The sequence below is a fragment of the Heptranchias perlo genome, chromosome 11 (assembly GCF_035084215.1).
Source record: "Heptranchias perlo isolate sHepPer1 chromosome 11, sHepPer1.hap1, whole genome shotgun sequence".
Taxonomy (NCBI): domain Eukaryota; kingdom Metazoa; phylum Chordata; class Chondrichthyes; order Hexanchiformes; family Hexanchidae; genus Heptranchias; species Heptranchias perlo.
This window is the reverse complement of record NC_090335.1, coordinates 6,532,974-6,764,772: the sequence shown is the minus strand read 5'-3', so window position 1 is coordinate 6,764,772 and position 231,799 is coordinate 6,532,974. Positions and strand designations below refer to the sequence as shown.

The 231,799-nt window shown below is 44.6% G+C and overlaps 2 protein-coding genes and 6 non-coding genes across 13 annotated transcripts; 1 reads left to right on the top strand and 7 right to left on the bottom strand.

Moving 5' to 3' along the window:
- Positions 1–23,426: 23,426 nt before the first annotated feature.
- On the bottom strand, positions 23,427–73,881 carry LOC137326887 (von Willebrand factor A domain-containing protein 8-like). Of its 6 annotated transcripts, none has more exons than XR_010964278.1 (5): positions 70,904–73,120; positions 53,558–53,639; positions 52,787–52,991; positions 42,094–42,253; positions 23,427–23,776 (listed from the first exon to the last, which is right to left on the bottom strand). XR_010964278.1 is itself a non-coding variant. In XM_067992268.1 (4 exons), the coding sequence occupies exons 1-4, from the start codon at positions 73,215–73,217 to the stop codon at positions 23,660–23,662; spliced, it is 435 nt and encodes a 144-aa protein (XP_067848369.1). In that variant the 5' UTR covers positions 73,218–73,667; the 3' UTR covers positions 23,427–23,659. The 6 variants fall into 6 exon arrangements, 3 of the variants coding, with proteins under 3 accessions (XP_067848369.1, XP_067848368.1, XP_067848370.1); XR_010964279.1 differs by lacking the exon at positions 23,427–23,776 and adding an exon at positions 50,681–50,801 and having other exon boundaries at positions 41,521–42,253; positions 70,904–73,122; XM_067992268.1 differs by lacking the exons at positions 42,094–42,253; positions 70,904–73,120 and adding an exon at positions 73,187–73,667.
- A 153-nt stretch (positions 73,882–74,034) lies between these two features.
- tmco3 (transmembrane and coiled-coil domains 3) lies at positions 74,035–171,248 on the top strand. The gene is made up of 13 exons (XM_067992486.1): positions 74,035–74,077; positions 77,491–78,003; positions 100,212–100,391; positions 112,693–112,884; positions 121,936–122,064; positions 123,082–123,174; positions 130,241–130,427; positions 133,882–133,999; positions 140,201–140,396; positions 146,439–146,589; positions 152,049–152,128; positions 164,847–164,996; positions 165,113–171,248. Exons 2-13 carry the CDS (start codon positions 77,557–77,559, stop codon positions 165,224–165,226), a joined length of 2,037 nt encoding a protein of 678 aa, XP_067848587.1. The 5' UTR covers positions 74,035–74,077; positions 77,491–77,556; the 3' UTR covers positions 165,227–171,248.
- trnan-guu (transfer RNA asparagine (anticodon GUU)) lies at positions 135,841–135,914 on the bottom strand. Its single transcript has one exon. It is a non-coding gene; the product is annotated as a tRNA-Asn (tRNA).
- A 14,666-nt stretch (positions 171,249–185,914) lies between the features above and the next one.
- Positions 185,915–185,987, bottom strand: trnar-ccu (transfer RNA arginine (anticodon CCU)). The gene has a single exon. It is a non-coding gene; the product is annotated as a tRNA-Arg (tRNA).
- An 11,273-nt stretch (positions 185,988–197,260) lies between these two features.
- trnar-ucu (transfer RNA arginine (anticodon UCU)) lies at positions 197,261–197,333 on the bottom strand. The gene has a single exon. It is a non-coding gene; the product is annotated as a tRNA-Arg (tRNA).
- A 4,013-nt stretch (positions 197,334–201,346) lies between these two features.
- Positions 201,347–201,419, bottom strand: trnar-ccu (transfer RNA arginine (anticodon CCU)). Its single transcript has one exon. It is a non-coding gene; the product is annotated as a tRNA-Arg (tRNA).
- A 3,755-nt stretch (positions 201,420–205,174) lies between these two features.
- Positions 205,175–205,247, bottom strand: trnar-ccu (transfer RNA arginine (anticodon CCU)). Its single transcript has one exon. It is a non-coding gene; the product is annotated as a tRNA-Arg (tRNA).
- Positions 205,248–221,049: 15,802 nt separating this feature from the next.
- trnar-ccu (transfer RNA arginine (anticodon CCU)) lies at positions 221,050–221,122 on the bottom strand. The gene has a single exon. It is a non-coding gene; the product is annotated as a tRNA-Arg (tRNA).
- Between the last annotated feature and the right edge of the window lie 10,677 nt (positions 221,123–231,799).

Here is a 231,799-nt window from a genome sequence, read left to right as displayed (position 1 = left end):
CAGGCCCTTCGGCCCAACATGTCCACGTCACCCAGTTTATACCACTAAGCTAGTCCCAATTGCCTGCACTTGGCCCATATCCCTCTATACCCATCTTACACATGGAACTGTCCAAATGCTTTTTAAAAGACAAAATTGTACCCGCCTCTACTACTGCCTCTGGCAGCTCGTTCCAGACACTCACCACCCTTTGAGTGAAAAAATTGCCCCTCTGGACCCTTTTGTATCTCTCCCCTCTCACCTTAAATCTATGCCCTCTCATTATAGACTCCCCTACCTTTGGGAAAAGATTTTGACTATCTACCTTATCTATGCCCCTCATTATTTTATAGACTTCTATAAGATCACCCCTAAACCTCCTACTCTCCAGGGAAAAAAGTCTCAGTCCATCCAACCTCTCCCTATAAGTCAAACCATCAAGTCCCGGTAGCATCCTAGTAAATCTTTTCTGCACTCTTTCTAGTTTAATAATATCCTTTCTATAATAGGGTGACCAGAACTGTACACAGTATTCCAAGTGTGGCCTTACTAATGTCTTGTACAACTTCAACAAGACATCCCAACTCCTGTATTCAATGTTCTGACCAATGAAACCAAGCATGCTGAATGCCTTCTTCACCACCCTATCCACCTGTGACTCCACTTTCAAGGAGCTATGAACCTGAACTCCTAGATCTCTTTGTTCTATAACTCTCCCCAACGCCCTACTATTAACGGAGTAGGTCCTGGCCCGATTCGATCTACCAAAATGCATCACCTCACATTTATCTAAATTAAACTCCATCTGCCATTCATCGGCCCACTGGCCCAATTTATCAAGATCCCGTTGCAATCCCAGATAACCTTCTTCACTGTCCACAATGCCACCAATCTTGGTGTCATCTGCAAACTTACTAACCATGCCTCCTAAATTCTCATCCAAATCATTAATATAAATAACAAATAACAGCGGACCCAGCACCGATCCCTGAGGCACACCGTTGGTCACAGGCCTCCAGTTTGAAAATCAACCCTCTACAACCACCCTCTGTCTTCTGTCGTCAATCCAATTTTGTATCCAATTGGCTACCTCACCTTGGATCCCGTGAGATTTAACCTTATGTAACAACCTACCATGCGGTACCTTGTCAAAGGCTTTGCTAAAGTCCATGTAGACCACGTCTACTGCACAGCCCTCATCTATCTTCTTGGTTACCCCTTCAAAAAACTCAATCAAATTTGTGAGACATGATTTTCCTCTCACAAAACCATGCTGACTGTTCCTAATCAGTCCCTGCCTCTCCAAATGCCTGTAGATCCTGTCTCTCAGAATACCCTCCAACAACTTACCCACTACAGATGTCAGGCTCACCGGTCTGTAGTTCCCAGGCTTTTCCCTGCCGCCCTTCTTAAACAAAGGCACAACATTTGCTACCCTCCAATCTTCAGGCACCTCACCTGTAGCTGTCGATGATTCAAATATCTCTGCTAGGGGACCCGCAATTTCCTCCCTAACCTCCCATAACGTCCTGGGATACATTTCATCAGGTCCCGGAGATTTATCTACCTTGATGCGCGTTAAGACTTCCAGCACCTCCCTCTCTGTAATATGTACACTCCTCAAGACATCACTATTTATTTTCCCAAGTTCCCTAACATCCATGCCTTTCTCAACCGTAAATACCGATGCGAAATATTCATTTAGGATCTCACCCATCTCTTGTGGTTCCGCACATAGATGACCTTGTTGATCCTTAAGAGGCCCTACTCTCTCCCTCGTTACTCTTTTGCCCTTTATGTATTTGTAGAAGCTCTTTGGATTCTCCTTTGCCTTATCTGCCAAAGCAATCTCATGTCCCCTTTTTGCCCTCCTGATTTCTCTCTTAACTCTACTCTGGCAATCTCTATACTCTTCAAGGGATCCACTTGATCCCAGCTGCCTATGCATGTCATATGCCTCCTTCTTCTTTTTGACTAGGGCCTCAATCTTCCGAGTCATCCAAGGTTCCCTACTTCTACCAGCCTTGCCCTTCACTTTATAAGGAATGTGCTTACCCTGAACCCTGGTTAACACACTTTTGAAAGCCTCCCACTTACCAGACGTCTCTTTGCCTGCCAACAGACTCTCCCAATCAACTTCTGAAAGTTCCTGTCTAATACCATCAAAATTGGCCTTTCCCCAATTTAGAATTTTAACTTTTGGGCCAGACCTATCATTCTCCATAGCTATCTTAAAACTAATGGAATTATGATCACTGGTCCCAAAGTGATCCCTCACTAAAACTTCTGTCACCTGCCCTTCCTTATTTCCCAAGAGGAGGTCAAGTTTTGCCCCCTCTCTAGTCGGGCCATCCACATACTGAATGAGAAATTCCTCCTGAATACACTCAACAAATTTCTCTCCATCCAAGCCCCTAATGCTATGGCTGTCCCAGTCAATGTTGGGAAAGTTAAAGTCACCTACTATTACCACCCTATTTTTCTTGCAGCTGTCTGTAATCTCCTTACATATTTGCTCCTCAATTTCCCGTTGACTATTTGGTGGTCTGTAGTACAATCCTATCAAAGTGATCTCTCCCTTCTTATTTTTCAGTTCTACCCATATAGACTCAGTGGGCGAACCCTCGGATATATCCCCTCTCACTACTGCCGTGATGTTCTCCCTAATCAAGAACGCAACTCCCCCTCCTCTCTTACCTCCTGCTCTATCTTTCCTATAGCATCTGTACCCTGGAACATTAAGCTGCCAGTCCTGCCCCTCCCTTAGCCATGTTTCAGTAATAGCTATAACATCCCAGTCCCATGTACCCATCCATGCCCTGAGTTCATCTGCCTTGCCCATCAGACTTCTTGCATTGAAATAAATGCAGTTTAATCTAGACTTCCCTTGGTCTTTGCCCTGCTTTCTCAGACCATCTGTCCGGTCATGTTTTGTACACTCTCCCTTACTGCCTTTTGTTTCTGTCACCACTTTACTTCCCACTGACTTCCTGCATCGGTTCCCATCCCCCTGCCACATTAGTTTAAACCCTCCCCAACAGCACTAGCAAACACTCCCCCTAGGACATTGGTTCCAGTCCTGCCCAGATGCAGACCATCCAATTTGTACCGGTCCCACCTCCCCCAGAACCGGTTCCAATGGCCCAGGAATTTGAATCCCTCCCTCTTGCACCATCTCTCAAGCCACATATTCATCCTAGCTATCCTGTCATTCCTACTCTGACTAGCCCGTGGCACTGGTAGCAATCCTGAGATTACTACCTTTGAGGTCCTACTTTTTAGTTTAACTCCTAACTCCCTAAATTCAGCTTGCAGGACCTCATCCCGTTTTTTACCTATATCGTTGGTACCTATATGCACCATGACAACTGGCTGTTCACCCTTCCCCTCCAGAATGTCCTGCAGCCACTCCGAGACATCACTGACCCTTGCACCAGGGAGGCAACATACCATCCTGGAGTCTCGGTTGCGTCCGCAGAAACGCCTGTCTATTCCCCTTACAATCGAGTCCCCTATCACTATAGCTCTGCCACTCTTTTTCCTGCCCTCCTGTGCAGCAGAGCCAGCCACGGTGCCATGAACCTGGCCGCTGTCACCTTCCCCTGGTGAGCCATCTCCCCCAACAGTATCCAAAACGGTATACCTGTTTTGGAGGGAGATGACCGCAGAGGACCCCTGCACTGCCTTCCTACTCTTCCTCTGTCTGTTGGTCACCCATTCACTATCTCCCTCAGTAATTTTTATCTGTGGTGTGACCAACTCACTGAATGTGCTATCCACGACTTCCTCAGCATCGCGGATGCCCCAAAGTGAGTCGATCCGCAGCTCCAGAGCCGTCAAACAGTCAGACAGTAGCTGCAGCTGGACACACTTCCCGCAGGTGAAGGAACCAGGGACACAGGAAGGATCCCTGAATTCCCACATCCCACAAAAGGAACATGACACGGGTCTGGGATCTCCTGCCATGACTTAACCCTTAAGTTAGCTTAACAACAACTACAATGTCAAGAAAAAAAAAGGAAAGAAAAACTACTTACCAGTCACCAGCCAATCACTTACCTGTTGGCTGTGACTTCGTGCCTCCAGCAGCTGCAGTAGCTCGATCCTCCTCCTGGTCAACTTGCTTGCCCTCCTCACAGTGCCTTTTTTTTTGGTTAGAGGAGGAGGGAGGGAGGGAGGGAAACACAAATGTAGTGTTTCGGGTTTAATTACTCCTCGACACCAGTTCTTCTGCTACCCACTGTTCAGTGGAGGCGACTGAGCCGACTTCTCCCAGAATGCCCCTCTGTCTCCTCTGCTGGATCTGCTATTTTAATTAACTTACATTTTAACAAATGGCTAAGACTTTGAATGTTACACTGATTGGAGACAGCACAGATCTAGAATTGCTCTGTGCTTGAAGAGAAAAACATTGCACAACCAGGGGAAGGAGGTTAGGGTGGGGCCCACTTTCACCGAGTCTCTTTTTATTTCTGGGTTTCAATTCCACCAGAAGGGGAGATAGGAATTTCTTGCATCCAACAGCCCCCCCCCCCCCCCATCTCTGTAACCTCCTCCAGCCCTACAGTCCTCTGAGATCTCTGTGCTTCTCCAATTCTGACCTCTTGCACATCCCTGATTTTAATCGCTCCACCACTGGTGGCCGTGCCTTCAGCTGCCGAGGCCCTAAGCTCTGGAATTCCCTCCCTAAACCTCTCCACCTCTCTCTCCTCCTTTAAGACGCTCCTTAAAAACCTACGTCTTTGACCAAGCTTTTGGTCACCTGACCTAATCTCTCTCTTTGTGGCTCGGTGTCAAATTTTGTCCGATAATTGCTCCTGTGAAGTCTTTTGGGACATTTTACTATGTTAAAGGCGCTATATAAATGCAAGTTGTTGTTGTTGTGCGGACATCACAAGAGGCAGGGTTGGCAGGATGAGTGTCATGCGTCAGAATTCCCGTAGGTCTGCATCTACTGCCCCCCACTGCAATGTATGTTCGCTTGCCAGCACCTGATTCGAGTGGAAGTGGGGCCAATAAAATTTATAAAGACATCATCCAGTCTCAGCCTTCCCCCGCCAAGTGAGTCGGTTGTACCAGTTGTACCAAAAATGGCATGGACCATCCTGTCCAAGATATGCTAATGAGCCTGACCCTGGGGATGGGGTGGGGGGGTTAGAGGTGTGCATGTGCATGAGGTGGCCGGAAGTTCTGCCCTGCCTCAAATCCACGCCCAATAGCCCACCAGAGAAATTTCAGGGCTCACATAGTAGTCACCATGATAAAAATGGCAGCCAATCTCCAGACACCAATGAACTCAATGAAATGGCTGCCACGTTAATCAAAGTTGCCATTTTGTTTGTCTGCACACGCAAAAAAATGGTGGAAGTAAAATTCAAAACATGACTGATAGCAATGAAGGTTCAATTTGTCATCATCACCCATCTCAGACTGGTCCTATTTCAGAGGCTTCTCTAAGATTCTGTAAGTTTAGCTGACTGGGGAGTAGCTGGTGAGTGTTCTTTCTCTGGTGAGTGTTTTTTTTTAAGTCTTGAAGTTTATTTTTGTTAAATTTAGTTAATAACATAATAATAAGAGGCATGGCAGGGCACTTCAGTGCCATCGAATGCATTTCATGTGTCATGTGGGAACCACAGGACATTTCTCGTGTCCTCGACAACCACAGGTGCAGGAAGTGCCATCAGCTGAAGGAGTTCGAGCTCCAGGTTTTGGAGCTTGATCGGCAGCTGGGGTCACTGCAGTGTATCCGCGAGACTCAGAGCTACGTGGATAGCACATTTCTGGAGGTGGTCACCCCATAACTTAAGAGAGTGCAGGCAGAGAGGGACTGGGTGACCGCCAGACTGACAAGGAGGACCAGGCAGGTTGTGCAGGAAACCCCTGAGGGCATCTCACTTTCTAATCAGTATTCAGTTCTCAATACTGGTAAGGGAGAGGGTTCCTCTGGGGAGTGCAGCCAGAGCCATGACCATAGCACTATGGGTGGCTCGCTATACGGGGGGGGGGGGGGGTGGGGGGGGAGGAGAAAATCAGGAGAGCAATAGCGATAGGGGATTTTATAGTTAGGGGAACAGACAGGTGTTTCTGTGGCCGCAGACATGATTCCAGGACCCTGGTGCCAGGGTCAAGGATGTCACTGAGCAGCTGCAGAACATTCTGGCGGGGGAGGGTGGTCAGAGGTCGTGCTCCATTTCGGTACCAATGACATAGATAGAAAGAGGGATAAGGTCCAGCAGGCAGTTTTTAAGGAGTTAGGAAGAGATTAAGAAGCAGGACCTCAAAGGTAGTAATCTCCGGATTACTCCCAGTGCCACGCACTAGCGAGTGTAGAAAATGGAGGATAGAGCAGATGAATGCGTGGCTGGAGAGACGATGCAGGAGGGAGGGCTTTAGATTCCTAGGGCACTGGAACCAATTCTGGGGAAGGTGGGACCTGTACAGGCCGGACAGGTTGCACCTCGATGGAGTTGGGATCAATGTCCTCGCGAGGAGGTTCGCTAATGCTGTAGGGGGGTTGAAACGAGTTCGGCAGGGGGATGGGCATCAGGATGTAGCATTGGAAAGGAGAAGCAAGGGGCACAAAGGATTGGGAGAGAAAGATGGCACTAGAGCAAGAAATAGTACAGAGGTAGATGGGACTAGGCTAAGATAGGTTTACAGTGCATGTGTGTAAACGCATGAAGAGTGGTAAATAAGGTTGGTAAGCTGCAGGCGCAATTAGCCACATGGGAATACGATGTTGTGGCGATAACGGAGACCTGGCTCAAAAAAGGGCAGGATTGGGTACTAAATACTCCTGGATACAAGGTGTTCAGGAAAGATAGGGAAGGAAAAAAAGGCGGGGGGTGGCAGTATTGATTAAGGAGAATATTGCAGTGCTGGAGAGAGAGGATGTCCTGGAGGGGTCAAGGATAGAATCTGTTTGGTTAGAGCTAAGAAACAACAGAGGTGCCATTACACTACTGGGTGTATTCTATAGGCCACCAACTCGTGGGGAGGATATAGAGGAACAAATTTGCAGGGAAATTACACAGAGATGCAAAAACCATGGAGTTGTGATAACAGGGGACTCCAACCACCCTAATATAGGCTGGGATAGTAATATAAGGGGTAAAGGGGGGGGGAGGAATTTTTGAAGTGTGTTCAGGAGAACTTTCTTGACCAGTCCGTTTCCAGCCCAACGAGGAAGGAGGCATTGCTGGATCTTGGTTCTGGGGAATGAGGCGGGCCAAGTGGAGCAAGTGTCAGTGGGGGAACATTTAGGGAGCAGCGATCAGAGTATCATAAGGTTTAGAATAGCTGTGGAAAAGGACATGGACCAATCTAAAGTAAAAATACTCAATTGGAGGAGGGCCAATTTCAGTGGGATGAGAACAGATGTGGCCCGGATAAATTGGAATCAAAGATTGGCAGGCAAAACTGTAATTGAACAATGGGCAGGCTTTAAGGAGGAGATGATTCAGGTACAGTCTAGGTACATTCCCATGAGGGGGAAACGTAGGGCAACCAAAGTCAGAGCTCCCTGGATGACGAAAGAGATAGAGAGTAAGATGAAGCAGAAAAAAGTGGCGTATGACAGATGTCAGGTTGATAACACAAACGAGAACAAGGCTGAATATAGAAAGTTCAGAGGGGGAGTCAAAAAGGAAATAAGAGGGGCAAAGGGAGAGTATGAGAATAGGCTGGTGGCAAACATAAAAGGGAATCCAAAAGTCTTCTATAGGCATGTAAACAGTAAACAGGTAGCAAGAGGAGGGGTGGGGGCGATCAGGGACCAAAAACGAGATCTACTCATGGAGGCGGAGGGCATGACCGAGGTACTAAATGAGTACTTTGCATCTGTCTTTACCAAGGAAGAAGATGCTGCCAGACTCTCAGTAAAGAAAGATGTAGCTGAGATACTGAATGGGCTAAAAATTGATGAAGAGGAAGTACTAGAAAGCCTAGCTGTGCTTAAAGTAGATAAGTCACCCGGTCCAGATGGGATGCATCCTAGGTTGCTGAGGGAAGTAAGGGTGGAAATTGCGGAGGTACTGGCCATAATCTTCCAATCCTCCTTAGATACAGGGGGTGGTGCCAGAGGACTGGAGAATTGCAAATGTTACACCCTTGTTCAAAAAAGGATAAACGCCAGTCAGTTTAACCTCAGTGGTGGGAAACTTTTAGAAATGATAATCCAGGACAGAATTAACAGTCACTTGGACGAGTGTGGATTCATTAGGCAAAGCCAGCACGGATTTGTTAAAGGCAAATCGTGTTTAACTAACCTAATGGAGTTTTTTGATGAGGTAACAGAGAGGGTAGATGAGGGCAATGCGTTTGATGTGGTGTATATGGACTTTCAAAAGGCATTTGATAAAGAGCCGTATAATAGGCTTGTCATCAAGATTGAAGGCCATGGAATGAAGGGGGCAGTAGCAGCATGGATAGAAAATTGGCTAAGTAACAGGAAGCAGAGAGTAGTGGTGAACGGTTGTTTTTCAGACTGGAGGAAGGTGTATAGTGGTGTTTCCCAGGGATCAGTACTAGGACCACTGCTTTTCGTGACATATGTTAATGACTTGAACTTGGGTATACATGGCACAATTTACAAATTTGAAGATGACACATAACTTGGAAGTGTAGTGAACAGTGAGGAGGATAGTGATAGAACTCAAAAGGATATGGACAGGCTGGTGAAATGGGCGGACACGTGGCAGATGAAATTTAACCTAGAAAAATGCGAAGTGATACATTTCCGTAGGAAGAACAAGGAGAGGCAATATAAACTAGAGGGCACAATTCTAAAAGGGGTACAGGAACCGAGAGATCTGGGGATATATGTGCACAAATCGTTGAAGGTGGCAGGGCAGGTTGAGAAAGCGGTTAAAAAAACAGACGGGATCCTGGACTTTATAAACAGAAGCACAGAATACAAAAACAAGGAAGTAATGATGAACCTTTATAAAACACTGGTTCGGCCACAACTGGAGTTTTGTGTCCAGTTCTGGGCACCGCACTTTAGGAAAGATGCGAAAGCCTTAGAGAGGTTGCAGAAAAGATTTACTAGAATGATTCCGGGATGAGGGACTTTAGTTACGTGGTTAGACTGGAGAAGCTGGGATTGTTCTCCTTTGAACAGAGAAGATTGAGAGGAGATTTGATAGAGGTACTTAAAATCATGACAGGTCTAGACAGAATAGATAGAGAGAAACTGTTCCCATTGGTGGAAGGGTCAAGAACCAGGCAACATAGATTTAAGGTGATTAGCAAAAGAACCAAAGGTGACATGAGGAAAAACTTTTTTACACAGCGAGTGGTTATGATCTGGAATGCACTGCATTCCGAGGGGGCGGTGGAGGCAAATTCAATCGTGGCCTCCAAAAGGGGACTGGATAAGTACTTGAAAGGAAAAAAATCTGCAAGGCTACAGGGATAGGGCAGGGAGTGGGACTAGCTGGATTGCTCTTGCATAGAGCTGGCACAGACTCAATGGGTCGAATGGCCTCCTTCCGTGCTGGAACCTTTCTATGATTCTATGAGTTCCTCATTGCTCTGTGTCCAGGGAAATTGGAGTGTGCTGCAGGTGTGCAAGCAGCGTGCCCAGAGCTCCATTCAATGGCATCTGATTGGAGGTAACATTTTTTTATGTCCCGTTAGCTGTCTGCTAATATCAGGAAGATTCAAAATCAACTCACAAAAAGTTCCCAGATGGTTGAAATGGATTTGAAGGATACCCTCAGCAGAGGCAGCTGCCAAATGCCATGGGGAAGATGGTCAAGCTGAAGGATTGTGTGCGCTGGCAGACAGATCAAGCCCCACTCCAGGACTTGAGCATGTAATCTGAACTCACACTTCAGTGCAGAGGGAGTGCTGTGTTGTTGGAGGTGAGATGTTAAACCCAGGTTCCGTCTGCCTGTTCAGGTGGATGTTAAAGATGCCAAGGTACAATTTGAAGAAAAGTAGGGAAGGTCTCCTGGTGTCCTGGCCAACATTCAACTCTCAACCAAAACAGATCAACTGAGCATTCATCTCATTTTCTGTTTGTGGGACCTTGTTGTGCCCTAATTGGCCGCCATGCTTATCTGCAAAACAACAGCAACTACACTTCAAAACTCATTTTTTGTGAAGTACTTTGGGTCATCCTGGGGACAAAAATGGCATTATATAATTGCAAGTTCTTTCATTCTTACTGGTTATTTATTACTCATGTAAATGAAGACTTTAAGCCACCTTGTGGTGTAGGTAGATGAAAGCTGTGAAGGACCCTTCTGTACAACATGTTGTGCGATCTGCTTACCTGCAGACTGTCCAGAATGACCGTATTGACTGGACCTGCCGCCGTACGGCCCCTGAAAACCTCTTGTATGTAGCAGCATCATATTCACTCATATGAATTTCCTTTAACATGAGGAAACACGGAGAAACAAGGAAGGATGTTGGTTGTAGGTTTCTCAAGTACACGATGCAGGGTTTGTCTAAAATATTATGGAAATGTAAAGCCTGGTTTAAAATGCTGCTGAGCTGACACGTTTTAATTTATTGCTGCATTAAACTCTGATTTAGGAAATTTATGTTATAGATTTTTGACTTCATATTGAATGATAGAATTAAATTGCCATCCAAATTCTGGGGAAGAAACACACCTAAATCTGAGCTGGTTCTGGTTCTTTAACTTAATTCTGCTTTTATGTCTTGACAGGCAATTTTTGTAACAAGCAACACTGGAACATAGAAACAGGAGCAGGCCATTCAGCCCCTTGAGCTTGTTCCGCCATTCATGGCTGATCTGTACCTCAACTCCATTTACCCGCCTTTGCTCCATATTCGTTAATACCCTTATCCAATAAAAATCTATCAGTCTTAATGAAGTTAGAGTTTGGAGATGGAAACAGGTTGATAAATGCTGGTAGGAGCTGCAAAGCATGACTTTAGTTTTACTGAGGGGAATTTTGACTCATCCAAAACTTGCCATTGGCCAGACAGTCAAAAAGTATAGGCAGAGACTTGGAATTGATGGTGGTGGTGGAGAGGTAGGGTTCTGACAGTGTTGACAGTGTACCTGTGGAAGCTTAGGGATGAATTTACTTAGGAGGTAGTTTGTAGCTGATTAATAGGGAGGGACAAGGGTGGAGTCTTGGGCATAGTCTTCCAAAACTTTCTTGATTCAGGAATTGTCCCTGTGGATTGGAAAATTGCCAACGTCACTCCATTATTTAAGAAGAGTAGGAGAGATAAACCAGGAAATTATAGAGCTATTAGTCTAATGTCTGTTGTGGGGAAGTTACTAGAATCTGTCATTAGGGACAGATTGACTGAGCATCTGGACAAATACGAACTGATCAGAGAGAGTCAGCATGGATTTGTGAAAGGCAAGTCATGTCTAACTAACCTAGTTGAATTTTTTGAGGAGGTCACTAATGTGGTAGATTAGGGGGTCTCTTTGGATGTTATTTATATGGACTTCCAGACCGCATTCGACAAGGTTCCACATAAGAATAAAAGTGAAAGCGCATGGAATTGGAGGCAACCTATTGACATGGGTAGGGAACTAGTTAGATGGTAGGAGACAGAGGGCGCAAAATTGGGCCATGTAGCGCCCGTTGTTTCGGTGCTACACGACCTCTCTAACATCCAAGGTGGCGTCTTGGATGCGCGCGCACATTTCCAGCGTGACATGCACCAGATGCCATCTCGGTACAGGAGTTAGCGCAGGCGCAGATAATGAACGCTGGAATCATGTAAAGTGATACACACTATTTTGGGACTAAACGCTCAACTCAACGCATAGTCTTAACCCCGACCATCTGAACGTGTCTTAGAGTGCCTGGAGAATACCCCACCAGCGCTATTTAAAGGGACCATGCAGGGTTTACAGGTTAGTGGCTGGATTATTGCTTCTGGCTTCCGAGGCATTTGTAGTTGTTTTTGGAGGTCTCCTAGAGTTGAATACTAGGACCCGGGGACATAGCCTAACATTTAGAAACAGGACGTGCAGGAGTGAAGTTAGGAAATGCTTCTACACGCAAAGGGTGGGAGACATTTGGAACGCTGTGCTGCAAACGCCAGTTGATGCTAGCTTACTTGTGAAAGTTAAATCGGAGATTGATAGATTTCTGTGAATCAAGGGTATTAAGAGATATGGGGCTAAGGTGGATATATGGAGTTAGGTCACAGGTCCACCATGATCTCATTGAATGGTGGAACAGTCTCGAGGGGCTAAATGCCACAGCCACTTGCTGCCTCCTGATATGCGCCACCTTCTCCTGCAAGGAAGCGGGACGTGTGTCTGGGTGATGTGCCTGTCATGGTTGAATAGCTGCCAGTGTGTGTGGCCTGTGAGTTGTGGGTGGGCGGCTTGAAACAGTGGTAATGTGTGAGGGTGAGAGGAAGCATCTGGTTGGAAGAGTTGAGTACTGATGGAAAGAAGGGGTAGATGCTGAGGGGATGTTTCCCCTTGTGGGAGAGACTAGAACTGGGGGCCACAGTTTAAAAATAAGGGGTCTCCCATTTAAGACAGAGATGAGGAGAAATTTTTTCTCTCAGAAGTTCGTGAGTCTGTGGAACTCCCTTCCCCAGAGACCGGGGGAGGCAGAGTCATTGAATATTTTTAAGGCTGAGTTAGATAGATTCCTGATTAACAAGGGAGTCATAGTCAGTAGACGGGAAAGTAGGGTTGAGGTCACAATCAGATCAGCCATGATCTTATCAAATGGTAGAGCAGGCTTGGGGGGCGCTGAATGGCCTACTCCTGCTCTTAATTCGTATGTTCATACGTATGTTCGAGTGAGTTTGTTGGTATGTGGGTGATGGGGGGTGTAGTGCATGGTGCAGTTGGTAGGAGACACCACTTGACAGTTGACCTCACCCACCTTGACCACTCATGTCAAAGCATTGAACTTCTTCCTGAACTGCATCCATGTTCATGATGCTGTGCGCCTGGCATTGACTTCGTCCCCTGCTGCCTCCCACTGCCTTTTGGATATATGTCTGGAGGGCCTCTTGCCCCCACCCACCCTCACTATGGATATAGGATATCCCTCCTTCTGTCCACCTCATGCACCAAGGTCTCTAGTGCATCAGCAGAGAACCTTGGTGCACGTACTCTCGCAGGCCTGGTACCAACTCAGATCGGCAGATTGGTGAGGTCTGGCGTGCAGATTGGAGGATGTGGGACCTTTATTCAATGTTTTAACAAAACTCATCAGTGTGTAAACATAGGGATGGGACCTGCATCTGTGTTTTACATGTGCGATGTCTGATCTCTGTTCAGACTCCGTGCAGGCAGTAGACTCTTATTTTCCACAGCTAACAGGTACCAGCTCCCTTTAAGAGATTTCTGAGAAACACCGTCCCTTTAATAGATTGAGCTCCCCTGGTGGTAGAAAGTGTGAATTGCATTGATTCCACATCCAAGGCCTGGAATGGAACGCTGATTGCAGGTAAGTCCTCCGGTGGGCCAAAACTTGCGTCCTGCCTGCGCACGGACCATTGGGTGGGGGGTAATAGCACATCACACTACCTAAGCCCAAAAACGGCCCCTATCTAATTTTTCCCCCAGAGAGTCAGGATAATGACAGGACTCCAATTGGCAGAATGTGACGAGTGGTGTCCCACAGGATCTATGCTGTGGCCTCAACTTTTCACTATATTTATCAATGACTTAGATGAAGGAATAGAGAGCCATATATCCAAGTTTGTGATGACACTAAGCTAGGTACCACTATAAGTAGTGTCGATGGGAGCAGAAAGTTGCAAAGGGACATTGATAGATTAAGTGAGTGGGCAAAACTGTGGCAATTGGAATTCAGTGTGGGGAAATGCGAGGTCATCCACTTTGGACATAAGAAAGGTAGATAAGAGTATTTTCTAAGTGGTGAGAAGCTAGGAACTGTGGAGGAGCAGAGTGATTTAGGGGTCCACGTACAGAAATCAGTAAAAACTAGTGGATCGGTACAAAAAATAATTTAAAAGGTTAATGAAATGTTGACCTTTATCTCAAGGGGGCTGGAATACAAAGAGGTGGAAGTTATGCCACAACTGTATAAAGCTCTGGTTAGACCCCATCTGGAGACTGCATTCAGTTCTGGGCACCGCACCTCAGGAAGGATATATTGGCCTTCGAGGGTGTGCAGCACAGATTCACCAGGATGATACTGGGGCTAAAAGGGTTAAATTATGAGGATCGGTTGCAAAGACTAGGCCTGTATTCCCTTGAATATAGAAGAATAAGGGGTGATCTAATTGAGTTGTTTAAGGTGATTAAAGGAACTAATAGGGTAGATAGAGAGAAACTATTTCCACTGGTGGGGAATCCAGAACAAGGGGGCATAACCTTAAAATTAGAGCAAGGCAGTTCAGGGATGATGTCAGGAAGCAATTCTTTACACAAAGGGTAGTGGAAATCTGGAACTCTCTCCCCCAGAAAGCTGCTGAGGCTGGAGGTCAATTGAAAATTTACAAAATGAGATTGATAGATTTTTGTTAGGTGAGGATATTAAGGGTTACAGAACCATAAGACTATAAGATCATAAGAGATAGGAGCAGGAGTAGGCCATTCGGCCCCTCGAGCCTGCTCCGCCATTCAATAAGATCATGGCTGATCTGATTTTTATCTGTCCACTTTTACACTCCACCTGTCTTCTGCCTGGTCTGGAAACCGTTCTTGATGTAGGTGCAAGGCGGCTAAATGAAGTTGAGATACAGATCAGCCATGATCTAACTGGGGTTGCCAACTTTGATTGCACGTATCCCTGGAGGTTTTATGGTCTGACCTCCTCTCTTTAACTGCCCCACCCCACACTCCCCCATTGGTCACCCAACGCGTCCATCCTCACATCGCACAGCCTTCCCACGCCAATTGGATGCCAGTCAAAACAACTTTTTCCCCATCTTCAATATTTTTATAACTAATAAATGAAAGTGTTCAAAGAAAATGGTGTTTCTCCCGAGTTGCTCACAGTAGCGACCTGGAGATTAATCTTCAATTCCTGGAGACTCCAGGACAATTTTGGAGAGTTGGCAACCCTAGATCTAATTGAATGGCGGAACAGGCTCGAGGGACTGAATGGCCTACTCCTGTTCCTAGATGCTGTGTGTACATGAGAGGAGAAACTATTTGAGAAGATTTAGTGACTGCATTGGAGAAGATTGGAGAAGCGCCAGCAGAAAGCAGTGCTGCAGAGTTTGCCCACGGAGGAGAGACAGAGGGGGATAATGTCGACGGCAGCAGGAGAGTCGAGGGATGAGGGGAGGAGCACCAAGCACCAGCCGCCGGCATGCAGGATGGTGTGTGTAACTTTGACCAGGGTGGTCTCAGTACTGTTGAGGAACGTGAACAGGGTGGTGGGAGAGGTGAGTGAGTAATTGGGAAACAAATTGCCATCAAATAGGAAACAGCCAACACAGTTTAAAAAAGGGAGCCTTTATGGTATCGTTATCTTACTGACAGTCCTGACTATGGACTGACAGGAGACCATGATATTTCATACTTCTGTGACATCTCTGAGTTAATCCAAGGCCTGTGGCTGGAATTATATCAGCGTATGTGCATATTCTGCATCGTGCCAGAAGAAAAAACTGTCCAACATTCCTCTGGGAGGCTTGGCCTCCCCAAGACCTGGGAGCTCTTTGCTTAGAACTTCCACAAATGCAGCCTGGTCTACCTTTCACTTGTAACCTAAATTTAGAGTGTTCTTCGTACTTGATGCTAAGTGAAAAGAGACCCTTAATTTCCACCTACACAGGTCCATCCCTTGTTTTACTCTAAACTCTATTGTGAGATTTGCTTTGTTGCCATCATCGCTTCTTGCAAAATGTCCCGTTTCTAGCATCAGCATCAAGAGCGGAGATTGCTGGAGCACTGTCAGCTGAGACTAGCAGCGTGACAATTTGAGAGATTGAAGGGGTACACACTCTCAGGTTCTGGCACAACACAGCAATGAATCTCCACCACTACTGCTGAATCTGGACACTAATGTGCAGGATCACACCAGGTCTATTCGATCATTCGCCCATCATCCTCAGTTTACTGTACTGCAAAGGTTAGGCCACTGAGGAAAGTTTCCAGCATAAAGTGAGAATTATCCTGCAGCCGACTGCATTCAGTTACATGAATTACTATTAGTTCGGGAAAGTGAAACAGAGGCTGCTTTGATTTCAACACAATGAACAAATCCGAAAGGGCCTTTTCCCCCACCAGACTCGGAATGGACTGTACTTCTATTTTCCACAGTGTTCGATGCTCACTGCTTTTGTCTTATGGATTGTCATTTTTGTCAGACATTTCAATATTAATCAATACTTTTCAGTGGCTTTAAAAGGAGACTTGCCTCGTTCACGACTCAGTGCAGACCTTGTAAGTGGTTCCCTTTGTGCAGTCGAACAATTAACAGAAAATCGTAAAAGAAGCAGTGTTGACACTAACAAGAAATTGGACAAATTTTGCAAAACGACAAAGAACTTTTTGTTCATGCTTTTGAAATTGGCCATTCACAACTAGAACTATTTGTGGAGAAAAGCTTTCGGAAATCCTATACTCAGAGTTGTTTACACCAGAAAGGAGCTTACTTGTTTCTCCATTTCCTTTCTCATTGAACCAGTTCTCTTTTTCATATGCTCCCCCCCACCCCCCCCACAGTCTACTACCAGGCTGCGAGGGCAGATAAAAGAAAGAAAAGCTTGCATTTATATAGTGCCTTTCATGGCCTCAGGATATCCCAAAGCACTTTACAGCCATTTAAGTACTTTTTGAAGCCTAATCACTGTTGTAATGTAGGAAACGCAGCAGTCAATTTGCACAAAGCAAGATCCCACAAACAGCAATGTGATAATGACCAGATAATCGGGTTTAGTGATGTTGATTGAGCGATAAATATTGGCCAGGACACCGGGGAGAATTCCACTGCTCTTCTTCAAAACAGCGCCATTGGATCTTTTACATGCACCTGAGAGGGCAGATAAGATGCCTTATCCCCAGGTCTCTGTCAATGTTGCTCTGTAACCATGTTTTAGGAGATGTGCAATAATGGTCTGGAACTTTTCCTCTTTTCCTCTTTCTTCTTCTGTGCAAAGTAATGCCGAGCTCCACTGCTCGTCTCTCTCCATCCAACAATCTGGTCACCATCGGTGATCCACCACATGCAAAATCATGGAGCTGAATCCATGTCCTAATAGCTCTGGGCAGTCCTTTGGTTAACCCAATGACAGAGATGCTTTGTCAGTGAACTGGTTCTTAATTTCACTGATCCAAAGTCAATTACAACAATCTCTGTGCACAGTTTGATGCAGGAGTTAGGACAATCAGTCAACAACATCAATTTACATTTATATAGCTCCTTTGACATTGAAAAATGTCCCAAGGCGCTTCACATGAGCGTTATCAAACAAAATTTGACACCAAGCCACCTGAGATATTAGAACAGGTGACTAAAAGCTTGGTCAAAGAGGTAAGTTTTAAGAAGCGTCTTAAAGGAGGAGAGAGGTAGAGAGGCGGAGAGGTTTAGGGAGGGAATTCCAGAGTTTAGAATCTAGACGGCTGATGGCACAGCCGCCAATGGTGGGGCGATGGAAATCTGGGAGGTGCAAGAGGCCAGAGGCCAGAGTTGGAGGAGCGCAGAGATCTCGGAGAGTTGTAGGGCTGGAGGAGGTTACAGAGATAGGGAGGGATGAGGCCTTGGAGGGACTTGAATACAAGAATGAGAATTTTAAAATTGAGGCTTTGCTAGACCGGGAGCCAATGTAGGTCAGTGAGCACAGGGGTGATTGGTGAATGGGACTTGATTTGAGTTAGGATACGGGATAGCAGAGTTTTAGTTGAGCTCATGCTATGGAGAGTGGAAGATGGGAGGCCGGCCAGGTGAGCATTGGAATAGTCGAGTCTCAAGATAACAAAAGCATGGATGAAGGTTTCAGCAGATGAGCTGAGGCGAGGTGGAAGTAGGAAGTCTTTGTGATGGAGCGGATATAGGATTGGAAGCTCAGCTGAGGAACAAATAGGATGCCGAGGTTATGAACAGTCTGGATCAGTCTGAGACAGGGTCCAGGGAGGGGGATAGAATCGGTGGAAAGGAAACGGAGCTTGTGGCAGGGATTGAAGACAATGGCTTCAGTTTTGCCAATGTTTAATTGGAGGAAATTCCAGCTCATCGAGGACTGGATGTCGGACAAGTAGTCTGACAAATCAGAGGCAGTGGAGGAGTCGAGTGAAGGTTGCAGTGATGAAACGTTTTTGTACACATTGGTGCCGATTTTAGGATGGCCGGACGGGTGCGTTCGGGGCGGGGGGGGGGGGGGCTCCTAAAATGGGGAATCCCGGAGTGGATCAGGGGCCCAGCGGCCGCATGCAGGATTCCCACCGGCAATTAAAGCCGGCGAGATGATAATTTACAATGTTATTTAGATAGTTGAGGTACTTGACATACCTCATTGACTGGAGATTTTGGCAGGGGTTCAATTTTCATGGATCCTCAGCGTGTTTCCTGTGCTGTGGGAAACACTCCCTGTTGGAGCAGATGTGTTTCAGCCAGCAGCCAGTGGGAGATGCAAAGGATTATTTGACAGGTAGGGGGAATACCTCATTTATTGCAGCAGGGCACTCTGTCACTTCAGACAAAGTTTTGGCTGCAACACCTTTGTCTTTCCACTCAAAATTATTAATTTATACCCTAAACCCTGCTGTGCAAACACATTTACCTACTTTGTGGACCCCCTCAAACTCACACCGTCAGGATTGGGGGCGCCATGGCTGCATTCATCACTTCATCCGAGGACGAGCAACATCACCAGCCTCGCCAGGCATAGCGTCCACCTCCGCCACGTGGCGCTCCACAACACAGTACTGCGCTACAGGCACCTACACAAAATAGTCGTGCAACCACTGGAGGGTGACCCAATTGGTGGGATCAAGTGTGGGTGTTCATGGAGAACTTCATGAAAGGGACTTATTGCACAAGCCAGTCAAGAATGGTCAAGACGTGGCAGTAGTGGTGACAATATAATATTTAATGTGAGTTGAACCAAAATCGAATATAAATAAAAAACATGACAAACCATCAAACACCCTTGTGAATCTCCTTTGTGCTCAAGAAACCTTTGCCTTACGCTTCCTACTACTCATACGTGATGCATCTCCTGTGGTTGCAGCAGAGGTAGTGGCAGGTTGAGTGAGGCTGACCGTGAAAGAGATGCATCAGATGGTGAGTATGAGACAGAGCCATGAGATTGTATGAGGATTGGGTTGAGTGGTGGGATGAGTACTGGGGAGGTGAGTAAGTGCAGGTAAGTTGGGGATGAGGTTTGAGTGGGTGTGAGGAGTGATGTGATAGAGTAGTGTTGGCAGTGCAGAAGGAGTTGTGGGGTGGGGGCGGTGATGTGAAAGATGGAGTGTAGGAGAGTGAGTAAGTGTACTCACTTTAGCTGACCTAGTTTGGTCATTGAAGCGCTTCCTGCACTGTATCCAGGTGCGGGATATGTTGCTGGTGCTGCTGACCTCCTCTGCCACCTCGAGCCAAGCCTTCTTGGTGGCAGAGGCAGGCCACTTCCTCCTGTCCGCTGGGTAGAAGATCTCTCTCCTCCTCCTCACCCCATCTAGTAATACCTGGAGTGAGGCATCATTACACCTGGGTGCAGCCTTTCCTGTGGGCTGCTCCATGCTGTACTTTTGGCTGTTTGCTGCAGGAGCAGCACTGGAGGACTGCCCCTTTAAATAGGGCTCCCCCAGCTGACAGCCTGTGATGCGGGTGCACAGTCCGCCCGCTGTGCGGGTTTCCAATGGGAAACCCGGAAGCCAAGGTAAGTGGCTTCAATTTACCCGCGATTGCGTAGGGAACGCACCGATTTGACTGGGCAGGTTACCCACGCGCCCAGTCGCCTCCACCACCCCCCCCCACCGCTGCCAACCCGCCTCCCTGATAATATCGGGGCCATTGAGTCATCCTTAAAGAGTAAGCCCTAGTGAGGGCTGGTACTGTGAAGGGGAGGTATGAACCCCAGGCTACCTTCCAGGGGTGAGGAAGGTCTGTGCTGGAGAATGGAACTTGTTTCTTTTCTAAGAATCAAATGCTTTCAGGACAGGTACATCAGAGCCACATACAGAGTGCAGCCTCTTCAACTCTGCCCCACTCAATCCCCATAGCCCTGTATCAATCCAAAACTAACCCATTGCCCTGCTCTCTTCCCATGGCCCTATATCAATCCAAAATTATTCCTACAGCCCTACGCTATCCCTATAGCCGTGAATATTCCCATTTCTAATATTTTTCCACTTTTCCCTTAAAAGATGCAACGGTCTCAGCCTCAGTCAGTCCCTGTGGCAAAGCATTCCATGCTCCAACAACCCTCTGTGTAAAGTGCAAGGAGACATAGGGCAGTGCATAAAGGTAAGATGCTCAGACTGCTTAAGGAAGCGACTGTGGCCACTGAACCTGAGATGGGATCTAAGGCAGACCCAAATTTTTAACATCTCTATTAAATCTGCTCTTTGCCTTCTTCACTCCAGTGGAAATAGCCCCAGTGTCTCAAGTCTCTCCTCATAGCTTTAGTTTCTCACTCATATCATCCTGGTGAATCCATGCGGTACGCTGTATGGTTTTAATGTCCTTTCTATAATGGGGCACACAGCACTCCAACTGTGGCCTATCCTTTGACTTTGTACAAATTGATGATAACTTCTTTGCTCTTGGACTCTATGGACCCATTTAATGCTTGGTGTTTACATCCCACCAAGAGATAATTCTTTTATCCATCAGTCTGAGAAGAATATGAAGCCCGATCCCAAAGGTAAAAGGACAGTGTCTCCCACTGCAGCACCCAGTCCCTTAATGGTTATTTTTGATCATTTTTTTATTTCCGTAGAAATTAGTGACATGAACCAAGAAGGTACTGCATAGAATTATCAGGGCCAGAGTGACCTCCTGGACTAGTTTTCATCGCTTAACGGGGTGGAAGAGGAATTTCCCAGATTTTTCCCCCTAAATTGGCGTGGGTTTTTATCTGGTTTTTCGCCTCTCCCAGGAGATCACATGGTTTCGGGTGGGGTGGGGAGTGTATATATTGTAATGTGCACAAGGGATCACAATTGTGGGGCAGGCTGGATCGATCAGAGGGTCTTTTCCTGTCCGTCATTGTTCGTATGACTCCCAGAGCACAGCTGGTTATTGAGGATGATGTGGAGATGCCGGTGATGGACTTCACCTGATGAAGGAGCAAAGCTCCGAAAGCTTGTGATTTCAAATAAAGCTGTTGGACTATAACCTGGTTGTGCGACTCCTTACATTGGTTATTGAGAAGAAGGTTTTCTGTTACAAGTTTCCTACAGAAAAAAAAGAACTGGCAGAAGGGTCGGTAACCAGAGGACACAGATTCAAGATAATTGGCAAAAAATGCAGAAGGGAATTGAGAGGAAATTTTTTACCCAGCGAGTTGTTCTGATCTGGAGTCTGAAAGGGTGGTGGAAGCAGATTCAATAGTAACTTTCAAAAGGGAATTAGATAAATACTTAAAAAGGAAAAAATTGCAGGGATACAGGGAAAGAGCAGGGAAGTGGGACTAATTGGATAGCTCTTTCAAAGAGCCGGTACAGGCACGATGGGCTGAATGGCCTCCTTCTTGCTGTATGATTTTATTCTGTAAGAGTATTGAGCAGGATTGTAACTTCAGGCTGAGTCGGAGCCCAGTTCCCCATTAGCTAAAGCTCAGCAGAGACGGCAGGTTAGAAAACAGCACGTTCTGGATTAGTGCGGAAACAGTCCAACTATTACGGGCAATGGGCAGTGAGCAATGGTCAATGAGCAATGGGCAATGAGCAATGGACAGTGAGCAATGGGCAATGGACAGTGGACAACGGGCAATGGGCAGCGGGCAGGCTCTGTGGGAAGCTGCTTGGCTGACGTCAGTGTGGCCACTTCATTTCTTTGTCAAGCAGATGAAGGAGGCCCTTCGATAATTAATTTAGAAGGAAATAAGAGGATAATTAAGTAATAAGCACATGGAATGTGTCCAGGGATCAGAATGTAACATTTGAATTCCTAAGACGCAGTTAGCTTCTCTTTTAACTGGTGCGGAAATGTTTTTAATCAAAAACCGCACAGCACTGAGACGCACCATAATCCTGTGTCAGTAAGAGTGGTCTGTTTGGAAAGCATCACAGATGGGTGACATCACCATTAGAAACCGGACACCACATCTCTATTGCTGTTCCTGTCAGGTACTAGAGGCATCTACTGTCAAACATTTCAATTCACTTCAGTGTTTCTCTATACTGGGGCTCCATTCATGTTAACCCCAAGGTCTTGTTAAAAATACAAATAAACCTAAAACATTTGGACATTTTTGGTTTCAAGCACCTTATCAATCATCACTGGGAGGCTATCGTGTGCTAGGCAGGAGCAAGTCAATAAATTACCTAGGTATTTGGAGGTTACTGCCTCATACACTCACCTCACACTGACTATTATTGGTTTAATAGCAAGCAACACCATCATCATTGGAAAAAGTTTGCAGGGAAACAAAGGGGTCTTTAATAAAACAAATTTGTTGCTGCTTTAAAATGCAGTGTTAATGAGAAGACCCATTTCATTATATTCAGCAAGTCAGTACGTATGTTGACTTGAAAATAAAATAGCAGCCAATGTAAAATTGAGATTTTCATAGGATTGTCTCCCCGTCATGTTTTAAGATAAACTATTCCAAACATATCACGGTTTAACCTTTGACATTTGCTAGGTCTGCAATTCTAGGTCAACTCCCACCCAGGGTGTGAAGCCTGAACAAGTCTAAAGTTAACTGGGAGCCATTTGTACGGGAGGGCAGGGTTTGAGTTACACTGAGGCGAGAATCACATTATGGGGGGTTGCAGGGGGCCATATTGGGAAATGCCGCAGTCTCGGCCTGTTATGTTCGACCCATTAAATATGCAGCAGAGGTGGACACTGACATTTATGTTGTGCCTTCAAGACAAAGGAAGTGTGCACAAGACAGCCTATCTGGGAGTTACAATTCCAGTGAGGGAAATACTTTTCCAGGGACAATTTGTACAAGCTTTGTATTAAACTCTGCCGTTCCAAACAGGAAGGCCAGGCTTGGGCCTAAATCCTCATTTACTCACCCACAACCTACAAGTCACGGTGACAGGCGACAACCTGTAGGAGGTCATTTCATAGTGTGTACTCCCAGCGAGGAGCACTACCTGCCTGGAGCACACATCGCATATTTGGGTGCATGTCCACACCCCCACCATCCCCACCGCCCCCCTTCAGTGATTATTTATGGTCCCGGGATGGAAAATTGTCCACAGTATATGGCCGAATTTCCCGTCAGGCAAAGCAATCCCAGCGGAAGTGCCAAATCAGAAGATGAACCCCCCCCCCACCTCCCATAGAGTAATAAGCTGGCCACAAATCTCTTGTACACGACGTGAGTCAATTACTGACCGTATACTGAGCCAGTCAAGAGTACATTGAGCTGGTGGAGTACAGCCTGTGATTTCATCCACCAATGTGCCGGTGGCGGGCGAGCTTGTTCTTCACCCGCCAGCAATCGTAGAATTCCCCCCGTCTGTCAGATGAGACTACAGTCTGCTCTGCTCAAGATCACATGCTCTTTTCCAGCCTATATTTTAACTTGAACCATTACTACAGTGAATGGAGTATCATTGTTAGTCGTTAATTTTTTTGGAGTTGTTTAGAAACCAATTCCTTTATCGCTACTGACCAGTTCCTCCTGCCCACGTGTTGCCCCCAACATGAGGGGTGTTGTCCGCATCAACTCTTCCATGTTTTGGGGCGGTCATATCCAATGCACTGTCCTTCTGTATAGTAATCTGAGTGGGGATAAAGAGACAAAATATTCCAATTACTTATACCTCCCACGGACACAATTACCCATGAAGGACGAGAGCAGAGAAACTTTTAGGAACAGCTCAATGCGTCGAACAAGCCCATCCCTTTCGGAAGGGATCAATTTTACTATGCAGTACTGCACCATTGTATCTCTCAGTTAATAGCACTCTCGCCTGAGTCAGAAGGTCATGGGTTCAAGTCCCACTCCAGAGACTTGAACACATAATCCAGGCTGACACTCCAGTGCAGTACTGAGGGAGTGCTGCACTGTCGGGAGGGGCCGTCGTTCAGATGAGACGTTAAATCGAGGCCCCGTCTGCCCTCCCGAGTGAATGCAAAAGATCCTATAGCACTATTTCAAAGAAGAACATTGGAGTTAACCGTGGTGTCCTGGTCAGTATTTATCCCTCAACCAACATCACCAAAAACAGATGATCTGGTCATTATTTCTGTTTGTGGGATCTTGCTGTGCGCAAATTGGCTGCCGCGTTTCCTACATTACAACAGTGGCTACACTTCAAAAAAGTACTTCACTGGCTGTAAAGTGCTTTGAGATGTCCCGAGGTTTTGAAGGTTCTATATAAATGCAAGTTCTTCTTCTTCTTCTCAGATTAAGGGATGTGATCAGCCAGGGGGTGGGTGATTTTGAAAATGAAGAGATAGGAGAAACAAACAATGGGGATGAGCTTCCTCATTCACTACTAATGGGTACTGCAGTGAGGAACTGATTTCATGATGTGGAGATGCCGGTGATGGACTGGGGTTGACAATTGTAAACAATTTTACAACACCAAGTTATAGTCCAGCAATTTTATTTTAAATTCACAAGCTTTCGGAGATTTTCTCCTTCCTCAGGCAAATGTTTCAAGATCTTGAAACATTTGCCTGAGGAAGGAGAAAATCTCCGAAAGCTTGTGAATTTAAAATAAAATTGCTGGACTATAACTTGGTGTTGTAGAACTGATTTCAGACAGTGCTGGGATACAGCAGGGCCAGAAAACAGAACCATGCAGCACAGGAGGCCATTCCGCCCTTTGTGTCTGTGCTGGCATTTTGAAAGAGCAAGTCAATTATTCCCACTCCCCTGCCAGTGGAAACACTTTCTCCCTGTCTACTCTATCAAAACCCTTCATAATTTTGAACACCTCTATTAAATCTCCCCATAACCTTTATTTAAAAGGTCAATCAAAAAGCTGTTCAAATTAATCATCCATTTTGTATTCAAATCATTTTCAAAAACACAATTTGACTTTTCCACTGAGAAAAATAAATGAAACAAAGGCTACAACAGGCATGTAGTACAGTCTGACATGTATGAAATGGGTCTTTTTAGTCTCTCCCTCTCACACTGCCATTCTGTTTAAGGCAAACACTCAATATAAACGAAACCAAACGTTGATAATTGTTGGGAAATTGTGCCCATTGCACATGCTCAATCCGCTGTATTTGGCTAACAGAGCCAAAGATCTGGGCATTGGTATCAAGTTCAAACACAGGCTTTGGGAGAAGCTGAGTCCTTAAGCAAAAAAGACAACTCAGTGGATGTATTTTATCATCTTTTGTGAAATAATTTTTATTGCTTTTATAATGTTCAGAACCTTATTTTAGATGTTATAAATTTCAGTTGCTGAGAAAAAAAAATGGCATTTTCAGTGTCTTTTTTGTTGGTTGGTTGTCCTGACTGATCATTCAGGATTGGGTTGTTTTCATTGCAATTTCCTTTTGTCTTTAGGGGATTAGTGGAGGAGCCAATACATAAAGCTGTCCTGAGAATACCCGCAATATGTGGCAAGTAATATTTGCGCCAGACAAGTGCCAGGCAATGACTATCTCCAACAAGAGAGAATCTAACCACCTCCCCTTGACATTCAACGGCATTACCATCGCCGAATCCCCCACCATCAACATCCTGGGGGTCACCATTGATCAGAAACTTAACTGGACCAGCCATATAAATACTGTGGCGACAAGAGTAGGTCAGAAGCTGGGTATTCTGTGGCGAGTGACTCACCTCCTGACTCCCCAAAGCCTTTCCACCATCTACAAGGCACAGTCAGGAGTGTGATGGAATACTCTCCACTTGCCTGGATGAGTGCACCTCCAACAACACTCAAGAAGCTCGACACCATCCAGGACAAAGCAGCCCACTTGATTGGCACCCAATCCACCACCCTAAACATTCACTCCCTTCACCACCGGCACACTGTGGCTGCAGTGTGCATCACACACAGGATGCACTGCAGCAACTCGCCAAGGCTTCTTCGACAGCACCTCCAAAACCCACGACCTCTACCACCTAGAAGGACAAGGGCAGCAGGCACATGGGAACAACACCACCTGCACATTCCCCTCCAAGGCACACACCATCCCGACTTGGAAATATATCGCCATTCCTTCATCATCGCTGGGTCAAAATCCTGGAACTCCCTACCTAACAGCACTGTGGGAGAACCTTCACCACACGGACTGCAGCGGTTCAAGAAGGCGGGTCACAACCACCTTCTCAAGGGCAATTAGGGATGGGCAATAAATGCCGGCCTCGCCAGCGACGCCCACATCCCATGAACGAATAATATTTAAAAAAAATCACAGAAGCAAACTGTCCACGAGGTGCAGGCAGACTGTTTAATATGTAGATCAGCTGTAAGATTCTCAAAATTCACAGACCCCCCAAAACTCGGAGAAAAACCCTAAAGAAATTCACCTTTTCCCTGAGTATGGAAAACTTTGGCCATTGACTGAAATCCTAAGATGGATGGATAGGCGAGAGGTCACCAGACGAATCCACAACCCACACGTGGAATGTGAGAGAATTACTGCTTCAGACATGCCTCTGTTTTAATGCAAAACCGACAGCAGGTGGTCGACACTCAGCACTAATTCGAAAGACAGTCAGCCATTGAAAGAGGCAACTGCTCCAGACATGGTGGGACCATGTCTTTGTTTTAAAGCAAAACATCAACACCAAGGACATTGGATACAAAAGGAAGCCTTGTGTGACAAGCTCTAAAAATCGGAATTAACAATGACCCATCGGGAGAAGCAATGGCAACATGATGAGGGACCATCAAAAAGCCATCAAAGATTCTTAAGGACTTTGTAAGAACTGTTTAAAAAAAACCACTTCATGCCTGTTTAAAGTGTCGAAGACCAATTGTAAGAGAGACATCCACAAGTGGAAACTGGAAACCTCTCGCTCTCTCTCTCGCTCTCTCTCTGGCTCTTGCTGGCTCTGGTGTTCTGCTTGTCTTGGTTCTGCCTGTGTCTGGAAAGAAGAGCAGTTTCCAGCAAACAACAAGGCGAGGGGAAGGCAGTTCGACAGGGAAGGTCAGCAGCTCTAGAAGCAGGCCGACACACAAGAAGAAACCAGAGCAACAGCCCCAGTGACCATCAGACACCTCGCGGCAACAAGGGCCTTACGAAACAACCAACCGAATATTACCAGCAACCAACCGGGTAATATTGGGCCACCACGACCAAAAAAAACCAACTCGGGAGAAAACCGAAGATCCGCAAAGTTTCCACTCTACAATCTATTTCTGACTTACCTCTGGGTGAATTACGGTCAACGTTTCGTTTGGTGAGCATTATCTCTGGCCCTTTAGAGTCCAACTTAGCTAGTACGGTGGGATTGGGAGCGGTGAGGTATCTTTCGACTGTAATTTCCCTCGTGTGAACCGAAGTGTTCCCCATTTTATTAGAGTGTTAAGATTGTTGTGTTGTATTTTCTCTCTTGAATAAAGGTCAAAGTTTCTTGCACCAAAACCAGTTTGTCTGCTGCACTTTGTCACAACCCCCAAATAAGTCCAAGGTCTAGAACCCAGGGAGTGGGAGCGATTCGGACCGCTCAGAAGTCAGAGGTGAAGCTGACACACACCACCACCCCCTACACAGCCAAGAGGCAGAAATCTGGTATTTAGCTGATAGCCAAAATTACTGGTCCTTTGAAGGACAATAGGTATTTTACTTGTATTCAAATCAAACATTAAGCACGGTTTTGTTGTGGTTAGATGTCAAAAGTAGCAGGGATAGGCAGGCGACTGCTGTTCACACTGTACTTACTGCTTCTACCTGAGGTGGTCAAAAGCTACTGAAAAGATTTACATTGAATTTACAGCACAGAAACAGGCCATTTGGCCCAGCTGGTCAATGCTGGTGTTTATGCTCCATAAGAGCCTCCTCCCACCTTACTTTATCTCACCCTGTCAACATATCCTTCTATTCCTTTTTCCCTCATGTGTTTATCTAGCTTCATCTCCACTGCACAGTCCTCGTGGAGATGAAGTCCTGTCTTCGCACTGAGGACACCATCCAACGTGTTGTGTGGCACTACCACCGTGCTAAATGGGATAGATTCAGAACAGATCTAGCAGCTCAAAACTGGGCATCCATGAGGCATTGTGGGCCATCAGCAGCAGCAGAATTGTATTCCAGCACAATCTGTCACCTCATGGCCCGGCATATTCCTCACTCTATCATTACCAACAAGCCAGGGGATCAACCCTGCTCAATGAGGAGTGTAGAAGAGCATGCCAGGAGCAGCACCAGGCGTACCTAAAAATGAGGTGCCAACCTGGTGAAGCTACAACTCAGGGCAACATGCGTGCTAAACAGCGGAAGCAACATGCTATAGACAGAGCTAAGCGATTCCACAACCAACGGATCAGATCAAAGCTCTGCAGTCCTGCCACATCCAGTCGTGAATGGTGGTGGACAATTAAACAACTAACTGGAGGAGGAGGAGGCTCTGCAAACATCCCCATCCTCAATGATGGCGGAGACCAGCACGTGAGTGCAAAAGACAAGGCTGAAGCGTTTGCAACCATCTTCAGCCAGAAGTGCCGAGTGGATGATCCATCTTGGCCTCTTCCCGATATCCCCACCATCACAGAAGCCAGTCTTCAGCCGATTCGATTCACTCCACGTGATATCAAGAAACGGCTGAGTGCACTGGATACAGCAAAGGCTATGGGCCCCGACAACATCCCAGCTGTAGTGCTGAAGACTTGTGCTCCAGAACTAGCTGCGCCTCTAGCCAAGCTGTTCCAGTACAGCTACAACACTGGCATCTACCTGACAATGTGGAAAATTGCCCAGGTATGTCCTGTCCACAAAAAGCAGGACAAATCCAATCCGGCCAATTACCGCCCCATCAGCCTACTCTCAATCATCAGCAAAGTGATGGAAGGTGTCGTCGACAGTGCTATCAAGCGTCACTTACTCACCAATAACCTGCTCACCGATGCTCAGTTTGGGTTCCGCCAGGACCACTCGGCTCCAGACCTCATTACAGCCTTGGTCCAAAAATGGACAAAAGAGCTGAATTCCAGAGGTGAGGTGAGAGTGACTGCCCTTGACATCAAGGCAGCATTTGACCGAGTGTGGCACCAAGGAGCCCTAGTAAAATTGAAGTCAATGGGAATCAGGGGGGATGTTCGCTGATGATTGCACAGTGTTCAGTTCCATTCGCAACCCCTCAAATAATGAAGCAGTCCGAGCCTGCATGCAGCAAGACCTGGACAACATCCAGGCTTGGGCTCATAAGTGGCAAGTAACATTCGCGCCAGATAAGTGCCAGGCAATGACCATCTCCAACAAGAGAGAGTCAAACCACCTCCCCTTGACATTCAACGGCATTACCATCGCCGAATCCCCCACCATCAACATCCTGGGGGTCACCATTGACCAGAAACTTAACTGGACCAGCCATTTAAATACTGTGGCTACGAGAGCAGGTCAGATGCTGGGGATTCTGTGGCGAGTGACTCACCTCCTGACTCCCCAAAGCCTTTCCACCACCCACAAGGCACAAGTCAGGAGTGTGATGGAATACTCTCTACTTGCTTGGATGAGTGCAGCTCCAACAACACTCAAGAAGCTCGACACCATCCAAGATAAAGCAGCCCGCTTGATTGACACTCCATCCACCACCCTAAACATTCACTCCCTTCACCACCGATGCACTGTGGCTGCAGTGTGTACCATCCACAGGATGCACTGCAGCAACTCGCCAAGGCTTCTTCGACAGCACCTCCCAAACCCACGACCTCTACCACCTAGAAGGACAAGAGCAGCAGGCACATGGGAACAACACCATCTGCACGTTCCCCTCCAAGTCATACACCATCCCGACTTGGAAATATATCGCCGTTCCTTCATCGTCGCTGGGTCAAAATCCTGGAACTCCCTACCTAACAGCACTGTGGGAGAACCTTCACCACACGGACTGCAGCGGTTCAAGAAGGCGGGTCACAACCACCTTCTCAAGGGCAATTAGGGATGGGCAATAAATGCCAGCCTCGCCAGCGACGCCCACATCCCATGAACGAATAAAAAAATATGCATCCATGCCATTCGCCTCAACCACTCCATGTGGTAGCGAGTTCCACATCCTCACCACTCTCTGAGTAAAGAGGTTTATCCTGAATTCCTTATTGGATTTATCAGTGACTATCTTATATTTATGGCCCCTAGTTTTGGACTCCCCCACAAGCAGAAACATCTTCTCCACGTCTACCCTATCAAACCCCTTCATAATTTTAAAGATCCAGAGGAAATGCCCCACCTGTTCAGTCCTTCCAGATAGTTATAACCTTTCAGTTCTGGTATCATCTACTACTAAAATTTTAGAATTACTTTTGGTTTAAAAATAGTTTGTGTATTGTGTAGATTAGCTATTGTACACCTAATTCCTTGTGACATTTTTCTCTTTCTGTGTAATGATTCTATTTGTAACTAAATTGGCTATTAGCTTTAACCTGATCACAGCACACTAATAGTGTGATATTTACTGCCTTTCGAAGTGATTGGAGACCACTTTGAGATGCTCTCCTATGTGTCATAATATATCTCAAAGGGTAACTGTTAGTCCTACCACACACAAAAATCTCGTTTCAATTCATAGGAGACAATCTACTTCTGAAAACTGCCGTTTTGCTGTGAATGCAAAGTTTAGGTGTTGGGAGTGAGCCTCAATCATAACAGCAAGTCCAGGTGGGCTGTTTCCCAGAGGCTGCTGAACAGTGGTGCAATGTGATTCATGCCTCTGGGATCGGTCTGAGTGGTTCAGCCATGTACACCCTGTGCTGCTGTGTGGGGTCTCGGACACACTGTCCCTCCTCACTCAGAGAACGCTGCTCACTAGAGATTTCAGATTTGGCCCAGAAATTCCCAAATGTCCTTTTTTCCTCAGCTGAGGTAGTCACGAACACTGATTGGGTCATCCCATTTCCCAAGCTTCTGCCCTTACTCACCCCCAATCATCCCTCTTGTTCGCACTTTCCATCCCACCAGACTCCATATTCTTCTGTAGACCTTTGGACCACCAAGGTATGTCTCCTGCTCTCTGCTGGCTGTAGTGCTGGGCTGTCTGCTGCTCAGTCTACCTTGGCTACATCTTGCTCTCTCCCATTGTGAGGTTTAAAGACTATGAGAGCAGGTTGCATAGACTAGGCTTGTATTCCCTCAAGTATAAAAGATTAAGGGGTGATCTGATCGAGATGTTTAAGATGATTGAAGGATTTGATGGGGTAGATAGAGAGAAACTATTTCTTCTGGTGGAGTCCAGAACAAGGGGGAATAACCTTAAAATTAGAACTAGGCTGTCAGGGGGGTAATGGCAGGAAGCACTTCTTCACACAAAAGGGAGTGGAATTCTAGAACTCTCTCCCCCAAAAAGCTGTTGAGGCTGGGGGGTCAAGTGAAAATTTCAAAACTGAGATAGATGGATTTTTGTTAGGCAAGGGTATTGAGGGATATGGAACCCACGCAGGTAGATGGAGTTGAGATACAGATCAGTCATGATCTAATTGAATGGCGGAACAGGCTCGAGGGGGCTGAATTGCCTCCTCCTATGTTCCTATTGCTAGAGCACCTCTGTTGTGGCTGGTAGACTTTCTCAGATCATACAGTTCCCATTGCCATGATCCTAGTGGCTTTTCTGAGTCATGATTCAGGAATTGCACACCGAACCATGCCCTTTGGCCCATCCAGTCCATGTTGGTGTTTATCCTCCACTCAAGCAGTATCATAATCCCCTACACTCGCCCTGTTCCCATATTCCTTTAATTATAGAACATTTATGGCACAGAAGGAGGCCATTCGGCCCATCGTGTCCGCGCCAGCCGAAAATGAGCCACCCAGCCTAATCCCACTTTCCAGCACTTGGTCCGTAGCCTTGTAGGTTATGGCATTTTAGGTGCACATCCAAGTACTTTTTAAATGAGTTGAGGGTTTCTGCCTCTACCGCCCTTTCAGGCAGTGAGTTGCAGACCCCACCACCCTCAGTGAAGACATTTTTCCTTGGCTCCCCTCTAATCCTTCTACCAATTACTTTAAATCAATGCCCCTTGGTTATTGACCTCTCTGCTAAGGGAAATACATCCTTCCCGTCCACTATCTAGGCCCGTCATAATTTTGTACACCTCAATTAAATCACCTCTCAGCCTCTTCTGTTCCAAAGAAAACAACCTCGGCCTATCCAATCTTTCCTCATAGCTAAAATTCTCCAGTCCTGGCAACATCCTCGTAAATCTCCTCTGTACCCTCTCCAGTGCAATTACATCCTTCCTGTACTGTGGTGATCAGAACCATACGCAGTACTCAAGCTGTGGCCTAACTCGTGTTTTATACAGTTCTAGCATAACCTCCCTGTTCTTATATTTTATGCCTCAGCTAATAAAGGAAAGTATCCCATATGCCTTCTTAACCACCTTATCTACCTGTCCTGCTACCTTCAGGGATCTGTGCACATGTACTCCAAGGTCCCTCTGTTCCTCTACACCTCTCAGTATCCTCCCATTTATTGTGTATTCCCTTGCCTTGTGTGCCCCCACCAAACGTATTACCTCATATTTCTCCGGATTGAATTCCATTTGCCACTTTTCTGCCCACCTGACCAGTCCATTGATATCTTCCTGCAGTCTACAGCTTTCCTCCTCAGTGTCAGCCACGCGGTCAATTTTTGTATCATCTGTATAATCCCCTTTCCTTCTACCTAACCTATTCTTAAATGTTGATATTGTCTCTGCCTCAATCACCAACTCCAGTAGTGCGTCCACAGCTTCACAACCCTCTGTGTAAAAAGGTTTCTCCTGCTCTCTGCCTTAAATCCCTTACATTTAACCTCATATCTATGTCCCCCTACCCGAGACCCCTCAACCCGTGGTTGAGTCTGTTTCTATCCACGCTGCGCCATCCCGTTATAATTTTAGATACATCTGTCAAAGCACCCGCAATCTTATCGGCTCTAACTGAAACAGCCCCAATTTTTCAAGCCTTTGCATTTGTGTTTCCTCACAACAGATCAAGAATGTTTTGAAGCTCCTCCCCACAGAAAAAACAAAATAAAATGAATTTCTTTCATTTAAATTAATCCAACTGCAATATAGTGCCTTTGACCCAGTAAAACGTCCCAAGGCGCTTCACAGGAGCGTTATCAGACAAAATTTGACACCGAGCCACGTAAGGAGATATTAGGACAGGTGAAGAGGCAGGTTTTCATCTTAAAGGAGGAGAGAGAGATGGAGAGGTTTAGGGAGAGAATTCCAGAGCTTAGGGTCTAGGTAGCTGAAAGCACAGCCGCCAGTGGTGGAGCAATGAAAATCAGGGATGCGCAAGAGGCCAGAATTGGAGGAGCGCAGAGATCTCGGAGTGTTGTAGGAGGTTACAGAGATAGGGAGGGGCAAGGCCATGGAGGGAATTGAAAACTAGGATGAAAATTTTAAATTCGAGGTGTTGCCGTACTGGGAGCCAATGTAGGTCAGTGAGCACTAGGGGTGTTGGGTGGATGGGACTTGGTGCGGGTTAGGATACGGGCAGCAGAGTTTTGGAAGAGCTCAAGTTTATAGAGGGTTGATGATTTTCTAACATGTGTGAACAGCAGATGAAGCTCTGCAGCACCTGCCTTCAATTGGAAAACTTATCCTCAAATGTTCAAATATGTTGAAATTGGCTTTCAACAGGAGGCAAAACATTGCCTTTGAAATAAAAGTGAGTAATGAAAGGTTATCTTATAGGTGCCTAAAAACCACTCAGTTTGTCGGAATACAAATACACACCTGCACAAATGGGAATCTGGAGAGAAGCCAATAAACTGCATCAAACACACACACCCCTCTGTAACCAGCACTATTCATCAAACACACACACACACCCCTCTGTAACCAGCACTATTCATCAAACACACACACAGACCTCTCTGTAACCAGCACAATTCACTAAACACACACACACCTCTCTGTAACCAGCACAATTCACTAAACACACACACACCTCTCTGTAACCAGCACTATTCACCAAACACACACACACCTCTCTGTAACCAGCACTATCCATCAATCACACACACACCTCTCTGTAACCAGCACTATTCATCAAACACACACACAGACCTCTCTGTAACCAGCACAATTCACTAAACACACACACACCTCTCTGTAACCAGCACAATTCACTAAACACACACACACCTCTCTGTAACCAGCACTATTCACCAAACACACACACACCTCTCTGTAACCAGCACTATCCATCAATCACACACACACCTCTCTGTAACCAGCACTATTTATTAAACACACACCTCTCTGTAACCAGTACTATTCATCACTCACACCTCTCTGTAACCAGCATAGAATCATAGAAGAATCATATAAAATTTACGTCACAGAAGGAGGCCATTCGGCCCATTGTGTCCGCGCCAGCTGAGAAATGAGCCACCCAGCCTAATCCCACTTTCCCGCTTTTGGTCCGTAGCCCTGCAGGTCACAGCTCTTCAGGTGTACATCCAAGTATTTTTTAAATGAGTTGAGGGTTTCCTCCCTCTACCACCCTCTCAGGCAGTGAGTTCCAGACTGGGTGAAAAAACTTTTCTTCATTTCCACTCTAATCCTTTTACCAATCACTTTAAATCTATGCCCCCTGGTTATTGACCTCTCCACTAAGGGAAATAGGTCCTTCCTATCCACTATCTAGGCCCCTCATAATTTTGTACACCTCAATCAAATCTCCCCTCAGCTTCGTCTGTTCCAAGGAAAACAACCCCAGCCTATCCAATCTGTCATCATAGCTAAAATTCTCCAGTCCTGGCAACATCCTCGTAAATCTCCTCTGCATCCTCTCTAGTACAATTACATCCTTCCTGTAATGTGGTGACCAGAACTGTGCGCAGTACTCAAGCTGTGGCCTAACCAGTGTTTTATACAGTTCCAGCATAACATCCCCGCTTTGATATTCTATACCTCGGCTAATAAAAGAAAGTATTCCATATGCCTTCTTAACCACTTTATCTACCTGTCCTGCCACCTTCAGGGATCTGTGGACATGCACTCCAAGGTCCCTCACTTCCTCTACACCTCTCAGTATCCTCCCATTTAATGTGTATTCCCTTGCCTTGTTTGCTCTCCCCAAATGCACCACCTTACTCTGGCTTGAACTCCATTTGCCACTTTTCTTCCCATCTGACCAGTCCATTGATATCTTCCTGCAGTCTGCAGCTTTCCTCCTATCAACCACACGGCCTATCTTTGTGTCATCCACAAATTTCTTAATCATGCCCCCTAAGTTTAAGTCCAAATCATTAACGTATACACAAAAAGCAAAGGACCTAGTAACGAGCCCTGCGGCACCCCACTGGAAACAGCCTTCCAGTCGCAAAAACACCCGTCGACCATTACCCTTTGCTTCCTGCCACTGAGCCAATTTTGGATCCAATTTGCCACATTCCTTTGGATCCCATGGGCCTTCACTTTATGGACCAATCTGCCATGTGGGAGCTTGTCAAAAGCCTTGCTAAAATCCATGTAGACTACATCAATTACGCTACCCTCATCGATCCTCCTGGTCACCTCCTCAAAAAATTCAATCAAGTTAGTCAGACTCGCCTCCGCTTAACAAATCTGTGCTCATTGTCCTTGATTAGTCTGTGCCTTTCTAAGTGACAGTTTATCCTGTTCCTCAGAATTGATTCCAATAATTTGCCCACCATTGAGGTTAGGCTGACTGGCCTGTAATCACTCGGTCTATCCTTCGCTCCCTTTTTAAACAACGGTACAATGTTAGCAGTCCTCCAATCCTCCGGCACTACGCCTGTATCCAGTGAAGTTTGGAAAATGATTGTTAAAGCCTCCGCTATTTCCTCCCTGGCTTCTTTTAACAGCCTGGGATACATTTCATCCGGCCCTGTTGATTTATCCACTTTCAAAGATGCTAACCCCCTTATTACTTCCTCTCTCACTATGTTTATCCCATCCAATATTTCACACTCCTCCTCCTTAACTTCAATCCCTGCATTATCCCTCTCCTTGGTGAAGACAGACACACAGTATTCATTAAGAACCAGACCCACGTCTTCCACCTCCACACATAGTTTACCTTTTTGGTCTCTAATAGGCCTTTCTCTTTCCTTAGTTATCCTCTTGCTCTTTATGTATTTATAAAACATCTTTGGGTTTTCTTTGATTTTACCTGCTAATATTTTTCATGCCCTCTCTTTGCTTTCCTAATTTCCTTTTTAACTTCACCCCTGCACTTTGTATACTCCTCTAAACTTTTCATAGTATTGAGTTCCCGGTGTCTATCATTGGCTTTCTTTTTCTGCCTTATCTTACCCTGAATGCTTCTTGATATCCAGGGGGCTCTAGATTTGGCAGCCCCTCCCTTTTTCTTCGTGGGAATATGTTTACCCTGAATCCCTTGAATCACCCCTTTGAATGTCTCCCACTGCTCTGACACTGATTTACCTTCAAGCAGCTGTTTCTAGTTTACTTCTGCTAAATCACTTCTCAGTTTAGTAAAATTGGTCTTTCCCCAATTGAAAACTTTAACTCCTGCTCTGTCACTATTCATCACACACACACAACTATCTGTAACCAGCACTATTCATCACACACACACAGCTCTCTGTAACCAGCACTATTCACCACACACACACACACAGCTCTCTGTAACCAGCACTATTCACCACACACACACACACAGCTCTCTGTAACCAGCACTATTCACCACACACACAGCTCTCTGTAACCAGCACTATTCACCACCTGCAAAGTTCAACAGCGTTTGCATAGTAATAGCATCAGCAGCTCCCATCAACATCACTGGTAAAAAAAAATCTAGCTGCAAAATTGAAAGGACCATGCAAATATTTCTCAATTGGCATCATGATAAGACAAGCACAGATCATCATTACTCAAACTTAATATATTCACTTTCACTGCCAGCTTTGAATACCTCCAGAGCATTTTCCTCACTGCTCGAGGGCAGTGAATCTACAGCAGCTGCTTTTTACAAAGCAGATCGAACAGACCCAGTGAATAGCGAGCAAGACTCTCAACTCTTCCAACTCAAAATACTCATCGACCACCCACTTTAGAACCTGTGCAAGGTGGTAAAATTAACATCAGTTATGTGTGGCTCACTTTCAGAACTAAACAACTGCCATAACGTATTTTCCAATTAAACTGCCAAACCCTGTTATACAGTTCAAATCTGCACAGAAAATTATAATGGTAATGAAAACTCAAGTTACTAACTGGGAAACTTCAAGGCAAGAGCAAAGACTATATTTCTACAAATCAACAACAACTTGCAATTATATAGCACCTTTAAGGTAGGAAAACATCCCAAGGCTTCACAGAACCGTAATCAGACAAAAAATTAACACCGAGCTGAAGTAGGAGATATTAGGAGAGGTGACAAAAAGCTTGGTCAAAGAGGTAGGTTTTAAAGAGGATCTTAAAGATGGAGAAAGAGGTGAAGAGACAGAGGGGTTCAGGGAGGGAATTCCAGAATTAGGACCCAGTCAGCTGAAGGCACGGCCGCCAAGGATGGGGTGAAGGGAGCGAGGGTTGCACAAGAAGCCAGAATTGAAGGAATGCAGAGTTCTCAGAGGGCTGTAGGGCTGGAGGAGGTTACAGAGATAGGGAGGGGAAAAGCCATGAAGGCATTTGAGTGCGAGGATAAGAATATTAAATTTGAGGCATTGATGGGCTGGGAGCCTTTGTAGGAGAAAAAATGAAGGTTGGAGATGGGACGGTATTTTGCAAGGACAAAGGGTTCAAAGGTGGGTTTTACTGAGATGGGGGATGATGACGGCAGATTTGATAGGGAGAGGGACAGTACTTGAGGAGACGGAGCCCGTTTACAATGTCCGCTGGCATGGGATTGGGGGGGGGTGCGGTGAAAGAAAGGGAAATTGGGTGGTCAGCAGCTCAGTTGAGAGGGAAGGAGGTGGGTCTCATGAACAAGATGAGCTCATAGAGGGTATGAAGGGAGATAGGAGAGAAACTAAAGAAAGATGCAGGTTCAGGGCTATTATAAATGAAGAGATTTCTAAGTCCATGCTTGCAGTTTATAACATCATAATTTAGCTACAACTTGCATTTATCCAATGCTCCTCATGCGCAGGACGATGTCACAGAACACTTTACAATAGGAGGAAAGGGATACAATGGACACAGAGCTTGGTGGAAGGGGAGAAGAATCGGGAACCAAAGGCACGAGGAATGGTTTGAGGAGGCTGTAATAGGCTATTGCAAGATACCCTAGTAACATGTTTGCGTTGCTGTCTAGAATCTGGAACATGGCAGAGAACAATGCACCAGGTGTAGCAAGTACATTTGGTCACTAGGGGAATGCTGATTCTGCAAAATGGAAAATAATAACATGAAATTGTGACAGATTGGAGATTACAGGATCTTAGTACATAGAGATAATAGAGAATGTAAGGTAAGCTGGAGTTTGTTAAAAGCGAGGAAGATAATAAAGAATTTCCCATCGCTCCCACCCTCTCCAAGCTCCACTGGCACCTCATGCTCCAGTGTGCTGATTTCAAAACCATCGTCCTTGTTTTCAAATATCTCCATGGCCTTGACCCACCTTCCTTTGGTGACCTCCTCCTGCCTTGTGTTCCAGTGCACAATTGCCACTCCTTTCACACTGGACTTCTCATGTCTTATTTCATGTTCTGAAAGACTCCAACCAATTGAAAAATTCAGCAGCTGTGTTCAATATTATTTTTTTTATTCGTTCATGGGATGTGGGCATCGCTGGCGAGGCCAGCATTTATTGCCCATCCCTAATTGGCCTTGAGAAGGTGGTGGTGAGCTGTCTGCTTGAACCGCTGCAGTCCGTGCGGTGAAGGTTCTCCCAGTGCTGTTAGGAAGGGAGTTCCAGAATTTTGACCCAGCGACGATGAAGGAACGACGATATATTTCCAAGTGGGGATGGTGTGTGACTTGGAGGGGAACGTGCAGGGGGCGTTGTTCCCACATGCCTGCTGCCCTTGTCCTTCTAGGTGGTAGAGGTCATGGGTTTGGGAGGTGCTGTCGAAGAAGCCTTGGCGAGTTGCTGCAGTGCATCCTGTAGATGGTACACACTGCAGCCACGGTGCGCCGGTGGTGAAGAGAGTGAATGTTTAGGGTGGTGGATGGGGTGCCAATCAAGTGGGCTGCTTTGTCCTGGATGGTGTTGAGCTTCTTGAGTGTTGTTGGAGCTGCACTCATCCAGGCAAGTGGAGAGTATTCCATCACACTCCTGACTTGTGCCTTGTAGATGGTGGAAAGGCTTTGGGGAGTCAGGAGGCGAGTCACTCGCCACAGAATACCCAGCCTCTGACCTTTTCTTGTAGCCACAGTATTTATGGGGCTGGTCCAGTTAGTTTTTTCTGGTCAATGGTGACCCCCAGGATGTTGATGATGGGGGATTCGGGGATGGTAATGCTGTTGAAGATCAAGGAGAGGTGGTTAGATTCTCTCTTGTTGGAGATGGTCATTGCCTGGCACTTGTCTGGTGCAAATGTTATTTGCCACTTATCAGCCCAAGCCTGGATGTTGTCCAGGTCTTGCTGCATGCGGTCACAGACCACTTCATTATCTGAGGGGTTGCAAATGGAACTGAACACTCTGCAATCATCAGCGAACATCCCCGTTTCTGACCTTATGATGGAGGGCGGGTCATCGATGTAGCAGCTGAAGATGATTAGGCCTAGGACACTGCCCTGAGGAACTCCTGCAGCAATGTCTTCGGGCTGAGATGATTAGCCTCCAACAACCACTACCATCTTTCTTTGTGCTAGGTATGACTCCAGCCACTGGAGAGTTTTCCCCCCCGATTCCCATTGACTTCAATTTTACTAGGGCTCCTTGGTACCACACTCGGTCAAATGCTGCCTTGATGTCAAGGGCAGTCACTCTCACCTCACCTCTGCAATTCGGCTCTTTTGTCCATGTTTGGACCAAGGCTGTACTGAGGTCTGGAGCCGAGTGGTCCTGGCGGAACCCAAACTGAGCATCGGTGTGCAGATTATTGGCGAGTGAATGCCACTTGATAGCACTGTCGACGATACTTTCCATCACTTTGCTGATGATGGAGAGTAGACTGATGGGGCGTTAATTGGCCGGATTGGATTTGTCCTGCTTTTTGTGGACAGGACATACCTGGGCATTGTCAGGTAGATGCCAGTGTTGTAGCTGTACTGGAACAGCATGGCTAGAGGCGTGGCTAGTTCTGGAGCATAAGTCTTCAGCACTACAGCCGGGATGTTGTCGGGGCCCATAGCCTTTGCTGTATCCAGTGCACTCAGCCGTTTCTTGATATCACGTGGAGTGAATTTATTCTGAACTTGCAGCATGTTGGATTTGTGGCACTTTGAAGTGCCTTTTCAAAGCTGCAGTTTGGGGAAAATTCTTCTGACTTGATTACTATATAGGGGAGGGGTCCATGTTACTTGCTGGTTTTGCAGACTGCCACTAGCATAGACTAGGCCTGTATTCCCTCGAGTATAGAAGATTAAGAGGTGATCTAATTGAGGTGTTTAAGATGATTAAAGGATTTGATAGGGTAGATGGAAAGAAACTATTTCCTCTGGTGGGGGAATCCAGAACAAGGGGGCATAACCATAAAATTGGAGCTGGGCTTTCAGGGGTGATGTCAGGAAGCACTTCTTCACACAAAGGGTATTGGAAATCTGGAACTCTCTTCCCCCAAAAAGCTGTTGAGACTAGGGGTCAATTGAAAATTTCAAAGCTGAGATTGATAGATTTTTATTAGGCAAGGGTATTAAGGGTTATTGGAGTTGAGGTGCAGATCAGCCATGATCTAATTGAATGGCCTATCAATGTTCTTTTGTTCCTATATATAAAGGTAGATAAGTCACCTCTGTTTAAGTGAACTGCTTAACAAGTACCAGATGCAACATTCACTCAGACATTAGAAACAGTTAATAGTTATCACTGAGTTGTGAGGAGACAGAGCTAATTGTTTGGGATTTCAGACCCACCAGTCACTGTTGTAGCAGGCTTTTTAGACAAGATACTTGATGCTAAGCTTCATGCTTAATTAAAATGCAGAGTAGTTAGAATGTTGAATTCGCTACCACACGGAGTGGTTGAGGTGAATAGCATAGATGCATTTAAGCGGAAGCTAGATAAACACATGAGGGAGAAAGGAATAGAAGGATATGCTGATAGGGTGAGATGAAGTAAGATGGGAGGAGGCTCATGTGAGCATGAACACCTGGCATAGATCTGTTGGGCCGAAAGGCCTGTTTCTCTGCTGTAAATTCTACATAAAATGTAATGTGCCCGTTAGAGAAATTCTTACAGGAGCCATTTGCTACATTGTGGTGCTGCTGCAAATCGAGGACTCATGAGCTCGTCTTTCTCATGTAAAAATATTTCATCAAGGACACAAGTTGTTTAAAGCACAGCAGGGAACTGATGAGGCATCCTGCACTTTTATTGTTCTTGTGACAGATTCTTTAATCTAGTGAAACATGTTGGATTTTCTCTTGCTTCTGTTTAATTTTACTTCCTAATAAACCTGATTTATAGTCTGAGATAATAGGGCTCGATTTTGGAATCCAAGTGTGGGTGCATTGGGGCTCCAAAAATCGGGGAAATCCCGAGCAGGTTCGGAACCCGGCTCCAATCCGCAGACTTCCGGTTTCCCGATTGGCGCGTCTGGTACGCGCGCGCGCGCCTCCCGAATGTGGAAGTCCCACCGGCAATTAAAGTTGGTGAGATGACAGTTAGTTAGATAGTGGAAGTACTTCATTTTGTGTACATTGAGGCAGGGGTCCGATTTTCAAACAGCCTCAGCGTGTTTCCCGTGCTGTGGGAAACACTCCATGTTCCACCAGAGGTGTTTCAGCCAGCAGCCAGTTGCACATTCAAATGCTTGTGTGACAGATGGGGAGAAAATGTGAGTTCTTTCAGACAAACTTTTGGCTGCGAGATCTTTGTATTTTCACTGAAAATTCTTACTTTCCACTCACAATTCTCTGTTCTCACATATTTACCAACTTTTCAGACCCCCTCAAACTCACACCGTCAGGATGGGGGTCGCCATGGCTGCATTCACCAGTACATCCGAGGACGAGGAACGTCACCATCCTCACCAGGCACGGCGTCCACTTCCGCCACTTGCCGCTCCATAACACTTTGCTACGCCACAGGCACCTGCACAAAAGCACAGAGGGGTACAACAGAGAGAGCGACGTCACAGGAGGTACTAACCTCGCCACAGGGTCTACAGACCGAGGCTCAGCTTCCTGGACCTCTGAGGAGCAGTGCATATGGAGGCTCAGAGTGAGTCGCCGGGTGGTTGCAGACATCTGCAGCCTCCTTCATGACGAGCTGCATCTCATTACCCGTCGCAATTAAAGTCACCACTGCCCTCAACCTCTACGCCTCCAGATCATTCCAGGGTACCACCGGGGACATCGCTGGGGTCTCTCAGTCTTCTGCACACAAGTGCACAAGGCAGGTCACCGACGGCTTGTTTTGCAGGGCCTCGCAGTATGTCAACTTCCCCGTGGATCACCTCAGCCAGACGGAGAGGGCAGTGAGATTCCACTCTGTGGCTGGCTTCCCACGGGTACAGGGTGTAATCGATTGCACCCATATAGCAATACGAGCACCTCCACATGAGCCAGGACTGTTCATCGACAGAAAGGGCTATCACTCCATCAACGCTCAGCTCGTTTGTGATCACCGCAAAAGATTCCTTCAGATGTGCGCCAGATTCCCTGGCAGCTGCCACGATTCCTTCATTCTGAGGGAATCCAACATCCCGCCCCTCTTCCATGCACCGAACACCCTTAAGGGTTGGCTCCTCGGGGGACAAGGGATACCTCCTACACACATGGCTCATGACACCTCTGAGGAACCTCACCACAGAGCAACAGCGCTGATATAACGACAGCCACATCGCCACCAGGTCTACAATTGAGCATGCTATAGGGCTGCTCAAGATGCGCTTCAGGTGCCTTGATCGTTCTGGGGGAGCGCTGCAATACACACCAGACAGAGTGGGATGCATTATAGTCGTCTGTTGTGCCCTGCACAACAAGGCACAACAGAGAGGGCTACCGCTTGAGGAGGCCCCGTCCACATCTGCCATCCACATTGAGGAGGAGGGGGAGGAGGCGGGACCAATGGGCAGAACAGCGGCTCACCTGGCTACTCGTGAGGCCAGAGAGTCAATGATATGTGAATGGTTCTCCTAACATCAGAAAGTGTTAAGAGTCCAGTCCTCAGACCACCTGGAAAGAGCAGCGCTCACACCAGGCCGCCCACCCCTCCCTGCACAAAACAGTCCTGCAACTTCACAAACACCCACTGTAGAGTGACCCAATGGGTGGCGTCAAGTGTCGGTGTTCATGGTGAACCTCATGAAAGGGCCTTATTATAGAAGCCAATCAAGAATGGCCAATGTGTGGCAGTAGTGGTGATAATCATAACATTTAATGTGAGTTTAACAAAAAGCAAATATAAATAAAAAACATGACCAACCGTCAGACACCCTTGTGCATCCCCTTTGTGCTCACAAAACCTCCGCCTTTCTCTTCCTACGGCTTCTACGTGTGCATCCCCTGTGCATGCAGCAGAGGTAGTGGCAGGTTGATCTTGTTCATGCCCTGACTGATTAGATGCTTTGGGCCTACATGCTTTGAGTTTTGGAGCCTGTGAGGGCCCCTCCAAAGACTACTCCACCTGCACCTGTGCAGGGACAGACTCAGCCACCTGGAGAGGAGGCAGCATTGCGAGGTGGGCTGATCGAGAGGGGGGCAACAGGTGAGACGTGGGAGCGCTTTGAATGGCGTCCCCAATTCCATGTCCCCTTTCGCCATCATCCCTCCCCTGGGCCAGGCCCGCATCACTCCTACCACCCTGCTGGACGACAGTGCGGTGGACATGTGTGATGCGTTGGAAGGCCACTTCTAAAGTATCTGTCAGCCTGTTGAAGGCGGCAGAATATCGTTCACCCTGCGTATGAACGACCATTGTTAGGGCCTGAATGGACTCATTTATGAGCCGTGCTTGAAGCTCAATGGGGGCTACCATTCTCTCAATCGCAGACATTCCCACACTTATCTGCGACACTATCTCAGACATTTCAGCAGTTACATGCGACACTATCTCAGACAGTTGCTCAGGTCCCTGTGACACTAACTCAGAGATTCCCTCCTGTACCTGTGCCACCATTCCACTCAAGCAGGATTTGGACTCCTCCATCCTCTGTGCTATTGAGGAGAATGCGCGTGGCACCTGTTCCAGTACCTCACAAATGTGCTGTTGTCCCTCGATCATTCTCCTTTTAAAGGATGGCTCTCGGGGTTCAGCATCTGCATCCAGCTGAGCAGAGCCTGGAGAGGAGTGCGCCCACTGACATGGACTCTCCACAGCTGCCCCTGCCACCAGAGTCTGCTCATGTTCACTTGTGTGTGGTGACTCACCAGGTGCCAACCCAACTAACTCACTACTAGGACCCACCGAGGTGTGTGTATCTGCGCTGGTGGATGGCTCACTAAGATGTGACGGTGCACCCTCAGAGGCCAGGAGCTCCTCTGAGGAATCGCCCTCTCCCGTCACTGCGGTCGCTGAAGGGCCTGTAAGACAACAGAAGGCAATATTAAGCATCATCACAGATGTGTCATGTTGTGAACAGCATACTGAGGTGTTCAACATGCCAAGCATTGTTAACATCAATTCATGCTGTGTGTGATGAATGTTAAAGTTGTGTCACCGGACTTTTGTGGGGTGCCAGTCTCGGCATCCCTGACGGACAGGCACTCGAGGGTGCGGCTGATCTCGAGCGCCTCCTACTCCGCGTCTGTGAGGACCACTATTTGTTGTGGCCCCCCTCCAGTCCTCACCCTCTCTTGTGCATTTTGCGCACTCTTCTAGAAGGGGAGAAAGTACGGATGTGAGTGAGTGAGGGTGAAGAGCCAACCCGATGAATGCATTGCTTTGAGTGAGGCTGACTGTGAAAGAGATGCATCAGAGGGTGAGTATGAGACCAGATATCACATTGGATGAGGATTGGGTTGAGTGTTAGCAATGGGGTCACAAATAGGGAGGTGAGGAAGTGCAGGTAAGTTGAGGATGAGCCTTAAGTGGGTGTGAGGAGTGATGTGATAGAGTAGTGTTGGCAGTGCAGAAGGAGTTGTGGGGTGGGGGCGGTGATGTGGAACACGGAATGCAGGAGAATGAGTAAGTGTACTCACTTTGGCTGATCTAATTAGGTCATTGCACCTCTTCCTGCACTGGACCCAGGTGCGGGAGATGTTGCTGCTGCTGGTGACCTTCTCTACCACCTCAAGCCAGGCCTTCTTCATGGCAGAGGCAGGCCACTTCCTCCCGTCCACAGGATAAAACACTTCCCTCCTCCTCACCCCGTCCAGTAGCTGCTGCAGTGAGGCGTCGCTAAACCTTGGAGCAGCCTTTCCCCTGTGCTGCTCCATTGTGATTTCTGGGTCTTTGCTCCAGCAAAAGCCTTTGGAGCAATGGCCCTTTAAATAGAACTCTTCCAGCTGACAGCCTGTGATGCGGGTGCGCAGTCCGCCCGTTGCGCAGCTTTCTGACGGCAAACCCGGAAGCCACGTTAAGTGGCACCAATTCACTTGGCATCGCGTGGGAAACGGACATATTTTATTGGTCGGGTTACCCACCCACCCATTCACCCCCTCCCCACTGCCATCCCGCCTCCATTCTAAAATCGGGGCCATACAGTCTGTCAGAGGGTTATTTGTTCATCAGCTGAAAAGATCAGTAGTTTACAATGGCAGTCTTATCAGTAAACTAAAAAAAAGACTAGCATTTATATAGTGCCTTTCACAACCTCAGGATGAGCTAAAGCACGTTACAGCCAATTAAGTATTTTTGAAGTGTAGTCACTGTTGTAATGTAGGAAACATGTCAGCCAATTTGCGCACAGCAAGGTCCCACAAACAGCAATGTAATAATGACCAGATAATCTGTTATAGTGATGTTGGTTGAGGAATAAATATTGGCCAGGACACCGGGGAGAACTCCCCTGCTCTTCATCAAAATAGTGCCGTGGGATCTTTGACCCAAGAGTCTCAGCCGAAAGACAGCACCTCCGACAGTCCAGCGCTCCCCCAGTACTGCACTGAAGTGTCGGCTTGGATTACGTGCTCAGGTTCCTGGAGTGGGATTTGATCCAGAGACGAGAGTGCTACCGACTGAGCCACAGCAGACACTTTCATCATTTACTCTGTGACTCTCTGTCCCAGATTATTGTGTGTATACGTTCAAGTTTTGGTTCAGAGGGAGCATATTCTTACCCATGGAAGGGAACCATTGTCTTTCCCACGAGAAAAACTATCTGGAGCGCATCTGAATCATAAGAGAAATAATTCTGGAAATATTGCATGCAGGGTGCAAACGGACCGCAGCATCGTACTTAGAGAGGAGAGGAGAGCACACTCGAGGAAAAGAGGGCAAAGGAAAGAGGGAAAAACTGACTTGCATTTATGTAGCACCAAGTCTCTCAGAAACAATCCAAGATGCTTCACTTAAAATAAATTACACTGGAACTGCTGTGAAATAGATCGGAAACTGCCAAACGCAGTAAGTGCTTTAGTTCCACGTTCTGTCAAAACGACTTTCTCTGCCAGGTGCAGACTAGACCTTGGAATCTGCATGGACCACGTGTAGCAGTCCCACATTTCTGCAAGGAAAGAGTCGCAGGCAAAGTCAGATTTTGATCATTAACTATCTAAATTGGAGTTTATTATACTTGCAATAATTTGCTCTTGGAACCCCCTCCCCCCATAGCATTTTAGCCTCCCCACACCCACCCACCACCACACTACGCAGATTATTGTACTCTTTCTCTGCTCCTTCCTCTCCCACTTCCCCTCTCTCCCATTATTATCCAATCATCCTCCTGCTTTTCCCCTCACCCTCTCCGCCCTCACCCTCTCTGTGCTTCTGCCACTAATCTGCTTCCTTGCACCTTTGTTCAATTCCCCCCCCCCGCTCCTTAACCTGCTTGACCTGAATTGTGCCTTGGTCTTAATTTTCCCATGTGCAATGGCATGGGACACGACTAGATATATTTAAAAAATCTTGAGTGTGTGCACTGCCTATGTATAAACCTCACTTCCTGTTGTCACAATTTCTGGTAACGCTTTTTCTGTCAACATTTCACATTGAAAGTATCCGTACAGTTAATTATAATGGGAAGTACAGCAGCAGTTACAGACTGCAGCCACCAGGGGGTGGTGTAACCCCACTGTATCCTGCATCACCTGACACACCATGAGCAACGCCACGGGAGATCCATTTAGTTTGCTCATTTTTATTTCTCTCTGGCTCCACAGGAGGTTCTCATCCAACCATCCTGGAGTGGGGCTGGAACCCAGGCCCCAGAGGTGAAAAGACCATATCCAACACACTGCACCACCTACTGCCTCTTTTTATTTACAGAATCGAGTGCACTTCATTTTAAGCTGACTGTTGGCGCAGGAAATAACTCAATATTTCCATTTTGTTCATCCATCGCCCCCGTGCTCACTGACCTGCATTGACTCCCGGTCTGGCAATGCCTTGATTTTAAAATTCGCATCTATGTGTTTAAATCCCTCCATGGCCTCGCCCCTCCCTATCTCTGTAACCTCGAGATCTCTGCGCTCCTCCAACTCTAGCCTCTTGTGCATCCTCTACTTCCTTCACTCCACCATTTGCGGCCGTGCCTTCAGCAGTCTAGGTCCTAAGTTCTGGAATTCCCTCCCTAAACCTCTCTACCTCTCTCTCCTCCTTTAAGACGCTCCTTAAAACCTGCATCTTTGACCAAGCTTTTGGTCACCTGTCCTAATATCTCCTTCTGTGGTTCAGTGTCAAATTTTGTTTGATAATCGCTCCTGTGAAGTGCCTTGGGACGCTTTTACTACGTTAAAGGCGCTATTTAAATGCAAGTTATTGTTGTTGTCTGATCCTTTGCTCTCCATTCTCTAACCATAAACAGGCTCAGTCTAATTGGACGTGAAACTATTACCTTCTCAGGAGTTTCTGACCAAAACTACAATTTAACTCCAGCCATTTGTGACTAAGATGATAGTTTACTAAATTGCAAAAAACAAAAGTGAAGCCAGGGCTTCTGTCCCGAGGTCTGTAAATACAGGAATGGTGATGGGCTGAAATTACAGTGCAAACTGAGTAACTCTGCACTTAAAATACTATTGGGTGTTAGGAAAGATGTCTTATGCCATCTGCTGGTGACTTTCAGCGTTCACATTACAAAGACATTGGGCTCGATATTAGCACCCGCTATAGGGTGCGTTCCTGGCCGGGGGGGGGGGGGGGCTCCGAAAATCGGGGAATCCCGGAGCGGGTCGGGAGCCCAGCTCCAACCCGCCCACTTCCGGGTTCCCCACAGACGCGCTGACGTGCGCGCGCAGCCCCCGCATGTGGGACTCCCGCAGGCAATTAAAGCCAGCGGGGTGCCACTTAAAAGTATTTATTCTGGTATTTCAGGTCGTTAACAGACCTGATTAAGGAGATATTTCAGGAGGGGTGGGATTTTAGAAATAACTAGGACTATTTCCCATACTGGGGGAAACACTCCCAGTTCAAATGGACGTGTTGCAGCCATCAGCCTGTGGCAGCTGCAAAGGTCCATTTGACAGGTGGGGGGGGGGGTGGGGGGAGACCCTCACCCATTGCAGGAGGCCACTCTGTCACTTGGGACAAAGTTTGGCCTCCACCACCCTCCTCCTAACACAAAAAATCACCAACTTGCACACTTACCCCGGGGTCCAGACACATGTACCTACCTTGCGGACCCCCTCAGATGTACATCTTCCGGATGGGGGCCGCCGTAGCTGCAGTCATGACCTCCTCGGAGGGCGAACAGCATCACCAGCCTCACCGGCCATGCCGTCCACCTCTGACACGTGGAGCTCCACAACAGAGTGCTGTGACACATCCACCTGCACAGCAGGAGGGAGGGCAACCGGAGAGAGAGATGTGTCGCAGAGGGCACTACCCTCGCCACAGGGTCCACAGACCGAGGCTCAGCTTCCTGGACCTCTCTGAGCAGCAGAGTAACTCGACATGTAGTCGTGGACATCTGCAGCCTCCTTCATGCCGAGCTGCTCCCAGCTGGCCCGAGCACCATCTTCTTATCTGTCGCTCTCAAAGTCACCACTGCCCTCAACAACTTCTCCTCCGCATCCTTCCAGGGTGCCACCGGGGACATCGCCAACGTCTCTCAGTCGTCTGCACAAAAGAGCCCTGCAAATACACCTACACCCACTCTGCAGTGACACAATGGGTGGCATCAGGTGTGGGTCTTCATTGTGATCCTCAGGAAAGGGCATTATTGCACAAACCAGACAAGATTCACAAAGACGTGGCAGTAGTGGTGCCAATATATGTGATGTGAGTTGCTCAGAAATTAAATATAAGTAAAAACCATGACAAACCCTCAAACACCCTTGTGCATCCCCTTCATGCTCACGACTCGTTTGCCTTACGCTGCCTACTGCACATATGTGATGCATGCCCTGTGGCTGCAGCACAGGTAGTGGCAGGTTGAGTGAGGCTGACCGTGAAAGAGATGCATGAGAGGGTAAGTATGAGATAGAGCCATGAGATTGTATGAGGATTGGGTTGAGTGGTAGTGGCGGGATGAGTACTGGTGAGGTGAGTAAGTGCAGGTAAGATGAGGATGAGGTTTGAGTGGGTGTGAGGGGTGATGTGACAGAGTAGTGTTGGCAGTGCAGAAGGAGGGGTGGGGGCGGTGATGTGGCAGACGGAGTGTAGGGGAATGAGTAAGTGTACTCACTTTGGCTGACCTACTTAGGTCATTGCAGCGCCTCTTGCACTGTATGCAGGTGGGCGATATGTTGGTGTTGCAGGTGACCTCCTATGCCACCTCAAGCCAGGCCTTCTTGGTGGCAGAGGCAGGCCGCATCCTCCCGCCCGCCGGGGGGAACATCTCTGTCCTCCCCCTCCTCCTCATCCCATCCAATAAGAGCTGGAGTGAGGCATCATTAAACCTGGGAGCAGCCTTCCCCCTGGGCTGCTCCATGCTGTAATTTTTCCTATTTGTTGCAGCATCAGTCAGTGGAGGACTGCCCCTTTAAATAGGATTCCTCCAGCTGACAGACCTTACTGCGCATGCGCAGTCCGCCCGACGCGCAGATCAGCAGTGGGGAACCCGGAGGAGCAGGTAAGTGGATCCAATTAGCCTGTGATCGTGCGCAGGGCAGACTGATTTCACCGGGCGCGTTACCCACGTGCCCAATCGCCCCCCCCCCCCCCCGCCGTGAACTCGCCGCCCTGGTAATATCGAGCCCAATAAGTTATTTTGAAATTTTTCCAGTCTGTTGTTTCATACAAGAAAAGAAAGACTTGCATTTCTACAGCGCCTTTCACAACCTCTCGACGTCCCAAAGTGCTTTACAGCCAATGAAGTACTTTTGAAGTATAGTCACTGTTGTAATGTAGGAAACGTGTCAGCCAATTTGCTCACAGCAAGGTCCCACAAACAGCAATGTGATAATGACCAGTTAATCTGTTTCAGTGATGTTGGTTGAGGGATAAATATTGGCCGGGACACCAGGGAGAACTCACCTGCTCGTCTTCAAAATATTGCCGTGGGATCTTTTACGTCCACCTGCGAGGGCAGAAGGGGCTTCGTTTTGATGTCTCATCTGAAAAATGGCACCTCCGACAGTACAGCACTCCCTCAGTACTGCAGTGGGAAAGATAAGTATCAGGGTTCCCAGGAGAGCTCAGTGGGTTTAGACATGAGTGACTAGCTGAAGCATACAGACCAGGAAGGTAGCAGGTTTGATCCCCAGTCTGTGATAGGTTCCCAGATTTGACTTGGGCAGAGACAGATGGCCTCAATGCCACTGCGTTTGGGAGAGGAAAATCAGCCGGGGTTCCCACTCCTGATTACTATCCAGCTGCTCCACTGGAACAACACATCTGGATTTCATGCTCAGATGTGATGCCTGCTGTCGTTGAATAAGCTGGCACCAATCAGTTGCATCAATAATGGCCAAGTGACGGATGGATATGAAATGCTCTATAATGCGCTATCAACATTGTTCAGGATAGGAAAGAATAAAACTAGCAGAGAAATCTGGTGGAAAGCAATCAGTTCCCCTGTGCTGCTTTTATTAATCCAGTGTTGAATTAATTAACACTGGCAAGCCATTTAATATAACATTTCTCAACAGAAACCTCTGAATAGAAAGTACCCCATTGTGTGGAATATTCCAGCTCCCCTCCCTTACTCTGACTGTGGAATTAATAGGTGTGAATGAGTGTCAGCTCACTAACCAGCAACTCTTCCCAATCACTCTCTCCAGTGACAAGAGCTCACACGAGGTGGATGGAAGCATACTCCAAAGGTGCAATGACTGGTGGTTAGGTGATGGAACACTGCTCCAGCTTTATATTTGTGAGCGTGACACCATCTGAACCCTTCCGTAACGTAACGCACGTGTAACCTAACCTATTCCTTGTTATTCTATGTTTAATTAGACTCTTTGGGTTCATTATCACCATCGAAAGATAACACAATAGAAGTAATTTTGTATTTAAGTATATGTTCCAATGAGATGTACAACACAATGCAGAGAAAAGAAAGAACTTGTATTTATACAGAGCATTTCATATCCTCAGGACATCACAAAGTGCTTCACAGCCAATTAAGTACTTTTGAAGTGCAATCACTGTTGTTATGTAGGTAAATATGGCAGGCAATTTTCACACAGCAAGCTCAAATAAAGGACAAATAGAATGATTGACTAGATACTCTGTTTTTAGTTATATTGGTTGAGGGGCGAATATTGGCCAAGACACAGGGAGCATTCAAAAAGCACTATAGGTTGTCTCCGTCTCACTGATCATGCAGACGGCGTCTCAGTTTAATGTCGCATCTAAAAGATGGCACCTCCCACAGTGCAGCACTACCTCAGTACTGCATTGAAGCACCTAGATTATGTGCTCAAGTCTCTGGAATGGGGCTTGAACCCATGATGCAGAGTCTCCTAAGCAAATTCATATAATTTTAGAAAATGAAACATCATTGTAAATGTGCCCATAAGGTTAATATCAGATTTGCAAACACTACTAGACTTACCGTAAGTTTATCTCGCATGTTATTTAATATGCTGAAGCTGGTATACCCGGTAAACAATATGATAATAAGCGAGCTCAGCTGCATCACTTGGTTAAGCTGCTGTGGCTCAGTGGTAGTACTCTTATCTCTGAATTAGAAGGTTGTGGGTTCAAGTCCCACTCCAGAGACTAGGGCACAAGATCTAGGCTTACACTCCAGTGCAGTGCTGAGGGAGTACTGCATTGTTGGAGGCGCTGTCTTTCAGACAAGACACTAAACTAAAGCCCCATTTGCCCTCTCAGGTGGACATAAAAGATCCCATGGCACTATTTCAAAGAAGAGCAGCAGTGTCCTGACCAATATTTACCCTTCAACCAACATCACTAAAAAAATGTATTAACTGTTCATTATCATTTTGCTGTTTGTGGGACCTTGCTATGCGTAAATTGACAGCCGCATTTCCTACATTACAACAGTGACTGAACTTCACTGCCTGCGGTAGTGAAAGGTGCTATATAAATGCAAGTTCTTTCTTTCTATCAATGGCAACAACAATTTGTTTCCTACTTTTTTTCCAGACAAGTTTATTCTAAATGGTTCTATACCTGTAGGGGTCGTCCATCCTCCTGTCCGATCATGTTTCTCCACTCCAGCAGGGAGCGCTGTAAATGATCGAATCCAGTTTCCCAAAGCCGGACGTGCCCGCCCATATCCACCGTCACCACACCTCCAGCTCCCATGGACCCTATCAGGACATCTGTGTCTGAGATCTTAGACAGCCACTGAGCGTAGGGAGAGATGGAAAGAGCACTGCAAGAAAGAAAAGCACAACAGTACCAGTATAGCCAGCCCAGTCTAAAACTACTGGAGTCCAATTGGCCAGTTCTGAGCCAGATGGTTGTGAGTTCAAGCCCTACTCCAGGAGTACACTGACACTGTGGTGACAATTTTCCAAATGGGCCCTCCAGACACGGAGCCTCCTCTGCCTGGAGTGCATATCAGGAAAGGCGGGCGCACTCCCCACCGATTTCATCCATTAGTTGGCACTTGTACCTGAAATAAATATGAGCTGATTAATATCCCCTAAAATTAGAGCTAGGCAGTTCAGGGGTGATGTCAGGAAGCATTTCTTCACACAAAGGGTAGTGGAAATCTGGAACTCCCTCCCCCAAAAAGCTGCTGAGGCTGGGGGTCAATTGAAAATTTCAAAATTGAGATAGATAGATTTTCGTTAGGTAAGGGTATTAAGGCGGGTAGATGGAGTTAAGATACAGATCAACCAGGATCTCATTGAATGGCGGAAAAGGCTCCAGGGACTGAATGGCCTATTTCTGTCCCTTTGTTTCTGAAACTATTCCATTTCGTGGTTTCCTCACCTTGGAATGGGAATATATTTAATCTTTTTGGAATTCAGATCTGTTACTTCCAAGAATCCTGCAGTGTTTGGAGGCTTCACGTCTACAAGAAAAGAAAACAAATCAATAGCACATCACAGGGTGATTCAGGCCGGTCATTGGCCACTTTAGTCCCACACGATTCTTATTTAAGGTGAATGAGCAGCAACATTCCTTGAAAAACAGATCACAAGTTACGCACTGATACCCATTACTGTCAGTCTTTCCCACTTTCACATCCTACCTGCTAACTATGATAGTGAGATTTAATTATAAAAGGTCACCTGTAATTCAGCAGCAAGATGTTCAAAATTATGAGGGGTTTTGATAGAGTAGATAGGTAGCAAGTGTTTCCACTGGCAGGAGGGTCGGTAACCAGAGGACACATTTAAAATAATTGGCAAAAAAATCCAGTGGGGAGATGTTTTACGCAGTGAGTTGTTATGATCTGGATTCACTGCCTGAAAGGGTGGTGGAAGCAGATTCAATAGTAACTTTCAAAAGGAATTGGAGATATACTTGAAAAGGAGAAATTTGCAGGGCTATGGGGGAAAGAGCAGGGGGAATGGTCTAATTGGATAGCTCTTTCAAAGAGCCGGCACAGGCACGATTGGCCAAATGGCCTCCTTCTGTGCTGTATGATTCTATAAGAACCCATTATAACATATTCATTATTACATGCTGTACTCAATACGTGGTACACTGCACACAGAATTCAGCTGATCAAAGTACATTCACTCAGTTGTAGAAAGACCAGTGATATTAAATGAATTAACTATTCTTTTATCCCTTATTGTGCAATGTCCTTATAGATAATACCTTCTAAAAACAGCACAGTAATGATGCTAATCACTAGTTCAGGATTCTAGTGGAAAATATGAAAGGGAAAAGGCATTTGAAAGAACTTGCTTTAATAGTGTGCCTTATCATGTCCTCAGGATAAGCCAAAATATTTCACAACCAATTAATTACTTTTGAAATGCAGGCACCGCTGAGCTATGTTAACAGACGTGGCTATCAACTTGCGCACCGCAAGGTCCTAGAAACAGCAGAGGAGATGAAGGGCCAGTTAATCCACGATGTTGGTGGAGGGAGGAATGTTGGCCAAGACATTAGCTGAATTCCCTGCCCTTCTTTCTAATATTGCTACAGGATCTTCAACATCCACCTGAACAGGCAGACAGGGCTTCAGTTTAATGTCCCATTTGAAAGGCAGCACTTCCCAGCAATGCACTACTCTCCCAGAATTACACCGAAGTGTCAGCCAAGGTGATGTGCTCAAGTCCCAGAGTGGGGCTTAAACTTATGACCATAAATTATCTTTTGTCAAATCACAGTACAATTTCGAAAATGTTTTTCAAAAATTCAAATCCCTTAAATATTTAGTATTACACAGAATTACATAGAAATTACAGCACAGAAACAGGCCATTCGGCCCAACTGGTCTATGCAGGTATTTATGCTCCACACAAGCCTGATCCCACCCTACTTCATCTAACCCTATCAGGATAACCTTCTATTCCTTTCTCCCTATCATATTTATCTAGCTTCTCCTTAAATGCATCTAAACTGTTCGCCTCAACCACTCCATGTGGTAGCAAGTTCTCACCACTCTCTGAGTGAAGAAGTTTCTCCTGAATTCCTTATTGGATTTATTAGTGACTATGTAAGACCCCTAGTTCTGTATACTTTCATTTCATTCTAACCATGGCTGTTCAAACTGCAAGAGTCCCTGGAATGCTTAATTTTGACATAGAAATTGCAGAGGAACAATGCCACAGGAGATCTGCTAATTTATAAATGTATGCACTGGCCGATCTACAATGACCCTGCTCATGGTGAATCGGAGGATTTTGCTGCATTGTATGAATTATACTATTTAATGCATGATGTATTATTCTGCTGCTGAAGTGTAGACGTGTAATGTGGTGTGCAGCTTTAAGGCCACCAAGTGTAATTGTTGTGCCTTTCTGTGTCAAGTAGAGGCCAATTGCCCTTAGGCAGATCTCCAGGTCTCCAATTAGAGATCAGATTGACATTTTATACTTTAAGCATGCATTTCTGACAGTTTGACATCAAACAGACATCTCTCACAACTTGTATCTATTTCTCTATTTATCAAGTGTCAGTCTTGCCTCTGAGTCAGAAGCTCATGAGTTCAGGTCCCACTCCAGAGACTTGTGCCCATAATCTAGTGCAATACTGAGGGAGCGCTGCATTGTCAGAGGTGCCATCCTTCGGATGAGACGTTAAACTGTGCAGTCTGTTTGTGCAGATGGGTGTAAAAGATCCCATGGTACTATTGGAAGACGAGCAGGGGAGTTCTCCCAGCCTCCTCTCCCAGCCAACATCACTAAAACAGATAATCTGGTTATTTATCTCATTGCTGTTTGTGGGGTCTTGCTGCGTGCAAATTGGCTACATTACAACAGTGACTGCACTTCAAATGTACTTCATTGGCTGTGAAGCGCTTTGGGACATCCTGAGGATGTGAAAGGCACTATATAAACTGTAAGATTTTCAAAATTCACAGATCCCCTAAAACCCGGAGAAAAACCCTAAAAAACCCTGAGTATGGGAAAACTTTGGCCATTGACTATAATCCTAAAATGGAAGGATAGTTGAGAGGTCACCAGACGAAATCAACAACACATACACCGTGGAACTTCGGAGAATTACTGCTTCAGACATGTCTCTGTTTTAATGCAAAACCGACAGCAGGTGGTCGACACTCAGCACGAATTCGAAAGGCAGTCAGCCATTGAAAGAGGCAACTGCTCCAGACATGGTGGGGCCATGTTTTTGTTTTAATGCAAAACCTATCAACACCTAGGACGTTGGGTACAAAAGGAAGCCTGTATACCAGGTCATCAGCAAATCGGAATTAACAATGACCCATCGGGAGAAGCAATGGCAACATGATGAGGGACCATCAAAAAGCCATCAAAGATTCTTAAGGACTTTGTAAGAACTGTTTAAACAGACATGAAGTGTTTTTTTAAAGTGTCGAAGACCAATTGTAAGAGAGACATCCACAAGTGGAAACTCGAAACCTCTCGCTCTCTCTCTCTCTCGCTCTCTCTCTCGCTCTCTCTCTCGCTCTCTCTCTCTCGCTCTCTCTCTCTGGCTCTTGCTGGCTCTGGTGGGCTGCTTGTCTTGGTTCTGCCTGTGTCTGGAAAGAAGAGCAGTTTCCAGCAAACAACAAGGCGAGGGGAAGGCAGTTCGACAGGGAAGGTCAGCAGCTCTAGGAGCAGGCCGACACACAAGAAGAAACCAGAGCAACAGCCCCAGTGACCATCAGACACCTCGCGGCAACAAGGGCCTTACGAAACAACCAACCGAATATTACCACCAACCAACCGGGTAATATTGAGCCACCGCAACCAAAGAAAACCAACTCGGGAGAAAACCGAAGATCCGCAAAGTTTCCACTCTACGATCTATTCCTGACTTACCTCTGGGTGAATTACTGTCAAGGATTTGTTTGGTGAGCATTATCTCTGGCCCTTTAGAGTCCAACCTAGCTAGTACAGTGGGATTGGGAGGGGTGAGGTATCATTCTACTGTAATTTCCCTCACATGTACTGAAGTGTTCCCCATTTTATTAGTGTTAAGATTGTTGTGTTGTATTTCTTCTCTTGAATAAAGGTCAAAGTTTCTTGCACCAAAACCAGTTGTCTGCTGCACTTTGTCACAACCCCCAAATAAGTCCAAGGTCTAGAACCCAGGGAGTGGGAGTGATTCGGACCACTCAGAGGTCAGAGGTGAAGCTGACACACACCACCACCCCCTACATAAACGCAAGTTCTTTCTTTCTTAACTTCAACTTCAGTTCAGCAGCAGGATTCATTTCTGCAGCGACCATTAATTTAAAAAAATAAAATAGCTGTGTCAGAATCTGATCTGCCATTGTCACAATACAAGAACTCCTTGCACATTGAAAAGAAACCAAGGCTAAATACAATGCAAACACACTAATGCAGCACGCATGCTGTGAATATATTTATAGCCAATCTCTTGGTAACTGAGTTACTGTACACAAAGACTACTGTGTGTGGGCTAATTCACTTCTATCATTTAAAACTGTGCTTAGGTAGTTTTTGGAATGTTAGGGAAAATACATTTATTTTTAACAAGTTCTGTATTCTGGGTAAGAAGTTATCATGTCTGTTATTCATAAATAACTTCAGAATTCTGATGATTTTGTTTTCTAAATACATCAATTAAAAAAAAGCTGAGACAAAGTAATGAAACTTCAGCAGAGCATTTCAGGGGCTGGAACACTGCTGTTTGTAGGGAGAGATTAATCACACTGGATACCATCAGATCACATCGGGTATAGCCACGTCAAATCGGGTATAGTCATATCATACCGGATACAGTAATATTATATTGGATATCATCATATCCCACTGGGTATAGGAATATCATACCAGGTATCATATCACATCGGGTATACTCATGTCACATGGGGTATACCTATACCACACTGGGTATAGTAGTATACTGGATATCATCATATCACACTGGGTATAGTAATATTAAAGCAGGTAACATAGAATCATAGAAATTTATGGCACAGAAGGAGGCCATTTGGCCCATAGTGTCTGTGCCGGCCTAAGAAGAGCTATCCAGCATAATCCCACTTTCCAGCTCCTGGTCCGTAGCTTTGTAGGTTCTGATGCACTTCAAGTACTTTTTTAATGAATTGAGAGTTTCTGCCTCTACCACCCTTTCGGGTAGTGGGTTCCAGAGCGCCACCACCTTTTGGGTGAAAACATTTCTCCTTAGCTCCCCTCTAATCTTTCTACTAATCACACCCAGTGTGATATGATGATACCCAGTATAATACTACTACACCCAGTGTGGTATAGTATACTTTAAATCTATGTCCCCTGGTAATTGACCTCTCTGCTAAGGGAATTGGGTCCTCCCTATCCACTCTATCTAGGCCGCTCATAATTTTATATACCTCAATTAAATCTCCCCTCAGCTTCCTCTGTTCCAAAGAAAACAACCCCAGCCTATCCAATCTTTCTTAATAGCTAAAATTCTCCAGTCCTGGCAGCATCCTCGTAAATCTCCTCTGTACCCTCTCTAGTGCAATTACATCCTTCCTGTAATGTGGTGACCAGAACTGTACGCAGTACTCAAGCTGTGGCCTAACTAGTGTTTTATACCGTTCTAGCATGACCTCCCTGCTCTCATATTCTATTCCTCGGCTAATAAAGGAAAATATCCCGTATGCCTTCTTAACCACCTTATCTACCTGTCCTGCTACCTTCAGGGATCTGTGGACATGCACTCCAAGGTCGCTCTGTTCTTCTACACCTCTCAGTATCCTCTCATTTATTGTGTATTCCCTTGCTTTGTTTGCCCTCACATTACCTCACACTTCACTGGATTGAATTCCATTTGCCACTTTTCTGCCCACCTGACCAGTCCATTGATATCTTCCTGCAGTCTGCAGCTTTCCTCCTCACTATCAACCACACGGCCAATTTTTGTATCATCTGCGAACTTCTTAATCATGCCCCCTACATTCAAGACTAAATCATTGATACCACAAAAAAGCAAGGGACTAGTACTGAGCCCAGTGGAAACAGCTTTCCAGTCACAAAAACACCCGTCGACCATTACCCTTTGCTTCCTGGTGCTGAGCCAATTTTGGATCCAACTTGCACTATCACTTGGATCCCATGGTCTTTTACTTTCCTGCCATGTGGGATCTTGTCAAAAGCCTTGCTAAATTCCACATGGACTACATCAAACGCGCTATCCTCATCGACCCTCCTTGTTACCTCCTCAAAAAATTCAATCAAGTTAGTCAGACACAACCTTCCCTTAACAAATCCATGTTGACTGTCCTTGATTAATCCGTGTCTTTCTAAATGACAATTAATACTATCCCTCAGAATTGTTTCCAATAATTTGCCCACCACCGAGGTTAGGCTGACTGGCCTGTAATTACTTGGTCTATCCCTTTCTCCCTTTCTAAACAATGGTACAACGTTACCAGTCGGCCAGTCCTCCGGCACCACACCTGTAGCCAGAGAAGATTGGAAAATGATGGTCAGAGCCTCCGCTATTTCCTCCCTTGCTTCTCTTAACTGCCTGGGTTACTTTTCATCTGGGCCTTGTGATTTACCTACTTTTGAAGATGCTAATCTCCTTAATACTTCCTCCCTCACTATGTTTATCCAATTCAATATTTCACACTCCTTCTCCCTAACTACAATCTCTGCATCACCCCCTCTTTTGTGAAGACAGACGTAAAGTATTCATTAAGAACCATACCCATACCCAGGCCTTACTCTTTCCTTAGTTATCCTCTTGCTCTTTCCTTGATTTTACTTGCCAGTATTTTTTCATGCCCTCTCTTTGCTTTCCTAATTTCCTTTTTCATTTCATCCCTGCACTTGCTATACTCCTTCAGGCTTTCTGCAGTATTGAGGTCTCGGTGTCTGACATAAACTTCCCTTTGTTGCTTTATCCTATCCTGTGTGCTCCTTGACATCCAGGGGGCTCTAGATTTGGGAGTCCCACCCTTTTTCTTTGTGGGAACATACTTGCTCTGAACCCTCACTATCGCCTCCTTGAATGCCTCCCACTGACACTGATTTACTTTCAAATAGCTGTTTCCAGTCCACTTTTGCTAAATCACTTCTCAGCTTAGTAAAATTGGCCTTTTCCCCAATTGAGAAGTTTTACTCCTGTTCTATCTTTGTCTTTTTCCATAACTATGCTAAATCTAACTGAATTATGCTCACTACCACCAAAATGCTCTCCCACTGATACTCCTTCCACCTGACCAGCTTCATTCCCTAAAACTAAGTCCAGAACTGCCCTCTCTCTTGTTGGGCATGCTACGTACTGGCTAAAAAAATCCCCTGAATGCGTTTTATGAATTCTGTGCCATCTATACCTTTTACACTGATTCTATCCCAGTTAATATTAGGGTAGTTGAAATCCCCTATTACTGCCTTACTGTTTTTGCACTTCTCAGAAATCATATCACATCGGGCATACTCATTTCACATGAGGTATACCTATACCCCACTGGGTATAGTAATATTATATTGGGTATCATCATATCACACTGGGTATAGTAATATTATACTGGGTATCATATCACACTGGGTATCGTAATATTATACTGGGTATCATCATATCACACTGAGTATAGTAATATACCAGATAGCATCATATTACATGGGTGTAGTAATATTATACTGGGTATCATCATATCATACTGGGTACAGTCGTATCAATAGGACCCATCATCTGAGATAGGCGGGTTCCTCGACCACCCAGTGGTTTGCCCCTTTAAAGATGGCAGCAGTTGTAAATAGAGTGGTAAGCCATTTTTAGGCTCCTGCAGCCCTGTTTATGCCCAATGGCCCAAGTTCAATTCTAACTCAATAATTCTAACACTCAACTTCACTAAATTAGACAGAAAGGTTTGAGACACAAGTGATGTGGTTATTTTATGGCTACATTCAGTAGGATTACACTCATCAGCAGGTGATTAATTAATAGAGATAGCTGATCATGCTAAAAGGCCAACAACGAACATTTATATAGTGCCTTTAATGTAGACAAATGTCCCAAGGTGCATCACAGAGGCGAATAAAAATAGACACCGAGCCAAAGAAGGAGATTAGGAGCGTTGACTAAAAGCTTGGTCAAAGAGATGGGGTTTTCAGGAGGGTCTTAAAGGAGGAGAGTGAAGTGTAGATGCAGAGGGGTTATGGGGGGAAATTCCAGAGCGTGGGATCTGGGTGGCTGAAGGAACCAATGGTGGGGCAAAGGAAGTGGGAATGTATAAGAGGCTGGAGTCAGAGGAATGGAGAGATCTCAGAGGGTTGTAGGGCTGGAGGAGGTTACAGAGATAGGGAGGGGCGAGGCTACTAGGGATTTAAGTACAAAATTGAGAATTTTACATTTGAGGCATTGGGGAACCGGGACCCAATGCAGGTCAACGAGTGCAGGGGTAATGGGTGAGTGGGAGTTGGTGCAGGACAGGATATGGACAGCATAAGTTTTGGATGAACTGAAATTTACAGAAGTTGGAGGATGGTAGGCTGGCCAGGAGAACTTTGAAACAGTAGACTAAAGAGGTGACAAAATCATGGATAAGGGTTTCAGCAGCAGATGGCCTTAGGTAGGAACATAGGAACAGAAGTAGGCCATTCAGTCCCTCGTGCCTGCTCCGCCATTTGATAAGATCATGGCTGATCTGTGATCCACCTGCCTTTGGCCCATACCCCTTAATACCTTTGATTGCCAAAAAGCTATCTAGCTCAGATTTAAATTTAGCAATTGAGCTAATATCAATTGCCGTTTGTGGAAGAGAGTTCCAAACTTCTACCACCCTTTGTGTGCAGAAATGTTTTCTAATCTCGCTCCTGAACAGTCTGGCTCTAATTTTTAGCCCCCTACTCCTAGAATCCCCAACCAGCGGAAATAGTTTCTCTCTATCCACCCTATCTGTTCCCCTTAATATCTTATAAACTTCGATCAGATCACCCCTTAACCTTCGAAACTCCAGAGAATACAACCCCAATTTGTGTAATCTCTCCTCGTAACTTAACCCTTGAAGTCCAGGTATCATTTTAGTAAACCTACGCTGCACTCCCTCCAAGGCCAATATGTCCTTCCGCAGGTGCGGTGCCCAGAACTGCTCACAGTACTCCAGGTGCGGTCTAACCAGGGTTTTGTATAGCTGCAGCATAACTTCTGCCCCCTTGTACTCTAGTCCTCTAGATATAAAGGCCAGCATTCCATTAGCCTTATTGATTATTTTCTGCACCTGAAGGGGCGGTAGGGGAGAAGGTGGGCGATGTCTGGAGATGAAAGTAGGTGATGTTTGTGTCAGAGAAGATATGTGGTCAGGAACTCAGTTAAGGGTTGAACAGAACATAGAGGTTGTGAACAGTCTGGCTTAAGCTAAGATAGTGCCCAGTTAGGGGGCTGGAGTCAATGGTAGGGGTTTGGAGTTTGCAGCAGGGATCAAAGATACTGGCTTTGGTCTTCCCAATGTTTGATTGGAGGAAATGCAGCTCATCCAAGATTTTATGTTGTACTGGAACCAGTGGAGGGGTCACAAAAGAAAGCAGGGACGTAGAGCTGAGTGTCATCAACACATATGTGCAAGCTGACCCTATGTCTGCGGATGATGTAGTCAAGGGGCAGCATAGTCAAGGAAGAGAAAGGGGTCAAGGACAGATCCTTGGGGAACTCCCGAGGCGACAGTGCGGGGGCAGGATGGGAAACCATTGTTAGAGATAATGTGCTCTACAATTGGATAGGTAAGAATGAAACCAGACGAGCGCGGTCCCACCGAGCTAATAATGGAAGAGAGGCATTGGACGAGAATGGTGTGGTCATCTGTTGAAGGCTACAAGGAGGGATAATGCATCATAGTCACAGTCACAGAGAAAGCTGTTCTTGACTTATGTTGGGGCCACTTCAATGATGAGAGGGTTGAAAAACTGATTGGAGAGATTGAAACAGCGAACTGCGGGAGAGATAGGCACAGATCTATGTGGCGAAAGCAAGTTCAAGGACTTTAAGAGAGGAAAGGGACTAATTGGATAGCTCTTTCAAAGAGCCAGCACAGGCATGATGGGCTGAATGGCCTCCTTCTGTGCTGTACCATACTATGATACTATGCCGGGTGCAGCTGTTAAGCCAGTGTGTAATTCAGCCAACCAGAACATGAAGACCTAGAAATTCAATGATGCCACGTCTGTTTTTCAGAAGCAAAACGGGCACCTAAGCATCCAAAATGGCAGGCAGGGTGCGTGCGCTCATTACAAGCCAGAAGTGCGCCGCCGCCAAATTGGATCGGGCTGCTCCCTGGGTGTCCATTTAAAGCAATTAATCAAATATTCAAATTAGGGTCCGATGGTTGTTGGAGAACCTGTTTCTGATAAGTCGGCTGCCCAGCGCTTGACTGGCCATGTGATAAATTCGCCCAGCAACTCGTGACGCAAAAAGATAGGAAGGACCCTTCAGCAACGCTATTTAAAGGAGTCACCCACTACATACAGGTCAGTTGTAGGATTGACATTCAAGGCTGGTCAAATTCTAGGTGTTTTTTGGCCTGTTTTCTGACTGACTGCTGTGGTGATGATTTTGCTGGTGCTACACTGCTTTGGGCTGCCTTATAAACAGTTTGACTGCAGTCATGGGTGGTCAGGTAGGGCTGCTTTTGGGACTGGATGAGAAGGGGGAGCAGCAAGGAAGACAGGAAAGAGCAGGAGCGGCTGGGACAAGAACGAGGAGGGGGGCACTGCGCAGGAGCCCATGCCCACAGTGGGTCTTCAGGAGCACTTCTCCGACCTGAACTCCTCGAAGCAGCAATGTCTGGGATCCCTTCGCTTCACCAAGGAGGCTGTCACCGAGCTACGTCACCTGCTGTAGCCGGAACTTGAGCCTCATACCAGGGCATGGACAGCACTGCCTGTGGCTGACAAGGGCACCGTGGCCCTTAACTTTTATGCCACAGGGTCTCTCCAGGCTGCAGTAGATGACATCAGCGACAGCTCATAGTTTGCAGTCCACTGCTGTATCAGGGAGGTCACCGAGGTTCTCTACACTAGGAGGAACATCTACATCACGTTCCCCATGGACAAACTGAAGCAGGACGAGCGAGCACTAGGCTTCACCTGCATGGCAGGCTTCCTCAAGGTGCAAGGTGTCATAGACGGCACCCACTGTACCGTGTACCCTGTGTACCCCCCATCATCAGCCAAACATTTTTATCAATCGTAAGTGATTCCACTCCCTGAATGTCCAGCTGGTTTGCGACCATTGGCAGCATATCATGCAGGTCTGTGTCCAGTTTCCTGGAAGCAGTCAGGACTCATTTATCCTTCGCCAGTCCTCCGTGCTGCCTTTCTTCCAACCATCTGGTCACAGATTGGCTACTGGACGACAAGGGCTCTCCCCTTCAGACTTGGCTCATAACTCCTGTTAGGAACAAGGGCACGGCAACAGAGCAGGCCTACAACGAGAGCCATGCTGCCACCAGAAACATAATCAAGCAGAGACAGTCAGCGTGCTCAAGAAACGCTTCCGCAATTGGACCATCAGCGAGGAGCTTTGCGGTACAGCCTTGAGTGAGTATCTAGATTTGTGGTCGTCTGCTGCAAGCTCCACAACTTTGCCATCCTGAGGGACCAGCCCTTACCACCAGCTGGGCAGCAAGAATTGCAGCAGAAGCAGGAGGTCGAGCAGCACGAAGAGGAGGAGCTATTGAAGAACGCTTAACATGAACTATCCCCAATACCCCAACAGTCCCACAACCCTCATCACCATGGTCCTTACTACCACCATCCGATTATCCTTCTTCAGTCCAGCCTATTGGGTCTTGCCCTCACTTCACTACAAATATAAACACCAAATCCAAAACAAAAAACAAATTTACCAAATAACTCAATTCCATTTGTACCTAACAGTTAACAGAAATAAATAAGAATCACCCTTGGTGCCCATCTTCGGTGCTCGTTACCTTTCCTTTTCAGTGCACTGGCTCCGCCCCTTTCCAGTTTGCAGCATTAACCTTTTACAGTCCTTATCTTAGTTAACATTAGGGCTGTACAAGTATTTCAATGATTGCTTTAACTGCAAAAACTAACTTTTCCTCAGTTATATTCAGTAGATATTAGTTATATACAAAGGCAAGCCGAACAAAGGACAAGAGAGGAAGATGACTTGTAATCTACTGAGTATGTGTAAGCACGTGCTGCCCTAACTTTATATATATATATATATATATATATGTGTGTTACTTTGAGATATTGAGTCCCTCTGTTTTTGGGTCTGAAATTAATTGGAGTAATTGAGGCTAATTGACCTGAGTTTACAGACCGAGTGTCTGATCAAATTATTAAATACTTGTTTTGTGGCTGGCCACCACAGACAAGTAAATTATGTGAACGGTCTCAGATTTGAGACATTTCTGAGTTCATTACCCATAACGGGGAATTAATCATATAAGCTGTATTAGAGTAAATAAGTAATGAATGTTAAGTATAAATAAGGTGATTGGAGTTGTTACGTTAAATATCAGAGAGCATGAGTACAGCTGATATCTAAGAAAGTCTAGTTAAATACAAAGCATTAATGAAGTCCAGCTTAAGACTGTGCCCCCAAACACTTGGGGGATTTAAGGTGGTCCTGCTCTGTCTCATCTGCTCATTCGTTTTGGTCTATTGTTAAAGAAATTATTTAATTCAGCATGGATGTACTGGATTAAGTTTGGTAATAAACAGCACCCTTTGGAATCTTGTGACTAATTGTGGTCCAAATGGACCAGAGTTCAGGAAAGTCTCGGAGGGTCTTCTGCCATCTCTGAATTGGAGGCATCTTGTGGTTGGACTGTACTAACTACACCCCAGGTAAAAACTACTTTAATGCTTATACCAAAGAATTAATAACGTAAGTCCCGCTCACCCATCATCCCTGTGCTCACTGACATACATTGGCTCCCGGTCCAGCAATGCCTCGATTTTAAAATTCTCATCCTTTTGTTCAAAATCCCTCCATAGCCTCACCCCTTCCTATCTCTGTAACCTCCTCCAGCCCTGCAACCCTCCAAGATCTCTGCACTCCTCTAATTCTGGCCTCTTGTGCATCCCAGATTTCCATTGCTCCACCATTGATAGATGTGCCTTCAGCTCCGTGGGCCCTAAGCTCTGGAATTCTTTCCCTAACCCTCTCCACCTCTCTCTCCTCCTTTAAGTCGCACCTTAAAACCTACCTCTTTGACCAAGCTTTTGATCACCTGTCCTAACATCTCTTTACGTGGTTTGGTGTCAAATTTTGTCTGATATCACTCCTGTGAAGCACCTTGGAACGTTTTACTATATTAAAGGCACAATATAAATGCAAGTTGTTGTAAGGTGAATTAAAAACCTCTCAACTACAAAACAGGGATAAATAATTTAACAAAAATTACTGTTTAATCCGTAGGTATATCTTTTTATGTACGGGACAGGGCTAGAAAACACTACTTTTCATTTTAAATTAGATGAATGAACTAAATTCTGTCTTCCCCAACAGGATTGTGTTACACAGTGAATAGTTTTTGTTGTTTTATCTGATTTTCAGTTCCTAAGGATACAAGTGCACGACAATGTACACGTGGTACTGTCGCTGAAGGCAGTAATGTTAGGAATTGGGTAAACCTTTGTGCCTTCACCAGTGATGTTTGAAAAGTGGCTCTATACATTAAAAAAAATCAAGGATGAGTAGCCTAGAGCCATTTAGGCTAAAATTGATTTGACAGAACTCGTACACACTTGATTGGGCAAATCATGGGGGTTAAATTGAGCCATGTAGCGCCCATTTTTCAGATACAATGCAGCCTCCTATGGCCCCAATATGGTGGGCAGGAAGCGTGTGCACATTTCCGATCGGAAGTGCGCCACCTGCCATATTGGATAAGGACAAAAGAGGTGTCCTTTACCCACGCCTGAAGCAGGCGTTAGGCCCTTTACAATATGCAAATAAGGATCTGATCGAAGTTTATAAGACATTAAGGGGAATAGATAGGGTGGATAGGGAGAAACTATTTCCGCTGGTTGGGGATTTTAGGAGTAGGGGATACAGTCTAAAAATTAGAGCCAGACCTTTCAGGAGCGAGATTAGAAAACATTTCTACACACAAAGGGTTGTAGAAGTTTGGAACTCTCTTCTGCTAAATTTAAATCTGAGATAGATAGCTTTTGGCAACCAAAGGTATTAAGGGATATGGGCCAAAGGCAGGTATATGGAGTTAGATCACAGATCAGCCATGATCTTATCAAATGGCACAGCAAGCACGAGGGGCTGAATGGCCCACTCCTGTTCCTATAACACCTGCTTCAGGTCCCTGCTGCAACACTGGTTTGCCCCAAGGCAGCAACACACTCAGGGAAACCAACCCTGAACATCGCATAAATAACAAAAAAGTACTTACCACAAACACCATTGCAATCGCCACCACTCCCAGTCCCTCCACCCCAGCCCCCGACCTCCAGGCCTCGATCCCGATGAACCCTGACCTCTCTCACAAGCTCCCAACCCCCGGCCCTGACCCCCGTGGCCCTAACTCCAACATGGGCACTCCTGAATTTAACCCCCCATATCTATTAATTGTATCCTGATCTTTGTGCGAGTTTATTTGATACTAGATTGATTGCAGCACGTTTTATAAATCCACAGAATACATTATATCATCATTAAATGCACAGAGTGTTTAAAAAAAGAGTAAAATGGAGTTCAGAGAATTATGGTTACAGGATGATGTCTTGTTTTAAATCAATTTGGACTTTTCAAATCACTGCTTCTTTAAATTTGTTTGTGTTCAACAAGTCTGAAACTGCTGTTGTAGTAGCTGACTCCACCCTAAGATCTTTTTTCAAAGCTTGCAGAACCAAGTCAGTAATTAACCCCTTATATCAATTCTCCCAAGTCATTAAGAATTTAAGATCAGATCTTTGGATCTTCTTGAATATTTACTAATCAAAATTTTGCTAAGTTGCAGTACTAAGTGTAAAGACATCTTGTTGTATTAGAATTTTTTTTATGTTTCAGGACTCAAGTTGAGTGCTCAAATTTTGTTTTAGTCTGATAATTTGCTTGTTTCCACAGACATCAGAAGAGTATAATCAAATGTCACAGCACGGTGACAAGGTGCAGTAAAGTTTTAACCCATTTAGTGTTCCTTCTCAGCTTCCGACACAAATTGCTCGAAGTGGGGAACCATGCCTTGAGGATTTGGCTCTAAAGACAGCAAGCACTCCTGCCTCTGCTTTTAATCAACTCAGCCTGGACATTGCTTGTTTGGAAACAAATCAAACCAGGGACATATGGGTACTGCAAGAACACAATGGTCACTCAGAACTGATAATGCGAGCTGCACAAAACATTGGGATCACCCGCACACTGGGGGGAAAAAAGGGGAGGACTGATTATAACCTGCATGATATTTTAAAGATGTCCAAGAAGGGTTTAATAAACTATGTATTGATCGTTCCCTCACAATTTGATCTGAACTTTTAATCTATGTTTTAAGGGGTAATCATTTTTAGTTTATTGGACAGTAAGGTTCCTTCAGGTTTCAAGACCAAGGTGAAATGGTAATATTATGGGAACATGAGGAAGCTACTGAATGTATGGAGTATAAACAGGAAAATTGCACAACTAATTGGGGTCTAAAATCAGCACCCTAGGTGATCATGGGTGATTTTTATGATAACCGGAACCAAAGGGTTGGGTAAAAGGACAAGTGAGAACACCCACGAGATACAAATCACCTACCAACAACCCACCAAAGGGTATCAATCCGGAATCAATGCACAATCTAGTGAAAGAGTACTTAAGAATAGTCCACTAATGGCTATCTCTTAGGGGTGGTTGTGTCCTTGCTTATGCTGAACAATGAAAAGAATGTATTTCATGTATTTTATAACCTGGCCACTACCCGAGACATTGGTATTATGCAGGGGAAAATTCTCATCAAAGACCTCCATACACCTCTCCATCTTTTGGTAAGATAGACTAGAAGCGCAGGAATGGCTTGTATCTGATGTCACGTGTAGCATAATCTTGGGATGTGTGTGCGTAGATGTGAAATGTTGCATGTGAGGCAACTAGTATACAGAATGGATGATGAAGATGATGCATGGAAGAACGGGTCCCAGACATGCTCAGTCACATTGACAGAACCATTACATGAAATGGCTAATGTGGCTCAGGAGAGTGAGAACATATACTGTATCATTATTGATTTAAACCTTTTATCCAAGGCACTGATACATGCTCCATAGAGAAACCGACTTTTTACATACAAATTAATGAAACAATCAGGATAAAGTTATATCAATCAGAGGGATTGAAATTAAAATAGTGAGGGACATAGAATTTGGAATTCCAAAAGTTGGGTTCCCTTGACTTAACACTGAAATTGGGACAATTGAAGGCTGGGGAGAAATAATACTTAGTCAGAAGATGGATAATGGTAAAAGGAGAGCTGGAGCATCTTTTAAGTCCAGGGGATGTTTTCTTCAAAATATATTATTTGGGGGGGGGAGCCTAGTTTCACTGTAGTTTCTGTTCAATGTATTATGATTTTCTTTGTCTGCATCATGATGTGTAATATTAAACAAATGAAACTTAGAAAAGCAAATGGCTCGAGACAGGTGTGCGATGCTAACAAGATGAGGGGTGGCTCTTGGGTAAAATCCCCAAGATCCCACAAAGGGGGGACTGTTAGAGGTTAAGATTGAGAAAAAGATTTAAAAATCCATTTTTAGATTATTTCTGTAGTTAAAAAAAAACTAAAATTGAAAGACTACAAAAAGGTGTATCTGTACAAGAGGTTATCTTTAAGGCCAGCTGGCACGTGTTTACATTTAGATTCACTTTATCACCCCATCTAGAGACTCAGTTCCCTAATTATGCCTTGCTAACCGAAACACCGATACTTTATGTGTAACTTTGGGATCTTTGGGTTAAATTGGATAACCTCCGAAAGCGGGCATGGGGATGGCGGTACATGATTAACCCGTACCCGTTCATTGCCTGCACGCATCAATAGGGGGCCCGATATCGTAAGTGGCTAGCACTACTTAAAAGCAGCTTGCACCTCTTAAAGTGTAGGTGCATTGTGGCTGCAAGAAGTGGTGGGAGTCATTTGTGAACTGAATCCGTGCTGTAATACTTTGAGGAATGGCTGAACATGCAAAAGAGTGTGCATCAAGGTTTTCTGATTATGCACTGGAGGTCTTGGTGCAGGAGATGGACAGAACGAGGGACATCCTGTATTCGAAGGGGGACAGAAGGCCCTAGAGATATATACTCAGGAGGCATTGGGAGAAAGTAGCGGTGGAGGTTTTTGCCAGGAATATAGCTCCAAGAACATGGATACAGTGCAGGAAGAAATTTAATGATCTGACACGAGTTGTCAAGGTGAGTTTGATCAGTCTTCAAATGGCATATCCTACCAACTGCACCACTAGCCTTATCCACTGCTCAATTCACTACACCCCCATCACCCACCTACCAACAATCGCTTTCAATCAATACTCAACCCTTCAATTCATACGCTTTACCTCACACACTTAGCACTCATGCAAGCCTCACACCCACAACTCACACAAAATGGCAGCTATTCAACCATGACAGTCACATCACTCAAACATATTGCAGGACATTCACTGACACACTTCCCTCTTTCTTACAGGAGAAGGTAGCACATAACAGGAGGCAGCAGCAAGAAACTGGAGGGCAAGTGCGCCTGCACATTTTAAGCCCCATGGAGGAGACAATGCTCACCATCGCTGAGGCCGTGGCTACTCGTGGCGCTGGAGGGATCACTGATGAGGGTCACTGCATTCCTAATCATCCTTCTCTCTTCTGTCATCACACAATCTCTTCTGACTCAAGCTGTAGATGGTGTAAGCGCGCACTTATTTTCTCCTCTTCCCTCACAACCCAACCCTTGTCCTTTTTTCTTTTGAGATACCGAAGAACTGGAACCTTCTCAGCCAGAAGAGAAAGAGGAAGAAGATAGTGATGATTGAGAGACACTCAATCTTATACTCGCAGCCCCCAGCTCAGAGACTGAAATTGCGCGTACTTTAGAGGATAGGATAAACGAGGGATCAGCATCCTTAAGCAATGCTTCCACGACCTAGACCGCTCTGGAGGAGCCCTGGAGATACCGACCACAAGTGCGCAGGAGCTGGGGCAGGGGAAAAGGACACCACTGGTGCCAACTCGCCAGAGGATGAAGTCACAACTAGTTTTGCTGCAGAGGAGTCAGATGAGGACTTCAATGGCCCAGGCTACAGAAGTCTGATGGACATACACAACCAAATGCTTGGTGTACTGGAAAGCCTGCGCACAATGTCAGAGCATAGAGGAGTCAACCTCAAATTTGGTGCAGGGCTTTATGGAGACCTTGGAGCCCATCCATTCTAACATGGAACGGGCGATCACCTCCATCAGCATACCTGTGGAACCTACCGTGATAAAGCAGGTGATATCAAATCTGACAGCTTCCATTGAAGCTCTGACTGCTGCATTAGAATCTCAGACTGCTGCCATCGTGGCTCTGGGTACCACTGGGTTCCAGGCCGTTGCACCAGTCCAGCAATCTGTTCTCCAACAGATTACCAGGGTTGCTGAGGCGCCGGCCTGGGAGGATGGCAGTGGCTCCACGGAAGACGAACCTGCTGTCCTCTCTCAGGATGACATTCCTGCTCTCGCCCCTATCACTCCGGCAGTGCCCTTGCTTGTTGCCCAGGCTGAGATGTCATCCTCAAAGGCCATTTGCAGTCTCTTCAACTGCAGGTCAGCAGCCTTCCACCACCTATGCTGCAGCCACTGGGAAAGTACCTCGTGGGAGTACTGGTAAAGGTAAAGGCACATGGAAGACAGGCACTAAGGGAATGCACAAGGGTGAATAGTCTCATTTTGTATGTATTATTTAGTGATTGAATTGATAAATTTGGATTTGACTCTGCGCTTGGTGGTGGTTTTTGTTTCTACGTGGAACTGAGGGAGGAACCAATAAGTGTTGTCAGAAAAAGGACGATGTGATGGTCAGTGAGGGGGAAAGGTAAGGAGTGTAGGACTGTTGGTGAATGGGAAAGTGTAGTTAAGGTTACACGACTGGTATCGCTCATGATTAATCTGATCATGTCGAGCCCTGGCAGAAAGGGGCTGCCCTTCCTCCTCAGCTTCTCACCCGATAGGTGGTTGCAAGGGCTGTCCCCTCATAACAGCCAGGTTGTGTAGCATACTACCGCAGATCTCAATACCCGCTCAGCTGAGTACTCCAGGGCTCCTCCAGTGGAAGCATTGCTTAAGGATGCTGATGGTCTGTTCTATAATGTTCTTTGTGGCAGTATGTCTCTCATTGTAGGCCTGCTGTGCAGATATTCATGGGTTCCTGACCAGAGTCATGAGCCATGTCATGAGGGAATAACCCTTATCACCTAGTAGCCAGCCTTTGACTTGCCTTGCTGGTTTAAATACAGGTGGAACTGAGGACTGCTCCAGAATGAAAGGATCACGGCTGCTGCCAGGATAGCAGGCGTTCACCTGCATGATGCGCTGTCTGGGGTCGCACACCAGCGACACATTGAGGGAGTGGAATCCCTTTCTGTTGATGAATATAGCCATGTTCAGATGTAGAGCAGTCAATCGTACCCTGCACCATGGGGAAGCCTACAACCCGTGCAAAACCTCATGCTCGCTCCTCCTGCTTGTCTCTGGCAGAGCCTTTCCATCATCTACAAGGCACAAGTCAGGAGTGTGATGGAATACTCTCCACTTGCCTGGATGAGTGCAGCTCCAACAACACTCAAGAAGCTCCACACCATCCAGGACAAAGCAGCCCGCTTGATTGGCACCCCATCCACCACCCTAAACATTAACTCCCTTTACCACCGGCACACTGTGGCTACTGTGTGTACAGGATGCACTGCAGCAACTCGCCAAGGCTTCTTTGACAGCACCTCGCAAACACGCAACCTCTACTATGTAGAAGGACAAGGGCAGCAGGCACATGGGAACATCACCTGCACGTCCCCCTCCAAGTAACACACCAACCTAACTTGGAAATATATCGCCGTTCCTTCATCGTTGCCGGGTGAAAATTCTGGAACTCCCTTCCTAACAGCACTGTGGGAGAACCTTCATCACACGGACTGCAGCGGTTCAAGAAGGCGGCTCACCACCACCTTCTCCAGGGCAATAAATGCTGGCCTCGCCAGCGACGCCCACATCCCATGAACAAATAAAAAAAGGAATGAGATGTACGTGTTTCTCATTGTATAGAGAGCCTCAGTGATTTCCCTTATTCGGCAGTGTGCTGCAAACTGCTAGATGTTGCCTATATCTCCAGCAGCAGCCTGAAAGGAGCCAGGGGCTGTCTTTGCCCTGCTAAGAGGCTGCAGTTGTTGACAGATTTCAGTCACGACCTCCTTTGTGAGCCGAAGACGCCTCATACACTGGTCCTCGCTGAAGTTGAGGGAAGAGAATTGCTCCCCAAAGACCCTCTGTGGATATGGCCTCCAGCTGAGTGCCCGACTCCCTCCTCCTCCCTCCCTCCTCCTCCTCCCAGTCGTGCTGTGCGGCCCAATCCAGTCCCCAAGTTATTGTCTCTTAACTGAGGAAGAACCCGCTGTCCGTCACCTCAGTGACGGCAGGCGCAGCCTCCGCCTGATGAACCAATATTCGGCCCTTTCACTCTCCCGGGTGCAGCGGGCTTTGCTCGTGGTTTCCAGAATGTTCTTGTCGCCGCTCACGGTTTATGCAAAAGATGGTCTGTGGCTGCGTCACGCGCTATCCGTCTCACGCAGTCAGCCGGTGTCGCGTGATTGGCTGCCTAACACGTGACACGGGGGTGAATTCTGATTGGATCATTTTGGCCGCTGCGCTCGGCCTCGCACGCGGGTTGGTGACGTCATCGGGGGGCGGAGGAAAATGGCGGAGGAGACGGTAAGTTTTGGGGTGTGTGGGGAGATGGCCGGGGGCTGGCTGTAGGTACCGGCCTGGGACGGAGGGATTCTCGGTGTCTGTCGCCGCCGGCATTGACAGCGTTCAGCCTTGGGGGAATGAAGCGCTTTTTAAAGCGGCGGAGCTCAACTGTTGTAACGTTCATCAGGTGCTGTGGGTCGAAGTCACCTCCGACCGTGAGTGAAAAAAGAGCGGGAATGGGGAAATAAAGCGAGGCCTGGCCCGCCCTCCTACCCCGTCCATTAGGAGAGGGCTCAAAGAGAGTTGGGTGGGCGAGGGATTTAAATTATGAGGAGTGCTTTGGGGGGAGCAGAATTTGCTTTAATTTGGAGAGAAGCTCATTGAGGGGGACATGGTCCAGGTTTCCAAAGCACTGATTCACAACCCTCTGAGTGAAGACATTTTTCCTCATATGGCTGACTCCTTATCTTGAGACTATGATCCCTAGTTCTAGACTCTCCAGCCAGGGCAACAGCCTCTCAGCATCTACCCTGTCAAGCCCTCTAAGAATTTTATACATTTCAATGAGATCACCTCTCATTCTTCTAAACATTAGAGAATATAGGCCCATTCTACTCAATCTCTCCTCATAGGACAACCCTCTAATCCCAGGAATCAATCTAGTGAACCTTCATTGCACCCACCCCAAGGCAAGTATATCCTTCCTTAGGTAAGGAGACTAAAACTGTACACGGTACTCCAGGTGTGGTCTCACTAGAGCCCTATATAATTGCAGCAAGACCTCCTTACTCTTATACTCCAGCTCCCTTGCAATAAAGGCCAACATACCATTTGCTTCACAGATAGGTGTGAGGAAAACCTGATGCTGATCTGGGGAGGAATGGGTTAAAGAGGTGACAAAAGGCTTGAAGGGATGAGTTTTAAGGAGCTTTTTCAAGAAAGGGAGAGCGGCAAAGAGGCTTAGGGAGGGAATTCCAGACAGTAGATTTTGCTCTCCATTCATTTATGATACTTCAGCAGCTGTCGATCTGTTCAACCATTCTTCATTCCCACCCTCACTGTCCTCTTATAATTTTAGTTCTCGGGATGTGGGTGTCGTTGACCTGGCTGGCATTTGTTGCCCATCCCTGGTTGCCCCGAGTTAGAGGATCATCCTAAACCACTGGAGTTCTTGTGGTACTCCTACATTGCTGTAAGGGAGGGAGTTCCAGGATTTTGACCCAGTAACAATGAAAGAATGGTGCTGTACATCCTTCTTTGTACTGGATGGTGTTGAGCTTCTTGAATGTTATTGCAACTGTACCCATCCAGGCAAGTGGCAAGTACTCCATCACACTCCTGACTGTGCATCATTAGGAGTTGAGCATCTCGCTGCAGGATACCGAGCCTCTCCCCTGCTCTGGTAGCCACGGCATTTATGTGGCTGGTTCAGTTGTTCCTGGTCAATGGTGACCTCCCCCCCCCCCCCCCCTCCCCAACAGGATGTTGATGGTGGGGGACTTGGTGATGATAATGCCATTGAATGACTAGGGGAGGTTGTTAGGCTCTCTCTTGTTGGTGATGGTCCTTGCCTTGCGTGGCATGGATGTTACTTGCCACTTATCAGCCCAAGCCTGGATGTTGTCCAGGTCTTGCTGCATGCTGGCATGGACTGCTTCATTATCTGAAGAATTGCAACTGGAACTGATCTTTGTGCAATCATCAGTGAACATTCCCATTTCCGACCTTAACATAGAATCTTTCAGACAGAAGGGAGCTATTCGGCCCATCCTGTCTGTGCCGGCTCTTTGAAATAGCTATCCAATAAATCAAACTCCCCAGCTCTTTCCCTATAGTCCTGCAAATCTTTCCAAGTATTTATCCAATTCCCTTTTAACATTCAATATTGAATCTGCTTCCACCACCGTTTCAGGCAGTGCATTCCAGATCATAACATCATAAAAAAAAATCTCATCTGCCCCCGGTACCATCTTTTCCCCCAACTCCCATGCTTCAATCGCTCCTAATCAGGTTGGCATCCCTATCATAGCACCAAAACAGTCCTAACCAAAGATACAAATGACATCTTCTATGTGACTTTGATTGTGATGCTTTATCCCTCCTTGCCCTCTCATCCTTTGACACTATCAACCACACCACCCACCTCCCAACATCTTTTCTCCATTGGCCAGCTCCATTGGATTATCCTCACTTGGGTTCACTCTTATCTAGCTGATTATAACCAGAGCATCTCCGGCAATGGCTTCTCTTCACCCTGCACCGTTACCTCTGGAGTTCTCAGAAATCTATCCTTGCCCCTCCTCCTCTTCATCTACATGCTGTCCGTTGGTGACGACATCCACAGACACTGGGTCAGCTTTCACGTGTGTGCTAACAACATCCAGCAATATCACTCCATCATCTGTCTCAACCTCTCCCCTTCCTCTGTGTTAGACTGCTTATCCGCTATATAGTTGTGGTTGAGCAGCAATTTCCTCTAGTTAAACTTTGGGAAGACTGGTGCCATCGTCTCTGGTGCCACAAATTCTGTACCCTCGCCACGGATTCTATCCCCCTCCCCGGCCATTGTCCCAGGCTGAAGCAGAACATTTACAATTTCAGCATCCTATTCGACTCCACTCTGAGTTTTCACCTCCGTAATATCAAGTTGCCTCAGCCATTCTGCTGCTGAAGTCCTTGCCACCTCCAGACTTGACTGTTCCAATGCTCTCCTGGCCAGCCTCCCATTCTCCTCCCACTGTAAACTTCAGCTCCAAAACCCTGCAGCCCATATCCTATCACAAACCAGATCCCATTCACCTATATGGCAGCTGTCATCTTAGACCTACTATCTGGGCTCAGCCTTGGCTCAATGGTAGCACTCTTGCCCCACTCCAGAAAATCAAGACTGACACTTGAATGCAGTACTGAAGGAGTGCTGCACTGTCGGATGAGATGCTCTTTCTGCCCTCTGAATTGAATGTAAAGATACAGTGGCACTATTCGAAGGAGAACAAGTGAGATCCAGGAAATTCTGGGCATATATAATTGCAAGTTTGTACTCTTTATATCTAGATATGCATAGAATAGAACAGTAATAACAAGACAAGCAATAAATGCATCACAACTTGGTGATTATTGTAGATATTTAAGGTTTGGTGGTGGAAAGTTCATTCTATAAATATTGGAGAAAGAAAAATGCAAGAGTATGGGGAAAGGGCAGGGGAATGGGAATAGGTCGAGAGCCAGCACAAATGCGATGGACCAAATGGCCGCCTCCTGTACTTTAATAATCTGTGATTCTTGATGTCTTTCAGTGGCTAAATTTTTAATAGGTGAGTAATTAAATCACGCATTTGTAAGTAAAACATAGGATTACATGCAAATAATACTGAGCAGTTTTGAAGTGGTTTAAATTGCTGCCATTCTAATTATTTAATCTGTTTCTGTTTCAGGATTATAATCAGAATGGACATTTTTCAGAAGGTGTCTTTCTGTTGTTGTGAATTTAGTGTCAAAAAATGAAGCAGATTAAATCTGAAATCATCTGGATTACATATATACTGGCTTACTGCTGCTCAGTGCAAGCTGCAGAGTATGTGGATGTGGCCAAACATGCAATCAAATTACACAGAGGGAGAGGAGCAGCAATCACCAAGGGAAAATTATGGATCATGGACAATTGTAAGAAGTTATCTGGCATGCTTCTCCAGAAGAATGTAGTGCACAACAAATTAAAGAAAGCAATCAAAGCAGTAGGAATGGATTCCAGCCTGTCAGTGGAAGAAAAGATCTTCCAAGTACACACTTTTGAGATCTTCCAGAAGGAGCTGAATGAGAGTGAGAAATCAGTGTTCCAGGCTGTCCATGGGCTTGAAAGAGTTCTTCAGGGGGATTACAAGGATATAGTGAACATGAAAGAAAGCAGCAAGCAACGTTTGGAAGCCTTAAGAGAAGCTGCTATAAAGGTCAGACTTTTTGCTTTAGTATAGGTCATACCTATTATAAAAACTATGACTTATTGTGTTATCCATGCTCTCAACCTGATTCTCATTGTGCAGCCAGCCTCCAATGCACAATGCAAATGTTTAAAAACTCTTATGACAAGATGTGATTAACTGCTAAAATGAATATATTTCTCCTCAAAAATAGTGCTTTTTCCTATGTCTAATGAAATTATGCTGATAAGTGTCCCCGGTGGTCCCAGGTTCAGGCTGTAGTCTTGAGCCTCCCCACTCCCTCTGAACTTCTTCCCCAGCCAGTGTGATGTCCAGGAGATGGTGGTGAGCTCAGCCCCTGCCAGTCAAGTATAAGCTTTGCCTCCAGGCCCTTGTGGCACATAAGGCTTTCACCTTTTTGCATCTCTCACTCACTTTTGAGCACTGTTTAGAGCTGCTGTAGATCGGTGGTGGCAGGGATAAAGTACTGGCAGCCAATGAACTGGGATTGTTGAGTGCTGTGCATCTGGAAAGGATTCCTTTCAGGCCCTTGCCTCACAATTGCTCCCCCACCCTTGCTCCTGCCCAGGTTCTCCTGTTTTCCATCATATAAATTCTGCTACTCATATTCACGGCCACCCACTTGACCTTGTCACCTCACATGACCTCTATCCCCCCCATGGTCTCAATCGCAGACAAGGCCATCTCCGACCACTTCCTTATATCCCTCACCACCCATATTCTTCTACCCCTTTCAACTCCATTTCCTCCTGTGTCTGCCCCAGGAAAAAACTCTCCACCAAGCCACTTGCAATTCCTTACAATCCAAAACCTTTAGTTTCTTCCATCCTGGTCACTCTCCCTGTTATGGACCCCGTCTTCGTTCCCTCAAGTCCAAGGGGCACGGATTTGAGAGTCTCTGACGCACAACTGGTCATCCATCACCAGATTTGGCTAAACCACATCAAAAACTACCTGGCCTCAATCTACTCTGCCAAAACCGCCCACTGCTCCTGGATCACCCGGCTTCTTTTCTCCACTACCAGTTGTCTCTTTATAACCCTCCCCTCCACCCTCACCTCCAACAGTCGTTGCGGGGAGCTCTTTGCCACTTAGATAGAGACTATCCATTCCACTACCTCTGCTGCTTGCCCCCTTCCCCTTGCCCACCAAGCCCTGAAATTAGTCTTTTTCTAATTTCTTTCCAATCTCCCCTCATGCCCAGTCTGAACTCATTTTGTCTGAGACCTACATCCTGCTCTTACTACCCCAATTGCACTAAACTGCTTACTACCCAACTTCCCTTCCTGGCACCTATGCTAACTGACAATGTAATGGTTCCCTCTCCTCAGGCACTGTCCTCCTGTTCTAAAGTGCTGTTATCACCCCTCCTCAAAAATTCACCCTTGACCCCTCTGTCCTTGCAAACTACCACCCCATATCAATCTCCCCTTCCTCTCCAAAATCCTTCAACATGTTGCCTTCCATATACATGCCCATATTCCCCACAACTCCATGTTTGAAACTCTCCAATCAAGTTCCGCCCCTGCTACAGCACTGAACTGGCTCTAATCAAAATGACAAATGACACCCTCTGTAACTATGACCGTGGTGCACTATCCCTTCTCGACCTTTCTGCAGTCTTTGACACAGTCAACCATGCCATCTTCCTCCAATGTCTCTGCCTCTCTTGTCCAGTTCAGCGGGACTGCCCTCACTTGGTTTCACTTTTATCTATCTGATCATAGCCAGAGCATTTTCAACAATGATTTCTCTTCCTGCCCCTGCACCTTTACCACTGGAGTCCCCTAAGAATCTACACCTGGCCCACTCCTCTTCCTCATCTACATGCTGCCTCTTGGTAATATCATCCACATTTACGCTGATGATACCCAGTTGTGCCTCTCCATCACTCCTCTTAAACCCCTCCATTGCCTCTGTGTTGTCAGACAGCTTATCTAACATCCAATCCTGGAATCCAAACCTAAAAAAGATAGATAAGAGTATTTTCTAAATGGTGAGAAATTAGGAACTGTGGAGAAATAGAGAGATTCAGGGGTCCAAGTACAGAAATCACTGAAAGCTAGTGGACAGGTACAAAAAATAATTAAAAAGGCTAATGGAATGTTGGCCTTTATCTCAAGGAGGCTGGATTACAAAGGGGTAGAAGTTATGTTACAGTTATATAAGAGTTCTGGTTAGATCCCATTTAAATACTGTGTTCATTTCTGGGCACTGCACCTCAGGAAGGATGTATTGGCCTTGGAGGGGATGCAGCACAGATTCACTAGAATGATACTGGGGTTAAAAAGGTTAAATTATGAGGACAGGTTGCATAGACTAGGATTGTATTCCCTCAAGTATAGAAGTTTAAAGGATGATATAATTGAGGTGTTTAGGATGATCAAAGGATTTGATAGGGTAGATAGAAACAATTTCATTTTGTGGGGGAGTACAGACCAGGGGGGGCATAACCTTAAAATTAGAGCTAGGCTGTTCAGAGGTGATGTCAGGAAGCAGTTCTTCACACAAAGGGTAATGGAAATCTGGAACGCTCTCCTCCAAAAAGCTGTTCAGGCTAGGTCAATTGAAAATTTCAAAACTGAGATTGATAGACTTTTGATAGGCAAAGGGGGTGTTAAGGGGTATGGAACCAAGGTGGGTAAATGGAATTAAGATACAGATCAGCCATGATCTAGTTGAATGGTGGAACAGGCTTGAGAGGCTGAATGGCCTACTCCTATTCCTATGTTCCTATCTGGCCCTGGTGCTTTGTCTCCCTTTAACCTAATTAACTTAACTAAAATTTTCCCTTTATCCTTCGCAATATCACTCGTCTCACTCTCAACCACATCAAGATTCACCTCTCCGATATCCTTCTCTTTAGTGAAAGTGACTTATTGCAAAGTAGTTATTAAATACCTCTGCCATTTTTTGATGATCATCTACAAATTGACAATCCTCTCAGTAGTCCCATCTTGCTTTTAACAATTCTCTTTTGATGCTTTTTAGAATTTTTTTCTCATACTGCCTCTTTGCTTTTCTTATCCCGCTTATAAGCTCTTCTTGTATTCTCCTTTAGTTTTGTCATTATTGTTCTGTTCGCCCTCTTATGCTCTCTTCGTTAATTTTAATTGGTCTCTAACATCTTTATCCATGGCATTATAAAACTGCTAGTAGTTTCCCTTTTTTAATGGAATATACTTTTTCTGTAACTTTTTAATCTTTTTACTGTTGCACTACAGTCTGTGTGCCAATTTCTCCTTCCACCTTACCTCAGATCAGCTAACTCAATAATATTTCTAAAATTTGCCCTAATCCAATCTGGCATTCTAGTTTTTGTACTGACTTTTTTCCTTTCTAGTTGGTTATTAAACTTGATCATCTTGTGGTCACTACTCCGAAGGTGCTCATCAACTGATCTATTTCATTGTTCATAACCGGAATGAGCAATGCTTCCACCCTCGTAGGCCTACTAATATACTGCTTGAGAAAGGATTTCAGGAATTCCATTCCCTCTTGTTAGAGGATGGCATTTATTGATGATTAGATGTTCTATCTATTTCTTAGAATCAATAAGGTTTTTGCAACATTACGGCCAAGCACTCAGATTTAGTAAGTATATGGTACATGCAATAGTATTTAAGCATATACTTAAAATAGTACTTAGAACCACACTGGGTGATGATGGCTGGGGACTGTAATGCATTACAGTTCTGAGCTCAAATATTCAGGTTGATCAAACCTTTGAATCCAAATGCTCATTACAATTTGCCACTTTTCATACTGTTCTCTTACCCCTACCACATGACAGCTTGAGAGACAACTGGACACACTTCACAACATTCAGATGGGGAAAGTTTCCTGGACGGTCCAGAGAGTGGTCACCCCACAGGTTGCTAGGAATAGAGAAGCTGATAAGGGAGACTGGATGACCATCGGCAGACAGGGCAGGAAGTGACAGGTGAGGGTAGAAAGAATAGATCATCTGTGGAGCTGGTTTTGTCCAATAGGTACATCTGTTTAGGTACCAGCGGCAATGAATTTCTAGAACAATATGTTTTGGAATCGACAAGGGAAAAGGCCATACTGGATTTAGTATGAGTTAACAATCGTTATTAGTTAACAGAATTAGTTACTGATCTGACGATAAGGCAGCATCTCGCAAATAGTGACCATAATATGATTGAATTTGATATTAAGTTTGAGAGGGAGAAGGGAGAGTCACAAACCAAGGTTTTCAATTTAAGTAAGGCAAACTTTGAAGGGATGGGAAATGAATTAACGGCAGTAAACTGGGTTGAATAGTTAATGGGTAAACCTACAGACACACTGTGAAGGATTCAAAGAGGTATTTGACACGATACAAAATCAGTACACACCCCTAAAAGGCAAAGGCTCCATTTGTTAAGCAACTATGATCAACAAAGGAGGTAAGAGACATTATCAAGCTAAAAGAAAAAGATTACACAAATGCAAGGAAAAGTGGAAATCCAATGGACTGGGAGAGCTATAAAAATCAGTAAAGGAATACAAAGAAAGTAATAGGTGCAAAAAGAAAATATATTAAAAAAAACCTGCAAGGAACGTCAAAGCCAACAGCAAAAGTTTTATAAATATATTGAGAGAGAGCGGTAAAGGGGAAAGTGGGCCCTTTGCAGGCGAAACTATAATGGATAATAAGGAAATGGCAGACTTGTTAAACGTGTACTTTATATCCGTTTTCGCAGTGAATGAAGAGGATAAAGTACCATTAGTACAAGGAAAGGGGAGGAGCTTAATGGATTTAATATAAGTTTTTAAAAAATGGAGTTAAAACTAGTGACTGAGCACTTGGACAAGTATCAGCTGATCAAAATGAACATGGATTTTGTGACTAATCTTTATCATACACTTATCTTATTTTACTCCCTCTGTCCCATTTGATAAGTGGATAATTAAAATCTCCCAGAACAATATTATTCCTCTCATTTTTTGAATCAGCTTGCAGATTTCCTTCCCACAATTTGGAGTTTTATAATACAACCCTACTAATGTAAAAGTCCTTCTTTATCTTTGAGCTCCAACCATATTGACTGTCTGATCCCCTTTTTAGTGTACATCAATCCTTTCTACGTCCTACATTCCCTCTTTCACCAATATTGACTTCTGCTTCCTTTCCTATCTTTTCTGTCCCTCCTATGTATTTTATCCAGATATGTTTACCTTCTACTTGTCCAGATTACAGCCCAGATTTCTGTTAATGCTATTAAGCCCAGATCTTCCTGTCAAATAATTGCCCACACTCTGCGCATTGCAATACATGCATTTTAACATTTTTTGCTTTTTTTTTAACCACTTCTTTTCCCTTGATTTTTTTTGTCTAAGCTACCCCTTGCCTTTACTTCAGCCTTTTCTCTGCTTATAAATAGTCACTTGATTTTATTCCTGTACTCCATATCCCTCTTGCTAATTTGTTTTTTGAATGAATGTCACTCTTATCTGTTTCTCCTTAGTTTAAATACCTCATCACTGCTTTAGTTAACCATTTTGTCAGTAGATTTAAAAATCTGCCTGTTCAGATGTATCCCGTTCTTATGGAATAAATCCCAGCTGACCCAGAAATGATGTCAATGCCCAATAGATTGGAATGCCTCTTCCTGACGCCACACCGTTAGTCATGCATTGATTTCCCTAATCTTCCAGTCCTTCCCTGAGATTAACTCCTGTGAAGTCTTGCTCCTAAACTTGTTCCCTAATCTCTTAAACTGATTTTGCTGGACTTCAGGCCTTTCTTTACCTATAATCATTGGCTCCCACATAGACCACGATAACTGGTTGCTCTCCCTCTCCCTGCACAATCTTTTCGATATATCACTTACCCTAGCAGCAGGAGGCAAAAAAGCATCCGGAACTATTGGTCTGGACTGCAAAAGATTGTGTCAGCCCCCCTAACTATTGAATACCCTATCACTGTTTCATTTCTGGCTATGCTGCTAATCTCCTGCGAGCAATCTCTTGTTTGTTGGTGCCATTGATATTTATCTGGTGGCCCTGCCCAGGAAACTGAAACTTTAAATATGCTCGGGAACATAGGTTACTCTGGACGGTCCTGTTCTAACCTTTCTTTCCTGCTTTTCGCTGCCCCTTGGATACCCACCCATCTTTTCTCCTCCACCGCCTGCTAGCTTTCTCTCCTTGGTGTGACTACCCTCTCAAACTCTCTCTGATGTGTCGGATTGTCTCCATTTCCTTCTCAAGTTCTGAGAATTTGAGCTCGAGCCATGCAAGCCAGTGATACTTCCCACAGAAATAGCAGAGGCTTTAACAATCATTTTCCAAATTTCACTGGATGCAGGCGTAGTGCCGGAGGATTGGAGGACTGCTAACATTGTACCGTTGTTTAAAAAGTGAGCGAAGGATAGACCGAGTGATTACAGGCCAGTCAGCCTAACCTCAGTAGTGGGCAAATTATTGGAATCAATTCTGAGGGACAGGATAAACTGTCACTTAGAAGGCACGGACTAATCAAGGACAGTCAGCACGGATTTGTTAAGGGGAGGTCATGTCTGACTAACTTGATTGAATTTTTCAAGGTGACAAGGAGGATCGATGAGGGTAGTGCAATTGATGTAGCCTACACGGATTTTAGCAAGGCTTTTGACAAGGTCCCACATGGCAGATTGGTCAAAAACTTAAAGGCTAATGGGATCCAAAGGAATGTGGAAAATTGGATCCAAAATTGGCTCAGAGGCAGGAAGCAAAGGGTAATGGTCGACGGGTGTTTTTGCGACTGGAAGGCTGTTTCCAGTGGGGTGCTTCAGGGCTCGTTACTAGGCCCTTTGCTTTTTGTGGTACACATTAACGATTTGGACTTAAACGTAGGGGGCATGATTAAGAAATTTGCAGATAACACAAAGATAGGCTGTGTAGTTGATAGTGAGGAGGAAAGCTGCAGACTGCAGGAAGGTATCGGTGGACTGATCAGATGGGCAGAAAAGTGGCAAATGGAGTTCAATATGGAGAAGTGTAAGGTGGTGCATTTGGGGAGGGCAAACAAGGCAAGGGAATACACAATAAATGAGAGGATACTGAGAGGTGTAGAGGAAGTGGGGGACCTTGGAGTGCATGTCCATAGATCCCTGAAGGTAGCAGGACAGGTAGATAAGGTGTTTAAGGCATTTGGAATGCTTTCCTTTATTAGCCAAGGCATAGACTATAAAAGCAAGGATGTTATGCTGGAATTGTATAAAACACTAGTTAGGCCACAGCTTGAATACTGCGCACAGTTCTGGTCACCACATTACAGGAAGGATATAATTGCACTAGAGAGGTTGCAGAGGAAATTTACAAGGATGTTGCCAGGACTGGAGAATTTTAGCTATGATGACAGATTGGATAGGCTGGGGTTGTTTTCATTGGAATAGAGGAGGCTGTGGGGTGATTTGATTGAGGTGTACAAAATTATGAGAGGCCTAGATAGTGGATAGGAAGGACCTATTTCCCTTAGCGGAGGGGTCAATAACCAAGGGGCATGGATTTAAAGTGATTGGTAGAAGGATTAGAGTGGAAATGAGGAAAAACATTTTCACCCGGAGGTGCGGTAGAGGTCTGGAACTCATTGCCTGACAGGGTGGTAGAGGCAGAAACTCTCAACTCATTAAAAAAAAAATACCTGGATGTGCACCTGAAGAACTGTGACCTGCAGAGCTATGGACCAAATGTGGGAAAGCGGGATTAGGCTGGGTGGCTCATTTCTCAGCCGGCGTGGACATGATGGGCTGAATGGCCTCCTTCTGTGATTCTGTGTTTGCTCGAAAGTCCCATATCTTGCAGGAATGACACATCAGTATCCCTTTCTGTGCTTCCAATTTAAGGTTTAGTTAGTTTGTTTCACTTTAAAGCTTATATTACTTGCGTATAATATCAGATGACACCAAATTGGGTGTTTAATTAACACTGAGAAAGACTGCGACAAAGTACAAGAAGACGTTAACAAACTTGTGGAATAGGCGTGTAAATGGCGAATGAATTTCAATATAGATAAGTGTCAGGTGGTGCATTTTGGTAGGAAGAATAAGGAAGCCACCGACTCCTTGGAAAATAAGTGTTGGGATCTAGGGGTACAGATTCACAAATCATTTAAAGTGGCAACAAAGGTTAACAATGCCATGAAAAGCATGGGTTCATTTCTAGAGGAATAGAATTCAAAAGTAGAGAAGTTATGTTAAACTTGTATAGAACCTTGGTTGGACCACACTTGGAGTACTGTGCACAGTTCTGGCCTCCATATTACAAAAAGAATATAGAAGCACTGGAGAAAGTGCAAAAAGATTTACAAGGATGATTCCAGAACTGAGTGGGTACAACCATCAGGAAAGACTAGAAAAGAGAAGACTGAGAGGTGACCTGATAGAGGTCTATAAAATTATGATGGGGTTTGATAAGGTAGAAGGAGAGAAGATATTTCCACTTGTCAGGGAGTCCAAAACTAGGGGCCATAAATATAAGATAGTCACTAATAAATCCAGTACGGAATTCAGGAGAAACTTCTTTACTCAGAGAGTGATGAGAATGTGGAATTCGCTAGGCGATTAGCATAGATGCATTTAAGGGGAAGCTAAATAAGTACATGAGGGAAAAAGGAATAGAAGGATATATTAATCAGGTAAGATAAAGAAAGGTGGGACGAGGCTTTTGTGGAGCATAAACACCAGCATAGACCTGTTGGGTCGAATGGCCTGTATCTGTGCTGTAAAATTCTATGTCATCTACTTACCACCTCCTTCCCCCTCTGCACCTGTTCCACACTCTCACCAAATTCTAGTTTTAGAAGACCTTACTCTCTATTCCAGCTTCACTCCCTTTCAGGCTCTGTGATCTGCTCTGGACTCAAACTGGACTTTTCAACTACCTCCCTTTATATTCCTTTCAGATGTAAACCAGTTTTAACTGTGTGGTCAACTACCAGCTTACAGTATCTTATAGTTGCACCTACTTATAGTTAACTAACCTTTAACTGATAAAAGCTTAAAAACTTAAATTTCAGTTCAATAAAAAGCCAAAGTTCTGTACTACCTATCCATCTCTCATCTCTGACACACCATTAAATTCCCATTTTAGAAGTCTTTACTCACAGTCTGTATTCAATCTCATTGTTACCAACTAACTCTCTAATGTGCTGTCAGCTTGATATCAATGTAGGTGCCCTCCTCTGTCTGCTTTCTAAAGCTGTATAATGGTGATTATTACTGTACACAGTTCTCCAGGTGGAGCTGAACCAGTGTCCTATACAAGCTCACTATCATCGATGGGACTTCATAGTATCGTAGCAGGTACAGCACAGGAGGAGGCCATTCGGCCCATCGTGCCTGTGCCGGCTCTTTGAAAGAGCTATCTAATTAGTCCCATTCCCTTGCTCTTTCCCCATAGCCCTGCAAATGTTTTCACTTCAAATATTTATCCAATTTCCTTGTGTTCTGTCTTCTAGCTCTGCACCCTAAGCTCTGGCTGATGTTCTTTGCTGCTGTTGGACACTGAGCTGATTGTTTCAATGAGCTATCCCCCAGTAACCAGGCCCCTCTCCTTTGTTGCATCCTGTAGTCTACCAACACACTCTTATATTCCCTCTTTGTATTCCTCTTCACCAGTCCCTTATGTAACCCCAGTGTGCAGGCTTTCTGGGCTGGTTGCCTTGTTTATCCCAGTCTGGAGTCTATCCAGTCTGGGTGCCGTGTGTATCAGTGTGCAGCCTATCCAGTCTGGGTGTCGTGTGTATCACAGTGTGCAGTCTATTCAGGCTGGATGCTTGTGTACCCCACTGGGCAGTCCATCCAGGCTGGGTGCCTTGTGTATCACAGTGGGCAGTCTATCTGGGCTGGGTGCCTTATGTATCCCAATGTGCAGTCTATCCAGCCTGAAACAGGGAAACTGTGGAATCTGTTAGTATTAATTCATTCAAATAGAAATTAGATAGATTTCTTCAAGGAAATAGCATTTTGGGTTACAGTATATGAGAGCTGAAGCACAGAGTGGGCATCGCAAAGAGAGTGAATTGTGAACCGAGTGGGAACTTGAGAATTTGGTGAAAGGGGGAAGGAGGTACTAAATTTTTTTTCAAAAGTGAAAATAAAAAGGAAAACAGACTAAAAAGTAATTATCTATAAATAGGTATAAACTAAGATATGGCAAAGCAGGTTGTGCCTGGACTGCAGTATGTGGGAGTTTGTGGACATCGAAAATATCCCGAGCGAACACATCTTCAGTGGATGTCTCTACCTTGAATCTCTCCAGCTCAGAGTCATTGAGCTGGAGTGCAAGTTGGAGACACTCTGACACATAAGGGAGGGGGAGGAGTATCTGGACAGTTTGCTCCAGACCTCAGTCCCGCCTCATAGAGAGGTACAGGAACAGAACTGGGTTGGCGTGACCGATAGTTTTTCGGAGTAAGGAGAATCCAGGTGAGATAGAGAACAAGAATCCGCAGAAACTGATGCGATCCAACAGGTACAATGTACTTGCTACCTGCGAGGATAAGGATAAAGACTGTCGGAAGGACAGCCAGAATCCTGACCATGGCAGCCTGGAGCAGGAGGCTGTCCAAAGTGGGGAGGAGGCGAAGCGTGATGTGTAGTGATTCAATAATTAGGGGGACAGATTCCATCTTAAGCAGGATTGAGAGTCCCACATAGTATGTTGGGTGAGGGATGTCTTGAATCATCATGAAAGGATATTGGAGAGGGAGGGGGTTGATTTAATCCTTGTGGTCCATGTTGGGACCAACAACATAGGAAAGAGTAGGTAAGAGCTCCTGTTCAGAGAGTACCAGGAGCTCGGAGCTAAATTTAAAAAACAGGACCTCATGGGTTATAATCTCTGGATTACACATGCAAATTGGCGTAAGGATATGCAGATTAGGGAGGTAAACACGTGGCTGAAGGAGTGGTGTGGGAAAGAGGGGTTCCATTTCATGGGACACTGGCACCAGTACTGGGACAGGAAGGAGCAGTACCATTGGGACAGGCTCCACCTGAACCCGGCTGGGACCAGTGTCCTAGTGGAAAGGATAAATAGGGCGGTCACTCGGACTTTAAACTAGTAAATGGGGGGGATGACTTAGGTGGAAAAGGTAGTATAAATAATAATTCTAAAACAAACAAAAAGGAAGAGAATAGAGTGATAGTCAGACATTATGCTTTAGGCACTGCACTCCAGGCAAAGGGAAAACTACAAGATATAAAATAATTAAATCAGGAGAGAGAAAAATGAGAAATGTGTGAGAAAAACATTAGAGCAGAAGGACAGGTTAGGGTGTGTCACCCAAATAAATGTTCTTTATACAAACGCATGGAATACAAGGAACAAATTGAATGAATTGCAGGCGCAAACTCAACTTAGATGTACCACGTGTTAGCCATTACTGAGACATGGCTGTGAGACGGTCAGGACTGGGAGCTGAATATACCAGGTTATAAGGTCTATAGGAAGGTAGGGGGGAGGAGTAGCCTTAGTGATTAAGGTTAAAATTTCTTCAGTGATAAGAGAGGATATAACAAGAGGTAAGCAGCAGTGGTGACTTTATGGGTAGAATTAAGAAATAGAAAAGGGTTTAGTGGGAGCTGTGTATAGGCCCCCTGGTAGCAGCTGTGAAGTGGCAGAATGTATAAATGCAGAGATTAGACTAACATGTAGCAAAGGCAGAGTGGTTTTGATGGGAGATTTTATTTTTCATATAGATTGGGATAAGCAGACAAGCTCTTGTAAGAAAGATAGCGAATTTCTTGTGTGTTCAGGACAGCTTTCTGCAACAGTATGTCCTAGAACCAACAAGGGGGCAGGCCATACTAGATTTAATAATGAGTAGTGAGCCAGATTTAGTTAACAGTCTAATGGTGTGTGAACATTTACTTAATAACGATCATATTATGATTGAGTTCAACGTTGTGTTTGAACAGGAGAAATCCGTATCAGCTACTAAGATTCTAAATTTAGGTAAGGCTGACTTCAACGGGATGAGACAGAGACAGTTCACAGTAAACTGGGCAAATCTGTTAATGGGTAAAAGGACAGAAGATCAGTGGGAGGTGTTCAAAAAAAATTTAACGTGATACGGAATTACTTCAATCCTCTAAGGGGCAAGAGCACCACTTGCCAAAAAAAAGCCATCGATGACAAAAGAGATAAGGGACAACATAAAACTAAAAGAAAAAGCATACAAAAGTGCAAAAAATAGCACAGATCCTGGTGACTGGGAGAGATACAAAAAACAGCAAAGATTGACAAAATAGATCGTAAGAGCTACAAAAAGGGAGTATGAAAAGAAACTTGCAAGGGATATCAAAATCAACACAAAAATTTTTTACAATTATATTAGGAAAAAGAGGGTGGTCAAGAGCAATGTGGGCCCCTTAAAAACAGGTAATAGTGATATTGTAAATGAAAATAAACAAATAGCGGACATGTTAAATAATTACTTTGCGTCAGCATTTACAGTAGAGGAAGGCATGCCATACACCCAAAGGAAGCTAATTTTGAATCAGGGACGGGACTCACCATAATTAATGTAAGCAAATTAGCAGTAATGAAGAAAATGATGGCACTAAAGAGTGACAAACCCCCAGGACCAGATGGTTTACTCCCAGGATTTTAAAGGAAGTAGGTGAGAACATTGCAGAAGCCTTAACTATAACTTTCCAAAGTTCTCTCGATTCAGGAACCGTTCCATTAGATTGGAAAATTGCACATGTCATTCCGCTATTTGAGAAAGGTGAAAGAAGGAAACCAGAGAATTATAGACCAGATAACCTAACATCTGTTGTCGGGAAATTACTAGAACATCTTGAAAATTTTCAGCCAATCAGAGAGCTAGCATGAATTTGTAAAGGGTAGGTCATGCCCGATGAACCTGATTGAATTTTTTGAAGAGGTGACTAAAGTAGTGGACAGGGGAATGTCTATGGATGTTATTTATATGGACTTCCAGAAGGCATTCGATAAAGCCCCTCATAAGAGACTGTTAGCTAAAGTTGAAGCTCGTGGAATTGAAGGCAAATTATTGATCTGGTTAGGAAATTGGCTGAGTGGCAGGAGACAGAGAGTAGGGATTATGGGCAGGTAGTCAAATTGGCAGAATGTGACCAGTGGTGCCCCACAAGGATCTGTGTTGGGGACTCAACTATTCACTATTTATTAATGACTTAGAGGATGGGATAGGGTACGGTAGCATAGTGGTTATGTTACTGGGCTAGTAATCCAGAGGCCTGGACTAAAATCCAGAGTCATGAGTTCAAATCCCGCCACGGCAGCTGGTGAATTTAAATTCAATGAATTAATTAAATTCAATTAATTAAATAAAAATCTGGAATTAAAATACTAGTATCAGTAATGATGGCCATGAAACTACCGGATTGTCGTAAAAACCCATCTGGTTCACTAATGTCCTTTAGGGAAGGAAACCTGCCATCCTTACCCGGCCTGGCCTATATGTGACTCCAGACCCACAGCAATGTGGTTGATTCTTAATTGCCCCCTGAAATGGCCGAGCAAGCCACTCAGTTGTAAAATCTCGCTACGAAAAGTCATAATAAGAATAAAACCGGACGGACCACCCGGCATCGGACCACTAGGCACCGGACACGGCAAACCAAGCCCAGTCGACCCTGCAAGGTCCTCCTCACTAACATCTGGGGACTTGTGCCAAAATTGGGAGAGCTGTCCCACAGACCAGTCAAGCAACAGCCTGACATAGCCACACTTACAGAATCATATCTTTCACCGGCAGGACAGACCCACCAGAGGTGGCGGTACAGTGATATACAGTCAGGAGGGAGTGGCCCTGGGAGTCCTCAACATTGACTCTGGACCCCATGAAATCTCATGGCATCAGGTCAAACATGGGCAAGGAAACCTCCTGCTGATTACCACCTACCGTCCTCCCTCAGCTGATGAATCAGTCCTCCTCCATGTTGAACACCACTTGAAGGAAGCACTGAGGGTAGCAAGGGCACAAAATGTACTCTGGGTGGGGGACTTCAATGTCCATCACCAAGAGTGGCTCGGTAGCACCACTGCTGACCGAGCTGGCCGAGTCCTGAAGGACATAGCTGCTAGACTGGGCCTGTGGCAGGTGGTGAGCGAACCAACACGAGGGAAAAACTTACTTGACCTCGTCCTCACCAATCTACCTGTCGCAAATGCATCTGTCCATGACAGTATTGGTAGGAGTGACCACCGCACAGTCCTCGTGGAGACGAAGTCCCGTCTTCGCACTGAGGACACCATCCAACGTGTTGTGTGGCACTACCACCGTGCTAAATGGGATAGATTCAGAACGGATCTTGCAGCTCAAAATTGGGCATCCATGAGGCGCTGTGGGCCATCAGCAGCAGCAGAATTGTATTCCAGCACAATCTGTAACCTCATGGCCCGGCATATTCCTCACTCTACCATTACCAACAAGCCAGGGGATCAACCCTGGTTCAATGAGGAGTGTAGAAGAGCATGCCAGGAGCAGCACCAGGCGTACCTAAAAATGAGGTGCCAACCTGGTGAAGCTACAACTCAGGACTACATGCATGCTAAACAGCGGAAGCAACATGCTATAGACAGAGCTAAGCGATTCCACAACCAACGGATCAGATCAAAGCTCTGCAGTCCTAACGGGAGGGGGAGGCTCTGCAAACATCCCCATTCTCATTGATGGTGGAGTCCAGCACGTGAGTGCAAAAGACAAGGCTGAAGCGTTTGCAACCATCTTCAGCCAGAAGTGCCGAGTGGATGGTCCATCTCAGCCTCCTCCCGATATCCCCACCATCACGGAGGCCAGTCTTCGGCCAATTCGATTCACTCCACGTGATATCAAGAAATGGCAGAGTGCACTGGATACAGCAAAGGCTATGGGCCCCGACAACATCCCAGCTGTAGTGCTGAAGACTTGTGCTCCAGAACTAGCTGCGCCTCTAGCCAAGCTGTTCCAGTGCAGCTACAACACTGGCATCTACCAGACAATGTGGAAAATTGCCCAGGTATGTCCTGTCCACAAAAAGCAGGACAAATCCAATCCGGCCAATTACCACCCAATCAGTCTACTCTCAATCATCAGCAAAGTGATGGAAGGTGTCGTCGACAGTGCTATCAAGCTGCACTTACTCACCAATAACCTGCTCACCGATGCTCGGTTTGGGTTCCGCCAGGACCACTCAGCTCCAGACCTCATTACAGCCTTGGTCCAAACATGGACAAAAGAGCTGAATTCCAGAGGTGAGGTGAGAGTGACTGCCCTTGACATCAAGGCAGCATTTGACCGAGTGTGGCACCAAGGAGCCCTAGTAAAATTGAAGTCCATGGGAATCAGGGGGAAAACTCTCCAGTGGCTGGAGTCATACCTAGCACAAAGGAAGATGGTAGTGGTTGTTGGAGGCCAATCATCTCAGCCCCAGGACATTGCTGCAGGAGTTCCTCAGGGCAGTGTCCTCGGCCCAACCATCTTCAGCTGCTTCATCAATGACCTTCCCTCCGTCATAAGGTCAGAAATGGGGATGTTCGCTGATGACTGCACAGTGTTCAGTTCCATTCGCAACCCCTCAGATAATGAAGCAGTCCGAGCCCGCATGCAGCAAGACCTGGACAACATCCAGGCTTGGGCTGATAAGTGGCAAGTAACATTCGCGCCAGATAAGTGCCAGGCAATGACCATCTCCAACAAGAGAGAGTCTAACCACCTCCCCTTGACATTCAACTGCATTACCATCGCCGAATCCCCCACCATCAACATCCTGGGGGTCACCATTGACCAGAAACTTAACTGGACCAGCCATATAAATACTGTGGCTACGAGAGCAGGTCAGAGGCTGGGTATTCTGCGGCGAGTGACTCACCTCCTGACTCCCCAAAGCCTTTCCACCATCTACAAGGCACAAGTCAGGAGTGTGATGGAATACTCTCCACTTGCCTGGATGAGTGCAGCTCCAACAACACTCAAGAAGCTCGACACCATCCAAGATAAAGCAGCCCGCTTGATTGGCACCCCATCCACCACCCTAAACATTCACTGCCTTCACCACCGGCGCACTGTGGCTGCAGTGTGCACCATCCACAGGATGCACTGCAGCAACTCGCCAAGGTTTCTTCGACAGCACCTCCCAAACCCGCGACCTCTACCACCTAGAAGGACGAGCAGCAGGCGCATGGGAACAACACCACCTGCACGTTCCCCTCCAAGTCATACACCATCCCGACTTGGAAATATATCGCCGTTCCTTCATCGTCGCTGGGTCAAAATCCTGGAACTCCTTCCTAACAGCACTGCGGGAGAACCGTCACCACATGGACTGCAGCGGTTCAAGAAGGCGGCTCACCACCACCTTCTCGAGGGCAATTGGGGATGAACTAAGCGTCACAAAACAGATTTGAAAGTTCTTTATCTGAATGCACGTAGCATTCGTAATAAAATGGACGAGTTAACGGCACAAATAACTACGTATGGGTATGATCTTGTGGCCATTACAGAAACATGGCTGCATGGTGACAACGACTGGGAATTAAATATGCCAGGGTATTTAACAATCAGGAAGGACAGGCAGGAAGGAAGGGGAGGTGGGGTGGCTATGTTAATAAAGGAAGGAATCACTGTAATACAGAGAAATGATATTGGGACAAAGCATCAAGATAATGAAACAGTTTGGTGGAGATAAGGAATAATAAGGGAAAAAAAACATTAGTGGGCGTAGTATATAGGCCTCCTAATAGTTGCAACTCTGCTGGAAGAAGTATTAATCAGGAGATAGTCGGGGCATGTAATAAGGGAACAGCCATAATTATGGGGGATTTTAATTATCATATTAACTGGACAAATCAAATTGGGCAGAGCAGCCTTGAGGACGAGTTCATTGAGTGCATCAGGGATGGATTTCTTGAGCAGTATGTAACTGATCCTACAAGGGGGCAGGCAACCTTGGACCTGGTCCTGTGTAATGAGTGGGGATTAATTAATAATGTCCTAGTTAAGGATCCCCTTGGAACGAGCGACCACAACATGGTTGAATTCCATATCCAATTAGAGGGTGAGAAGGTTGATTCTCAAACAAGCGTACTGAGCTTGAATAAAGGAGACTATGATGGTATGAGAGCGGAATTGATTAAAGTGGACTGGGAAAATAGATTAAAGGGTAAGACGGTACATGAGCAGTGGTGTTCATTTAGGGAGTTATTTTACAACTTTCAAAATAAATATATTCCACTGAGGAAAAAAGGGTGTAAAAGAAATGACAGCCACCCGTGGCTAAGTAAAGAAATCAAGGATAGTATCCGACTAAAAACAAGGACATATAAGGTAGCCAAACTTAGTGGGAGGATAGAAGATTGGGAATTCTTCAAAAGACAGCAAAAAGTAACTAAAGGATTGATTAAGAAAGGGAAGTTAGATTATGAAAAGAAATTAGCAAAAAATATAAAAACAGATAGCAAGAGTTTCTTTAGTTATATAAAAAGAAAAAGGGTGGCTAAGGCAAACATAGGTCCCTTAGAGGATGAGACCGGGAAATTAATGGTGGGAAACATGGAGATGGCAAAAATGCTGAACAAATATTTTGTTTCAGTCTTTACAGTAGAGGACACTAAGAATATCCCAACACTGGACAAACAGGGGACTCTCGGGGGGGAGGAGCTAAATACGATTAAAATCACTCAAGAGATGGTACTCAGTAAAATAATGGGACTCAAGGCGGATAAATCCCCTGGACCTGATGGCTTCCATCCTAGGGTCTTGAGGGAAGTGGCAGTAGGGATTGTGGATGCTTTGGTGATAGTTTTCCAAAATTCCCTGGACTCAGGAGAGGTCCCGGCAGATTGGAAAACTGCTAATGTAACGCCGTTATTTAAAAAGGGTAGTAGGCAGAAGGCTGGAAATTATAGGCCAGTTAGCTTAACATCTGTGGTGGGTAAAATTTTGGAGTCTATTATTAAGGAGACAGTAACGGAACATTTAGATAAGCATAATTTAATAGGACAAAGTCAGCATGGCTTTATGAAGGGGAAGTCATGTCTGACAAATTTGCTTGAGTTCTTCGAGGATATAACGTATAGGGTGGATAAAGGGGAACCAGTGGACGTAGTGTATTTAGACTTCCAGAAGGCATTCGACAAGGTGCCACATAAAAGATTATTACTTAAGATAAAAAATCACGGGATTGGGGGTAATATTCTGGCATGGGTGGAGGATTGGTTATCCAACAGGAAGCAGAGAGTTGGGATAAATGGTTCATTTTCGGACTGGCAACCAGTAACCAGTGGTGTTCCACAGGGGTCGGTGCTGGGTCCCCAACTCTTTACAATCTATATTAACGATTTGGAGGAGGGGACCGAGTGCAACATATCAAAATTTGCAGATGATACAAAGATGGGAGGGAAAGTAGAGAGTGAGGAGGACATAAAAAACCTGCAAGGGGATATAGACAGGCTGGGTGAGTGGGCGGAGATTTGGCAGATGCAATATAATATTGGAAAATGTGAGGTTATGCACTTTGGCAGGAAAAATCAGAGAGCAAGTTATTTTCTTAATGGCGAGAGACTGGAAAGTACTGCAGTACAAAGGGATCTGGGGGTCCTAGTGCAAGAAAATCAAAAAGTTGGTATGCAGGTGCAGCAGGTGATCAAGAAAGCCAACGGAATGTTGGCTTTTATTGCTAGGGGGATAGAATATAAAAACAAGGAGGTATTGCTGCAGTTATATAAGGTATTGGTGAGACCGCACCTGGAATACTGCATACAGTTTTGGTCTCCATACTTAAGAAAAGACATACTTGCTCTCGAGGCAGTACAAAGAAGGTTCACTCGGTTAATCCCGGGGATGAGGGGGCGGACATATGAGGAGAGGTTGAGTAGATTGGGACTCTACTCATTGGAGTTCAGAAGAATGAGAGGCGATCTTATTGAAACATATAAGATTGTGAAGGGTCTTGATCGGGTGGATGCGGTAAGGATGTTCCCGAAGATGGGTGAAACTAGAACTAGGGGGCATAGTCTTAGAATAAGGGGCTGCTCTTTCAAAACTGAGATGAGGAGAAACTTCTTCACTCAGAGGGTAGTAGGTCTGTGGAATTTGCTGCCCCAGGAAGCTGTGGAAGCTGCATCATTAGATAAATTTAAAACAGAAATAGACAGTTTCCTAGAAGTAAAGGGAATTAGGGGTTATGGGGAGCGGGCAGGAAATTGGACATGAAGCTGAGTTCGGATCGGTCAATGCCCTGTGGGTGGCGGAGAGGGCCCAGGGGCTATGTGGCCGGGTCCTGCTCCGACTTCTTGTGTTCTTTAGATTTGTGGTTGGGATCAGATCAGCCATGATCTTATTGAATGGCGGAGCAGGCTCGAGGGGCCGATTGGCCTACTCCTGCTCCAATTTCTTATGTTCTTATGTTCTTAAATGCTGGCCTCGCCAGCGACGCCCACATCCCGTGAACGAATAAAAAAAAAGGATGGGATAGAGAGCCACATATCCAAGTTTGCCGCTGACACAAAGATAGGCAGCATTTCAAGCAGTGTAGATGGAAGTGGAAAATTACAGGGAGATATTAATAGATTAAGTGAATTGGCAAAATTGTGGCAAATAGATTTCAAATGTAAGCAAGTGTGAGGTTACCCACTTTGGACCTAAAAAGGATGGATCAGAGTACTTTCTAAATGCAGAAAAGCTCAAAACAGCGGAGGGCCAAAGAGATTAAGGGGTCCATGTACATAGACCATTAAAATGTCATGGACAGGTACAGAAAATAATCAAAAATGCTAATGGAATGCTGGTCTTTATATCTCGAGGACTAGAATACAAGGGTGTCGAAGTTATGCTGCAGCTGTACAAAGCCCTGGTTAGACTGCACCTGGAGTACTGTGTTCAGTTCTGAGACATATTGGCCTTGGAGGTAGTGCAGCGTAGGTTTACTAGAATGATATCTGGATTCCAAAGGTTAAATTATGGGGAGAGATTACACAAACTAGGGTTGTATTCTCTGGAATTTAGAAGATTAAGGGGTGATTTGATTGAAGTTTTCAAGATATTAAGGAGAACTAATAGGGTAGATAGAGAGACACTATTTCCGCTGGTTGGAGAGTCTAGGACTCGGGGATATAGCCTAAAAATTGGAGCCAGGACTTTTAGGAGTGAAGTTAGGAAACATTTTTAGCTGCAAAGGATGATAGAAGTTTGGAACTCTCTTCCACAAACGACAGTTGATGCTAGCTCAATTGTTAATTTTAAATCTGAGATTGATAGATTTTTGTTAACCAACGGTATTAAGGGATACGGGGCTAAGGCGGGTATATGGAGTTAGGTCACAGATCAGTCATGATCTCATTGAACGGTGGCACAGACTCAAGGGGCTAAATGGTCTACTCCTATTCTTATGTTCCTATGAATAATTTGAGACATGAGATGTGGTAAGTGTAGCATGCTTGGAAGGAACAGGTGACTTTAGATATGGTTCCATAAGCGCTCCACCACTGGGGGTTTCCTCACCTCATGTCTGGGCCTGTTGTAGACTGATTGACAGAGATTGATTGCTGGGATAAAAATTGATTGCTATTATTAGTCAACAGCTCCATTATCATTTTATCCTGCGACTACCAGGATGGTCGGAGAACTAGATGGACCGTGTCTATTCTCGTCTAGCAATTCCTACGTTCCTATCCATGTAGGTATAAAAAGAGAAAAAAATCTGCAAATGCTGTAAACTTAAAACAAAACCAGAGAATCTGGAAATACACAGCAGTCAGCACCTGTGGATGGATGAAATTGGTTAATGTTTTGGTTGTGTACACTTCATCACAGATTCTGACAAAGGGGCCATAAATATAATTGGTGGACAGAAAAGTGGCAAATGGAATTCAATCTGGAGAAGTGTGAGGTAATGCATTTGAGAAGGTCAAACAAGGCAAGGGAATACACAACAAATGGGAGGATACTGAGAAGTGTAGAGGAACAGAGGGACTTTGGAGTGGATGCCCACAGATCCCTGAAGGTAGCAGGACAGGTGGTTAAAGAAGGCATACGGGATACTTTCCTTTATTAGCTGAGACATAGAATATAAGAGCAGGGAGGTTATGCTGGAACTGTATGAAACACTAGTTAGGCCATAGCTAGGGTACTGCGTACAGTTCTGGTGTCCACATTACAAGAAAGATGTGATTGCACTAGAGAGAGTTCAGAGGAGATTTACGAGGATGTTCCCAGGACTGGAGAATTTTAGCTGTGAGGAAATATTGGATAGGCTGGGATTTTTATTTTGGAACAAAGGAGGCTGAGGGGAGATTTAATTGAAGTGTATAAAATTATGAGGGGCCTAGATCGAGTGGATAGGAAGGACCTATTTCCCTTAGCAGAGAGGTCAATAACCAGGGGGCATAGATTTAAAGTAATTGGTAAAAGGATTAGAGGAGAATTGAGGAAAGATTTTTTCACCCAGAGGGTGGTGGGGGTCTGGAACTCACTGCCAAAAGAGTAGCGGAGACAGAAACCCTCATCACATTTAAAAAGTACTTGGATATGCATTTGAGGTGCCGTAACCTACAAGGCTACAGACCAAGTGCTAGAAAGTGGGATTAGGCTGGATAGCTCTTTTTTCTCCTGGCACAGACACAGTGGGCCGAATGGCCTCCTGTGCTGTAAATTTCTATGCTTCTAAGATAGTCACTGATAAATCCAATAGGGAATCCAGGAGAAACATCTTTACCCAGGGAGCGGTTCGAATGTGGAACTCACTACCACAAGGAGTAGTTGAGGCGAATAGCATACTTGCATTTAAAGGAAAGCTAGATAAATGCATGAGTGAGAAAGAAATAGAAAGATATGTTGATATGGTTAGATGAAATAGGGTGGGAGGAGGCTCGTGTGGAGCATAAACACAGTCATGGACCAGCTGAGCCTGTTAGTGTGCTGTAAATTCTATGTAATTCTAACCAGTCTTTTTACTGATGCTGACTAGCTTGCTCTTTATTTCCAGTATTTTCTGTTTTTGCTTAAGATGCATGCTGTTCTCAGTTTTGTGGGACTTTTCCAATTCAGACTAGAAGGGAACATTCAATGCAAAACATCCAGCTATATGCAGTTTGCATTGCTGACGATCTTTGACGACACCGTGTTAAAATGTACTATCCTCTGAAATCCAAGACTCCGACAGTACCACTACCTGTTGCGAAGTACTAAAAGGATTGGAGGTTTGAGGAGCAGGAGGCAATAAGCTATTTCTGATATTTTTGCTCTTTTTAACCTACAGGAGGAAAAAGAATACGTAGAGTTATTGGCAGCAGAGAAACACCAAGCTGAGGCACTCAAAAATATACAGCATGAAAACAAAAGCCTGTCTATCCTTGATGAAATTCTTGAGGATGTGCGGAAGGCTGCTGACCGTTTGGAGGAGGATATTGAAGATCACGTATTTGACAATAACAAATTGGTGAGTTGCTGAATGGAGCTGAAAGGCACATCTTTGTACAATCCCTCAATTCTAAGAGTTTCATACAGTAGGATCCATTGTTTCAGAATGTTTTTTTCATGTAAAAGATCATTTAATGCTTCCTGAAACTGCCAAACCTTTTACTTTGAAGACATTCAATGGGGAATTCTGAAAAATGCCTAGGTTTTGTTCACTTACTGAAATTAATAAGTAACCAGTGAGCAATGCAGCTCTTGTTCCCAAATAAAATGGATGATTCACTCCATAGTTCCCTATGGAGTGCCTTCTCTCGAAGGTCTTTCAGCATTTCTTTCAAGTGTTCCTTGTCCCCAACAAAACTGAAATTGCAACTCTTCTGTACTCCAGACCCTCATTGAGGGTAAACAGTTGCCCTGCAGTTGCAGTGGTTTTATAGTCTTATGTTGTATCCTCTCTAAAATGATTAATATTATCACAAAGGTGTCGTCCACAGTGTTATTGAGTGGCACTTACTCACCAATAACCTGCTCACCAGTGCTCAGTTTGGGTTCCACCAGGACCACTCGGCCACTGGACCAAACATGGACAAAAGAGCTGAATTCCAGAGGTGAGGTGAGAGTGACTGCCCTTGACATCAAGGCAGCATTTGACCGAACGTGGCACCAAGGAGCCCTAGTAAAATTGAAGTCAAAGGGAATCGGGGAAAACTCTCCAGTGGCTGGAGTCATACCTAGCACAAACGAAGATGGTAGTGGTTGTTGGAAGCCAATCATCTCAGCCCCAGGACATTGCTGCAGGAGTTCCTCAGGGCAGTAAGGCCCAACCATCTTCAGCTGCTTCATCAATGACTTTCCCTCTATCATAAGGTCAGAAATGGGGATGTTCGCTGATGATTGCACAGTGTTCAGTTCCATTCGCAACCCCTCAGAAAATGAAGCAGTCCGTGCCCGCATGCAGCAAGACCTGGACAACATCCAGGCTTGGGCTGATAAATGGCAAATGACATTGCGCCAGGCAATGACCATCTGCAACAAGAGGGAGTCTAACCACCTCCCCTTGACATTCAATGGCATTACCATCACCGAATCCCCCACCATCAACATCTTGGGGGTCACCATTGACCAGAAAATTAACTGGACCAGCCACATAAATACTGTGGCTACAAGAGCAGGTCAGAGGCTGGGTATTCTGCAGTGAGTGACTCACCTCCTGACTCCTCAAAGCCTTTCCACCATCTACAAGGCACAAGTCAGGAGTGTGATGGATTACTCTCCACTTGCCTGGATGAGTGCAGCTCCAACAACACTCAAGAAGCTCGACACCATTCAAGACAAAACAGCCCGCTTGATTAGCACCCCATCCACCACCCTAAACATTCACTCCCTTTGCCACCAGGATGCACTGCAGCAACTCACCAAGGCTTCTTCGACAGCACCTCGCAAACCCGCGACCTCTACCACCTAGAAGGACAAGGGCAGCAGGCACATGGGAACAAGACCACCTGCACATTCCCCTCCAAGTCACACACCATCCCGACTTGGAAATATATCGTCGTCACTGGGTCAAAATCCTGGAACTCCCTACCTAACAGCACTGTGGGAGAACCTTCACCACTCGGACTGCAGCGGTTCAAGAAGGCGGCTCACCACCACCTTCTCAAGGGCAATTGGGGATGGGCAATAAATGCTGGCCTTACCAACGACGCCTACAACCCATGAACGAGTTTTTTTAAAAAAACACACAGACCAGAGATTAGTAGATTTCAAATAATATCTTTATTCACAATTGAATAAAGATGTGAAGCACAAAAATTGGCAAATAGAGAAAGTACAATTGTATATGAGAAACTGATTAGGGAAGTCAGTAGGAGGCTGAGCACATGGCGTAGGAGGCAGGGGTTTGCATTCTAAGAATCGGGGCGCTATCACAAGGAGGATAACTAGATAGGTCCCAGGGATTAGACATCTGAACTATGAGATTTAACCAGCTGAAAAAGTGGAGAAAAGAAGGCTGAGGGGAGACCTCATTGAGGTTCTCAAAGTTCTAAGCATTGCAGATAAACTGTACCCCAATAAATTGTGATAACCACAAACTCTGCAATGGGGAACATAAAGGGAAAATTAACAAAATGTATTAAGTTTGTATTTTTAAAACTTTTTCCTTGTCTCCCACATGTAAAACATAACAGTTCCTTAGACGTTTTTTGCTTGTCCTTTTAGTACTGAAATTTCTTCAGGCTGCCTGCCCTGAAAACACATCACTAAATGTAATACCAGTTTATTTTCTGGAAGAGACTTTTAAAAAGAGCTCCTAATTTATGTTGAGCAGTTGATTACATTTTAAAAATGGCAGTAGGAAAACTTAGTTAACATGTGATGACAGAAACAAAGAATGAAGAACTCAAGTACTTCCCTAACAATCTTCTACTTTTGGGATTCTTTTCACTCCTCTGTCTGGGTGAAGGTAGTCAGACTTTCATTGGTAGTGAGAAGAATGAATATGATATATAAGATATTGAGACACTAGACAAAGAAGAAGGAGCTAAAGTTTATTTTGAAAGAAATATTTTAAAAATCAGTCCCAATTTCTCTGCCTTTGTGTGCAGGCAGGTGTGCATTGGGAAAGTTGAATGCAGGAATCACACAAAACAAATCACTGGGTTTAAGATGCAGGTAGTAGTACTGAAGAAAGGAAGCTCAGTGGGTATGGGGGAGGCCTGAAATCATAATTGGATGGGAGCAAATGGGATGAGTGGGAAGTGCTCTGTCAAATATTAGATGGGGGTCCAGGTCAAACCCAAAGATCAAGGGTGTAGGCAAACCTGAAAATTGAGTGAAGAAACCAACTGACCTGAGTGATGTAACTGGGATGGGGAAGCAGCACTGGGACACGTAGAAGATTTTATATAAAAGGCGACAGCTAAATGCCAATTATATAGATTAGGGGGACTAACTTGGTGCACATGACGTTAAACGAAGAGATCAAAAACAATGTCAAGATATTCAAAATAGAAAGGGGGGAGATAATTGATAAACTAGTCATACTTAGAGAGGATAAGACCCCTGGTCCAGATGGATTGCATCTGTGCATACTAAAAGCTAGGGAAGAGACAGCACAGGTACTAGTGTATAAAAAATACAAATTCAAAAGAAAAAGGAATAGTGCCAGAGGTCTGGCGGACAGCTAATGTTATTCCTATATTTAAAAAAGGAGATAAAACAAGTCCAGGGAACTAGACCAATTAGCTTAACATCGATGGTAGGAATTATAATGGAATCTTTACTCAAAGATGTAATAGAAAAACATCAAGAAATGAAAATATAATAAAGAATAGTCCGTATGGATTTGAAAAGGGAAGTTCATGCTTGCCCAACCTTATTGAATTCTGAAGAAGTAACAGAAAGAGTAGACAAGGGTGATGTAGTGGATATAATATACTTGGATTTTCAAAACGCCTTCGATAAGGTACCACCTTGTAGACTCATGACTAAAGTCAAAACAGGTGGAATCGGGACAAGTAGCAGAATGGATAGCAAACTGGCTACAAAACAGAAAACAGTGTAGGGGTTAACGGTAGTTACTCAGACTGGAGGAAGGTGGGAAGTGGTGTTCCACAGGGATCGGTGCTGGGACCACTGTTGTTCACCATTTACATTAATGATTTAAACCCTAGAATCGGAAGTGCAATTTCAAAATTTGCAGACGACACCAAATTGGGGGTATAGTTAATACTGAGGAAGACTGACAAAATACAGGAAGACGTTAACAAACTTGCAGAATGGGCATATAAATGGCAAATGAATTTCAATATAGATAATTGTGAGGTGGTGCATTTTGGTAGGAGGAATAAGGAGGCCACTTACTCCTTGGGAAAATAAGTCTCTAAATGGGGTAGAGGAGCAAAGGGATTTAGGGGTATAGATTCACAAATCATTAAAAGCGGCAACAAAGGTTAACAAAGCTTAAAAAAAAGTGCAAACAAAGCACTTGGGTTCATTTCTAGAGGAATAGAGTTCAAAAGCAGAGAAGTTATGTTAAACTTATATAGAACCTTGGTTAGACCTCACTTGGAGTACTGTGCACCGTTCTGGCCTCCATATTACAAAAAGGATATAGATGCACTGGAGAAAGTGCAAAAAATATTTACAAGGATGATACCAGAACTGAGACGGTACAATTATCAGGAAAGACTGAACAGGCTGGGGCTCTTTTCTCTCAGAGAAGGCTGAGAGGTGACCTGGTAAAGGTCTTCAAAATTATGAAGGGGCTCGATAGGGTCGACGTAGAGAAGATGTTTCCATTTGTGGGGGAGTCCAAAATTAGGGGCCATAAATATAAGATAATCACTAATAAATCCAATTAGGAATTCAGGACAAATTTCTTTGCTCGGAGAATGGAACTCACTATCACATGGAGTAGTTGAGGTGAATGGTATAGTTCCTGTGGGGAGTGCAGCCAGAGCCAAGACCATAGCACCATGGGTGGCTCAGCTGTACGGGAGGGGAGGAGAAAGGTCAGGAGAGCAATAGTGATAGGGGATTTTATAGTTAGGGGGACAGACAGGCGATGCTGCGGCCGCAGACGTGATTCCAGGATGCTATGTTGCCTCCCTGGTGCCAGGGTCAAGGATGTAACTGAGCGGCTGCAGAACATTCTGGAGGGGGAGGGTGAACAGCCAGAGGTCGTGGTACCAGCGCCATAGGTAGAAGAAGGGATGAGGTCCTGCAGGCAGATTTTAAGGAGTTGGGAAAGAGATTAAGAAGCAGGACCTCAAAGGTAGTAATCTCTGGATTACTCCCGGTGCCAAGCGCTAATGTGTGTAGAAATAGGAGGATAGAGCAGATGAATGCGTGGCTGGAGAGATGATGCAAGAGGGAGGGCTTTAGATTCCTGGGGCATTGGGATTAGTTCTGGGAGAGGTGGGACCTGTACAGGCCGGACGGGTTGCACCTCAACGGAGCTGGGACCAATGTCCTCGCGAGGAGGTTCACTAATGTTGGGGGAGGGGGGGGTAAACTAATTTGGTAGGGGGATGGGCACTAGGATGTCACATTGGAAAGGAGAAACATGGTGCACCAAGGATTGGGAGAGAAAGATGGTATTAGATGGGATCAGCCTAAGATTGATTTACAGTGCATGTGTGTAAACGCACAAAGCGTGGTAAACCAGGTTGGTGAACTACAGGCTCAAGTAGCCACATGGGAATATGATGTTGTTGTGATAATGGAGACCTGGCTCAAAAAAGGGCAGGATTGGGTACTAAATATTCCTGGATACAAGGTGTTCAGGAAGATAGGGAAGGAAAGAAAAAAGGCGGTTGGCAGTATTGATTAAGGAGAATATTGCAGTGCTGGAGAGAGAGGATGTCCTGGAGGGGTCAAGGACAGAATCTATTTGGTTAGAGTTAAGAAACACTGGGTGTATTCTATAGGCCACCAACTAGTGGGAAGGATATAGAGGAGCAAATTTGCAGGGAAATTACAGAGAGGTGCAAAAGCCACAGAGTAGTGATAATGGGGGACTCCAACTACCCTAATATAGGCTGATTGTAATGTAAGGGGCAAAGAGGGGAAGGAATTTTTGAAATGTGTTCAGGAGAAATTTCTTGACCAGTGCGTATCCGGCCCAACGAGGAAGGAGGCATTGCTGGATTTGGTTTTGGGGAATGAGGGTGGACCAAGTGGAGCAAGTGTCAGTGGGGGATCATTTAGGGAACAGCGATCATGGTATCATAAGGTTTAGAATAGCTATAGAAAAGAATATGGACCACTCTAAAGTAAAAATACTCAATTGGAGGAGGGCCAATTTCAGTGGGATGAAAACAGATCTGGAATCAAAGATTGGCAGCAAAACTGTAATTGAACAGTGGGCAGCCATTAAGGAGGAGATGGTTTGGGTACAGTCTAGGTACATTCCCACACAGGAGAAAGGTAGGGCAACTAAAGCCAGAGCTCACTGGATGACAAAAGAGAGAGAGTAAGATGAAGCATAAAAAAGTAGCGTTTGACAGATGTCAGGTTGATAACACAAGTGAGAACCAGGCTGAATATAGAAAGTTCAGAGGGAAAGTGAAAAAGAAAATAAGAGGGGCAAAGAGAGTATGAGAATAGACTGGCGTCCAGCATAAAAGGGAATCCAAAAGTCTTCTACAGGCATGGAAACAGATAGTAAGAGGAGGGGTGGGGCCGATTAGGGACCAAAAAGGAGATCTACTCATGGAGGCAGAGGGCATGGTCGAGGTATTAAATGAGTAATTTGCATCTGTCTTTACCAAGGAAGAAGATGCTGCCAGAGTCTCAATAATGGAATATGTGGTTGAGATACTGGTTGGGCTAAAAATTGGAAAGGCTAGCTGTACTTAAAGTAGATAAGTCTCCTGATGCAGATGGGATGCATCCTAGGTTGCTGATGGAAGTAAGGGTGGAAATTGCGGAGGAACTGGCCATAATCTTCCAAACATGTTTAGGTACGGGGGTGGTGCCAGAGGACTGGAGAATTGCGAATGTTAGACCCTTGTTCAAAAAAGTGTGTACGGATAAACCCAGCAACTACAGGCCAGTCAGTTTAACCTCAGTGGTGGGGAAACTTTTAGAAACGATAATCCGGGACAGAATTAGTCGCTTGGACAAGTGTGGATTGATTAGGGAAAGCCAGCATGGATTTGTTAACGGCAAATCATGTTTAACTAACTTGGTAGAGTTTTTTGATGAGGTAACAGAGAGGGTAGATGAGGGCAATGCAGTTGATGTGGTGTATATGGACTTTCAAAAGGCATTTGATAAAGTGCCGCATAATAGGCTTGTCATCAAGACTGAAGTCCATGGGAAAAAAAAGGGACAGTAGCAGCATGGATACAGAATTGTCTGAGTTACAGGAAGCAGAAAGTAGTGGTGAACAATTGTTTTTCGGACTGGAGGGAGGTGTACAATGGTGTTCTCCAGGGGTCAGTACTAGAACCATTGCTTTTCTTGATATATATTAATGACTTGGACTTGGGTGTACAGGGCACAATTTCCAAATTTGCAGATGACACAAAACTTGGAAGTGTAGTGAATAGTGAAGAGGATAGTGATAGACTTCAAGAGGACATAAACAGGGTGGCCTGGGCGGATATGTGGCAGATGAAATTTAATGCAGGAAAATGCGAAGTGATATATTTCGGTAGGAAGAACGAGAAGAGGAAATATAAACTAAAGGCCACAATTCTAAAATGGGTACAGGAACAGAGAGATCTGGGGGAAATATGTGCACAAATCATTGAAGGTGGCAGGGCAGATTGTGAAAGCGGTTAAAAAAGCATACGGGATCCTGGCTTTTTAAATAGAGGCATAAAGTACAAAAACAAGGAAGTCATGATGCACCTTTATAAAACACTGGTTCGGCCACAACTGGAGTATTTGTCCAGTTCTCGGCACCGCATTTTAGGAAAGATGTGAAGGCCTTAGAGAGAGGGAGAGAGAGAGCAGAAGAGATTTACTAGAATGATTCCAGGGATGAGTGACTTCAGTTACGTGGATAGACTGGAGAAGCTGGGATTTTTCTCCTTGGAACAGAGACGGTTGCGAGGAGATTTGATACTGATATTCAAAATCATGAAGGGTCTAGACAGAGTAGATGGAGAGAAACTGTTCCCATTGGCAGAAGTGTCAAGAACCAGAGAGCATAGATTTAAGGTGATTGGCAAAAGAACCAAAGGTGATATGAGGAGAAACTTTTTTACACAGCGAGTGGTTAGGATCTGGAATGCACTGCCAGAGGGGGGTGATGGAGGTAGATTCAATTATAGCTTTCAAAAGTGAACTGGATAAGTACTTGAAGGAAAAAATTAGCAGGGCTACAGGAATAGGGCGGGGGAGTGGGACCAGCTGGATTGCTCTTGCATAGAGCCGGCATGGACTCGATGGGCTGAATGGCCTTCTGTGATTCTATGCATTTAAGGGGAAGCTAGATAAGTACATGAGAGAGAAAGGAATAGAAGAATAGGGTGAGATGAAATAAGTTGGGAGAAGGCTCGTGTGGAGCATAAACACCGGCATAGACCAATGGGCCAAATGCTCTGTGCTGTAAATACTATTCAGATTAAAATTGACAACCTAACGCCTTATAAATGTTGACACCTTGTAAACTGGGTGTTGAATGTGAGATTTAGCTCACTGGTGGATTCCTGATGTTTGTCAGCAGTGAGAGGAGGGGCAGGGCTAGGTCCTGACAGCATTGATCAGGGGAGGGGTGCACAGCATCAGTTTGTGACTTTCTAAGCAATCTCTAAACACTGAATTTGTTCTTTGGTGATTGATTGCGCCTGTCTCTGTCTATTTTTGTCAAGATAATGTAAAGATTCCAATTACTATCAACAGAACACACAGAATTAGAATTCAAAATTCAACTCCTTTTTTATTTGAAAAAACAAATCAGGAAATACACTCTGGTGTCTATGTCTCTGACAGCAGTTAGAAATTAGATTGTTTTAATTTCTAACACAGCCCAGGTGAGATAATTAGAGGTTGCTTTCTTCAAAATTCAACTTAAATAAAAGTGAACTCAGTTACAATAAGGAAAGACACTGTCTGATACTGATGTTGTGGATCCCACTAGTCTCGCGGCGGACACAGAGGAATTCATCAGGAGAATGAGGCTCCGGGAATTCTACCACAAACCCCAAGATTTCAGCAGCGAACCCAATGAGACAATCGACGATCCGGAACAGCAGACAGAGGGATCCGCGGTACAGCAACCGAAGAGGAAAGAGTCAAACTGGACTCCTCCGGAGGGTCGCTGCCCTCAGCTGGACATGTATGCTCAAGCTGTCAGGAAATGCGTCAATGCCAGATTCATCAGCCGCACTCAGAAGACAGTCCAGAATATCACCCGAGCACAACGCAACGCCATCAACGCTCTCAAGACCAACCGCAACATCGTCATCAAACCAGCGGACAAAGGAGGAGCCATAGTCATACAGAACAGAACAGACTATTGCAAAGAAGCATACCGACAACTGGACAACCAGGAACACTACAGACGGTTACCCGCAGATCCGACCAAAGAACACACCCACCAGCTCAACAAACTGATCAAGACCTTCGATCCAGACCTTCAAAGCATCCTATGCACTCTCATCCCACGTGATCCCCGCGTGGGAGACTTCTACTGCCTCCCAAAGATACACAAAGCCAACACACCCGGACGTCCCATCGTATCAGGCAACGGAACCCTGTGTGAGAACCTCTCTGGATACATCGAGGGCATCCTGAAACCCATCGTACAGGGAACCCCCAGCTTCTGTCGCGACACTACAGACTTCCTACAAAAACTCAGTACCCACGGACCAGTTGAACCAGGAACACTTCTCACCACGATGGACGTCTCGGCACTATACACCAGTATCCCCCACGATGACGGCATCGCTGCGACAGCATCAATACTCAACACCAACAACAGCCAATCTCCGGAAGCCATCCTACAACTCATCCGCTTCATCCTGGATCACAATGTCTTCACCTTCGATAACCAGTTCTTTACCCAAACACACGGAACAGCCATGGGGACCAAATTCGCACCCCAATACGCCAACATTTTCATGCACAAGTTCGAGCAGGACTTCTTCACTGCACAAGACCTCCAACCAACACTATACACCAGATACATCGACGACATTTTCTTTCTATGGACCCACGGCAAGGAATCACTAAAGAGACTACACGATAACATCAACAAGTTCCATCCCACCATCAAGCTCACCATGGGCTACTCCTCAGAATCAGTTTCTTTCTTGGACACACGAATCTCCATCAAAGACGGGCACCTCAGCACCTCACTCTACCGCAAGCCCACGGACAACCTCACGATGCTCCACTTTTCCAGCTTCCACCCTAACCACGTCAAAGAGGCCATCCCCTATGGACAGGCCCTGCGAATACACAGGGTCTGCTCAGACGAGGAGGAACGCGATGGACACCTACAGACGCTGAAAGACGCCCTAGTAAGAACGGGATATGACGCTCGACTCATCGATCGACAGTTCCGACGGGCCACAGCAAAAAATCGCATAGACCTCCTCAGGAGACCAACACGGGACGCAACCAACAGAGTACCCTTTGTCGTCCAGTACTTCCCCGGAGCGGAGAAACTACGCCATGTTCTCCGCAGCCTTCAACATGTCATCAATGAGGACAAACACCTCGCTATGGCCATCCCCACACCTCCACTACTCGCCTTTAAACAGCCACCCAACCTCAAACAGACCATCGCTCGCAGCAAATTACCTAGCTTTCAAGAGAACAGCGTCCACGACACCACACAACCCTGCCACGGTAACCTCTGCAAGACATGCCAGATCATCGACACAGATACCACCATCGCACGAGAGGACACCACCCACCAGGTGCATGGTTCATACTCCTGTGACTCGGCCAACGTTGTCTACCTCATGCGTTGCAGGAAAGGATGCCCCAGAGCATGGTACATTGGCGAGACCATGCAGACGCTGCGACAACGGATGAACGGACACCGCGCAACAATCGCCAAACAGGAGGGTTCCCTCCCAGTCGGGGAACACTTCAGCAGTCATGGACATTCATCCACCGACCTTCGGGTAAGCGTACTCCAAGGCGGCCTTCGAGACACACGACAACGCAAAATCGTCGAGCAGAAATTGATAGCCAAGTTCCGCACCCATGAGGACGGCCTCAACCGGGATCTTGGGTTCATGTCACGCTACACGTTACCCCACCAGCGAACAAATGTTATCTGTTTTTAATATAATGGGTCATTTGCTGGCTTTCTCTGCCTTCCGGATGTTTCTGCCTCTCTCTGTTTTTTTTCCTGTTTGTTTTTTTGTTGAATGTGTATTCGGGGGTTCTGCAGGTGACACCTCTCTGTCTGAACACGGTGATTGCCTTGGCAACGGGCAGTTGCAGGGGCAGTCTGTAAACACCATGTATTGTTCTGTGATGTATAAATGCGTAGGCTTCAAGGAGCTCCTGAACATTTACCTGACGAAGGAGGAAGCCTCCGAAAGCTTGTGAATTTAAAATAAAATTGCTGGACTATAACTTGGTGTTGTAAAATTGTTTACAATTGATACTGATGTATGATGGGAAATTAGGTACACTGCACTGCTCAGTCACAGCACTGGGCAAAAATGTAAAATTTAAGACCAGGCTTTTGGGAGGGGCTGAGGCCTCCCAAGTAAAAATTTTACTGAAGACATTAAAATACACAACGGTCAATTTATTAGGTAAATTTAATTGTTATTGTGAAGTGTATAAATTTAAATTTTGTTAGAACCCTTAGTTTACACATTAGAAATTTCAGTTACTAAGAAAAAAGGCAGATGAGAGAAAAATTTGCAAAACCAATTAGTGGAAATCGGGCAGATTGCGCAATTAGTGACGAGATTATATGGGCAAAGCCCATTATAAATGGGGACAATGGAATTTAGAATGGAAATAAGTTGACAGTGTGACAAAAAACCTGACCTGATGGGTGGCCAGCGACTCCACCCATTGCAAGGTTAGGTGGGGCTCTTTAACCTTGGTTGCAGCCCATTTAGGACAAGGTACTGAAGATAAAAACAATGGTAAACCACCTCAACTGCTCGTCTCTAGTAAGTGGCTGAAGAATCTCAAGTAAGACCTGAGTTAGGACCTGTCCTCGGACAGAACACGCAACTCCCTGAATGAGAATGTACCAGTATTTGTGTGTGCCTCACACTGATAGTTTGCAACTCCTAGAATGTACCAGTGTCGGTCTGTGACTCACACTGAGAGTTTGCAACTTCCTTGAATTGGTGCTGTCTCTTTCTTCAGTCTGTATTGGACGGTGAGAGCTGGCCTCGCTAACATGAGTTCGTGGCTCCCTTTGAATGATATTCTTTCTGTCAACCTTTAAAATATTATGGTGTTTGTAAAGTCACATCCTAATTTTCTAATTGAACAATCAATTTTTATTCCACACACAACTTTGTGATTAAAAATTATATCCAGATAAAAACACATTCTCAGGACAGTGGCATCATGTTTCACTACACTCCCAATATTGTTGACTGATTAGCCGAGGCAATAGTTCAGAGATTGGAAATGGTACTGAGTGGAGGCAAGGATGTGCTTTGTGGATAAACATCTAGGCAATTTGTAAACCTTAGTGATGCAGCACCTTGCTTCTGCTGCTGGAGTTTATCCGAGTGCTTGCATTGATTCTGGCAGCCGATAGTGACCAAGAATGAATGGTTGTTAGATTGGATTGTGCCTAAAGATGTGTTTTGTCTGATCAAATGTGATTGGAGCCAACAAAGCATTGAAACAACAGTATTTTTGTTTTTCAGGCTCATGGTGTAAATGTTGAAGCAGTCATCAGAGTTGAAGAGGATGAGGAAGACCATAAGCGAAACTTTTCTAAGCATGAAATACAGGATGGTTTGGGGTTGAGCATGCTCATTGACTCTCAGAACAACCAATATATACTGACAAAACCTAGGGACTCGACAATCCCCCGAGCCGATCATCATTTTATAAAGGTAATTGGGGCCTTCATTTTATTACAGTAACCAGGATCCTTTATGTTCAGTTTTACTTTTTTTTTTGAAGTGTCAGAACTTTTCAATTTCTAGTTTCAAAAGCAGTTGATTTGCAAAACGGCTTTCTTGATGAATGTAAGGTGGATCAGAAAGCTCCGAGCCCTCATGGTAGACTGACTCTACTTGCTGAAATAGTTTTGAGCTCCAACAATTGGTATCAACCAGCAGTATCTCAAATTTTGTCAGTGCTAAGTAGGCTCTGGCATTCTCTGTTCAGATAACTAAAGACTGCAGTAAAGCCAGAGAGTTACCCATTTCTTTTGCAACTTAGACACTGTTTGCCCTGCGGCTAGTAAAGTCCATACTCCTTGTTTATTAACTAGCCAGAAGAAAACTGTCTGGAATGATTCCTGTCCATTCCATCTATTGCATTGGTTTTCATGTACTAACCTCTAACCATTAATATTTAAGCTATCAGTGAGGTTACCACATGGAGCCACCTTTGTTGTTCAGCCTGTCTTCGGCCCATTCCACCAGCCTGTCTATTGACACATGGCAGATGAAATTTAACGCACAAAAATGCAAAGTGATTCATTTCGGTAGGAAGAATGAGGAGAGGCAATATAAACTAGAGGGCACAATTCTAAAAGGGGTACAGGAATAGAGAGATCTGGTGGTATATGTGCACAAATCGTTGAAAGTGGCAGGGCAGGTTGAGAAAGCAGTTAAAGCATACGGGATCCTGGGCTTTATAAATGGAGACATAGAGTACAAAAGCAAGGAAGTTATGATGAACCTTTCTAAAACATTGGTTCGACCACAACTGGAGCATTGTGTCCAATTCTGGGCACTGCACTTTAGGAAAGATGTGAAGGCCTTAGAGGGTGCAGAAGAGATTTATTAGAATGATTCCAGGGATGAGGGACTTCAGTTATGTGGATAGACTGGAGAAGCTGGGGTTGTTCTCCTTGGAACAGAGAAGGTTGAGAGGAGATTTGATAGAGATATTTAAAGTCATGAAGGGTCTAGGCAGAATAGATAGAGAGAAATTGTTCCCATTAGTGGAAGGGTCAAGAACTAGAGGACATAGATTTAAGGTGACATGAGGAAAAACATTTTTACACAGCAAGTGGTTAGGATCTGGAATGCACTGCCAGGGTGGGTGGTGGAGGCAGATTCAATTGTGGCTTTCAACAGGGAACTGAATAAGTAGTTGAAAGGAATAAATTTGCAGGGCTACAGGGATATGACGGGTGAGTGGGACTAGCTGGATTGCTCTTCCATAGAGCTGGCAGGGACTTGAAGGGCCGAATGGCTTCCTTCTGTGCTGTAACCTTTCTATGATAATTTGCTGGTAGGATACTCCAAGGATCAGTCTTGGCATCCTTGTTATTTGTGGTTTGTATTGATGTACTGAGGGAGTGCTGCACTGTCGGAGGTGCCATCTCAGATGGATGTAAAGCATCTCACGGCACTATTCGAAGAAGAGAATGGGAATTCTCCCCGATGTCCTGGCCACTCTTCATCCCTCAACCAACATCACTAAAACAGATTATCTGGTCATTATCACATTGCTGTTTGTGGGACCTTGCTGTGTGCAAATGAGCTGCTGCGTTTCTGACATTACAACAGCGACTGCACTTCAAAAATACTTAATTGGCTGTAAAGCACCTTGGGACATCCTGAGGTCGTGAAAGGCGCTATATAAATGCAAGTCTTTCATTAGGGTTACTTGTAGCTGAGTGGGGAAAAATGGCAGCTGCCAGTGAGGGGATTACCACTCCAGGTCCCACTAATGAGTCAGGCTGACTGGTCAATCTGTGCCCTGGAGTACAGCGGACCTGCCTGGCTCAGGTTTCTTATTGCAAAGTCTGGTACAAAGGATTGGCTCAGTTTCAGTCTTCCGCTGCCAACATTTTGGAGCAGACTTGACCCTGGAAAGACTCTGCTTGCTCTTACCAAGGGAGGATAGTCTACAGTTCAGTATAAACAACTGTAACATTGGGCCAGATATTGCTGGGAAGTTGCACCATAATAAAGCATTAACGTCGTGCATCATTATTTAATCAGAAAAAATCCAGCAATTTACAGAGCAACTGACATACGCCAAGAATTCTAATCCTCTGTAATTTGCTCGACCATTTGCGCTGTTCTGCTGATATGCTCACCTTAGCCGTTAAAATTTCTTTCATACCACTCAGGCCACCGTTCAAGTCGATAGGGACCGTGAATTTGCAGGATTTATGCCATTATTCCACATTAATCGCACCGCAGCCACTTAAGGTTAGAAATTAATGGTGTGGAGGACCTGTAAATTATGTGATTTATGGTCCTTGCATGACTCAAACGGGGAGGCCAATAAAGGGACCATTGTAGCTGTGGAGTCTCGGTCTAGCAGTCTGGAAATTGATCTTAGATGTTTTCTTGCCAGCCTTGCCATCCAGATTCCTGATGTTGTTGGAAGGCAATAATTTTCAGGACCTTAAGCTCTTTCTATGCTCATTACATTGCAATGGCACTTGGTATTCCACAGTTTATGATCAGTAGGGAAAAGGAGCAGAGGGACCAGGTGCATCGAGTGAGGCACCATGGCTGGAGGCTAAACAGACATCATTACCCCCCCCCCCTCCTCCTCCCCCCCCCCCCCCCCCCCCCCCAAGAGAATCTACAGGGAACAGTGTCGTTTAAGGCACTCTTGGAGGAGCACTTCATGCGCAGACTATGATTCAGCAAGGAAGCAATTAGCCACCTGTGCAAGATGTTCCCTGAGGATCTGAAGCTGCGGTCCATCTCATCAGTGGCTATGAAGGTGACGGCGGCCCTCCATTTCTATGGACGCGGTTCCTTTCAGGTAGGCACCAGAGACCTCTGTAAAATTAGCCCAAGCGCAGTAAGGACCTACAATTGAATAGGTCACGAAAGCCCTATTCCACCGGGTATCCAACCTCATCCAGTACGACATGTCCTCTGTGCAGCAAAGAGACAGTTCCATCAATTTCCTTAGGATTGCTGGCTTCCCCAGGATGCAAGGGGCCATCGATGGGACTCTTGTGCAGCTGAAGGCATTACTTGAACTTGTCATTTCATCAAAAGGAAAGGTTACCATTCCCTAAATGTTCTCATTGTCTGTGAAGCCCAACACAGTTATTCTGCAGGTTAACGCAGAGCATAGGGGAATGCTCATGACACCTTTGTTGTTTGCTACTCCAATGTTCATGACTTGTTGAGCAGGGAGGGACAAGGAGGTGGATGAATTGTAGGGGACAAGGCGCACCCACTGAAGCCGTGGCTGATGACACCTTTCTGCATCACCAACAACATAGCACAGGAAAGGTATGACTGTGCACACATGTCCTCCTGGCAGGGGGTGGATAGGACACTCGGGCTGCTTAAATCGCCCTTTCAGTGCCTGGACAGGTCGGGGAGTGTTCTACAGTATTCCCCTGGTAAAGTGGCAAAGGTTGTAGTGATCTGCTGCGCACTATTTTGCCCCGAACAAAGGGCTGACCTTTAACTTGGAAGGTGAGTTGCCTGTGGAACCAGAGGATCCCAACCGAAATGTCCCTGGGCCCATGGGTAGAGGCCCGGCGGCAGAGAGCAGCCAGTGGCTCGAGTGTTCAGACAATGATGACCAAACCCTCCCCCGAGTTCCACCAGTGGAATGGAGGGGATCTGGAAGTCTGTGATGACCCCGTGGAATGATTTCCCATGGTGATGCGAGCATTAAGAACATGCAAGATTGCAACTTAAACAATAGAATTTTTATTCAGTGCAACAGTGCAAAAACCAATAGTCAACAAACAACACCAAAATAATCGCAGATAAGAACGGAACAGTTGTAAACTGTCAACAGGAAGACTCAACAAAAATGTATGGCATATTTCTATAAATGGAGCAAAACATTTTAAGCTACAGGACTTCATCAGTGGTAAGCGAACATTCTACAATGAACGTGTATACATCACTGCCTGTAAACTAAGCAACTAACAAAAGCAAAATCTGAAATAAAAACAGCAAACGCTGGAAACACTCAGAAGGTCAGGCAGCATCTGTGGAGAGAGAAACAAGAGTTAACTTTTCAGGTCGATGACTTTTCATCAGTGGAAACACGATATTGAGGTAGTCAATTGAAAAGTAGTAGTTAGCTTTATAAGTAGTGCAACATTTCTCCTGTAACCACACATTTAAATATAAATGTATTCAACAGTATTAAACTATTTCAAAATAGCAAAAACTTTCGAACAACTTCTTATAAAATTATTAAACAACTGCAAAACCATCAAGAGTAATAAATAGCAACACAATAGCAACAAGAATACAATAAGGCAACCTCAACATCACGAACAAAACTTTTCAAACTATTTACAACTGCACTCCAAAGCGTGCCTGAGGGACTGCTAAGGGTGAGACTGAGCCGGAGGACATGGATTCTGCGTGAGGGGGCACCCTATTCCTTCGTGCACCTATGCCTCTCCCCTCCCGGCAGTTGCAGCTTCGCAGGGGAAGCGGGTGTGTCTCGTGAAGAGTGGGAGGGATTGGGGGGGAGGGAGAGTGGGCTCCTATGGGGGGGTGTGGGAAAGGTCACAGACCTTTCCACATCAGCACCTTCATGGTGTTGAAATAGAGATGCTTGCGTCACTTCTCCTGCCCTCTTCTCCCTCTCAGTCTCTGCCTCAGTGCCCTCTACAGCCCTCGTCTTCTCCAGTTGGTGGGAAGCTGTGGGAAAGGAGAACAAAAGATTACAAAGGTGCCGCGTGTAAATTTTCGTATCGCACAATAGTTATCTTCACATTCAATGCACAACATGGAAAAAGATGATTCACCCCAAGCAATCTGTGCCAGGCTCACGCGCTGCACAAGCATCCTCCCACTCTAAATTTCTTTTCCCACCCTGCAGCTACGAATGGAAACAGGTTTTCAACAGGCAGCCTCATCAAACACATGCATTTCACAAATCTCTAATGTCCATCCTCTCGGTTTCATCTTTGGGTGGCTCCTGGCCAAGAGACAAAGCAAGAGGCTTTGACACTCGCCTTGCTGCGCCAATACGCTCCCAACTTTGGCCCGGTCCACAGTTGCTGCACAGTCGTATCCTTGCAGTTGCAGGGCCCTGCCCTTGTGTGAGGTCAGCTGCTTGAGGAACGGGATAAGAACATAAGAAATAGGAGCAGGAGTAGGCCAATCGGCCCCTCGAGCCTGCTCCGCTATTCAATAAGATCATGGCTGATCTGATCCTAACCTCAAATCTAAATTCATGTCCAATTTCCTGCCCGCTCCCCGTAACCCCTAACTCCCTTTACTTCTAGGAAACTGCCTATTTCTGTTTTAAATTTATTTAATGATGCAGCTTCCACAGCTTCCTGGGGCAGCAAATTCCACAGACCTACTACCCTCTGAGTGAAGAAGTTTCTCCTCATCTCAGTTTTGAAAGAGCAGCCCCTTATTCTAAGATTATGCTCCCTAGTTCTAGTTTCACCCATCCTTGGGAACATCCTTACCGCATCCACCTGATCAAGCCCCTTCACAATCTTATATGTTTCAATAAGATTGCCTCTCATTCTTCTGAACTCCAATGAGTAGAGTCCCAATCTACTCAACCTCTCCTCATATGTCCACCCCCTCATTCCTGGGATTAACCGAGTGAACCTTCTTTGTACTGCCTCGAGAGCAAGTATGTCTTTTCTTAAGTATGGACTTAAGAAAAGACACCTTCGGACTGGCTCGCTCCTGCACGTTATGCGTCAACTTGCCCTGAGGAGAGAAAACAGAGAATGTTTAGTTTCAGAGGCTTTTCAGGCATTGGAATCTTCTCTTCAGCAGCACAAAAACTGTCAAATTCATCAACTGGCCACCGGGGTGGTGGTATCCTCAGCCCAAAATCTGTTGCACGTATTGCATAACTTGAAAAAGCAAAAGCAGCGCAACTGGCTGCTAAACTTGGCTGAGTTGTGTATGAAAAAGTAACCAAATTGAAATTCCCCTCGAATCAAAAAAAAGGGGTGTCTCCCATGGCAACTGACTTTTATCACTTACTTACTTACCTTTGGATTCTGCCTTCCGGATGTTTCTATGTTTCTGCCTTTTTTTTTGGTTGTTTGTATGTTCGGTGGCCTTGTAGGTAACACCTCTCTGTCTGCACACTGTGATTGCCTTGGCAACGGGCAGTTGGAAAGACCATCTGTAATCACCAGGTATTGTTCTGTGATTTATAAATGCGAAGGGTTCGAGGATTTCATTTCCACATTCACCTGAGGAAGGAGGAAGCCTCCGAAAGCTTGTGAATTTCAAATAAAATTGTTGGACTATAACTTGGTGTTGTAAAATTGTTTACAATTGAACAAACAAGCAGTAAACCAGCTAACCTTCCACCACTCTACAAGCACTGAAAGAAGGACAATTGTTTCAGTAAAAGCAGACAACTTTTCTACTTTTAATAGAGTGTTCTTAATAGAGGAACTGGGAGTGCTTACCTTGCCTGCCCTGGTCAGGTGGTCATACTTCTTCCTACATTGGTCCCCTATTCATGGGACAGTTAATGTTGCACTCAGGTTCTCCGCCACCTCCCTTCACGCCATCTGACTTACTTTGCAGGGAGCTCTTTCCCTCGCAGTCCCCAGCAGCTGGCCTCGCCTCTTCTCTACTTCGACCAAGAGGGCCTGCAGATCCTCATCTTTGAAGTTCTCTGCTCTTTTCTTGCTGTTTTCCTGAGAGATTTCTGTGGAAAAGTATACTCAAAACACTGAACTACTTTTTACTGCATTTTACAAAGGTTTAAAAATATAAATGTTAGTAACTTTTAAAGGTTGATTTAAGGTCTTTTCAGGAGTTGCATGTCACTCACCTCCCAGTGTCATGCCTCAGTCTGAATTGCGGCGTCTGTTTTCAGCTTTTTAGATTGCCATGTGGTTGGTCTGAGAGATAAGCCATTGGGCACGTCGTCTACATGGTCCCTGATACGACATTGATCTCGCTGAGCCATTATCAGATCGACGTTCAGCCAATCTGTGTCAGCCGTGGCTCAGTTGGTAACACTCTCACCTCTGAGTCAGAAGGTCATGGGTTCAAGCCCCACTCCAGAGACTTGAGCCCATAATCCAGGCTGACACCCCAGTGCAGTACTGAGGGAGTACAACACTGAGGGGTGCCATCTTTCGGATTAGACGTTAAACTGAGGCCCCGTCAGCCCCCTCAGATGGACGTAAAAGATCCCACTGCATTATTGAAAGAAGAGCAGGGGAGTTCTCTCTGATATCCTGGCCAATATTTAACCTTCAACCGAAACCAGATTATCTGGTCATTACTGTTTGTGGGACCTTGCTGTGTGCACATTGGCGCCCATGTTTCCTACATTGCAACAGTCACTACACTTCAAAAGTACTTCATTGGCTGTAAAGTGCTTTGGGACATTCTGAGGTCGTGAAAGGTGCTATATAAATGCAAGTTCTTTCTTTCCAGCAGTTTGCGGCACAAATATATTGCGATGTTAATGGTGAGCTTAAAAGTCCAATCAACGGCGTTGGCCATCAAACCCCCCATTGCATCAGTTTCAGGCCCTTTATATCTTGTTTGGGAACAAGAAACAAGAAACCACATCTTGTTTGGGAACAAGAAACCACATATTGAATGTTGCAGCTCTACAGTCTACTGATCATGAAAAAGACTTGCGTAGTATTTATTGAGGAAAAAAAATTGAAACTAGCAACCGAATGGATGGAAGGAGCTTAAAAAATGTAAAAACCAAGTCCTAGGTTGTATTAGTGGAGGAAAGGAATACAAAGGAAGAGGAGATACTGTTACAGTATAAAGCACTGATTAGTCTCTGCCAACATATACCAATCACGAAATAATAGGAACTGTGGTCGTGACAGAGGGTAGTGCTCGGCAACCAGCATTCCATCGAATCACAAAGGCAATGAGGTTCGGCTCAGGCTTATTCTTGATGGAGGTGCCCTATTGAAGTTTTAAAAATTATGATAAAGTTGATAGAGATAAACTGTGATCTGAACTCGGGATCATAGTTCGAAAGTAAGAGTCAATACAGTAATTGGGTTTATGCTGCTGATTTCTCTTGATGCTCTTAACAGCAGTCTCTGTACGCTTACCTTGTTCTGTATGATGCAGAGGTGCATATCTGATGGCTAATAATATTTTATTTGTTTTTATTATTGACATGGGCAACACAGGCAAGACTGCATATATTGCCTATCCCTAGGTGCCCTGCGAAGGTGGTGATGGTGGCGGAGGGCCTTCTCCCTGCAATCATCTGCTTACTAGATTTAGTGTGCTATGCAGCCCATTTCTTTTTGAAATACTAATATTACCACAGAACATAGTTGTGTATGTAATGGGTTAATTATCCTTGGTTTAATTTATGTCTCTGTCATTTGACCAGGATCCTGTTACTGGTGGAAATCCTGCATGTCTCCATTCCAGCACAAACATAATTCACAGTCACTCCAGGCCATCAGCTTTTGGGAGAATGTCTCAAATTTCTGCTTTTAGTTTAATGTCTCTCAGAAATAATTCTTCTGTGTGATCCTCAGACATTTTCTTTTTCATGTCGTATCAACAGTACCTTGTGCATCTTTATGATTAACATCAGAAATTGCTGCAAAAAATCAAACCATAGTTTGTGTGTAAATGCAGTTAAGGGGCGGTTGCTTGCCAACAATAGGCTTCTTCAAATACAGCTCAGGAATTGATTGACACTCCCTCCATCCATTGTCTTATATGAGGCTCAGTTATGCAGGTTTCCACAGTGACCATGTGGTGTGAATCAGCAGTCCTTTTTACTCCAGCTTGTCTGGAGCCAATTTCATTCTTTCTTTTATTATAAACTATACTGCTAGTTCTCATATTAGGTTTTTAGGACATGTAAACAGTTTCAGCGATCATTCCCAGTTAAAATTGAATAACTTTTTACTAGTCAGAAAAAAGCCTTGATTGAATTTGCATAATTACTCAAAGTACACAAAGTTGTTTAAAATGACAGAAAATGAGTTCTTATTTTGATTTTTAAATAGTATATTTAAATATGCAATTTATTTGCAGGATATAGTCTCTGTCGTGGTGTTATCTCTGCCTTGTGGCTGGATTTGTACCCTAATGGGGCTTCCTACGATGTTTGGTTACATCATTTGTGGAGTCTTGTTGGGTCCTTCAGGACTAAACCGCATCAAGGTATGAATTCTACTTCTGCCATACAGTAGGGCACTCTCCTCAGCTTAGATTGTCTTTGGGCAAGCAAATCATTTACTTCCGAAATGTAATTCACTAAAGGAGAGCAGTGTACTATATTCATCAAAACATTTAGTTGTTAGTTTCATGGGGTGAAGAGTGTGCTGGTGCCCAAGAAATAAAAGGCAGAGCAGCTGGTGTGTTACCTTTTCTGTCTTGGTTGGGTTATTGAATTTTTTGTGGCACTGGTCTGCAGTCCTGGGGTGAGAGTTGGCATAGTGCCCGTACCATCTCCCTCTACATGGCACAAAGTCCATTTTTGTAGCTTCCTCCCATAGACATCCAGCAGTCTGACTCTCCCCTGCTCTGTTGCATCAAGGAGGTCTTTGCAGGTCCAATTGGTTGAAGTTGTGGGCTCTTCTCATGCTTGTGCCATGCATGTGTCCCTTCACTGACGGAAAGGTGGCACAAAAACACTCGTGAGCCATCCAGTGCCGCTTTCTGACAGTAAATTTAGCGAGCCAAGCACTTAGCAACTCACCTGCTGCTCCACCAGCCTGCTGCTGCAATCTTCAGCCAGAAATCCTAATTTTTAAGCACCCCAGCACATTACTGCCATATAAAACTTAATTTACACCGATGGATATGCAAATTAGTTGACCCATGAAATTCTGAGGCAAACACGCTGCCGACCTTGGGCGGGTACAACTCATCTCACCAATGCAGCATGACTCACTGTGCAGACATTTGGGGCCAGAGATTATGACATCATTTAAACTGCAATTGATAAGTGTTTGAAAATAAAGGATATGGGGAAAGAATGGATAAATGGGACTAGAGTGGACAGCTCCAATTGAAGAGCTAGGACTAGCACGGGCATGATGGGCCGAATGGCCTCTCTTCGTGTGGTGTCATTTCTGTAGTTTATATAATTGATATATTTTGTAAGTTTTTGAAAATTATATCTTAATTGATCTGTGATTGCAGAGGACATTCATGTTTTGCCACATTTTTCCGCAGTCTATTGTGCAATTGGAGACCCTTGGTGAGTTCGGCGTGTTCTTCACTCTGTTTGTCGTTGGTCTGGAGTTTTCTCCCGACAGGCTCAGAAAGGTATTAACGGTTCATTTCACATTCAAAGATTCTTGATTTAAATGAAGCAGTCTATATGTTTATTCTTGTATGTTCCCCCCTAACAATTGTAAAGCCAGTGTTAGAAACTGAGGGAGTGCTCCAGTACTGAATGCTGTAATTGTCATAACATTCTTACTCTGATCGAGAAATCCTGTTTATATTTGGCCAGGAGCCCAAGTGATCACTACAACCAACTGATCATTATGTCAGATGCACTGCTTATCGCATGATACTTGATGTTGTGAACTGGAGTGCTGAGTTAACTCCAGATATGCAGAAACCTAATCCAAGCATTATCCTTTTTTTGTTTGAGGGCAATAAAAGTCAATCATTGTGTGGACCAGTCACAAGTCGTCCAGACTGGGTAGGCGGTAGGCTCCCTTTCCTGAAGAACATTAGTGAACTATTTGGGCTTTTACATCAATCCAGCTGCTTTTATAGTCACAAATTACTGGATTCATGGAATTCAGTTTCACAAGTAGCCATCGTGCAATTTAATTTCTAAGCTGCTATTCAGTGTGATTAACCACTACACTACCACAACCCTAAACCTTGCAACGGAACCCAAAATCTTCCTGTTTACTCACGTTGTACAGAATTCGGGATCTTATCACAAAACTTGATCCACAGATTGCCTAATTGCCCATATTGCAGAAATATGGAGACATTGGGAAACTGAATTACAGAAGCCAGGCATAATAACCTGTGAAGGTAATTCTCTGGGTACCCACTGGAAACATCAAGTACTTGTCCTCAAGCAAGATGGTGACCGTGGAACTCGCTCCTCTGCATGGTGCCACAGGAGATTGCAATCTACACTTCTGACTCCTGGCTGGAGCTGTTGTTATTGGAGATCTTTTTACCAGCTACAGTGCTGATTGGACTTAGTGGCAGCTTGGCTTGCATTGCTGTATTTTAAATCTCTCTCTTGCACTTAGCCCAGCAACCATCCGCAACCAACACCTCTGATCACCTGTCAAGTGTCGGAGGAAGTGGACTAGGTAGTCTCCGCTGCCTAAATCCTCCCTCTGCTCCTCACTCTGTTGTGCAGCTCTCAAATGTTTACTTACCCCTGGTATAACAGTTTCCGCTGCTGCTCCTGCTTGTTCAGGTTTTCTCCACTGAATCTGTCACACATGTTCTCCCAACTCCCCACAGCCGTCCTCACCAAACATGGCTTTCTCTGCCTTGCTCGCTAATCTCTGATTTCTCCAACATTCCTTATAGATTCTGGATATTTCTGACCTTTCTCCAATCTTCCACTCAACCTTTGGGCTTCCCACTAACCTCAGACTTCTCTGCCATTTAGAACCATAGATGTTTATAGTGAAAAGGGAGGCCATTCAGCCCCTCGTATCTATGCTGGCTCTTTGCTAGAGTAATCGAAAGCTAATCTCACTGCCTTGATCTCTGTAAAGAAATTTCTACTAACCTCTCTCCTCGCTGATTGACTACTTTGAATTGTCGACACCTTGTCATTGTCTCCCCAGTGGAAATAGTCTTTCCCTTTTCACCCTATCAAAGCCCTTCATAATATTAAAAACCTCCATTAAATCTCCTCTTGGTCTTCTCTGCTCCAGTTAATGGAGTTTTTTTGCAGCATTCTCCAACCCGAGGGGCTGGTCCCAGTGTTTGCTGAACTCTAAAACCAAACTTTGGACTCCTTGTCCTCTTGTGAATACCCAGATCTCTGGACCTTAACTGCTGAAGGTGGGACCTCAAACCTTCACCTAGCCCCACTCCCTGACTTGCAAGCCAGCTGCAGACTGACTGCCTTTTCCCAAGACTTCTCCCAGTGGTTTTGACCATCATGTATTGGAATTATGATGTACTTCCTCTAGGTCTTGCACTACTGCTTGCACATCATGGCTGCCAACCCTGTCCCAAGCATTTTGCCTCACTGTCCACATCCCCCTCATTTAACCATGCTCTCCTCCGCTTCTTTATAGCCCCCCCCTTACTGACTGACCGCTCCATGATCACCTAATTGCCCAGTCCCAACATATATTATTCTCCTACTTAACTCTCATCTCCGTACCACCCCTGGCACTTAGCCTTACAGGACTGGCTCACAACCTCCCTTTAACTCAAATTGGGCTTCCTTCTTTGCATCCACTGTGACACAGGCTGCCAATTCTATTCCAGTAACTGCCGTACTCCCATATTTCATGTTCACCTGGATCCTCTTTAGCTAGTCTGCTAAACTCCCTGTCCCCTTCCCTGGTCTGTCAAATGAGTTGCTGACCACCCTCCTAATCTGCACAGGACTGTAAAATGTTTGCTCACTCTCAAACAGGCCATCTCCACCTGCAACCTCATTCAAGAGCAACAAATCAACATCCTGGCCTAGCTGAAACCCAGCTTAACATCAGTGACTCCTTTCCCTCACTGAGATTGACCCATCTGGCTTTACATTCCAACATGGCCGCCACCCAAACCAGTAGTGGTAGTTTGGCAATTATCACGGAGATCCCAGCTTGGCTTGCTCCCTGTTCCTCCAGCTCATACTCCATGTTTAAATATTTCACCTTTTATCATCCTTTGCATATCTCTTAAGATTCTTCATGTCTACTACTCCCTCCTCCAATCCACAGACATTTTCTTCGCTGCAATCTCCCCCTTCAAGTCCAACCTCAGTTGCTGTATCAAGCAACTCTTAATCTTTGATAATTTTGATCTTCACTTGAATGCTTCTCCCCTATTTCCATCAAGTTTCCTTGCTCTGTTCGCCCCCTTCCACATTGACTCTTCCCCCACTTCACTTGCAAGAGTTATTTCAAATTCTAACCTCCCCTCCTGTGGCCTGCCAGCTGTGATAACATCAACGTCTCTGTCGACCTGCGCCATCATTTTGCCTCCATCTTTGACCGCCTCCCCCCAGATGCCAGATGGCCTTCTATCCCCACTTCATCCCCTATTCTATTGGCCATCTCCGCACCCTCCACAAGTCATCTCAAATGCACTTACCATTTGACCAGCATAACTAAACCACCTGAAACTGTCCAGTTGCTCCCTCTCCTTGGCCAAAGTTGGCCCGTTACCACAAGCCACTTATTCAGATATCCCTCGTCCACAACCCCACCCCCCCCTCCCATCCTCACCTCGCGTATAAACGCAAGGAATTAATGGATAGTGTAGTGTCCTAACTACCCAACTTCACTTTTCAACCCAATGTTTCCCACACTGTTCCCACCTCTTTCAAGACTCTACAGCTGAGGTACCTCCACCCCATCTCAGCTGCTGAAACCCTTATCCATACTGTTGTCATCTCCAGACTCAGCTACTCTAATATTCTCCTTGCTGGCCTCCCATCCTTCACTCTCTCCAAGAACTCCAACCTGTCCAAATCTCTGCTGCACACATCCTGTCCCGCAGTGCATCCTGTAGATCCTACACACTGCAGCCTCGATGCACCGATGGTGGAGGGAGTGAGTATTTGAGGTGACAGTTGGGCTGCCGATCAAGCGGGCTGCTTTGTCCTGGATGATGTTGAGCTTCTTGAGTGTTGTTGGAGCTGCACCCATCCAGGCAAGAGAAGAATATCCCATCACATTCCTGACTTGTGCCTTGTGGGTGCTGGAAAGGCTTAGGGGAGTCAGAAGGTGAGTCACTGTCCACAGTGAGTCACTCTCCTCCTCCACCCACATGGTTTCCTCTGGTGTACTCCATCTCTCCTCTTCATCTTCTACATGATTTGCCTTGACAACATTAAGAAACTTGGGGTCAGTGTCCATGTTTATGCTGATGATGCCTGGCTCTGCCTCATCTATTGATGCAAAGGCTGTGAGGGGATAAAAGCATCTTTTCCTTTGATTCAAAAAATAGGCAATTAGAATAATAGAATCATAGAACGGTTACAGCATAGAAGAAGGCCATTCGGCCCATCGAGTCCTTGCCGGCTCTATGCAAGAGCAATCCAGCTAGTCCTACTCCCGTAGCCCTGCAAATTTTTTCCTTTCAAGTACTTATCCAGTTCCCTTTTAAAGGCCATGATTGAACCTGCCTTCGGCAGTGCATTCCAGATCATAACCACTCGCTGTGTAAAATATTTTTTCCTCATGTCACCTTTGGTTCTTTAGCCAATCACCTTAAATCTATATCCTCTGGTCCTTGACCCTTCCGCCAATGGGAACAGTTTCTCTCTATCTACTCTGACTAGACCCTTCATGATTTTTGAACACCTCTATCAAATCTCCTCGCAACCTTCCCTGTTCTCCAAGGAGAACAACGCCAGCTTCTCCAGTCTATCCACGTATCTAAAGTCCCTCATCCCTGAAATCATTTTAGTAAATCTCTTCTGCACCCTTTCTACCCCCAGATCTCTCTGTTCCTAGTGCCCCTTTTAGAGTTGTGCCCTCTAGTGTACATTGCCTTCACATCTATCCTGAAGTGCGGTGCCCAGAACTGGACACAATACTCCAGTTGTGGCCGAACCAGTGTTTAATAAAGGTTCATCATGACTTCCATACTTTTGTACTCTATGCCTCTATTTATAAAGCCCAGGATCCCGTATGCTTTTTTAACCACTTTCTCAACCTGCCCTGTCACCTTCAACGATTTGTGCACATATACCCCCAGATCTCTCTGTTCCTAGTGCCCCTTTTAGAGTTGTGCCCTCTAGTGTACATTGCCTCTCCTCGTTCTTCCTACCAAAATGTATCACTTCACATTTTTCTGCATTAAATTTCATCTGCCATGTCTGCCCATGCTACCAGCCTGTCTATTTTCACTTGAAGTCTATCACTATTCTCCTCACTGTTTACTACCCTTCCAAGTTTTGTATGATCTGCAAATTTGGAAATTGTGCCCTGAACACCCAAGTCCAAGTCATTAATATATATCAAGAAAAGCAGTGGTCCCAGCACCGACCCCTGGGGAACACCACTCTACACCTCCCTCCAGTCCGAAAAACAACCGTTCACCACTATTCTCTGCTTCCTGTCCCTTAGCCAATTCTATATCCATGTTGCTACTGCCCCCTTTACTCCATGGGCCGGAATCTTGATGATAAGCCTACCGTGCGACACTTTATCAAACGCGCTTTGAAAGACCATATACACCACATCAACTGCATTACCCTCATCTACCCTCTCTGATACCTCATCAAAAAACTCTATCAGGTTAGTTGAACACGATTTGCCTTTAACAAATCCGTGCTGGCTTTCCCTAATGAATCCACACTCGTCCAAGTGACTGTTAATTCTGTCCCGGATTATCATTTCTAAAAGTTTCCCCACCACTGAGGTTAAACTGACTGGCCTATAGTTGCTGGGTTTATCCTTTTGAACAAGGGTGTAACATTTGCAATTCTCCAGTTCTCTGGCACCACCCCCATATCGAAGGATGTTAAGATTATGGCCAGTATCTCTGCAATTTCCAGCCTTCTCTCAGCAACCTAGGATGCATCCCATCTGGACAGGGTGACTTATCTACTTTGTCCTTAGAAAATTGTCCTTAGTTTGCTGCGATTTGATTTTTCTAAGGACAATGGACTGAGTATCGCCTGGTTGATTTTCAAACCTTCCTGGTATAACGACTCTCATTATCCCCCCTCCCCCCCCCAATTAAAAAAAAAATGAGGTTATACTCTGTCTGTTTACTCACCCCAGGAAGGATACAAGTAATGGCTTCAATTAAAACAAACTGAGTTTTCTGGCTGTCCGTGAGTTGACGTTTAATTGTCATTCTGCCACAGAGCATTGATCCATTGATTATTTTTGTTTTGAAATTCTGTTTTAACCTTACTAAAATCATACAAAATAAAGACAAAATCTCCATTTTCATCACAGCCCTCTTTCAAACCCACTTTAAATCTGAACCTCCTGAACAGTCCATCCGACAGACCAAGGTAATTCATCCTTGGCCAATAACTCATTCCACTTGTATAACAAGCTCTGTTAATCACCTCCTCTGCCTTCATTGTTTCTCATCATGTTCCTCTTCCAAGAGAACAAGCACTGCTACTATCGTAATCACATATGTTGTAAAATGGCAAGGAAGAAGGCAGAGACTTCTGTGTAGTTTTTAAGCAAATGATGGAAGGCTGTAGTCACATTGGAATATTGCAGTGAGTGGAAATTTGGCCATCAATAGATATCTGCCGAAAGTTCAATTTTGCATCAAGCAAAATAGTTCCTGATGCATGGAAATAGCCCCATAAGTTTAAACTAAAAGTAATGCCAGTTAAAGGCTGAACACTACCTTCCAACAGACTAGTCTTATGTTTTTTCATCCTGACCAGCACATTTTTTGGATTCTGCCTAGCTCAGGCTGCTTTGTTGCTCTGATTTTTTCCTTTCCTTCCTGTTGAAACTTAATCTTAAATTCTTATGACACAATTGATATTTCTTAATATTTTACTGTCTTGCACTAAGTATTTATTTCCTCAACAATTCTTAACTCTCTATAAAGCTTAAGTGTGTCCAAGACTAGAATATTTCTCCTCTATCTGGGAGGCTCTTCTAACAACTTTCTTGCAAACCTGGGCAGGTCAGTACTCTCTCGCTTCTAGCATATAGTTTCCCTCCGTTCCTGTGTCTCTGTTTTATTGATATTACTGTAGTCAGTGCTTCTCTGAACCTTCCTCTACATGATCCTTCTAAGCAACAAAAGAAACACCTTACTTGCCCTACATCCTCTACATACTCATTGTTGAAATGAAGACTCATTGCAGAGTGTAACACTCAAACTCATTGTCTCTCGCAGCCCCAAACCTGCGGAACTCTTCAATTCCTTCCTTCTACAATCTTCACGCTCTTAAAATCTAAGCTTGATGTCACCTTCGCACTATTCCCAACTTACTGGTCCTTGAACTTTTCTCGGTGTTGGTTGTGCCTGTGCTGTGGTCTGTGGCCCTTCAATTTTAAAGATGTCGCCTTGTGATTAGGGAAGATCTGTGGCATGTACCATTTTGATTTAGAATCACATCCTCTTACTACTTCCTTGCCTTCCATCATACCAAGAAAAAGAATATTGTAACATTAATACTTGATTTTTAAAAATTCAAATATTAAAAAGCACAGTTCTACATTTTTTTCCCTCTTAGGTCTGGAAGATTTCCTTGCAAGGCACCAGTTACATGACAATCCTGATGGTTGCATTTGGATTACTCTGGGGACATCTGTTGAATATCAGGCCAGCACAAAGTGTCTTTATTTCTACATGTTTGTCTCTATCAAGTACCCCATTAGTATCCAAATTCCTTGCTCTTGGTGCTAGAGGAGACAAAGAAGGTAAATGTGATACTATTAAAAGAAGCAGTTGGTTATATGAATATAGGGCAGTGGTGTAATTGTGAATTTTGCATTGAATTGTTCATCAGGCTGAGCTCAAGCTTAAAGTTACTGAGTTTGAAGACATTCTGCAGTGTACGGGAGGCTGAGGAAAAGAGGTGGATGACGGTTTGCAGACGAGGGGGAGGGGGATGGGGGGTGCCAGGATGCTGGTAGAGGAACTGCAGGAAGCTCTGTAGAGTTTGAAGTTGTCTGATAGGTTGATGGTACTGAATACCTATAATACAAACAAGAACAGTGACTTAGGGGATGGAAATCACATGGGGGAGGGGAGGAAATTGTGTTAAGAAGTTACAAGTGTTAGTTATGGGGGATTCTATCATTTGTGGATTCTGCAGGTGTAGTCTGGATAGAGAAGACTTTGAAAAGGGAGAGTGAACCGCTTAAAGTTATGGTTCATGTTGAAACCAATTACACAAGGAAAATCAGGACGGAGGTCTTGCAGGGCTATGGGGAGAGAGTGGATAAGTGGGATTAGTTTGGGATTGATACAGGGCTATGGGGAGAGAATGGGGCAGTGATATTTTGGATTGATACAGGGCTATGGGAGAGCGGGCAATGGGATTAGTTTTGGATTGATACAGGGCTACAGGGAGAGAGCGGTTAGTGGGATTAGTTTTGGATTGATACAGGGCTACAGGGAGAGAGTGGTTAGTGGGATTAGTTTTGGATTGCTCTGGCAAAGAGCCGACGGACACAGCGGGGAGGAATAGTGGCCTTCTGTGCTGTTAACTTCTGTGGTTCTATAGGACAGAATGTATAACTTTAAAATAAGAACTAAATTACAGCTGTGTGCCTTGTCCAATGATTCCCTGGCCTCTAACCCCCTTCCCTGGCCAATATTTTATCCTTCAACCAACACTTTTTCAGAGATCATCCAGCCATTTATCTTTTGCTGTTTGAGACCTTGCAGTGCACAAATGGGTTGCTGCATTTGCCTACTTAACAACAGTGACTACACTTCAAAAGCAATTAATTGGCTATGACGTGCTTTGGGACATTAAGGTACAAGAGGAACGGGAGGGTTGGGGATACAGGAGAAGCAGGACAGTTGGCCCAAAGGAGAGTATGGGGTACAGGAGGAGCAAGAGAGTTGGGGGCCGCGGGGGGGCCGGGGCTGCAGGAGGGGTGGCTACGCCTATCCCACAAGCCGCATGTTTGCAGGAGACTGGGCCCAGCCGCCTGTCGGTCCGTTACCACCACTCCACAGGTGGTGGAAGGTGTCAACAGGTCTGGGTTAGTGGCAGTGGCCCCGATCTCCACAAATAGAAGGTGAGGGCCCAGTAGAGGCCATTTCTCCCTGCAATCTGGCCTCCAGGCACTTACCTTTGTAGGCTCTGATCTCTGGGGGCTCTTCTGCCCGTTTAAGGACTCGTGGCCCCTCTTTGGGTGCTGCAGCAGTGCCTGATGTTCCTCTGTGGCATTGGCAAACTCCCTGTTGGTGGCAGGAATCCCTCCGGGAGCCCGCTGTGCATGGATAATGACCTCCAACCTAGGGCAATGGGTGGGAATTCTAGCAGTGTCAGAGAGACGGGTGGAAGTGCCACCATCAGGAAGATAAAAATTGTGTTCAAGCAAAACATCCAAGCCTTTTTGCATCTTTGACTTATGAAGGGCGATTTTAACCCTGCCCACTCAATTGGAACCGGGCAGGCAGCTAAAAACGTCCGGATGACTTACCCACCAACGTTCAGCTGTCTTCCCACAGTCTTCAATTTTAATCTGCTCTTCTGAGCAGGTGGCATACACCCGCTGGAAACTGGAGGGGTCCTTCTCTAAATATACGGATCGGGCTCCGATGCTGTCAGTGTTGTTGTTTCAACTGTTGTTTTAACCAGTGTTCTGAGTGAGGATACAGTTATAGCTTTCCCGCTAGATGATGCTAGCAGGAAGAAGAGTCAGAAGAAGCCCAAAGAGATGAGTCTTTGACTTTTTATTTTTACTTGTGGGGCCAGGAGGAGTGAGTGCTAATGTCATAAATAAAAACACAAAATGCTGGAAATCCTTGGCAGGTCTAGAGGAGCTGTAAATGGCAGCAGCAGAACCATTACCAGCACCTGCTGTCCGAAAAACGGTTCTGCTATTGCTATTTACAGCTCCTCTAGACCCATCTTTTGTTCCTTTATTTGTCCCATTACCGCCCCCCCTTGTCTTGCACCATCATCCCTTTTGTCATTTAATCACTTCTGCCCCATATCCTATCACAGACCTTCCCTTTTCGTCTTTTCTCCTCTTCCCCTTCCCCCCTCCCCCTTTGCCTGTCTCTGTACTTGCTTAAAAACTGTTGAATCTTCAGCTTCTTCCAGTTCTGCTGAAAGGTCATCGACCTGAAATGTTAACTCTTGATGCTGCCTGACTTGCTGAGTATTTCCAGCATTTTCTATTTTTATTTCAGATTTCCATCATCCGCAGTATTTTGCTTTTGATTGAGTGCTGATGTCAATCAGGTTTGGCTTTCAACAAGCGTGAGCCCTGGCAGCCAGACAGTTGCAATAAGGGTGCTCCAACATATTGTGCATTCGGATTTTGCATTGTGTACTTATGTCTGCAGACTTGACCCTGCATGTGGAGGCTGATTTCGGCTGTAGACTATAATCTTGTATTGGACATGTCAAAAATTCAATTTTTGGAACTGCAAATTTTAAAATCCCATTGATAAGGTTTAAATTAAAATGCTGCATAGTTACAGCTTGAGTTATGCTCTGATATTTTAGCAATAAAAATATTGCAAGATTATAATGAATTTATCTGTGCTGGCTTGCTGTCTGAAGCCATACTCCCTGCTCGCATTGGTTTCTGCATAACTTGGTATCAAATGATAGATATAGAAACATAGGAACAGGAGTAGGCCATTTAGCCCCTCGAGCCTATTACTCCATTCAGTGAGATCACGGCTGCTCTGTGTTCTAACTCCATATACCTGCCGTAGCCCCATATCCCTCAATATATTTATATATTTACACTCGCTGTGACTGATGGGTGGAAAATTTTCTTGGTTTGTCTGCGTAGTTGTATAACTTTTTATTTTCTGAACATTACCTGAGGATTTCTAGGTTTGGTTTGAACAGATCTGGCTCCAGGGTCCATGCCTAAATAATATTTTTTTTTAAAGTGAGAGGATTGAAAAAAAATGTATTTCACGGTCTGTACCTCGCACAAGTATGGAGAACATTTTGTGACCCTATGAGAATCAGTGCAGTAAACTAAACTATAATTGAAAATCAGATGGATTTCCTCCCCTTCCTTTATTTTTGGATGATTTTCCAGCGGAGCTAAAATCTACAATAAATGTACATTGTTTTGTAACATGACTGCAATAGACCCATTCAGTTCATGTAACTATTGCCCATGAATTACACACAGCCTTTGATTTGATTCTCCTGTTGCTGAATAGGGGATGCAGATTATAGCAGCGTGCTGCTTGGAATGCTAGTGATGCAAGATGTTCAGCTGAGCTTACTCATTGCTGTGATGCCCACGTTAATTCAAGCAGGCAGTAGCAGCTCTAACAGGTGAATACTTATCAGTTGCCTGTATAAGTGAATGCTGCTTATAATGAGTTTAATTCTGTTTCCTCCAACAGTGTAAATGTTTTGTAATTGTCAGCATTTTCCTTCCAGTTGGACTCTGAATGTGATAATGCAAACTAACATACTGCTTAGAAATAAGTTTCTCCTTCAATCCTTGAAGGGTGAAGTTGGTGGCCAAATCGTATCTACCAGCGTGCAGATTAAGTTAGACCCAGTTTTTAAAACAGATCCTGCTTTGGGGAGGGGGGAGCGGGCAGGGGATTGCCCATGAGGAGATGTCTGATGTAAGTTTGAATAAAATATTTTGATGGGGCTTTGGAAGTTTATCCACTGCTAAAGATTGTGTCAGCTATTGGTCCCGCGAATCTGTTAGAATTCATCTTCCATTTATCCAGCCTCTGTTGGCTGTAAAGATATGAGGTTTGAGAGACACTGGGCTATATCCACCCTCAAAGAAGGGTCAAGTTTGAGATTAAAGGGAGGGAAATGGAGGGACAGAACTGAATATCAGAAAGAGGGGAAAGTGCATTGAGCGATACTTCAGAGCAATTATCAAAAGGACGAGATACTGGTAATGGCAAAATTGTGTACCATAAAACAGCACGGTCAGTTTAAAATGGATGAAAGAAAATATGGCAACAAATAAAGGGAGAGCAAAAACTAAGGGGAGTCTAAGAAAAAATAAAAGTGTGCCAAAGAAGTACAAAAGTGTTCTTTAAATGTGTGTGCTGATGCTTGGTACTGTTGCTAAACATTTTTTAATGGCCTGGTTTGATGTGTAATATGATTATGGAGGCATAACTTAATGTAACTTGCATTTAGTCTGAAGCACACCTATTGGCATTCTTAGGACGTCCTGTAGAAATGTACCAAATACATTTCTATAATATATTCAACAATGTAACTGCTGTATTTTGTTTTTCATGTAATCATGTCCTTCTTTGCTGGACATTTTAATATACCACACGTCTCTGCATTCAATGCACAGCAGACGTAGAGACGTCAATGAATGCTTAACAAGTTTGAATAAAATCCCTCTCTGCTGTTATAGAGGACGCATTAACCCACTGTCACCGTGATGAATTTTGGAAAGACGCTTTGTGTTTATATACTAGAATCTCATAGTGTAATTCCAGGGCCTTAAATCTTCTCATTATCTGAAATTCCATATCCTGCTAAACAAACCAAGAATCCTGTTGATCACTTATTGTAGCAGCCTAAATGTAACTTTATTTTGATGTGGGAGAAACAACATGCTGATGGGATGTCTTGTCGTTAGCCTGTTTAACTACATGTGATTTTATTATTTAACAAATGGGTTAAATATTAAATATTGACTAAGGTATATTCTTCCTCGTTCATGTGCAAAGAAATAATCATCCAAACAAGGGGCAGTCATGTGACACAATGTTTTTCATGTTCTCAGAAGTTAAAATGATCCTCCCAGCCCATATTGTGTATAAAGTCACATTCTGGATTTGGACACCAGCTCTTTTACTCCAGCCAGACTACAGTCACTGCTTCCACAGTCAGGCCAGAGAGCTGAGACTGTCAGGTACCCTGGCTCACCATCCATAGTCTTTAATTTGCTTGTCAGCTGAGCCACCGTTTGTTTTATTGTCTTTGCCACATCAGAGAAGTATTTCTTGATAGATGCCACTGCCAGCAGATGGAGGTTTCTTTGTCTCCGCCTTACATAGAATTTACAGCACAGAATTAGGCCATTCAGCCCAACTGGTCTATGCCGATGTTTATGCTCCACAAGTCCCCTCCCACCCTACTTCATCTATCCCTATCAGCATATCCTTTGAAAGTTATCCAATTGTCCCTGGGTGGACTTGACCCACCAACCTTTTGGTTAACAGCCGAATGCGCTGACCGATTGCGCCACAGAGACACCCTTGACTGCTGCGTTGTCTCCAGCCTGCCAGTTTTTGTCTCTACCTGTCACTTTCGCCGTCTCTTTCCTTTCTTTTGCTTGCCGCTGGCGTTCATACCTGCCTTTTCTTTTCTCCCTGTTTCAGTCCCTCTGTCTGTTTCCCCCCTTACTGTTTGGTTGTTTTCCTCCTCCCTCTGTTTTTTCTGTTGCCCGCTGTCTTAACTATATTCACCAGCATCAGAGCCCAACCAATGCCAACAGCGTCAAACAATAGACTTGATTCATTGGCACTACCACACCACTGTAACAAACCTGATGAATTTAACGGCTGAGATACCAGCACACTCTTCAGTTTTTAAAGTGGGAAGGAAACCACTCTCTACTAACTGCAAGACATAGGCATTTCATAGGCATTCACTGTTCTTGCCAGTTAAGCGTGAAGGATTACTCCGGCTAGGATTAGAAAAGATTTGGGATATTCAGAGAAGGTTCCTCCGCCATCGGTCAGAGAGTCCCCCCCCCCCCACCCCCCCGTCCCATGGGTCAGCACCTCGCCCTGCCCCCTGCCACCTCCGTCCTATCTGATCAGCACCTCCCCCTGCCCCCCCCTGTCGCCACAGGTCATCGCGTCGCCCCGTCGCACGGGGTTGGCTTGATGACAACCCAAGGTGCTCTCCAGCACTAGAGTGTTCTGTGAAGACTCCCAGTTAAACAGTTGGCTCGTCTGAGTTCATTGACGCAAATCAGGCAAAGATGACAGTTCGGCAGGCAATGAGAAAAATACCAGTTAGAGCTTGTGTGAGATCTGTCATCTGGAAGTCAGATATCTCTCTACATATCTTCCTTGGCTGCTTTATATCCACCCAGCTCAAATACTCTGCTCTCCTATTGGGATACAATATTCAGGAACAGCGCTGTCCACACATATACGTGCACAGACACATCCCTGCAAGTGCAATATAGATATATTCACATCAGAAATTTCTGATTACCCTTTGACGCTGCTGAGAGTAAGTCAGAGGATGCATTACTTTATAATGACAGGAACAATATGTCCCTTTTAAGGCTAGAATTGCTCTGCAGTTTTCAGATGAATGATGGGTTCACTTCAAAAACCTGGGAGCCCTGGGCTTGTTTGACTAACAGGTCAATTAACACGTTGGAGAGAGTATGGAACCAGTGTATTATTGGAGAAAGCCAGCTGGAACGTAGACCCGGCTTGGAGATTTAAATTTGTTTTAACTCTTGGTGGTAGTGCACTCCATTTCTCAAGAAAGTGGAAATCAGTTTGGGAGTCAATCATGTGGGAAGAATGACTCAATTGGGTGTGGTAGAATAAATATATCTAGGTTAGAATAAATTAATTTGCCTATGATTAAGAGTGACCGAGTGGTATTAAAGTTACAGGAAATAATTGTTACAATTGCAGGAACTTCACGCCTTTGTCCATTATTTTGTGAAAACTGAGTGGACTTTTCTTGATACATTCCTTCACCTATCTTTAATTTTTATCCTTGAGCAATATTAAAGCTGATATATTGGGGAGTAGCCAGTATTAAGCAGCGATTGGGGTTTGGATTTAGCTGTAATGTGGGTGGTCCTGGGCATGGTCAGTACCGGGCAATGGTCCTGGGCATGGACAGTACCGGGCAATGGTCCTGGGCATGGACAGTACCGGGCAATGGTCCTGGGCATGGACAGTACCGGGCAATGGTCCTGGGCATGGACAGTACCGGGCAATGGTCCTGGGCATGGATAGTCTGAGGTAGGGGTCCTTTGGAGTTTGGGGGGAGGGGAGGGGAGGGGTGTGATGGTGTTCTTTGTTCTGAAATCACTGTGAAGGTGGATCAGGTTTGACAGAACTGGGGGAGGTGGGACATGGCTTTGGCTGTCTGGGTGATCTGATGTTTGTTCGCAGTGAGAGGAGGGGAAGCGGCCTCGGGTCTTACAACATTGAGGTGAGGAGGGAAAGGGGCCTCGGGTCCAGGTACTAGGGGGAGGATGGGGAAAGGACCTCGGGTCTAGGAACTGGTGGGAGGAGGGGAAGGGGCCTCTGGTCTGGATACTGGGGGGAGGAGGGGAAATGGCTTTTGAGCTTCAAAGAGATTTCTGCAAGCATTGAAAATACAACCTTTTGTGATTGATTCCTGGAATTGTATGTCTCAGGCCTTTTAAAGAGCAATTAGAGTGGGTGGGATCTGTGACGGAAATGGGGATCTGTCTTGTCTCAAAGTATAAGATTTCCAATATGTAGCCTCTCATTTAAGTTATAGCCAGGCCGGAGTTCTGAGATTTTTTTAAGTGGGTGATAGGTCTATTGCTTCTGTTGAAGTTTGCTTTGTCTTGTATGCAAAGCAAGTACACCCCAGTCTGCAGGCATTGCATATCAGTGGCAAATTTAAACTAGTTTTGATTGTGTACATGTGTAGCTTCACCCCAGGAACCCACCAAGTGGCCACAGCCATCTGAAAGCTCTCTTTATCCTTGCCCTTACCTCTGTGTATTTAGACTGTCTCTCAGATATTGGAGCTTTTGTGCTGCTTGGGAAATTCCCTGTATTTTGAAAAAAGCACATGAAGCCTAGTAGCTGAATCTCTCGACAGTCTGGAAGCTGCTGTGGTGGCTTGTCACAGGTTCTACCAAATAACTAATTTGGCAGGTCACTTGGGGCAGTCGTTGGTAAAACCGCTAAAATTTGACAGGCCTACCAATTTAATATTGGAGTCTGTTGGTCTGGGTTGTGTTTCTAATTTGAGCCTAACTGAAAAAACAGTACTTGCACCTCATTCATCAAAGCAGATATGTGCTGTCACCTGGATAGATTGATCTCAGGCTGCTCCTTTCAGGGAAGCCCCTCCTCGTTCTCTATCTCTTCCCCCTCGACACCCTGTTCCCCTTCCACACCCTCTCCACCGCTTCCTTCCTTCTCCCGACCCCCCCCACCCAAACCCGGTCCAACCCCCTCCTCCTTCGAAAAGATTGGAAAGTTTGTGGATAGCCACTCTGTATCTAATGATACCAAAATGCCTTTTTCCAAGAACACTGGGGTGATTAAAGCTCTGTGGCCAGTGTCATAATTGAGAGAAGAGATGGCTACCATTTTAACAAGGCAAACAGTACGTAGGGATTGGTTCTGGATAGATACTGAATGACTCCTTTAGAAGTGCTTGAGGGGAATTATTGCCTAATGCCTGATTCCTTTTCTTGGAAGTTGCAATGTTGGGAGGTGGGCTCAGTGACCAATTCCCCCACTTCACAGACTTTTGGTGTTCCTGACAGCTTACATTAACAAATTAACACCAAAAGTACTGCCAGATGAAAAAATTAGATCACCTGACTATGGTCAAAGGCGTTGGATGCTGTGGGCACACAACTAGGGCCAACAACAAGTGGCTCTTGGCTATCAACCAAACCTGAATATTGACCAGACTTTTGACCAGAACTAGAGAACATTATTTGTCTCCAGCAGTGCATTCAGACATAGAATGTGGCTTGGCCAATACTACATCTCCATGTAATTCCTAGGAAAGTTCCATGCTAACACTCTATTCTCTATCTGACTGGGAAGAAAATGGGGAACTTGGTGCCAAACCTGAACCCAAGATACCTCCGTAACTGGAGGTATCTTGACACGCTTGTCAATCCAGAGTAGCCACATAACAAGTGATTCAGGTGTATTAAGCAGTCGAGCCGTGTTTTGGAGCAGTCTTCACTCTGAAATTATATGAAGATAGAAGATAGAGAACACATTTCAGACATTGGGAAGGATCTTTAATACTCAGGTGAGGTGATGGTTTGCTCATTGTTTGAGGTAGAATTGAACTGGATTGGATTGATTGAGATAGGCTGGTGTGCATGGTACTGTTGGAGATTTGGTAGCTAACGAGCCACAGGGAAAACTCGACTGAACCAGAATGAATGAAAACATGAATAGAGATCTAAACATTTTCTACTGTGAAAAACAACAGAAAATATGCTGTCAACTATAGCAAAAAAGAGCTGAGAGCAAGGTCCAGAATGAGGCTTTATATAGTATGGATGGTTATGGCCATGTGACCAGTGACCACATGTGTTGTAAATTTGTTGTCCCAGGTGATTTTCACCCATGGAATGCCAGTAATATCACATGAATCATATGCAAGTTGAACAAATGAGAAAGAGTAAAATATTTTAAGCTGCTAAAGATCATTATATGAAAAATAAGACTCCAAACTAAAATTTGTTATCTGTTGTACATACCAGTGTCATGTTTCAAATTATTTTGGAATATATTTTCATATTTTGCCTTTCTTCTTTTTCTACAGTATAATTTTAGAAATACTCCGGATTTTCGCTCTTATTGGTCAAATTCTGTTTTCGTTGGCTGCAATTCTGCTGATGTCTGTTGTGGTAAAGACTTACCTCATTGGACCGTTTTACAGAAAACTGCATACTGAGGGTAAAGGAAATAGAGAGATACTTGTCCTAGGAATTTCAGCATTTACCTTTCTTATGTTAATGGTAATAATATATTTACTTTGATTCAAGTTATAGCATTGTAGCACACACATTGGAAGAGGTAGAAATTAGCGAAAACTTTCATCTAGAGCCATGCAATCTAAAGCTTTCATCTAGAACCATGTGTTCTGGACCTTTCATCTAGAACCATGTGTTCTGGATCATTCATCTAGAACCATACGTTCTACAGCTTTCACGTAGAGCCATGTTTTCATCTGAAGCTGTGTATCTGAGTGGGAAATCCCACCTCACCCAGCATGATCTAACACCACCATCTAATAAAATAGTTAGCCCCCAGAACATGGCTGTGCTCCAACTACTCTGCTGTGAGCTAACTGTTCCCCCTGGAATTGTACCTCTGCTCCCCACAGACCCCTGAAACACATCTCTACCCTTTGTGCCATGTTTGTCTTCAGATCAAAGGACAACATAGAAAAAACCTAAAGTGACCTGGAAGCAAGACCTGGGCCAGCAGATAGCACAGGAGGATTGGAGAATGTTATAGAACCAAACACTCATTACCTGCAACAGATAATTAATTGGTTTTGTCTCACTAGTGTTTGTGAACCAATGAACTGGATTATTTTTGCATGAAATGGATAAATGAACAGAATACGGTTTTCACAATACTGCTCCCTGTTACACCTCGCAACATCAAAAGAATAGATTGCACACACTTTGCTCTTGATCTAGGCCTCGCTCATTTTACTGATTAGGAGCACTGTCTGAGACTCACTGCTTTTCTTTCTCTCTCTCTCTCGTTTTATCTAATTTCCTCCCTGGTATGTGCTAATGAACCTCATTGACTCAAACTGATAGCTATGTGAGAAACACTGCTGTTAGCAGCTGTGTCTGGTCATAGCTGATGGATCGAATCCACATTCCAAATGGGAATTAACCATGTGGGGCAGTGTTATGCACTCAGGTGGGTGTGGACTTGGGAGTCCTCAATATGGGCTCTGGACCCCATGAAGTCTCCAATCCTGCTGATCATCACCTACTGCCCCTCTCCCCTCAGTTGACGAATCAGTAATAAACCGTGTTAAATACCACTTGGAGTAAGCACTAAGAGAATCAACGGCACAGAATGTACTCTGGGTGGGAAACGTCTAATGTCTACCATGGGTGGGTTGGGAGTGCCACCAATGGACGAGTCCTGAAGGATATGGCTGCCAGACTGAGATTTCATCAGATTGTGAGGGAATTGACATGAGGGAGCAACCTATTTGGCGTCATTGCCAGTTTATCTTTTGCAGATTATCTGTCCATGACAGCATTGGTACGAGCGACCACCGTACAATCTTTGTGAAGACAAGGTCTCGTCTTCACAATGAAGACACGCTCCATTGTGCAATGTGGCACTGCTGCTTTGGTAATTGGAACAGACTAAGGACAGATCTAGCTGCTCAAAACTGGGCATTCATGAGGCACTGTGGGCCATCAGCAGCAGAATTTTATACCACCACAATCTGTAACCTCATGGCCTGGCACATCCCTCACTCCTCGATCACTATCCAGCCGGAAGACCAACCTTGGTTCAGTAGGGAGTGTAAAAGTGTCCGCCAGGAGGTGTACTTTAGAATTTTTAAAATTCGTTATTGGGGTGTGGTGTGGTTGGCAATGCCTGCCTTTATTGCCTATCTCTAATTGCCCTGAGAAGGCAGTGATAGAACTGAATGACTTGCTGGATCACTTCAGAGTCAACTATGTTGGTGTGGGATTGGAGTCACGTATAGACCAGATCGGGTAGGGACAGGAGGTTTTCTTCTCTAAAGGACGTTAATGAGCCAGTTGGGTTTTTACGACAATCTGATATCTTCATGGTCATTTATTATTGATTTTTTATTTCCAGATTTTTTTAAAACTGAATTTAAATTCTCAAGCTATCATGATGGATTTTGAACTCGCGTTCTCTGGATTATTAGTCCAGGCCTCTGGATAACATAACCACTACCCTACCAACCTAGCGAAGCTATAAGACAGGGCTTTAACACACCAAAAGCAGCAGGCCAAAGACAGAGCTAAGTGGTCCCATGACTGTCAGATCAGAGCCAATCTCTCTAGCTCTACCATATCCAGTTGAGAATGGTGGACAATCAGGCAACTAACGGGAGGAGGAGGCTCCATGAGCAGCCCCATCCTCAAGAATGACGGATTCTAGCACGTGAGTGCAAGAGACAAGGCTGAAATGTTTCCAAATGTCTTCATCCAAAAGTGTTAAATAGACAGTCCCATTTGATCTCCTCCCGAGGTCCCTACTGTCATGGATACCAGTGTCCAGTCAATTCGTGTTCAGTACATTTGTTTAAGAAGTGGCTGAGTGTGCAGGACACAGCAAAGATAATGGGCCTCGTTAACATCCTGGCTACAATGCTAAAGTCCTGCCCACCACAGATAGCTGGGTTCCCTAGCCACCCTTGTGCAGCTTTAACACCCAGCAATGTGGAAAATTGCTGGGGTATATCCTATCCACAAGAAGCAGGACAAATCTAACTCAGCAACTTATCACCCTATTGGCCTTTTCCCAATCCTCAGCAGAGTGACAGAGGGAGAATTCAATAGTGCCATCAAGCAACACCTACTCATCAATAACCTGCTCGCCGATACTCAGTTCAGGTTCATCTCGAATCACTCAGCCCTGGATCTCAGAGCTGAATGCCAGAGGAGATGTGAAAGTAGCCGTGCTCGACATCAAGACGACATTCGACCGAGCATGGTGCCCTAGAAAAGCTAAGGTCATTGGGGGTTAAGGGGCTACCCTACTTGACACACAGGAAGACAGTCATGGTTGTTAGTGGCTAATTGTTACAGCCGCAGGACATTGCTGGCACGTAGCGCCCTCAACCCAACCATCTTTAGTTGCTTCATCAATGACCTTCCCTCCATCATATGGGGCTGTTCGGTGGTGATTTTGCAATGTACTATTCCATTCACAACTCTTGCAATATAAAGCAGCCCATGCCATCCTACACTGGACCTGGATAACATCCAGGCTCGGGCTGACAAGTGGTAGGTAACATTTCCACTACATAAGTGGCAGACAATGACCATGTTGAAGAAGGAAATGTCCTACAACCTTCCTCTGATCTTCAGTAACAACACCATTGCTGAGTCCCCTACCATCGACATTCCAGACGACACCATTGACCAGGTGCTTAACTGGACTGACCATGTCAACACTATGGCTATAAAAAGAGAGCAGAGACTAGATACTATGATAAGTGGCTCAGCTCTTGACCCGTCAAAGTCTCTCCAACATCAACAAGAGTCAAGTCAGGCGTGCGATGGAATTCTCAACACCATCTATGATAGAGCAGTTCGCTTGATCATTGCCCCTGCCACTGGACTCCATATCCACTGCTGGCACACTGAGGCTGCAGTATATACTTCAATAGTACCTTCCTGCCCCATGGCCTCTACCATCAAGTAGGTCAAGAGTCATAAGATCTTGGGTCACCATTAACTCCGAGCGCCCCTCCAAGTCACACACCATCCTGACTTAGACATATATGGCTGTTCCTTCATTGTTTTTTGGGTCAAGATCCTGGAATTCCCTAACTAACACCTTTTCCTGAGCACCATTACAAGAAGGACTGCAGTGGTTCAAGGTCGAAGATCAGCCATGATCTTATTGAAAGGCGGAACAGGCTCGAGGGGCCATATGGCCTACTCCTGCTCCTATTTCTTATGCTCTTATGTCAGAAGGTCCACCACCATCTCAGGGCAACTTAGAATGGGCAATAATATGGCCATGCCAGCATCACCATTATTCCAAGAACAAAAAAAATTAACTTGAAATCCCTCCTAGACCAAATAGGTAAAATGCTTGAAATGTGGCAGTCACTCAGGAAAATAATCCAACTTATTTTCTGCAATCACTATGTAGTTGATGGTGCACCTACTATGACCGTACATATATTTCACTCTGAAAATCTTAGAAAAATGTTGTTTGTGTTCAGAAAACCTTAGTTCTGAGCTATCAGCTCTGCTTGCTTCACCTGGACTCAGGAGACTGACAGCAAGGAGTCCTTATCCAGAAAACTAGTTTCACTCTGGAGGCAGAGTGTTAAGGGTTTGTGGGAGCGTAGATGAGGAGATCCGCAGAAATCTGGGCGTATGAGAAAGGCTGGTAGTGGGATGAAACGGACTCGGTGCTCCAGAGGGGGAGTCGGGGGGGATTACATATTGTACAGCAAAAGGGTTCGGGGCAAGAATGGAGACATCCATGCTCACACTAGTTCCCCTCCCCCCAGGCTGAGTGTAGAAAGTGCCAAAACCATGAGGTCTGGCAAGACCTGTTGACTTGCATGGTGGGAAAGTAGCTGTTTTTGATGTTTGTGTGATTTTTTTTTAATGTACATGTATATGATGTATTGCTGTTTTCTATACTTGAAAAATGTTATCAGTCTGCAGATTTGTGTCAACACTTAAAAGCTGATGATGTTAATAATGAGATTTTTAATATAAAGTATGTCTCTTCCCTTTTCCCCCACAAAAAGGTTTTAAAATATTTGCAAATGGTTGGAGAAATCCTTGTTGTACAGTTGTATACCTGGATGATATTGCAAAATTTAGGGTGCATTTATATAACTCTAGCATCAGGGTAGCCTGAGTCTACAGGCTGGTGTCAGGGCCTGACTTGACTTTGGAGCGATGTAAAGTGAGGCACCCTGGAGGAGAGAATCCCATTCCACTTCACTTCAGATTCTGTGCAGGCCTTAATAGCTATAGAACCATAGAATTTTACAGCACAGAGGGAGCCCATTCAGACATCTTGTCTATGACAATTCTTTGCTGGAGCACTCTAAAACTAGTTACATTTCCCAATCTCTCCTCATATTCTTGTATTGTAGTATTTATTCACTTTTCCCTTAAAAGATTCAATGGTTTCATTGGCTTCATTTCCAAAAGGTCCCATTTTTGGTCCACGGGATTGAAAGTGTTACAAGTTGAGGAGCTTGTCAGATGCCAGATAGGTAACCAGACAGAAAGTAGTTGTGACTGAGCTGCTGCAGCTCTTTCACTGAGCTCAGATGAAGTCTGGAATTGAGTCTAAGGAGACAGCTTCCTAATTGTGACTATCCCAGTTAGATCTGTAAGAACCTTTGTGCTTGGTTTCCTTTCAAGATACCAGCAAAAGTTAGGAGTGACACTACATGACGTTTATACAAAATGTGAGAGAAGGTCATGTACAGTATATACAGTATAGTGAGAATCAGCATAAACCACTCAACTATAAACTCTTGAAAGGAGGAGATGCATGACTCCTACTGTTTGAAGTGTTGGGTTCAGGGATAAACCCATGGATTTGGAGGAGACCTTCATTTGAGAGAGGATGATTACTGAGTCATGTTGAACAATTTACAATTTTGTATTTTAGTTGAATTTTGTCAGAGTTGAGTTACATGTCACAGGTTAATATCCACATGTCACAGCATTGAGTTACATGTCACAGGTTACAATTCTGTGTCACAGCGTTGTTACATGTCACAGGTTAATATTCACATGTCAGAATTAAGTTACATGTCACAGGAAAACATTCACGTCAGGTTAATATTCTGAGTTGAATTAAGTGTCACAGGTTAATATCCACATGTCACAGCATTGAGTTACATAGAATCATAGAATGTCACAGGTTAATATCTAAATATCACAGCGTTGAGTTATATGTCACAGGTTAATATCTACATGTCACAGCGTTGAATTACATATTTGTCCAAGATTAGTTACAGCTTTCTCAGTGACAGTATTTTAACAGTAAAGCATGAGAAGGAATTAATTTAGCGTCAAAACAAATCTTTTTGTAATAAATCCATTAAGTTGGGGATGCTTGTTCTTGCTGCTTTGGGTATCTGGTAGGAATGCCTGCGATTTTTATGAGGAATATTAAACACTAGCTATTACTGCTTTACAGCAATGCAGCAATACAAGTGCTGCTCTATTTATTTATAATTAATGATTGTAGTATTGCTGTTAACTGTGCATGAAGCAGACTATGACAGAAAGTTCACCATTTTTTAACTTAAGTTTTTTATTTTTCTGCAGGCGACTGAGGTGCTAGATGTCTCCATGGAGCTGGGTTGTTTCTTGGCCGGAGCATTAATTTCATCTCTAGGTCACATTGCCACAGAAGAAGTGATGTTGTGTATGGAACCTATACGGGATTTTCTAGCCATCATTTTCTTTGCCTCTATTGGTAATTACGGCTTTATGGTGTTAGGGAATGGATGTCCTTACTTATAGGTTTATATGTCATTCCTCAAGATAATGGGTTAATAAATGCTTTTGAACATCATAGGAATTTAAGCATACAATGATAACTTATTAACAATAATAACATATATACTTAAGAATTCACTTCCAGCAATATGAGTTCACTGGAGAATTAAACGCATTACAGTTCTCGAGCTCAAGGTTTTCGGTTGGGCAATCCTTAACGATATCTCTCCCAGCACCCCTTTTAAACCTTTTTTTCATTCTGGCTACTTGAGAATCTGCATATTTCTACATTACCTAATCCACATTTATCATTCAACCCTGATTTGATTATCCTGTACTTGCAGCGCACAGACCACACTCCCCTGCTTGGTTACCCTCCCTAATTTTCCAGTTCTCAGGCCGCTGCCTTTAAGGCTGGATCTAATAAAGGCAGCATCTTTGTCGTTTCTTATCAGCTAAAGAGCGTCTCCGACTGATACACCTATTTATTGCCACTGAGTAAGCTGAACGTTGAAACTCACTTAACAGGCAAAAGCCAAAAGTTAATATTACTATAATAAGAGAATTTACCCTTTCCTTACAACGGTTTCATAAGCATGAGTATTTTATTCATTGATTACTGTTGTACAATCTCTGTAGGGGAATCGAATTCTGCTCCAAAATAAGTTCAGTTTTTGTTCTCTGTATGTGTCCATCCCTAATTGAGCTGAGAAGGTGGTGGTGGGCTTGCTTCTTGAACCACTGCACACCTTGTGCGGATGGTATTCCCCGATAGTGTTAGGTAGGGGGTTTCAGGATATTGACCCAGCGACAATGAAGGAACGGCGATATATTTTCAAATCAGAATGGTGAGTCCAGTGGCCGGGGCACCGATCAAGTAAAGTGCTTTGTCCCGAATGATGTTGAACTTTTTGAGTCCTTTTGTGGCTGCACCCATCCAGGCAAGTGTTGAAGTGTTGAGCATTCCATCACACTCCTGATATGAACCTTAAAGATATTGGCGAGGCTTTGCAGAGTACCCAGACTCTGTCTTGTTCTTCTAACCATGCTGTTGATATGGCTCCAGTTGAGATTCTGGGCACTGAACCCCAAGATGTTGCTGGTAGTGACTTAGCAATTGTGGTGCCATTGAAGATTAAGGGAAGATGACTGGGCTTTCTCTTGTTGGAGATGGTTATTACTTGGCACTTAAGAGGTGCAAATATTACCTGCCACTTGTCAGCCTAAACCTAGATATTGTCCAGGTCCTGCTGTATGCTGGCATTAGCTGCCTCATAATTGGAAGTGTTCGTCAGCGAACACCCCACTCATGATGGAGGGAAGGTCATTGATGAAACAGCTGAAAATGGTTTGACTGAGGACACTTTCCTGAGGAACCCCTGCAGCAAAGTCTGGCCTGTGGCTGTGAAGATTGGTCTCTGATGACCACCTTCCTACATGTCAGGTATGACTCCAACTAAAAGGTTTTACCGTAGCCCTCATTGACCTTAGTTTTGTTAGGGCTTCTTCGTGAATGCTGCCTTGATGTTGAGGGCAGCTACACTCACATCTCCTGTACCATTCAGCTCTGTGTCCATGTCTGGATCAAGCCTGTAATGATGGCAGGAGCTGAGTGGATCTAGTGGAACCTGAACTGAGCATCAGTAAGCAAGTTATTGGTGAGTAGATGCTGTTTGATGGCGCTGTTGATAACTTCTTCCATCACTTTACTACTGATTGGGAGGAGGCTGCTAAGTCAGTAATTGGCCGGGTTAGATTTATTCTGTTTTTTGTGGATAGAACGTACCTGACCAATTTTCCATGTTGTTTGGTAGATCCCAGTGTCATAGCTATACAGGACGAGCTACGCTAGGGGAGCATCTAGCTCTACTGCACAGGTTTTCAGTCCTACAGCAAGGATGTTGTCTGGTCCCTTGACCTTCACTGTGTGAATGGCACTCAGCCACTTCTGAATGTGACGTGGAGTGAACCGAATTGGCTGGATGCTGGCATCTGTGATAGTGGGGGACCTTGGAAGGAGGCCGAGTAGAATCATGCAATCAGTACTTTTGGCTGAAGACGCTTGCAAGCACTTCAGTCTTGTCTCTTGCACTCACGTGCTCGCCTCCACCATGGCTGAGGATGTCAATGGAGCCGCCTCCTCCTGTTAGTTGCCAAATTGTTCACCAAGTGGGGAGTGTAACAATTGCACCATATTTTGTATTTTAAATGGCATATACATCTGGGGACCTCCCGGAGGGCGTGGGAGTTCCCAGCTTAGCAGTGCCATGCTTGATGGGCAGCCTGAGAAATGTGTGCAACAGTCACCTTCCACCTGTTACCAGAAAATCTGTTCCCTATTTTTACCAGGTACAAGGGATCTGTGTGACTGCATTAACTCAGATAGTGATCTCCCTCCATGCAGCTGGCACCTGTGCTTTTACGGTGGGTGTTTTCAGCTTCCTTTGATGTATCTCCTGCTGCAGCACCTTCAATTCCTCAACACCTAAAAGGGAGCAGTGTTGCCCATGTCTGCACTGTGCTATTCCAAACAACTAGTCTACTTTTCTGCCACCACCTCAACTTGCTCTTTACTGTTGTGCTTCAACCCTTTAAGGCTGCTGCCTCACTGGATTTAATATTCCTACGCCTAGTTCTACCTGCTGATGCACAGGGCAGCTATGACCATTGTAGAAAGCAGGCTGCACCTCCAGGAGTTAGCATAGGCCACTACTGGGAAAGTTATACCTGCCGATACATAAGGCAGCTGCCTTGTATGCGATGTTGGGTACTTTGTCATACTGTGAGTCTGCCTGGTTGAGGGCCTCAGAAATGTGCTGAATATTGACTTGCTTTTTGAGGGTAAGAAGGTAAACAGAATGGACAAAAAGAACTTGAAAATCATGAAGACCATGTTTGGTCGGAATCCTAAAGCCAAGCACAGTTCAAGCACCCTGAGCTACAAGATTTTGAAATTTGGGTAACACTGGGCAGCACATTCAACCCCATATCCAGGTCAGTGCTTCTCTGCCATGTTCAAGGTTCCAACCTACATGTGAACTAGGAACAAAGGCCAAGCTCAAAGGAGTGGAAGAAAACATTGGAGACACAAGTGAGCAGAATGACCATCTCTTACTAGAAGAACTTGGAAAAATATTGCAGAGAAATAAAAGGTTAATGGGTAGTGAAGTTCTATTAGATTCTCTAGATCAGAGACTCCCTTTGTTTCTTTTAAACAATCTGATCAGGCATATTTTTCAGCACAGAAATAGACTATTTGGCCCAACTGGTCTATGCTGATGTTTATACTCCACAGGAGCCTCCTCCCACACTAATTAACTCTTCCTGCCCTGCTCTCATATGGCACTATTCCCATTTCCTTCTGTATGTATCAAGTCTCCCCTTAAATGCATCAGTGCTATCTGGTTCAACCATTCCATATGGCAGCAAGTTCCACATTCTCACCCTCTGTGTAAAGAAATTGCTCCTAAATTCTTTATTTGACTATCTTATATTTATGCCCCCTTGTTCTGGACTCACCCATAAGTAGAAACAGTTTCTCCCCATCCACCCTATTGAACTCCTTCATAATTTGAAAGCCTTTTATCAGGTCACCTCTCAGTCTTCTCTTTCCAGAGAAGAGAGCCTCAGCCTGCTCAGTCCTTCCTGATAGTTGCATCCTCTCAATTCTGGTAACATCCTTGTAAATTTTTTCTGCATTGTTTCCAATGCTTCAACAACCATTTTGTAGTATGGAAATAAGAACTGCATAACAACAGTACCAAGTGTGGTCTAACCAAGGTTCTGTATAAATTTAACATTACCTCCCTGCTTTTGTTTTATATGCCTCTAGAAATGAGCCTCAGTTCTTTGCACTCTCTATGGCCTATGTGTTGCTACTTTTAACAATTTATGTATCTGCATTCCCAGATCCCTTTGCTCCTCTACTCTATTTAGTTCCTTACCTTCCAAGGAATAAGTGGCCTCTTTATTCTTCCTACAAAATCAACCACCTCGCACTTGATACATTGAATTTAATTTGCCATTTATCCACCCACTCTGCAAGCCTGTTTGACTTTCTGTATTTTGGTGCAGTCCTCCACATTATTAGCTAGCTATACCCAGCAATTCGGTATCATTTGCAAATTTTAACACTTTACCTCCAATTTGGAATGCTGGCTTATTGACTCATTTACATTGTGTGTAAAACAGTTCCCCGTGGGAGGTCAGTTGTCAGCAGGTTTTGGCTCTGTCTCTTGCACTTATGCTGACACAGTCACATGTTTTAGGTGGCTCTTACTGATATTGCAAAGTTCCACTAAAAGGCAGCCATCTATTGTTGAGAAGGTTCCTCCCCAGGTACTAACCCGGTACTAGGGAGTTATGGGCAGAATTAATTAACAGTGCTGACCAAAGGACAGGTACTTTATAGTTGTTCAGCTTGCTCAGAGTCAGTTGTGTTGTAGCATTTTTTCCTCTGTTCACTATTATGGCTTCTCTTTTGGGTGTAGGTAGTGCTATCTCTGTTTCACAAAATGACTTCAAATTTACAAAACCAGCTTACCATAATAACCAACTCTTCACGACCAGTACTTTGGCCCACTCCTGTTCCTTTCAGCCCCTCCAACCTGTTCTGCCATTCAATAACTGATCTGTACCTCAACTCCGTTTATCTGCCTTTGTTCCATATTCCTCGATACTCTTACCCAACAAAAATCTATTGATCCCAGTCTTGAAAATTTCAATTAATCCAGTATCCACAGCCTTTTGGGGAGAGTGTTCCAAATTTCCACTACCCTTTGTGTGAAAAGATGCATCTTGATTTCACTCCTAAATGGCCCAGCTCTAATTTTAAGATTGTGCCCCCCCTTGTTCTAGATTCTACCATCAGAGGAAATTGTTTCTCTGTACCTACCCTTTCGAGTCACTTTATCATTTTAAACACCTCAATTAGATCACCCCTCAACCGTCTAAACTCAAGCCAAGTTTACGCAACCTGTTCTCATAATTTAACCCTTTAAGCCCCTGATATTTTAATGAAAAAACATGCTGTACCGACTCCATATTTTTCCTGAGGTTCTGTACCCAGAACTTGATTCATCACTCCAGATAGGGACTGACCAAGGCTTTGTACATTGATGTTTCCTCACTGTTGAATTCCAACCCCCTTGAGATGAAGGTCAATATTCCATTAGTCTTTTTGATTACTTTTACTACCTGTGCACTAGCATTTAATGATTTGTGTACAATGATTTATAACGTGAGGTATAACACTCGGTGAGGGCAGTGAGGTAACATTTAGTGACAGACCTTGAAATGTTTTGTCTCCGAGCTGTAAGTTTAGAGGCAATGAGCCTCAGTTTAATCAGGCAACTAACGTGAACTATCTTTTAATAAAGATATCTGTTATATTTTAAGGGATGGCTTATGCAGTTGTTGTTCCTCTGCCCTTCACAGGTCTTCATGTTTTCCCAACATTTGTGCTTTATGAACTGACTGTCCTAACTTGCCTTACATTGGCAGTGGTGGTGTCCAAGGTAAAGTATTTAACACCAGTCCTCAGTAAAGATCTTAGATGTGAAGTGTTGACTGACTGACTTCTGTCTCTCCACAGATGCTGAATGGTCTGCTTAGTATTTCCAGCTTTTTCTGTTTTTATTTTCAGCATCTGCGGTATTTTGCTTTTTAACAATTTGTTCTTGGCATGTGGGCGGCACTGGTAAGGCCACATTTGTTGCCATCCCTCGTTGCCCTGAGAAGATGCTGGTGGGCCTTCTCCCACAATGGTGTTAGGTAGGGAATTCTAGGATTCTGATCCAACAACGATGAAGGAGCGTTGATCTATGTCTGAGTCAGGATGGTGAGTGATGGAGGGGAACTTGGAAGTGATGGTGTTCCCACAAATTGCTGCTCTTGTCCTTCTAGGTGATGGAGGTCACAGGGGAGGTGGTGCTATTGAAGTAACTCTGGTGAGTTGCTGCAGTGCATCCCCTAGATCGTATATGCTGCAGCGACAGTAGATATCGGGTCTAGTGGCAGGGGCACCGATCAGTTCACATAAAATTAAATCACTTGCCCATGTTCTATGACACTACCAAATATAGCTCACGAGATTAAAAGGTCATGAAGTCATTTGATAAACTCAATATCTCAGATATAGTAACTTGGCTAGAAGGATGGAAGTATTAGTCAGTGTAACACAGCATTGAATTTAACAGTATCTTAGTTTCAGTTATTTGAGACGTGAGCAGTCATGTGATACTAAACCATACAGACCAGTAAGTGCCCAGATCAGTCCCTGGGCTGGGCTGAGATGGTTCAGCTCAGCATGAGGAAGGTGGTGTCAACACTGGTTTAGGATGGGGTCAGGTTTGGCTGTGGCTTCCTCTCCAAAAATCAAAGAGCCCTCTGTCGAAAGTGCTACTGGGCGGCTGGCCACTTGGCAACAGTACTGAAGGGCTAACACTGCCTGTAGAATCATAGAATCATTACAGCACAGAGGGAGGCCATTCGGCCCATCGAGCCTGTGCCGGCTCTTTGTAATGCAGTTAGTCCCATTCCCCTGCTCTTTCCCCATAGACCTGCAAATTTTTTCCCTTCAAGTATTTATCCAATTCCTTTTTGAACGCCACGATTGAATCTGCTTCCACCACCCTTTCAGGAAGCACATTCCAGATCATAACTACTTGCTGCGTAAAAAGGTTTTTCCTCACTTTGCCTTGGTTCTTTTGCTAATCACCTTAAATCTGTGTCCTCTGGTTCTCAACCCTTCCATCAATGGGAACAGGTTCTCTTTATTTATTTTATCTAAACCCTTCATGATTTTGAACACTTCTATCAAATCTCCTCTCAAACTTCTCTGCTCTAAGGAGAACAAACCCAGCTTCTCCAGTGCATCCACGTAACTGAAGTCCCTCATCCCTGGAATCATTCTAGTAAATCTTTTCTGCACCCTCTCTAAAGCCTTCACATCCTTTCTAAAGTGCGGTGCCCAGAATTGGACACAATACTCCAATTGTGGCCAAACCAATGTTTTTTATGAAGGTTCAACATTAATTCCTTGCATTTGTACTCCATGCCTCTATTTACAAAACCCAGGATACTGTGTGCTTTTTTTTAACCGCTTTCTCAACCTGTCCTGCCACCTACAAAGATTTGTGCACATATGCCCCCAGGTCTCTGTTCCTGCACCCTCTTTAGAATTGTACCATTTAGATTATATTGCCTCTTCTCGTTCTTCCTGCCAAAATGTATTATTTTGCACTTATCTGCATTAGATTTCATCTGCCATGTGTCCGCCCATTCCACCAGCCTGGCCATGTCTTCTTAAAGTCCGTTACTATCCTCCTCACCGTTTACTACACTTCCAAGTTTTGTGTCATCTGCAGATTTTGAAATTGTGCCCTGTACACCCAAGTCCAAATCTTTAATATATATCAAAAAAAGCAGTGGTCCTAGTACCGACCCCTGGGGAACACCACTGTATACTTCCCTTCAGTCCGAAAAACAACCATTCACCACTACTCTGTTTCCTGTCACTTAGTCAATTTCGTATCCATACTGCCACTGCCCCTTTTATTCCACGGGCTTCAACTTTGCTGACAAGCCTATTATGCGGCACTTTATCACACGCCTTTTGAAAGTCCTTATACACAACATCAACTGCATTGCCCTCATCTACCCTCTGTGTTACCGCATCAAAAAACTCACTCAAGTTAGTTCAACGCAATTTGCCTTTAACAAATCCATGCTGGCTTTCCTATATTAATCCACACTTGTCCAAGTGACTATTGATTTTTTCTTGGATTCCCATTTCTGAAAGTTTCCCCACCACCGAGGTTAAACTGACTGGCCTTTTTTGAACAGGATGTAACATTTGCAATTGTCCAGTCCTCTGGCACCACCCCCGTATCTAAGGAGGATTAGAAGATTATGTCCAGCACCTCTGCAATTTCCACCCTTACTTCTCTTAGCAACCTAGGATGCATCCCATCCGAACCTGGTGACTTATCTACTTTAAGCATAGCCAGCCTTTCTAGTACCTCCTCTTCAATCAATTTTCACCCCACCCAGTATCTCCACTACCTCCACTTTTACTGTGACTTTGGCAGCATCGTCTTCCTTGGTAAAGACAGTTGCAAAGTACTCATTTAGTCCTCAGCCATGCCTTCTGCCCCAATGTGTAGGTCTCCTTTATGGTCCCTAATTGGCCCCACCACTCCTCTTACTATCCATTTACTGTTTACATGCCAAAGAAGACTTTTGGATTCCCTCTTACGTTAGCTGCCAATCTATTCTCATACAATTTCTTTGCCCCTCTTACTTCCTTTTTCACTTCTCTGTACTTTCTATAAGAACATAAGAAATAGAAGCAGGAGTAGGTCATACGGCCCCTCAAGCCTGCTCCACCATTCACAAGATCATGGCTGATCTTCTACCTCAACTCCACTTTCCCGCCCTATCCCCATATTCCTTGGTTCCCCTAGAGTCCAAAAATCTATCTATCGCACCCTTGAAAATACTTAACAACTCAGCATTCAAAGCCCTCTGGAGTAGAGAATTCCAAAGATTCACAACCCTCTGAGTGAAGAAATTCCTCCTCATCTCAGTCTTAAATGGCCGACCCCTTATCCTGCAATTCCCCCTAGTTCTAGACTCTCCAGCCAGGAGAAACAACCTCTCAGCCTGTCAAGCCCCCTCAGAATCTTATGTTTCAATGAAATCATCTCTCATTCTTCTAAACTCCAGAGAGTATAGGCTCATTCTATTTAATCTCTCCTCAGGACAACCCTCTCATCCCAGGAATTAATCTAGTGAACCTTTGTTGCACGGCCTCTAAGGCAAGTATATCCTTCCTTTAGATATGGAGACCAAAACTTTCAACAGTACTCCAGGTGAGGTCTCACCAAAGCCCTAGACAATTATAGGAAGACTTCCTTACTCTTGTACTCCAACCCCCTTGCAATAAAGGCCAACATGCCATTTGCCTTCCTTATTGCTTGCTGTACCTGAATGTTAACTTTTTGTGTTTTTTGTACGAGGACACCCAAATCTCTCTACACCAACATTTAATAGTTTCTTACCATTTAAAAAGTATTCTGTTTTTCTATTCTTCCTACCAAAGTGAATAATCTCACATTTCCATACATTATAGTCCATCTGTCACCACCTTGCCCACTCACTTAACCTGTCTATATCCCTTTGCAGACTCTTTGTGTCCTCCTCACAGCTTACTTTCTGACCTAGCTTTGTATCGTTAGCAAACTTGGATACATTACACTCGGTCCCTTCATCTAAGTCATTAATATAGATTGTAAATAGCTGAGGCCCAAGCACCAATGCTTGCGGCATCCCACCAGCCTGCCAACCTGAAAATGACCCGTTTATCCCTAGTTTGTTTTCTGTCGGTTAACCAATCCTCTATCCATGCTGATATATTACCCCCAACCCCATGCGTTCTTATCTTGTGTAACAACCTTTTATATGGCACTTTATCGAATGCCTTTTGAAAATCCAAATATACTACACCCACTGGTTCCCCTTTATCTATCCTGCTAGTTACATCCTCAAAAAAACTCTAATAAATTTGTTAAACACTATTTCCCTTTCATAAAACCATGTTGACTCTGCCTAATCATATTATGATTTTCAAGTGCCCTGTTACCACTTCCTTAATAGTGGATTCCAGCATTTTCCCGACAACTGATATCAGGCTATCTGGTCTGTTTTTTTCTCTCCCTCATTTCTTAAACAAGGGGGTTACATTTGCTATCTTCCAATCCGCTGTGACCGGTCTAGAATCGAGGGAATTTTGGACAATCATAACCATTGCATCTACTATCTCTGGAGGCACCTCTTTTTTAGAACCCAAGAATTAGGCCATCGGGTCCAGGGCATTTATCATCATTTAGTCCCATTGGTTTCTCCACTGATATTTTCTCTACTAATATTAATTACTTTAAGTTCCTCACTCTCACTAGCCCCTTGGTTCCCCACTATTGTATGCTTGTGTCTTCTACTGTGAAGACATACAAAATATTTATTTAATACCTCTGCCATTTCCTTATTCCCCATTATAATTTCTCCTGTCTCAACATTTAAGGGACCAATGTTTTTGCTACTCTCTTCCTTTTTACATACTTGTAGAAGCTCTTATAATCTGTTTTTATATTTCTTGCTAGTTTACTCTCATTCTATTTTCTCTCTTTTTATCAATATTTTGGTCATCCATTGATTGTTTCTAAAACTTTCCCAATCCTCAGGCTTGCTACTCTTCTTGGCAACATTATAGGCCACTTCTTTTAATCTGATACTATCCTTAACTTCTTTAGTTAGCCCGGATGAATCACTTTACCTGGAGCGTTTTTATTTCTCAATGGGACGTATATTTCGTTGAGAATATTGAAATATTTCTTTAAATGTTTGCCAGGGCTTATCTACCATCATACCCTTTAGTCTAATTTCCCAGTCTACCTTAGCCAACTCGCCCCTCATACCTATGTAATTGGCTTTATTTAAGTTTAAGACTCTAGTTTCTGACTTAAGTACGTCATTCTCACTCACTGTGAAATTCTATCATATTATGATCATTCTTCCCCAGGAAATCCTTTACTGTGAGATTACTAATTAACCCTGTCTCATTACATTGTACAAGATCTAACATAGCCTATTCCCTGGTTGGTTCCATGATGTATTATTCTAGGAAACTGTCTCGAATGCATTCCATGATCTTGTCCTCCAGTCTACCGTTGCCAATTTGATTTGTCCAATCTATATGTAGATTAAAATCCCTCACGATTATTACATTATCTTTGTTACAAGCTCCTATTATTTCTTGATTAATACTCTGTCCAACAGTACAGCTACTATTAGGGGGCCTATTATCTACTTCCACCAATGTTTTCAGCTCCTTGTTATTTCTTCTTTCCACCCATACTGATTCTACATCCTGATCTTCTGAGCCAAGATTCTTTCTCACCACTGTCCTTATGTCATCCTTTCTTATCAAGGCTACACCCCCTCCTTTTCCATACGGCCTGTCTTTTCGGAACGTCAAGTACCCTGAAATGTTTAGTTCCCAACCTTGGTCACCTTGCAACCATGTCTCTGTAATGGCTATTAGATCAAACCCATTTATCTCTATTTGTGCAACTAATTCATCTATCTTATTACGAATGCTCCGTGCATTCAGATAAAGAGCCTTTAATTTTAACTTCTTACCATTTTTCCCTGCTTTGACCTTATTTGCTGATGCACTATTACCGTTAAACTCTCTGTCCCTTCCTGCCACACTCTGCTTATCTTTACCCAAATCACTACACTGCTCAGTTGCCTTGACTTTTCTCATTAGATTTCTACATTTCCTTTCACCTCACTCCTCCCCCCTCCTTTTTAGTTTAAAGCCCAATCTGCAGCCCTTTTCAGCCTGGTTCTCACTTGTATTATCAACCTGACATCTGCTTCATCTTACTCTCTATCTCTTTCATCATCCAGGGAGCTCTGGTTTTGTTTGCCGTACGTTTCCCCCTCGTGCGAATGTACCTGGACTGTATCCAAACCATCTCTCTTTAAAGGCGGCCCATTGTTTGATTACAGTTTTGCCTGCTAATCTTGATTCCAATTTACTGGTGCCAGATCCGTTCTCAACCCACTGAAATTGGCCCTCCTCCAATTAAGTATTTTTACTCGAGATTGCTCCTTGTCCTTTTCCTTAACTAATCTAAACGTTATGATACTATGATCACTGTTCCCTAAATGTTCCCCCACTGACACTTGCTCCAATTGACCCACCTCATTCCCCAGAACCAGATCCAGCAATGCCTCCTTGTTAGGCCAGAAACATGCTGATCAAGAAAGTTCTCCTGATAACACGTCAGAAATCCCTCCCCTCTTTGCCCTTTACACTATTATTATCCCAGTCTATATTAGGATAGTTGAAGTCCCCCATTATCACTACTCTTGCACCTCTCTGTAATTTCCCTGCAAATTTGCTCCTCTATATTCCTCCCACTAGTTGGTGGCCTCTAGAATACACCCAGTAGTGTAATGGCACCTCTATTAATTCTTAACTCTAACCAAATAGATTCTGTCCTTGACACCTCAAGGACATCCTCTCTCTCCAGCACTGCAATATTCTCCTTAATCAATACTGCATCCCCCCCTCCTTTTTTTCCAAACCTATCTTTCCTGAAAACCTTGTATCCAGGAATATTTAGTACCCAATCATGCCTTTTTCTGAGCCAGGTCTCCATTATCACCACTATATCATATTCCCATGTGGCTATTTGCACCTGCAGCTTACCAACCTTATTTACCACGCTTCGTGCATTTACACACTTGCACCCTAAACCTATCTTAGACCTTCTCATTTGTCTCTTAGTCTGATCCCACCTAATACTGTATTATTTCTTACTCTAGTGCTATCTGTCTCTCCCAGTCCTTTGTGAACCTTGTTTCTCCTTTCTAATGCTACATCCTGGTGCCCACCCCCCTGCCAAATTTGTTTAAACGCCCCCCTCCCCCCAGCACTAGTGAACCTCCCCGCAAGTACATTGGTCCCAGCTCTGTGGAGGTGCAACCCGTCCGCCTTGAACAGGTCCCTCCTGCCCAGATATGGCCCCAATGTCCCAAGAATCTGAAGCCCTCCCTCCTGCACCATGTCTCTAGCCACACATTAACCTGCCTTATCTTCCTATTTCTGTATTCACTAGCGCATAGCATTGGGAGTAAGCGAGAGATTACTACCTTTGATGTCTTGTTTTTAACTTCCTGTCTAGCTCCTGAAACTGTAGCCGCTGGACCTCATCCCTTTCATTTCCTATGTTGGTACCCACGTGGACCACGACTTCTGGCTGATCCCCTTCCTCCTGCAGAATGTTCTTCACCCTCTCCGTGATGTCCTTTACCCTGGCACCAAGGAGGCAACATGCGGGACTCACGTCGACGGTCACAGAAATGCTTGTCTGTCCCCCTAACTATCGAATCCCCTGTGACTACTGCATTTCTACACTTTACTGTGTCGCCGCTGTGCAGTCCTTTGCCCCATGATGCCATGCTCAGGACTGCACTCTGTCGAGGTGTCGTCACCCTCACTGGTATTCAATGATGAATACCTGCTTGAGAGTGGCACACACCTGGAAGATTCCTGCACTGCCTGCCTCTTCCTAACCTTTCAGTTGGCCACCCACTTGCTATCCTGAACTCTCTGTGGCTGCAGGGTGACCACCTCCTGGAAGGTACGATCCTTCAACCTCCCTTATGCTCTGCAATGACTCCAGCTGTCCCTCAAGCTCAGAAATCCTCAGCTTGAACTCAAGTAATTGGAGGCATTTCCTGCACATGTGGCCCTCCAGGAAACATGAAGAATCCATAGAACCATAGAAAAGATACAACACAGAAGGGGGCCATTCGGCCCATCGTCTCCGCGCCGGCTCGAAGAACAACCAGGTGCCCATTCTAATCCCACCTTCCAGCACCCGGTCTGTAGCTCTGCAGCCTACAGGGAGCGAATTCCATACACCCACCACCCTCTGGGTAAAAAAGTTTTTTCTCATGTCCCTCTAATCCTTCCGCCAATCAGCTTAAATCTATGTTCTCTAGCTCTTGAACTCTCCGTTAGGGGAAACAGGTACTTCCTGTCTACTCTATCTGGGCCGCTCATAATTTTGTACACCTCAATCAAGTCTCCCCTCAGCCTCCTCTGCTCCAAGGAAAACAACCCCAGCCTATCCAATCTCTCCTCGTAGCTGCAGTTTTCAAGCCCTGGCAACATTCTTGTAAATCTTCTCTGCACTCTCTCCAGAGCAATTATGTCCTTCCTATAATGTGGTGACCAGAACTGCGCACAATACTCCAGCTGTGGCCTTACCAGCGTTTTATACAGTTCCACCTTACATCCCTGCTTTTGTATTCTAAACCTCGGCTAATAACGGAGAGCATTCCGTATGCCTTCTTCACAACCTTATCTACCTGTACTGCCACCTTCAGGGACCTGTGCACATGCACCCCAAGGTCTCTCACTTCCTCTACCTCTCTCAATATATTCCCCTTTACTGTGTATTCCCTTTTACTGTTTGCCCTTCCTAAGTGCATTACCTCACACTTCTCCGGGTTGAACTCCATTTGCCACTTTTCCTGCCCACTCCACCAACCCATTGATATCTTCTTGGAGTCTACAGCTATCCTCTTCACTATCAACTACACAGCCAATTTTTGTGTGGTCTGCAAATTTGCGAATCATGCCTCCTGCATTCAAGTCCAAATCATTAATATATTACCACAAACAGCAAGGGACCCAACACTGAGCCCTGTGGCATACCACTGGAAACAGATTTCCATTTGCAAAGACATCCATCGACTTTTACCCTTTGTTTCCTGTTACTGAGCCAATTTTGGATCCAATTCGCCACATTTCCCTGTATCTCATGGGCTTTTACCTTTCTGACCAGTCTGCCATATGGGACCTTGTCAAATGCCTTACTAAAATCCATGTAGACAACATCCACTGCACTCCCCTCATCAATCCTCCTTGTCACTTCCTCAAAGAATTCAATCAGATTTGTACGGCATGACCTTCCCTGAACAAATCCATGCTGACTATCCCTGATTAAACCATGCCTTTCCAAGTGACAGTTTATCCTATCTCTCAGTATTGATTCTAATAGTTTGCCCATCGCCGAGGTAAGACTGACCGGCCTATAATTGTTCAGCCTTTCCCTCGTACCCTTTTTAAACAATGATACTATGTTTGTAGTCTTCCAGTCCTCTGGTACCTCCCCTGTATCTAGTGAGGATTGGAAAATGATCCTCAGCGCATCTGCTATTTCCTCCCTGACTTCCTTCAATAGCCTAGGAAACAATCCATCCGGCCGTGGTGACTTATCAACTTTCAAGGATTCCAGTCCCTCTAGTACTTCCTCTCTCGTTATGTTTACCTTATCCACTATTTCACACCTCTTCTCTTTAACTACTACGTCCGGATCATCCCTTTCCTTTGTGAATATGGAGACAAAATATTCATTTAAAACCCACCCACATCTTCTGCTTCTACACACAAGTTACCGTTATCATCCCTGTTGGGTCCCATCTTTTCCCTAGCTATCCTCTTGTTCTTAATGTACTGATAAAACATCTTTGGGTTTTCTTTAATCTTACTAGCTAATATTTTTTCATGTCCTCTCTTTGCTTTCCTTATTTTCTTTTTTACGTCATCCCTGTACTTTCTATACTCCTCTAGGTTTTCTGCAGTATTTAGTATTCTGTGACAGTCATAAGCTTTCTTTTTCTGCTTTATCTTGCCCTGTATACTTCTAGACAACCAGGGGCTCTAAATTTGGCAGTGCCACCCTTTTTCTTTGGGAGGACGTGTCTGCATTGTACCCATAGAATTTCACTTTTTAGTGCCTCCCACTGGCTTGCTGCTGATTTCTCCTCAAGTAGTTGTGTCGAGTCCACTTCTGCCAAATCACCTCTTAGTTCTGTAAAACTTGCCTTCCTCCAATTTAAAACATTTACTCCTGATTTAACTCTGTCCTTTTCCATAATAATGCTAAAACTATCTGAATTGTGGTCACTATCCCCAATGTGGCCACCCACTGTCACTTCACCCACTTGCCCATCTTCATTTCCCAGGACTAAATCTAGAATTGCATCCCCTCTTGTTGGGCTTGTCACGTACTGGCTTAAAAAAAAGTTCTCCTGGACACCGATCAAGAATTTGCACCCTCTGTGCCCCTCACACTATTTGAATCCCAGTTGATATTTTAGGGTAGTTGAAGTCCCCTACTATTATTGCCCCTCTTATTTTTGCACTCAGAAATTTGTCTACATATTTGTTCTTCTATCTCCCTTTCGCAATTCGGGGTCTATAGTATACTCCTAGTAGTGTGACTGCCCCATTTTTATTTCTTAGCTCAACCCATATGGCCTGGATTGATGATCCATTTAGCATATCATCCCTTCTCACAACTGTAATTGATTCTTTAACCAATAATGCTACCCCTCCTCTTTTTTTATCACACACTCTATCCTGCCTGAAAACACTACATCCAGCGATATTGAGCTGCCAATTATCCCCATCTTTAAGCCAGGTTTCCGTTATAGCAATGATATCATGCTGCCATGTGTCTATCTGTGCCCTTAGCTCATCTGCTTTGTTTGTAATACTCCTTGCATTGAAGTATATGCTCTTTAACCCCGTCAAATTCCTGTGCTGAACACTATTTAACTTTTGCTTCTTTTGCCTTTCTGAGTCGCTAACTACGTCACTAACTGCTTTTCTACTTCCCGTTTCCTGTTCTGAATTTGTCCTATCTGTACCTGCCCTTTGGTTCCCATCCCCCTGCCATACTAGTTTAAACCCTCCCCAACAGAACTAGAAAATGCCCCCGCGAGGATATTGGTCCCGGTTCTGTTTGGGTGGAACCCATCCAGCTTGTACAGGTCCCGCCTTTCCCAGAATCGGTTCCAATGCCTCAGGAATTTAAACCCTTCCCTCCTACACCATCTCTTAAGCCACGCATTCATCTGGTCTATTCTCCTATTTCTGCTCTCACTAGCACGTGGCACTGGGAGTAATCCTGAGATTACTACCTTAGAGGTCCTGCTTTTTAATTTATTTCCTGACTCCCTATATCCCAAAGTTCCCACATGGCAAAGGAATTGCAGGCAATGGGTCTCAGCTGCCCGTCCATTATATTTAGAAACCTTTTTTTCTAAACTTTTAGATACTCTTATTAATTTACTTACTCCAATTAACCCAAGCTTCATTCGGGTCTCTCAGAGCTCTTCCTGTCTGTTCACTGTCCTTCCCCTATACACCTAATTCCCCCTCTGACCAAATTCTCAAGTTCCTGCTCTGTTCGCAATCCACTCCGTTCGCTCTGTGCTTCAGCTCGTGTCGTGTGTCATGTCGCAGCAGCTTCAGATGAAAATACACAACTGGAGGGGGTGGCAAAAGTGTACTTGATAACGTTAATTGTGTTGACCACCTCAGAACTTGACCATCTGAGGACCACAGCAGCATTTTTGTGATTTCTTGCGCTGGGCAATAGAATCCAGTCAGGTAGAGCACGGACAGATGTTAATCAAGAGTTCGCCCTAGGCTGCCCAACGACTGGTTTAATCCCAACCTTGGAAGCGTGCCCTCCAATGTACTAGTGTGGCATTATGTCCATTTCATACACTATGTCCTAGTAACATTGCCAATCACTGCTGGATTAAGAGCAGTTTTGTTCTATAGGCCATGCTCCCGAAGAACTGAATTGAGAATGCACAAATTCATTTCACATGGGTCCCTGACGACCAACAGTCTGGGCTGGATTTGAACACAAGTCTGGAGGTGAGAGCTAGAGTCTGGCCCACTGTACCACCCAGCAATGTTCTACTAAAACAAAAAATGCAGATACAGTTGAATCCGCGTGTGGGGATCACCGTTTGTGGAAGTCTCTGTGTGGGGGTTGCCTCATGTCTGGATCGCCAAGCACGCATGTGCAGAAATAAAATCCATTAAGGAGGGTGCAAGATGGGAGGCCGGCAGGGAGAGCATTGGAAGAGTTGAGGCTGGAGATTACAAAAGCATGGATGAGAGTTTCAGCAGTTGATGGGCTGGGGCAGTTAAGACACTGACACCATTTTCCACCCTGCCTGCCTGATTGCTGCCAGTTCCTCTCCTGCCCACCAAACAAGGTGATACAAGTCAGAGGGCCGCCATTGTTAGCGTAAGTTAAAGGGATCCTCGGCTGCTGTCAGGGAAAGCTGGATGGAAGCTTGACAAATATTTTTATAGCAGCCACATGTAGGTTTGGAGTCTTAAAGCATTCCAAATGTAATGTACTTGCTGCCATACGTTGTGCAGAAGTGACTGCTGCTCTGAGTGCTGCTCGTTTTCGCTCCCAATGCTTCTACCTCTCCCTTTAAAGATGCTGCTGCAGGCGCTTCACATTCAGCCAGCTCACTTGATTTACTGCCTCCAGATCAGTGAGCCGCCTGTTTGGGGGAGTGCGTTTTACATTGTAATGAGGACCCAGGACCAAAATGGAATGGGATCCCAAGCTGACTCCTCGGCTGCCAACCCGCCGCCTGCCTGATTTACTCAAAACACAAAAATTGCCCCCAGCAATCACAGATAATGTAGGAATATGGGTTACAGAAATGTCTGTGCAATACAGTGAAATGACCCAGAACACACACACATGTTAAGAAATGTGCAGTGAGTAGTAATGATAACACATCTTTTTTTAAAAATGTCTCTTCTAGTTCATCTTAGCAGTGCTTGTCCTCTCACTGATTCTACCAAGAAACAGCAAATGCATCAGATGGATAGTTTCTGCTGGTTTAGCGCAAGTCAGTGAGTTTTCCTTTGTTCTGAGTAGTCGTGCCCGTAAGTCAGGGATCGTCTCTCGAGAGGTAAGATACTTTGTATGTGATCAGCATCAGTTTGAATATAATAACTCAGTGTTCAGCATAGTATTTGTACGGCAGTGTGCTATAAAATAATGCTGGTTAATTTCTTCTCTCTGCAGGTGTACCTTCTCATCCTTAGTGTAACGACCTTAAGCCTCTTACTTGCCCCGGCATTGTGGAGAGCAGCAATTCTGAAATGTGTACCTAAACCGGACAAGCGATTAAGCACATGACGGAAGATGGACCTGATGGTTTTCCAGTCGCCTCGTTTGTTACATTTCAGAGGCCAATGCAGATTAAGATCCTGTTTCCTACTCTTCTTCAGCTTTCCTTAAATGATCACTCTTGCAATAAGCCATACCAACAGACGTGCACAGTTCAGTTTTCCCCACTTCTCCCTAATAGTCTGACTCCATTTTATTTTTATTTTTTCCCCACGCTTTTAACTGACAACTGGGGTTTGGAAGGGGAACGGTCACTTCTGTTTAAATCCAATTCTGAAACACTATCCATACTGCTTCATATTTCTGACATTCAAATGAAGAAATGTGCTTCTGGGAGCAAAATGAGCATCAAATGCGTTGAACTTCATCAATTTATGAGATGAGTATTCTCTGGATTGACAAGGGGTGAAATGGGACTTATTTTTTATAAGATTGTGATGATTTTTAGGTATTGGTGATGTTTCCATTGGGAACTGGCAGTGCTCAGTGCATCAAATCAGCAGTACATTCCAGATTGGCGCTCACATGAATGGGCCATGTTGTAGATTTCTGAACCATGAAATGGCCCAGCACATTTTAGGGTCGATTTATTCTGAATGCTGCGTGGTTGTCAGTAGTATTCTGGCAGACGGGTGGGCTTACCCTAAATCCTTGCCCAGTTGTACTTGTCAGATTTTCTGATATTACTTCCTCCAGTTGCCAGAAAAGGCAGACATTTAAAAGAGGTGGTAAAGACATGGCGACATCATACATCCCGTGTTTGTGTGTTGCCACCTCTTTGATGTTTGATGTTAATCGCATCCGTATAACAAAGGCAGAAATAAATTTAAAGTTGCCACAGCAGGTACTGTAAAATCCTTGAACCCATTTTATAATTTCATTTTCCACTGCTGACAACTGCGTCACCATCTACCGTCGTGCCTTCTGCTGTGGGGTTCCCGTTTATGGCCCTTTCATGACCCTAAAGCAAGCCCCTGTATCTGTGCTTTAGAGGAAAAGAGACGGAAAATGGAGTGATGAGAAGCTGGCCTAGGCACTACCCGCCAATACCCCCATACCGTAGCCGCCACCGCCCCCCCCCCCCCCCAAACTCCAGAATATAAAGACCACGCTGCTCCTTCCCTCCCACTGTCCCAGGAGCACTGCTTGCTGGGACTGCACTATTCATGGGAAGCCATTAATGAGTTATGCCACACAACGACCTGAAATGCAGCCCAATTCCACAATAGGCACCGCACAGACGGTGAAGGTCACCATCAACCTTTAAGGGACGGGGTCATTCCAGGCTGCCACTAGGGACATCAGTAATATTAGTCAATCAGTTGTGTGCAGGGACATCAAGCAAGCGACAGATGCACTGTTCCTTCAAGTAAGCCAGTTCATCACCTTCCTGATGGACAACTGGCAGCATCACAGGGCACTACAATTCCTTACACTGGCTAGCTTCCCCAAAGTACCAGAGCTTGGAGATTGCACCCAAGTGGATCCCTTCATCAGTCCTATTGTTTAGACCAACGGGAATGGATTTCAGTGTCAGGCTTGTTTGTGAGCAGCATGTAAGCGAAAGCTCACGTTCCTGACAGCTGCTAGGATGCGTACATTTTACAGCAGTCCAATGTGTTTACACTCTTTCACCCACAAAAGCAGATGTGAGATCAAGGTTCCTCTACAGCAAGAGGCGTTTGTGTCTACCTGGTTCCTGCATTTCTATCGGAGCCTCAGGACTGAGGTGTCCCTCATTCCATGCAACCAAGTCCTGACACGGACCTGCTGCAGGCTGCATCTGTTCGCTGCCTGGCAACTTGGCCTTGCCTCCTTTCTGCCAGATGCACAGGCATTTGAGGGGGGTTACAGGACGGACCCACATCGTGAGGGACAGCAGTACGACGTCAGCACATGTCTGCCTGAGCGCTGGGTTCTGAAGCCTTCACTTAAAGGCTGATATTTCCTGACCCTTCAGTCAATAATGTTTGCCTCCTCATCTTCCACCCCTACTCTTCTGGGACACAAGCTCTGTGCTCACCTGTGTGCTTCCTCTGTCTCACTGGCCCAGTACCTCTGGATGGATGTCTGCCTCACCAGCAGCTTCATTGCTTTCTCTTGATTGGGGCTGAGAGGCAGGAGATGGGGTCCTTCACTTGTGGACAATCTCTCTTTTCCTTTTCGAAGAATACAAAAAGTGAGACTGCCCTCTGGTTGCTGTGAGTTACAAGAAACCCAGGAATCAGCATTATCTCTACTCTCTGTCTCCTACCTCTTAACCAATTCACTACCCAGACCATGTGAGCCTTTTTGTGGGGCCCATGCATGTCAGGCTGTGCCATACACTTGAAAAGTGTATGGCTGACTTTTACCGTGTCTGTCCTGGTACAGCTGTTAAACTTCTTGTGCAACTGAATTGTCGTGGGTGGTGGGGGGGTTAACAGTTGTGGAGGTGGCACTTCCTGCCTGGCTGCCCCCGTCCACCATACCTGGGCACCTACCTTGGACTGGCTTTTCTCCTTTCTGTTCCAAACAGGCGTCCTGTATCCTTATTTAGGCCAGCAGCACTTCTACGGATTCCTTAGGAAACCTCTCAGACACTGCAAAGATTATTAATGCTGGTGCCTGGTAGACTAGTGCTTGTGGACCTAGTGGTTTCATGGTGTGTTTTGGAGGGTAATGCAGGTTGTAGGCTCCAGGGCCTCTTGTGGACAGGGTAAAGGGTAGTTCAATGGGGTACAATAGACCATCCCATCACAGTCATTTTTAGTCATAAAAGACTAGGTTGGTGTAGCATTGTTAACAGCAGTCTCTTAAACTCTGCAAACTACACTTGCTACCATTTAAAATGCAGCACACAACATAACATTGAAAGGAGAACACTTACTTATCAAATAAGATACAGCACAGAAGGAGGCCATTCAGCCCATCGTGCCTGTGCTGGCTCTTGGAAAGAGCTATCCAATTACTCCCATTCCCCTGCTCTTTCCCCATAGCCCTGTAATTTTTTTCCCTTCAAGTATTTATCTCATTCACTTTTGAAAGTTATTATTGAATCTGTTTCCATCACCTTTTCAGGCCGTGCATTCCAAATCATTACAACTCACTGGATAAAAAGAATGTTTCTTCGTGTCGCCTCTGGCTCTTTTGCTGATCACCTTAAATCTGTGTTCTCTGGTTACTGACCCTTCTGCCACTGGTAACAGTTTCTCCTTATTTACTCTATCAAAGTTGTTCATGATTTTGAACACCTCTATCAAATCTCCTCTCAACCTTCTCTGTTCCAAGGAGAACAACCCCAGCTTCTCCAATCTCTCCACGTAACTGAAGTCCCTCATCCCTGGTATCATTCTAGTAAATCTCTTCTGCACCCTCTCTAAAGCCTTCACATCCTTCCTAAAGTGTGGTGCCCAGAATTGAATACAGTACTCCAGCTGAGGCCTAAACCAGTGTTTTATAAAGGTTAGCTTAACTTCCTTGCTTTGTACTCTATGCCTCTATTAAAAACATAGGGGATCCTGGCTTCTCAACTTGTCCTGCCACCTTCAAAGATTTGTGTATGTGCACCGCCAGGTCTCTCTGTTTCTTAAAATTCTACCATTTAGTTTATATTACGCCTCCTCATTCTTCCTACCAAAATGTATCACTCCACACTTCTGTGTTAAATTTCATCTGCCATGTGTCTACCCATTTCACCAGTCTGTCTCTGTCCTTCTGAAGTCTGTTACTATCATTCACATTGTTTACTACATTTCTGAGTTTTGTGTCATCTGCAGACTTTGAAATTATACCCTCTGTACCCAAGTCCAGGTCATTAATATGAGCAGTGGTCCTAATACTGACCCCTGGGGAACACCACTGTATACTTCCCTCCAGTCTGAAAAAAAACACTACTCTACTTTCTGTCCCTTAGCCAATTTTGCATCCATGCTGCCACTGTTCCTTTAATCCTATGGGCTTTAATTTTGCTAACAAGTCTATTATGTGGTACTTTATCAAATGCCTTTTGAAAGGGACAAAAAAGGAGATACACAAGTGTACACATCAACCGCACAATCCTCATCAACCCTCTGTTACCTCATCAAAGATCTTAATCAAGTTAGTCAAACACGATTTTCCTTTAACAAATCAGTGCTGCCTTTTATTAGCCCGTACCTTTCCAAGTGCCAATTTATTTTGTCCTGGATAATTGTCTTTAAAAAAATTTCCCCACCACCAACGTTAGGCTGACTAGCCTGTAATTGATGGGTTTATTCCTCTCTGCTTTTTTGAGCAGGGGTGTAACATTTGCAATCCTCCAGTCCTCCGGCACCGTCCCCATATCTAAGGAGGATTGGAAGATTGTGGCCAGAGCCTCCGCAATTTCCACCCTTACTTCCTTCAATAATTAGGGTGCATCCCGTCCAGACCGGATAACTTTTCTACTTTTGAGTATTGCCAATCTTTCAAGTACTTTTTTATCCTATCCAATATCACTACTACCTCCTCCTTTACTGCTACAATGGCAGCATCCTCTTTTCTAGTGAAGATGGATGCGAAGTATTCATTTAGTACCTCAGCCATGCCCTCTGCCTCCACAAGTAGATCTTTTTTGTCCCTAATTGGTCCCACCCTTCCTTTGACTACCCTTTTACTACTATATGTTTATGAAAGACTATTGGGTTCCCTTTATGTTAGCCAGTAATCTATTCTCATGCTCTCTTATTCCCTTTTTGAGATCTCCTGTGTACTTTCTGTATTCAGCCTGGTTCTCTATTGTATTATGAACCTTACATTTGTCGTAAGCCTCCTTTTTCTGTTTCATTCTTATCTCTATATCTTTAGTCATTAGTCATCCAGGGAGCTGTAGCTTTGGATGCCCTTCCTTAACTCCCCCTCCCCCATAGGAATATGTCTACTTGATTTAGCATCCGCTTCAGTCACTCCCTCCAGGCTAAATGATTCCACCGCCGCCTTCTGTTGTTGTCAGGATCTTGAGTCCTGTGTACCTTGTGGTTGAAAGCCACTGCTTTGTTCTTCCTTATGTCATGGAAACATCTCACTTCCTACAAGTCAACACGGCATCAGTGTCCTCTTAGACTTCTTTTTGGGCATGGGGGAGGGGAGGGAACGATGTGCCCTCGAACCAAATATTGTTGCACTGCTGATCAGCTATTAACTGTTGCACCTTAGCATCTTTGAAATAGGCTGTCTCCTAGTTTTTGAGCCATAGCCCTGAACTATTCAGTCAGTGCATCTGGGTTGTGATTGCTGACCAGCTTGTTTCTAGTAGTGCAAAGGCAATCATTTTCTGCTTAAGCGCCATCATTTGGTTAGTAAACTGCACAGGAGTGGCATCACAACACTGCTCGCAGCAAACTGCAGCCTTCTCATTTGTTGATAAATTCTTGCCATGCTCAAACACTTCTTCCATTAAAGGACCCGACACCCAGAAAATCAATCCTAAAATGGCAACAGCTATTTCTTTAGATACATTTTTAAAAAATGTTTCGGTTCAGTACTGTCAGTGTTGAGCTATGCCGTCTCTCAATTATCACCACCAGTTCTTAATACTGCACTGAATTTGAAGTTATATGCCAGAAATTTGTTCGGTTCTCCTAATTGGTTGCCGAAACTTTGGCAGAAATCCTGGATACACTGCATAAATGGGGTGTCCGTTGAGTTACGGTGGCCGATCGGGAGAACCCCGAGGAAATTCCCAGCGATGATGGTTTGCATTTTCATTCTGAAGATAATTAAAGTAATATAACCTGCTGTCTCTATCAATTTAGAACATTGTGGAACTTTTGTGAATATGGAAATGAAATGTGATGAACCCTGTGCCATCAGTTTCATCCCCCACTTGAAACAACTCTGCATCAGTAATTTTTTCACATGTCAATGCTATATCAATGTGATTTGTACTAAGTTCCTTTAAGAGTTCATGAATTAAACTGAAAGCAAGAAATTAGCATTCAGATTTAAGTCAACCATTTACAACCAAAATCACAAAGTATGCATTTATCCGTGATGTGACTATTTCATTAAACACAAACATCAGTTGATAAAACTATTAGGGCATGGGTCAGTCTGTCTTGGGTCCAGCCAGCCCTAATCTGACCAAAACGGTAAATCTAACCCTAACCTTCACTCAAACCCTAACAATAACCTTAACTCTATTAGTGCATAGGTTAGGTAATCTTGGCTTTTGCCAGTTCCAGCCTAATCCTAACTGTAAATCTAACTGTAACTGTCACTCTAACCCTTACAAATAACTCTGTTCCTAACTCTGATTCTATCCCTAATCCTAATACTATTCCCAACTCTAACCCTAATGTTATTCCTAATTATAACCCTAACCTTAATGCTATTTATAACTATTCTTAACCCTTAAAGAGTTAAATTATGAGGACAGGTTGCTTAAATTTGTTTTGTATTCCCTTGAGTTTACAAAATTGAGAGGTGATCTAAACGAATTGCTTAAAATGATAACAGGATTCGATTGGGTAAATACAGAGAAACTGGTGGGGGAATCCAGAATAAGGGAACATAATAAAATTATATCCTGGCCATTTAGGAGTGAAATCAATTAAAAGTGACAAAGGAAAAGAGGATCAAGGAAATGGAGTAAAAGCAGCTAAATGGAGTTGAGGTACAGATCAGCCATGATCTAATTGAATGGCGAAACCGGCTTGAGAAGCTGAATGTCCTCTTCCTGTTCCTATGTTCCCTATCCCTAACTCTAATCCTAACCCTAACCCTAATGCTGTTTCTAACTCTATCTCTAGCCCTGACCCGAATCCTAATATAATTCCTAACTCTATCCCTAACCGTATCCCCACCATAAATCATGTTCCTACTGGTGGATCATTGTGCTTTCTCTTTCAGTATTAGTATCAATCAGAGAAATGTGTTTGCAGGAGCACAGCTGTGTACACCAGTCTGTGTCAGGACTCTTGATTGATACAGAGGGACACCATAACAGACGGTTTCACAAGTGACCTTTGAGTCTCCTTTTTCTCCGTCTCAGAATTATCAATACATTTATTCCACTAGCTGACTTCTGTGATAATGTAGTACAAGATCATAACCTAAACCCATGCATGATTGTTGCAAAAGCCATGCCACCCCCAAAATCCTCTGCAATCTCCCAGAGTCTCCTCCCACATGACTCCTGAAGCACACAACTCTGCCCATATACCTGTTCCACCATCCCCCAAACCAATACTGTTGCCATTGCCCCAACCCATTTCTGGCCATCAGGCACCCTGTCTGTCAGGGTCACACCCTGAAGTGTGAAGTGAGATAATACTGCAGTTGCCAGCTGCAACACTCTCAACAGATGTATGACAGACTGGGATCATGGTAGATGCCTAACGTTTGAGAATGGACTGACGGCAGCTCAACCCAGATTCTCCCGGGCCACCTCCCCAATGCTGCATACACAGGACCACTACCCCCTCCAATCTGGTGCTTCTAGAACTGGGAGATTGCTCTGGGTCCCCTGTCCTTAAGGATTCTGCACACCCTACCAGGTGCCCCCTGCAGTTCAAGAACCATAGCTGAAGGCTCGATGAGGTCGGGTCCCTGCCCTTTTTTCCCATCCGCTAAATATTCCACCAGACGTGGGGGTTACTGTCCCTGTCAACACCATAAATGGAATGGGCACATCAGTATGCAATTGTCCCTTGCCTTAAGTCATGGGCTAGGGTCAGGGGTGCAAAAGCCTCCCCAGGAATTTTTGGGCTCACAATTTCCATACCCTACGACTTCAAATCAAACCTGAGACCCTAAATGCCCCTAGATCCCAAGATCACTTTTTATTGAATGTTCTTCGCTTTTTCCATTGAGATCATCAGTTTTTACAGAGTTTATTCCTTTTTGCTCAGTGTTCATGACCTTTTACTGAGGATTTAACACTTTATTTGGAGAGCATTGCTTTTTACTTGAGGAATAATTACTTCTTTCTGACAGTTGATCACCTTTTACTGAGAGTTGATCACTTTTTTTGGAGAGGGCAAACTTTTTTACTTGGACTGAATCACTTTTAATTGAACTGATCACATTTTACTGAGAATTTTTCTGAGTGCATCACTTTTAATGGAGAGTGGTTTACTTTTTAATGAACTTGGACTACATTATGTTTAAATGAAATATCAAGGAGCGCATCACTTTTATTACGATTTCCTCTCTGCTTAGTGTGTATCTGTTTTAAAAGAGTGTTATGAGAGATCAACATTTTGTGTTTGAAGTTCATCCTTTTGTATTGACTTCATCACTTCTTAGAGCTCACTACTTTTTACTGAGAGTTTGTAACTTGAAGTGCACATTTTTTACTGATGGTTAATCACAATTTTGAGTGCATCCTTTTTACCATACCAAGAGTGTAACTTTTTGCGGAGAATTCACTTGGAATACGTCCATTTTTATTGAGTTGATCACTTTTTAATTAGCTCTCATCTGTTTTTTTTCTGAGACTTCATCACCTTTTACTTGAAGTGCAGTCCTTGTCCTTTTTACTGAGAGTTCATCCCCTTTTCCTTTGTAACTTTTAGGTGAGATTTCATCTCTTTTTTTACTTAGAGTGCGTCTCTTAAATGAGAACTAATAACTTATTATTGAAAGTTCAACATTTTTTGCTTGAAGTGATCACTTTCGTGTTGAGCTCATCACTTGTTTCTCAGAACCCATCCTTTATTTTTTCAGAAAGTGAATCCCTTTTAACTTGGAGTGCGTCTTTTTCACTGATGGTTCATTACATTTTGAATGCATCACTTTTTACTGAGAGTTGGGGGCGTAGAATTTCTTGTGGGTCCATTTTCGGCACTGCGCACAGCAGCACACACCACAACCAGAAAGCCTGGGGCCATCCCGAAATTGGGCCTTGGGCCTCATTAACGTTATGTGTGTGAGCTGCTGGCACCTCGCTCGTAGAAGATACCAAATGTCAGGCAGTTTTTCCTGAGTTGAATCACTTTTTTCTCCTGGGAGCTGATGACCTTTACTGAGCATCAATCACTTTTTACTTTTCATTCAGAGTTCAAAACTTTATAAAGATTTCATTTCTTTCTACTTAGAGTCCATCACTTTTCTAAAAAAAAGAGTTAATAACTTATTGATGAGAGATCAACATTTTTTGCATGGATTGTGCCCTTTTGTATTGAGTTCACCACTTCTTACTTGGAGTGCAATACTTTTCATTGAAACTTCATCCCTTTTCCTTTGTCACTTTTAATTCAAGTTTCATCTCTTTCACTTAGAGTGCATCCCTTTTAACTGAGAGTTAATAACTTCTTAGTGAGAATTCAACATTTTTTTTATTGGGAGTGGTTGCCACCTCTTAGCACCAAGCGAGCAGAGAAGGTTCAAGGCTGTCAAATACAGGAAAATGAAGTCACTTGTTCTTTTGTAACAGGGAGATGGAATGGGAGAGCAGATTACCAGCAGGACTGGCAGAGCAGAAAACCATGGTTGGCTTTTCTTTAAAACCACTGGATAAATCCCTATTAAGGAAGTTCCAGGATCACAGTAAGGAAAATGGTGGGAGTTTGGAAGGGTAGGCTGGATGGACCAATGATCTCCTCCTGCCCAAAATATTACTATGGTACAGAAATGAATACTGACTCGCCACGTCATTATGCCAGCAAATCATCTGGCTGTCTGTACCATGTAGGTAACAGCCACCCGAGAGAGACTGCCTGTGATGTCGCTGGCACCTTTCCAATACAGATGCTGCTTTGATGCCTCCATTTGCTTTACAGTGGTGTGAACAGTCGGGGGATGTAGACCACACTCTCCACTTTGGATCCAAGAAAGACATACTGGAATATTTTCTTCATAGCGAGAGACTAGGAACTGTGGAGGAGCAAAAGGATTTAGGTGTCCAGGTACACTAATCACTAAAAGCTTGTCCACAGATACAAAAAGTAATCAAAAAGGCCAATGGAATGTTGACCTTTATCTCAAGGGGGCTGGAATTCAAAAGTGAGGAACTTATGCTTCAGTTGTGCAGAGTCTTAGTCAGACCCCATCTGGAGAACTGCGTTCAATTTTGGGCATCGAACTTTAGGAAAGATATATTGGCCTTGGAGGGGGTTTGGCGCAGATTTACCAGAATGATACCGGGGTTTACAGGGTTAAATTATTAGGACAGGTTGCGTAAACTTGGCTTGAATTCCCTTGAGTTTAGAAGGTTGAGGGGTGATCTAATCGAGGTGTTTGAAATGATAGGGTAGATACCGAGAAGCTAGTTCCATTTTGTGGGGGAAATCCAGAATTTCTTTTTTCTTTCCTCCCCTCCTTTGCTTAAGTTACTGAGTCCTGGATCTGAGGGGAGCCGGCTGCACTCCGGGAATGTGGGGGGAGGAGGGCAGGGGGGATATGTCTGCTGCACTCCGGGAGGGTGGGGGGATATGTCTGCTGCAATCCGGGGGCGGGAGGAGAGGATATGTCTGCTGCATTCCCGGGGGGATATGTCTGCTGCACTCCTCGGGGGGGGGGGGGGGGGGGAGGAGATTATGTTTGCTGCACTCCCGGGGGTGGGGGGGGGGGTGAAGGGTTGGGGGGGATATGTCTGCTGTACTCCTGGGAGGGGGGGATATTTCTGCTGCACTCCGGAGGTGTTGGGGGTGGGGAGAGAGTGGATATGTGCTGCACTCTGCGTGGGGGGGGGGGGGGGAAGAGGGGGATATATCTGCTCCACTCCGGGGGGTTGGGGGGATATGTCTGCTGCACTCCTCGGGGGGGGGGGGAGGAGATTATGTTTGCTGCACTCCCGGGGGTGGTGGGGGGGGGGTATGTCTGCTGTACTCCTGGGAGGGGGGGATATTTCTGCTGCACTCCGGAGGTGTTGGGGGTGGGGAGAGAGTGGATATGTGCTGCACTCTGCGTGTGGGGGGGGGGGGGGGGAAGAGGGGGATATATCTGCTCCACTCCGGGGGGTTGGGGGGATATGTCTGCTGCAGTCTAGGGTTGGGGGGATGCTGCATTCCTGGGAGGGGAATCCACTGCACTTGTGGGGAGGGGAAAGAGTCCACTACATTGCTGGAGGATGTCCATTGTACTATCAGTAGTAAATCTAGAGATTACACAGAACCAATATGGTGAGCTTAGAAAAAGGGAGAGGAAACATCCTCTCCAAGGTTCCCTCTCCTGATCACAATCCAGTGGACCCGCCTGGCAGTCTGCATGTCTGGTTACTGGTCCTCATCTTGAAGCCTGAGCTTAATATTTTAGGTGGATGATGTCAAATGAGAGATCAGGACTGTTTCATCCTTTGGACATGTGACAAAATCCATTGTAACATTAACTCTGGCTTGAATTCAGATTTTTTCATTACTTGAATAATTTAATAATTACAGGAAAAGGATCGTTATCCATGTTCTTCAGCTTTCTCTGAATATTTTGTGGGTCAGTGCATGAATGTACACGTTTGTACAGAATCTGAAACCATCAGCAGAATCCTGCTTGAAGCAGTGAGGCCATGAATGAGTCACGGCAATCGCCTCGGGAGGAAGGTGACTGTAAGTCAGAGTCAGTTACAGTAATCAGTGCCGGTAATGCAATGAAACTGCTGGAGAGAGTGAAGAGTAAAACATTGGATTTTCTTTGGTTATGAAGTCTGGGATCACTGCTTGGACTATTGCTGTGGTCCTTGAGGGAACTCCAAACTCTGCTGGGCACTCTGATGTGTATGACAGTGAGGAGATTAAATATCAGCATCAAACCAAAAGGAAGTAATGGACATGAAACAGTTAATCCAAAACAAAAGCTACCCATCACAAAGAATCATCCAGGTCCCACAAGCAGCAATGAGATACACAAACAGATAATCTTTTAGTAATGTTGGTTAAGGGATAAATGTTGGCCAGGACACTGGGAGAACTTCCTGCTCTTTTTCAGGGGCATGGTGAACTAGCACAAAATAAAAACATCCTGACTGTTGCCAGGGAAGCAGGCATTCATTCACCTGCATGATTCTGTGCTAAGTGTTGGATCAAGTGGAATCCTTTGTGGTTCATGTCTGGGGCACTGCTGTTAATTGCATAGATACAGCTATATGCTCCTGGACATAGGGGCAAACCTTTCATCTTAAAAAAACTAGTGCTCTCTCACAGCTCCCTTCCCCATGGGGAAAGATATGTGGCAGTTTGATGAAGTAAATGATGCTTTTGCAGCGTTGCACTGCAGGTTGATTGATCCGACTGATAACACCACTGGTTTGATAAAAGTCTGAGGTAAAAAAGATCAATTGTAAACAATTTTACAACACCAAGTTATAGTCCAGCAATTTTATTTTAAATTCACAAGCTTTCGGAGGCTTCCTCCTTCGTCAGGTGAACGATGTGAAAATGACGAAGGAGGAAGCCTCCGAAAGCTTGTGAATTTAAAATAAAATTGCTGGACTATAACTTGGTGTTGTAAAATTGTTTACAATTGTCAACCCCAGTCCATCACCGGCATCTCCACATCGTAAAAAAGATCAGCACTGCTGTCACTTACAGTGCCACTGGCAATGCTGTGTCTGCCCTGGAGTTCAGCTGCAGCTCCTCCTGCACCAAGTGACACAACTCAGTCCTGGTCTCCCTGGTGAATCTGAGCCTGCGAAGGCATGCTCTTCTATAAAGTCCAGATAACTGTGGACATACTACACTCGGGTTGGTTCCTCCTCTGATGCTACCTGCCAACTGCCTAAGTTCCTGCTTACAGTGGCGCCTCGAAGAGGACACCCATTGTGCCAGGCTAGAAATGCCCCTCCCCCGAAGGACAATCTGTTTATTCCCCTGATTCCACATAGTGAAGGGCAATGTAGACAATTGTTTGGGTAATCACTACCCTTATCTTTCACTCTTCAAAAGAGCAAATTAAATTGTTGTTGGCGGACCCTTCAATTTCCTCTCACTTTCAGACACAGTCAAACAATCCTGGACGCCTGTTTGTAACAGTGCTCCTTCCAGCATTGTAAACTGAGGGAAATGACACACAAGTCATCACTTTCATGTCATCTCATTGAAATATGAGCTACATTTGCCGGCCGGATCCTGATGGTACATTTCCAACCCTCGCCGTTAACCAATACCAACATCACTGAGAAAGATTATCTAGTTATTTATCTCATTCGTGTTTCTGCAAAGACCCACCACCAGCTTCCAGCTTTTCAAGGGCAACGAGGGATGGGCAATAAAGACCGGCCTGGCCAGTGACACCCACATCCTGAGAATGAATTTTAAAAAAGGGACTTTGCTGTGTATCAATTTATTGCCATATTTTCTACATTACAACAGTTACTGTACTTCAAAAATAATTTGTTGGCTGTGAAGTGGTTTGGCATATCCTGAGATTGTGAATGGCGCTGTATGAATGCAAATTCTTCCTTTATTTTTGACAAAAAACTATCACCCTTATAAATAGTTGATGCTGCCTCTATGGCCTTCTTACACAGTGTGTTCCAAATTTTCACAACCCTTTGGACTCAGCTTTAACGAGCCTTAGTTCAAACTTGAATGAGTTCTTTGATGAAGTAACAGAGAGGGTTGATGTGCATATGGAATTTCAAAAGGCATTTGATAAACATAAGAAATAGGAGCAGGAGTAGGCCATATGGCCCTTTGAGCCTGCTCCACCATTCAATAAGATTAAGGCTGATCTTCTATCTCAACTTCACTTTCCCGCCCTATGCCCATATCCCTTGATTCCCTTAGTGTCCAAAAATCTATCGATCTCTATCTTGAATATACTCAATGACTGAGCATCCACAGCCCTCTGGGGTAGAGAATTCCAAAGATCCACAACCCTCTGAGTGAAGAATTTTTTCCTCATCTTGGTCCTAAATGGCAGACCCCTTATCTTGAGACTATGACCCCTAGATATAGACTCCAGCGAAGGGAAACAGCCTCTCAGCATCTACCCTGTCAAGCCCTCTTAAGAATTTTATACTTTTCAATGAGATCACCTCTCATTCTTCTAAACACTAGAGAATATAGGCCCATTCTACTCAATCTCTCCTCATAGGACAACCCTCTCATCCCAGGAATCAATCTAGTGAATCTTCGTTGCACCCCCTCTAAGGCAAGTATATCCGTCCTTCGGTAAGGAGACCAAAACTGTATACAGTACTCCAGATGTGGACTCATTAGAGCCCTATATAATTGCAGCAAGACCTCCTTTACTCTTATACTCCAACCCCCTTGCAATAAAGGCTAACATACCTTCCTAATTGCTTGCTGTAACTGCTTTTTAACTTTGTGATTCATGTACAAGCACACCCAAATCCCTCTGACTACCAACATTTGTTAGTGTCTCACCTTTTTAAAAATATTCTGCTTTTCTATTCTTCCTACCAACTTGAATAATTTCACATTTCCCCACATTGTACTCCATCTGCCACCTTGCCCACTCACTTGACCTGTCTATCCCTTTGCAACCTCTGCATCCTCCTCACAGCTTACTTTTCCACCTAGCTTTGTATCGACAGCAAACTTAGATACTTTACACTCAGTCCCTTCATCTAAGTCATTGACATATATTGTAAATAGTCGAGGCCCAAGCACTGAACCTTACGACACCCCACTAGTTTCAACCTGCCAACCTGAAAATGACCCATTTATTCCTACTTTCTGTTTTCTGTCCGTTAACCAATCCTCAATCCATGCTAATACATTACTCCCAATCCCATGAGCCCTGAACTTGTAACAACCTCCTGTGTGGCACCTTATCGAATGCCTTTCAAAATTCCAAATATACTACATCCACTGGTTCCCCCTTATCCACCCTGCTAGTTATGCCCTCAAAAAACTCTTAAGATTTGTTAAACACGATTTCCCTTTCATAAAACTATGTTGACTCTGCCCTAATCATATTATGATTTTCTAAGTGCCCTGTTTACTGCATCCTTAATAATAGATTCTAGCATTTTCCCCATTGCTGATGTGAGGCTAACTGGCCTGTAGTTCCCTGTTTTCTCTCTCCCTCCTTTCTTGAATAGCGGAGTTACAAGCGCTACCTTCCAATCCACGGAGACTGTTCCAGAATCTTGGAAATTCTGGAAGAACAACACCAATGCATCCACTATGTCTGCAGCCACCTCTGTTAAAACCCTAGGATACAGGCCATCAGGTCCAGAGGATTTGACAGCTTTTAGTCCCATTAATTTCTCGAGTACTTTTTTTTTACTAATCTTAATTACTTTAAATTCCTCACTCTCATTAAACCCTTGGTTCCCCACTATTTCCGGTATGTTTTTTGTGTCTTCTACTGTGAAGACAGATACAAAATATTTGTTTAATGTCTGGCATTTCCTTATTCCCCATTATAATTTTTCCTGTGTCTGTCTGAGGGACCCACATTTACTTTCGCCACTCTCTTCCTTTTTAAATGCTTGTATAGCTCCTACAATCTGTTTTTATATTTCTTGCTAGCTTACTCTCATATTCAATTTTCTCCCTCTTTATCAATTTTTTGGTTATTCTTTGCTGATTTCTAAAACCCTCCAAATCCTCAGGCTTGCTATTTTTGGCAACATTGTAAGCCTTTTCTTTTAATCTAATACTATCCTTGACTTCTCTAGTTAGCCACGGTTGGATCTCTTTTTCCCATGGAGTTTTTATTCCTCAAGGGAATGTATATTCGTTGAGAATTATGAATTATTTCTTTAAATGTTCACCATTGCTCATCTACCGTCATTTCTTTTAATCTAATTTCCCAATCTACCTTAGCCAACTCGCCTCTCATACCTACGTAATTGGCTTTGTTTAAATTTAAGAACCTAGTAAAGGACTTAACTACATCACTCTCAAACTCAATATGAAATTCTTTCATACTATGATCACTCTGCCCCAGATGATCCTTAACTATAAGATTACTAATTAACCCTGTCTCATTACACAACACTAGATCTAAAATAGCTTGTTCCCCAGTTGGTTCCTCGACATTGTTTTAGAAGACTGTCTTGAATGCATTCCATGAACTCGTCCTTCAAACTATTTTTGCCAATTTTGGTTTGTCCAATCTATATGAGGATTAAAGTCCCCCACAATTATTGCATTACCCTTGTTACATGCTCCTCTAATTTCCTGATTTATACTCTGTCTAACACTATAATTATTGTTAGGAGGCCTATAAACTACTTCCACCAGTGTTTTCTGCCCCTTGTTATTTCTTAGCCCCACCCATACCGATGCTACATCCTGATTTTCTGATCTGATCCTTTCTCATTACTGCCTTTATCTCATCCTTTATTGTCAGGGCTGCACCACCCACCCCAGCCACCTTTTCCATTTTGCCTTTCTTTTCTAACAGTCAAGTATCCTGGAATATTTAGTTCCCAACTTTGGTCACCCTGCAACCACATCTCAGTAATGGCTACTAGATCAAACGCATTTATTTCTATTTGTGCCATTAATTTATCTATCTTGTTACGAATGCTTTGTGCATTCACTTATAGCGCCTTTAATTTTAACTTTGTACTTTTTTTCCCTGATGTGATCTTAGTCACTAATGCCCTATTACCTTTGTTAAACTCTCTGTCCCTTCCTGACACACTCTGCTTGTTTTTACCCAAATCGCTACTCTGCTCTACAGCCTTGGCTTTTCTCTTTAGACTTATAAATTTACCCTTACCTGAACCCAACTTATCACCCTATTTATTCGATTTGCCATGCCACTGGTCCCAGACCAGTGTAAGTGGAGCCTGTCCCAATGGAACAGCCCCCTCTTTCCCCAGTCCTGGTGCCAGTGCCCCATGAATTGAAACCCCTGCTTCCCACACCATTCTTTCAGCCACGCATTTAATCATCTAATCTGTTTGTCCCTATGCCTATTTGTGCATGGCTCAGGTAGCAATCCAGAGATTATTACCTTTGAGATTCTGCTTTTTAATTAGGACTCTACTTCCTCATACTCTCTCAGCAGAACCTCAATCCTAATTCTACCTATGTCATTGGTTCCAATGTGGACCGCAACAACTGTATCCACACCCTCCTGCTACAAGTTCTTCTTCAGCCGCGAGGAGCTGTCCTTAACCCTGACACCGGGCAGGCAACTCAGCCTTCGGGACTCCCAGTCACAGCTGCAGAGAACAGTATCTATCCCCCTGTCTATACTATCCCCTAACACTACCACATTCCTTTTCACTCCCCCCACTTGAATGGCCTCCTGTACCACGGTGCCATGGTCAGTTTGCCCATCCAGTTTTTGTTCTCATCCACACAGGTAACAAGTACCTCATACCTGTTGAACAAGGGCAAAGGCTGAGGCTCCTCCACCACTGCATCTGGGGTCCCCTTACCTGCCTGACTCACTGCCACATCCTCCTGACCCTGACCACTAACCAAACCTAAACCACTACATAAGCTAAGGGGTGTGACTGCCTCCTGGGTCAAAGTGTCCAGGTAACTCTCCCCCTCCCTAATGTATTGCAATGTCTGCACCTCGGACTCCAGCTCAACAACTCAGCTGAAGTTCCTCGAGTTGCAGACACTGCAGATGTGGTTGCCGGGGATCACGCTGCTCTCCACAAACTCCCACATGTTGCAGTTACGACCAACCACCTAAACTGCCATCTCTATCTAACCTTGTTTATTTATTTACTTAATTTGACAATTGTTGATTAGGCTTCTGTTGCTGGATATATGCTCTGACATATTATGGACTTCAATATTTGGTGACAACTGTTAGCGGGCTGGGGATTCCTTCAGAGATTTACGAGTGTTCGTAAGGGTTCAAAAACGCACGGCAATGATGTCAGTCATCATCAAAAACATCATTATGTTACTTCCATATCATGATGGTGAAGGCATTCGATGGCGCAGTGCACAGGTGGGGCTCAAGGAATCTGTGTGACTGAAGCTTGATTATTGTCAATCTGCTCACTCTATCTGTTCACTACCTTCCCTGGCTGGAGAGGAGCTAACCTCAGCTCAAAGCAGGTATTGAGCCTGGCAACTGCCTGGCCTGTGCAGCTCAGTACCCCAGCACACTGTGCGTTTGTCTGCTGAGTATTTTTATAATGTGGTAGCCCAGAGAGCATTTTGAAGATGGAATTTTCCAGTAGGAAGAAGAACGTGTGATGTATTTGGTGACTGAATCTGATAACATGAATCGTACATGTAATGTAATTTCAAAGTAGCAAGTGTGCCTGGCGTGTTGGGTACAGTGAAGGTAGGAAATAGAGGGGCATTTTCTGCCTGAAACCTGCAAGTGACATTGTCCCCTCAGAATTGGGATGGCACACATCATGGGAGAAGCATTGCATTGGTTTCTGCCACTGGAAAGAAGTGACAGAGTGAGAAGGGCATGGATAGGAACTACCTGGATGTTAGTAGGTGAAAATTGAAGCTCCCTGACTGTCACACAATAGTTGACCCTAAGTGTTTTGGCATTTGGTGCACAGGTAGAGTTTATTTCACCCCACATGGGGTTTGAATCCACAATCCATGGCTTAGGAGGCCAGTGCCTTATCCATTAGGCCACATCAAAGTTCAGCTTGATGCTTGTAACCTGTCCCTTCATCTGTATCTAATCACTGCCAAATTTGGTGCCTTTTTGTCGGCCATCCCTTTCTTTTCATACACAATCACATTGTATCAGTTCCAAAGATCCCAACAATGATGTGACAGGATCTGACTTGCTTTTGAGTGTCAACAATTGGTTACAGTTGAGTGCTGGGCAAAATGTTGACTGTAGGAGAAAAGCAAGTGGCTTCACAGATGTTTCTTTGCTTGCCCTGGCTGCAAGTTTCATTGATTTGCAAGACTGCTCTCCTTACTTAGCTATTTGATTGCTGCATATTTCAGCAATGTGGACAAAGAGCTGGTTTTCACAAATTGAAGATGATTTAAAACCAAGCTTACCCCAGATGTGACTCGAACCCACAATCCCTGGCTCTAAAAACCAGCACATTATCCAGTAGACCAGATGAATGCATAAGCAGCCTTGATGCACTTAGTCAGTGCTCGACATTCTCACTATATTCTACCTGTCCTTGTGGCCACTCACTTTGTTTCCATCAATATATCTACCAATTCCACATGCTTTAGCAGTGATTGGTAGTTGTTGTGAGCACATTTGATTTCCTGAAGCCCCATGCTAAATGATACATTTTACTATCTTGGAAATGTCACTGCCTATCATTGGGAATCAGGTTTACAAATCTTTCCTTCAGCATGCTGCCCTTCAATTTGACAAGCACCGCAATGTTGATTAGGCTTCTATTGCTGGATATATGCACTGACTTACAATGGACCTTGATATTTGGTGACAACTGTTAGCAGGCTGGGGGCTCCTTCAGTGATTCGCGAGCGTTCGTAAGGGTGCAACAAGGGAATGATGTCAATCATCCTCAAATACATTATTATGTTACTTCCACATCATGAAGGTGAAGGCGTTCGATCCTGCGGTGCACAGATGGGTCTCAAGAAATCTGTGTGATTGAAGCTTGATCACTGTTTCTGTTCACTAACTCCCCTGGCTGAGAGGAGCTAACCTCAGCTCAAAGCAGGTATTGAGCCTTGCAACTGCCTGGCCTGTGCAGCTCAGTACCCCAGCACACTGTGCATTTGTCTGCCGAGTATTTTTATAATGTGGTAGCCCAGAGAGCATTGAAGATGGAATTTTCCAGCTTGGCAGAAGAATGTGTGATGTATTTGGCGACTGAATCTGATAACATGAATCTTACATGTTACAACCAAAGTGGATGGTGATAGATTGGGAAAAGGGGAGGTGGAACGAGACCTGGGCGTCCTTGTACACCAGTCGCTGAAAGCGAGCATTCAGGTGCAGCAAGCAGTTAGGAAGGCGAATGGTATGTTGGCCTTCATTGCAAGAGGATTTGAGTACAGAGCAGGGATGTCTTGCTGCAGTTATACCGGGCCTTGCTGCGACCACATCTGGAGTATTGTGTGCAGTTTTGGTCTCCTTATCTGAGGAAGGATGTCCTTGCCATGGAGGGAGTGCAACAAAGGTTTACCAGACTGATTCCTGAGATGGCAGGACTGACGTATGAGGAGAGATTGGGTCGAGTGGGCCTATATTCACTCGAGTTCAGAAGAATGAGAGGTGATCTCATTGAAACGTATAAAATTCTAACAGGACTAGACAGACTAGATGCAGGGAGGATGTTCCCGATGGCTGGGGAGTCCAGAACCAGGGCACAGTTTCAGGATACAGGTGATGCCATTTAGAACCAAGATGAGGAGAAATTTCTTCACTCAGAGGGTGGTGAACCTGTGGAATTCTCTACCACAGAAGGCAGTGGAGGCCAAGTCATTAGATGTATTCAAGAAGGAGATAGATATATTTCTTAGTGCTAAAGGGATCAAGGGATATGGGGATAAAGCAGGAACAGGGTATTGTGTTAGACGATCAGCCATGATAATTTTGAATGGCGGAGCAGGCCCGAAGGGCCGAATGGCCTGCTCTTGCTCCTATTTTCTATGTTTCTATGTATTGTAATTTCAAAGTAGCAAGTGTGCCTGGTGTGTTGGGTACAGTGAAGAGAGGAAATGGAGGGGCATTATCTGCCTGGAACCTGCAAGTGACATTGTCCCCTCAGAATTAGGATGGCACACATCATAGTAGAAGGATTCCATTGGTTTGTGCCACTGGAAAGAAGTGACAGAGTGAGGAGGGAGTGGACAGGAACTCCCTGGATGTTGGTCAGTTAAAATTGAAACTACCTTACTGTCACGTAACAGTTGACTGTAAGTGTTCTGGCATTTGTTGCATAGCTAGAGTTTGTTTCACCCCAGATGGGATTTGAACCCACAATCCCTGGCTTAGGAGGCCAGTGCCTTATCCATTAGGCCACTGGGGCTGTACAAAATTTCAGTTTGGTGCTTGTAACCTGTCCCTTCGTCTGTATCTGATCACTGCCAAATTTGATGCCTTTTTATGGGCCATCCCTTTCTTTTCATACACACTCACATTGTATCAGTTCCAAAGATCCCAGCAATGACGTGACAGGATCTGACTTGCTTTTGAGCATCAGCAAATTGTACAGTTGAGTGCTGGGCAAAATGTTGACTGTAGGTGAAAAGCAAGTGGCTTTGCAGATGTTTTCTTGCTTGCCCTGGCTGTAAGTTTCATTGATTTGCAAGACTGCTCTCCTGACTTCGCTATTTGATTGCTGCATATTTCAGCAATGTGGATAAAGAGCTGGTTTTCACAGAATGAAGATGATTTAAAACTAAGCTCACCCCAAATGGGACTCAATCCCATAATCCCTGGCTCTGAAAACCAGTACCTTATCCATTAGGCCTGATGAGTGCATAAGCAGCCTTCATGCACTTGGTCAGTGCTCTACATTCTCACTATATTCTACCTGTCCTTGTGGCCACTCCCATTGTTTCCATCAACATATCGTCCAATTCCACACACTTCAGCAGTGATTGGTAGTTGTTGTGAGCACATTTGATTTCCTGAAGCCCCATGCTAAATGGTACATTTTACCATCTTGGAAATGTCACTTCCTATCATTGGGAATCAGGTTTACAAATCTTTCCTTCAGCATGCTGCCCTTCAATTTGACAAGCACCACAATGTTGATTAGGCTTCTATTGCTGGATATATGCTCTGACTTACAATGGACCTTGATATTTGGTGACAACTGTTAGCGGGCTGGGGACTCCTTCAGAGATTCGCTAGTGTTCGTAAGGGTTCAAAAACACAAGGGAATGATGTCAATCATCATCAAATATATCATTATGTTATTTCCACATCATGAAGGTGAAGGCATTTGATGCTGCAGTGCACAGATGGGTCTCAAATAATCTGTGAGACTGAAGCTTGATTATTGTCAATCTGCTCACTGTATCTGTTCACTACCTCCCCTGGCTGAGAGGAGCTAACCTCAGCTCACAGCAGGTATTGAGCCTGGCAACTGCCTGGCCTGTGCAGCTCAGTACCCCAGCACACTGTGCATTTGCCTACCGAGCATTTGTGTAATGCGGAAGCCCAGAGAGCATTTGACGATGGAATTTTCCAGCTTGGATGAAGAATGTGTGATGTATTTTGCCACTGAATCTGATAACATGAATCGTACATGGAATGTAATTGCGTGCCCACATTTCAAAGTAGCAAGTGTGTCTGGGGTGTTGGGTAAAATGAAGAAACGAGATAGAGAGGCATTATCATTGAAAATTTACGTCACAGAAGGAAGCCATTCGGCCCATCGTGTCTGTGGCGGCTGAGAAACGAGCCACCAGCCTAATCCCACTTTCCCGCATTTGGTCCGTAACCCTGCAGGTCACTACTGTTCAGGTGCACATCCAGGTATTTTTTAAATGAGTTGAGGGTTTCTCCCTCTACCACCCTCTCAGGCAGTGAGTTCCAGACCCCAACCACTCTCTGGATGAAAAAAATGTTCCTCCTTTCCACCCTAATCCTTCTACCAAATGCCCCCTGGTTATTGATCCCTCCACTAAGGGTCCTTCCTATCCACTCTATCTAGTCCCCTAATTATTTTCAATCAAATCACCCCACAGCCTCCTCTGTTCCAAGGAAAACAACCCCAACCTATCCAATCTGTCATCATAGCTAAAATTCTCCAGTCCTGGCAATGTCCTCCTAAATCTCCTCTGCACCCTCTCTAATACAATTACATCCTTCCTGTAATGTGGTGACCAGAACTGTGCGCAGTACTCAAGCTGTGGCCTAACCAGTGTTTTATACAGTTCCAGCATAACATCCCTGCTTTTATATTCTATTGTAAACAATTTTACAACTCCAAGTTATCGTCCAACGATTTTATTTTTAATCCCACAAGCTTTCGGGGGCTTTCCCCTTCCTCAGGAGGTGTGGCCTGAGGAAGGGGAAAGCCCCCGAAAGCTTGTGGGATTAAAAATAAAATCGTTGGACTATAACTTGGTGTTGTAAAATTGTTTACAATTGTTAACCCCAGTCCATCACCGGCATCTCCACATTTATATTCTATGCCTTGGCTAATAAAGGAAAGCATTCCATATGCCTTCTTAACCACCTTATCGACGTATCCTGCTACCTTCAGGGATCTGTGGACATGCACTCCAAGGTCCCTCACTTCCTCTACACCTCTCAGTATCCTCCCATTTATTGTGTATTCCCTTGCCTTGTTTGCTCTCCCCAAATGCATTACCTCATACTTCTCCGCATTGAACTCCATTTGCCACTTTTCTGCCCATCTGACCAGTCCATTGATACCTTCCTGCAGTCTACAGGTTTCCTCCTCACTATCAACCACACGGCCTATCTTTGTGTCATCCGCAAACTTCTTAATCATGCCCCCACGATTAAGTCCAAATCGTTAATGTATACCACAAAAAGCAAAGGACCTAGTAATGAGCCCTGCGGCACCCCACTGGAAACAGCCTTCCAGTCACAAAAACACCCGTCGACCATTACCCTTTGCTTCCTGCCACTGAGCCAATTTTGGATCCAATTTGCCACATTCCCTTGGATCCCATGGGCCTTTACTTTATGGACCAATCTGCCATGTGGGACTTTGTCAAAAGCCTTGCTAAAATCCATGTAGACTACATCAACTGCACTACCCTCATCGATCCTCCTTATCACCTCCTGGAAAAATTCAATCAAGTTAGTCGACGCGCCTCCCCTTAACAAATCCGTGCTGACTGTCCTTGATTAGTCTGTGCCTTTCTAAATGATGGTTTATCCTGTCTCTCAGAATTGATTCCAATAATTTGCCCACCACTGAGGTTAGGCTGACTGGCCTGTAATCACTCGGTCTATCCTTCGCTCTCTTTTTAAACAACGGTACAACATTAGCAGTCCTCCAATCCTCCGGCACCACTCCTGTATCCAGTGAAGTTTGGAAAATGAATGTTAAAGCCTCCGCTATTTCCTCCCTGGCTTCTTTTAACAGCCTGGGATACATTTCATCCGGCCCTGTTGATTTATCCACTTTCAAAGATGCTAATCCCCTTAATACTTCCTCTCTCACTATGTTTATCCCATCCAATATTTCACACTCCTCCTCCTTAACTTCAATCCCGGTATCATCCCTCTCCTTTGTGAAGGCAGATGCAAAGTATTCATTAAGAACCATACCCACATCTTCCACCTCTATTAGGCCGTACTCTTTCCTTAGTTATCCTCTTGCACTAATGTATTTATAAAACATCTTTGGGTTTTCTTTGATTTTACCTGCTAATATTTTTTCATGCCCTCTCTTTGCTTTCCTAATTGTCTTTTTAACTTCACCCCCGCATTTTGTATACTCCTTTAAACTTTCCGTAGTGTTGAGTTCCCGGTGACTATCACAGGCTTTCTTTTTCTGCTTTATCTTACCCTGAATGCTTCTTGACATCCAGGGGGCTCTAGATTTGGCAGCTCCTCCCTTTTTCTTTGTGGGAACATGTTTACCCTGAACCCCTTAAATGTCTCCCACTGCTCTGACACTGATTTACCTTCGAGTAGCTGTTTCCACTTTACTTCTCCTAAATCTAAGTGACAGTCTCGCCCCCTGGATTATCTGCCAGGAACGTGGAGGTGACATTGTCCCCTCAGAATTGGGTTGATACACAGCTTGGTGGAGCATTGCATTGGTTTGTGCCACTGGAAAGAAGTGACAGAGTGAGAAAGGTGCTGGACAAGAACCACCTGGATGTTTGTAAGTTAAAATTGAAGTTACCTGACTGTCAAGCAACAGTTCACTGTAAGTGTTTTAGCATTCGTTACACAGGTAGAGTTGGTTTCACCCCAGATGGGACTTGAACCCACAATCCCTGGCTTAGGAAGCCAGTGCCTTATCCATTAGGCCAATGGGGCTGTGTGTTATGCTAGCTTAGTGCTTGTAACTTGTCCCATTGTCTGTATCTGATCACTGCCAAATTTGATGCCTTTTTATGGGCCATCCCTTTCTTTTCATGCATAATCACATTGTATCAGTTCCAAAGATCCCAGCAATGACGTGACAGGATCTGACTTGCTTTTGCACGTCATCAATTCGTACAGTTGAGTGCTGGGCAAAATGTTAATTTTATGTGAAAAGCAAGTGACTTTGCAGATGTTCCCTTGCTTGCCCTGGCTGCAAGTTTCATTTATTTGCAAAACTGCTCTTCTGACTTAGTTATTTGATTGCTACAGATTTCAGCAATGTGGACAAAGAGCTTGTTTTCACAGCATGAAGATGATTTAAAGCTAAGCTCACCCCAGACCAGACTCAAACCCACTATCTCTGATTCATAGAAACCAGTGCCTTATCCATTAGGCTACTAGCACCACATAAGTGTTCAAGCAACCTTGATGCACTTGGTCAGTGCTCTACATTCTCACTATATTCTGCATGTCCTTGTGGCCACTCACTTTGTTTCCATCAACATAACTACCAATTCCGCATGTTTTAGCAGTGATTGGTAGTTGTTGTGAGCACATTTGATTTCCTGAAGCCCCATACTATCTTGGAAATGTCACTGCCAATCATTAGGAATCAGGTTTACAAATCTTTCCTTCAGCATGCTGCCCTTCAATTTGACAAGCAGTGCTACGTTGATTGCTGGATATATGCTCTGACTTACAATGGACCTTGATATTTGGTGACAACTGTTAGCTGGCCTCGGACTCCTTCAGAGATTCGCGAATGTTTGTAAGGGTTCAACAAGGGAATGATGTCAATCATCGTCAAATACATCATTATGTTACTTCCACGTCATGAAGGTGAATGCGTTCGATCCTGCAGTGCACAGATGGGTCTCAAGAAATCTGTGTGATTGAAGCTTGATCTGTTCACTACCTCCCCTGGCTGAGCGGAGCTAACCTCGGCTCACAGCAAGTATTGAGCCTTGAAATTGCCTGGCCTGTGCAGCTCAGTACCCCAGCACTGTGTATTTGTCTGCCGAGTATTTTTATAATGTGGTAGCCCAGAGAGCATTGAAGATGGAATTTTCCAGCTTGAAAGAAGAATGTGTGATGTATTTGGCGACTGAATCGGATAACATGAATCGTCCATATAATGTAATTTCACAGAAGCAAGTGTGCTGGGTAAAGTGAAGATAGGAAATAGAGGGGCATTATTGGCCTTGTACCTGCAAGTGACATTGTCCCCTCAGAATTGGGATGGCACACATCTTTGTGGAAGCATTGCATTGGTTTGTGCCACTGGCAAGAAGTGACAGAATGAGACAAGTGCTGGACAGGAACGACCTGGATTGGTTGGTAAGTGAAAATTGAAGCTCCATGATTGTCATGTAATTGTTCATTGTCAGTGTTTCAGCATTTGTTGCCCAGCTGAAGGAGATTGGACCACAGATGGGACTTGAACCCACAATCCCTGGTTTAGGAGGCCAGTGCCTTATCCATTAGGCCACTCGGGCTATATGAAATTTGTGCATCGTGCTTGTAACCTGTCGCTTTGTCTGTATCTGATCACTGCCAAATTTGATGGGCCATCCCTTTCTTTTCATGCACGATCACATTGTATCAGTTCCAAAGATCCCAGCAATGATGTGACAGGATCTGACTTGCTTTTGAGCGTCAGCATTTCGTACAGTTAAGTGCTGGGCAAAATGTTGACTGTAGGTGAAAAACAAGTGGCTTTACAGATGTTTCCCTGGCTGTTAGTTTCATTGATTTGCAAGACTGCCCTGCTGACTTCACTATTTGATTACAGTATATTTCAGCAATGTGGATAAAGAGCTGGTTTTCACAGATTGAAAAGCATGCTTATTCCAGATGGGGCGCGAATCCATAATCCCTGATTCTGGAAGCCAGTGCTTTATCCATTCGGCCACTAGGGTCAGATGAGTGCATAACCAGCCTTGATGCACTTGGTCAGTGCTCGACATTCTCACTATTCGACCTGTCCTTGTGGCCACTCCCTTTGTTTCCATCAACATATCTACCAATTCCACACACTTCAGCAGTGATTGGTAGTTGTTGTGAGCTTATTTGATTTCCTGAAGCCCCATGCCAAATGATACATTTTACAATCTTGGAAATGTCACTGCCTATCATTGGGAATCAGGTTTACAAATCTTTCCTTCAGCTTTGACAAGCACCACTACGTTGATTAGGCTTCTATTCCTGGATATATACTTTGACTTATAATGGACCTTGATATTTGGTAACAATTGTTAGCGGGCTGGGGAATCCATCAGAGACTCGCGAGGGTTCGTATGGGTTCAGAAACACAAGGCAATGATGTTGTAGGGTATGTCTTATTTCCTATGATTCTTGGAACTGGACGAATCGTCAAGCAAAGAAAGTCACCCTCATTCATGGTACTTTCATTAATCAAAAATAATTATTTCATGATGTTATAATTCCTACGAGCATTCATGAAGCAAAATCCAACTATACATGTAACTTTCCTCTATAAAATCCCATTATATTTAATAATTGCAATGTTATAATATAATGTTTAAACAATTCGTACACAAATTAGGCAAATCATTAATACATTTACAACCTTTAAACCAGCGAGTTTGCTTATTGAGGCCTGAGATTATTTCAGCTCTTCAGTCCACAAGGTCCTGTTCTTCCTCCATGATGTTCGACTGCAGTGTGTGTTCCTTGTGACTGCAGCTGGTGAAGAGGTTGTTCTTCTTTCAAAGTCTTTTTATATTGTTTTTACTAATAGGACTTAGGATTGGAGAGTGCCATCATTTTGTCCCTGTTGCTGTGCCTCAATCAGTAACAAAACTCAATGATTGACAGTTTAGGCTTTGATCATGTGACTGGAGACCCTTTAATGTAGAAAAGACCATGTGCTTGAACCATGGAACGTAAAAGGCCCCTTTACTGTCTCTGTTTATGGCCTTTCATGTAGAGATAGCCCCTTTCATTTCTATGCACAGACATTCCTGACGTCTCCAATTTTGATTGCTTCAGTGACTCAAATCCATTCGTTATACCATTTGACCATATGCTGGATGCAATACTATTTGATGTTTTACAAATCCCAGTTCTTTGAACAGATTACCAGATAGGATTGAGAGGCCCATGCTTTGTTCACACCTATCAATGCTTTCCCGATCCAAAGCCTTTGATCTATGCCCTCGTTGCCTTTTCTTACATTACCCCCTGCTGTGTTGAAAGGCTTGTGCTTCCAAAAGCCCATGTGTTTTAAAACCCTGACAACACTTTAAGCTTAATATTATCATCTAGATTATGGATTTAATAATCTAGATATCTATTCACAGTACAATGTCTTCAATCCCGAAACTCATACTTCTCCAATACCATCAGCGTCATTGAGGGAAAAGCAGGATTTGTGAAAACACAGTTTACCACATTACTGTGTTTGCAGGTTTTCAAATGTCTTTGTTTAAAAGTGGGTATGAACCCCACAATGTCCGTCATCATCAAAAACATTATTATGTTACTTCCATATCATGAAGGTGAAGGCATTCGATGCCGCAGTGCACAGGTGGGTGTTAAGAAATCTGTGTGATTGAAGCTTGATTATTGTCAATCTGCTCACTGTATCTGTTCACTACCTCCCCTGGCTGAGAGGAGTTAACCTCAGCTCACAGCAGGTATTGAGCCTGGCAACTGCCTGGCCTGTGCAGCTCAGTACCCCAGCACACTGTGCATTTGCCTGCCGGGTATTTTTGTAATGCGGTAGCCCAGAGAGCATTTGAAGATGGAATTTTCCAGCCTGGAAGAAGAATGTGTGATGTATTTTGCCACTGAATCTGATAACATGAATCGTACATGGAATGTAATTGCGTGCCCACATTTCAAAGTAGCAAGTTTGCCTGGGGTGTTGGGTAAAATGAAGAAACAAGATAGAGAGGCATTATCATTGAAACTTTACATCACAGAAGGAGGCCTTTCGTCCCATCGTGTCCGCGCCGGCTGAGAAACGAGCCACCCAGCCGAATCCCACTTTCCCGCATTTGGTCTGTAGTCCTGCAGGTCACTATTGTTCAGGTACACATCCAGGTATTTTTTAAATGAGTTGAGGATTTCTCCCTCTACCACCCTCTCAGGCAGTGAGTTCCAGACCCCCACCATCCTCTGAGTGAAAAGAACTTACCTCATTTCTGTCCTAATCCTTCTACCGAACACTTTCAGTCTATGCCCCCTGGTTATTGATCCCTCCACTAAGGGAAATAGGTCCTTCCTATCCACTCTATCTCGGCCCCTCATAATTTTGTACACCTCAATCAAATCACCCCACAGCCTCCTCTGTTCCAAGGAAAACAACCCCAGCCTATCCAATCTGTCATCATAGCTAAAATTCTCCAGTCCTGGAAACATCCTCATAAATCTCCTCTGCACCTCTCCAGTGCAATTACATCCTTCCTGTAATGTCGTGACCAGAACTGTGCGCAGTCTACGTGTCCTGCTCCCTTCGGGGATCTGTGGACATGCATTCCAAGGTCCCTCACTTCCTCTACATCTCTCAGTATCCTCCCATTTATTGTGTATTCCCTTGCCTTGTTTGCTCTCCCCAAATGCATTACCTCATACTTCCCCGGATTGAACTCCATTTGCCACTTTTCTGCCCATCTGTCCAGTCCATTGAAACCTTCCTGCAGTCTACAGCTTTCCTCCTCACTATCAACCACACGGCCTATCTTTGTTTCATCTGCAAACTTCTTAATCATGCCCCCTACGTTTAAGTCCAAATCGTTAATGCATACCACAAAAAGCAAAGGACCTAGTAATGAGCCCTGCAGCACCCCACTGGAAACAGCCTTCCAGTCGCAAAAACACCCGTCGACCATTACCTTTTGCTTCCTGCCACTGAGCCAATTTTGGATCCAATTTGCCACATTCCCTTGGATCCCATGGGCCTTTACTTTTTTGACCAATCTGCCATGTGGGACCTTGTCAAAAGCCTTGCTAAAATCCATGTAGACTACATCAATTGCACTATCCTCATCAATCCTCCTTATCACCTCCTGGAAAAATTCAATCAAGTTAGTCGACACGCCTCCCCTTAACAAATCCGTGCTGACTGTCCTTGATTAGTCTGTGCCTTTCTAAGTGACAGTTTATCCTATCCCTCAGAATTGATTCCAATAATTTGCCCACCACCAAGGTTAGGCTGACTGGCCTGTAATCACTCGGTCTATCCTTCGCTCCCTTTTTAAACAACGGTACAACATTCGCAGTCCTCCAATCCTCCGGCACCACGCCTGTATCCAGTGAAGTTTGGAAAATGAATGTTAAAGCCTCCGCTATTTCCTCCCTGGCTTCTTTTAACAGCCTGGGATACATTTCATCCGGCCCTGTTGATTTATCCACTTTCAAAGATGCTAATCCCCTTAATATTTCCTCTCTCACTATGTTTATCCCATCCAATATTTCACACTCCTCCTCCTTAACTTCAATCCCTGCATTATCCCTCTCCTTTGTGAAGAACCATACCCACATCTTCCATCTCCACACATAGTTTACCTTTTTGGTCTCTAATGGGCCCTACTCTTTCCTTAGTTATCGTCTTGCACTAATGTATTTATAAAATATCTTTGGGTTTTCTTTGATTTTACCTGCTAATATTTTTTCATGCCCTCTCTTTGCTTTCCTAATTGCCTTTTTAACTTCACCCCTGCACTGTGTATACTCCTCTAAACTTTCCGTTGTATTGAGTTCCCGGTGACTATCACAGGCTTTCTTTTTCTGCTTTATCTTACCCTGAATGCTTCTTGACATCCAGAGGGCTCTAGATTTGGCAGCCCCTCCCTTCTTCTTTGTGGGAACATGTTTACCCTGAACCCCTTAAATGTCTCTCACTGCTCTGACACTGATTTACCTTCAAGTAGCTGTTTCCAGTTTATTTCTGCTAAATCTAAGTGACAGTCTCGCCTCCTGGATTATCTTCCTGGAACCTTCAAGTGACATTGTTCCCTCAGAATTGGGATGGAACACAGCTTGGTGGAAGCATTGCATTGGTTTGTGCCACTGGAAAGAAGTGACAGAGTGAGAAGGGTGCTGGACAGGAGCCACCTCGACTGGTTGTTCAGTTAAAATTGAAGCTACTGACCTGTCACACAATATTTGACTGTAAGTGTTTCAGCATTTGTTGCACAGCTAGAGTTTGTTTCACCCCAGATGGAACTTGAACCCACAATTTTTGACTCCAGAAGCCAGTGCCTTGTCCATTAGGCCACGATGAACGCATAAGCAGCCTTGATGCACTTGGTCAGTGCTCTACATTCTCACTATATTCTACCTGTCCTTGTGGCCGCTCACTTTGTTTCCATCAACATAACTATCAATTCCACATGCTTTAGCAGTGATTGATAGTTGTTGTGAGCACATTTGATTTCCTGAAGCCCCATGCTAAATGATACATTTTACTATCTTGGAAATGTCACTGCCAATCATTAGGAATCAGGTTTAGAAATCTTTCCTTCAGCATGCTGCCCTTCAATTTGACAAGCAGTGCTACGTTGATTGCTGGATATATGCTCTGACTTATAATGGACCTTGATATTTGGTGACAACTGTTAGCTGGCCTCGGACACCTTCAGAGATTCGCGAGTGTTTGTAAGGGTTCAACAAGGGAATGATGTCAATCATCGTCAAATACATCATTATGTTACTTCCACGTCATGAAGGTGAAGGCATTCGATCCTGCAGTGCACAGATGGGTCTCAAGAAATCTGTGTGATTGAAGCTTGATCACTGTATCTGTTCACTAACTCCCCTGGCTGAGAGGATCTAACCTCGGCTCACAGCAAGTATTGAGCCTTGAAATTGCCTGGCCTGTGCAGCTCAGTACCCCAGCACTGTGTATTTGTCTGCCGAGTATTTTTATAATGTGGTAGCCCAGAGAGCATTGAAGATGGAATTTTCCAGCTTGAAAGAAGAATGATTGATGTATTTGGCGACTGAATCGGATAACATGAATCGTACTTTCACAGAAGCAAGTGTGCTGGGTAAAGTGAAGATAGGAAATAGAGGGGCATTATATGCTTAGTACCTGCAAGTGACATGGTCCCCTCAGAATTGGGATGGCACACACCTTGGTAGAAGCATTGCATTGGTTTGTGCCACTGGCAAGAAGTGACAGAGTGAGAAGAGTGCTGGACAGGAACTACCTGGATTGGTTGGTAAGTGAAAATTGTAGCTCCATGATTATCATACAATTGTTCATTGTCAGTGTTTCAGCATTTGTTGCCCAGCTAAAGTATATTGCACCCCAGATGGGACTTGAACCCACAATCCCTGGCTTAGAAGGCCAGTGCCTTATCCATTAGGCCACTGGGGTTATATAAAATTTGTGCATCTTGCTTGTAACCTGTCGCTTTGTCTGTATCTGATCACTGCCAAATTTGATGGGCCATCCCTTTCTTTTCATGCACGATCACATTGTATCAGTTCCAAAGATCCCAGCAATGATGTGACAGGATCTGACTTGCTTTTGAGCGTCAGCATTTCGTACAGTTGTGTGCTGGGCAAAATGTTGACTGCAGGTGAAAAACAAGTGGCTTTACAGATGTTTCCCTGCTTGCCCTGGTTCCCAGTTTCATTGATTTGCAAGACTGCCCTGCTGACTTCACTATTTGATTGCTGCATATTTCAGCAATGTGGACAAAGAGCTGGTTTTCACAGATTGAAAAGCATTCTTATTCCAGATGTGGCGCAAATCCATAATCCCTGATTCTGGAAGCCAGTGCCTTATCCATTCGACCACTAGGGTCAGATGAGTGCATAACCAGCCTTGATGCACTTGGTCAGTGCTCCACATTCTCACTATTCTACCTGTCCTTGTGGCCACTCCCTTTGTTTCCATCAACATATCTACCAATTCCACACACTTCATCAGTGATTGGTAGTTGTTGTGAGCTTATTTGATTTCCTGAAGCCCCATGCTGAATGATACATTTTACGATCTTGGAAATGTCACTGCCGATCATTGGGAATCAGGTTTACAAATCTTTCCATCAGCATGCTGCCCTTCAATTTGACAAGCACCGCTGCATTGATTAGACTTCTCTTGCTGGAAAAATGCTCTGATTTACAATGGACCTTGATATTTGGTGACAACTGTTAGCGGGCTGCGGACTCCTTCAGAGATTCGCGAGTGTTCAACAAGGGAATGATGTCAATCATCGTCAAATACATCATTATGTTACTTCCACATCATCAAGGTGAAGGCGTTCGATCCTGCAGTGCACAGATGGGTGTCAAGAAATCTGTGTGATTGAAGCTTGATTATTGTAAATCGACTCACTGTATCTGTTCAGTATCTCCCCTGGCTGAGAGGAGCTAACCTCAGCTCACAGCAAGTATTGAGCCTTGCAACAGCCTGGCCTGTGCAGCTCAGTACCCCATCACTGTGTATTTGTCTGCCGAGTATTTTTATAATGTGGTAGACCAGAGAGCATTGAAGATGGAATTTTCCAGCTTGGAAGAAGAATGTGTGATGTATTTGGCGACTGAATTTGATAACATGAATCGTACATGTAATGTAATTTCACAGTAGCAAGTGTGCCTTGCGTGTTGGGTTCAGTGAAGATAGGAAATAGAGGGGCATTATACGCCTAGTACCTGCAAGTGACATTGCCCCCTCAGAATTGGGATGGCGCACATCTTGGTCGAAGCATTGCATTGGTTTCTGCCACTTGAAAGAAGCGACAGGGTGAGACGGGTGCTGGACAGGAACTATTTGGATTGGTTGGTAAGTTAAAATTGAAGCTACCTGACTGTCATGCAGTAGTTCACCATAAGTGTTTCAGCATTTGTTGCACAGGTACAGTTTGTTTCAAACTCCAGATGGGACTATGAACCCACAATCCCTGGCTTAAGAGGCCAGTGCCTTATCCATTAGGCCACTGGGGCTGTATGAATTTTAATCTTGATGCTTGTAACCTGCTCGCTTGTCCCTATCGATTCGCTGCCAAATTTGGTGCCTTTTTGTCGGCCATCCCTTTCTTTTGATACACAATCACATTGTATCAGTTCCAAAGATCCCAGCAAAGACGTGACAGGATCTGACTTGCTTTTGAGCGTCAACAATTGGTACAGTTGAGTGCTGGGCAAAATGTTGACTGTAGGTGAAAAGCAAGTGGCTTTGCAGAGGTTTCCTTGCTTACCCTGGCTGCAAGTTTCATTGATTTGCAAGACTGCTCTCCTGACTTAGCTATTTGATCACTGTATATTTCAGCAAGCAGGACAATGAGTTGGTTTTCACAGAATGAAGTTGATTTAAAACCAAGCTCATCCCCGATGGGACTTGAACCCACAAAAATACATGGTAATGATATCAATCATCGTCAAATGACATCATTATGTTATTTCCATATCATGAAGGTGAAGGCATTCGATCCTGCAGTGCACAGGTGGGTCTCAAGGAATCTGTGTGATTGGAGCTTGATTATTGTCAGTCCGTTTACTGTATCTGTTCACTACCTCCCCTGGCTGAGAGGAGCGAACCTCAGCTCACAGCAGGAATAGAGCCTTGCAATTGCCTGGCCTGTGCAGCTCAGTACCCCAGCACACTGCGCATTTGCCTGCTGAGTATTCTTGTAATGTGGTAGCCCAGAAAGCATTTGCTGCAAGAATTAAATACCTTGGAGGAGTACTGCTTGCCACAGTACTGAAACGGCCCTTATCAAAGTTGCAAATGACATGATATGTGACAGTGACCATGGTAAATTATCTCTTCTCATCCTTCTTGACCTGTCTGCAGTCTTTGACACGGTTGACGACAACATCCTTCTGCAACGCCTCTCCTCTGTTGTCCAGCTGGTTGGGACTGCGCTCACCTGCTTCCATTCTTATCTATCCAGTCGTAACCAGGGAATCACCTGCAATGGCTTCTCTTCCCACTCCCGCACCGTTACCTCTCGAGTACCCCAAGGATCTATCCTTGGCCCGTTCCTATTTCTCATCGAGCTTCTGCCCCTCGGCTACATGATCCGAAAACACAACGTCAGGTTCCACATGTTCGCTGATGATACCCAGCTCTACCTCACCACCATCTCTCTCGACCCCTCCACTATCTCTCATTTGTCACACTGCTTGTCTGACATCCATTACTGGATGCGCCAAAATTTCCTCCACTAAATATTGGGAAGACTGATGCCATATTGTCTTTGGTCCCTGCCACAAACTCCGTTCCCTAACCACCAACTCCATCCCTCTCACTTACCACTGTCTGAGGCTAAACCAGATGGTTCGCTACCTTGGAGTCCTATTTGACCCTGAGATGAGCTTCTGACCACATATCCACTCCATCACCAAGACTGCCTGCATCCACCTCTATAACATCGCCCGCCTCCATCCCCCACCGCCTCAGCTCACCTGCTGCTGAAACCCTCATCCAAGCCTTTGTTACCTCGAGATTCGACTATTCCAATGCTCTCCTGGCTGGCCTCCCATATTGCACCCTCCATCAACTTGAGCTCATTCAACTCTGCTGCTCGTATCCTAAATCGCACCAAGTCCCATTCACCCATCACTGTGCTCGCTGATCTACACTGGCTCCCGGTCCGAGAACGCCTCGATTTTAAAATTCTCATCCTTGTTTTCAAATCCCTCCATGGCTCCGCCTCTCCCTAGCTCTGTAACCTCCTCCAGCCCTACGAGATCTCTGCGCTCCTGCAATTCTTGCCTCTTGCGTATCCCCGATTTTAATCGCTCCACCATTGGTGGCCGTGCCTTCAGCTGCCTAGGCCCTAAGCTCTGGAATTCCCTCCCTAAACATCTCCGCCTCATTACCTCTCTCTCCTCCTTTAAGACGGTCCTTAAAACCTACCTCTTTGACCAAGCATGTCCTTACGTCTCCTTATGTGGCTCGGTGTCAAATTTTGTTTGGTAACGCTCCTGTGAAGTGCCTTGGGATGTTTTACTACGTTAAAGGCGCTATATAAAAGCAAGTTGCAGTTGTTGTCGTTATTGAGTGTGCTATGTATTTGGCCACTGATTGAATCTGATAACGTGAATCGTACATGAAATGTAATTCGATGTCAACATTTCAAAGTCGCAACTGTGCCTGGGGTGTTGGGTAAAATGAAGACTAGGCGTTAAAGGGGCATTATCTGCCTGGAAATGCAGGTGGCATTGTATTGTTCCCTGAGTATTGGGATGGCGCACTGCTTAGTAAAAGCATTGCATTGGTTTATGCCACTGGAAAGTGAGTGACAGATTAAGAAGGGTGCTGGACAGGAACGACCTGGATTGGTTGGTAAGTTAAAAGGAAAGCTGTGTCACAGTTACAAAATGTAACACTGTTCATGGAGGTACTTTGAGCATTTGTGGCAGGGCCAAAATGTACTTCACCCCAGATGGGACTTGAACCCACAATTCCTGGCTTAGGAGGCCAGTGCCTTATCCATTAGGCCACTGGGGCTGTGTGTGATTGGAGCTTGGTGCTTGTAACCTGCCCATTTGTCTTTATGTAATTGCATCCAAACTTGATGCCCTTTTTATGGGCCATCCCCTTCTTTTCATGCACAATCACATTGAATCAGTTCCAAAGATCCCAGACTGGATCTGACTTGCTTTTGAGCGTCAACAATTGGTTACAGTTGAGTGCTGGGCAAAATATTGACTGTAGGTGAAAAGCAAGTGATATTGCAGAGGTTTCCTTGCTTGCCCTGGCTGTAAGTTTCATTAATTCACATGATGGTTCCTTTGATCACTGAATATTTCAGCATTGTGGACAAAGAGCTGGTTTTCACAGAATGAAGCAATTTAAAACCAAGCTCACACTTGATGGGATGTTTACAATCCCTGCCATTAGGAAATCAGTGCCTTATCCATTAGGCCAGTGGGGCCACAAGACGATGTGAGCAGCTTTGGTGCACTTGGTCAGTGCTCTCCATTCTCACGATATTCTCCCTATCCTTGTGGCCACTCACTTTGTTTCCATCAACATATCTACCAATTCCACACACTTTAGCAGTGATTGGTAGTTGTTGTGAGCTCATTTGATTTCCTGAAGCCCCATGCTAAATGATACATTTTACTATCGTGGTAATGTCACTGCCTATCATTCGGAATCAGGTTTACAAATCTTTCCTTCAGCATGCTGCCCTTCAATTTGACAATCACCGCTATGTTGATTAGGCTTCTATTGCTGGATATATGCTCTGACTTACAATGGACCTTGATATTTGGTGACAACTGTTAGCGGGCTGGGGACTCCTTCAGAGATTCGTGAGTGTTTGTAAGGGTTTAACAAGGGAATGATGTCAATCATCGTCAAATACATCATTCTCTCACTTCCACGTCATGAAGGTGAAGGCATTCGATCCTGCAGTGCACAGATGGATCTCAAGAAATCTGTGTGATTGAAGCTTGATTATTGTCAATCGACTCACTGTATCTGTTCACTACCTCCCCTGGCTGAGAGGAGCGAACCTCGGCTCACAGCAGGTGTTGAGCCTTGCAACTGCCTGGCTTGTGCAGCTCAGTACCCCAGCACACTGTGCGTTTATCTGCCGAGTATTTTTATAATGTGGTAGCCCAGAGAGCATTGAAGATGGAGTTTTCCAGCTTCGAAGAAGAATGTGTGATGTATTTGGCGATTACATGAATCGTACATGTAATGTATTTTCGCAGTAGCAAGCGTGCTGGAGAAAGTGAAGATAGGAAATAGAGGGGCATTATATGCCTCGTACCTGCAAGTGACATTGTCCCCTCAGAATTGGGATGGCGCACATCTTGGTCGAAGCATTGCATTGGTTTCTGCCACTGGAAAGAAGCGACAGAGTGAAACGGGTGCTGGACAGGAACTATTTGGATTGGTTGGTAAGTTAAAATTGAAGCTACCTGACTGTCATGCAGTAGTTCACCATAAGTGTTTCAGCATTTGTTGCACAGGTACAGTTTGTTTCAAACTCCAGATGGGACTATGAACCCACAATCCCTGGCTTAAGAGGCCAGTGACTTATCCATTCGGCCACTGGGGCTGCATGAATTTTAATCTTGGTGCTTGTAACCTGCTCGCTTGTCCCTATCTATTCACTGCCAAATTTGATGCCTTTTTTCGGCCTTCCCTTTCTTTTGATACACAATCACAATGTATCAGTTCCAAAGATCCCAGCAATGACGTGACAGGATCTGACTTGCTTTTGAGCATCAACAATTGGTACAGTTGAGTGCTGGGCAAAATGTTGACTGTAGGTGAAAAGCAAGTGGCTTTGCAGAGGTTTCCTTGCTTGCCCTGGCTGCAAGTTTAATTGATTTGCAAGACTGCTCTCCTGACTTAACTATTTGATCACTGTATATTTCAGCAAGCAGGACAATGAGTTGGTTTTCACAGAATGAAGTTTATTTAAAACCAAGCTCATCCCTGATGGGACTTGAACCCACGAAAACACACGGTAATGATATCAATCGTCGTCAAATGACATCATTATGTTACTTCCACATCATGAAGGTGAAGGCATTCGATGCCATAGTGCACAGGTGGGTCTCAAGGAATCTGTGTGATTGAAGCTTGATTGTTGTCAGTCCGTTTATTGTATCTGTTCACTATGTGACTGTGACCATGGTAAATTATCCCTTCTCATCCTTCTTGACCTGTCTGCAGTCTTTGACACGGTTGATGACAACATCCTTCTGCAACGCCTCTCCTCCGTTGTCCAGCTGGTTGGGACTGCGCTCACCTGCTCCCATTCTTATCTATCCAGTCGTAACCAGGGAATCACCTGCAATGACTTCTCTTCCCACTCTCACACCGTTACCTCTCGAATCCCCCAAGGATCTATCCTTGGCCCGCTCCTATTTCTCATCGAGCTTCTGCCCCTCGGCTACATGATCCGAAAACACAACGTCAGGTTCCACATGTTCGCTGATGATACCCAGCTCTACCTCACCACCATCTCTCTCGACCCCTCCACTATCTCTCATTTGTCACACTGCTTGTCTGACATCCATTACTGGATGTGCCGAAATTTCCTCCACTAAATATTGGGAAGACTGATGCCATTGTCTTTGGTCCCTGCCACAAACTCCGTTCCCTAACCACCAACTCCGTCCCTCTTACTTGCCACTGTCTGAGGCTAAACCTTAGTTCGCAACCTTGGAGTACTATTTGACCCTGATATGAGCTTCTGACCACATGTCCACTCCATCACCAAGACTACCTGCATCCAACTTCATAACATCGCCCGCCTCCATCCCCCACCGCCTCAGCTCACCTGCTGCTGAAACCCTCATCCAAGACTTTGTTCCCTCGAGATTCGACTATTCCAATGCTCTCCTGGCTGGCCTCCCATATTGCACCCTCCATAAACTTGAGCTCATTCAAAACTCTGCTGCCCGTATCCTAAATCGCACCAAGTCCCATTCACCCATCACTGTGCTCGCAGTCTGAGAACGCCTCGATTTTAAAATTCTCATCCTTGTTTTCAAATCCCTCCATGGCTTCACCTCTCCCTATCTCTGTCACCTCCTCCAGCCCTACGAGATCTCTGCGCTCCTGCAATTCTTGCCTCTTGCGTATCCCCGATTTTAATCGCTCCACCATTGGTGGCCGTGCCTTCAGCTGCCTAGGCCCTAAGCTCTGGAATTCCCTCCCTAAACATCACCGCCTCATTACCTCTCTCTCCTCCTTTAAGACGGTCCTTAAAACCTACCTCTTTGACCAAGCATGTCCTTACGTCTCCTTATGTGGCTCGGTGTCAATTTTGTTTGATAACGCTCCTGTGAAGTGCCTTGGGATGTTTTACTACGTTAAAGGCGCTATATAAAAGCAAGTTGCAGTTGTTGTCGTTATTGAGTGTGCTATGTATTTGGCCACTGATTGAATCTGATAACGTGAATCGTACATGAAATGTAATTCGATGTCAACATTTCAAAGTCGCAATTGTGCCTGGGGTGTTGGGTAAAATGAAGACGAGGCGTTAAAGGGGCATTATCTGCCTGGAAATGCAGGTGGCATTGTATTGTTCCCTGAGTATTGGGATGGCGCACTGCTTAGTGGAAGCATTGCATTGGTTTATGCCACTGGAAAGTGAGTGACAGAGTAAGAAGGGTACTGGACAGGAACGACCTGGATTGGTTGGTAAGTTAAAAGGAAAGCTGTGTAACAGTTACAAAATGTAACACTGTTCATGGAGGTACTTTGAGCATTTGTGGCAGGGCCAAAATGTACTTCACCCCAGATGGGACTTGAACCCACAATCCCTGGCTTAGGAGGCTAGTGCCTTATCCATTAGGCCACTGGGGCTGTGTGTGATTGGAGCTTGGTGCTTGTAACCTGCCCATTTGTCTTTATGTAATTGCATCCAAACTTGATGTCCTTTTTATGGGCCATCCCCTTCTTTTCATACACAATCACATTGAATCAGTTCCAAAGATCCCAGACTGGATCTGACTTGCTTTTGAGCGTCAACAATTGGTTACAGTTGAGTGCTGGGCAAAATATTGACTGTAGGTGAAAAGCAAGTGATATTGCAGAGGTTTCCTTGCTTGCCCTGGCTGTAAGTTTCATTGATTCACATGATAGTTCCTTTGACATACCTATTTGGCGACTGAATTTGATAACATGAATCGTACATGTAATGTAATTTCAAAGTAGCAAGTGTGCCTGGCGTGTTGGGTTCAGTGAAGATAGGAAATAGAGGGGCATTTTCTGCCTGAAACCTGCAAGTGACATTGTCCCCTCAGAATTGGGATGGCGCACATCTTGGTCGAAGCATTTCATTGGTTTGTGCCACTGGCAAGAAGTGACAGAGTGAGAAGGGTGCTGGACAGGAACTACCTGGATTGGTTGGTAAGTTAAAATTGAAACTACCTGACTGTCACACAACAGTTGACTGTAAGTGTTTCAGCATTTGTTGCACAGCTTGAGTTTGTTTCACCCCAGATGGGACTTAAACCCACAATCCCTGTCTTAAGAGGCCAGTGCCTTATCCATTAGACCACTGGGGCTATATGAAATTTGTGCATCGTGCTTGTAACCTGTCGCTTTGATCACTGCCAAATTTGATGGGCCATCCCTTTCTTTTCATGCACACTCACATTGTATCAGTTCCAAAGATCCCAGCAATGATGTGACAGGATCTGACTTGCTTTTGAGCGTCAGCATTTCGTACAGTTGAGTGCTGGGCAAAATGTTGACTGCAGGTGAAAAACAAGTGGCTTTACAGATGTTTCCCTGCTTGCCCTGGCTGCAAGTTTCATTGATTTGCAAGACTGCCCTGCTGACTTCACTATTTGATTACTGTATATTTCAGCAATGTGGATAAAGAGCTGGTTTTCACAGATTGAAAAGCATGCTTATTCCAGATGGGGCGCGAATCCATAATCCCTGATTCTGGAACCTGAAAGTGACATTGTCCCCTCAGAATTGGGTTGGAACACAGCTTGGTGGAAGCATTGCATTGGTTTGTGCCACTGGAAAGAAGTGGTAGAGTGAGAAGGGTGCTGGACAGGAGCCACCTCGATTGGTTGGTAAGTTAAAATTGAAGCTACCGAACTGTCACACAACAGTTGACTGGAAGTGTTTTAGCATTTGTTGCATAGTTAGAGTTTGTTTTACCCCAGATGGGACTTGAACCCACAATCCCTGGCATAGGAGGCCAGTGCCTTAGCCATCAGGCCACTGGGCCTATATGAATAACCTCTTCAGTGCTTGTAACCTGTCCCTTTTTCTGTATCTGATCACTGTCAAATTTGATGCCTTTTTATGGGCCATCCCTTTCTTTTCATACACAATCACATTGTATCAGTTCCAAAGATCCGAGGAACGATGTGACAGGATCTGACTTGATTTTGCGCGTGAACATTTCGTACAATTGAGTGCTGGACAAAATGTTGACTGTCGGTGAAAAACAAGTGGCTTTGCAGATGTTTCCTTGCTTGCCCTGGCTGTTATTTTCATTGATTTGCAGGACTGCTCTTCTTACTTAGCTATTTGATTGCTGAATATTTTAGCAATGTGGACAAAGAGCTTGTTTTCACAGATTGAAGATGATTTAAAACCAAGCGCACCCCAGATGGGACTTAAACCCACATTCCCTGACTCCGGAAGCCAATGCCGCCTTATCCATTAGACCACTAGGACCAGATGAGTGCATCAGCAGCCTTGATGCACTTGGTCACTGCTGTACATTCTCACTATATTCTACCTGTACTTGTGGCCACTCACTTTGTTTCCATCAACATATCTACCAATTCCACGTGCTTTAGCAGTGATTGGTAGTTGTTGTGAGCACATTTGATTTCCTGAAGCCCCATGCTAAATGATACATTTTACTATCTTGGAAATGTCCTGCCAATCATTAGGAATCAGGATTACAAATCTTTCCTTCAGCATGCTGCCTTTCAATTTGACAAGCACCACTATGTTGATTAGGCTTCTATTGCTGGATATATGCTGTGACTGACAATGGACCTTGATATTTGGTGACAACTGTTCGCTGCCCTCGGACTCCTTCAGAGATTTGCAAGTGTTTGTAAGGGTTCAACAAGGGAATGATGTCAATCATCGTCAAATACATCATTATGTTACTTCCACATCATGAAGGTGAAGGCGTTCGATCCTGCAGTGCACAGATGGGTCTCAAGAAATCTGTGTGATTGAAGCTTGATCACTGTTTCTGTTCACTAACTCCCCTGGCTGAGAGGACCGAACCTCAGCTCACAGCAGGTATTGAGCCTTGCAACTGCCTGGCCTGTGCAGCTCAGTACCCCAGCACACTGTGCGTTTGTCTGCAGAGTATTTTTATAATGTGGTGGCCCAGAGAGCATTGAAGATGGAATTTTCCAGCTTGGTCGATGAATGTGTGATGTATTTGGCGACTGAATCTGATAACATGAATCGTACATGTAATGTAATTTCAAAGTAGCAAGTGTGCCTGGTGTGTTGGGTACAGTGAAGACAGGAAATAGAGGGGCATTTTCTGCCTGGAACCTGCAAGTGACATTGTCCCCTCAATTGGGATGGCGCACATCTTGGTCGAAGCATTGCATTGGTTTGTGCCACTGGAAAGAAGCAACAGAGTGAGAAGGGTGTGGACAGGAACGACCTGGATTTTGCTTATTTAAATTGAAGCTCCCTGACTGTCATGTAATTGTTCACCATAAGTGTTTCAGCATTTGTTGCCCAGCTAAAGTATGTTTCACCCCAGATGACACTTGAATCCACAATCCCTGGTTTAGGAAACCAGTGCCTTATCCATTCGGCCACTGGGGCTATATGAATTGGAGCATCGTGCTTGTAACCTGTCGCTTTGTCTGTATCTGATCACTGCCAAATTTGATGGGCTATCCCTTTCTTTTCATACACAATTACATTGTATCAGTTCCAAAGATCCCAGCAATGATGTGACAGGATCTGACTTGATTTTGCGCGTCAGCATTTCGTAAGGTGAATGGTGGGCAAAATGTTGACTATAGGTGAAAAACAAGTGGCTTTGCAGATGTTCCGCTGCTTGTTAGTTTAATTGATTTGCAAGACTGCTCTGCTGATTTCACTATTTGATTACTGTATATTTCAGCAATGTGGACACAGAGCTGGTTTTCACAGATTGAAGATGATTTAAAATCACTCTTATTCCAGATGGGGCATGAACCCATAATCCCTGATTCTGGAAGCCAATGCCTTATCCATTAGACCACTATGGTCGGATGAGTGCCTAACTAGCTTTGATGCACTTGGTCAGTGCTCTACATTCTCACGATATTCTACCTGTCCTTGTGGCCACTCACTTTGTTTCCATCAACATATCTACCAATTCCACACACTTCAGCAGTGATTGGTAGTTGTTGTGAGCATGACGATCCGGATTCTTTCCCCTCAGTCTGGTTCAGTAAAAACTGAGTCGAGTACATTTTAAAGTTCATCACAACTTTAATAGCAGGTCTTAGTCTGTAGCTTCAATTCAGATTCCTGAGAGAATCCGAACGATTCTAACAGAATAAGGAGAGAAAGACAAAGACAAAAACTCATACCTTTATACAGATCGATTGGGGTTGGAACATACCTAACGAGGGTCAACACCAATCATAAGCCGGGCATAGGTTGCCATGCGAGGTTACATTATTGCCGGCCAATCATAAATCGTCCATGTGCTGATCATGCTGCTGTTAGACATCAAAGGGGATACTTCCTCACCTTCCAACCTGGAATGTTCTTTCCTGTTCCTTCTGTTCCTTATCTCCCAACTTGGAATGTCTTTCAACTTTGGCTGAGCTCGTTACCTATATTGATCTTCCATAAACATGGAGACATTCAGACCAGTCCTTGAATCACATCAAAGACTCTACATTGATAAGACAATGCAAATCTGCTGACCACGCAAACATATGGCCCAGCAGGAGGCCAGGCCACCTGCACCAATCTCAGTTACTAACTAATTAACCCTTTCTAACCATTTTGCATTCTGCTTCTTTGCCACGTAGGCATCTTAATATTTTACTGAAAACTGACCACGGAGGAATTCTCAAGCACATTTGATTTCCTGAAGCCCCATGCTAAATGATCCATTTTACGATCTTGGAAATGTCACTGCCTATCATTGGGAATCAGGTTTACAAATCTTTCCTTCAGCATGCTGCCCTTCAATTTGACAATCACCGCTATGTTGATTAGGCTTCTATTGCTGGATATATGCTCTGACTTACAATGGACCTTGATATTTGGTGACAACTGTTAGCGGGCTGGGGACTCCTTCAGAGATTCGTGAGTGTTTGTAAGGGTTGAACAAGGGAATGATGTCAATCATCGTCAAATACATCATTCTCTCACTTCCACGTCATGAAGGTGAAGGCATTCGATCCTGCAGTGCACAGATGGATCTCAAGAAATCTGTGTGATTGAAGCTTGATTATTGTCAATCGACTCACTGTATCTGTTCACTACCTCCCCTGGCTGAGAGGAGCGAACCTCGGCTCACAGCAGGTATTGAGCCTTGCAACTGCCTGGCCTGTGCAGCTCAGTACCCCAGCACACTGTGCGTTTGCCTGCCGAGTATTTTTATAATGTGGTAGCCCAGAGAGCATTGAAGATGGAATTTTCCAGCTTCGAAGAAGAATGTGTGATGTATTTGGCGATTACATGAATCGTACATGTAATGTTATTTCGCAGTAGCAAGTGTGCTGGGTAAAGTGAAGAATGGAAATAGAGGGGCATTTTCTGCCTGGAACCTGCAAGTGACATTGTCCCCTCAGAATTGGGATGGCGCACATCTTGGTAGAAGCATTGCATTGGTTTGTGCCACTGGAAAGAAGCGACAGAGTGAGACGGGTGCTGGACAGGTACTACCTGGATTGGTTGGTAAGTTAAGATTGAAGCTACCTGACTGTCATGCAGTAGTTCACCATAAGTGTTTCAGCATTTGTTGCACAGGTACAGTTTGTTTCAATCTCCAGATGGGACTATGAACCCACAATCCTTGGCTTAAGAGGCCAGTGCCTTATCCATTAGGCCACAGGGGCTGCATGAATTTTAATCTTGGTGCTTGTAACCTGCTCGCTTGTCCCTATCTATTCACTGCCAAATTTGATGCCTTTTTTCGGCCTTCCCTTTCTTTTCATACACACTCACATTGTATCAGTTCCAAAGATCCCAGCAATGACGTGACAGGATCTGACTTGCTTTTGAGCATCAACAATTGGTACAGTCGTGTGCTGGGTAAAATGTTGACTGTCGGTAAAAAACAAGTGGCTTTACAGATGTTTCCCTGCTTGCCCTGGCTGTTAGTTTCATTGATTTGCAAGACTGCCCTGCTGACTTCACTATTTGATTACTGTACATTTCAGCAATGTGGATAAAGAGCTGGTTTTCACAGATTGAAAAGCATGCTTATTCCAGATGGGGCGCGAATCCATAATCCCTGACTCCGGAAGCCAATGCCTTATCCATTAGGCCACTAGGGCCAGATGAGTATATAAGCAGCCTTAGGAACATAGGAACATAGGAACAGGAGTAGGCCATTCACCCCCTCGTGCCTGCTCTGCCATTTGATAAGATCATGGCTGATCTGTGATCTTACTCCATGTCCCTGCCTTTGGCCCATATCCCTTAATACCTTTGGTTGCCAAAAAGCTTTCTATCTCACATTTAAATTTAGCAATTGAGCCAGTATCAATTGCCGTTTGCGGAACAGAGTTCCAAACTTCTACCACCCTTTGTGAGTAGAAATGTTTTCTAATCTCACTCCTGAAAGGTCTGGCTCTAATTTTTGGACTGTGCCCCCTACTCCTAGAATCCCCAACCAGCGGAAATAGTTTCTCTCTATCCACCCTATCTGTTCCCCTTAATATCTTATCAACTTCGATCAGATCACCCCTTAACCTTCTAAACTCTGGAGAATACAACCCCAATTTGTGTAATCTCTCCTCGTAACTTAACCCTTGAAGTCCGGGTATCATTCCAGTAAACCTACGCTGCACTACCTCCCAGGCCAATATGTCCTTCCGAAGGTGCGGTGCCCAGAACTGCTCACACTACTCCAGGTGCGGTCTAACCAGGGTTTTGTGTAGCTGCAGCATAACTTCTGCCCCCTTGTACTCCAGTCATCTAGATATAAATGCCAGCATTCCATTAGCCTTATTGATTATTTTCTGCACCTGTTCATGACACTTCAATGACCTTTGTAGCTGAACCCCAAAGTCCCTTTGGACATCCACTGTTTTTAACTTTTTACCATTTAGAAAGTACTCTGTTCTATCCTTTTTTGATCCAAAGTGGATGACCTCACATTTGTCTACATTGAATTCCATTTGTCACAGTTTTGCCCATTCACCTAATCTATCAATATTGCTTTGTAATTTTATGTTTTCATCTACACTGCTTACAATGCCACCAATCTTTGTGTCATCGGCAAACTTAGATATGAGACTTTCTATGCCTTCATCTAAGTCGTTAATAAATATTGTGAATAATTGAGGCCCCAAGACAGATCCCTGCGGGACTCCACTAGTCACATCCTGCCAATGTGTGTACCTACCCATTATCCCTACTCTCTGGCGCCTTTCGGTCAGCCAACTTCCTAACCAAGTCCGTACTTTTCCCTCGATTCCATGGGCTTCTATCTTAGCTGACAGTCTCTTATGTGGGATTTTCTTATCAAATGCCTTCTGGAAGTCCATATAAATAACATCCATTGACATTCCCCTGTCCACTACTTTAGTCACCTCTTCAAAAAATTCAATCAGGTTTGTCAGGCACGACCTACCTTTCACAAATCAATGCTGGCTCTCTCTGATTAACTGAAAATTCTCGAGGTGTTCAGTCACCCTATCCTTAATTACGGACTCCAGCATTTTCCCCACAACAGATGTTAGGCTAACTGGTCTATAATTCTCTGGTTTCCCTCTCTCTCCTTTCTTAAAAAATGGAGTGACATGTGCAATTTTCCAATCTGCAGGGACAGTTCCTGAATCGAGAGAACTTTGAAAGATTATAGTTAGGACATCTGCAATGTGCTCACCTACTTCCTTTAAAACCCTGGATGGAAACCATCTGGTCCTGGGGATTTGTCACTCTTTAGTGCTATTATTTGCTTCATTACTGTTGCTTTACTAATGTTAATTTTATCGAGTCCCTGTCCCTGATTCAATATTAGTTTTCTTGGGATTTCCGGCATGCTGTCCTCTTTTTCTACTGTAAATGCTGACGCAAAGTAATTGTTCAACATGTCCGCCATTTCCCCATTGTCAATGACAATATCCCCACTTTGTTTTTAAGGGGTCAACACAGCTCCTGACCACCCTCTTTTTCCTGATATAACTGTAAAAGTTCTTCGTGTTGGTTAGAATCATAGAATCATAGAAGTTTACAACATGGAAACAGGCCCTTCGGCCCAACATGTCCATGTCGCCCAGTTTATACCACTAAGCTAGTCCCAATTGCCTGCACTTGGCCCATATCCCTCTATACCCATCTTACCCATGTAACTGTCCAAATGCTTTTTAAAAGACAAAATTGTACCCGCCTCTACTACTGCCTCTGGCAGCTCGTTCCAGACACTCACCACCCTTTGAGTGAAAAAATTGCCCCTCTGGACCCTTTTATATCTCTCCCCTCTCACCCTAAATCTATGCCCCCTCGTTATAGACTCCCCTACCTTATGGAAAAGATTTTGAATATCTTCCTTATCTATGCCCCTCATTATTTTATAGACTTCTATAAGATCACCCCTAAACCTCCTACTCTCCAGGGAAAAAAGTCTCAGTCTACCCAACCTCTCCCTGTAAGTCAAACCATCAAGTCCCGGTAGCATCCTAGTAAATCTTTTCTGCACTCTTTCTAGTTTAATAATATCCTTTCTATAATAGGGTGACCAGAACTGTACACAGTATTCCAAGTGTGGCCTTACTAATGTCTTGTACAACTTCAACAAGACATCCCAACTCCTGTATTCAATGTTCTGACCAATGAAACCAAGCATGCTGAATGCCTTCTTCACCACCCTATCCACCTGTGACTCCACTTTCAAGGAGCTATGAACCTGTACTCCTAGATCTCTTTGTTCTATAACTCTCCCCAACGCCCTACCATTAACGGAGTAGGTCCTGGCCCGATTCGATCTCCCAAAATGCATCACCTCACATTTATCTAAATTAAACTCCATCTGCCATTCATCGGCCCACTGGCCCAATTTATCAAGATCCCGTTGCAATCCTAGATAACCTTCTTCACTGTCCAGAATGCCACCAATCTTGGTGTCATCTGCAAACTTACTAACCATGCCTCCTAAATTCTCATCCAAATCATTAATATAAATAACAAATAGCAGCGGACCCAGCACCGATCCCTGAGGCACACCGCTGGTCACAGGCCTCCAGTTTGAAAAACAACCCTCTACAACCACCCTCTGTCTTCTGTCGTCAATTCAATTTTGTATCCAATTGGCTACCTCACCTTGGATCCCGTGAGATTTAACCTTATGTAACAACCTACCATGCGGTACCTTGTCAAAGGCTTTGCTAAAGTCCATGTAGACCACGTCTACTGCACAGCCCTCATCTATCTTCTTGGTTACCCCTTCAAAAAACTCAATCAAATTCGTGAGAAATGATTTTCCTCTCACAAAACCATGCTGACTGTTCTTAATCAGTCCCTGCCTCTCCAAATGCCTGTAGATCCTGTCTCTCAGAATACCCTCTAACAACTTACCCAACTCAACAACTGGTTTTGATATTCCTTGCAAGTTTCTTTTCATACTCTCTTCTTGTAGCTCTTACTATCTGTTTTGTGACCCTTTGTTGATCTTTGTATGTTTCCCATTCGCCAGGATCTGTGCCATTTTTTGCCTTTTTGTATGCCCTTTCCTTATGTCTTATACTGTCCCTTATCTCTTTAGTTGTCCTTGACTGTTTTTTGTGGCAAGTAGAGTTCTTGCCCCTCAGGATCGAACGCCTTCACCTTCATGATGTGGAAGTAACATCATGATGTATTTGATGATGATTGACATCATTCCCTTTTTGAACCCTTACAAACACTCGCGAATCTCTGAAGGAGTCCCCAGCCCGCTAACAGTTGTCACCAAATATCAAGGTCCATTGTAAGTCAGAGCATATATCCAGCAATAGAAGCCTAATCAACATAGCGGTGCTTGTCAAATACCGTGTGCTTTAACCATGGAACGTAAAAGGTCCCTTTACTGTCTCTGTTGATGGCCTTTCATGTAGAGATAGCCCCTTTCATTTCTATGCTCAGACATTCCTGACGTCTCCAATTTTGATTGCTTCAGTGGCTCAAATCCATTTCTTATACCATTTGACCATATGATGGATGCAATACTATTTGATGTTTTACAAATCCCGGTACTTTGAACAGATCACCAGATAGGATTGAGAGGCCCATGCTTTGTTCACATCTATCAATGCTTTCCCGATCCAAAGCCTTTGATCTATGCCCTCGTTGCCTTTTCTTACATTACCCCCTGCTGTGTTGAAAGGCTTGTGCTTCCAAAAGCCCATGTGTTTTAAAACCCTGACAACGCTTTAAGCTCAATATTATCATCGAGATTATGTATTTAATAATCTAGATATCTATTCACAGAACAATGTCTTCGATCCCGAAACTCATACTTCTCCAATACCATCAGCGTCATTGAGGGAAAAGCAGGATTTGTGAAAACACAGTTTACCACATTACTGTGTTTGCAGGTTTTCAAATGTCTTTGTTTAAAAGGGGGTATGAACCCCACAATGTCCGTCATCGTCAAAAACATCATTATGTTACTCCCATATCATGAAGGTGAAGGCATTCGATGCCGCACTGCACCGGTGGGTCTCAAGAAATCTGTGTGATTGAAGCTTGATTATTGTCAATCTGCTCACTGTTTCTGTTCACTACCTCCCCTGGCTGAGAGGAGCTAACCTCAGCTCACAGCAGGTATTGAGCCTGGCAACTGCCTGGCCTGTGCAGCTCAGTACCCCAGCACACTGTGCATTTGCCTGCCGGGTATTTTTGTAATGCGGTAGCCCAGAGAGCATTTGAAGATGGAATTTTCCAGCCTGGAAGAAGAATGTGTGATGTATTTTGCCACTGAATCTGACAACATGAATCGCACATGGAATGTAATTGCGTGCCCACATTTCAAAGTAGCAAGTGTGCCTGGGGTGTTGGGTAAAATGAAGAAATGAGATAGAGAGGGATTATCATTGAAAATTTACGTCACAGAAGGAGGCCGTTTGTCCGATCGTGTCCGCGCCGGCTGACAAACGAGCCACCAGCCTAATCCCACTTTCCCTGCAGGTCACGGCTCTTCAGGTGCACATCCAGGTATTTTTTAAATGAGTTGAGGGTTTCTGCCTCTACCACCCTCTCAGGCAGTGAGTTCCAGACCCCCACCACCCTCTCAGTGAAAAGAATTTACCTCATTTCCGTCCTAATCCTTCTACCAAACACTTTCAGTCTATGCCCCCTGGTTATTGATCCCTCCGCTAAGGGAAATAGGTCCTTCCTATCCACTCGATCTAGGCCCCTCATAATTTTGTACACCTCAATCAAATCACCCCACAGCCTCCTCTGTTCCAAGGAAAACAACCCCAGCCTATCCAATCTGTCACCATAGCTAAAATTCTCCAGTCCTGGCAACATCCTCGTAAATCTCCTCTGCACCCTCCCTAGTGCAATTACATCCTTCCTGTAGTGTAATGACCAGAACTGTGCGCAGTACTCAAGCTGTGGCCGAACTAGTGTTTTATACAGTTCCAGCATAACATCCCTGCTTTTATATTCTATGCCTTGGCTAATAAAGGAAAGCATTCCATATGCCTTCTTAACCACCTTATCTACCTGTCCTGCTACCTTCAGGGATCTGTGGACATGCACTCCAAGGTCCCTCACTTCCTCTACACCTCTCAGTATCCTCCCATTTATTGTGTATTCCCTTTCCTTGTTTGCTCTCCCCAAATGCATTACCTCATACTTCTCCGCATTGAACTCCATTTGCCACTTTTCTGCCCATCTGACCAGTCCATTGAAAACTTCCTGCAGTCTACAGCTTTCCTCCTCACTATCAACCACACGGCCTATCTTTCTGTAATCCGCAAACTTCTTAATCATGCCCCCTACGTTTAGGTCCAAATCGTTAATGCATACCACAAAAAGCAAAGGACCTAGTAATGAGCCCTGCGGCACCCCACTGGAAACAGCCTTCCAGTCACAAAAACACCCGTCGACCATTACCCTTTGCTTCCTGCCACTGAGCCAATTTTGGATCCAATTTGCCACATTCCCTTGGATCCCATGGGCCTTTACTTTATGGACCAATCTGCCATGTGGGACCTTGTCAAAAGCCTTGCTAAAATCCATGTAGACTACATCAATTACGCTACCCTCATCAATCCTCCTGGTCACCTCCTGGAAAAATTCAATCAAGTTATTCAGACACGCCTCCCCTTAACAAATCCGTGCTGACTGTCCTTGATTAGTCCGTGCCTTTCTAAGTGACAGTTTATCCTGTCTCTCAGAATTGATTCCAATAATTTGCCCACCACCAAGGTTAGGCTGACTGGCCTGTAATCACTCGGTCTATCCTTCGCTCCCTTTTTAAACAACGGTACAACGTTAGCAGTCCTCCAATCCTCCGGCACCATTCCTGTATCCAGTGAAGTTTGGAAAATGAATGTTAAAGCCTCTGCTATTTCCTCCCTGGCTTCTTTTAACAGCTTGGGATACATTTCATCCGGCCCTGTTGATTTATCCACTTTCAAAGATGCTAATCCCCTTAATATTTCCTCTCTCACTATGTTTATCCCATCCAATATTTCACACTCCTCCTCCTTAACTTCAATCCCTGAATTATCCCTCTCAATTGTGAAGAACCAAACCCACATCTTCCACCTCCACACATAGTTTACCTTTTTTGTCTCCAATGGGCCCTACTCTTTCCTTAGTTATCCTCTTGCACTAATGTATTTATAAAATATCTTTGGGTTTTCTTTGATTTTACCTGCTAATATATTTTATCCCCTCTCTTTGCTTTCCAAATTGCCTTTTTAACTTCACCCCTGCATTTTGTATACTCCTCTAAACTTCCTGTTGCATTGAGTTCCCGGTGACAATCACAGGCTTTCTTTTTCTGCTTTATCATACCCTGAATGCTTCTTGACATCCAGGGGGCTCTAGATTTGGCAGCCCCTCCCTTTTTCTTTGTGGGAACATGTTTACCCTGAACCCCTGAAATGTCTCCCACTGCTCGACCTTCAAGGAGCTGTTTCCTTCTGCTAAATCTAAGTGACAGTCTTGCCCCCTGGATTATCTTCCTGGAATGTGGAGGTGACATTGTCCCCTCAGAATTCGGATGGAACACAGCTTGGTAGAAGCATTGCATTGGTTTGTGCCACTGGAAAGAAGTGACAGAGTGAGAAGGGTGCTGGACAGGAACCACCTCGATTGGTTGGTAAGTTTAAATGAAAAACTGTCACACAACAGTTGACTCTCAGTGTTGCAACATTTGTTGCATAGTTAGAGTTTATTTCACCCCAAATGGGACTTGAACCCACAATCCCTGCTTTCGGAGGCCAGTGCCTTATCCGTTCGGCCACTGGGGCTAGATTAAATTTCTGCTTAGTGCTTGCAACTTGCCCCTTTGTCCCTATCGATTCACTGCCAAATTTGATGCCTTTTTCTGGGCCATCCCTTTCTTTTCATACACAATCACATTGTATCAGTTCCAAAGATCCCAGCAACGAAGTGACAGGATCTGACTTGCTTTTGTGCGTCAGCAATTGGTACAGTTGAGTGCTGGGCAAAATGTTGACTGTAGGTGAAAAGCAAGTGGCTTTGCAGATGTTTCCTTGCTTGCCCTGGCTGTAAGTTTCAATGATTTGCAAGACTGCTCTCCTGACTCAGCGATTTGAAAGCTGCATATTTCAGCAATGTGGACAAAGAGCTGGTTTTCACAGAATGAAGATGATTTAAAACCAAGTGCACCCCAGATGGGACTGTGAACCTACAAACCCTTCTTTCTGGAATTCATCACTTTTTCCTTTAGGCCACGAAACTTACACGATTGTGTTAACAGCCTTGATGTACTTGGTCAGTGCTCGACATTCTCACTACATTCACCTGTCGTTGTGGCTGCTCACTTTTCTTTCATCAACATATCTACCAATTCCACATGATTTAACAATGATTGGTAGTGGGTGTGAGTGCATTTGATTTCCTGAAGCTCCATGGTGGCGGCGATGCTTTTAGAAACGATAATCTGGGACAAAATGAATAGTCCCTTGGACCAGTGTGGATTAATAAAGGAAAGCCAGCATGGATTTGTTAAAGACAAATCGTGTTTAACGAACTTGAATGATTTTTTTGATGAGGTAACAGAAAGCATTGGTGAGGGCACTGCGGTTGACCTTGTGTATATGGACTTTCAATGGCATTTGATAAAGGCTTGTCAGCAAAATTAAAGCTCATGGAATAAAAGGGGCAGTGGCAGCATTGACACAAAATTGGCTAAGTGACAGAAAACAGAGAGTGTTGGTGAATGTTTGTTTTTCGGACTGAAGGGAAGTATACAGTGGTGTTCCCCAGTAGTCGGGACGAGGACCACTGCTTTTTTTGATATATATTAATGACTTGGACTTGGGTGTACAGGGCACAAATTCAAAATTTGCAGATACCATCAAACTTGGAAGTGTAGTGAACAGTGAGGAGGATATTAATAGACTTCAAGAGGACAATGACAGACTGGTGGAATGGGCGGATACATGGCAGATGAAATTTAACACAAAGTGATACATTTTGGCAGGAAGAATGAGGAGAGGCAATATAAACTAAATGGTACAATTCTAAAGGGGGTGCAGGAACAGAGAGAAGTGGAGGTATATGTGCACAAATCTTGAAGGTGTCAGGACAGGTTGAGAATGCGATTAAAAAAGCATCCGGGATCCAGGGCTTCATAAATAGAGGCAAAGAGTACAAAAGCAAGGAAGTTATGTTGAACCTTTATAAAACACTGGTTCGACCACCACTGGAGTATTGTGTCTAATTCTGGCCACCGCACTTTGGGAAGGATGTGAAGGTCTTAGAGAGGGTGCAGAAAAGATTTACCAGAATGGTTCCAGGGATGAGGGACTTCAGTTATGTGGATAGACTGGAGAAGCTGGGATTGTTCTCCTTAGAGCAGAGAAAGTTGAGAGGAGATTTGATAGACATGTTCAAAATCATGAAGTGTTTAGATAAAGTAAATAAAGAGAAACTGTTCCCATTGGCGGAAGGGTCAAGAACCAGAGGACACAGATTTAAGGTGATTGGCAAAAGAACCAAAGGTGACATGAGGATAAACGTTTTCACGCAGCGAGTAGTTATGATCTGGAATGCTCTGCCTGAAAGGGTGGTAGAAGCAGATTTAATCATAGCTTTCAAAAAGGAATTGGATAAATACTTGAAGGGAAAAAATTTGCAGGGCTACGTGAAAAAGTGGGGGAATGGGACTCACTGGATTGCTCTCACAAAGACCTGGCATGGGCTCGATGGACCGAATGGCCTCCTTCTGCGCTGTCTCCATTCCATGATTCTATGCTAAATGGTACATTTTACTATCTTGGAAATGTCACTGCCTATCATTGGGGAGGAGGTTTACAAAGCTTTCCTTCAGCTTTGACAAGCACCACTACGTTGATGAGGCTTCTATTCCTGGATATATACTTTGACTTATAATGGACCTTGATATTTGGTAACAATTGTTAGCGGGCTGGGGAATCCATCAGAGACTCGCGAGGGTTCGTATGGGTTCAAAAACACAAGGCAATGATGTTGTAGGGTATGTCTTATTTCCTATGATTCTTGGAACTGGACGAATCGTCAAGCAAAGAAAGTCACCCTCATTCATGGTAGTTTCGTTTATCAAAAATAATTATTTCATGATGTTATAATTCCTACGAGCATTCATGAAGCAAAATCAAACTATACATGTGACTTTCCTCCATAAAATCCCATTGTACTTAATAATTTGCAATGTTATTATGTAATGTTTAAACAATTGATACACAGATTAGGCAAATCATTAATATATTTGCAACCTTTAAACCAGCGAGTTTGCTTAATGCGGCCTGAGATTATTTCAGCTCTTCAGTCCACAAGATCCTGTTCTTCCTCCATGATGTTCGACTGTATATTTCTTAAGACCCACCTGTGCAGTGCGGCATCGAATGCCTTCACCTTCATGATATGGAAGTAACATAATGATGTTTTTGACGATGACGGACATTGTGGTGTTCATACCCCCTTTTAAACAAAGACATTTGAAAACCTGCAAACACAGTAATGTGGTAAACTGTGTTTTCGCAAATCCTGCTTTTCCCTCAGTGACGCTGACGGTATTGGAGAAGTATGAGTTTCGGGATCAAAGAATAGATATCTAGATTATTAAATTCATAATCTAGATAATAATATTAAGCATAAAGTGTTGCATTGGTTTGTGCCACTGGCAAGAAGCAACAGAGTGAGAAGGGTGCTGGACAGGAATGACCTGGATTGGTAAGTTGAAATTGAAACTACCTGACTGTCACACAATAGTTGACTGTAAGTGTCTTAGCATTTGTTGCACAGCTGGAGTTTGTTGTACCCCAGATGGGACTTGAACCCACAATCTCTGGCTTAGGAGGCCAGTGCCTTATCCATTAGGCCACTGGGGCTGTATGAAATTCCAACTTGGTGCTTGTAACCTGTCCCTTTGTCTGTGTCTAATCACTGCCAAATTTGATGCCTTTTTATGGGCCATCCCTTTCTTTTCATACACACTCACATTGTATCAGTTCCAAAGATCCCAGCAATGACGTGACAGGATCTGACTTGATTTTGTGCGTCAGCAATTGGTACAGTTGAGTGCTGGGCAAAATGTTGACTGTCGGTGAAAAGCAAGTGGCTTTGCAGAGGTTTCCTTGCTTGCCCTGGTTGCAATTTTAATTGATTTGCAAGACTGCTCTCCTGACCTGGTTATTTGATTGCTGCATATTCCACCAATGTGGACAAAGAGCTTGTTTTCACAGATTGAAGATGATTTAAAACCAAGCTCACCCCAGATGGGACTAAAACCCACATTCCCTGACTCCGGATGCCGGTGACTTATCGATTAGGCCACCAGAGCAAGCTGAATGCATGAGCAGCCTTGGTGCACTTGGTCAGTGCTCTCCATTCTCACTATATTCTACATGTCCTTGTGGCCACTCACTTTGTTTCCATTAACATATCTACCAATTCCACACACTTTAGCAGTGATTGGTAGTTGTTGTGAGCTCATTCGATTTCCTGAAGCCTCATGCGAAATTATACATTTTACTATCTTGGAAATATCACTGCTTATCATTCGGAATCAGGTTTACAAATCTTTCCTTCAGCATGCTGCCCTTCAATTTGACAAGCACCGCTACGTTGATTAGGCTTCTATTGCTGGATATATGCTCTGACTTGCAATGGACCTTGATATTTGGTGACAACTGTTAGCGGGCTGGAGACTCCTTCAGAGATTCGCAAGTGTTCGTAAGAGTTCAACAAGGGAATGATGTCAATCATCATCAAATAAATCATTATGTTTCTTCCACATCATGAAGGTGAAGGCATTTGATGCTGTCGTGCACAGATGGGTCCCAAATAATCTGTGTGATTGAAGCTTGATTATTGTCAATCTGCTCACTGTATCTGTTCACTACCTCCCCTGGCTGAGAGGAGCAAACCTCAGCTCACAGCAGGTATTGAGTCTGGCAACTGCCTGGCCTGTGCAGCTCAGTACCCCAGCACACTGCGCGTTTGCTTGCCGAGTATTTTTGTAATGCGGTAGCCCAGAGAGCATTTGAAGATGGAATTTTCCAGCCTGGAAGAAGAATGTGTGATGTATTTTGCCACTGAATCTGATAACATGAATCGTACATGGAATGTAATTGTGTGCCCACATTTCGAAGTAGCAAGTGTGCCTGGGCTGTTGGGTAAAATGAAGAAAGGAGATAGAGAGGGATTATCATTGAAACTTTACGTCACAGAAGGAAGCCATTCGGCCCATTGTGTCCGTGCCGGCTGAGAAACGAGCCACCCAGCCTCATCCCACTTTCCCGCATTTGGTCCGTAACCCTGCAGGTCACGGCTGTTCAGGTGCACATCCAGGTATTTTTTAAATGAGTTGAGGGTTTCTCCCTCTCCCACCCTCTCAGGCAGTGAGTTCCAGACCCCCACCACCCTCTGGGTGAAAAATTTTTCCTCCTTTCCAACCTAATCCTTCTACCAAATGCCCCCTGGTTATTGATCCCTCCGCCACGGGAAATAGGTCCTCCCTATCCACTCTATCGAGGCTCCTGATAATTTTGTACACCTCAATCAAATCACCCCACAGGGAAAATTAATGTTAAAGCCTCCGCTATTTCCTCTCTGGGATACATTTCATCCGGCCCTGGTGATTTATCCACTTTCAAAGATGCTCATCCCCTTAATACTTCCTCTCTCACTATGTTTATCCCATCCAATATTTCACACTCCTCCTCCTTAACTTCAATCCCTGCATTATCCCTCTCTGTGAAGACAGATGCAAAGTATTCATTAAGAACCAGACCCACGTCTTCCACCTCCACACACTGGTTACCTTTTTGGTCTCTAATGGGCCCTACTCTTTCCTTCGTTATCCTCTTGCACTAATGTATTTATAAAATATCTTTGGGTTTTCTTTGATTTTACCTGCTAATATATTTCATCCCCTCTCTTTGCTTTCCTAATTGCCTTTTTAACTTCACCCCTGCACTTTGTATACTCCTCTAAACTTTCCATAGTATTGAGTTCCCATTGTCTATCATAGGCTTTCTTTTCCTGCTTTATCTTACCCTGAATGCTTCTTGACATCCAGGGGGCTCTAGATTTGGCAGCCCCTCCCTTTTTCTTTTTGGCTACATGTTTACCCTGAACCCCTTGAATGTCTCCCACTGCTCCGACACTGATTTACCCTCAAGTAGCTGTTCCCAGTTTATTGCTGCTAAATCTAAGTGACAGTCTAGCCCCCTGGATTATCTGCCCGGAACGTGGAGGTGGCATTGTCCCCTCATAAGAACATAAGAAATAGGAGCAGGAGTAGGCCAATCGGCCCCTCGAGCCTGCTCCGCCATTCAATAAGATCATGGCTGATCTGATCCTAACCTCAAATCTAAATTCATGTCCAACTTCCTGCCCGCTCCCCGTAACCCCTAATTCCCTTTACTTCTAGGAAACTGTCAATTTCTGTTTTAAATTTATTTAATGATGTAGCTTCCACAGCTTCCTGGGGCAGCAAATTCCACAGACCTACTACCCTCTGAGTGAAGAAGTTTCTCCTCATCTCAGTTTTGAAAGAGCAGCCCCTTATTCTAAGATTATGCCCCCTAGTTCTAGTTTCACCCATCCTTGGGAACATCCTTACCACATCCACCCGATCAAGCCCCTTCACAATCTTATATGTTTCAATAAGATCGCCTCTCATTCTTCTGAACTCCAATGAGTAGAGTCCCAATCTACTCAACCTCTCCTCATATGTCCACCCCCTCATCCCTGGGATTACCCGAGTGAACCTTCTTTGTACTGCCTCGAGAGCAAGTATGTCTTTTCTTAAGTATGGACACCAAAACTGTATGCAGTATTCCAGGTGCAGTCTCACCAATACCTCATATAACTGCAGCAATACCTCCCTGTTTTTATATTCTATCCCCCTAGCAATAAAAGCCAACATTCCGTTGGCCTTCTTGATCACCTGCTGCACCTGCATACTAACTTTTTGATGTTCTTGCACTAGGACCCCCAGATGCCTTTGTACTGCAGTACTTTTCAGTTTCTCGCCATTAAGATAATAACTTGCTCTCTGATTTTTCCTGCCAAAGTGCATAACCTCACATTTTCCAATATTGTATTGCATCTGCCAAATCTCCGCCTACTCACCCAGCCTGTTTATATCCCCCTGTAGGTTTTTTATGTCCTCCTCACTCTCTACTTTCCCTCCCATCTTTGTATCATCTGCAAACTTTGATATGTTACACTCGGTCCCCTCCTCCAAATCGTTAATATAGATTGTAAAGAGTTGGGGACCCAGCACCGACCCCTGTGGAACACCACTGGCCACTGTTTGCCAGTCCGAGAATGAACCATTTATCCCAACTCTCTGCTTCCTGTTCAATAACCAATCCTCCACCCATGCCAGAATATTACCCCCAATCCAGTGATTCTTTATCTTGAGCAATAATCTTTTATGTGGCACCTTGTCGAATGCCTTCTGGAAGTCTAAATACACTACGTCCACTGGTTCCCCTTTATCCACCCTGTACGTTATGTCCTCAAAGAACTCCAGCAAATTTGTCAGACATGACTTCCCCTTCGTAAAGCCATGCTGACTTTGTCCTATTAAATTATGTTTATCCAAATGTTCCGCTGCTGTCTCCTTGATAATAGACTCCAAAATTTTACCCACCACAGATGTTAGGCTAACTGGTCTATAATTTCCAGCCTCCTGCCTACTACCCTTTTTAAATAAGGGTGTTACATTAGCAGTTTTCCAATCTGCCGGGACCTTTGCCGAGTCCAGAGAATTTTGGAAAATTATTACCAAAGCATCCACAATCCCTACTGCCACTTCCCTCAAGACCCTAGGATGTAAGCCATAAGGTCCAGGGGATTTATCCGCCTTAAGTCCCATTAATTTACTGAGTGATTTTAATCGTATTTAGCTCCTCCCCCCCTGGAGCCCCCTGTTTGTCCAGTGTTGGGATATTCTTAGTGTCCTCTACCGTAAAGACTGAAACAAAATATTTGTTCAGCATTTTTGCCATCTCCATGTTTCCCACCATTAATTTCCCGGTCTCATCCTCTCAGGGACCTACGTTTGCCTTAGCCACCCTTTTTCTTTTTATATAACTATAGAAACTCTTGCTAATTTATTTTCATAATCTATCTTCCCTTTCTTAATCAATCCTTGAGTTACTTTTTGCTGTCTTTTGAAGACTTCCCAATCTTCTGTCCTCCCACCAAGTTTGGCTACCTTATATGTCCTTGTTTTTAATCAGATATTGGGTTGGAACACAGCTTGGTGGAAGCATTGCATTGGTTTGTGCCACTGGAAAGAAGTGACAGAGTGAAAACTGGACAGGAGCCACCTCGATTGGTTGGTAAGTTAAAATTTAAGTGACCAAACTGTCACACAACAGTTGATTGAAAGTGTTTTATGATTTGTTACACAGTGCAAGTTTGTTTCACCCCAGATGGGATTTGAACCCACAATCCCTAGCTTAGGAAGCCAGTGCCTTATCCATTAGGCCACTGGGGATATACAAAATTCTAATTTAGTGTTTGCAACTTGTCCCCTTGTCCCTGTCTATTCACTGCCAAATTGATGCCTTTTTATGGGCCATCCCTTTCTTTTCACACACAATCACATTGGATCAGTTCCAAAGATCCCAGCAACGATGTGACAGGATCTGACTTGATTTTGTGCATCGGCAATTGGTACAGTTGAGTGGTGGGCAAAATGTTGACTGTCGGTGAAAAGCAAGTGGTTTTGCAGATATTGGATATTTCCTTGCTTCCCTGGCTGCCATCTTCATTGATTTGGAAGACTGCTCTCCTGACTGAGCTGTTTGATTGCGACATATTTCAGCAATGTGGACAAAGAGCTTGTTTTCACAGATTTAAAACCAATATCACCCAAGATGGAACTCAAACCCACAATCTTTAACTCTGGAAGCCAGTGCCTTATCCATTAGGCCACTCGGCCCAGATAAGTACATATGCAGCCTAAGGAACATAGGAACATAGGAACAGGAGTAGGCCTTTCAGCCCTTCGTTCCTGCTCCGCCATTTGATAAGATCATGGCTGATCTGTGATCTTACTCCATATACCTGTCTTTGGCCCATATCCCTTAATACCTTTGGTTGCCAAAAAGCTATCTATCTCAGATTTAAATTTAGCAATTGAGCTCGTATCAATTGCCATTTGCGGAAGAGAGTTCCAAACTTCTACCACCCTTCGTGTGTAGAACTGTTTTCTAATCTCACTCCTGAAAGGTCTGGCTCTAATTTTTAGACTGTGCTCCCTACTCCTAGAATCCCCAACCAGCGTAAATAGTTTTTCTCTATCCACCCTATCTGTTCCCTTTAATATCTTATAAACTTTGATCAGATCACCCCATAACCATCTAAACTCTCGAGAATACAACCCCAATTTGTGTAATCTCTCCTCGTAACTTAACCCTTGAGTACACCTATGCTGCACTCCCTCCAAGGCCAATATGTCCTTCCGAAGGTGCGGTGCCCAGAACTGCTCACAGTGCTCCAGGTGTGGTCGAACCAGGGTTTTGTATAGCTGCAGCATAACTTCTGCCCCCTTGTACTCTCGTCCTCCAGATATGAAGGCCAGCATTCCATTAGCCTTATTGATTATTTTCTGCACCTGTTCATGACACTTCAATGATCCATATACCTGAACCCCAAAATCCCTTTGGACATCCACTGTTTTTAACTTTTTACCATTTCGAAAGTACCCTGTTCTATCCGCTCTTGATCCAAAGTGGATGACCTCGCATTTGTCTACATTGAATTCCATTTGCCACAGTTTTGCCCATTCACCTAATCTATCAATATTGCTTTGTAATTTTATCTTTTCATCAACACTGCTTACAATGCCACCAATCTTTGTGTCATCGGCAAACTTTGATATGAGACTTTCTATGCCTTCATCTAAGTCGTTAATAAATATTGTGAATAATTGAGGCCCCAAAACAGATCCCTGTGGGACTCCACTAGTCACATCTTGCCAATGTTAGTACCTACCCATTATCCCTACTCTCTGTCGCCTTTCGCTCAGCCAACTTCCTAACCAAGTCCGTAATTTTACCTCGATTCCATGGGCTTCTATCTTAGCTGACAGTCTCTTATGTGGGACCTTATCAAATGCCTTCTGGAAGTCCATATAAATAACATCCATTGACATTCCCCTGACCATTACTTTAGTCACCTCTTCAAAAAATTCAATCAGGTTTGTCAGGCACGACCTACCTTTCACAAATCCATGCTGGCTCTCTCTGATAAACAGAAAATTCTCGAGGTGTTCAGTCACCCTATCTTTAATTATAGACTCCAGCATTTTCCCCACAACAGATGTGAGGCTAACTGATCTATAATTCCCTGGTTTCCCTCTGTCTCCTTTCTTTAAAAGCGGAGTGACATGTGCAATTTTCCAATCTACAGGGACAGTTCCTGAATCTAGAGAACTTTGAAAGATTATAGTTAGGACATCTGCAATGTGCTCACCTACTTCCTTTAAAACCCTGGATGGAAACCATCTGGTCCTGGGGATTTGTCACTCTTTAGTGCTATTATTTTCTTCATTACTGTTGCTTTACTAATGTTAATTTTATCGAGTCCCTGTCCCTGATTCAATATTAGTTTTCTTGGGATTTCCGGCATGCTATCCTCTTTTTCTACTGTAAATACTGACGCAAAGTAATTGTTCAACGTGTCCGCCATTTTCCCATTGTCAATGACAATATCCCCACTTTCAGTTTTTAAGGGGCCAACACAGCTCCTGACCACCCTCTTTTTCCAAATGTAACGATAAAAGTTCTTCGTATTGGTTTTGATATCCCTTGCAAGTTTCTTTTCATACTCTCTTTTTGTAGCTCTTACTATTTGTTTTGTGACCCTTTGTTGATCTTTGTATCTTTCCCATTCGCCAGGATCTGTGCCATTTTTTGCCTTTTTGTATGCCATTTCCTTATGTCTTATACAGTCCCTTACCTCTTTAGTTGTCCATGGCTGTTTTTTATGGCAAGTAGAGTTCTTGCCCCTCAGGAGTATAAACCGATTCTGTATCTCGTTAAATGTTTATTTAAACATTTCCCACTGATCATCAGTCGTTTTACCCATTAACAGATTTGCCCAGTTTACTGTGGACAGTCTCTGTCTCATCCCATTGAAGTCGGCCTTACCCAAGTCTCGAATCTTAGCAGCTGATTCACTTTTTTCCCTTTCAAACATTACATTGAACTCGATCATGTTATGATCGCTATTGGATAGATGTTCACGCACAGTTAAGCCGTTAACTAAATCTGGTTCATTACTCATTACTAAATCTGGTATGGCTTGCCCCCTTTTTGCCTCCAGGACATACTGCTGTAGAAAACTATCCCGGATACACTCAAGAAATTCACTACCTTTCTGACAGTTGCTCGTCTGCTTTTCCCAATCTATGTGAAGGTTAAAGTCCCCCATTAAGACCACTATGCCTTTCTTACACACTTGTCTAATCTCTGCATTTATACAATCTCGCACTTCAGAGCTGCTGCCAGGGGTCCTATTCACAACTTCCACAATAGTCTTAGATCCTTTCCTATTTCTCAATTCAACCCATAAGGTCTCTGTTGGCTGCTTACCTCTCGTTATATCCTCCTTTATCATTGAAGTGATTTCATCTCTAATCATTAAGGCTACTCCTCCCCCTCTTCCATTTTCCCTAACTCTCCTGTAAACCTTATAACCCGGTATATTCAGTTCCCAATCCTGACCATCCTGCAGCCATGTCTCAGTAATAGCTATCATGTCATACCCTCCAATTTGAATTTGAACCTGTAGTTCATTTAATTTATTCCTTATACTCCATGCATTTGTATATAGAACTCTTAGTTGGGCCACACACCCTAGCCTGACCTTCAGCTTTGATGCTGGGTTAATCACCTTACGCCTTCTAGTTTTCACTATATCTGTATTGCCTAAAGTACACTTTCTTTCTGCCTTGGTGCACTTGGTCAGTGCTCTCCATTCTCACTACATTCTACCTGTCCTTGTGGCCACTCCCTTTGTTTCCATCAACATATCTACCAATTCCACATGCTTCACCAGTGATTGGTAGTTGTTGTGAGCACTTTTGATTTCCTGAAGCCCCATGCTAAATGATACATTTTACTATCTTGGAAATGTCACTGCCTATCATTGGGAATCAAGTTTACAAATCTTTCCTTCAGCATGCTGCCCTTCAATTTGACAAGCACCACTATGTTGATTAGGCTTCTATTGCTGGATATATGCTCTGACTAACAATGGACCATGATAACTGGTGAGAACTGTTAGCGGGCTGGGGACTCCTTCAGAGATTCGCGAGTGTTCGTAAGGGTTCAACAAGGGAATGATGTCAATCATCCTCAAATACATCATTATGTTACTTCCACATCATGAAGGTGAAGGCGTTCGATCCTGCAGTGCACAGATGGATCTCCAGAAATCTGCGTGACTGAAGCTTGATCACTGTTTCTGTTCACTAACTCCCCTGGCTGAGAGGAGCTAACCTCAGCTCAAAGCAGGTATTGAGCCTTGCAACTGCCTGGCCTGTGCAGCTCAGTACCCCAGCACACTGTGCGTTTGTCTGCCGAGTATTTTTATAATGTGGTGGCCCAGAGAGCATTGAAGATGGCATTTTCCAGCTTGGAAGAAGAATGTGTGATGTATTTGGCGACTGAATCTGATAACATGAATCTTACATGTTACAACCAAAGTGGATGGTGATAGATCGGGAAAAGGGGAGGTGGAACGAGACCTGGGTGTCCTTGTACACCAGTCACTGAAAGCGAGCATTCAGGTGCAGCAAGCAGTTAGGAAGGCAAATGGTATGTTGGCATTCATTGCAAGAGGATTTGAGTACAGGAGCAGGGATGTCTTGCTGCAGTTTTCCAGGCCTTGATGCGACCACATCTGGAGTATTGTGTGCAGTTTTGTTTTTTTTTTATTTATTCGTTCATGGGATGTGGGCGTCGCTGGCGAGGCCGGCATTTATTGCCCATCCCTAATTGCCCTTGAGAAGGTGGTGGTGAGCCGCCTTCTTGAACCGCTGCAGTCCGTGTGGTGACGGTTCTCCCACGGTGCTGTTAGGAAGGGAATTCCAGGATTTTGACCCAGCGACGATGAAGGAACGGCGATATATTTCCAAGTCGGGATGGTGTGTGACTTGGAGGGGAACGTGCAGGTGGTGTTGTTCCCATGTGCCTGCTGCTCTTGTCCTTCTAGGTGGTAGAGGTCGCGGGTTTGGGAGGTGCTGTCGAAGAAGCCTTGGCGAGTTGCTGCACTGCATCCTGTGGATGCCACAGTGCGCCGGTGGTGAAGGGAGTGAATGTTTAGGGTGGTGGATGGGGGGCCAATCAAGTGGGCTGCTTTGTCCTGGATGGTGTCAAGCTTCTTGAGTGTTGTTGGAGCTGCACTCATCCAAGCAAGTGGAGAGTATTCCATCACACTCCTGACTTGTGCCTTGTGGATGGTGGAAAGACTTTGGGGTGTCAGGAGGTGAGTCACTCACCACAGAATACCCAGCCTCTGACCTGCTCTCGTAGCCACAGTATTTATATGGCTGGTCCAGTTAAGTTTCTGGTCAACGGTGACCCCCAGGATGTTGATGGTGGGGGATTCGGCGATGGTAATGCCGTTAAATGTCAAGGGGAGGTGGTGAGACTCTCTCTTGTTGGAGATGGTCATTGCCTGGCACTTGTCTGGCACGACTGTTACTTCCCACTTATGAGCCCAAGCCTGGATGTTGTCCAGGTCTTGCTGCATGCGGGCACGGACTGCTTCATTATCTGAGGGGTTGCGAATGGAACTGAACACTGTGCAATCATCAGCAAACATCCCCATTTCTGACCTTATGTTGGAGGGAAGGTCATTGATGAAGCAGCTGAAGATGGTTGGGCATAGGACACTGCCTTGAGGAACTCCTGCAGCAATGCCCTGGGGCTGAGATGATTGGCCTCCAACAACCACTACCATCTTCCTTTGCCCTAGGTATGACTCCAGCCACTGGAGAGTTTTCCCCTGATTCCCATTGGCTTCAATTTTACTCGGACTCCTTGGTGCCATACTCGGTCAAATGCTGCCTTGATGTCAAGGGCGGTTGCTCTCACCTCACCTCTGGAATTCAGCTCTTTTGTCCATGTTTGGACCAAGGCTGTAATGAGGTCTGGAGCCGAGTGGTCCTGGCGGAACCCAAACTGAGCATCGGTGAGCAGGTTATTGGTGAGTAAGTGCCGCTTGATAGCACTGTCGACGACACCTTCCATCACTTTGCTGATGATTGAGAGTAGACTAATGGAGCGGTAATTGGCCGGATTGGATTTGTCCTGCTTTTTGTGGACAGGACATACCTGGGCAATTTTCCACATTGTCGGGTGGATGCCAGTGTTGTAGCTGTACTGGAACAGCTTGGCTAGAGGCGCAGCTGGTTCTGGAGCACAAGTCTTCAGCACTACAGCTGGGATGTTGTCGGGGCCCATAGCCTTTGCTGTATCCAGTGCACTCTGCCGTTTCTTGATAGCACGTGGAGTGAATCGAATTGGCTGAAG

Coding starts and splice junctions, on each gene's coding strand:
- LOC137326887 (XM_067992267.1), bottom strand. CDS start 70,991: ATGACAGAAGAGAGAAGGATGATTAGGAATGCAGTGACCCTCATCAGT. Junction 52,992..53,557: donor AAATATATTCCCATTCCAAG/GTGAGGAAACCA, acceptor TCTTTCTTGCAG/TGCTCTTTCCATCTCTCCCT. Junction 23,777..52,786: donor AGGATGGACGACCCCTACAG/GTATAGAACCAT, acceptor ATCCCCACTCAG/ATTACTATACAGAAGGACAG.
- tmco3 (XM_067992486.1), top strand. CDS start 77,557: ATGAAGCAGATTAAATCTGAAATCATCTGGATTACATATATACTGGCT. Junction 146,590..152,048: donor CATTTTCTTTGCCTCTATTG/GTAATTACGGCT, acceptor TGCCCTTCACAG/GTCTTCATGTTTTCCCAACA. Junction 152,129..164,846: donor TGGCAGTGGTGGTGTCCAAG/GTAAAGTATTTA, acceptor TGTCTCTTCTAG/TTCATCTTAGCAGTGCTTGT.